Below are 282775 nucleotides of genomic sequence, written 5' to 3' on the forward strand. Positions count from 1 at the left end.
GATATTCTATGATTCTGGGAAGTTGGAAGAGTTAGAGTTATTCTGTTCAGATCATCTCAGACAGAAAAGGTCTGACATAGGGTTCTCAAAATCTTAGAGGATCCCTTTTTAATTAGTTTTTATTCAAACTATTTAACAGATGTTGTGGTACATTCTCAGAAAACCCATTCCACACTCAGAGCACGTGCTGTCATGTTGAAGGCTATTCGCACTTTTCACATTAACAAAGTGGTTGAATCCCTGCTGTAAGAGCAAAACTCGGCCCAAACTGAGCTGTGGAGCCCAGAGAGGCACCTGCACGATGCGGCACTGCGCAACTTGAAGCTGAGGTTGGGTGGGGGGATACGGACCGCTGCTCATGGTCCCTATCGTAATGTGCTGCTAATGGTCTGGCTGAGATATCCCCCTCAAAGAGCTGGCATTCCTCCACCTCCCCACCCTCCAGTTTACACCAAGCCCTGGTGTAAATATTTTCTCCAAGCTGTACCGTTTACAGAGTTCTCTACAAACTCCGCCTGGATGCAGCAATAGCCTCCTGGAGAAAAGCCAGCGACAAGCCTCGCACCACCTGCTTCCTCCCATTATCTTCGCAAACCATGGCTGTGGTACAACAGGTTAGCGCGCTGGCTCTTAGTCAGTGGGCTAAGCCTATTCAGGGAGGTAGCTGTTTCGTCTGGGTTTCTTTGGGAACGCTTGGTGCACACGTCTCTGAGCGTCTGGCTCTGACGTCTCCGACAACGTACAGGGTTGAGGGAATCTCCTACTGAGGAATTAATTCTTGCACAGTTCCTGCTGGGGAGGGTCTCCTCGTGAGAGGTCACAAGATGGTACGGGGCCTGGGACTATTCATACGTAAATGCTTCTGGAAAAGCACTTCGAGTTCCGAAGGAACAATGATACAACACCCAGCACCACAGAACCTATTCTAAAGCCACGGACTTCCCACAGCACCTCTTCTATCACACACAGTCCCTGCCCTCCTAGGCCAGACAACCTCAATGCTCTCCTCTGGGCGGGTGTCAGCTGGGCCTTATTCCCTGTCCTGTTGTAACAGATAGGTCTGGGACATTTTGGGCTCTGGGAAGAATTGCCTGGCCTACTTCCCCCATGCAGGGGATTCACTCTCGCTCTGGGGATACGTTGCCCCTGCTAAGCTGTGCAAAGAGGATTGGATCTCCCAGCTCTGTGCCACCCCTTCAGAACCACTGGTACAGGGAGCGTTCAGGGACAGGAGACATGGCCTGCGGAGTCTTGCACCCCAGCTAACCTCTGCTGCCACAATGCTTAGAAAGCCTATTACTTAGGGCAGCCCTCAGGCTGCTCTAGCCTTTGCCAATCTGTCCCCATCTGCCTCTGCACAGGAGAGGCACACAGCCTCTCTGAGGCCCCTGTGCTGATTGGGGCCCGCAAGGCACGGTAGAGATTCACACGCTCTCAGATCTGTTGGGTCCATCACGCTGCTCTGAATTATTCAGCAGAACAAGCCCTGAGCTCCATGTCCGATGCCATACACTCAGAGAGGGAGAGGCAGCCCCACTAGCTGAGATCTCAGCCCACCCCTGTCATAAATATAAAGGGAAGGGTAAACACCTTTAAATCCCTCCTGGCCAGAGGCAAAACCCTTTCACCTGTAAAGGGTTAAGAAGCTAAGATAACCTCGCTGGCACCAATGACCAATGAGGAGACAAGATACTTTCAAAGCCGGGGGGGAGAAAAAAAGGGTCCTCTCTGTCCGTGTGATGCTTTTGCCGGGACCAGAGCAGGAATGCAGGTCAGAACTCCTGTAGAAAGTTAGTAAGCAATCTAGTTAGATATGCGTTAGATTCTGTTTTGTTTAAATGGCTGATAAAATAAGTTGTGCTGAATGGAATGTATATTCCTATTTTTGTGTCTTTTTGTAACTTTGCCTAGACAGATTCTCTATGTTTTGAATCTGATTACCCTGTAAGGTATTTACCATCCTGATTTTACAGAGGTGATTCTTTTACTTTTTCTTTAATTAAAATTCTTCTTTTAAGAATCTGATTGCTTTTTCATTGTTCTTAAGATCCAAGGGTTTGGGTCTGTGTTCCCCTATGCAAATTGGTGAGGATTTTTATCAAGCCTTCCCCAGGAAAGGGGGTGTAGTGCTTGGGGGATATTCTGTGGGGGGAAGACGTTTCCAAGTGGGCACTTCCCCTGTTCGTTGTGTAACACTTTGGTGGTGGCAGCTTTTAACCTAAGCTGGTAAGAATAAGCTTAGGGGGTTTTCATGCAGGTCCCCACATCCGTACCCTAGAGTTCAGGGTGGGGAAGGAACCTTGACAGCCCCTGACGCCATGTATAGGACCATGCAGTTCTGGGACATGGGGACAGAGCTGGACTTGCAGGAGCCAGAGGAGGGAGGTAAGCCAGTCTGTGCCTCCCTCTACCAAAGACCCTCCGGTGATTTTTCTCATCTTTCCATTCCCCGCTTGCTCTCTCTCTCCTCCTTTCCCCCTCCTCCTCCCGCCCAGAGTCTCTCTGTAACAGCAAGGTTTATCACCTCTGGGGTTCAGGCAGATGCTGTTGTATGAGGTGGGAGGAGCAGCTGGAGAAACTTCTGTCCCAGGGATATGGGTGCCTGGAGCCTTCAGTTAGGCAAATTTTCCTGCCTCTGACAGTGATTCTTCTGGAGAAAGCTCTCTGTGGGGTACGCTGCTGTGCCTGACACACTGGCTCCTGGCACTCCTGTGTAGCACAGCTGGGAGCAATCTATCCATACTCAGGGATTTTCTGCTGTTGCTGCACTTGGCGCCAGTCCATTTCCCCACGCAATGTGACTCCCTCCAATATGTCGTTCTCAGAGTATACATCAAGAATTTGCTCCAAAAAACACTGACAGCAGAACAGAACTAGACTGCAAAGGAAAATCCGGTTTCAACTTTAACTCTAGTGCTGCTCTCAGCACCAATCCCTACAGCACTACAGAGCCAATACTGCATGCAGGACGGGTGGTGGGACTGTGCGGGGACTGTCAGCCATCGAAGTGGGAATCGGGAGCCAAGGGCAGGGTGTACTGGGAGAATGAACCTGTTGAGAGTTCTTGATGGTGTTCTGGCAGCTGCTACACTGTTCATCCAGCTTTAATGACAAGGGTTATTAAAGTCCAGGGAGCGCTGCTTGATGCTAGGGGACCTGGAACTGAGCTGAGAGCCATCAATTCAGTCAAGCCAAGGAAGGGACCCACCTGCGCTGTATCTAACTCTGTCCAAAGAATTGTTTGGGGGTCCGGAGCCAATGCCGTCTGGAGGGCAGGGGCCCAGCGGGGTCTGGAGCCGATGCCGTCTGGAGGGCAGGGGCCCAGCGGGGTCTGGAGCCGATGCCGTCTGGAGGGCAGGGGCCCAGCAGGGTTTCCAAGAGCGTATGGTTTCTCTTGCTCTTCTCAGACATCAGCGCACAACTCCAGCCTTTAGCATTCTATACTGATGGACATGGGGATATGGGAACAGATCAAGCCGGGATTTTTCCCTGCTGCCAGTGACTGGCTGGTCTGGCTCTGGCCACAAGCTGCAAGCTGGCTGAGCAGCCCCATGTAACTGAGCTAAGGACTGTAGCACAGTGAAGAAAATGCCCATGTACCTTGCCCACAGTAACCCAGGAAGCCTGTGGTTGAACCACCCATGTCCAGGACCTGACATAAGCCCCTCCATGGAAGCGGAGGGGAGGTACCCTCTAATGCGTCCCTCTCACCTGGGGAGCATGGGTGAGCCACTCTCCACAGCCCATAGAGCTGGGTCGAGCTGGAGAGGGGATGCTGTTCCCACCTTCCCTGGTGGGGTTGGTTTGGGGACACAGTAAAGCGAAGGACACCAACACCTCCATAAATATCTCTATTCAAAAAACATACTCTCAGAAACTAACAAAATATACAATCTAAGCCCCTGGCGAGGCTGGGCTGCTATTCCTTTCTGTGCGGTGGAGCCAGGTTGGGCTAGGCAATGCTGCCTTGGAGACCCTCAGTGCACGGAGGCTGGCCCAACGAGGGCTCGGCGCTCCACCTGGGCACAGTACTTCTCAGGCAGGCCAGCAGCTCTAGAAACAAAGAAAACAAAGGAAGGGATGTCACTGAAAGCCCCAAGGCCCTGCTGCAGAATGCTGGGGTATGGGTCCAGCCCACAGTCGGAGCCCCCATCTCTCCCAGGTCCCATAGAGTCAGCTGGGAGGGCCACACTGGACTTGGCACTACCAGCCTCCTCACCATGATCAGTGGGGCCTCTGTCTGGTGGGGCAGGGGGCCTCTTCGCCATGGAATTTAAATCTGTCCCTCTGGCTGCTCCCCCTGGGGCCCCGCTGCCTGGTCACAATGAAGGAGTTGGCAGATGTGATTGCAGAGCCCATTGGCCATTATCTTTGAAAACTCATGGCGATCGAAGGAGGTCCCGGATGACTGGAAAAAGGCTAATGTAGTGCCCATCTTTAAAAAAGGGAAGAAGGAGGATCCTGGAAACTACAGGCCAGTCAGCCTCACCTCAGTCCCTGGAAAAATCATTAAAAGAAAAGGAGGACTTGTGGCACCTTAGAGATTAACCAATTTATTTGAGCATAAGCTTTCGTGACCTAGAGCTCACTTCATCGGATGCATAAAGTGGAAAGTACAGTGAGGAGATTTTATATATACACACAGACCATGAAAAAATATACATTGTAAGCAGAGTGATCTCTCAGGATGAGCTATTACCAGCAGGAGAGTGGGGTGGGGGGAGAGAAAACCTTTTGAAGTGATAATCAAGGTGGGCCATTTCCAGCACATTTCCAGGAGTTAACAACAATGTCTGAGGAACAGTGGTTGGGGAGGGAGGGGCGGGGGCGGGGGAGGAATAACAACAAGGACAAGTGCAGAGTCCTGCACTTAGGACAGAAGAATCCAACGCACCGCTACAGACTAGGGACCGAATGGCTCGGCAGCAGTTCTGCAGAAAAGGATCTAGGGGTTACAGTGGACAATAAGCTGGATATGAGTCAACAGTGTGCCCCTTGTTGCCAAGAAGGCCAATGGCATTTTGGGATGTATAAGTAGGGGCATTGCCAGCAGATCGAGGGACGTGATCGTTCCCCTCTATTTGACACTGGTGAGGCCTCATCTGGAATACTGTGTCCAGTTTTGGGCCCCACACTACAAGAAGGATGTGTTAAAATTGGAAAGAGTCCAGCGGAGGGCAACAAAAATGATTAGGGGACTGGAACACATGAGTTATGAGGAGAGGCTGAGGGAACTGGGGATGTTTAGTCTACGGAAGAGAAGAATGAGGGGGGATTTGATAGCTGCTTTCAACTACCTGAAAGGGGGTTCCAAAGAGGATGGCTCTAGACTGTTCTCAGTGGTAGCAGATGACAGAACAATGAGTAATGGTCTCAAGTTGCAGAGGGGGAGATTTAGGTTGGATATTAGGAAAAACTTTTTTACTAGGAGGGTGCTGAAACACTGGAATGCGTTACCTAGGGAGGTGGTGGAATCTCCTTCCTTAGAAGTTTTTAAGGTCAGGCTTGACAAAGCCCTGGCTGGGATGATTTAATTGGGGATCGTCCTGCTTTGAGCAGGGGGTTGGACTAGATGACCTCCTGAGGTCCCTTCCAACCCTGATATTCTATGATTCTATGATAAATAAGGGGAAATAGTTTTACTTAATATAATGACTCAACCAGTGACAGCAGGATTCTCTGGCTATGTAGACTCCCTCTTCAGGCCCTACGCTACCAGCACTCCCAGCTATCTTCGAGACACCACTGACTTCCTGAGGAAACTACAATCCATCGGTGATCTTCCTGAAAACACCATCCTGGCCACTATGGATGTAGAAGCCCTCTACACCAACATTCCACACAAAGATGGACTACAAGCCATCAGGAACAGTATCCCCGATAATGTCACGGCAAACCTGGTGGCTGAACTTTGTGACTTTGTCCTCACCCATAACTATTTCACATTTTGGGACAATGTATACCTTCAAATCAGCAGCACTGCTATGGGTACCCGCATGGCCCCACAGTATGCCAACATTTTTATGGCTGACTTAGAACAACGCTTCCTCAGCTCTCGTCCCCTAATGCCCCTACTCTACTTGCGCTATATTGATGACATCTTCATCATCTGGACCCATGGAAAAGAAACCCTTGAGAAATTCCACCATGATTTCAACAATTTCCATCCCACCATCAACCTCAGCCTGGACCAGTGCACACAAGAGATCCACTTCCTGGACACTACAGTGCTAATAAGCGATGGTCACATAAACACCACCCTATACTGGAAACCTATTGACTGCTATTCCTACCTACATGCCTCTAGCTTTCACCCAGACCACACCACACGATCCATTGTCTACAGCCAAGCTCTACGATACAACCGCATTTGCTCCAACCCCTCAGACAGAGACAAACACCTATAAGATCTCTATCAAGCATTCTTACAACTACAATACCCACCTGCTGCAGTGAAGAAACAGATTGACAGAGCCAGAAGAGTACCCAGAAGTCACCTACTACGGGAAAGGCCCAACAAAGAAAATAACATAATGTCACTAGCCGTCACCTTCAGCCCCCAACTAAAACCTCTCCAACGCATTATCAAGGATCTACAACCTATCCTGAAGGACGACCCATCACTCTCACAGATCTTGGGAGACAGGCCAGTACTTGCCTACAGACAGCCCCACAATCTGAAGCAAATACTCACCAGCAACCACACACCACACAACAGAACGACTAACCCAGGAACCTATCCTTGCAACAAAGCCCGTTGCCAACTGTGCCCACATATCTATTCAGGGGACACCATCATAGGGCCTAATCGCATCAGCCACACTATCAGAGGCTCGTTCACCTGCACATCTACTGATGTGATATATGCCATCATGTGCCAGCAATGCCCCTCTGCCATGTACATTGGTCAAACTGGACAGTCTCTACATAAAAGAATAAATGGACACAAATCAGATGTCAAGAATTATAACATTCATAAACCAGTCGGAGAACACTTCAATCTCTCTGGTCACTTGATTTCTGATCTCAAAGTGAGTATCCTTCAACAAAGAAACTTCAAAAACAGACTCCAACAAGAGACTGCTGAACTGGAATTAATTTGCAAATTGGATATAATTAACTTAGGCTTGAATAGAGACTGGGAGTGGTTGAGTCATTATACTAAGTGAAACTATTTCCCCTTGTTTATTCCTCCCCTCCCCCCCCCCCACTGTTCCTCAGATGTTCTTGTTAACTCCTGGAAATGGCCCACCTTGATTATCACTTCAAAAGGTTTTCTCTCCCCCGACCCCACTCTCCTGCTGGTAACAGCTCATCTTAAGTGATCACTCTCCTTACAATGTATATTTTTTCATGGTCTGTGTGTATATATAAAATCTCCTCACCGTACTTTCCACTTTATGCATCCGATGAAGTGAGCTCTAGCTCACGAAAGCTTATGCTCAAATAAATTGGTTAGTCTCCAGGGTGCCACAAGTACTCCTTTTCTTTTTGGGAATACAGACTAACACGGCTGCTACTCTGAAACCTGGAAAAATCATGGAACAGGTCCTCAAGTAATCAATTCTGAAGCACTTAGAGGAGAGGAAAGTGATCAGGAACAGTCAGCATGGATTCACCAAGGGCAAGTCATGCCTGACTAATCTAATTGCCTTCTATGACGAGATAACTGGCTCTGTGGATGAGGGGAAAGCAGTGGACGTGTTGTTCCTTGACTTTAGCAAAGCTTTTGACACGGTCTCCCACAGTATTCTTGCCAGCAACTTAAAGAAGTATGGGCTGGATGAATGGACTATAAGGTGGATAGAAAGTTGGCTAGATTGTCGGGCTCAGTGGGTAGTGATCAATGGCTCCATGTCCAGTTGGCAGCCGGTGTCAAGTGGAGTGCCCCAAGGGTCAGTCCTTGGGCCGGTTTTATTCAATATCTTCATTAATGATCTGGAGGATGGTGTGGATTGCACCCTCAGCAAGTTTGAAGATGACACTAAACTGGGAGGAGAGGTAGATACGCTGGAGGGTAGGGATAGGTTACAGAGGGCCCTAGACAAATTAGAGGATTGGGCCAAAAAGAAATCTGATGAGGTTCAACAAGGACAAGTGCAGAGTCCTGCACTTAGGATGGAAGAATCCCATGCACCTCTACAGACTAGGGACCGAATGGCTAGGCAGCAGTTCTGCGGAAAAGGACCTAGGGGGGTTACAGTGGACGAGAAGCTGGATATGAGTCGACAGTGTGCCCTTGTTGCCAAGAAGGCCAATGGCATTTTGAGATGTATAAGTAGAGGCATTGCCAGCAGATCGAGGGACGTGATCATTCCCCTCTATTCGACATTGGTGAGGCCTCATCTGGAGTACTGTGTCCAGTTTTGGGCCCCACACTACAAGAAGGATGTGGAAAAATTGGAAAACATCCAGCGGAGGGCAACAAAAATGATTAGGGGACTGGAACACATGACTTATGAGGAGAGGCTGAGGGAACTGGGATCGTTTAGTCTGCAGAAGAGAAGAATGAGGGGGGATTTGATAGTTGCTTTCAACTACCTGAAAGGGGGTTCCAAAGAAGATGGCTCTAGACTGTTCTCAGTGGTAGCAGATGACAGAACAAGGAGTAATGGTCTCAAGTTGCAGTGGTCTTCAAGTTCAGGTTGAATATTATGAAAACCTTTTTCACTAGGATGGTGGTGAAACACTGGAATGTGTTACCTAGGGAGGTGGTGGAATCTCCTTCCTTAGAAGTTTTTAAGGTCAGGCTTGACAAAGCCCTGGCTGGGATGATTTAGTTGGGGATTGGTCCTGCTTTGAGTAGGGGGTTGGACAGATGACCTCCTGAGGTCCCTTCCAACCCTGATATTCTAGGATTCTAAGATGGGGATCCTGCTAACCAACTTCCTCTTCTGGCCTGCCCAGCTCTGCCCAGCAGCTGTTCCTCCCCATCTCCCTGTCGACTCCATCATCTCCACAGCCCCCATCTACCCTGCTGGGCCCAGAACCAGGGAGTGGATATGGGGAGAGAAAGCAGGGATGGGGTTGTGACCCTACGTACCCCTGTATTCACACCCTACGCCAGGGGCAGGCAAACTTTTCGGCCTGAGGGCCACATCGGCTTTCCAAAATTGTATGGAGGGCCAGTTAGGGGAGTCTGTGTCTCCCCAAACAGCCAGGTGTGGCCCGGTCCCCGCCTCCTATCCGACCCCCCCGCTTCTCGCCTCCTGACAGCTCCCCCAGGACTTCTGCCCCATCTAACCCCCCTGTTCCCTGTCCCCTGATGGCCCCCCTGGGACTCCTGCCCCATCCACCACACCCTGCTCCCTGTCCCCTGACCACCCTCAGATCCCCCACCCCTGCCACCCCATCCGATCCCCATCTCATTCCTGACTCCCCCCCCCTCGGGACCCCTGCCCCATCCAAACCCCCCGTTCCCTGCCCTCTGACCCCCCCCGACCCCTATCCACCCACCTGCCCCCTCACAGCGCTGCCTGGCGCACCGGTGGCTGGCAGCGCTACAGCTGTGACGCCCAGGGCATTGGGTCAGGCTGCAGCTCTGCAACTGCACTGCTCGGCCACCCAGAGCGTGGCATGGTGCGCTGAGGCTGGCAGGGCGGGGGCTAGCCTCCCAGGCCAGGAGCTCAGGGGCTAAGCTGGAGGGTCCTGTGGGCCGGATGTGGCCTGCGGGCCGTAGTTTGCCCACCTCTGCCCTACGCCCACAGCACGGATCAAACTATCCTTGTGGGGTATCATCTGAAAACTACTAATGCACAGGTCAATACTATCATTGTAGAATAGATGTGACAAAGCTGCATGAAGAGTTATGAACATCCCTTGAGACTATGTTTTAAAGTCTGTATTTGAACAAAGTAGAAACAGGTCTGCCCATGGCTTGCATACCAATGAAGCAGGTGACTGGTGACAATGGAATTGTAAACAGAACCATTCAAAAATAACGAGGAGTCCTTGTGGCACCTTAGAGACTAACAAATTTATTTGGGCATAAGCTTTCGTGGGCTAGAACCCACTTCATCAGATGTATGGAGTGGAAAATACAGGAGCAGGTATACATACATGAAAAGATGGGAGTTGCCCTACCAAGTGTGAGGTCAGTCTAACGAGATGTGCCACTCTCATTACCACTATAAAAGTTATTTTTCCTCCCTTGGTATCCTACTGTTAATTGGGGTTCTAGCCCACGAAAGATTATGCCCAAATAAATTTGTTAGTCTCTAAGGTGCCACAAGGACTCCTTGTTGTTTTTGCTGATACAGACTAACACGGCTACCACTCTGAAACCTAGAACCATTAAATCTCACCTGGTGGTTGGGGAGTCAGCATGTCTAGACCATAAACGACTGTGTATTCACTTGTCTAACCAGCCTCATCACCAGGCAGAGACAATGAAGCTACATTTACATGAAAGGTAACAAAGCCATTCAGTGAACAAGGGGAAGAGGCGAAGACTAAACTATCAACGGCTGATGGAGACACCACCCCCAGGAAGCCTTCATCCTTGTTGAAGCAGGATCAATGCACTTTAAGAGAGAAGCTTTTCAAAGGTTTACTGGACCATAAAGAGAGGGACAGTGAACCACTGAGTTATTATCCTTCACCATGGAGACAAGGGAACCAGTGCCCTGTATTTCTGTGATGGTCCTGACTGAAGGACAGTCAGCCATGCTGGACCATGAGTAACTGGTCAGTGACACCATCTTAAGCAAAACACAGTGCCTTGCTAGATAAAGTTTCAGTCTTTTAAATACGGGTTTTCACTTTGATTTCTTGAAACCATCTCCCCCTTTATATATTTTACTTGGCATCACTTAACCTGTGCCCTGTTGCTAATAAACTGGTTTTATTTTAATCTAAACCAACCCAGTGCTGTGTCTGAATTGAAGGAATTGTTAACTCCAATTAATAGGGCAAGCTGCTGGGTACTGTCTCTTCAAAGGAATAAACGACCCTGATTTCTCTGAGTGATCCAGGACAGGGCTGGATGCTTCAAGGCAGATGGTTTTGGGGAAATTCAGGACTGGAAGGGTGTTGGGGTCTGTAGCGGGGCAGTTACCCCGCTCCTGAGAGAAAAGGCTAGGCTGATTGGGGAAGCAGCCACAGCTGGGGCCACGCCCCAATCAGGCCACAGCTGGACCTGTTATAAGGGCTCAGGGAGGAGCTGGGTTAGTCTCTCTCTAGCTATGGCAAGAGAAGGACCTAGCTGTCAGGGAAAAAGGGTACCTGGAGCAGAGCTGGGGGAAAGCTCCAGCCTGGCAACGGCCTATGCAGGGGCTGGGAGGTGCAGACCAGAGACAGGCAGAGGCAGCTGGTCCAATCTCCTTGCCAATGATGAGTGGCCATGACAGACTGCAGTTAGCCCCAGTAAGCGGGGGCTAAATGATGACTGGCAGTAGTCACTGAGGCAAGGTGAGTGAGAGGGTTGGGGCTTCCACTGGGAGGGGAGACCCAGAGTGTGGGGGTACTGCAGGGGCAGAACCCCAGGGCAAAGGGCACCGGGATCTGGAGGGAAACAGGGGCCAGCGGCAGGCAAGACACTGGCCAGTAGGAGGCACTCTGTATGCTAAAGCGCTAATTCCCAAGACAACCAGCAGGAGGTGCTGTACCAGTGAGTTGGCGGTTTGCTACAGGGTCATCCTCCCAGGTGTAACCAAAGTTGGTGGACGGCAGGGTGGGACTGTTATGTTGTGACAGGCTGCTGAAGTCAGAAGTGCTGACCCAGGGCTGCACAGCACACAGACACTCAAGATATCGCATGCCTGTCTGCTGGCTGTTGGTATCTGAGCTGTGAACTATAGCAGCAGAACATTTACAGCACTCAGGGTTACAGGGCACAACCCCTTACTGGTCTGGATTACACCCCAAAATGTAACGGGGTATCCTGCTGGACTGTGCTGCATGAGCAGTGACCCTCTAAGCCCTTCCCATGGCCTTTCCCAGCACTTGGAATGGGCTGATATCATGCCCAGCCGAGCCCAGACTCCCAAGGCACAGGCCTCCTGCTTGGCCCTGCAACCTCACCTGAGCTCCTCTATCTTCTTCCTCTTGATCTCGCTGATACGCTCACTGCGCCGGCGTGCCTCTTCCTTCAGCCGCTTGCCCTCCTCGAAGGTAGCAATTCTCTCCTGCACCTGCTTCTGCTGATGCTCACGCACTTGGCGTCGCACCTGGTCGGCGTGCGTCACCTGCAGGGCTGCGCGTCGCTCCTGCTCCTTCCGTTCCTTCTCAATCTGATCCCGCTGGGCTCTGCAGGGAGACATTGGGCTGCATGACCCTTGTGCTTGAACTGCCGCCTGCCCCAGCAGCAGCGCTGGAAAGGCAAATAACCCTCTGTCCAAGGCTCTGGCCCATGCTGCAGCCATAGGTTCCTCCTGATGCATTCCGGTTTCATTTCCCCACTCTCATGCTACACACCCTCCCATGCAGACAAGGATTTCCTTGTTCCTGCTGCTGACTGCCCAGGCTGTGTCCTCCCCACCATGGCTTCATGGGGGAAGCTGGGCTCCCCAGGCAGATCTGTAATGGGCAGGCTCCCCGTGCAGTCCAAGGCAGATTGCAGTCTGAGCAGGCAGCTCAGGCCCAGTGTTTTGGCTGATGGCTGCTCAGCCTGGGAGCTGGGTGGGCACAGAGAGCAGCGTGAGCCTGACATACAGAGGGAGATTTTCTACAGAACCCTGCTTCCCACTATGCTGCTCAAAGCTGGAGGGGCAGAAATGACACAGTGCATGCTGGGTAGAATTTTCTGATCATGTGATCAAAGATCCATAAAACCATTGTCCATATAAAGAAAATTAATGGTGTGAAAAGCCTCTGAAGGAAACCCTGGTGCTGAGGGGGCAGGAGATCAGCCCCCAGTCCCTTCAGCACTGGACAGGGCAGAGGGAAGGTGCACAACCAGGGGTGCTTCACAACATCACTGGGAACTTGGTCCCTGAACTACCTGGCTCTCCGGGGCTGGGCCTCAGTTACTACATCAGTGACCCCACCAGCGCCACCTGTGCTACCTGAGGATCCTCTCGAACTCCTTGCGGTCCCGCTGCACCTGCACAGCCAGGCTATGCTCCTTGTAGGCTATCTGCTCCAGCCGGCTCCTCTTCAGCATGGCTTCAGTCTCTGCCTTCCTCTGCGCAGCTTCCTTCTCCTTCTGGCGCAACTCTCGCTCGGTGGCCTCTTGGTTCCGCTTGGCCCGCAGCGCATCCTGCCAGGAAGGGAGAGCACTGACTCCCACTGTGAGCAGAGCAAGGACCCTAGCCCCACACACCTGATGCGGGGCCCAGGACAGACAGCCCCTGTTGCTGCTCAGGACCTTGGGCTCCCTTTGTCTGGGTTACAGAGGAAACAGCTGGATTCTGTCCTGCCTCTTGCCCCACAGCACAGCATCCAGCTATGTGTATGCTCCTACTAGTGATGCAGGATGGACCCAGCCAGAGTGGCTGAGCATGGGCAGAGCCAGTGGTGCTGGACGTTACAGAAACCTTGTTAGACTTGGGATCTGAGCTGAACGGAGAGAAGAAAGATACAGAACAATGTGCTGGTGCCATCTGAGTTATGCTGGCACCCAGCTCACAGCCTCAGGGTCCTCATGGTCCTTCAGAGCCAGTGATCATCTATAGCAGGGGTAGTCAATACGCGGACTGTGGGCCAAATCCGGACTGCCAGATGCTTTTGAACAGACCCTGAAATTTTTTTTCTGACTTATTATCGTTGTTGTGTGTGGTTTTTTTAAAATTTTCTCTGGAGTGTGGATCTGGACTGTACCTTGACAAAAAATAGTCTATCCCTGATCTATAGGACGCTGCAGGCACCTCCTGAGCAAGGCAGGCTGCTGGGAGCGCATAACACAGGTTCTAGTGGGTCCACTGAGGGGCTGATAGGATCTCCAGAGCTGTGGGCTGGGGCCACCTGAGAAACCTGCCTCCTACCCCATTATGGCAGCAAGGCCTGGCTGTGCTCCTGAGGTTGCCTCTCCAGGACAAAGAGCAGAGCTTTCTCAGCTAGGTTACAGACCTGTGGACACAGGTTTCTCATGTCTCCCTTGCTTTGCTGTGAGACCCCCAAGAGGTATGTGAGGCAGCAGCATCATTCCTGGTCCCTTGCCAAGGCGAGGGATGGGGTGAGACCTCCTCCCAGGGCAGGGGAAGGGAAGGCTGCTCTACACCACAGTGCCTCAACAGGGCAACACAACTGGTTTAACAAGGTCCATTTCTCAGTGCGTTTCACTGAAATATTCCCCCTCCTCGCAGCAGCATGGGCTGAGTGATGGGCTCCTGGCAGGACAGCCAGCAGAGAAGAGAAGCTCCAGCTTCTCCATCTTATCTCTGTCCCAGCTGCCCTTGCTAGCCCCTTGCCAGCTCCAGCAAGGGGGACAGACATTCTGTGTGAAGGGAAGCTGCTAATTCCTTGGGGCTGGGGAACATGCTGCTCAATGCAAGTCTGTTAAGAGAATGCAGCATCTCCCCTGGCCCCTTGCTTGGCCCCTCCGCCCACTGGCTCTGGAGCGTGCAGATGTAATGCACTCTGACCAGGTGTCCTGGCCATGGGGTGCCACCCACCCATGCCCCCTTCACCACTAGGGCTCTAGGGACTGGCCTGGCAAGAGGAACCATTCCCCTGCTACTCCCATTGGGTTTCTTGAGGTTTTGACATGGCTGGGATGGGATGGAAGCAGGGGAGAGAGAGGGAGGGAGGGAGACGGACTGGCATGGGGGCAGGCTTTGCGAGCATGTTACCTGCTCTGCTTGGTAATCCTGGGCCTTTTCCTGCATCGCCCTTAGACGTGCCGTCTCCATCTCCTTCTCCCGACGGATCTTCTCCTGTTCAGCCTCGAACTCTGCTTCCCGTGCCTGGGCCAGGCAAACAGCGCCGGGTCAATGAACTGCACCCGGGCTGTTAACAGTAACCCTTCCCCGTCGCCAACCCGTGCGAGTGCACAGCATAATACACACCCAGCGTCTCTGTCTTTTGCTCACACACACATCTCTGACCCCCTGTATAACACTGGCCAGAGAACTTCCCCCAAATAATTCCTAACACAGATATTTAGCTACACATCCAGACTCGTCAGTGATGGAGAATCCACCACGACCCTTAGTAAATTGTTCCCCTTCTTGTCTGGACTCCTTACAGGGGCCAGCATTTAGCTCTCCAGACATGCTCCCTCTGTTCTCAGCTGAACAATGCTCACGAGCAGAAAACGTGGTACATACAGATGTGTGTCTCTGCCTGTGGGATATGGACATCCATCAGCACAGATGGATCTCGCTGACAGATTCACAGATGTTAATGCCAGAAGGAACCATTATGATGATCTAGTCTCAAGTCCTGCATAGCACAGGCCAGAGAACCTCACCCAGTAATTTCTGCACCAGGCCCAGAACTCCTGGCTAAACTAGAGCAGAACCTTCATGGTGACATGCAGCTCAATTTACTGGGCAGGAATGCCACCTGGTCTCTTGTCCCCCTGCCCACAGAACATACTATTTTCTGCTTCTGGTACTGCAGCACCCGCTGGTCAGCCATCCTCTCCTGTGCCAGCTGCTCCTCCTTACGCTGCTGGTTTTCATCATTGATACGTTTAATCTCAGCCTGAATTTTCATCTTCTGCTCATGTCTGTGCTCCATGTCCTGAGAAAGGTACAAGACAAGGTGGCCATGAGAGAGGGACCCCAGGAAGATGGCCCCAGCCCCGGCCCATTCTTGCTTTGGCATTTGCCTGGAGCCTTCCTGGTACCATGCACCAGGAGGGACAGAGGGGCCAGCTACTGGGCTGGGGTTGAAGAGCCCACTTTCCAAGTGGGCTCCTTGTCTGCTTCCCATAGTCCTCAACCGTGAGGAGATTAACTAGCTCTGGGCTGCCCCTTCCCCGGGCCCCAGGGGATACTAGAGAGCCGGAGTCTGAGTCTCCTCTCACATGCGCTGGGTTGGCAGCAGAGCTCCTCCTCACTTACACCGCTGGGAGCAAGAGAAGAGTGGTTGGACGGGCTCAGAATCAATCTCTGACACCTCACCTTACATATATCTCTCTCACCCTCAGGTCTTCCATCTGCATTTGCTCCAGATAATCCAGCATCTCCTGGGCCTCCTGATCCCGCTGCTCCGCCTTCATAGCCCTCTCCTCTTGGTTCTTCTCTATCTGCTTGATGATATGTTGCCTCCCTCTGAGAACAGGACACAACAATGTCTCTGGCAGGGAGACATGAGTGGCCCATCATATTGTCCCCGGCACAAATGTCTGCAAAACCTGCCTTGAGGGCTGCTATGCTGGCCATGCCCCATGGCCACACAGGCAGGTATCCCTGGGTGCCTGTCACCTTGCACTGGAAGTGGGAAGTGCTGGGAGAAGGGCTGCACTATGACTAGCTCTGCCCAGTGCTGGGGGAGGGGCATTCCTGCTCACCTGATCTGCTCCTCCTTCCTCTTCTGCTCCAGCTCCTCCTGCATCTTGGTGGCTTTCTGCCTCTCCACCTCCATCATCTGGTCCAGGCGCTTCTCCTCCTCCTCCAGCTCCTTCTCAATCAGCTGTTTCTCCAGCATCTGTGCATCGCGGATCGCCTGGCACTTTGCATTCAGGATCATCTGTGGGGACATAGGGGTGACAGTGGACGAGAAGCTGGATATGAGTCAGCAGTGTGCCCTTCTTACCAAGAAGGGCAATGGCATTTTGGGATGTATAAGTAGGGGCATAGCGAGCAGATCGAGGGACGTGATCGTCCCCCTCTATTCGACATTGGTGAGGCCTCATCTGGTGTACTGTGTCGAGTTTTGGGCCCCACACTACAAGAAGGATGTGGAGAAATTGGAGAGAATCCAGCGAAGGGCAACAAAAATGATTAGGGGTCTGGAACACATGACTTATGAGGAGAGGCTGAGGGAACTGGGATTGTTTAGTCTGCAGAAGAGAAGAATGAGGGGAGATTTGATAGCTGCTTTCAACTACCTGAGAGGTGGTTCCAGAGAGGATGGTTCTAGACTATTCTCAGTGGTAGAAGAGGACAGGACAAGGAGTAATGGTCTCAAGTTGCAGTGGGGGAGGTTTAGGTTGGATATTAGGAAAAACTTTTTCACTAGGAGGGTGGTGAAACACTGGAATGCGTTACCTAGGGAGGTGGTAGAATCTCCTTCCTTAGAAGTTTTTAAGGTCAGGCTTGACAAAGCCCTGGCTGGGATGATTTAATTGGTCCTGCTTTGAGCAGGGGGTTGGACTAGATGACCTCCTGAGGTCCCTTCCAACCCTGATATTCTATGACAAAGAACCACACTGGCTCAACCTTGCACACGGGGGAGGAGAAGGGAGAGACAGTTCAAGGAGAAAGAAACAGACCATGATCTATCTAGTGGTTAGAGCAAAGAATTAGCTCTATTCCCAGCTATACCACTGACTCACCGTGTGCCCTCGGGCAGGTCACTTAACTTTTCTGCACCCAGGTTTCCTCACATCTGAGTACAGCAAGGACTGCATGGCACAGGAGGCTGGTAATGACCCAAAGAGCTTCCCCCCCACAGGTAACCAGTTCATATCCAGCCCAGGTCAGTAGTGACCGTAAGTCCTTGCTATCAGATGGCTGGCCAGTGGTACCATGTGGAATGAGTCTTGGTCCCACTCCTCGTAGACAAGTCATGATCTGCACCATCACAGCAGGCACCTTCACTGACAGCTATCGCACAGGGGCCAAGAAGACTCAGCTTCCCTCTCCCTGTACAGGGTCCCTCCAGGGAAAGGCTGAGCTTGCCCTGCTTTGGATAAACCTGGCTCTGAGTGCCATGGGTCAGTGGGTACAGCACTGACCTGCTTCACAGAAGGGCCTAGTTATTGGGGAGAGGGGCAGACTGCAGAGCAGAGAGCCCGGGACCCCACCTCGCTGAGCTCCTTGACCTCGTCCTCCTGCTCCATGCGCATCCTGTTGGCCCGCTGCAGCAGGTACTGGGCTCGCTCCTTGGCCTCCTCCTCCAGGTCACTCAGCTTCTCCTTTTTCTTCTGCACTATCCCCTTCAGCTTCATGACGTTCTTGCGCTCATTCACCCCAGCCTGGAGGGGAAAGGCAGGCTGCTGACAGAGGGATCCCCACACCACATTCCTGGCGCTGAAGAGACTGGCTGACCCTCGCTCCAGAGTGCTGTCACAAGCCAGATTCGTCTGGGCCAGCACCACCATGACACCATATCTGGGTGGGGTTGACCTGAACTGTGGGGAGTGCTGGGCCTGCCTGGGGGGTGCTTCAGGGAGGCAGCAGTGCTGAGGAAGACGCACGAATCCTATCGTCTCCGAGACAGGAGAGCTGCCTGGAACCATGGGCTCTGTGATATACCCCCTCATCCTGTGTTCATGAGCCAGCGGCTTTGTACAGAAGGCTCCTTCCTCCATGGGATCCCTGAGTTTGGTAGCAACCACCCAAGCCCATTAAATGAGCCACTCTCTCCACTGCCAGAACTTCCTGAGATTGTAGCACTGCTGTCTCCCCACCCCACAGGGGGTGAGGATTCTCACTGGGATATGAACTGTGGGGACTGGCTGATCCCTACACCCCTCCATCAGAGCCTGGGCTTGCTCCCTTGGGTCCCAGTGTAGGGTACAAGTTCCACGTCTCTGCTGCTAGGAGCATTTGGGTGGAGAGCTCTTTCCAGATCTCTGCCAATTGCTAGAAGTCACCAGAGGTCACTCTGGAGCACAATGACCCTTCTCCCCTGACAGGGAAGCAGTTTGGGGTTAGCAGCATAAACAGTTCGCTGGCCCATAGACATGAGCTTGTCCAGGGGCTTCCTCTGTAAAGCCCTACATGATTTGGGGCCTGGCTGGTCACAAACCCCACCCCCTCCTTGCAGTCTGCACCCCACTGTGACACTCTGTACCTCGGGGGAAGACCCTACACCCCCACGTTCATCTTTCTAAAATGATGGTGTGGTATCCAATGCAAACTTTGTCATGTTGGGTGTCTTCACAAGGCTCATAATGCACCGAGCATAGTTGTTATAGTAAGGTGTCAAGGTTCCTTCCCCACTCTGAACTCTAGGGTACAGATGTGGGGACCTGCATGAAAGACCCCCTAAGCTTATTCTTACCAGCTTAGGTTAAAAACTTCCACAAGGTACAAACTTTGCCTTGTCCTTGAACCTTATGCTGCCACCACCAAGCGTGTTAAAGAAAGAACAGGGAAAGAGCACACTTGGAGACATCTTCCCCCCAAGCCCTACACCCCCTTTCCTGGGGAAGGCTTGATAAAAATCCTCACCAATTTGCATAGGTGAACACAGACCCAAACCCTTGGATCTTAAGAACAATGAAAAAGCAATCAGGATCTTAAAAGAAGAATTTTAATTAAAGAAAAAATAAAAGAATCACCTCTGTAAAATCAGGATGGTAACTACCTTACAGGGTAATCAGATTCAAAACACAGAGAATCCTTCTAGGCAAAACCTTAAGTGACAAAAACACACAAAAACAGGAATATACATTCCATTCAGCACAGCTTATTTACCAGCCATTTAAACAAAAGGAAACCTAACGCATTTCTAGCTAGATTACTTATAAACAAGTTCTAATACACCATTCCTGTTCTGTTCCCGGCAAAAGCATCACACAGACAGACAGACCCTTTGTTCCCCCCCTCCAGCTTTGAAAGTATCTGTCTCCTCATTGGTCATTTTGGTCAGCTGCCAGCGAGGTTATCTTAGCTTCTTAACCCTTTACAGGTGAAAGCATTTTGCCTCTGACCAGGAGGGATTTTATAGTTCTGTATACAGAACGGTGGTGACCCTTCCCTTTATATTTATGACATAAGGTTACGGGGGGGATATTTTGGGGGGAAGACGTCTCCAAGTGGGCTCTTTCCCTGTTCTTTGTTTAACACGCTTGGTGGTGCCAGCATAGGGTTCAAGGACAAGGCAAAGTTTGTACCCTGTGGAAGTTTTTAACCTAAGCTGGTAAGAAAAAGCTTAGGGGGTCTTTCATGCAGGTCCCCACATCTGTACCCTAGAGTTCAGAGTGGGGAAGGAACCTTGACAGTTAAAATTTCATGTATATAGTTATGAGGCTGAAAATGCACCCTCATGGCTAAAAGCAAGCCCATGCAAAAACTCTCCAAGAACAGAGAGGCAGTTCATGCCTCGTCAGGGCATGCATGGGACAAACCCAGCCCAGCCTCACAGGAACAAAGGGCACTGGCCTGCGCATCAACAAAAGAATCTGTTATACCCGTGAGGGAGTCACCCCCTTCCTTTGGGCATTTTTGGGACTGCAATGAGGTAATGCTCACCTGACTCTGAAGGGGGGAGGGAGGAAGCCAAGAGGGAAGAAAGGACATGATAAAAGGGAGAGACATTTTCCATGCTCATTCTCACTCTTCCACCTACATCTGCAGACACCACCACCACCAACTGAAGTGCTGATCAAAGGGGCGAGCCTGACTGAAAAGTAACCAGCCAGCCTGTGGTGAGAAGCATCAAAGTTTTTAAGGACACTGAAAGTGTTCAGATCAGCTTAGAATGTGTTTTGCTTTTATGTCATTTGACCAAATCTGACTTGTTATGCTTTAGAAAAGAAAAGGAGGCAGCCAGGGAAGAAGCTGCACACAGAAGGGCCATGCAAGACAGAGAGAGAGAGAGAGAGAGAGCAGGAAGAAAGAGAGCGAGAGTGAAAACATCAACTGGACCTGCTAGAGAAGCAGAACCAGAACCTGCTGACCTCAATGACTCCCGTCACTCCAAAAATTCACAAATGGGAACACTTCTGTCCTGCATACAGTGAGGACAATGATATTGCTGAATATCTGACTACCTTCAAAAGGCTGTGTGTAATACATGAAATCCTTGATAAGAGTTCCTACCCTGATTACAAAATTAACTGGTAAAGCTGAAAATGTATTCAATGGAATGCCTATTGACGATGCTTTAGACTATTGTAAATTTAAAGATACTGTTTTGCAAAGTTTTCAGATTACCCCTGGAACATAGAGTTAAATTTAGGAATCTTAAAAGGGATATTGGTATGAGTAATGGGGAATATGTAAGCAAAATGGAAGATTTGTTGAGAAAATGGGTGAGGGGTAAGGAGGTGGCAAGTTTTGAGGGAATGTTGGATCTTGCTGCTCAAGAGCATTTCCTAAGCATATGTGAGGCTGATGTGAAGCAGTGTCTATGGGACAAAGATATCAAGTCTGTGGATGAGAGAGCTTTTTTTGCTGATGCCTTTGAGCAGACTCAGAAGTCTATTGAGGGCAGGCTCCAGAAAGAGGGGTTTAAAACTGGTGGGAAGGGAGAATCCCATTTTGCCCCTGGGAAGAGAGAAGGGGGCTGGGAGCCTAAACAGTCTCTTACCCAAAAACATTCCTCTACTGACAGGTTTCAGAGTAGCAACCATGTTAGTCTCTATCTGCAAAAAGAAAAGGAGTACTTGTGGCAACTTAGAGACTAAAAAATTTATTTGAGCATAAGCTTTCGTGAGCTACAGCTCACTTCATCGGATGCATGCAGTGGTAACTCTCATCCCAAATCTCCTGTAAAAGCAGAAGAGCCCAGAAGGTGCGATCAGTGATTACACTGATCACCTGAGCAATAGATGCCCTGTGCTAGGAGGAAGCAGGCAAACAATAGCTCATGTTAGTTCTGCTGTCCTCAACACAGAAACCCCCCAAGCAATGGAAACCTATTATACTTGTTCTGTGAGGTTAGTCTCTGCAGAACCAGATATGGAGCATGTTAAGGCTGTCTGTCCAAACTGATGGCAGGGAATACTTGGAGCAGAGGGATACAGGGGCCCAGATCTCTCTGTTTAAGTAGAGTGTGGTCCTAAAGGCCACTATGTTGCCTGGCCAAATGGGAGAGACTGTGGGGGTGCGTGAAAGCAGATTCCTCATACCACTAGCTAAAATCCATTGGTTTGGAAAGTGTTTTGACTGTGGGGGTAATGGAACACCTCCTATTTGACCTGCTCCTTGGTAATGATTTTTTTCTGTGTAGCTCAGGTTAAAGTATTTGCCTGTAGCAGGAGGGAGTGTTATGCTGGGACCCGTGAGGGGAAGGGGGAAGGTCTCAGGAACTGCTGAGAGAATGGGAAAGAGTCTCCTTGATACTTCTGCAGCTGGGGGAAGCAGTGTGCTTCCTGGTGGGAGGGTGGTTGAGACCAACTCCTGCACTGCAGCTGGAGGCAACACCACATCAGGAAGGGATGGGAGTGTAATACCTGCCAGAGAGAGAATTGTTCAGGTTGTTAGTTGCTAGCAGGTCGCAGCTGAACCAGAGGCAAAACCAGCTCAAGGGAGCAGAGAGCAATGTGTCCAGAGGAGAGCCCAGAGAAGGGGCAGGAGATCTCAGAAACCACTGAGGTGGGTGAGGATTCCTGTGACTCTGTAACACAGGGAAGCAGGGTGCTTCCAAGTATGGGAGGGGCTGAGACTAGCTCCTTTCCAGCAGAAGGCAACATGTCCTCAGGCACAGGGGCAGGAGAGGTGCTGTCAGTGATTAAGGAAACTGTCCCAGTTGTTAGCTGACAGAGTTCTGCAGCTGAAGGAAGGGGCCCAGAGGAGGAAACTGGGGAAGGAATAGTGCGGGTAAAGGAATGTCTCCTCACTAGTCACTTGGGGCAGGATGCCCAAGACACTAGGAGGATGGCTGGGTCAGCATCTGTGCACCAAGGCACTCAGCCTGTGACCCAGGTTTTGAGAAGGAACTGTGTCACTGACCTCCTGGAGGGGAGCAGTCACACAGCTGACTTCTCAGGGACAGAGACAGGGGTGATGGAGGGTATCCCAATCCAAGTCCCAGTTTTTCAGGATGCTATTCCTGATAAGAAAAGGAGTACTTGTGGCACCTTAGAGACTAACAAGTTTATTTGAGCATAAGCTTTCGTGAGCTACAGCTCACTTCATCGGATGCATCTTGTATTCCTGATAAGTTTTTGGAAAGTAACTGTGTCTCTTTACATCAAGATGCAGCTCCAACGCCTGTAACAACAGAGGAGTTGAGACCAGGAAATTGCGAGGTGGTTGTCTGCCAGAATACAGACGACCCAACTCACCGAAGTGGGGGTGCTTTCCCCCAGGCTGGTGAGACACAGAGAGCAGTTAAGGGAAAGCTGCTGGGAAAGGTTGAATCTGATCAAAGGGTAAATACACCTAGCCCAGAGAGCACAGATCACAGCCCTCCTGGGGGCAGGGAAGGACTCAGTGCTGGGAGGGGGAAACACAGGGTAACCCCAAAAAGGGAGCTCTATTACCTACATATGTACAGTCCTGTGGTTGGGAGACAGCTCCCCAAAGGGCCTTCGAGGACCTAGACCCTTATCTTGCCAGACCTTGAGATACCAAAATGCCAGAAACATGATTAAATTAAGAGCCCACACAAAGGGAAACACTGGAGGGAAAAAAGCCAGTGACTAATTACATGGGAGAGAGTCAAAGGACACCATGGGTAATGAACAAACTAACCTCAAACTACACTAACTGAACAGAGGGCATGGTATCATAAAGATACTTGTAAACACCCATCTGTGATAAATATTTGGGTATTAATGTTAAGTTTTGGGGATAAGAATTTCAACACAGATGTTAAACCTTATGATAACGCTACTTTTCAATTAATACCTGTAAACAGGTTTAAAGCTTATCACAGCAGAGAAACCATTTAAAAAAAAACCTCCTGGTTTGCTGTGTGTGACTGGGAAAACTGAGGCATGCTGCCTCATGGCCTTAATGGCAGGACGCCAAGAGAACTATAAGAAACTGCCTTCGAGAAAGTTTACTGCAAGAGGGTTAGTCACTGAATAACAGGGGAGGTGTGATGCTCTGTAACCTGGGGAAACACCCTACACCCCCATGTTCATCTTTATAAAATGATTGTTTGGTATCCAATGCAAAGTTTGTCATGTTGGGTGTCTTCGGAAAGCTCCTAATACACTGAGCATGGTTGTTATAGTGATGTTATAGTAATTGTTGCAGTAATGTTATAGTAAGGTTATAGGTTATAATTTCATACATAGGTATGAGGGACATAGGACATAGTTATGAGGCTGAAAATGTATCCTCATGGCTTAAAGCAAGCCCATGCAAAAAGTCTCCTAAAACAGAGGCAGTTCACGCCTTGTCAGGGCATAAATGGGACAACCCCAGCCCAGCCTCACAGGAACAATGGACACTGGCTTAGGCAGCAATGATAGAATCTGTTAGACCCTTGAGGCAATCACCCCCTTCCTTTGGGTAGTTTGGGACTGCAATGAGGTAATGCGCACCTGACTCTGAAGGGGGTGAGGGGAGCAAAGCCCAGATGAAATGCTGATCAAAGGGGCGAACCTGACTGAAAAGTAACCAGCCAGCCTGTGGTGAGAAGCATCAAAGTTTTTAAGGACATTGAAAGTGTTCAGATCAGCTTAGAATGCGTTTTGCTTTTATTTCATTTGACCAAATCTGACTTCTTATGCTTTGACTTATAATCACTTAAAATCAATCTTTATAGTTAATAAATCTGTTTATCCTACCTGAAGCAGTGTGTTTGGTTTGCAGTCTCAGAGGCTCCACTGGGATAAGAAGCCTGGTACATATTAATTTCTTTGTTAAATTGATGAACTTATATAAGTTTGCAACATCCAGTGGGCATAACTGGACACTGCAAGACTGAGGTTCCCAGGGTTGTGTCTAGATATGGGCTAGTATCATTCGCTTGCAAGTAGCTGGGAGCAGCTGATATGCCAGAGGCTGTGCATGAACGGCCCAGGAGTGGGGTTCTCACCGCAGAGCAGGGTAAGGCTGGCTCCCAGAGTCAAGGATGGGAGTGGCCTTTACCGGCCTAGCAGATCAATGGTCCAGACAACACCAGAGGGGAATGTCACACCCCCCTCCCCCTCTGTCTAGCCCAATGACCTCTGGCAGGCAACAGCTGGACCCAGCACACCACGAATGCCTGGGGTGGCTGCCTTTCCCCAGCAAGTCAACCCTACATGGCCATTTCAAACAGCATCCTGGAATCTGCCTACAAACCAGCTGACAAAAGGAAGCAACAGGAGACACATACTATAACAGCTTCCTTCTCTGCCTTGAGGGCTGCTATCCTGGCCTCACGCTCCTCCTTGGTCAGTACTCGGGATGCGGTCTTAATGCGGTGGAAATCCTCTGGGCTCATAATGAGGGATTCTCCTGATGGGTCCTCTGCAGGAACACTGGCAGAACAAGTGAGCAGGGCACAGAGAGCAGAGTCACTGACATAGATTCTCCCTACCCCACACTTCGCACACACTTCCCCATAACCACATCAGCCTGGGCAATGTCTGGTGGTTTCCTGTGTGGAGAACAGACCCTGTGGTGCTGCCTGCAATAAGGGTTACCGGATCCATGGAAGGACCATGAGGGATTTGGGTGTAAAGTCACTGGCACTGCCTTTGGCCCAATGCCTATTTCATTATTTATACGAAGTGGAACACCTTCACCAGGAGATATGGAGAGTCTGGCTCCAGAACACCCCATAGCCCTGTGATTAGGGCACTCACCTGAGAGGTGAGAAACCCTTGTTCAAATCTGTTCTCCTCATCAGGCAAAGGGGGAAATTGAATCAGGGTCTCCCACACCCAGGTGGGTTCATAATCGCTGCACTGAAGGGTATGGGGGAGTTCCTCCTTGTCCCCTCTCCCTGGCCAGTTTGTGTAGTTAGGCATTCTTAGAGCACACAGATCAGAGCAGGCCCTGCAGGCAGGATAGGTTTGAGGATCACATTAGGAAATAGGCAGACACCCAAACCCCCATGGGAGTAGTATCCATGCCTCGAGGCAAAAACTTAAGTGCCTTGGGGACTTTTACAATGAACATGTAGGTGTCTACAGGGTTAGGGAGCAGCTGAGCAGGGATTTGGTGAACTGCCGTGGTACCCAAATCTGGACCTTTGTGTATATGGGCCAAAGTGCCTGGGCATAGTCTAGTGTGGGGAGTAGGCAATGGTGCTTCAGGAGAAGCACTGTCAGATTAGTGGGGAAGGAAGATCCCCAAACCCCAGTGAGAGCAGCATGATGCTATCACATGCTGGGCAAACTGACCTCACTCCAAGAGTGACGGTGTTTAGACATGTTCAGTGATACTGTGTAAGTGCAGAAAATCAAAGACTCCCCTTCATGCGACTCCAGTGCAAACATTGAAACCATCAAACACATCATAATGCAGAACTCCAAATACGGATTCAAAGGTGAACTGGGTGATATCCACAATGTCACAGAGCAGGCCTTGAAATGGCTTATCGACCTGCAAGTGCATCTACAGAATGTTGCTCTGCAGATCCCATATATGCACATGAGAGAGAGGGGCAGCACAAAGACAATCATGACTAAGCCCAAGCCCAAAGCCTATAGGCCAGCTTTCCTCCAGGGACTGGATTTGATCCATATGGAGTTTGGATAGAAGCACATGGTACCGAACAGCACAAGGTGCATCTGTGACAGCATGATGCCAACAGGTCATTTCCTGTGGACTCCCCATAAGTTTGACTGGAATCACAAAAACACTACGTGTGGAGCTATTTAGCCCCTGATAAAAGAAGTTCAAAACATTTCAGAGTCGGACTTGAATTTCCCAACTTTTTGTGAAAGCAGCTCAACTGTCATCCTGGTGCTTTCACCAGTTTCAGTGGGACATGATCATCTTCACTGCCTGTCCTCAACAGCAGGTCAGCACTGCTGTGCACTGTCAAACAGCTGTTGTCCTCCACTGTAGTAGTAGGATTTTGTGTTTGTATTTTGTATAATTTTAAATAAAAAATAATAATGTAGCATGCATTAAATGTATTGATGTATGATTCAATCATATTCTGCCAGCCACCCTTTCTGAAAGCAGAAAGGAATGGCCTAGTGTGCCATTGGTAAAGATGCATTAGCCAAAATCTTGCGTCCGAAGCTAATTTCAAGGCAGTGACAGACTTTTAGGATCACCACTTTGTTGTAGGTTTAGCATTTTAAAATAAGTAAAAAAATGCAATGATCAACCTAGCTGTCCACTAGATTGATCTGGACTCTGGACTGGTAACTATAACATTGACTGGCAGGACAGTGTGTGTGTGTATTTGAATGCATATGCTAATTGTTGTATATCCAATAAACATGGCGTATTGCCTTTTCCCCTGAAAAAGATTCCGTGTACTTCTTATAAGCATAACACCACCCCAGTGATGTTTGCATTTCAGAAATGGATGATGTAATCCCTGTGCCTAGTTTGTATGGCAGTTTGTTGAGATTTCAAAGTGTATTGAGTCTCTAGGGAAAGAAGATACCAGGAAAATATAAGGACACTCTCCTAACCAGGAAACAGAAAACACCAGTATGCTGCACACATTGCTGACAAATGACCCTTAAAGGGTTAATATCTTTATAGAAGGCAGTGTAGTTTCCTGTAATGAGAACAGAATGAGGAAGCAGAAGCAACTGAATTCTAGTCCAGGTTCTGCAGCTGACTCACTGCGTGACCTAGGGGAAGCTGACTGTGCCCCCATTTTCCCAGTTGTAAAATGTGGATAATATGGGTCTAGTTCCTGGGGGAGTTCTAAGAAATAAATGACTCTGTGTATTACTCAGATACCATGGTGATGGGCGCGGTATAAGAACTCGAATAGAAGAGAATGTGTAAGGCACTTTGAAGATGTTCCGTGCTAAGTATTTAATAATTATTAGTAGTATTATTATATGTTGCCTTTCATCCACCCACATAAATAGTGATACCTGCTGAACGATTTCTTCAAAGAGAGCAGCAGCAGACAGGATTCCAGAAACACTTCAAAGAATGGTTAATAATAATAATAATAATAATATCATTGCTGTACTCAGAACCTTTCATCCCACAGGATCCAAAACAGCCACCTTGTCAAATGAGACATTAACCTAAGTGCCTCGGTGTTTGGTTGCCCAGTCTGAGACATCTTGGGCCTGATTTTCAGGCACTCCCATTGACTTCTGTTGGCGCTCTGGCTGCTCAGCATCTCTAGAAGTCAGCTCTCCGGGGTCTCAAACCGGGTGCCCAAAAAATTGGAGTGCTCAACATCAGTAGCCACCTTTGAAAACGTTAACCAGAGTGCCTTGGATCATTTCACCTACCACAAAAATGAACCCACCTCTGGAGTGAGATGTGATGGCTGTTTAACAATGCACAGTAACATTACACAACAGTTCAAGCCAGGAGGTGAAGAAGCCTGCATGAAGTTAAAACTGCAGGGAAAATTTAGGGAGGCAGAAAGTAATTGTCCTGGCCAAATACCAATTCAGACAATAGCCCTATTCTTGCAAAGTGCTGCAGGTTCTTTAATGAGTAATCATGGCCCTTCTTTTACATTTCAGTCCTGCTTAGAAAACATTCCTGGAGCAATCCACAGCCCTGTCTGCTGGATGTTGACAATGCACTATTTTCTGTACTTAGGCTGCCTTTCACACATAGGGGGACATATGGGACAGTGTTTGACCAATCACTGCTTATGTCTTGAAGGTGCTCTGTGCTGCTCCTGCCCTGCATATACTATTGACTGAACAAGAGGGGCCTGTAATGTGGCCACTGAGGAAGGGAACTTTATAGAGCAGGGTGCTAACAGTGCTCTCTGACCGGCTCTCAGGAGGAGTCATTCCCCTCCACAGTGCGTAACTCACTTCACACCTCAGACCAGACATTCCAGGGGATTGCCACTTGCTTCATCTACAGGAGACTACACAGTAAGGGCTAGCCTAGCACTGTAGCACTTTCATGGGACAGGCATGCAGCCCCATGGGGTCCCTAACACAACCTCAAAGCAGAGGCTCAGGTGCTGGCTTACACGAGATCACGGATGAGGTCCCTGGTGATGAGGCGGATGGTCTCAGGTTTGTGGCCCCAGCCACAGGCAGAGGGTGATTTCTGGACAGTCTGCACATCCCGTAGGATCACTAGGGGGCTGCCAGAGCATGATCGCTGCAGGTTCTGAAAGAAAGAAAGAAAGAAAGAAAGAAAGAAAGAAAGAAAGAAAGAAAGAAAGAAGTGGGGTCTTCTCAGGGTTGCTCATTGCTCCCCGCACAAAACACACCTTTGGAATCCTGATGTGTCTCTCCCCTGGCTCCTGTGCATGGCTGTACCATTGTGTGAGCACTAACCCCCAAGCACTAACTTACCACAGAACATTCATGACCCTTTCTGGCAAACATCCTGACAGACTACTGGGTCAGGGAACTGGAGCTGAAGCTTTTCACCTGGTTCTAATCCAGGCCAAACACCCAGCCCCTTTCTAGCCCCAGTCACCAGAACCTGAAGGATATTCTCTCCTAACAGCTGTTTAGGTGCCAGCATCAGCCCTAGTCCATGAACATTTGGCTGAACTGAGCTGACATTGTTCACAATCCACCTGCCTAATGCCCCAGAAATAGCCGTACTTACTCTGATTGGGGCCTGGCAGAAGCAAAAAGCTAAAAGCAGAAAGGAGTGACGACGAGGTTTGGATTCTGTAGGAGCCAAGCATCCAGCCCCTGTCATAGACACTGGATCCTGCAGAACAGATTAATTCAGCCCTAGAAATGAACCTTCCAAAGAATAACTTTCCCTAAAGCTGGTCCTGTCCCCATTCATTTGAGCTGACATTGCCACCTAGTGAACAATCCAGCACACTCCAGGGGTGATTCAGCTAGACCAGCCTGAAGGCACTTGTGCTGTCTTCTAATACAAAAACATGTATCAGTACAAGCGGTTTGCTAATGCACCATGGAGGTAAAAAGTTCAAATGCACAAACCCAAGAAACTGAAAGGTGATGGTCTCCAGAACAATGCTAACGGAGCCATGCAGCACTCCTGGAGATCAGAGATGGACTGTGGTGCTGGGACAGACCCAGTGCAGAATGGTCCCGGGGTGGCGAATGCAGCATACTGAATAGTGCTGCGTCTGTAGTACCTCAAAGCTCTTTGCACACCTGGACTAATTAATCCCATGAGACAAAGCAAACCTTATTACACCCATTTTACAGATGGGGGAAACAGACCCAGAGTGGTCAGACTGGGTCCTGTGACACATGCCTAGAAATAGATGTGCAATGTGGCTAAGATAAATGCTGCTCTAGGGATTGTAACTTTGGATCATCCTGATTTGTCTGTGTCAGAATTCTCAAGATTAATATAATCTACTTGTCAATATAGCGTCTAAGTGGCAAATGATGAAATAACAGTGTTAGCACTGAATTACCTACCCTTTAACACAAAGAAAACAGTGTCATTTATTCCAGTCTGTGACTGAGTCAGCCAGTCCCACAGTTCCTCTTGATCCCACAGAACTCAGAGTGGCTGTGTTTACTCTGTGCTGTCACACATATCAAGGAACTCAATTAATGCTACAGTGATTACTACACTAATCTCCCTGCTGAAAAACAATATCTGCCTGGAGGCTTGTGTGATATCAGATCATAAACCTGTCTAGAGCTCTTCTGGCACTAGTCTGGCCTTTAATACAGCAAGTCCCAGACTTCAGGCCAATGCTCATTCCCCAGCTAAAGCTGGACTCCTCCTCCTTGTGGATCAGGGTGCCTCTTGAGAAGCCTGAAGTGTGAAAGGGCTGTTACTGTTCATTTAACCACATTTTCTACCTCTGCTTTCCTAACTCAGAAATGGCCAAAAGGGTTTTACTCGATCTTCTCTGAAAGAATCATCTTGGGAGTGAGGCAGAAATAGGAAGTTTTAGCCCAAAACAGCCATTTTGGATAAAAGAATGGAACACGTCCTTCACAAGTTGCTAGAGTGCAGCAATCAGCACTTACGGGACTGGGAGCCAGCAGCCACTCCTGGCTTATACAGCTCTTCCCCTTGTGACTGAATAAAGATGTTCTCAATCTGTGTTGACTAAGTAGCTACTAAAGCCTTGCCTTCTCTGCTAGAAAGGAGTATATAGCACATGAGCTATCCCACGGGGAAAACCCAGTGAAGACAAGGCACTAGTTTCACTGGGAGGTAAGCCCCAGGAGTGGGTACACTGCTGACCTCACGTAGTTTACTTGATGGTAAAACTAAAGGCCCAGATCCACAGAGGGACTTAGGCATGGCAACACCAAGCTTTGCAACACCTAACTTTTAGACTTCTAGAAAATCACTGGAATAAATAATGTGATCCACAAAGTCTGACTTAGGCACCGCTACAATGAACTGGTGCCTTACACTGTGACTCACAAAAACCAGCATGTTAGGCGGGGTACCACCTACGCTTGCCGACAAGATGGGCATGTCCTAGCCCCCTGCCCCTCAGAGTTCAGCCCCTACATCTGGGCTGCAAGGGAAGTGCCTCTCTCTGCTTGGGATCCAGAGCCGGGAACTCCTCTCGTGGAGTCAGATGGCTTAGGTGCCTCAGCTGTTTCTTATGAGAATGAGTAAGGGTCTCCCTAACTATGCACACAATGGCTAGGGTTGAGGGAGAAAGGCAACCACTCTTATAATCTTTAGCCCAGTGGTCAGGGTACTCACCCAGTATATGGGAGACCCTTGGTCAATTCCCCCTCTGCCTGATGAGACAAAGCGATTTGAACAAGGATTCCCCACCTCTCAGGTGAATGTCCTAACCACCGGACTGTGGAATGACTGTTGCTCTGTGTCTGCCCCAATTCATAACAAGATAAAATTCAATAACGATAAGTGCAAAGTACTTCACTTGGGAAAGAAAAATAAATGCAGAACTACAAAATGGGGAATAACTGGCTAGGAGATGGTGCCACTGCTGAAAAGGATCTGTGGTTATTGTGGATCACAAATTGAATACGAGTCAGCAATGGGATGCAGTAGTGAAAAAGTCTAATGTCATCTATGGTGTATTGACAGCAGGGTCATATGCAAGACATGAGAGGTGACTGCCCACTCTGCTCCGCACTGGTGAGGCCTCAGCTGGAGTAGTGTGTGCAGTCCTGGGTGCCACACACTAGGAAAGATGTGGACAAATTGGAGAGTCCGAGGAGAGCAACAAAAATGATAAAAAGATTTAGAAAATCTGACCTATGAGTAAGGTTAAAAAAACTGGGCATGTTTAGACTTGAGAAAAAACCGCTGAGAACGCTTCACGACTGTGCACCTCATCCTTATACAGGGGCCATGCTAATCTTCTCTGTATTTTTCCTATTTTCGTATATGTGCTGCCGAAGCGAGAGGAACCTGATAACATACTTGAAGACTGTTAAGGGCTGTTATAAAGAGACTGGTAATCGCTTGTTCTCCATGTCAACTGAAGATAAGGCAAGAACTAATGGGTTAATCTGTGGCAAGGAAAATTTAGGTTAGATATTGGGAAAAACATTCTAACTATATGGAGAGTTATGACGGGAAAAGGCTTCCGAGGGAGGTTGCAGAATCCTCGACATTGGAGGTTTTTAAGAACAGATTGGAGAAATACCTGTCAGGGATGGTCTAGGCTTACTTGGTCCTGCCTCAGCAATGGGGACTGGACTTGATGACTTCTCAAGGCCCCTTCCAGCCCTGTGCTCCTATGAGTCTATGAATATTTAATTATTGAGAATATTCAATTATTTCATTATAGTAGAACTATTTCAACAGGAGAGATCGTGGAACCCACATCAGAATATCCCATAGTTCAATGGCTAAGACACTTGAGAGGGGACATCCCTCCTCCTCCTATCTCCCCCCTCATATCTCCCACCAGGCTATAAAGCCATTCCCTCTCTCTGCCCCAATGACTATTTAATCCAAAATGGAATGGCTTTAACAGGAGAGATTGAGGAATACCCACATCAGACTATTACATAGCCCAGTGGTTTAGACACTCTCCTGAGAGACCTGAGACTGGCCCCTCTCCAGCCCTGTTTTAAATCCTTTCTCCACATCAGACAAAGTGGGGAATTGAACTTGGGTCTCCTACATCCTAGATGAGTGCTCCAATTAGTGGGCTAAAAGTTACAAGGGAGGAGGCAGCAGCAGCACCACCACCTTTTAGAAACCTAAACCACCTGACTCCAGGAGACAGATCCCCATCTGTGCATTGCTAAACAGACTTAGGTACTTCCTTGCTGTCTGGACTTCCATGAGAAGGGTGGGGCTTAGGACACACCCTTCTTGTCGGCATATCCCACTGGCTAGCTTAGGTGGCTCCTCGCCTAGCATGTTGGGAGCCTGTGGGCCTAATTCAGGCTTTGTGGATACCATTGTTCTTCCAGTGTTTCTAGGCACCTAACAATTAGGTATTGCAACACCTAAGTACCTTTGGGAATCTGGGTCTAGATGCCAAAGTCTGGGGTTGTGGATCAGGGCCAAGGTGCCTTGTCTTCATGGTGTTTTTACTTTGGGATAACTCACATGAATTAGTTAGCCTGAGCTTTAAAAAAAACAAAAACAAAAAACACCCCACACTTTTTTTTAATCAGTGAAAACAAGCAAGAAAGCCCAGAGTCATAACGAGACTTACGTGTTGCAATGCCTACATTTTAGGCATCCAGGAAATCACTGGAACAACCCATGGGACCTACAAAGTCCGAGTAAGGTGCTGGGATTCCCTATACAGTAACTCCTCACTTAAAGTCGTCCCTTAAAGTCGTCCCGGTTAACTTGTTTCATTGTTACTTGCTGATCAATTAGGGAACATGCTCATTTAAAGTTGTGCAATGCTACTTTATAATGTCTTTGGCAGCCGCCTGCTTTGTCCACTGCTTGCAGGAAGAGCAGCCCATTGCAGCTAGCTGGTGGGGGCTTGGAACCAGGGTGGACTGGCAGCCCCCCCATCAGATCTCCGCTCCCCTAAGTTCCCTGTGCAGCAGCCGCCCAGCAGGCTATCAATTGCAGCAGTTCAGCTGTCCCTCCCCCCACTGCCATGTGCTGCTCCTGCCCTCTGCCTTGGAGCTGCTCTCCAGAGCCTCCTGCTTTCGGGGGGAGAGGGGGGCTAATGTCAGGGTGTCCACCTGCACCCCGCTTACCCCATCTCCATAGAGGGGGGGGACACACGACAGGGCTCAGGACAGAGGGATCTTCCTGGCAGCAGCTGCTGCGGTCTCAGCTTGCTGATTAACTTAACAAGGTAATGTACTTAAGAGTGGTGTTAGGTACTTAAAGGGGAAATGCACATCTCTCTCTTTCACACAAAGGGTGTGTGTCTCTGTCTGCCATGCTGTCTCCCCTCTCTCCATTTGTGCTGCTTTGCAGAGCCTGAGGCTACATTAACAACTAGTTAACCCTTGAGGGCTCAGCCAATTGCTAGTTCATCATTTAGCAGTAAGGCATTCCCTGGGAAATATCCCACCCTCTGACTCCACCGACTCAACCAAGCTTCACAATCATCATCGTGTACAGTATTAAATGGTTTGTTTAAAACAGAGAGAGAGAGAGAGTGTGTGTATGTGTGTTCGTTCTTTTGTCTGGCAAAAAAAAATTTCCCTGGAACCTAACCCCCGCTATTTACATTAATTCTTATAGGGAAATTGGATTTGCTTAACATCGTTTCACTTAAAGTTGCATTTTTCAGGAACATAACTACAACGTTAAGTGAGGAGTTACTGTACCACAAATGGGGAGAGACAGAGGCCTGAGAATGCGAGCCACAAAAGCAAACATGTTAGGCAGGGAATGTCCTAAACTAACCAATGGCTGTGTCATAAATATAAAGGGAAGGGTAAACCCTTTTGAAATCCCTCCTGGCCAGGGGAAAGCTCCTCTCACCTGTAAAGGGTTAAGAAGCTAAAGGTAACCTCGCTGGCACCTGACCAAAATGACCAATGAGGAGACAAGATACTTTCAAAAGCTGGGAGGAGGGAGAGAAACAAAGGGTCTGTGTGTCTGTCTATATGATGGTTTTCTGCCGGGGATAGACCAGGAATGGAGTCTTAGAACTTTTAGTAAGTAATCTAGCTAGGTATGTGTTAGATTATGATTTCTTTAAATGGCTGAGAAAAGAATTGTGCTGAATAGAATAACTATTTCTGTCTGTGTATCTTTTTTGTAACTTAAGGTTTTGCCTAGAGGGGTTCTCTATGTTTTTGAATCTAATTACCCTGTAAGATATCTACCATCCTGATTTTACAGGGGGGATTTCTTTATTTCTATTTACTTCTATTTTTATTAAAAGTCTTCTTGTAAGAAACTGAATGCCTTTTCATTGTTCTCAGATCCAAGGGTTTGGGTCTGTGGTCACCTATGCAAATTGGTGAGGCTTTTTATCCAACATTTCCCAGGAAAGGGGGGGTGCAAGTGTTGGGAGGATTGTTCATTGTTCTTAAGATCCAAGGGTCTGGGTCTGTAGTCACCTAGGCAAATTGGTGAGGCTTTTTACCAAACCTTGTCCAGGAAGTGGGGTGCAAGGTTTTGGGAAGTATTTTGGGGGGAAAGATGCGTCCAAACAGCTCTTCCCCAGTAACCAGTATTAGTTTGGTGGTGGTAGCGGCCAATCCAAGGACGACGGGTGGAATATTTTGTACCTTGGGGAAGTTTTGACCTAAGCTGGTAAAGATAAGCTTAGGAGGTTTTTCATGCAGGTCCCCACATCTGTACCCTAGAGTTCAGAGTGGGGGAGGAACCTTGACAGGCTGATATCAATGAGAGGGGTGTGTCCTAAGCCCCGCCTCTTTCAGGGTTAGGTGTCTAAAAGCCTTGGCTGCAGGGAAGCATGTGACCCAGAGTTGTACACCCCTCTCCTGGAGTCAAGTGGCTTAGGCACCTGAACTATTTCCTGTGAATTAGGCACCCAGCTAACTCCATATAAAATAAAGCATGGTAGTGTTATAACACTTATCACAGTGGTTAGCACACTCACCCAAGCAGTCAGAGATTCAGGTTCAGTTCCTCCCTCTGTCTGATGGGGGACAGGGAGCGGAAAAGTATTGGAACAGGGGTCTTCTACCTCTCAGGAAAGTGCCCAACCACGGGGCTATGTGATAGTCTGATTTGGAGATTTCTCAGTCTCACTTGTTGAAGCCATTCCACTTTGGATTAACTAATTAAATAATCATTAGGACAGAGAGAAACTGAATGAGAATGACTCTATAACCTAGTGGCTAGGACACCCACCAGGAAGGTGGGAAATCCAGGATCCCGACCCCTTACTCCAGTGACTCTTCAATCATTGTTGTGGATACAGACTAACACGGCTACCCCAGTCATACTTCCATCATTTATCATAAGTGGAACAGCTTCAACAAGAGAGATTGCCCGTTGCCAATTGTGCCCACATATCTATTCAGGGGACACCATCACAGGGCCTAATAACATCAGCCACACTATCAGAGGCTCGTTCACCTGCACATCCACCAATGTGATATATGCCATCATGTGCCAGCAATGCCCCTCTGCCATGTACATTGGTCAAACTGGACAGTCTCTACGTAAAAGAATAAATGGACACAAATCAGATGTCAAGAATTATAACATTCATAAACCAGTCGGAGAACACTTCAATCTCTCTGGTCACGCAATCACAGACATGAAGGTCGCTATCTTAAAACAAAAAAACTTCAAATCCAGACTCCAGCGAGAAACTGCTGAATTGGAATTAATTTGCAAATTGGATACTATTAATTTAGGCTTAAATAGAGACTGGGAGTGGCTAAGTCATTATGCAAGGTAGCCTGTTTCCTCTTGTTTTTTCCTACCCCCCCCAGATGTTCTGGTTTAACTTGGATTTAAACTTGAAGAGTGGTCAGTTTGGAAGAGCTATTACCAGCAGGAGAGTGAGTTTGTGTGTGTATGGGGGTGGGGGGGATGTGAGAGAACCTGGATTTGTGCAGGAAATAGCCCAACTTGATTGTCATGCACATTGTGTAAAGAGTTGTCACTTTGGATGGGCTATCACCAGCAGGAGAGTGAATTTGTGTGTGGGGGTGGAGGGTGAGAAAACCTGGATTTGTGCTGGAAATGGCCCACCTGATGATCACTTTAGATAAGCTATTACCAGCAGGACAGTGGGGTGGGAGTAGGTATTGTTTCATATTCTCTGTGTATATATAAAGCCTGCTGCAGTTTCCACGATATGCATCTGAGGAAGTGAGCTGTAGCTCACGAAAGCTTATGCTCTAATAAATTGGTTAGTCTCTAAGGTGCCACAAGTACTCCTTTTCTTTTTGCGAATACAGACTAACACGGCTGTTACTCTGAAGAGAGATTGAGGGTGCCTCCCATCAGACAGAGAGGGGAATTAAACGTCTATCTCCCATATCCCAGATGAGCATTCTAACCACTGTGCTAAAACTTGTAAGATCATCACTACTACCTCCCCCGCCTCCTGGATTTTGAATGGCGCCTGATGTGGTGGACATTCTCTAAGCACATTTACTGGATCAGGCAAGGTAGGTGGAGGAGCAACTATCTGCTCCTGGTTTTTGGTTTGCAATGGGTATCAGGCATCGAGACGCCTAGAATGAGGCAGCAGCGTGTGTGCCCAGAGGCAGACTCATAAGCATCTAGGAAATCTTTACAGTGAAAACAGGTGTCAAGGGAGTTTAGATGTCTACAGGGCTAGACACCAGCTGAGCAGGTTTTTTGTAGATCATGGTGGTACCCAAAATTGGGGCACAAGCCCCTAAATCCCTTTGTGACTCTGGGCCTAAGAGATTAGAATACAGTTGGATTTAATTAGGAACAACTGATTCTTTCAAAGCCTGATTGCAGTGGGGCCATGAGCGTAAGCTATGGGCCACCTGTGGGCTGACTACCCCTGCCTATAGTTTCAGGGTAACAGCCGTGTTAGTCTGTATTCGCAAAAAGAAAAGGAGTACTTGTGGCACCTTAGAGACTAACCAATTTATTTGAGCATGAACTTTCGTGAGCTACCGTGAGCATCCGATGAAGTGAGCTGTAGCTCACGAAAGCTCATGCTCAAAAAAATTGGTTAGTCTCTAAGGTGCCACAAGTCCTCCTTTTCTTCCTGCCTATAGTGACCACACAGGCTATAAAAGCCCTCAAACAGTCCCTTTCCTGAGTCTCATCAATAAAGGAGCTGGAAAGGTGCTTTAGTGGAGCTCCTTTATATCCAAGGAAAGAAGGGAGTAAACGGGTATATTCGTTTTCGCTTCTTTCTAGGGTGTTTTATACTTGATGATTGTGCTTTGGAAATATTGTTTGCATTGTTCTACGGGTGTCTCAACACCAGCACAGGCCGAAAGGGTGGGACATACAAGTTGCCCATACAAGCCCCTTTCCTTACCTTGGCAATTCCAAACAGGCTCTCGTCCACCTCTGAGTTCAGGGCCTTGGTTCTGTAGCGAGTGCGGGTCCTGGACCTGTTGGATGCACTGGATGAAGCGCTCATTGAGCCAGACACGCTGGCCGGCTGGGGAGCAGGGAGAGAACCCAAGCCCTTGTTAGTCACAGCCGCTCCCAGCACGGGGCCAACACAAGCCTAGAAGCCAGAGGGTTCAACCTGGGATGCGGACGTGCCCTTGCCCTCGGGGCCGGCCTGGAACAAGGGGGTCGCCCAACATCCACGCACCGCCCAGGCCGGGCACTTCCGAGGGAGCGGCGGGGCTGGGGGCCTGGCCCGCGGGCAGGGGAGGGGAACACCCCCAGCGGGCGCAGGGAGCGGAGCGGAGCCTGCTGGCGGGGGCCTGGGCTGAAGGCTCCGCCTGGGAGAGCCCCGGGAGTGGCTGGGCTGGGGCTGCGGGGAAGCCCGCCGCCGGGAAAGAGGCAGGACGAGGCCCGGGGCGCGGCCCGTCGTTAGGGGTCAGTGGAAAGGTCCCAGCGTGCTGCGGGAGCAGCCGGCCGGGATGGCGGGACCCGCGGGGCAGGGCGGCGGGACCCGCGGGGCAGGGCGGCGGGACCCGCGGGGCAGGGCGGCGGGCCGGGCTCTCACCATCTTCGCTGGGGCCGCCGCGGCCGCCCCTCTCCCGGCTCGGCGCCGGCCCCGCCCCCGGTGTTGACTGGTCGCCTTGGCAACCGCGGAGCCCGCGGCCTCTCCTAGGCAACCGGAGCCACGGCGTGGAACGTTGCGGGTCAGCCGGAGGTGATCCACCCAGCCCCGCCCCCTTCCCCTCCCTCTGTCCTGGCGGAAGGGAGGCCGCTTCCGCCTCAGTCGACGGGGGAGGGGGCGGGGTTGTACTTCAGAGAGAGCGGTACCATGGAGGTGTGGGAGGAGCTGACGCTAGAACGGCCCGCTTGGGGGCGCGCTGGGCAGCGGGAGCGCGCGGGGGGGGGAGGGGTGAGTGGAGCCCAGCTTGGGCGGGGCCCCGCGCCCGCGGGAGGGCCCGGCGCTGCCCTGAGCCCCAGGTTGGCAGGGGGCTGAGAGCCATTGAACCAAACTGTAAACCCCGAATATGATGGAAACCGCTTCAAGCTGGGGCACGGCAGCATCACCAGCACCCCTAGTTCCAGCACCTCTGGCCCAGGGCCTCCCTGAGCCCTGCCTAGCGGGGCCCTGCCTCGGTGCTCACTGCAGCCTTCGGTCCCGGTGCCGTGGGCACTGGGCGTGTCCGTTGGCTCGGCTCCTTACCTCGGGGCAGAGCAGACGGTGGCTGCCTTGGCTGTGGCCCTACACTGTTTGCGGTGCTCCGGCTGGCCCATGGGTGCTGGACCAGTCCCTCTTTGTGCCTCGCTGCTGCCCCAGGCGCTTCACAGCAGGGTGACCTCCCTCCTGTTGCCTTGAGACCTTTGAATTACTCCCTCAGCTTTTCCCTGGCTCTGTCCAAGCACTTACGCATCCTCCTGGGGTGATCGCTTGTTTCTCCCGCCCAGAGAGGGCGCATCAGCCTTCCTTGGGTCTAGTTATTCCAAAGATCTTTGCTTAAACTACCCTGACCAGTTAGTAACCTCAACCAAAGCACCTGGCTTTTCCTAACCAAGACTTGAACTATTTTGTTATCCTTAACTCTAGGGCACAATTCAGAAAAGCTGCTTCCTCTTTTTTCCTTAATCCGAATCCGATTTTTTTCCATTCCTCTTTTCCATTTTTCTGTAGGAGACTTTTGAATTCCTGTTCGTTCCTGGGTATTTCTACATCAGTCTTTCCATTTTTAAAGTGTTTTAGCAGCTTTGTCCACCATTTTGTTCTCTGTTATCCCAGTATGCGCTGGGATCCAAGCTAATGCTACGTGTATCCGTCTCTGTACTAATGCTGTTATTAGGAATATAATTTCTTTGATTAATCACTTCTACATACTGAGACACCTTTTTTATCACCCTAAAGCCTGAGATTAAGTCCAAAAAAATGACTACCACTACTGGATGTACAGTCCAATTTCAGTTTAGTGCTAGGATTTATTGTTAGTAGTTTGGCTCTCAAGACAGCTATATAATCAAATATTCTTTTAGATGTACTAATTCCAAATTTTTGCATAAAATATGCCATTCAGACTCCTCTTGTTTTCTTTTTAGGATCTATCTGTATATTTTTGGTAAAACCCACACCAATTTTCATATATATATATATATATACACATGGTTCACTTCATTTTTAATACCCACTGTCTCTTTTTTACTCTTAAGTTTATAAAAATAAATCTAAATCCATATTTGGACATGTGACTTTCCATCCATTTAGTTTTTCCCTGTGTTTCTGCATCCACACTTTTAACTTGTGGCGTTCTAATACTGTAACATAGAATCATAGAAGATTAGGGTTGGACGAGACCTCAGGAGGTCAAAAAATAAGGTTGGCTGTACTGGGTCAGACCAGTTGTCCATCTAACCCTGTATCCTGTCTACTGGCAGTGGCTGATGCTAGATGCTTCGGAGGGAGTGAACAGATCAGGGCAATTATCAAGTGAACCCATCCCTTGTTGTCCTGTCCCAACTTCTGGCAGTCACAGGTTTAGGACACCAGAGCAGAGGGTTGCATCCCTGACCATCTTGGCTAATAGCCATTGGTGGGTCTATCCTCCGTGAACTTCTCTAACATTTTTTTTAAACCCATTTTTTTAAACTTTTGGCCTTCACAACATCCCCTAGCTGGCAATGAGTTCCACAGGTTGACTGCGTTTTGTGAAGAAGTACTTCCTTATGCTTGTTTTAAACCATTTCATTTGGTGATGCCTGGTTCTTGTGTTATGTGAAGGGATAGTTCCTTATTCACTTTCTTCACACCATTCAAGTCATCTCTTTTCTAAACTGAACACTCTGTCTTTTTAAACTCCTCCTGTGGAAGCTGTTCCATACCCCTAATCATTTTTGTTGCCCTTCTCTGTATTTTTCCAGTTCTAATATATTTTTTTGGAAACGGGGCAACCAGAACTGCATGCAGTACTCAAGGTGTGAGAGTACCAAGGATTTATATAGTGGCATTATTATATTTACTGTCTTATTATTTATCCCTTTCCTAATGGTTGCTGACATTGTTAGCTTTTTTGACTTCCACTGCACACTGAGCAGGTGTTTTCAGAGAACTGTCCACAATGACTCCAAGATCTCTTTCTTGAGTGGTAACAACTAATTTAAACCCCATTATTTTGTATGTATAGTTTGGATTATGTTTTCCAATGTGCATTGCTTTGCACTTGTCAACACTGAATGTCATCTGCATGTTGTTGCCCAGTGACCCCGTTTTGTGAGATCCCATTGTAACTGTTTGCAATCAGTTTTGGACTTAACTATCTTGAATAATTTTGTATCCTCTGCAAATTTTGCCACCTCACTGTTTACCCCTCTTCTGAATCATTTATGAATATGTTGAACACCACTGGCCCCAGTACAGATCCTTGTGGGGGCCCCACTATTTAATTTTCTCCACTGTGAAAACCACCATTTATTCCTACCCTTTGTTTCCTATCTTTTTAAGCAGTCACTGATCAATGAGAGGACCTTCCCTCTTATCCCATGACTGCTTACTTTGTTTAAGAGCCTTTAGGGAGGGATCTTGTCAAGGGCTTTATGAAAGTCCAAGTACACTATATCCACTGGGTCACCCTTGTTCGCATGCTTTCTGACACTCTCAAAGAATTCTAATAGATTGGTGAGGTGTGATTTCCTGTTACAAAAGCCATATTGGCTCTTCCTCAACATACTGTGGTGATCTGTGCATCTGATAATTTTGTACTTTACTATACTTTCAGCCAATCTGCCTGGTACTGAAGTTAGGCTTACAGGCTTTTAATTGCCTGGATCTCCTCTGGAGCCTTTTCTAATACTTGGCGTTGCATTAGTTATCCTCCAATCATCTGGTACAGAGGCTGATTTAAGTGATAGGTTACATGGTAGTTCTGCAATTTCATATTTGAGTTCCTTCAGAACTCTTGGGTGAATATCATCTTGTTCTGGTGACTTATTAACTTGTAGCTTCTCTGCAACACCTTGTCTTCCTTTGAGTGCTCCTTTAGCACCTCCTACATCCTGTGGCACCACTGATTGTTTGGCAGGCTTCCTGCTTCTGATGTACTTTTTATTTATTTATTTATTTATTTATTTTTGCTGTCAGTCTTTGTTTTTTGCTAGTGTGCTATAGTTTGCCTGTCAAATTCCCCACAATCCTGATATATTTGTTTGATACTATCATTGCAATTCCCGTTAACTCTGGCCCCAAAAGTTAGGTCTGGTAGTTTCATTCCTAGTGTAGCATTTCAGTCAAACTAGCATTTCACTAGAAGCTATCCATAGTTCGCTTATAGGTGCTATAATAGAGGTGCTACATGCAATTAGCTTGAATTAAAGCTAATTTTTTAAGTTCTGATTTTGATGCTGACCCAAAACCTTGGCAGCCATAGTCAGTAACGGCTCAGATTAAGGCTCTATATACCCTCAGCAGTGTTTACTTATCTGCCCTTTGGTTAGTCCCAGGAAGATTCTTATATAGGTTAATCTTTCCTGTATATTTATCTTTAACATCAGTTATATGATCATTCCAAAGTAATTTAGTATCAAATATTACCCCCATATGAATTTAATCCTTTTAACAATATTTGTTCTCCATTTGTTCACATTCCTTTATAACTTTCCTTTCTTGTAAAGATCAGTCCTTTGCTTTTAGCAATGGAGAACTTAAAACCCCAGGCATTTCCCCACTCAGAGGTCTGTTGTAACACTTTCTCTTTTCTGCCATGCCAACAGTCCTGTTTCTAACCCACAGAGCACAGTCATCTGTAAACAGAATGACACCTCCCCCAGTACTTATTCATTTTGGGAGATCATTTATTATAATAAATATCGGGTGGATAATACTTCCCTGTGGTGTACCATTTTTCAATATTGTGTACATTAGATATAACTTTCCCAACTCTGACCTGCATGGTCCTTTTACTCAAAGTGTCTAATCCACCCAGACCTGAAGAAGAGCTTTGTGTAGCTCAAAAGCTTGCCTCTTTCACCAACAGAAGTTGTTCCAATAAATGATATTACCTCACCCACCTTGTCTCTCTAATCTACCCATACATTCTTCCCTGTATCTCTAGGCCACCTATTTTGTACAACAGCATGTCACACGCCTTTTCAATATCTAGAAAGACCACTCTCGTAAAACCTTTCTCCCTCATACTTAATTAAACACTGGGATCAATGGTACATCTTCCTCTCCTGCAACCACGCTGCACCTTGTCTATTATGCCATTGTTTTCCAAATAGGCAACTGATCTTTCATTCACCATTCTTTCTCTGTAATTTTACCCAGACAGGATGTGCGGGTAATTGGTCTATAGGCATCCACTTTCATGGCTACTTTGCCTGGTTTTCACATTGGAATTACTGCTGCGTGTTTCCACCCTACCGGTATCGCTCCTTTTTTCCATATGGCGTTATAGAATTCCAAGATAACTCTCAAACTGCTTTTAGGGAGAGATATAAACATTGTTGCATATATTATCTTTAACTGGGGATGTAGTCTTGTGACTATCAGTAGCTTTCTCAAGTTCCTGCATACAAAACCATTGATTCAGTATAATACTTTGTGTTTACTACCCAAAGGGTTTCTTCTCCAGCCCTGGCAGGAAACGGCCTCTGAGCAGCTTTGGTTACCAAGATGCCTGGCTGCTCCCTGAGAGCTCCGTAGGCTGCATGGAACGCTGCCTCCTGCAGGACAGATTTGAAAATGTGTGTACATTTTGAGAAGAGAGGCTAGAATGGGTGGCTCCTACAGGAGATTCCCCTTCACCTCAGTGGTTGAGAAGAGGGTTGTGGCTTCTCTCCCACACCAACCATTCCCTGTATAGAGAGCTACAGCAAGCATTGAAGGGTGGCAAACGCAGGTTAATGGGAGAGCAGCAATACTAGGTTAACAAGGGTGCCGTGGTGCTGGGCCCGCCCTCAGGAAGGGGCCTGTAATCCCTCCCCGACTACTGGCAGCTCTCCCTGGGGCTGGGAGGTAAGAAGGGAAGGTTGGGTCACATATGTGGTGAGGGCAGCAGGGGAGAGGCTGCGGGGGGGGGGAGCCAGGGGATGTTTGTCTGTCACTCAGCTGAAGATGGAGCACGTCAGTGCCTCACACCGACTGAAGGGCTCAGGGGAGCACAGCAGCTCTGCCACGCCTGGCCTGGGGAGGCAGCAAGCGGTAGGTGGTGTGGTTTGTCTGGCCCTCTCTCCTCCTGGTGGCTCAGCAGGCCCAAGTCAGGGTTTTCTGGCTGCCGTGCAGATGGCTGGGCTCCCCTGTGTGCCGATCGCATGGCCCTCGCCCAGCCTGGGGCAGCGCTGGCAGAAGGGTGCTGAGCACTTGGGAGTGCATCCACCCTCAGTGCATCCACCCTGGCCCTGCCATTATATGAATGCAGAGGCCAAACCAGGTGGTGCGGGAGCACAGGGGTCCCAGACCATGCTGGTCAGGGGGTGGTGCCTGACGCATAGAAATATAGTGCGTGCTCAGCATCCACCAGCTACCTGCCAATCAGCTGTTTGACGGACCCCACCCTCCTGCCATGGAGCATCCCTGGGAAAAGCTGAAAGTCTCCACCTGTGGCCTGGTGGATGCACACTCCAACTTGTGAGTGTTCGTTGCACGAGGTAACCCCGTGGGGAGGGATGTGGATCAGGTCTGGTCTGATCTGGAGGGTTGGCACGGTCTTGGGGGCATAGTTGGTCCTGATCCTAGTCTCTCTGCCTGACTAGCAAGACCAGTATGAATAATGATGCTGTAAATAAAATGTGTTAAAGTTTTTCATACATTTTATTTTTAAAATGTTTTAAAGAGTTGTAAATCTACCTCAATTTCATACAAAAATGTGATTCAAGCCCTGGTGGTTCAGATGAGAAATGTGAAGGTTCCCTTTTAGTGAGATCAGCACATAGCTGGTGTTTTTGCTGCTTTGGCTTTTGTTACCCACTGTCTTTTATTTTGTATTTTTTTCTTTTATAATGGATTTGATGTACACTTGTGTGTGTACCTTTTGCTCTAGGAGTGGGGTTCTCAAACTTCATTGCACTGCGACCCCCTTCTGACAACAAAAATTACTGCAGGACCCCGGGAAGGGGGAGTGAAGCCTGAGCACCATCACCCTGGATAGCAGGGCTGAAGCCCGAGCCCCACCGCCTTGTGGGGTAGGGGCAAAGCTTGAGGGTGTCAGCCCTGGGCAGGAGACTCTAACCTGAGCCCCAGCGCCCAGGGCTGAATCCTTCTGGTTTCAGCTTCCACCCTGGGCGTTGAGGCTTCGACTCTGGCTTCAGCCGTGGGCCCCAGCAAGTCTAACGCCGGCCCTGGCAACCCCATTAAAACGGGGTTACGACCCACAGTTTGAGAACCGCTGCTCTAGGGCTACCGTGGCTGGAGCCCTAGTGGCAGCCACCTCCATCTGTAACTTAAACTCGTAAATAAAGCCTGTGTTGCTGTGTGAAGACAATGCCTACATCGCTCTGCTGTCTCACACAATCGTTCCCCGGGGGGCCCACAAAGAGTTGATCTGGCCCCTGGAGAGCAGGCACTCCAAGCATGCTTAATCCCCAAATCCTTGCACCTACACCTGGGGGCTTTTAGCCCAAGTGCCTCAGCTGATCTTACCCATGCAGGTGGTATCACAGTTGGGTCTCGCTGGCATATTGGGGGAGAGGGAGATGGGTATGAGGGAGCCAGCACCTGGACCCTAACGGGCTTCAGGAATCCAAACAAATATCTAGAAAGGAGGGGGTGGCAGAGTAGGCTTTGGGTCCTGGAGGGTTGATGTGCCTAGGAGAGAAGATGGGCTTGTGATTAAGTTCCTTGTCTAGGTTCAAATCACACACACCCCACACCTCCCCGTCAAGGAGAAGAATATGGGGCACTAAAGCTGCACGCTCTCTGTCCTGCCAGGCCTGCAGAGATGTCAGCACTACCTGTGCTAGGTTACAGAGAGCTTAGCAGCACCCCCACTCAGACCCACCTTGTGGAGAGCTCCCCACAATTTCCATACTTATGGCATACATCAGCAGCAGGAAGCCTGCCTTTTCTCTCAGGGGCAGGGAAGTGGAAGGGTGGACATATGACCAGGGAAGAGTATAAAAATATTGCTCGGGCATGTAGGAATGATAACAGGAGGGCCAAATCGCACCTGGAGCTGCAGCTAGCAAGAGATGTCAAGAGTAACAAGAAGGGTTTCTTCAGGTATGTTGGCAACAAGAAGAAAGCCAAGGAAAGTGTGGGCCCCTTACTGAATGAGGGAGGCAACCTAGTGACAGAGGATGTGGAAAAAGCTAATGTACTCAATGCTTTTTTTGCCTCTGTCTTCACTAACAAGGTCAGCTCCCAGACTGCTGCGCTGGGCATCACAAAATGGGGAAGAGATGGCCAGCCCTCTGTGGAGATAGAGGTGGTTAGGGACTATTTAGAAAAGCTGGACGTGCACAAGTCCATGGGGCCGGACGAGTTGCATCCGAGAGTGCTGAAGGAGTTGGCGGCTGTGATTGCAGAGCCATTGGCCATTATCTTTGAAAACTCGTGGCGAACGGGGGAAGTCCCAGATGACTGGAAAAAGGCTAATGTAGTGCCAATCTTTAAAAAAGGGAAGAAGGAGGATCCTGGGAACTACAGGCCAGTCAGCCTCACCTCAGTCCCTGGAAAAATCATGGAGCAGGTCCTCAAAGAATCAATCCTGAAGCACTTGCATGAGAGGAAAGTGATCAGGAACAGCCAGCATGGATTCACCAAGGGAAGGTCATGCCTGACTAATCTAATCGCCTTTTATGATGAGATTACTGGTTCTGTGGATGAAGGGAAAGCAGTGGATGTATTGTTTCTTGACTTTAGCAAAGCTTTTGACACGGTCTCCCACAGTATTCTTGTCAGCAAGTTAAGGAAGTATGGGCTGGATGAATGCACTATAAGGTGGGTAGAAAGCTGGCTAGATTGTCGGGCTCAACGGGTAGTGATCAATGGCTCCATGTCTAGTTGGCAGCCGGTGTCAAGTGGAGTGCCCCAAGGGTCGGTCCTGGGGCCGGTTTTGTTCAATATCTTCATAAATGATCTGGAGGATGGTGTGGATTGCACTCTCAGCAAATTTGCGGATGATACTAAACTGGGAGGAGTGGTAGATACGCTGGAGGGGAGGGATAGGATACAGAAGGACCTAGACAAATTGGAGGATTGGGCCAAAAGAAATCTGATGAGGTTCAATAAGGATAAGTGCAGGGTCCTGCACTTAGGACGGAAGAATCCAATGCACAGCTACAGACTAGGGGCCGAATGGCTAGGCAGCAGTTCTGCGGAAAAGGACCTAGGGGTGACAGTGGATGAGAAGCTGGATATGAGTCGACAGTGTGCCCTTGTTGCCAAGAAGGCCAATGGCATTTTGGGATGTATAAGTAGGGGCATAGCGAGCAGATCGAGGGACGTGATCATTCCCCTCTATTCGACATTGGTGAGGCCTCATCTGGAGTACTGTGTCCAGTTTTGGGCCCCACACTACAAGAAGGATGTGGATAAATTGGAGAGAGTCCAGCGAAGGGCAACAAAAATGATTAGGGGTCTAGAACACATGACTTATGAGGAGAGGCTGAGGGAGCTGGGATTGTTTAGTCTGCAGAAGAGAAGAATGAGGGGGGATTTGATAGCTGCTTTCAACTACCTGAAAGGGGGTTCCAAAGAGGATGGCTCTAGACTGTTCTCAATGGTAGCAGATGACAGAACGAGGAGTAATGGTCTCAAGTTGCTGGGGGGGAGGTTTAGATTGGATATTAGGAAAAACTTTTTCACTAGTTGGGTGGTGAAACACTGGAATGCGTTACCTAGGGAGGTGGTAGAATCTCCTTCCTTAGAGGTTTTTAAGGTCAGGCTTGACAAAGCCCTGGCTGGGATGATTTAACTGGGAATTGGTCCTGCTTCGAGCAGGGGGTTGGACTAGATGACCTTCTGGGGTCCCTTCCAACCCTGATATTCTATGATTCTAAGTGGCCAGAGGTAAGAGAGGAAGGAACCTAGATCATGTGTTCCCAGTGTGAACAGGGCCTGACTGGAACAGACTTCACTCTCCTTGCATGAAACAGCTGTGCTGGGGCCTTGCTGCTGCTAACTTCTGTTCTGATTGCAACATCCCAGCCCCCTAACTGAGCTGTTCTGGTCTGTGACAGGGTCTGGCTGATAGAGCAGGGCTGCCGCTATCATGAAGGGGTATCCAGCTGCTGGGCTGGAAATCCACATTCTCCAGCACGCAGCCCAAGCTCCACTCCTAGCTCAGCTGCTTAATTAACAAGAAGAAGGTTCTGGGGTGACTTGGTTACAATCTGTAAGAACCTACATGGGGACAAATATTTGACACTGGGCTTCAGTCTAGCCAAGAAAGGTCTAACACAACCCAATGACTGGAAATTGAAGCTAGACAAATTCAGACTGGAACTAAGATGTACATTTTTAACTGAGACTAATTAACCACTGGAACAACTTACCAAGGGTCATGGTGGATTCTCCATCACTGACAAACTTTTCAATCACAGTTGGATGTTCTTCTAAAAGCTCTGCTCTGGGAATTATTCTGGGGAACTTCTGTGGCCTGTGGTATCCAGGAGGCCACAATGGTCCCTTCTGGCCTTAGGATCTATGAAAAGTGCAGAGGCTAGGGCAGGGGTGGGCAAACTACAGCCCCCCAGCCTTTTTAATTCGGCCCTCAAGCTCCCGCTGGGGAGCAGGGTTTGGGGCTTGCCCCGCTCTAGCCGGGGAGCAGGGTCAAGGGCTGCTCCACACTGCTCCCAGAAGCAGTAGCATGGCCCCCCTCCGACTCATGTGCGTAGGGGCAGCCAGGGGCCTCCGCTCTGCACACTGACCCCACCCCAAGTGCCGCCCTTGCAGCTCCCATTGTCCAGGAACCGTGGCCAATGGGAGCTCCAGGTACAATGCCTCTGGACGGGGTAGCGCATCGAGCTGCCTGGCCGCGCCTCCACATAGGAGCCGGAGAAGGGATATGCCGCTGCTTCCGGGAGCCGCTTGAGGTAAGCACCGCCCAGAGCCTGCACCCTGAGCCTCCCTCCATGCCTCAACCTCCTGCCCTCCAACCCCCTCGCTCCCAGCCCGGAGCACCCTCCTGCACCCCAAACTCTTCATCCCCAGAGCCCGCACCCTCAGCTGGAGCCCTTACCGCCCCCCACATCCTATCCCCCAGCCTGGAGCCCCCTCCTGCACCCTGAACTCCTCATTTCTGGCCCCACCCCGGAGACCGCACCCCCAGCCAGAGCCCTCATCTCCTCCCACACTCCAACCCCAATTTTGTGAGTGTTCATGGCCCGCCATACAATTTATATTCCCAGGTGTGGCTCTCAGGCCAAAAAATTTGCCCACCTGTGGGCTAGGGAATTCAGTTCCTGGGTGATGCCTCATAAATGCCCATAGTAGAGATTACCTGGCTCCTGGGGGAATGGGGTGCAAAGCTCTGGGTTTGGGCAGAGCCATGGCATTTGGTTCTGGAGAGTCTTATGAAGTTCACACCCTAGAAGCAGGTTGAAAACAACATGGAGTTTTTGTTCGAAGGGGAAGTGGAGGATCTTCCCAAACAGTTGGATCATATGGTCCTGACTGACCCAGACAGACAGCTGCCTGGTCTCTCTTTAACTCTTTGGGTCTTGCATGGCGTTAGCTGATGTCTGCCTCCTTGAATGTATCACAGGCATGAGGGGTAGGTACATAGCAATGGGTGACTTGGGGCCTATGCCAAAGACCCTGGCTTCTGTGCTCTGGCTCCGGGCTCCAGAGCCCCTGTGCTGATGGCCAGCTCTCAGGAGGGAACAGGTGCACTGTTAACCCTTCAAATGCTGGGAATAAACAGGCTGAGCTCTCCCCAAAAGAGGCTGACTCCATCCCATCTCCTTCACCTTCTTGCAAAGTGCCCCAACATGAGACTCCCCTCCCCTGTCAGCAAGTTTGTCCAGCAGCAGGGCAGTCAGGCATGTTCACCCCAGAGTAAGGGGGTATTTCTTGTGTCCCCTGGTCTGTAAGACCATGGAGGGGCACCCTGACCCCATCAAGCTGCCATTCCATAGCATCTCAGCCACTTTTCCGCTGAGCTGGCTCCCTCCTGTGAACGTGCCAAAGAGACGGGTGGCCTAATGAGGCCAGTCAGGTCAGTGACTGGGGCCAGCACAAGATGCTGCTAAAGAAGCCAAAGAAATGTCAGCCCAAGCCAGGAAAATTCCCTGCCAATCCTTGTCCTGGTTCAGCAGGGTCTGTGACTTCCCCCACCCCCATTGTAGCTAAATGCCCGAATGTCTAAAACCAGCAAGAGCAGCACCCCTCAAATGGCACCTCAGCAGCAGCCCCCCTGAAGCACTGGCTGTGCAGAGCTAGCCAGTGCAGTGGTGCTGTGCTGAGGGGGAATGGTTACACTGCAATAAAACAATCTGCAGCACCAAGTCTCTCAGCCCTGGGCTGCAGGGCTAAAAATAGCAGTGTAACTATTGGGTGGACTCCTGGGCTCTGAGACCCTCCCCCACTGTGAGTCCCAGAGACCCCAGGCCAAACATCTTCACTGCAATTTTATAGCCCCGCAGGCCTGAGTCAGCTGACCTGGGCCAGCTGAAGCCTTGCAGTGGGCCTTTTATTGCAATGTGGAGGGAGCCAGGGGGACTGCAAGGTAATGCCAGACCCAGCACAGCTGAGAACAGGGGCTCATCACACTGCCCCTTGCCAAGAGGCAGAGCTGGTTCTTGAGACTACTCAGGGGATGAGGAAACCTGACAGCCCTATGGAGGTGGGAATATCAGCCCCTCTTCCCTCCTGGGGCCGGAGGCCCAGCCCCTTCCCAGGTCCTCGAGAGAAGGCTGGGTCACAGTGTGTACGCACATGAGCACACGCATGCAAGCTGGAGCTGGGCCCTTTTATATCCTCCCTCCCCCGCCCGCACTGGGAATGTCTCATTCACTCCATTACACTCCAGTGCCTCTGATCTGAGGGCCTGCCCCGGACACAGCCCTTGACAATGATTTTCCACTACGTGAATGAAAGGAAATGACTCACTGGGATATTGTGTCACCTCCTTGCCGCTGCTCCCAGCCTCACACCCAGCCCAACTGTTGGTTCACTGCTGACTGGCGGCTCTTTAGACAGGATTAGGAGCCGGCCTCTGTGTCTGGCCAGTGCACATAGGTGAGCTGATGTGCACCAATGACAGTAGAGCAAACAGACACACCCTGACACCCACCACATGTGCACACACACTGAGTGCAAACACCCTGCCCTGTCCTCACGCTGCCCCCCCCAGCCCAGCTTTCTTCCTATCAGCTGGTTCTGGAGTTGTGCAGGGGTCTCCATTCAGCCAGGGAAGCCTGTAAGGAGGGGTTGGCTCTGTGCCTGTCCTGCTGCAGTGACCCTGCAGGTTTCTGTTCCCTTCCCCTCATCCCAGCTGAGTCTCTCCTCCCTGCTCTCTGCCCCCTCCCCAGGGCTGGAGCAAGGGCCTGTCAGTCTCAGGCCAGGCCTGCACCCAGTTCTGCCGGGACGGCATGATGGTTGGTGGGATGTGAGTGTTACTGAGTGAAATTGGCACAGCCCCCCCTGTGGACTTAGTTAGACTAGGCTAAAGGGGCCTTCTACCAGCCAAGCGTATGTTGCAGAGGAACAGCACCAACATATGGCCCTTCACCCCAGGTCTGCGGTGTCCACACCAGAGGCCGGCCCGGTCCAGTGGTGCTGGGTTCAAAGTTCTAGCGTTAAAGCAGTACAAACCCTGCCTCACCCCTTGCCAGCTGCAGCATGGAGCCATGCCTGAGCCTGTCGTCATCCCCCAGCTCCCACTCACACATGCAGCAGGTACAGTCTGCCAGCCCAGATTCTGCAGCACAAGCCCCATGTTGGCACATGCATCCCTGGAGCCAAGACTCAAAGCGAGGGGAGGAGCTGCCCCACCCCCAGGCCTGGCTCTCTACTCCCCTGCATGCCACAAGGGGGTTGGGGCTGACCCCCTCTCCTCATCCAGGGACACCCCCCTGCTCCCATTGAGCCATCCACCCACCCTGTGTGCAGGCATTCACACCCATGCAAAGCGCTGCCAGGTCAGCAAGGTGGTGCTTTGCACGCCCTTGGCATTGATATAAATGATAACAGGCGTAGGGCATCAGGCCAGCATGGTAACATCCTGCCTGACCTACAGCTCAGCAACAGGCCTGCCTGGTGCAGGTGATGCTGGTTGCCTGGCTACAGCAGCTGTGGCCAGAGTGGGTTTAACCTGCATCAAATCCCCACTCTAGCCCAGCTAAGTCATGGTTTAACAGTCCTGACTCAAAGCAGGCCTTCTCCATGGCTGGCCTCTTCCTCAGCACCATGCCCTGGGGCCAGGCTACACCAGTCCTAGGGGTGGCCTTGCCCTGGCACCCACAGAGAGCATTCCATCAGGGGTTCTTGCTCAGGAAAATTTTGGCTGGTGGCTGCAGGGATCCTGACCCAGGCTGGTCAGTTAAGGCAACACGGCAGCAGCAGAGAGTAAATATTTGCGCTGGGAGGTGGCTGCATGTTCAGCCTGAGCCTGTGGTTTGAGAGGGCTGCAAATGCCTTGATATCAGACTCTGCAATTAGCTAGCACAAACTGTGCCAGCAGGAGGGGGCAGTGACTGCAGGATCAGCCTGGCTGCAGGGGCAGATGCTGGGAGGGTGTACTTGCCCCTCTGGCTGTGCTTTCTCCAGATCCAGGATACTGGAAAACACAGGGTGTGGTGCCTTGACTTGGAATGCCCTCCAGGTGGGCCCACTGCAACTCCTCAGGGGGGTGGGGGTGCCTGCACCCCAGGGTGTTGAAGGCATATTCACTGCTACTTGTAAAGGCCCCAGAATGTGCCCAGGGTGTCTAAGCACAGGCCATGGGAGTTGGCTGTGTTCACTGTGCCTAGCTGAGGGATCAGGGATGTTCCAGCTGGAACTCCTGGACTGGCTGTGGCTGGGTGTGAGCATGGCCAGGGCCAGGTGCTGCATAGTGTTACTTCGCAACACACATGCAGACAGATTGCACCAAGGCAAATGCTCTTCTGGGAGCGTTGCAACTTACCAAGCCCCTTTGCTTCCTAGAATTCAGACTGCTGCACCCAACCTGTAGAAGATAGAGAACCCAGGCTCCCAGCTTGGGCTAGGGTCCCCCTACTACCCACTCCTTTCCATCAGAGGGTGGAAGGCAGCAAGGCACAACTCACCCCCCCCCTTGCTCCAATTTGACTCTTTAGACTGACTCTGCTCCTGAGCCCCAGAGCCTGCAAGCAGGACCAGGCAACCCCACCACCCCAGTCTTAAAGTGATAGCTTGCAATTCCCACAGCGCTCAATACACCACACCATGGTTGAGAAGGGGCCCAGGGCCTGCCTGTCTTTTGGGAGGCCAGAGTGGGTAGGTGGCTGGCTCCACGGGCTGTAGCTGAGTAGGGCCAAGGAGCTGTCTGCCTGCTGGGAATAGGGTTAAGAGCCTGTGTGCATCTGATGAAGTGAGCTATAGCTCACAAAAGCTTATGCTCAAATAAATTTATTAGTCTCTAAGGTGCCACAAGTCCTCCTTTTCTTTATGTGGGCTCAGTTTGTTCTCACCAAGTTTTAGGAACTCAGGGCTCCCAGACAGGTGACTGGAGAGAGGCAGGCCTGCTGGTGCTGCTGCAGCACTCGGCTCCAGGTAGTACATGCACTGATCAAAGCAGGCTCTTGGCAGTGAGCTGGGCCCGAGCCCTGGCTACAATGCAAACCTTGTTCCTACCAGAGCTGGGATGTGGGCAGCAGCTCTGCTAATATCAACCTTCTGTTCCCCAACAATGGCTGGGGCTGCCCTTCTGAGCAGAGCCCTGCCCTGACCATGCTGGGCCAGGCCCTTGTCAGGGTCACTATTGCCTCTATTGTATGGAGTGACAGACAGAGATAAGACGTGCAGAGCTGGGAGGTGCCACATCTCCTGCTGCCCAGGCTAGTACATTTAGTGAACCAGATTCCACTCTGCTGCAGCTCCCAAGCTGCTGCTTTCAGCAGTGCAGAGCGTGCTGGACCCAGCTCCAAAGCAGAGCCAGAGCAAGCCACTTTGCTTCTGAGAATTCAGACCACTGCACCCAACCTGTAGAAGATGCAGAGAACCCAGGCTGCCAGCTTGTGCCAGGGTTACTAGCCTCTGCTCTGAGCAGCCCATCCTGACTGCAACAGCATTAGCTCTGTGCAGCTTCTCTCAGAGCTGGGCACCCCCAAATACCAGGGAGCAGAGTGACCCAAGGGCAGAAGAACCTGCCATGCACTGCCGGGGCCTGAGGTGACTGGCTCCTCCTAAGCCAACGGCCCACTGTAAAGAGCAATGAGTCCCAGCAACAGCAGATGTGCCTGTTTACATGGGCCACCCAGCACCCCTGGGTCAAAGCAGCCTAGAGGGGAGAAGCAAAAACAGCTCCAGGGACTACCCCCTCCAGTACTTTGGGAGCAGAGCTGGTGCCCCACCACAGCTAGTTTCCACACCTGGTGCTGAGCAACCCACCCAGATTAACAGCCCATGAGAGGTCAGGACTCCACCCAGACACCCATTCTACAACCAAGAGCATCCTGCCACTTCAGGGAGCCTACAGTCACCAAGGGACTCAGCAGGCTGAGGTGAGGGTGACTCCTGGCAGGTGCTGCCCCATTATCCAGGGGCCCAATAGGGGCTTCCAAAACCAGGGGCCCTGGTTTTGGAATACCCCCCCCCAGAGTCCTGGGAGGGGGTGAGCCACACACACCATGCTCAGCTTGCTGCTGCCTGGCCATTACTGTAACAGTGGCTGGGCAGCAGGCTGCTGCTTGCAGCCCCTACAGCATGCCCAGGTAATTACCCCCATCTCCCCCTTTTGCCCATTTCATCCTCTTAGAGATCACAGGCCATGGCACAGCCAAGGCAGAGTGCCCCTCCCACCCTACCCACTTGGTCCAGCTGCTTGAAGGCACAGGCTGTTCTGCATGGACATGCCTGATCCTTTGTGGATTGCTCCTCAATACAGGAACGGAGGCCCAGCTGGGGTAAGGGCCTAATGCCAGCAGGCTGCTCCCACCAGTGAAAGTCTAGCCTCACTCCCTTTCAGGGGGCCTCTTGTGTCCTAGACAGAGGAAGCTGGGCCAATAGGAGCAGCCAGCTGGTCTCCACCAACTCATGCTCCCTCCAGCACAGAAGGACCCGAGCCTGAGCAGAGTCCTGGCACTAACCCTTCCTGTGCTCCCCTTTCCTGCAGGCCGTGCAGAGGTGGCCGTTTGCTTGCCCTGTCATTTCACTCTTTGCTGCCCCAACAGTGTCTGAGAATTGGAAGCTAAGCCAATCCTGCATGAGCTGCTCAGACCCTAGTGCCACCCCTCCACCCCCACCCTGCTTTGTGCTAGGCTTCCCCATCACACACAAGGACTCAGGGATATAAACAAGATTTGGGTGACCTTTATTCTGAATGGTGACCTCAGCGATACATTCCAGTCAGAGTGATCAGAGCACAGGTGACAGCTACAGCCTAGCTGCTGAGCTGGGCATGCAGCACTGCTGGACCAGCTAGGGTTAGCGTCAAGCCACAAGTCAGCCAGGAGCAATGGGGCCTGCTGGTGTTGGAGCTAGCCCCAGTGTCACAGATGCAATGCACTTCCTAGCTCCTCCACCCGGGAGAGCACAGCACACAGCTGCTCCTAACCCAGAGGGAGGACCTGGACCAGCTGGCTGACAATGCCCTGTCCCAAGCCCCAGGGCAAGGTATTGCAGCCCTTTCTTCACAGCCTGAGCTGGGCAGCGTTCTGCCTCCATCCCAGCTACGGGAGCCTGGGACATCAGGTTACATGTTTTGTTACTAGCACAGGTGAGTTACTCGGAGACAATACAGACTGCTCTGCAGCACACGTGCGGGATTAGAGACAAGACAGTTGCTAGCAGGTCTTACAGCTGAACAGGTGCACGGAGCCCTGCAAGGGAGATTTTTGGTCCTAAGACTATTGACAGATCAGCAAGAGCCACTGGCCTGGGTACCTGGAATGCAAGAAGTGGGTTTGCTGCTTCAGGCAGAGCCCCAAGCCCGAGGGAGGAGAGATCTGGCTAGCAGCCATAGCTTTGGCACTTTGCTTTGATGGCAGGGGGCAGCCTTGAGTGGTCCCAATGTCAGTCTAGACAGTCATTTGGTCAAATATGGAAATTTGTTTGGTCCCTACAGAACTAGGGTGTAAGACAGCTGGGGGAGGGAGTTCATGGTGCTGGGATAGGGAGCTCTGAATACAGACTGTCAGGGCATGAGGCCCTGGCCCATTTCACTGTGGTGGTTTGTGGGGGGTGTTCAAGGCACCACTCCCCAATTTTCTAGACTGTAGATGAATATATTAAACCCTGGGGGTGGGGTGGGGGGGAAGATAGTGGAGAGGGAGTGCTGCCATGCTGGGCTGATCAGAGGATCTGGCGTGGCATCCCATAGCCTGTCATGCCCGCTTGTGATGCGCCCCGGTTGGTGCCCATCTGCAGCCCAATCACGTTCTGACCCTCCTTCAGCTTGTCTTTAGAGAAGTCACGGCGGTTCTCCTGGGATTTCCTGGGGGTGAGGAGAACATGAGTCAGACCAGAGGGGTCACAGGGAGAACACCTGGGTGGCACCTAATGGCTAGGCAAAAGTGCATGCTGAAGAGGAGCAGCAACTATGCCTTTGTTGTATTGGCTACACTACAGGGCCTTCCAGGACAGTCAGGCTGTATGAGCCAACACCCTGTTCCTCTGTAGAGGGACTGAGACCCAAATCACTTTGCTTCCATGTAGCCAAGTCCCCAAGCCAGTCACAGACTGAGCCCCAGAGTCCCTCCTGCAGGCTGGGCGAGAGGGGGCAAGAACACTGGCAGGTGCTTGCACCACTTCTAGCCCTCCTGCTGGAAGAGGTGGCTCCTGCACAGCAAGGCTGCCCAGCTCTACTCCCTGACTGGAGAGTGGAATCTACTTCCAGTGGCTCCAAGATCAGCTAGAGACCGGGAGCCCCAAACCTTACTGCACCCAGGGCTGGGCCACACCCACTTGGCCTGACACCCCCCACCCTGTTCTGAGGGGCTGGTTTTCTGTTACTCTCAGAAGTTCAAGAGCCACTTACTTGGGGAACCAGTTGGGATCTCCAACGAACAACCCATCTTGCTTTGTGACAGCCAAGCCCCCCAGGTTCATCAGGGTCCTCTGCACACAGGCCATGTTCTTTCCTGGCAGGGCAGAGAGCCCATGAGTGATGTGCTGTGATTTGACCTAGGTGCATTCAGCACAGAGCCCAGCCTCTGCAGTGAGCCCAGGCAGCACTTGGATGGGGTCAGTTACCCAACCCTGCCAGTGGGGCCTGCTGCTCATCTAAGTTCACCCCCAAGCTCTCTGGCCCATGTACAGAGCCCTGGCCAGGGTTCAGGATAAGCAGCCATTCCAGAGAATGGTGACAATACCATCCCCAGACAGATTCTCCTGGGTCCAAGCACAGCCTTTGGATGTGCCAGAAGCATCTGCTGACCCAGCAGGTGTGGAGCCTGCTGGGAAAGGGTCAAATGGGCTCTGCTAACTCATGAAGGCAGGAGACCCAGTGTCACCCAGATACAAGGGAGGCAGGAGAAGATCTAGGGTATGGGCTGAGTCACCCTGAGGAGGATCCCCAGGACAAGCAGAGCCTGGGGAGGCAGCTTTCTGCTGATGAAGCCAGACCCCATGAAGGGGAAGAGTTTGGATTTCTGCACAGCACAAGGGCTGGATCTAGGGCAGGCTGCTCATGTGGAGTTTCCAACTCAGGGGTTCCCTGCTCATCCCCATGCTAGGGGTTAAGCCTCCCACATAAGCCAGGGCAGTTATGTGCCAGGCCACCCCCGCTCTCCCTACCTTCCCAGAGGTCCACAGTCTGGAAGATGTCAGTGGGTGCAATGCCATACTGCTCAGCAGCCCGCAGGAACTGGGAGATCTGTTCCATTTGTTTGAAGGCCTTGTTTGAAGGCTCTGTGTTGGCAACCGGCCCCTGGCCCTTTGGGTAGAGGCTGTTGATGAGTTTGCCGAGCACCTGGGCAGGAAGAACAAGGATAAACCCAGGACTCAGCCAGTGTGCTGGGCAGGTCTCTGTAGCAGTCTCCACAGCACCCTGTATCTGGGGACAGGACCATCTGTGGGGGTTACTTCAGGGCAGAGTCCACCCTTGTTAGCTCAGCACAGCCAGTGTGTGCCCTGGCGTGCTCCAGCCCTGCTAGGGGAGGCTCAAGGGGCAGCAGGGAGGACCAGGTGCCCCTGGTCTATGGAACTGTGCTGCCCCCGCACAGAGACCCTGGAGGATGCTTGTATCTCACTGCCCCATCAAGGAGGGGGAATTGCCTGGGGCTCCAGCTCCCTGGAGGGGAAGGGATGTCGCAGCTCATGCAAGAAAGCCCAAGCTGCTAGGGCACACAGGGAGATCCTTCTGCCCCAGTGATACTCACTGTGCCATCTTTCAGCCACTCCTGGAATTTCTCTTTCCCAGGCTCAGGTGGCTGGATGCCCCCACACTGTGCCAGGATCCACTGGGTGAGGATCTGCTCCAGCTCTGGGTCGTACTGCTTGTCGATCCTCTGCTGAACCTCCCAGCTGAGTCCGTAGGCTGGTCCCCTGTTTGCCATGGCAAAGATGCAGTGTCTGCAGGGCCAACACAGACAGGGCAGCTGAGTGAGGCACCCTCTGCAGTCTGAGCCATGACAGCAGCATCCATCAGCCAGACCTTGCCTACTGTGTGGCAGGGATGGGCTCCAGATACAGCTTCCCTCTCCCTACACCCAGTTCCTGCTTCTGCTATTCCAAGACTTGATCCCTTCAGCTTTTGGGGTGCTGTAGGGTCAGCACTGATCGGGGCACCTCTGCACTGGGCCCAGCAGAGCATCATTCAGATTCAGCCCCTCCCTCCACCCACCCAAAAAAAAAACACCTCCTGGGCCAAAGCCCACTCCGCAAGGTCAGGGCAGGAGAGGAGACAAAAACATGGTGGGTCAGGATTGTAAAAGAAGTGGCTGCTGCCTTGGCTGCAGCCCGGACCAAGGTCTCTCCAGACGGTGGGAAAGTGCCTGTCCGAGAGCCCGTCTCTCCCACCCATCCTATACACTGGGTGCTGTATCAGGAAAGTCAACAGCCCTGCTGGCCAGGCACATTCCAGCCCTAATCTCTGGAATGCAGCTCTGTGCTGGGGCCAAGCAGGACGTGCCAGAGCCTCGGCTCAGCCCCAAGCTGCCTGAGGAGCCCAGCAGCTGTTCTGCAGGGGAGCTGCCCAGCCCCACAGGCTGCTACATGGAGCCTTAGGGGGAAACTAGGGCTCCAGGACAGATGCAGCCAGGCCAGAGGCACTGGCTCGGGCTGCCAGTCCAGCCCTTGGCTGGCTCTTCAGCTCACACCCCTCCCCACTTGCTGGGATGGTCATCTCAATCCCACTTGTTCTGCTCCCCCTGCCCAGGCCAGCTGGTGGCAGGCCGGGGTCTCAGATGGGACCAGGCTTTCCAGGAAGAAGAGGGATGAAGGAGCTGCAACTCTGATACAATCCACCCCATTGCTCCACCTCCCACCACTGCTGAATCATGCTTGCACCTCTGGGTGAGGCCTAGGCTGGAGTTCTCAGCCAGGAGACCTCATCACCTCTGTAAGGGCTGCCAGCGTCACCCCACCACCTGCAGCATGGGAATGTTGCTTGGCAAGGCAGTGACAGGCGCTGGAGAGAGCGAGACTGCACAGGGTGCCATACAACAATGCTGCACTCAGCCAAGGGCTCTCCTGGCTGGGAGAGACTTGGGATTCCTGCCTCACAACATGGGAGCAAAAGCTGCAAGCTCTACCCCAGGTGCAGGCTGCACATGGAGCAGCTGCTGGTCTGGGTCCTGTGTTGAAGACATCCGCAGCACATGGGCAAGATGGAGGCAGAGGGGGGCCATGCCCAGGAGCTGCAGAGAAGGCTAGACTGTAGGGAGGGCAGCTGGCAGTGCTGGGCCAGAGGAGCTCTGACCAGTGCTGCCATGGCAGGCCCCTGCAGGGCTTGTGAACGTGAGCAGTTCTGCTGTGGCTCCTGGAGGGAGCAAGCAGCAGCATTTGATGTGCCAAGCCTGGGTACCCATCCATGCCTGCAGGACAGTTCTAGCAGAGTCATGGGGAGAGGGAGGGCACACAGGCACCAGCAAGGCCTGTCCTTGCAGGGATTTTTGGCCCATGCTGGACACAGTGGGCAGGATGACAGCCACCACCCTCTAGACTAACCAGGAACTGCCTCCGGCTGGGATCTGAACAGACAAGCCCCAATAAATGATCCTGCAGGCCAGCCAGCCCCAAGGCAGGCCTAAGTCAACAGCCCCCACCATGATGCTGCATCAGCACTTCCTGGACAGCAACTTATCACCATTGCAGGGAACTTCCTACCCAAGCAACCCCTACCCTACCCCCAACCAGTGTCCATGGCAGCCCCACTCACAGGCACCACCCCTAGGAGCAGGAAGTGGTGTGGGGGGTGGGTATTTCAGCTCCTGCAGCCATTCTGAAGGGAGAGGCTCCAAGGGAAGGCTGGGAAGGAAATAATCAGCATTTGCTGGTCCCTGCCCTGATGCCAGATGGGAGTGAGACCTTTCCGGAGATTCCCCTTATTTATAGAGCCCCAATCCTCCCTGACCACACCACTTCCCCGAGCAGCTCAGTCAGGGGGAGCTCCTTATAATCCTGACCCTCAGCTGGTCGAACAAGGGGACAGCACAACCCAGATGCACATGGGCACCCAGCAGGCTGGCTCCCCACCCCACCCATCACTATGGAGCTGACCTTGCAAGAGCCCAGTGGACCCAGCACCCCACCCCTCCCCTGAAATGTTTACCAGGGTTGTGAAATGGCTCTGGGGCCCAGAGGCAAGCAGGGGAGAGGAGGGGTGAATCACTCCCATTCAGGGACAATTGCTATTGAGCAACTTGGCGATTTAATCATGTCTGGAGATTGTCAGTAGTTTGGCTCCCTCCAGATCCCTCAGTGTCACTGAGACCTAGCCTATGCTGGATGTTCAGGGCATGCATGGCTCTGGCAGCTGAGAGGAAGGGGCAAGGATGCCACAAGCCAGGGACGCTGCAGCTCTGGGCACCGTTCCTGTGGCAGGAAGCAGGCCCTCCCCCACCCAGCCTGGTGCCAATATGGCAAGGGAGGGGTAAGAGGGGAGAGCTCTTCTAGACACAATGGCACATGCACCCATCCAGGCAGGGGCTCCCACCCCAAAAGGCTGGGACCCAGGGGCTGTGCCAGATGGGAATGTGGTTCCCAGGCACACACAGGAGGGAGGGGTGCTATTCCAGAGCTGGAAGGCTAGGCACTCTACCCCCACCCAGGCTGCAGATGCCTAGGGAAAGAGGCCTGAGCCAGTAGCCTGAGCCTTTGCTAAAGTGGCCTGAAATGCTCCTTCCAGAGGTACTTGAGCATTTGGGGTGGGGGTGAGGGGAGGAGCTGGTTATCTCCAGAACCCCCAGCACCACAGATCCCACCAGGCCTGTGGCTGTTGGGTCGCACTACAGCTCCCTTGAGAGCTCACCCAGCTTGCTGGGCACAGGGGAAGGTTTGAGCCATCCCCAAAGCTTGTCTGAGAAAGAACTGCAGTAGGAACCCTCTGTCCTGCTGGCTTTTTTCCCCCAGCAGCAGCCTTACCAACCCTCCTCATCGATGGTCCCTGCCTGCCTGTCCTCAGCAGTCCCCAAAACCCCAGCCACAGCTCACCCCTGCACCAGTGGCTGCCCTCCACAAGCACCGAGCCAGTGTTACTGAGGTAGAGACCATCTGTCCCCAGCAAGGTGCCTGCATGGCTGACAGGTTGGAGTGAGGCAGGGAAGGGGAAGATCCAGCTCAGCAGCTGTGGAATTGCTGCTCTGGGTCTGCACGCCACCTCTGCAAAGCAGGCAGATCTGAGGCAGGAGAGCCAGTCTGAGGGGGTGCAGACACACCCAGCTAGGACCCAGTCACACAAAGGAGCCAGCCCTGAGGGCTCCAGCCCCTCCCAGCCACATGCCAACTCCCAGCCCTCTGTGCTGCAGGCAGCTCCTTCCAGTTCAGTGTAGCTGGCCAGAACCACCCAGGCAGTGGGAAACAGATGGGGGCAAGTCCTGTCTCAGCATGTTCCAGAAGCTCCTCAGGCTGCACTTTGGTGGGTTGTGTCCCCCCCCCATGCAGGGAGCCCAGCTCTCTAGGCAAGTCTCCCAGCCAGCAGCACTCAAGTCAAGGAGTGGGCTCTCTCATCCCTGGATCCCAGCCTGTTCAGGGGGCAACAGCAGCCAGTCCACTCAGGATGGCCAGAGCCATGATCATCCTCCCAGGTCAACCCTAGCCAGGCTCCAGGCAGTCACTGCTACTGGGGGGAAAGGTGCTGCATGGGTTCAACTACAACCTGGTGTTCACTACACTCCTCTGTGGCACACAGTCCAGGAGTGCAAGTGTACAGCTCCTGTGGGGGTGGGGAAAGAGACCAGGGCAGCGCTGCTAGGAGGCGACTCCCTGCCATCGCCAAGGCTGGGAACAGACCTTCCCTACCAGATCAGCTCTGCAGAGAGCATCTCACACCCACACTTGCACCATGCAGGTTAGACGGTCAGGCAGTGTTTCTGGGAAGCCAGCACCTCTTCAGCACTTATACAGATCTAGCTCCTTTCAGGCACATGCTTGCTGAACCATGAAGGGGCCAGTTAACGGGAGGCCAGATGCTGCCTGACTCACTGCTCATCATTGACTCACTGAGCTGGATTTAACTTCTGCACCCCCCCTCCCCATTAGTTTCACATTCTCAAGCTCAGGACAGTCCAGGGCATGTGGGAACTCTGCCCAGTCCAGCCCCTAGATGGATGCTTTAAGTAGAAATGGGCTCAGAAGGCAGGGTTTGGTTTCCCTACAGTATGGGTTAAGTCTGTTTGGCGCATGCCAGGCCAGCACTTGGTCATAAACTGGACCTGAGCCAGGAGAGGAGCTGGTGTCACCAATTCTCCAGTTCATCCTGCCAGGTGTTGAGAGCTGACGGCACAACACAGCTTTGTCCCAGCATGTCAGGGAAGAAGAAAACCTACATCACTTCATTTCCCAGAACAGTTGCTACCTGTGAGCCATCACAGCCATGTAAGCATGCCCACCCGTCTACTATAGATGGGGTGAGAGCAGGGCTGCCTCAGCCACACAGCCAAGTGCATGGTCATCTCTAGGACCAGAGGATATAGTGTCCTTGCAGGCTGGGCAGCTGGCTGGCAAGCAGTGAGCAGGGACTTGGTTATTCACCATGCTCCCTTCCTGAGCATGTACTCCCAAGCTGTACATGGGACATAATGACTCTCCTGTCTGTAAGCAGGATGAAAGGGGGCACTACCTCTGTACATGACCTACACCCCCTACCCGCTCCTGCACCCCAACCCCCTCCCAAACCCAAACCCCCTCCCTTGGCAAGTATAATTCTTAATTAACCAGAATTTTTGACTAACCAGCACCCCTCATCCCCCCCCCCCAATATGCCAGATAACAAAGCTTTTATTGTATTTAGCTTCACAAAGTGCTCAGACACCTACACAGAGGCAATATCCTGTACCCAAAGATCTAACCAGCCAGATGAGCAACATCAGCCAATGACTTGAAACTGAAATCAGCGAAGTGCTAACCAAAAAGCAACAGCAGATTAAGTGAAGGTAATTAGCCACTAAGTAGATTGGCAAGGGATGTGGGGATTCTGCATCACATGGAGATTTTACATTGAGCTCAGCTGGCAGGCTCTGGCCTGTGCTAAGCAGTCATTCAGAGTGGATGATCACAACAGTCTCTTCTGGTCTTGAAATCTAGGAGAACGTTGCTTTAAATTGGGTCCCAGCAGGATCTTGTTGTCTGGAGAGCATCTGGCTACGCTGGCCCATTGTTCTCTCACAGTCTGGACATGGGCAGCAAATGGGACACACTGAACAATGGGACAGGACCAGCTGCTGCCAAGTCAGCATGCTATGCCACACCCTTCATTGGGAACATGGGCAGAGGAGATAGCACCTGTCCCATCCAGGCAGTAAGTGAGCAGCCACTGCTAGAACCCACAAGCTGGCTGGAGATTTGTTTCCATCATTTACATGATCTGGGTACAGACATTCCCTCACTCACTTATTTGTGCTTCCACCTGCCCCCAAGTGGGACCTGCAGGAACTTTAAGAAGCTGATTGAAGAGGGCTGTCCCCAGAGCCCCCACCCCCATGCCAAACCTTGGATCAGTCCTTGGCAGATGGGGGGGGGGTGGCCAAAAAGTCAGATCCCACTTCCACTGCAGCTCACCAGCAGGAGTGCAGCTTTGCAGAGTTAGAGCAACATCAAGTGGGGCACAGCCTGCACTGGGCTCAGACAGCAGCAAGAGGGCTGAGGGAGGGAGAGCACCCCACTTCCCACAAGATTAGTGGGACAGACTCTGGTGCTGAGCCAGAGGCCCCTGGCAAGGGTTCTCAGAGAGGACAGGCCACAGAAAAGGCATGAAGGGGGATTGGAATGGCCCCTGCCCAGGTCAGTGGCCCTATCTGGGAAGCTACAGAATAGGTAGCTGAGCTTCTGGAGCGTGGTTGCAGAGAGGGCACCCGTCAGGCCCAGCCTGAAGCAGCTGTGAAAAGCAGCTCCCCAGGAGCATTAGTAGCACTGGGCTCCAGGCCAAGGAATTGGTGGAGACAGGGCTGATTTCCTGCCACAGACAGCATCTGCAGGAGACATGAGCGCTTGGGGGGGCAGCGCTGGAAGACAAGAGCCAGCCCTGGGGGCGGATGCTACTGAGCGGAAAGCAGCCAGGTGGCCAGGAAGCGATAAGCCCTCAGGGGAACTGAGCCCCCCCCACACATCTGAGCAGGGAGGGCAAGTTGCTGCTGCTGAAATCCCCACAGACAGGAAGCCCCCTGGAAGTGTGGGCAGGTCCCCTGGGGATGTTGCCATGGGGACAGAACACAAGCCAGCCACAGACCCAAAGGCACCAGAAGTGCAGGGTCCCTGCTATACTAGGGTCGCAGGAGGGCAGCATGTTCATGTGGGCACACTAGAGCACAGGGCTCCATGAGGCATGTGTCTGGGCAGACACCCCACATGAAGGGCTCTGGCTAAGAGCTGCCAAGGAGTGGAGCAAGCCAGCAAGAAGGTACAAGCCCCATGCTGGGCTCTTGGGCAAATAGCCGGGCTGCTGAGCCACCCCCTCTCCTCCCCAGGAGTTTGGACCGGCTCTGTTTTGGCCTGTGTCACCCCCCACCCACAAGAGCCCTGGGGGAGGAGCTAGGGTTACCACCTGGCTGGTGCAGGACCAGCCTGGCCGGTTTTGCCAGAAAAATAATTTAATCTGCTGCCTTTTTTTTTTTTAAATTAAGTGTGGGTCTAAAACAACAGGGAGTTCTTGTGGCACCTTAGAGACTAAAATTGAAATTGCAGCCACCCCTCCTGCCTGCCAAGGACTAAGAAATTGATGTTCTCGATCTTATAGTATCGAGAGAAAGAACACTTATAGATAAGTGGCTGTTGAAGGGAGGGGGTTGCCTTGCGGTTGGGGGTGCAGCCACCTTACTTGGGGGGTGGTGATATTTTTGCATTTCAAAGGTAGTAACCCTAAGAGGCGCCAACAGAGCCTGCAGCTTCAGCTGTTGAGACTGCCAAGGTGTGGGGAGGCCATGACCCCCATGGGGGTCATGAGGAAGGAAAGGCCCCACCCTACTCACCCCTCCTCCTGCTACCCCCACATCCACTCACTTGCAGCCAATGTTCTTGAGGGCACTGACCCTGGCTCCAGCTGGGAGGAGGGCCTGCAGCACCCCAAGCAGGCAAGCCACAAGGAGACTCAGCCATGCAGATGCTGCCTAAGAGCTACGCAGCTCTCTTGGCTTTCAGGTCAGCTCTTTGGAGCCTGCTGGCTTGGGGGGGGGGGGCGTAGATGGGCTAGTGTGGGAGGCAGAAGGGCTTACTGGGTGGGGGGTGGTGGATAGTCTCTCTGGCCCCCCCTCAGAACTGCAGATTCTCCCTGCTCAGAGCTGGGCCACCCAGGATTAGTACCTCCACCCAGGAGAGTTCTGGGACCCTAGTCAGGGCAGGCCCCAGCCATTCTAACCTGCAGTTCCCAGAACTGAGCACCCTGGGGGCAGAGGAGGATTTGATGAAATCAGAATGCATGAGCCAGATCAGCATCTCATGAAACTTTAGAAGGCACATTCCCCGCCCCCCCAACCCGCCTATCTCCACCATTCAGAGGCTCCAGCTGCTGGGAATAAAACTGCCCGCTCTGCCTGCCCCGGAGAGGTGCCAGCTTGCAGCAGGTTGATTCACATGAGCTGCAGCTGCTGTTTTATGGGGCAGTTTCACTTCATGGAGGCCCTCAATTCAGCTGTGAACAGATTCCCATTAAACATTCCTGCCCAAGAGCACAGGTTGCTAATCTGCTGCCCCGGGACATGCTGCCACCCTCCCAAATCCAGGCCTGCTGTACATCGACATTGAAGCTTGCCAAACTGGGAGCTGGACAAGGCCTTTTCCCTGTGTTAGCCATGCTGAAGGCAGGACTGTTACATGTTCCTAGCCATCAGGCAGCCTGGGACAGGAGAGCCCAGCCTGCTCCCAAGAACCCATCTGGATTTGCTGCTGTCCCACAAGAGGTGCCAATAACGGGCCAAAGTGATGGATCTAACTCCCATTCATCCCAGTTACCTGCAATACCTTCTCCCTGCCCCCAGGGCCCTGCACAGAGTTCTGGAGAAGGACAAACACAGGAGCCAGCAAACACTCCCCATGTTAGGACCAGTCCAATTCCACAGGAACTTCATTGGCTCAGGAGGCCATGCCACAAGAGTGGTCTACACAGCACTGGAACCACTTCCACTGTACCGCTCCAGTGGCTGCTGTTATACTGGTAAAAAGCTACAGCTGCAGCCTGATCATACACGACCAGCTATGCCAGCAGGGGAGGCACCTCCAAACCAGCAGCGCAGCATCCACACTAGAGGACAGCTGACTTAGCTACTGCAGAGCCCCGCCCTAGCCAGAACAGCTACATTGACACAAACAGTCTGCTAGAGCTAGACCACTGGTTCTCAGCCTTTCCAGGCTACTGTCCTCTACTTTCAGGAGTTTGATTTGTTTGCATTCCGCAAGCTTCACCTCCTTTAAAAACTACTTGCTTACAAAACCAGACATCACAAGTGCCACAGCCACACTATTACTACAAAATTGCTGACCTCATTTTTACCAGATTATAAAATAATTCAACTGGAATACAGTTATACTTCCATTTCAGTGCATAGTATGTGAAGCAGTATAAGCAAGTCAGTGTCTGTATGAAATTTTAGTTTGCATGGACTTCGCTAGTGCTTTTTGTGTAGCCTGTTATAACACTAGGCAAATATCTAGATGAATGGATGTACCCCCTGGAAGACCTCTGTGTGCCCTCAGGGGTACAGGGATCCCTACTTGAGAACTACTGTGTTAGACCAGGCCTTCCTTGCCTTGCATCAGGGGCTGCCCCAGCTTTTGAATGAGGGATTTTCACACCACAGTCTGAGAAAAGCAACCTGGAGGCTATGGATGAAGTGCAGCCACTTCACACGGCACTGCCCAACAGCATGCTACTGGGTGGATGCCAGGCACCACCACACCCTGACCAGCCACGGCAGGGGGGAAGGGACTTAGGAGCTGGAGAGCTCACCCATTATTTGCACTCTGGGTCAAAGCAGCATTAGCCTGCTTGAGGGACCAGTTGTGGCTGTTCCAAGTGGCCAGTCCCTCAGGGGAGGGCAAAGGTTTCATACATCTCCACTGCTCACAGCCATTTTAGAAGCAGAGTCCTGGAAACCAACCAGCATCCAGGGAATTGGGTCAGACCCAGAAGCACTGCTAATTTTTCCTTTTCTGGAGAGAAAAGAGGGCCCAGGCCAGGAGACTGTTTTGAGCATGAAGTCGTCAGCCCCTCACCGGCCTTTGTAACCGCTGTGCTGCTTGCCAAGCTGGGGAGCGCAAGGCAGGGGGAGGAGAGCAGGCCTGAAGCCAGGAGCAGCAGCACAAGGAGCCAGTTCGCAGAAGTTCCCCGATTTATAAGAAGTTTGTTGTAGCAACAGGCTGCTAGCTCCAGCCGGCGGCGAAGGGGTCATGATCCCCGATGAGACAGCAGTTTCTGCCCTAGAGACCCAGACTTTCCCCACAGCGCCAGAGTGCCTTCGCCAGCGACCACCCCCGAGAGGGCGAAGCAGCTACCACCCCGACCCAGCTCCCCTCTGGGGACCCACTGGTTCACTCACTCCAGCCACGGCAGATTTAACAGCCCAGGCCACAGCACCCTCTCCCCCAGGGCCTGCAAACAGGGGGTCCTGGGGCAGCCTTCGCTGGCAGCAGCACCGAGCAAAGCCACCACCTTTAAGAACCCACCCACTGGACCGGCCGAGCTTAGGGGCCCCACCTCCGGCCCCAGCCACACCAAGCCAGGGGTTCAGCCCCGGGGCTAGCTGCTGTTCTGACACGTGGGAAGCCTGCGCCGGGGCCGTGACCGCTCAATCAGCCCGCGGGCCCGCAGCTTAACGCCCGCGGCACACGGGTGGCAGGCAGCGCACCTGGCCCCGCTGCGCGGCCCGGCACCGGGAACAGCCCCACACCCCGGGACGAGACGTCGGGAGCTCCCCAGGTCCTGAGCAACCGCGGGGAGCTGCCAGGAGCGCAGCACCTACAGCAGCCCCCGGCCCTAAGGGGCCCCGCGCTCGCCCCCAAGCGTGAGACAAGCTCGGGTGTCCCCACCCCCGCGCCCGGCCCGGGGCCCGCAGCTAGGGGCTCCCCACCCAGCCCCAGCGTGGCTCTGACCTGCTGGCGGCAGTCTGGAGCTAGAGCGATGGGATGGGGCCGCACCCAGCCCGCGCGGCTATTTGAGGGCTGATGTCACCGTCCTGGGAGAGGGGCGGTGCCGGGGGAAGGGACTTAAAGGGCCAGGAGGGCCCAGCCCCGCCTCGCACTAAGGGGGGGTGCGGTGGTGCTGGGCGTTCTCCAGGGCTGGAGCCGCCTGGGTTCTGCCGGGCCCCACGGGAGAGCTACCCGCTTCGAACCTGCCTTTAGCTCCCCTAGCCTGGGTCGAGCCCAGCCGCCCTCACCCCTGCGGCACCTTCAGGGGAGCAGGGCGTTGAGTTCAGGGAGGCCGCTTCCTCCTGCGTGTAGCGGGAAGCCCCCTGTGTCTGTCTGATGGGAACCCCCGAAGTCCAGGCTGTAACTGTCAGTTCCTGACACACCCCTGAGAATATTGTAGCTTTCCACCGCCCGCAGGCAGGGGTCCGGCTACAATCCACAGACACACAACTCTGGGAAGGCAGGATCGAGGTCTGGGCTCAGCCTTAACCTCCCCACTATTTCCATGCACTGAAAAAGCAAATGCAGAGAGGATTCTACCAACGCTCAACCTCTGTTCCGCCTCTTCCCATGGGGGGGGGGGGGGAGCACATCACCTGCCTTTTGGCAGAGGACAGTACCCCTCTCATGGATCATAGAATATCAGGGTTGAAAGGGACCTCAGGAGATCATCTAGTCCAAGCCCCTGCTCAAAGCAGGACCAATCCCCAGATCCCTAAATGGCCCCCTCAAGGATTGAACTCACAACCCTGGGTTTAGCAGGGCAAGGCTCAAGCCACTGAGCTATCCCTCCTCCCCAGGGAGTTGCACAGAAGGGCCAGGTTCTTCTACACCAGCCTTTTCTCCCTGGATGTGACCAATGCCGAAGCCTGCAGGGTGCCCTAGACCAAACTCCCGACAGTCAGCGCGGGCAACCGGGATTGGCTGGAGCTGCCTCTCACTCTGGCTGAGCTGTCAAAAGCCCTCTGTCTCATGCCCACCAACAGATCCCTGGGCATGGACAGGCTGACAGTGGAGTTCTATCACGTGTTCTGGGATGTCCTCGGCCCGGACCTTGTCACCGTTTGGGCCAAGTCCTTGGAGAGTGGGGTCCTCCCTCTGTCGTGCAGGTGAGCCATGCTCGCCTTGCTGCCAAGGGGGACCGCCGCAACCTTCGGAATCGGCGTCCTGTCTCACTCCTCAGCACGGACTGTAAGGTCATAGTGAAGGCCATCTCGCTGCGGCTGGGGTCCGTGCTGGCATCCCAACCAGACCTAGACCTACATCCTGGACCGGACCATCTTTGATAATCTGTACTTGGTCTGGGATCTCTTGGAGCTCGGGTGTAGGGACGTTCTGTCGTTCACCCTTCTGTCCCTGGATAAGGAGAAGGCGTTCGACAGGGTGGACCACAGGTATCTCCTGGGCACTCTGCGGGTGTTCAGCTTCAGGCCCCAGCTCGTGGGTTTTCTCCAGGTGCTGTAGGCCTCCGCAGAGTGTCTGGTCAGGCTCAACTGGACCCTGACCTAACTGATCAGCTTCAGGCACGGGGTGCATCTGGGGTGTCTGCTGTCAGACCAGCTTTATGCTCTGGCGATTGAGCCCTTCCTCTGTCTCCTCTGCCAGAGGTTGACGGGGCTAGTGCTTCGGGAGCCGGAGCTGCGCCCGGTCCTGTCGGCATACGCTGATTATGTGCTCCTCGTGGTCCAGGACCTGGGCAACTTGGTGCGGGTGGAGGCTTGCCAGGCCATCTACTCAGCGGCCCCCTCTGTCTGGGTCAACTGGGTCAAGAGTTCTGGCCTGGTGGTCACGGATGGGTGGTAGGCGAGCTCCCTCTCACCTGCACTTCAAGCCATGGGATGGGTTGGAGTGCGGGTCTGTTGCTCTATGTCGGTGTTTACCTTTCTGCCACGCATCCGTCTCCACCAGAGAACTGGCACAGTTTAGAGGGCAGGTTGGCAGAGTGGCTCTGGAGATGGACAGGACTACTCTGGTGTCTCTCCCTTCGAGGGAGGGCACTGGTGCTCAACCAGCTAGTCCTGTCCATGCTCTGGCACCAGCTCAACAGCCTGGTCCCAGCCCCGGGTTTCCTGGCTGATATCCAGAGGCTGGTTCTGGGGTTCCTTTGGCCAGGACTGCACTGAGTCTCTGCAGGAGTCCACCACCTGCCCCGGAGAAGGGAGGACAGGGCCTGAAGTGCCTGCGCACTCAGATCCACATCTTCCACCTCCAGGTCCTGCAGAGGCTCTTTTTTTGGTGCAGGTAGTCCGGCGTGGAGCATGTTGGTGCACGCCTTCCTATGCCGCTTCCGAGGGCTCTGATATGACCGGCAGCTCCTTCATCTCCATCTGAGGGGTCTTCTGACCTCTCCGGCCTGCCAGACTTCTACCAGGACCTCACCCGGACCTGGAAACTGGTCTTGGTGACCAGGTCCGTGGCGGCCACCAAGGGGGCAGATCTCCTCGCAGAACCCCTGCTACACAACCCCTAACTCCGTGTGCAGGTGGCGGAGTCCCACTCAGTGCGACAGAGGCTGGTCCTGACAGAAGTCAGCAGACTCAGAGACCTCCTGGACTACAACCGAGGAGACTGGCTGGATCCCCTGATGCTCGCTCAGCGCATGGGGCTCTCTGGCCCTCGTACTCCCTGGCGCGTACTTCAGGAGGTGAGGGCCGCTTTACCACCTGCTACTCGGGCCTACCTCGACTGAGTCCTGTGAGAGGGTGCCTCCCACGCTGCACCCCAGGCCTTCTGGATGGTGCCCCGGGGACCTACCCGGCCATTCAACCCCTTCACTGTGAGCTGGCTGCACAACTTGCAGCCAGCTCGTTTCTGGACCACACCAAGGAAACATCTGTACACGCTTGTGCTCCACACCCTTCACGTCCTCATGCCACCCCAACATGAAGTGGCGGGACTTCTTACCACCTCTGGAGGGTAAGGAACCCCAGTGGGCAAGCCTATACTCCACCCTGGTCCTTAAGCCCACCAGGGATATCAGTTGGCAGCTCCTCCATGGAGCTGTGAGCACGGGCATGTTCTTGGCATGGTTCACCCCCATCCTGGACACCTGTGCCTTTTGTGGAGAGAGGGAGACCCTGGCACACGTGTATCTGGAGTGCACCAAGTTGCAGGCCCAATTCCGGCTCCTCTTAGGAAGAGGACCCCCCCTGCGCATACTCCAGGAGGTGGGGGCAGCCTTGTTGCCCACCTCTCAGGTTTTCTTAGTTGTCCCCCGTAATTAAATGAGATCCCAGACCTTGTGGATCCTCCTGTTAGGCTGGGGGAGGTCTTTTAGCAGTGAGCAGGCTTCTGCCACCCACTTCCAGGATCCCAACAGGCTTAACCTCTCCTCTATTTCTATGCATTGAAAAACCAAACCCAGAGACAATTCTACCCACGCTCAACCTCTGTTCTGCCTCTCCCCCTCCCCCCATGGAGGGGGGTGAAAAAGCACGTCACCTGCCTTTTGGCAGAGGATGGCACCCTCCTCACAGGTCCGGAGGAGATGTGCGGAAGGGCTGGGCCCTTCTATGTCAGCCTCTTCTCCCTGGACCTGACCAATGCCGAAGCCTGCAGGGTGCTCTGGACCAAACTCCCGACAGTCAGTGCGGACAACCGGGACTGGTAGGAGCTGCCTCTCACTGTGGCTGAGTTTTTGAAAGCCCTCCATCTCATGCCCACCAACAAATCCCTGGGCATGGACGGGCTTTGGAGTTCTACCGTGTGTTCTGGGATGTCCTCGGCCTGGACCTCATCACCGTTTGGGCTGAGTCCTTGAAGACCGGGGTCCTCCCTCTGTCGTGCAGGTGAGCCATGCTCACCTGCTGCCAAAGAAGGGGGACCTCCACGACCTTCAGAACTGGCATCCCATCTCGCTCCTCATCATGGACTACAAGATAGTAGCAAAGGCCATCTCGCTACGGCTGGGGCCTGTGCTGGTGGACATGGTGCATCCCGAGACCTCCTCGTCAACCTCCTCTTGGCTCTGTCCAAAGTCACCATCTGCAATACCAGGAGGAGGAAGCTGGACGAGGGGGCGCTCTGCGACTGTGGGGCCTATTTCTGATCCTCCCTGGTCTCACGCATCCGGGCAGAGTTCCCCTGGGCGGCATCCACTGGCTCCCTTGACAGTTTGAGGAGTAGTGGGTGCTGTCTGGGATTCTCTGCACAGTGTCCCTCTCTGGATCCCTAGTTTTGAACCTGTGGCCTTCACTCCTGACCCTGTTATGTCTTAGTGTCCCCCGTCTTCATTTGGTTCCTGGGTCCAGTGGTCCCTTCAGCTAGGCTGCGGGTGGGGCCTTTAGAATTGGGTGGGCTTGTGCCCACCCACCTCCCAGGATTTCCAACAAGGCCTCTCTCTGTGAGGGAGGGCACTGGTACTGAACCAACTAGTCCTGTCCATGCTCTGGCACTGGCTCAACACCCGGGCCCAGCCCCGGAGATCCGGGCCCGGCTCCAGAGGGTAACTGTGGAGTTCTTCTGGCCAGGACTGCACTGGGTCTCTGTAGGGGTCTTGAGTCTTCCCGTGGAGGAGGGAGGACAGGGCCTGGTCTGCCTCCGCAACCAGGTCCATGTCTTCAGCCTCCAGGCCCTGCAGAGACTCCTTTATGGTGCAGGTAGTCCGACGTGGAGCATGTTGGCACATGCCTTCCTCTGCCACCTGCGATACGACCGGCAGCTCCCTTATCTCCATCCAAGAGGTCTTCCATGAGACCTCTCCAGGCTGCCGGTATTCTACCAGGACCTCCTCCAGACCTAGAAGCTATTCTCGGCGACCAGGTCCATTGAGGCCACCGAGGGGGCAGACCTCCTCGCGGAGCCCCTGCTGCACAACTCCAACCTACGTGTGCAGGTGGTGGAGTCCCCCTCAGTGCACCAGAAGTTGATCCTGGCAGAAACCACCAGAATCGGAGACCACCTGGACTACGACAGGGGAACTCGGTGGACCCTTGAGCGCTCGGTCAGAGCATGGTGCTTTCCATACTCCTGACCCCTCCTGCGCATACTCCAGGAGGTGAGGGCAGCCTTGTTGCCCACCTCTCAGGTTTTCCTCAAGCAGCTACTGCAAGAGGGAGCTCCCCGCCCACCCCTCAACCCGGGCCCTCCGGACCTTTTCATCGGGCCACTGTCCTGCGACCCCTCCCGGTCCCCTCCCAACCACAATCCGAGCTAGCTGCACGCCCTGCAGCCGGTTCACTTCCAAACTGTGCCTAGGAAACAACTATAGATGCTCACTTCCTCACCCTCGTGTCCCGCCCTGATACCAAATGGCAGGACTACTTACCACCTGTGGAGGGTGAGGAACAGCGGTGGGCAGCCTCAATTCCACCCTGGTCCCACGGCCTGCTGGGGATATCAGCTGGCAGCTCCTTCATGGAGCCGTGAGCACAGGTGTGTACCTGGCATGGTTCACCCCCATTTCCGCTGCCTGCCCCTTTTGCGGTGTAAGGGAGAACCTGACGTATGCTTATCTAGAATACACCAGGTTGCAGCCCTTATTCCAGCTCCTCCAGAACCTTCTGCTGAGGTTCTGGCTGCACTTTTTCCCACACCTGTTTACATTTGCACACCCTGTCCACGGCCCTATGAAGTCGCGAGACCTCCTTGTCAACCTCCTCCTAGCTCTGGCCAAGGTGGCCATCTACAACATCAGGAGGAGGATGTTAGATGAGGGGGTGCTCTGCGACTATGGGGCCTATTTCTGATCCTCCCTGGTCTCACGCATCTGGGCAGAGTTCCTCTAGGCAGCATCCACTGGCTCCCCAGACAGCTGTGAGGAGCAGTGGGTGCTGTCCGGGGTTCTCTGCTCAGTGTCCCGCTCTGGATCCCTAGTTTTGAACTTGTGACCTTCACTCCTGACCCTGTTATTCCTTAGTTGGTCCCCATTTTCCTTTGGTTCCCAGGTCCAGTGGTCCCTCCCACAAGTCTGGGGGAGGGGCCTTTAGACGTGGGCGGGCGCACCTCCCAGGATTTCCAATAAGGCCTTGCAGGCTGAAGGCAGCAAGCATCTGGGACAGAGCAGTGCTACAGGCAAAGACCTGGAGAGCTAAAGGCAGCTCCGGGTGGGCTGCAGATATCTACAGGCTGAGGCCCTGAGGCACGGGTAAAGAGGGTGCTGGGGCTGTCTCCCAGGGAGAAGTTCCCTTGGGTGCTGGGAAGTCTCCCAAGGAGAAGTCAGAGGGGGCGCTCAAAGCAGTGGCCATCTACAGGGTCCCTGGGCCGGGGTCGGGACCCAGATTAGTGGGTGGGCCTAGGTCCCCTCCCCCACTCACCACTGAGGAAGTGGCTGGACTGTGATACTATCCCACCCGGAAGCGGGGAACCCAGGTATAACATGGCTGGAGGGCTGTGTCACTGAAGAGGACGCTGCAGACCTGGGAGTGACGTGTGTCCCAGAGCAGAAGTGACGGTGGCAAGGCACCACCAGAAGAGGGTGCACTGGCAAGAAGAGCTAATCTGTGTGACAGCCAGCAGGAGGCACTGGAGTGATGAGTTGCACCCTGGAGAATGCAGGCATTTGGTTGCCCCGAGGGAAGAGTGAGAGACCCAGACTGTTTGGCAGCTGCCCCTGATAGAAGGGGAGTTTGGAAGACTATTAAAGGAACGATGGAGCTGCCGTGTTCAGAGGCCTTTTTGGCAGAAGGTAGGTGTACCTTCCCGGGATGGACTTTGGCGTTGCCACTTCCACTGAAGGGGATTGAAGAGCAACCAAGGGGCGATTCAGGCCCTGGTGAGACAGACCCACTGTTGCCACTGATTTTCCAGGAATGCCTGAGGCAACTAGCAGAAGAGCAGCATTATTTGCTCAAGACCCTCCAGGAGGTGATCAGGGGCCAGAGAGCCTGGGGCAAGAAGCCAGGTCCCAGGATCAGACTAGAAGCCCAAGCAGGGCAGTGTTATGCCTGTAGGCAGTGGGGATGATTTAATTGGGGATTGGTCCTGCTTTGAGCAGGGGGTTGGACTAGATGACCTCCTGAGGCCCCTTCCAACCCTGATATTCTATGATTCTGTGACACTTCAAGAGAGGGTGCCCCTGTCAGGAAGAGAAGAAGCCTATCCCCAAGGGAAAGGGAGCAGGGAAACCCCAAGATGGTTTCACTCCCCTTGATACCAGCTGCCAACTAGACATGGAACCATTGATCACTACCTGTTAATCCCGATGATCTAGCCAGCTTTCTGTCCACCATATAGTCCATTCATCCAGCCCATACTTCTTTAACTTGCTGGCAAGAATACTGTGGGAGACAGTGTCAAAAGCTTTGCTAAAGTCAAGGAATAACATGTCCACTGCTTTCCCCTCATCCACAGAGCCAGTTATCTCGTCATAGAAGGTAATTAGGTTAGTCAGGCATGGAAAGGGTGTTTACCCAGAGGAGTACAGCCTGGAGCCCACAGAGGGGTAAAGTTAGGTGCCTTTTGCCTGGAGCCCTAGGAACGGGGTAAGGGTGGGGGGTGCCTAAATTAACCGGGTTACATCTTGAGCCCTAGGAACTAGGTAGAGGTGGGATGTCCTGGAGTGTGTGAGTAACTGAGAATTTTGTGCAGGTAACAGAGTGAAGATTCCCCTCAGTGGCAGGGCACCCAGTGTTAGCCACTGTGATGCTGAGCGTGTTAGTTTGTGACGCTAACCCCGAGGGTCTCTCCTGTGGCCCATCACTACTGCAGCGTGATGTATTCCCTTGGGGGCTGAGTCTGGGGGTTGGGTCAATGGGTCAACTATTCGCACTCTGCTGGAAAGGAAGGAACCTCCTGCTCCACTCCTCCTGCTGCCCCACTCCACCCTCCCTGCCATGCTCCCACCCTCTCCTGCTGTTTGATCCCACACGAGTGGGGGAGGCATTTCTATGGAAGCAATGTGGCTGTGGCCATCACTGCAGGCTCCATCGCAGGAGGAAGTGAGTCAGGGTGACTCATCCCTCCAGTACAGCGGGGTGGGACCCCTAGATGCTACGAACACACTGCATGGGGCTGAGTTGGCTCCTCTGTGATGGTGGCTTGGGGCCCTGAGCATCCCAGCAAGAGCCCAGCTGGGGACTGTCTGTGGCATGGGAAGTTGAAGGACTCTTTGCTGCTGTGGAGGCAGAGAGCAGCTGGCTAGGCAGGTTAGGGGTCAGCCAGAATCCAGCTTTGGGTCTGAGCCTTGAGAGTCACAGGCACGAAGGGTGGGCAGCCGGCCCAAGGGCTACTCTGGGGCGCTGAGGGTCTGGATGGAGGGTGTGTAAAGGGGAGCCCAGGGCTGAGTTAAGAGGGGGCTGATGTGCATTTGCAGGGCTGAAGGAGGGGAGGTGGAAAAGGTGAATACGATAGTGGAGGTTGTAAAAAACTTTTTAAAAATGAAAAGAATTACTTTGGCACAATCCAATTGTCGCTCAGCCCAGCCATGCCAAGGCCTTGCTGTCGCCCCCGCCCCATGGCTAAGACCAGGGAGGGCTGGCCCAGGCGCCCAGTCACTGGGTTCATGGCTTCCTGTTGCAGTCGCTGGTGCTTGGAGTGTTTCCAGGCAGATGCTGCCAGTGCCCGAGAGCTGAATGCCTGCGGCTAACCCCAGCTTCGACCACAACTCGAGCCTTTGCGGGCAGCTGCTGTCCGGTTTGCAGGGAGGATTTCGGGGCCAGGATTCAACCTTAAATGCCCATGTAAAACCACAGGTGTTATCTCCACTGCCTGGACTGCTTCCCTCCCCTTCCAAGGCAGGGAGGGGTCCAACTCCTTTCCCTCTGGCCAATCACACCAGCCCCCCCTCTTCCTGCTCACCAGTCTCCTGCCCCCCACAGCCCTCCCCTTCTCTTCAACCCATCTCTTCTCTGACCCCATCCCACTCAGCCCCCTTCCTATCACTGCCCCCACAAGGACCATACGTGGTGATGGGGGGAATCACCTTAGATTCAAGGCCAGAGGGGACTTTTATGACCATGTCCTCTGAGCTCTGCCCAGATGCCAACTGGTGCCCTGGCATTGAGGGAAGGACCATCCCCTGTCCCCTAGCATTGAAGGTAGGCAGCCCCATGGAGGCGCCCCCCCCCCCCCCACCCCCAAGTGCCCTGGCATCGAGGACAGGTAGGACAGCCTCATGGAGCCCCCCCCCAGTGCTCTGACATTGAGGGCAGGCAGCCCCATCAAGCCCCCCTGGTACCCTGGCATTGAGGGCAGGCAGCCCCATGGAGTGGCTGTTGTGAATAGGCCCCAGCTGCTGAGGCAGCTGCAGGGGGTTGGGGACGCTCATGCTGTGGTGCGCACTGGGGCTGGTTATATGCTCCCCCAGCCCGGCCTCCGCAGCCCAGCCAGGCTGGCAATGATGTGGGGGGTGCCCGCATCCCAGGGCACATGGTGCTAGGGCGGGCCAGAGACTGATGCCCAGACAGCTCATGCTCCAGGCCCTGTGCCCCTCCCTGGGAGATGCTGAAGTCCAGCAGTTTGTCTGATGCCCTTGCCAGCAGGCCCCTCTATGTGGGGGGAGTGGAGGGAGCAGGGACAGCCCCCTCTCCCTGCCAGCTCGAGACTCTAGTCCTGTCCCAGAGGATGTGTCCAGCCTCTGCTGCCAGGGAGCAGCTTGGGGAGCTGGGGGTGGTGGAGTCCAACTCTCACCCATGAAGGAGGCTCATTGCTTCCCTGGGTCTCAGTCCAGTGCCACCTCCTGGGCACTGATTGTCCCCAGTCCCAGCGGCCAGGGCAAGCCCCTGGTCCCAGCCCACCGTGTCCTGGGGCCTGTGGGCTGGGCTGGCACAGCAGCTCCCACCCTCAGTGGGGATGTGCCAGAGAGCAGTGCCCTGATCTCACAGTGATGGGTGCCCTTTGGCCCCTGGTGCCTGGCAGAGTCCTTGCCCAGGGTATCCTGGGCAGCAGCACAGAGCAGGGCCAAGCAACCCTTGTCACCCCTGGGGATGGGGAGAGGCATATGCCCACGAGGTCTTTGCAGGCAGCAAGCTCTGGGGCAGCTACAAACCCAGCAACAGCGGCACTGGGGCCTGAGCTGGCCCCACTTGCTCCTGCCGCATGACCAGGCTCCCAAGGAGCCAGCAGGTGCCCCCAGCTCTCTGGGCCAATCCCTGCTCCCTATGTGTGGGGTAATGTAATGGGGACTCTGCCTGAGGGGGGGCAGTGCCCACAGGAGGTAGCATGCTGGGGGGACAGACAAGGCTGCCTGAGTTCATTCACCCCAAACCACCTCTTTCCCTAGGGACCCTCATGCTGCTCCTGTCCTGGCTCAGTTGTTGGGGGAGGGATCCCAGGGCAGCGGGAGCAAAGGAAGTGTGGGGGGGGCAGGGGGAACTGCAGGGAAGAGTCTGTGGTATGGGGGTGGGGCAGAGGGGTTTTGGGGGAGGATTGTGGGGTGGGTGGGGCAGGAGTGGGTCTTCGGGGCAGGGATGCTGGGGAGGGGTTGGTAGTGGGCGGGAGGGGACACAGAGGGATGCCGTGTGGAGCTCATGGTGCAGAGGTGTATGGGGGGGGTGACAAGGGAAGGGGGGTTGAGTGGTGGGGGGAGGTGGGCTGGGGGAGCACCATGGGGCAGGGCGGAGATGGGAGGGGGAGGGGTCCATGGTGTGTGTGGAGAGAGCAGGGCAGGGGAGGCACATGGTGCAGGGTAGCGGTGGACGGTCTGTGGTGCTGCCCTGGGGCTGGCTCAAGGGGTGGGGGAGTTGGGAGGGGTCTATGGTACAGGGGAGTCTGTGGGGAAGGGTCTGGGGAGGGGAAGGCAAAGGGAGGCACCTGGCGTGGGGGAGGGGTCCATGGGGCAGGGCTGAGGGAGGCAGCCGACATGGGGGAGGGAGGGGTTCATGGGGCAGGGCTGGGTGGTCCATGGCCCTGGAGCTCCGCGGCCCAACCACTTCCCTTGTCAAATGACCTGCCTGAGCCTGGCCAAATCTGGGGAACGAGGAAGTGCAGCCCATCCGGCCCTAGCAGCCGGGCATGGCCTCCGCTAACCCTGCCCGTGCCAGGAGCTGCTCCAGGGCCTGCTCTAGCCCGTGTCCCCGCCGCAGGGGCTGCACCACAGCCCTGCCCCTCACTTGGGTGCTGGCCAGGGATCACCCCAACAGGCCCTGCTGGCCACTACAGCAGCAGCCTTGCTAGATTTCATGTTGCCAACCCCCTGTGGCTGCGTGGAGGCCACAGCCTGGTCAGCCTGCCCCCACTCTGCCCACAGGGCCTGCAGCAGCTAGGGCCAGAGGGGAGGGGGGCACCTGCCAAATAGAGACGAGCCGGAGGTAGGCCCAGGCCCCAGCCCTCCTGAGCCAAGGCAGCTGGAAGCAGTAGGGCGCTGGAGGTGAAAGGCTGCGTGGCCCCAGGTGGGGGTGATGGCACTCCATAGGGCCAGGAGGTGACGGTGGGAGATGGGGGCAGGCGCTGTGTGGGGCCGGGGACTGATGGCGGGAGGGCACTCCGTGGGGCGACAGCGAGAGATGGGGGAGGACACTCCGTGGGGCTGAGGGGTGACGGGGGGAGACGTGGGAGGGAGCTCTACAGAGCTGGGTGGGAGGGGGTTGGCAGATGGGGTGGAGGCTCCCTCGCCTGGCATTGGAGCCTGTCGCCCCTGCCGGCGTGGTCTGTCACTCCCATGGGGGCTAAAGTCTGTGCAAGTCTCTCTTTATTCCGTTACAAATGCCTCTGCCCTCCACCCATCCCCTGATAGGACCCCTTGGCCCATCCCTCACAAGAAGCCCTTGGCCCACTCCCTGGCCCAGCCCGTGGGAGCTCCTGGGGCCAGGAGCAAGGGACAAGCAGCCTGTGGCAAGTGCTATCTGTTGGCTTGGGGCTGGGCCTGGGCTCAGCTCGGTCCCCACAGCTGTTCAACCATGTGCTGTACGAAGGGCCGGTCAGGCCGAAACGCACCTGGCAGGCTGAGCATCAGGCATGGGCTCCCCGCATCACAGGCCCTAGGACAGCCTGGCAGACCAGCCACTGCAGGGGCCTCCTGAGTCCTGACCCCACATCTGCTGATGATCCCATGGTGGGGCATGGCATCTGCCCAGCCGGGGCGCTGCAGGGATGCCCTGCCACCCAGCAGACTCTTTGCAGCCCAGTCACGCCAGGCCGTGTGAGAGAGCGGGGTGCATCCTCTCACAGCAGCGTGGCCTGCTCAAAGCGCTCATCGTAGCGACGGCTGCTCATCCTCTGCCTGCGCTGCTGGGCAACCTCCCTGCGGCGCCGGTATGCCAGGAACTCCTCCCTCAGGGCCACGCAGCGAGCCTCTGGGCTGGCACGGGCCTGTTCTGAGCCCGACGCCTCCAGGGCATCCACTGACTTGGAGTTCCCCGGGGAGCCACTGCCGTCACTGGGAGCTTTGGCACCTGCAAGCCAGCAACAGGGACGGCGTCAAGGGAGGGGAGGGCAGGAAGTACCCCCCACCCCAGTCCTGCCCTCCCTCACCATGGTCCCCAAGAGGCTGCTCCAGGGCCGGGGGAAGGGAAGCAAAGAATGACTCCTAGCTGGGACCAGCTCAGCACAGCTCACACGGGCCCGCCCACAGGGGCTCCCAGCTGGGACCGGCTCAGCGCAGCTCACACGGGCCTGCCCACAGGGGCTCCCAGCTGGGACCGGCTCAGCATGGCTCATCCATGGGTTGGGTCCCTCCTGGAGGGAGAGTTACTGCTCACAGCCCTGTCTTGGTGCCCGCTCATGGCTGGGGTAACAGCTGGTGAGCCTGGCCCCCGGCTGGGATTGAGAAGCACCAAACAGCAGCCCACGGGGTTGAGGGGCTCTGACTCCAGAGGGGGATAGGTGAGGAGCTAGACTGGGCCTGGTGGCCTCCTGTGTGGTGGGGTAGGAATACAACACTGTGCCCAGCTAACCCACTGCTAGGCCTATAGCAGGGACATGGGAAGCTTGGTCTGAAGCCAGCCCTGAGGCAGAGTAGGAATTTTTTGTAATATTTTGTATGTTCCTCAGTTTCCCCTAGGTGGCGCATGGTTAAGTCAAAGGTGGGAAAAGGTTGTTCAACTGATAGGCCTTTACTTACTTGGCAGAGATCCAGGTGTGACTGACGCCTGGCTGTGTGGGGCCTGGGGCCCCAAGCCCATGGAAAGTCCGAGAAGACAATGGCCTCTCCCATTGCCCGGACATTTGGCACCTAGCAACTAATGACCATGGATGGCCCACCCTCTGCAAGTGTGACCAGCTGGAGAACAAAGGCCTCCTGGGGTTGTTAAGTGTGGGCTGCTGGAAGCAGCAGAGGCTCCTGGGCTGGGACTAAAGAGGGTTCAGAGGTCTCTGTGCTGGCCAAGATGGACCATGCTGTAACTTTCTGTTTCTCTGCATGCCTCATTCTGGAGGGGAGGGCTTGTGCTAATCCCTGGGATACACCGGAGGCCCCGGAATCTCAAATCACAATACAGGCTCTGCTCACCTCCCCTATGGAGATGCAGCCACCTCCGGAGTAGGATGTGGCAGCTGTTTATACTCACATCCTCATGCCCCTGTACAGGAGTCCAGGGAAGAGAGTTAGGGAGGCCCCACAGGCACCTGGAACAGCAGGGAGGGCTCAGAGGGCAGGACTCTGGGACTTGGGTGGCCAGCCCGCAGGCAGGAGCACCCTGCTCACTCACTCTGCCGCTCCAGCTCCTGTACAGCGATGGTGGAGACGGGTCTCTTGGGGTTCCCGCTGCGGTACAGCTGCAGCGCATCGAGGATGTCTGACTCCAGCGCAAACTCCGAGTCCCACTCATAATTCTCATCCACAGATGTGTTCCTCCTGCCGGGCAGAGGGCAAAAGCAAGCGTTAGGAGCTGGGGCTCTAATGTGGGACAATGTCCAGTGCTGGGGGTCGGGCTGGCTGCTCCAATTCTATGGGGAGGGGAGCAGTGAGAGGCTGACAGGGGGCTGGCTGCCCCAGTACCATGCTCAGTGTCGGGGAGACAGGAGCAGGGGAAACACTGGGACCGGCCGAACCACTGCCCCAGTGCCATGCCCAGTGAAGAGTGAGGGGAGAGCAGAGAGGATGCCAACAAGGGGCTGGCTGCTGGGGTGAGGGGGTGCCTCAGGAAGGATGTGGACAAATTGGAGAGAGTCCAGTGAAAGGCAACAAAAATGATTAGGGGGCTGGGGCACATGACTTATGAGGAGAGGAGGGAACTGGGCTTGTTTAGTCTGCAGAAGAGAAGAGTGAGGGGGGATTTGATAGCAGCCTTCAACTACCTGAAAGGGGGTTCCAAAGAGGATGGAGCTCCACTGTTCTCAGAGGTGGCAGATGACAGAACAAGGACCAATGGTCTCAAGTTGCAGTGGGGGAGGTCTAGGTTGGATATTAGGAACCACTATTTCACTAGGAGGGTAGTGAAGCACTGGAATGGGTTACCTAGGGAGGTGGTGGGATCTCCATCCTTAAGAGGTTTTTAAGGCCCAGCTTGACAAAGCCCAGGCTGGGATGATTTAGTTGGGGATTGGTCCTCTTTGAGCAGGGGGTTGGATTAGATGACCTCTTCCAACCCTAATATTCTATGATTCTGACCCAGGGCAGCTTGACGCTTCCCACAGTGGGTGCCAAGCGACCTTCCAACTCCAGGGCCCTAGGCCTGGCATTACACCCAGCAGGTCCCAGGGCCTGACTGCCCCTGGGTCCAGCAGTGTGGGGCCATGCGGTGCAGGATGGGAGCGAGGTCCCAATGCCCCATCCATCCCAGACCTAGGGCATGGCTTGGGCCCAAGGTAACACCTCACAGACAGGCCCAAGAAGCACAGCCTGCTGCTGGGCTTGACCTGGGCTCTGTGATGTAGCCTACCATCTTCCTCACTCCCTCCCAGCTCACTGGGCTGGACTCTCCCTGCTGCTTGGGTCCCCAGGCCAGCAAGCGAGCGTCCCCCCTGGCATAGGAGAGAGAGGCCTTCCTGTGCGCTGGCGTCAGCAACGGCACAAGGCTACACAGCAGAGCCCCAGGGCTGGGGTGGTGACTCTGCCTGGGCTGCTGGGGTCACCTTTAGCCTCCCTTCCCTATGGGGCGCACATGCTGCTCCATGGGCCACACAGGGGTCACTCACACTGCCCCATAGCTAGATCTGCCACTGAGCCCCAAAACCCACCCTGAGCCCATAACACTCGACAACTGGCAGCACTGAACACCTGGGGGAGTGAGCTGAGCCGGGCGCGGAGTGCCCCCCCACAGCGCCCTGGGGGAGTGAGCCAAGCCGGGCGCGGAGTGCCCCCCCACCCCCCGATAGCACCCTGGGGGAGTGAGCCGAGCTGGGCGCGGAGTGCCCCCCTCAGCCCCCCATAGCGCCCTGGGGGAGTGAGCCGAGCCGGGTTCAGTGTTCTCCCCTCCCTGGGCAGTGAGCAAGTTGATCACTGGGAGAAGGGACACCAGGGCTGTTGCTTGGTCCCATCTGGCCACAAGGGACCAGTCCAGCCCCCCTTTCTCATACAGAGCATGCCGAGTGGCTCGCCCCTGCAGGGCTAGAGGCTTGTGGCTAGCCAGCACCCCTTCCCAAAGGAGGCACACCTGGGTGAGCAGAGAGCAGCAGCTGGCTGCAGCGAGGGGGATGCTCAGGAGCTAGAAGCCTGAGGAGCTGTAGCTGGCTTGAAGCAGTGGCTGCAGGGAGCCAGTCCGGCTCCTACAGACACTGAATTGTGCCCAGCTCTGGGAACCCCCCAGCTAAGGGAGAGACACACTGAATGGGGTTGGGACCTGGAGAGCCAGGACACAGCTGAGGACAGAGTAAAGTGGAGCCCGGGTGGGGAAATATTTTAATTTCCTTTGGCCTGAGTTGGGTTTGAGGAGTCCTGAAAACGAGGGGCACTCGGGTGTGATCCCATTACACACCCCTGAGCCCGGTGCCACCGCTGGCCTGGCCTGACCTGCTCCCCTGCAATGGCAGCAAAGGTAGGAGCTCAGACCAAGCTAGGCACACAGCAGCAGCTGACACAGTGGCCACTGGGGGGCGATGGATGCTCTGGTGACAATCCAGGCCAGTGGCAGCAGAGGCCTGCACACCCCATGATCCCACTGTCCTCCAGCATTGGTGGGAGCTGGCTGTGTGGGAGCAGGCCAACTATGGTCTGCCAGGGGACCTGTGCTGTGGGGTGGCTGGACACAAGCTCTGCTCCATCTACTGAGGGGCTTCCCCCGCACACCCAGTGAGGCCCCCAAGGCAGCAGGCTGCTAGGACAGCGCCAGCTCCACAAGCACGTTCTGACATGCAGCCAGGACCCCCAGAGCTCCCTCCCCTGGCTCAGCACATCTCCCATGGTGTGGGCCATACCCTGCCCCGGAACTGCAAAGTCGCTGATGGGGGGGCACCTGGAGGGTTTGGGAGGTGGTTTCAGAAGCTCTGGGGGCTCTGGTGGGGGGAGGGGAACAGCCCCTCCTTTCCTCACCTGCTTGGATCAGGGCAAAAGAGGCCTGGAGATTTCAAGGGAGGGACATTTGCATGCCTTTGTCTCCTCCCAGCGATCTCAGACACTGACAAGCTGCTCCCAGCTGGGTATCTGACACTGCGTTCAGCAGTCTCGGGAATGCACCCTAACTGGGGGCTGCTGCTAAAGCAATCGGCAGTGACATGTGCCATTGTTAGGGTTAAGGGTCAACACCACCTTGAGGCACTAGAACAGCCCCCCTGCTCTCAGAGCTATCGGTCCAGGCTGCCTGCAGAGCCTCTTGTGGCCAGCCTGAGGGCTCTTGGTAGCCAGGGGGCTCAGATATTTCCATAGCGATGAATTTTCAGAGTAACAGCCGTGTTAGTCTGTATTCGCAAAAAGAAAAGGAGTACTTGTGGCACCTTAGAGATTCTGGAGCTCAAACATGAAACTACTTTAAGAACCAGCATCAGTCTGTCTGACCACGCTGCAGGCTGATGGCCCTTACCCTCCCGGGGCTTATGCTGCCCCGCAGGCCTCTCTAGCTGGTTGTTCTGGGATGTTCAAGAGATTTGGGGGGTGAGGTAAATATCTTTTATTGGACCAAGTTCTGTTGGTAAGAAAGACAAGCTTTCGAGCTACACAGGGCCGGGAAAGGTACCCCCAGCGTCACAGCAAAATACAAGGGGGACTAGAGAGTTTAGCATAAGTGGTTAACATCCATCAAGGAACCATTCAAGGTGAAGTGCCTCATTACCATACCTCCAGCCTAGGGCGGAAAGGAGGGCGGTGGGGGAAAGCACCTGGGAACAGGGGAGCTCTTAGTGGGAAACTAATAATTGTAAAGAGCCATAAATCCAGTCTCTCTCAAAATCATGGACTGGGCAGTGTCTAGGGCAGGCTGCCTCATGCCAGGTCTCCAGGAATTTCACAGCCTTTGTGCTCCCTCTTCACCCCATGGACCAGCCACCAGCAGTCTCTGCGGCTCTCTGTGGGGGTCTGGGCAGGCTCCCACGCCCTGCTCCAGAACAAAGCCCATGGCAGCATGGCCCTCCCTCACCCTTCCATGCCATAGCTGACAAACAGCCTAGGAGCTGGGCATCGGCTCATGTGAACACTGGGAAGGAAAGAATCACTCACAAAAGGGTAGAGGCCAGTGGGAGCTCTGTTCATAGCAGCTTAGGTCCATCTCCAGCCCCTGCATTTGGCCATGCTGGGGCACTTTACAGTCCTGTATTCCATTACACAGAGAAGGGCTTTTCATCCCTCGTTCTCCCCGGGAGCCAGGGCAGGGCAGAGCTGAGGGTGTTCGGGGCCTGGGTGGGTAAGGTGTCTGTGTGCAGCTGGTTTCCAGGCTGGTAATGCCAGATTTGGGGTTCCCTCGGATAGCTCCCCATAGCCACTGTCCTGGGCTCTCAGCATCCAGGCTGCAAAACAGGCCCTGGGGTTATTATCCCCATCACCGCATGAGTCAGCAGAGCTGGGAATAGAACCCAGGAGTCCTGGGGTTTCTTCCACCCCTCTCCCCCAACCCAACCCATGTGGCTCACCTCTTGCTGACAGTGGCAATGGCCAGCTCCTTCCTTGGCCTGCCCTCCTCTGCCATGGATCCCCGGGACTCGCTTTCACTTTGCCAGCCTGCTGTTTCTCCTAGGGGGGAGCTGAGGTAGGCGCCCCCCAGTGACAGCGCCAATGAGGGGGGTCTCAGGAAGGACACGCTGCCCCGGCCGCTGCTCTGGCTGGTCAGGCTGCCCCGCAGCAGCTTCTCGGCAGGTGGCCCCAAGACCTGGTGCTTCTCAGACACCTGAGCTTCCAGCAGCCCTGCAGGCAGCGGCTGCCCTGGCAGGCTCAGGGCCCAGTTGGACTCTGAGGAGATGGCTGTGTACATCAGCTCGGTCCTGCTGCTGTCCGTGGGCGATGGCCCCCGGCCCCAGGGGGCCTGCTCCTTGGCCGGGAGCGGGTCGGAGCCCAGGAAGCCTGGCCACACCGTGCTCCCAGGCAGGGCAGCCTTGGCAAGGACCACCTGTGGCTCTGGTGGTTTGAGGAGAGCCTTGCTGGGCGCCTGCTCCAGAGGAGTCTCTGCAGTGCCATGCGCGTCCATGTAGTCCAGGCAGGCCACCCCCTCTGTGCTCTGCAGGGGACCCTCCTCCCCCAGCAGGGTGGGCTCCATGCTGCCCAGGGCCTGGGGCTCGCAGGGTTCCTCCTGGGGCGGCCAATCCCCATCCACGCTCATCTCCTTGAAGAAAGGCAGGCTCAGGTACTGAAGGATCCCACTCTGGGCCGAGGAGCTGGCTCTCTGCTGGCTGCTCGGGGACCCAGAGTCCAGTGGCTTGGGGCTGGCCAGAGCTGGGGTGCTCAGCAGCCTGCTGAGCACAGGGGAGCCCACGGGGCCTGGGGAGTTGCGCAGCGTGCTAACAGTGCTCTGGCAGCACCCCTCACAACACGTGCCATCTCGCGGCTCTTCCACTGTGCTGAGGGGCAGGGGCATCGGGGAGGCCACTGGGCTGAGGTTGATGACGCACAAGGGCTTGGCTTCTTCCGTGGGGCTGCTGCTGTAGCTGAAGTAACGTCCCTGGCGGTAGCCAGAGGATCTGGCTTCTCTACGGGCCTGGCCTGTGGCCTTGGGCCGCAGCGGCACTCCCCTCTGCCAGATGGGCTCCTCTGCCTCCAGGGGAGCATACACCTGCAGGTAGGGTGCTGGCAGGCTGGGCTCAGGAGGGATGGGGGAGGGATCCCGCTGCAGGAGCTCGGGGAACAGCTCCGTCTCGAGGGCACAGGGGAAGGCTTCCCGAGGCAGCCTGTCAGTCTTCACCACAAAGCGCCCGTCCGGGCCCCGGCAGATGCGCTCCAGGGGCATCGCATCCCCAATATGGCTTTCGTACACCGTGTACTTGGAGCTGGTCCTAGGGCCGCCAGCAATGGTGAGGCCCAGACTGGTGCCAGCCTTCTCCCCGCACAGCAGGGTCCGGCGCAAGCTCTGGTATGGGGAGGCCTGCAGCTTCAGCTTCATGGTGCTGTCTAGGCTACCAGAGCTGAGAGAATTTCTGCAGAGAAAAAGAGGGATTACTGCGGGGGGGGATCCCGCTGCCTCCTGCCACAGGGCAGCCCCTGCCTACTTGTTCCCCCCATCCAACCTGGCCTGCACATTCACTCCAAGAACTGAGGACAACCCCCCGGCCCCGAGAGGGAAGGGTCAAAGTGCACTGCTGGGGAGCTAGCCCCACACCAGAGCATGGCCAGTAGAGGGGTGGCCCGTTCCCCTCAGCCCCACCCCAGCAGCCAGGACCCAGCCCCCCTCCCTCCCGCTTGAAGCCCCACCCTGAGTCAGCGGGGAGCAAATGAGGAAAGCAAGGAGAACAGCATGGCACAGGGAGTGTGGTGAGACAGGAAGATGTTGTGGAATGGCGCGACTTACTGCGGAGGTGGAAGCTTCTTGTTGGGGGAGAAGACGAGTGGTGGATCTGGAAGGTCATGAGAACACAAGGGGATCACATGGCGAGCAACTCAATGTGAAATGAGGAGACTGCAGTGGCCTGTGCCTGCCCCCCAGACGTGTCCTGAGGGGCCCCACGGGTTGGGGGGGGGTGATAACCTGCTTGTGACAACTGGCATGAAACCCACCAGCGCCCAGGGGCCACCAGACAGCCATCAGGGGATGGGTTACAGCCCCTATTGCCCTGGGGCTGGATCAGAACCGGTGCCCCCTAGAAAGGAAAGGCACCGTGTCCCATTTCCCACCCCGCTGACCCAGCCAGTCCCTTGACCTAATGGTGTTGCGCATCTCAGCTCACCTTCCCCACAGCCCCATTCCCAGCAGGGCACTTGCTCTGGGCAGGTTTTGCTCCTCCAGGAGGGAGCAGCAGATGAAGGGACAGGTAGAGAGGCTGGGATCAAGGGGACTCCATCATTCCCAGGCCTTGTCAACTGGGGAAAGTGGCACCAGTATAACCCCAGGAGTTCAGTGACCTCGGGGCAGCCCCCGGGGACTGTGGCTCACCCCAGTGGATAGTTGCTGTTTAGCCTGCATTGGTTCCTAATGGCTGTAGCTAACCTTAACTAGCCTGGGTCAAACCAAAGTCAGAGCAGCCCCACCAACAAGGCACCCGGTTAACTGAACCACTTTGAACTCACCCCTCTGACTGCAACAGTCCTGGGGTTCTGCGTGTCCCATGCCAGCCTGACCTCAGCTCCCCACTCCTCTGGGCTCTTCCCACCCAACCAACTTAGAGGGGGCTGTCACCCAACCTGAGTTACAACCTCATGTCCCTTGCCTCCTGCGCCCACCACCTGGGCTACAATCCCTTACCCCTATGTAGGGAATGACCCCTGACTCCACTGAGACCTCACCCCATCCTCCAGTGTGTTTCTGGGTTGCCCAGAAGGATCCCAGCCCCTTGCTGTGCTCCCGGCCTCTGCAACTGCCCTTCCATGCCAGGGTTGGGTCCCTACCTTGCCTGCGTTTTTGGAGGCGGGCGGCACGCCGGCGGTTCATGATGCAGGCTACCATGGTGCTGAAGATCACAGCCACACTGAGAAAGCAGATGCCCCCGATGACACCGGCCAGCACAGGCTGCGGCAGGAGCTCAGGCAGCTGAGTGCGGGATGGATACACCTCCATACCTGGGCAAGGTGACGGGGAGAGGCCTCAGACAGACAGCAGGGCGAGGGGATACCGTCTTTCTCCCTTAGGGGGAAACCAGCCCATAGACACTTACCTAGTAGGGAGGGGCCCTCTGTTTGGGCACAATGGCCAGTTCAATTCCTGCCCCGGTCACACCCAGGCTGGCCTGGCTTGGGTGCATGGAGGTAGGCCCATGCCTGAGGGGGCAGCACAGGAGTTGTGGCAGTACAGGTCCCCTCCCCTGCACCCCAAGGATACCCAGGGCCCTGCCAGGGCATGGCTGGCTGTCCGGGGCAGCACAGAGCTTTACCTGCTGTGGAGACGTTCACGGTGTTGCTGGGATCACTAATGTAACTCCCAGCAAAGGCCACCAGGCGGAACTCGTAGTAGGCGTCCTGGGAGAGCAGAGAGGCTGCATTAGCGTTACGGCCTGTGCCGGCCAGCTCTCCCCCATGATATCGGGCGCTGACCAGAGGCAGCTCCTGCCACAGGACCTGCAGTGCCACAGCCGTGTGTGCAGCAAACTGAGGGCTTCCATAGCACCAGACCCACTCTGTCTCAAAGCACCTCGCAAAGCAACTCTGCAGGGACACCTGGGGACAAGCAGAGGCCCTTCCGGCCAGCCTCGTCTAAGCAGTACTCACCACCAGGGGGCCAGTGCCAGAGCCGAGCAGAAACCCATTTCCACCCTCAGTGGCCTGCTGGGCAAGAGGACACTCCCATGATACACCTTGGCCCAGGCCCGACCAGGCTGTTTGGGCCCCGCTAGCCCTTTTAGGGCCTGCTGCTGTCCCGAGAGCTCAGGAGCCTGCAGCACCAGGCACAGGATCCGTAGTGAACCCTGCAAGCCAGGGCCCAGGGCTTCCCACCCTGCAGGGAGCACCAGGCACCAGCCTGGAGCCACTGTTCAGCCCATGGGCTGCCAGCCCCCTGCTTGTGCAGGTCTCCCCTCCCTATCCGGGGGTCCCGCTTGGCAGGGGGTCTCCGAACTCCACAGAGCGAGCCAGGGGCAGGTACATCAGCACAGCACTAATGAAGAGGCCATAAAGCACACCGGGCGTGCAGTCATCTAGTGCCACCCAGCCAGGGAGGGGCTGCTCCTCAAGCCCGGGGCTGCATCCTTCACAGCTCAGTGCCAGGGGCTCAGGCTGCCAATCTCAGCAGTGGCAGGCAGAGACCCGGTGCAGAAACATCCATTGCAAGACCCAGAGGTTGGCATTTCAACCCCCCTCACCCAGCCAACCTTGATGAGTCCTGGCACCAGGACCTGCGTCTTCGTGCTGGGGATGGAGCCATCCAGTACCTCCCAGCCACCCTGGTCCTGCCGTAACTCCAGTGCGTAGCCTGTCAGGGCCACGGAGAACTGCAATGGGGGCGCCCACTGCAGCAGGACCCCGCGCGATGTCTCATTGGCCATCAGGGACTGCGGGGGGGACAAAAAGACGTGTGTGGCTGTGGTAGGCAGCACAGGAGGCACCTTGGTCGTCGGGAAACCTGAAAAGAAAGGAGACACTGAGGAAAGGAACCAGGCAGCCATCTGGGGAGTGGGCGATCCCAGGACAGCCATTCAGGGTGGGGGTGGGGGGGAGCCCCAGACAGCCATTTGGGGGAAGGGGCTGCGGAGGAGCCCCAGGGACGCTATTCAGGAGGGGTGCTGGGGGTACCCCAGGCAGCCACTCAAGGTGGGGGTGAGTCTCAGAGCTGCCATTCAGGGAGAGGGGTAGCCCCAGGCAGCTGTTTGGGGGAAATGGCAGGGGGAGCCCCAGGGCAGCCACTCAGGGGATGTGAGCTTGAGTGGGTGGCTGGGAAGCATGTTCCTTCTTCCCTTAGTGATCGGAACCTCCCTGGGGGTCGGGACATGGGAAGGGGACATGGGAAGGGGCAGCCCTAGAGCCCTGGGATTTTCCAGCATCACTTGAGGGGTGGGGGTTCCTTTCCCAGGAGTTCAGGGGGTAGGGATCCAGTGGGAATGCCCCTTCTGGGGGGTGGCGAAGGTCAGGGTGCCCCTACAGGTGAGGTCCCTCTTCTAGGTGGAGGAGCTGTTCCCAGGTGTAAGGGAGCTGTTCCCGGAGGCTGGAGTAAGGGAGAGGAGAATATTTCCAGGAGGCAGGGTGCTGGCAGTGGGGGAGCCAATCCCGGGCTGGTGATGGTGATGCTGATTCTCAGGGGTGCTGGCGGTGGGGGAGCCATTCCTGGGGCTGGCGGGTGGAGAGAGGGGAGCCTGGTTCTCAGAGGTGTGGGCAGTGGGGCGGGGGGCATTCCCGGGGTGCTGGCAGTGGGGCCATTCCTGGGGCTGGCGGGTGGAGAGAGGGGAGCCTGGTTCTCAGAGGTGTGGGCAGTGGGGCGGGGGGCATTCCCGGGGTGCTGGCAGTGGGGCCATTCCTGGGGCTGGCGGGTGGAGAGAGGGGAGCCTGGTTCTCAGAGGTGTGGGCAGTGGGGCGGGGGGCATTCCCGGGGTGCTGGCAGTGGGGCCATTCCTGGGGCTGGCGGGTGGAGAGAGGGGAGCCTGGTTCTCAGAGGTGAGGGCAGTGGGGCGGGGGGCATTCCCGGGGTGCTGGCAGTGGGGGAGCCATTCCTGGGGCTGGCGGGTGGAGAGAGGGGAGCCTGGTTCTCAGAGGTGTGGGCAGTGGGGCGGGGGGCATTCCCGGGGTGCTGGCAGTGGGGCCATTCCTGGGGCTGGCGGGTGGAGAGAGGGGAGCCTGGTTCTCAGAGGTGAGGGCAGTGGGGCGGGGGGCATTCCCGGGGTGCTGGCAGTGGGGGAGCCATTCCTGGGGCTGGCGGGTGGAGAGAGGGGAGCCTGGTTCTCAGAGGTGAGGGCAGTGGGGCGGGGGGCATTCCCGGGGTGCTGGCAGTGGGGGAGCCATTCCTGGGGCTGGCGGGTGGAGAGAGGGGAGCCTGGTTCTCAGAGGTGTGGGCAGTGGGGCGGGGGGCATTCCCGGGGTGCTGGCAGTGGGGCCATTCCTGGGGCTGGCGGGTGGAGAGAGGGGAGCCTGGTTCTCAGAGGTGTGGGCAGTGGGGCGGGGGGCATTCCCGGGGTGCTGGCAGTGGGGGGGCCATTCCTGGGGCTGGCGGGTGGAGAGAGGGGAGCCTGGTTCTCAGAGGTGTGGGCAGTGGGGCGGGGGGCATTCCCGGGGTGCTGGCGGTGGGGGAGCCATTCCTGGGGCTGGCGGGTGGAGAGAGGGGAGCCTGGTTCTCAGAGGTGTGGGCAGTGGGGCGGGGGGCATTCCCGGGGTGCTGGCGGTGGGGGAGCCATTCCTGGCACTGGTGGTGGGGCGGCTCTCGAGAGTGCTGCTGGTGGTGGGGCCATTCCCATGGCTGGCATGGGGGGCCCAGTTCTCAGGGGTGCAGGTGGTGGGGGCTGGTGGGGGAAGAGGGGAGCTCAGTTCCCAGGGGTGCTGGTGCGGGGGTGGTACTCGGGGGGGAGGGGCAGAGGCTCTCTCACCCAGGGGGAAGGAGGTGACGATCTCACTGAAGGGGCCGCTGCCCAGCTTGTTCTGGGACAGGACACTGAACTGGTAGCCAGTGGCTGGCTGCAGGTTCTCCACCAGGAGGTGCCCGGCCCCCACAGGCACGGTCAGCGACACCCAGTCATGATGGGGCCGGTTCAGGTGCTTCACCCTGAGGAGACAGAGCAGGCAAGCTGGAGCCAGTGCTAGGGCCCAACCCCCCCCACCCCCCTCAGTGAGGGCCTGTGCCTGAGAGCCCCAAATTTGCCCCTCATGAGGGCGCAGGGACACAGCCTCCACCTGCGCTGAGAGCTGGGAACTCCCTGTGTTGTGTCTGTCCTGCATGGGGCAGGGATCCCCGCGCTCACACCCAGGGCTAGCCTGTGCCCCGTGCCCCCATGGCCGCGCCAGCCCACTTCCGCAGCAGGTAGACAGGGGGCACCCCAGGCAGTTGAGAGCCTGCCTGGCATGGGACTCACAGTGGCGTGTACCAGACGCTGAACCTCTGGAAGTATCCCCCGTCGAACCCTGGCTCCCAGGAGACGTTGGCTGCCAGCAGCAGCGGCAGCACCAAGACCTTGGTGACAGCATGAGGACTGGTGCCTGGTGGAGACAGCCGGGGTGGGGGGTGAGTCAGGGGCCATCTCTGCCCTGCCCCTCCCAGGGCTCAGGCTCTGGCTGGGAGCTACCAGGGGCAGAGTGCCACCTGGCCAGCACGAATGTCCCGCCCCACAGATGAAATGGGCAGGTGCCATCCACAGGACGCCCACAGGGGAGGCACCTGCATCTGTGGGCTCACAATGGGCAGTGGCTGTGCTGGCGGGAGCGGCTGGGATGCTGCTCACCAGGGCACACTGGCCTTACACTGCAGAGTCCCTGGCAGTGCCCAATGGAGCTGGGCACAGGCCGAATCCAACATGGATTCCAGCGCGATACGGGGTCTGGGACATGCAGATTGGGTGTTCGTCTCATGTACACTCCGCCAGGCATTCCCATGCACAGCCAGTGCACCCCCCCTGCCCCGGCAGGCATAAAGCCACCCACCCCCACCCTGTGTTATACCCACATCCCCCCACACACACCCACTCCCACCCTGAGCCCCCCGCACGCAACCACCCACTCCCACTCTGAGCCCCATACACAGACACAAAGCCGCCCAGCCCCACACCCATTCCTCCCCGACACACAGCAGCCCACCTCCACCCCGAGCCCCATACACACACCCCCCACAGCTGCCCAGCCCCACCCCAAGCCCCATTCCCCCGACACACACAGCCAGCCACCCCCACACTGAGCTCCATACACACACAGCTGCCCACCTCTCCACACCCCCCCACACACAGAGTCGTCCACCTCCATCTCGAGCCCATAGACACACTGCCAATGCATCCCCCCCATACATACACACACACAGCTCCCTCCTCAGAGCCCAAAGGTCCTGGGTCAGGCCTCCCGCCCACCCTGGTCAGCTGGTAGTGGTGTTGGCATGGCCCAACTCACCCAGCACGTAGACGGAGGTGGTGGTGCTGATCCGGGCCACCTGGTTGCTGACTGTGCACTCCCAGGCCCCGTGCTGCTCCTTAACCAGTGGCCGGAAGACGAGGCTGCTGTTCCCGTCCACTTGGGCACTGTTCCGCCCTGTGCTTCCCAGCTGCAAAGCAAAGGTGCAGCCACACTGACACCAGCAGCCCAGCCCTCTGTCACCCACGGGTCCCCGAGCCTACCCGTGCCATTGTCCACCAACCAAGGGAGAGCCTGAAGTGGGCAGGGCTGTGAGCGCAAATCTGAGGGGGGCTGGGCCCTGCACGTGCAGACGGGAGAGGGATGTGGGGGAGCCAGGCCGGCAGGCGTGCACAGACTGGCGGGGAGATAGGGTGGCGCCGGGCTGGGGGAGAGCAGCTTGGGGAGAAAAGGGGGGCCATGAGCATAGATGGGGGCTGAGGAGAGTCTCTAGGCAGTAATCCAGCCAGCGACCAAGCTGAGCTTGCTTCCCACCACACTGGTGCCAGGGCCGTATTCATCTCGAAAAGCCTTGAACCTGCCGCCCCAGTGGCGGGTGGGAAAGGTGAGGCACAGGGGGGGCAGTGACTGGGCCAAGGTCTCACTGAGAGACAGGGGCAGAACAGGAACAAAGCCCCAGAGTCCTGGGTCATCGCTTTCTCAGAGGGAGGGGGCTGTCCGGAAGGAGACCCCGACCCCGCCGCGAGCTCTGGAAGGGTTGGGGCACAGAAAGTCTCTTCACAGGGAGAGCCTGAGGAATGAATAACTCAGTGGATGACCCCCATCCCCAGGGCTCCGCCTCTCAGGGGGTGTCTGTAAGGCAGGAGCTGCATGGGGCAGCTGGGCCACGTGGGGCTGGCTCCCCCTGCAGCACTGAGCCGAGTCCTGGGCCACAGTGGGTCCTGCTTGTGGAGCCCTGAAGCTCTAGGCTGCACCCCACTGCCAAGGGGAATGTGCCACATGGGTGGCCAGCAGCAGAGCCGGCACCAGACCACAGGCTGGGGGAAGTGAGGGTGTGATGTGAAGGAGCCAGTCTCCGCAGTCCATCCCGTCATCTGAACCCAGAGCTGCAGCCCCCTACCTTTGCCCATGCGACCGTGGGTGGGGGGTCTCCTTGGGCGGTGCATGGTACCACCAGCTCACGGCCCGCCTCCTGGAAGTACTCCTCCTTGGGGCGCACGGTGAACACGGGAGGGTCCTGGAACAGACACACTGGGGTAGCTCAGCACCCCACTCTGGGGACAGGAGGAGCAAGACAGACAGACAAAGGGGTCAGGGCTCAGCAGCTCAAGCGGGAGGTGGTGCTGGCCTGGATTCATGGGCAAGAAATCCGACAGGTCCAGGGAGCAGAGCAGACAGAGGGCTCTGCACAGGGGCACTCAGGGCAGGGAAGAGACCAGCCTGAGCACGGCTACCCAGCTTGCTCTGTGGAGTGCACAGATGGGGTGGGTATTGTAACAACAGGCCTGGCAGGCCTACCCCTTAGTGAGCTTAGCCCAAGGTTAAAGAATGTCCCAGTCACCTGTAACCAGTGTTGATGGGAAAAGGTACAAGAGTGAGACAGACAGGCTGGATTAGTACAAGTAAAAAAGGCCTCCACATGGAACTCCAGGACTGTGTTATGTTCACATCTGGTAAACAAGAGGAGTGTGGGACGGAAATCAATGCACCAGAATGGGTGTGTTGGGGATTAGGAGGGGATGAGCTATTCCACCCAACCCCCTCTTGAGGTCCTTCAAATGAAATTAGCAACTGGCTGGGACCAACAGGAGCGAGGTTCCCCATAGTGGCTGCCACCTCCGCCGTCTTCTGGGAGTCGCTGTGACTCCACTGGGCCTTCACTGTCCAAAGTGTCCTGACCAGAGCAGGCCAGAGCAAGGACATCACCCCCTCCACCTGAATCCTGACCAGCTTCAAGTCCTTTGGCTGTCGCCTCCTCCCTTTTCCTTCCCCACCTTACTTCTTCACTTTCCTATCTCTCAGGACTTGTCTATACTAGAACATTCCTGTTCTAGGCCCGAGAACCATTGCAAAGTCAGGCAAGGATGATAGGTTAGGGTGGGTTATGGGGCCCAACTCCTGGGTCAGGAGTTCTGTCATTAGAGGACATTGCAGAGGCAGATATTTTGCCAGCTGGATCATGGTCAGGAACCACCCGTCTCAGCCACACCAGAGCCATGAAAATGATTGCTGCTTTCTTGTTTCAATTTAAGCAGGGCTTTGTGGATCAGTGGAGTTGGATGGAAGGCATATAATAGACCCCAGGGCCAAGAGGCAAGGAGTGCATCCCCCAGGGAGTCACGACCGTGTATCTCCCCTCCCACCCCGCTGCTGAGAATAGGTAGCGGTGTTTTCAGTTGGAAGTTGTGGCAAAGAGGCCTTTCTGTTGAAGAATCCAGGCAAAGCAGATCTCTCCAAAGAAAAGACAGTTACCTTTTCCGTAACTGGTGTTCTTCGAGATGTGTTGCTCATGTCTATTCTACAATAGGTGTGCGTGCTCGCCACGTGTACTGGTGGTGGAAGTTTTTCCCCTAGCAGTACCCGTAGGGGGGAGCAGCCCCCCGCCCTCTCTGGAGCAGCGCCAGCCTGGCGCAGTATAAGAAGGGCTGCGCTCCCCACACCCTCAGTTCCTTCTTGCCAGACAACTCCGACAGAGGGGAAGGAGGGTGGGATGTGGAATAGACATGAGCAACATCTCGAAGAACAGCAGTTACGCAAAAGGTAACTCTCTTTTTTCTTCAAGTGATTGCTCATGTGTATTCCACAATAGGTGATTCCAAGCTATATCTGTTGGGGGTGGTTAGGAGTTCACAAGTTCTCGGGATGGAGTACTGCCCTGCTGAACCCGGCATCATCCCTGGCCTGGGAGACGATCGCATAGTGCGAGGTGAACGTGTGAACCGAAGACCACGTGGTGGCCCGACAAATGTCCTGGATGGGGACGTGGGCCAAAAAGGTAGCTGACGAGGCCTGCGCCCAAGTCAAGTGTGCCCTCACAATGGGCGGCGGGGGAACCCCTGCCAGCTCATAACAGGAATGGATGCACAAAGTGATCCACTTAGAAAGCTGCTGAGTGGAAATGGCTGACCCTTCACGCGCTCAGCCGAGGCGACGAACAGTTGCGACTTTCTGAACGGCTTGGTCTGCTCAAAGTAGAAAGCCAGAGCTCGCCTCTTGTTGAGAGTGTGGAGATGGCGTTCCTCACTAGTCGCGTGAGGCTTGGGGCAGAGGACTGACAGAAAATGTCCTGACCCATGTGGTAGGCGGAGACCACCTTCGGGAGGAACGCGGGGTGTGGGCGGAGCTGGACCTTGTCCTTATGAAAAGCCGTATACGGCGGTTTGGGCCCTGAGCTCCGAGACCCACCTGGCCAACGTGAATGCTACCAGGAAGGCAACCTGCCACGAGAGGTGAGACCAGGAACACATGACCAGTGGTTCAAACGGGGCCCCCATGAGACGAGCCAGCACCAGGTTTAGGTCCCACTGTGGAACCAGGGGCTTGGAATATGTGTAGAGACAGTCCAAACCCTTAAGGAACTGGCCGGCCATAGCATGGGAAAACACCGTGTGCCCTTGCATCAGGGGATGAAAGGACGATATGGCCGCCAAGTGTACCCTGACTGATGAGGGTGCCAGTCCCTGGGCCCTCAGGTGGAGGAGGTAATCAAGGATAAGCTGGATCGGGGGGGCCATCGCGGAAACCGAGACCACTTCGCCACATAGGAGCGGCAAGTGGAGGGCCATCTACTTTTGAGGAGGACGCGCTGAACCTGTTCCGAGCATGTCCTTTCCTCGCCACCTAGCCACTGAGCAGCAACGCGGCGAGGTGAAGCATTGCTAGGTTGGGATGGAGGAAGCGGCCCTGGTCCTGAGAGAGCAGGTCCAGGCGGAGCAGCAACTGCCATGGCGGAGCTACCACCAGCCCCGAGAGGGTCCTGTACCAATGTTGCCAGGGCCATGCCGGGCCAATGAGGAGGACCCTGGCTTTGTCAGTCTTTATTTTCTCCAGGACCTTGCTGATCAGAGGGAACGGAGGAAAGGCGTAGAGGAGCTGGCCTGACCAGGACAAGGTAAAGGCACCCCCTGGAGCAGAACCGGGCGCCCAGCAGGTGGAAGGCTTTTAGGTAGATATCGTGGACTATACAGAAGTCCCACAGACTGAGGGCTTCATGGCAGAGGGCAGAGGATTGGGCCCTGCCTTGCTTGTTGATATAGAACATTGAGGCCTTGCTGTCCATGAGGACCCTGACTACCTTGCCTTCCAGGTGCGAGCAGAAGACCATGCACGCCAGCCGCACCGCCCTGAGTTTCTTGACGTTTATATGAAGGGTTAGGTCTTGTAGAGACCACAGGCCTTGGGTCTGAAAATTCCCCACATGGGCCTCCCAACCCAGGTCCGATGCTTCAGACTCCAGCTCCAATGACGGGGCCCTGGACCCCTTGGAGCATGTTGTTTGGGGTGGACCGCCACCACAGGGAGGTGATCACCGAGTTCGGCACGGTGAGGACTTTGTCCATTCTGTCCGTGGTTTGGAAGAACTGCGAGGCCAGCCAAAGCAGGAGGGGCCTCATTCTGAGTCTGGCATGATGGACCACATATGTGCACACAGACATGTGACCCAGCAGTTGCAGGCAAGCCACCGGGAACCTTGTGACCGAGTCAATGAGCCCTTTCAGGGTCTCGAACCTGTCTGGTGGGAGAGAGGCCCTGGCTGACGTTGTGTCCAGTAGCGCCCCAATAAACTCTATGCATTGGACCGGGACTAACGTGGACTTGGCACTGCTTATCAACAGGCCCAGGGCAGTACATGTGGACAGGAGGAGTGCCACATGATCCCTCACCTGCGACCAGGAGGTGCCTTTGACTAGCCAGTCGTCCAGATATGGGAATATTTGGACCCCTGGTGTCTGAGGTTGGCCGCTACCACTGCCATACACTTTGTAAAGACCCTGGGGGCAGTGGACAGACCAAACAGTAGGACCGTGAATTGGTAGTGACTCTGTCCCACCATGAAACGGAGGAAGCGTCTGTGCCCCTCAAATATGTGGATGTGGAAGTACGCGTCCTGTAGATCGAGGGTAGCGTACCAGTCCCCGGGATCCAGGGAGGGGACGATGGAGGCCAGGGAAACCATGTGGAACTTGAGTTTCACCATGCAGTGGTTCAGGCCTTGCAGGTCCCTGATGGGCCTGAGCCCCCCTTTGGGATAAGGAAATACCGGGAGTAATACCCCTTGCCCAGGAACTCCTTGGGCACCGCCTCTATAGCTCCTAGGTCCAGGAGCCGCCTCACTTCCTGCAGAGCCTCGTGAGAGGGATCCCCCAGGAGGGACGGGGGCAGAGGGTGGTTGGGTGGGGAGGAGGTAAACTGAAGGGTGTAACCTCAGGAGATGCTGCTGAGGACCCATCGGTCCGAGGTGAGCCGCGACCATTCTGGGAGGAAAGCACACAACCGATTGGAGAAAAGGAGCTTTATTGGGAGTAGGTCCCTGCTGAGAACTGGTGGGGTACCCCCGAGCTTCCGTCAAAAACGCCTTTTGCCCGCCTGCCTGCCCTTAGAAGACCCAGGCTGGGGAGCAGGCCGGGATTGTCATTGCAGGCACTTTCTATAGTCCCGATGCTTTTTGTGGGCGGCCTCGTACTTCGGGAAGGTGGCCTGGGCAGGAGCCTGCAGCGGCTTGAACTTGGGTTTTGCCGGAGGAGAGACACAGAGGTCTGGAGGGTCGTGCGAGAGTCTTTCATGTCATGCAGCCTTGTGTCTTTTTCCTCAGCAAACAGAGCCTTCCCGTCGAAAGGGAGATCCTGCATGGATGACTACGCTTCACTGGAGAGCCCAGAGAGCAGAAGCCATGACGCTCGTCTCATGGACACCGCCGAGGCCATGGACCGTGCGGCCGTGTCCGCTGCATCTGAAGCGGCCTGCAGGGATGCCCTTGCGACAGCCACCGCCCCTTCCTCCATGAGCGCCTTAAAATCCTTCTTATCGTGCTCCTGGAGAGAGTCCTCAAACTTGGGGAGGGATTCCCAGAGGTTAAACTCATAGGGACCCAGGAGAGCCTGATGGTTTGCTACTCGTAGCTAAAAAGCTTGACAACGAATAAACTTTTCTCCTGAAAGCATCCAGCCTCCGAGAGTCTTTTTCTTGGGGGTCGGGGCTGGTTGCCCCTGCCGCTCCCTGTGGTTGACTGACTCGACAACCAAGGAGCGGGGCGCCGGGTGGGTATACAGATACTCGTGTCCCTTCGTGGGTACAAAGTACTTGTGCGCCACCTTTTTAGAGATGGGGGCCAACGAGGCTGGTATTTGCCAAAGGGCATTTGAAATTCTTGCCACCCCTTCATGGAGCGGCAAGGCCACCCTGCCCAGTGCTGAAGGGGACAGCACATTGAACGGAGAGTCTGAGGGCTCTTCCATCTCCACAACCTGGAGTTGGAGGCTCGCTGCCATCCCTTTTAGGAGGTCTTGGTGGGCCCGGATGTCCTCCTGCGGGACGAAGGGGGCAGGGCCACAATCAGTTCCTCTGGACAAGGTGAGGCTGGTGTGGTGCTTTGGGTGTCGTCCGGCACTGGAGGATCCACCACCTGGTTGGACTCAGGGCACGGTATTGAGAACACAGGTCCCCCAGACCTTTTTTCTGGCGGTCGAAAGATGGACGCCAACGGTGCTTCCAAGGCCCCAGCCACTGAGCGAGCCCCCACTGGGGGCTGCGCTGGAGGCCACGGTGCCCACTGGTACCACTGGGCCAGCCACGACGCTTGGTGCCATTGCGCTTGCTGAGGCACTGGCGGGGCCAGCTGGCTAGCTTGGTCTGTAGACGGGTGGCTGTGAGGGGAGGCTGGCCTGGCGTATGATCCACTGCTGCCTCTGGACCGGGAGTATCAGTGGTGCCGGGACCTATGTCGGCCACAGGACTGCAATCTCGACTCGGAGGAGCGGCACCGATGGTAGTAGCTGTTCCACGACTGGCCTCAATGGGTGGACCCGCGTTGGTGAGACGCCAGCGATCGACGCCCGGGCTACGGTGCCTTGGCAGAGACTTGGAATGGGAGTTCTGGGGACAAACTAAGAGTTCTGGGGACGAGCTGCAGCAAAGCTGGAGCCGAGCAGTTCCGATGCACCTTCACTGGCGGCAAGAAGGAACTGGGGGGGGGGGGGGGAAGCACAGCCCTCCTTATACTGCGCCAGGCATGCGCAGTGGGGGGGTGCTCCCCCCTACGGGTACTGCTAGGGGAAAAACTTCCAGCACCAGTGCACGTGGCAAGCACGCACACCTATTGTGGAATAGACATGAGCAATTACTCGAAGAATACATTGGTCAGCTCCCACTCATGGTCTCGATGGAAAATTCTGCTCAGCTAATGTGCAATGGTGTTCTGTGATCCCGGCAAATAGACCATGGAGATATCTATGCACTGGGGTATGCACCAGTTCCATAGTCTCAGTGACCCTTCGCATAAGAATTGGCATTTTGCTTCTCCTTGGAAGTTTATATAGTATGTGGCCGCGTCGTTGTCCAACCTCACTCTGATTGACTGGCCCCACATAAGGTAGGAAACAAAGGCAGGCATCACAGGTGGCTTGAAGTTTGAAGACGTTGATATGTAGTGACAACTCTCAAGGAGTCCATCTGCCTTGCACTGTATGATTCTGTCAGTGAGTGCCCCAGCCTAGAAGAGAGGCGTCCATGGGGATGATGTGTGAGAGGTGGATGTGAGGGAGGTTCCCATGCAGACTCTTTGAGGGTCCTTCTATCAACTGAGGGAGTCAGGTGCCATCCAAGGGACTGATGCCTCCCTGGAGAGCTTGTGCTTACTGGGTGTAGGCTGTCCTAAGCCAGGCTTGCATGGGGGGTTATGAAAGTGCAGGATGTCATGCATCCCAGGAGCTAAAGACAAGCCCACACCATGGTTTGTGGGCTCTGCTGTCATGCAGAAATCAGGTGAGACATCGAGGTGAACCTATCCACAGGCAGGTATGTTTTAGCTGCCAGAGTCCATGGTGGCCCTGATAAAGTCTATGCGTTGCATAGGGTTGATTTCTCTACACTGAAGTGAAGGCCTGAGGAGTGGAACAGAGCTAGGTCCCTCTTGGTGGTGGACTGACCTTTGAGTGAAGGATGGCCTTTGAAGAGCTAGTCATCCAGACATGGAAAAGTTACTGTTCCCAGATGCCAAAGGTGGGCTGTGATGATGGAGGGGACTTTTGTAATGCTGGAGGGGACTTTCCCCTCAGGGCAGCAGATAGGCCAAAAGGCATGGCACAGTACTGGTGATGGTCAGTGCCCACTACAAACCTGAGGAAACACCATGGTGCTGGGTATATGGCTACACGGAAATAGGCATCCTGGAAGTCAAGGGTGATGAAGATCTAACAACAGAATGATGGCCGCTAGGGTGGCCATCCAGAAGTGCTGCATGTGAATCAAAGTGTTTAGAGATGGAAGGTCTGCAATCGGTCTCCACCCTCCTTTTTCCTTTGGGACCAGGAAGTACCAGGAGAAGAAACCCTTAATGATGAAGTCTGGAGGAATGGATTCTACCTCCTGCTTTAAGGAACCCCTCCTGAGTGGGGTTCCTGAATATGAACAGGGAGGTGGGATGGAGCTGAGCTAGATGGAATAGCCAGTCAAGATTACTGCCAGTACCCATTTGTCTGAGGTGCAACGCTCCCAAGAATCGTAGACTGGGTTGGAAGAGACCTCAGGAGGCCATCTAGTCCAACCCCCTGCTCAAAGCAGGACCAACCCCAAATAAATCATCCCAGCCAGGGCTTTGGGAAGAAGGGAAGACATGGGCAAGACGGTCTACAAAGAGTTGGTGAATGGAATGATGTAGCTGAAGATCCAATAGGGAGGGTTTGTGGGCCTCAACTAAGGTGTCAAAATGGTTGTTTGGATGAGGCAGCCACCTGAGAGGTGACAGTGGAGGATGGGCCTTTCTTGTATGGCCTAAACCTCTTTCCGGGTGGCTCAGCAGTTCTCTTGGGCAGCGTTGTGCTGTCTGAGACTTGCTGTATTTCCTCCTTGTAGCTGGATACCAAGAGCGTGCAACGTCACCCTGGAACCCTTGAATGGGTGAAGAGAGCCATCTGTAGTGCCACTGAAAAGTTTAGGCTCTTCAAATGGCAAGTCCTCCACAGTATTTTGCACTTCCCTGGGCAAGCTGGAGGATTGTAGCCAGGAGGCCTGACACACGACTTTGGCAGTAGCCATTAAAAAGAGGCCATATCTGCCACGTCCAGGGAGGCCACAGGAGGGCTTTGGCTATTGTCTGGCCCTTTGTAATAAGAGCATGAAACAGCTCTGTCTTGTCCTAAGGCAAAAACTCAATTTAGTGTGAAAATTTACTCTAGCTGGTAAAGTCACATTCACCATCAGGGCTTGGGAGCAAGCGCCTCAGAACTGTGGCTCTTTTGTCCTAGAAGGTCCAGACACTTGAGTTCCTTGTCAGATGTTGTTGCCTTGAAACAATGTTGCCTACTCCTTTTGTTGGCAGCACTGATGACCAGGGAGTTGGGCGTGGCATGAGTAAACAAGTACTCTGGGCCCTTGGCTGGACACAATACATTTTATCGGCACTCTTACAGGTGGATGGGATGCTGGCTAAAGTCTGCCACGCTGAGTGGGCTGGCAAGAGGAGGATCTCATTAATAGGTAAGGCTACCTTGCCCTGGGTAGAGGCGTGGGTGATGTCCACCAGGGAGTGCTGCTGTTCCTGGATTTCCTCCAAGGGATTCTGCAAAGCTTCTGCTGTGTGTTTCATCAAGCCCTGAAAGACCCTGAAGTCATCTGCGTTGGATGGCAGTGGGGGGAGTCACCTTATTGGGGAGAAAGAGGATGGTGGCACCTCCCCATCTATTCTCAACTCTTAATGCACTGATGCCTCCTCTTGAGTAAGGAGGCTCCCCAGTTGTTGGCAGAAGAGACTCTGGTAGGACCTCTTGCGTGTGAGGGTACCCTGTAGACTTGGTCCCCAAAAGAAGCCGAGGGTTTCCAAAAAACCCACTGTGGAGGGGCATAAGGGAAAGGTACTAGACCTCATGGGTGGTCTCACCAGGGCTATTGGTCAAACATCTGCTGCCTTCTAGAGTCCCTTTCTCGGGGAGGAGGGTGCACCAGGCACTACTAGCAGAAAAACCTCTGATCGAGAATTTATGGGCATGCGTATCCTCACATGGAGCACCCATAGGGACAACAACTTAGAAAAACTTAAGTGTTCATATAGATAAGCCCACACTCTCTTTCACCTTCTAACAAGAGTCTGGTTCAGCCAACCAAGACAATGGCATTTTTTGCAATGCTGCTCTAACCCCATGACCAGAGAGGCAGCTAAAAGCAATGGCTTGGTACAAGTTTGCCAGGGCTTGGAGTAGCTGATCAGACCATAGGCTGGGCCTGCGTTTCTCCAGCAGTGAGTTTGCAAGTGAGAGTCAGCACCAGAGACAGAAGCTGCATTTTCTATCTTTGCTCGTCTTTTCTCGCCCCTCTTGTGCGCTTGCCTTGTTTTGTCTTACAGGAAGAAGAATCAGACTTTAAGAGCAGCAGCAACAGCTCCAGCCCATCTCATCTAACTTCTTTTCCTTCCCCCAACAAGGTCAGTTATCACTATCTTTAATACCACCTAAAAATTCTCTGCACTCAAAAGCCCCGACCACGTTTGACTGTTTAGTGCTATACAATGACTGGGCCACGTTCACACCTTGACTCTCTGGGCCCACTTGTTACACCAAAATTAATACACCTGGTTGCATGGCTGCATGAGGGCACCAGGAAAGGGCTCCCCAGCCATGCCCCTGCTCAGCCAGTGTGGAGGCAGGCTGCCCCCCTCTCTCACCTTGAGCAAGACGCGGGTGGGTGCTGAGGCACCAGCTGTGCCATAGCTGTTGTAGGGGGTGCAGGTGTAAAGCCCCAAGGCGTCGTCGTTCCCCGTGGCGATGACAATGGAGCCGTCGGCTGCCATGGACCAGCCAGGGAACTGCAGAGGGAGAGATAGGTCAGAATGCGGCCCCCTGTCAGCGGGTGTGTGGCAGAGGCTGAGTTTCCAGGGAGGCCCGGTGTAGTCAGTACCTTATCAAGCTCCAGGGGATGCCCATCCTTGGTCCAGCTGATGGAGAGAAGAGGCGGATTGGCCTTGGCGGGGCACTGGATCATGCCCTGCATCCCCATGGGCAAGAGGGTCTCCGGTGGCATGGTCGTCACCTGGGCTGGATCTGCAAGGCACCAACAGGCAGGACGTGGTCAAGGCCTGGGTGAGCTCCCTGACCCGCAGTGAAGGGGCTGCGGAATAGGGTGTGGCGGCCATATGCACAATATGCTGCCGGCCCACAAGGCAGAGATGAGCCCAGGTGGCAGCAGCACTAGGGACGGTGCCTTCTCTATCCGATGGGCTTCTCCAAGGCAAAGCCCTCGGAAAGCTAGGGACACCCTGGGATCTACCCATGGAGGGAGCCCAGATCCTGGCAATTCAGCACTGCTCCCCTGGGTGCATCTGGGCCATGGTCACATGGGCTCCTCAGCTCAGAGACCTGGGCCAGGTGGGAGGCAGGCACACTCCAAATCAGGGCAGGCGGATGGGGAGGTCAGCCAAGGACCATGGCAGGGGATGGGCCTTTCTCTCCCAGGTTTCAGGCCACAAAGGGGGAGGCCACAGGCCAGAGGCGATTCCCTACTCCTGTCAAACAAGTTGGGCCACCAGGGCTCAGCTCAGGAGCCAGTATGTGTGGGTACGGTAGGGTCCCTGAGAGAGGGCAGTGTGGGATGGGGTGGCCCTTACACAGTACAGGGAGGGCAGGGGCAGTGGGGCCTTACACAGCACCGTGAGGAAGGCCGAGGCAGAGGGTGGTTTCCAGAGCCCATTGCTAGGAACACAGGTGTATCTGCCAGAGTCGTCTGGGGTTGTTTTCTGGAGCAAAAGGCTCCCGTCCACCAGGACACGAACACGAGACTGCAGGTGGCTGGAAGGAAAGGAGGGGGCAGAGTCAGCAGCCCAGCAGGAGCTGCCTCAACGAGCCAGCACCCAAACTGCTGGCAGTCTCCACTGCAGGGCTCAGGGCACATCCACAGCAACTTGATCCCAACACATCACAACGGCTCAGCAGCACCCCCAAGACCAGCTCCCAGGGCCCGGCCCGCTGCCCCCACGGTCCTGCCAGTAGCACCCAGTCATTTCCTCCACAGCCCTGACACTGTGACCCGGCTACTATCACCACGGCCACACCACTGTCTAGCCAAATCCCCACAGTCCAGCCACGGCCACGCCACTGGGACCCAACCACTCTCCCCACAGTCCCACAGCTCTGCCTTGGCTGCCATCACTTTGTTACAGCTGCCATCATCACAGCCCTGTCCACATTCTCATCGCTGTTGACTGTCCCGCTGACTCCTATGACTCCAGCGGCACCACTTCACCCTCCCGCCACCAGCCAATCAAATCACCCCCTCAGCACTCACCGCGCAAGCCCTTGCCAGGTGTGTATGATCTGGATGGTGCTGCGGGGGGTCCCTGCCCCGATCTCCTCCCTCTACTCTGCTCCAGCCCCGGGCTCCATGTGCTGCCAGCACTGTCAGCATCACAGGCCATGCATCACCACCCATGTCTGAACTGCCAGCCACCAGAGGATCTGAGTCCCCTTTTCAGCACCACCAGGCCTAACAGGGAGTCCCCACACTCCCACCAGCACTGACACATCACAGGGACCCAGCTGGGGTCACCACTCCTGTCACCAGCACCATACTGCCTGTGTGCATCAGCCTTGCCACACAGCTTTCCGTGGGCTGGTATCCGTGTGCACACACATTCTTGCACGTATCTGTGTGCTTAGGGACTCTGAGCATCTCCCTTGCTGTAGGCCTGTGTGCATGCCTGCATCTCTTGGTGTGTATCCAATGCCGTTGTTGTGTGTCAGCAACTATACATCTGTGTGCGCACGTCTCTTCAGGTGTGTGCTTGCATGCATATGTCTCCACAACATTCCGTGTGTGCCTGTGCAGCAGTACCTCTGCCATTGTGTTGCGTATGTGTGTGTGTAGGGAGCCAGGGTGGCTCCCCTCCAAACCAGAGGGTAAAGAGCCCCCCTCTGAGCCTGAGTGGGCGGGGCCAGGCCAAGCTTCCGCCAATCCCCGGAAGGGGAAGGGTGGGACAGGAAGTACAAAGGGTAGGGCCCTCTGCCCAGCGAGGAGACCACCAGGGAGGGAGACAGACAGAGGCTGCTCCCTCGTGATCCTGCTGCTGACCCAGGCGAAGCCCTGGGCAAGGAGGAGCCTGACCCGGGGGAAGGCCTGTGGCAACCACGGCTGCTGGCTGCTGAATACCCAGAGGACCTGGAGGGGCCTGACTGCAGCCTGGGCCAGTGTGAGTCCGATACTGAGGGGGAGCGGTGGTGGCCCGCAGCGGAATACCCAGAGGAACCGGAGCTGCCCGCAGCGGATTATCCAGAGGAGATGGAGGATCCGGAACTGCCCGCAGCAGAATACCCGGAGGAGATGGAGGGACTGGAGCAACCCGCCTGAGAGAGACCAGGTAGGAAGTAGCCCAGGGGCCCAACTACACCGTGGGGTGGGTGTGTTTGGTCAGCAGGTGCGGATTGCCCCGCTGACCCAGCGGCGGGACCTTCGCCTCCCACCACTGTCAGGGTCCTGGGCTGGAACGCAGCGGAGTTGGGCGCACTGCTGACTCCGGCCGGCGCTCCCCTGCCCGAGGGGCGTGCCGGCTGGCGTGCCCCTGCCCCTGCTGACTCCGGCCGGCACACCTTCCCGCTAATTCCCCAATGCCTGGGAGGTGGGGCCGAGGCCTGCCACTGAGACCATTGCTCTCCATTGCCCCTAGGGGCTCGGAGGACCGACCGACACCTGTCAGTGTGTGTGTGTACAGGTGTATATCTCGTGGTGTATACGCTTCTCTATGAATCAGTGCATGAGTGTGTGTATGGTGTGTGTGTGCACGTGTCAAAGTGTGCGTATCTGAGGGGAGTTCAGGTGTGGGTCACTGAGTGCATGGGTGTGTGTGGGGGGAGCAGCATATGAGCGCACAGGTGTGGGTCAGTAAGTGCATGGATGTGTGTGTGCGGCATCAACAAGTTTAGGCTTGAAATTAGACAAAGGTTTCGAACAGTCAGAGGAGTGAAGTTCTGGAACAGCCTCCCAAGGGGAGCAGTGGGGACAAAAAACCTACCTGGCTTCAAGCCTGAGCTTGAGAAGTTTCTGGAGGGGATGGTGTGATGGGACTGGCATGTAGCCGATCTGCAACTGCAGCAAATATCTCCAATGGCTGGAGATGGGATTGTAAATGGGAAGGACTCTGAGTTACTATGGAGAATTGTTTCCCAGGTGTCTGGCTGGAGGGTCTTGCCCACATGCTCAGGGTCTAACCGATCACCATATTTGGGGTCGGAAAGGAATTTTCCCCCAGGTTAGATTAGCAGAAACCCTGGAGGTTTTTCACTTTCCTCTGCATCTTGGGACACAGGTCACTTGCAGGTTTAAACTAGTGTAAATGGTGGATTCTTTGTAACTTGAAGCCTTTAAACCATGATTTGAGGAAGTCAGTAACTCAGCCAGAGGTTCTGGGTCTACTGCAGGAGTGAGTGGGCGAGGTTCTGTGGCCTGCAGTGCATAATTTGTGCCAGGGCTGAGCCCCGGCCCCGCTAGGCTGGGCAGTTCATAGCCCCGGCACCGCTAGGCTTGCTACATCAGTTAATGAATGTAAAAAAATTGCTTGAGTCCCGGGAACTCTTTCATTACAAATTAAGCACTGGTGGCCTGCAATGTGCAGTCTAGATGATCATGTTGGTCCCTTCTGACCTTAACATCTATGAGGTATGTGCTTCTGTGGCAGTGTGAGAGTGCCCGGGTGTGTGCCATTGAGTGTATGGGTGTGTGTGCGTGCAGCAGTGTGAGAGTGCACGTGTGTGAATGTGGTAGCATGTGAGTGCACGTGTGTGCACACGTGGCAGTGTATGAGTGCATGGGCATGTGTGCATACAGCAGTGTGAATGCAATGGGTGTGTGCAGTGTGTGCGGCAGTGTGTGAGTGTGCAGGTGCATGTCAGTGAGTGCACAGGTATGGATGTGTGCCTGGATGTGGAGTCTCCAGTTCCCTGACGAAGCTCCTGCCCATCCCCACAAGAGGCCATTCTGCCCCTGCCCGCTGCCCCTGTGCCACCCCTTCGGCTCCTGGCGCTGTGTACCTGAGATGATAGACGTTGCTGCTGCCCTGGAACCAGCTGTAGGTGAGGTTGCCAGGGTAGGCCTCGGCTTGGCATGCCAGGAAGGCATCCTGGGTGATGTTGACCGTGATGTTCTGTGGCGGCACCACGATGACCGGCGGCCCTGGCGCACACAGGGCACAGAGTGAGGCTCTGGGCAGAAGGGGGCGACAGCTCACTCTGAGGAGGGGAAGCGCTGACTGGACCAATGGGACATGGAGAACAGATTCCCAGAGAGGCTTCAATTCCTCTGCAGAGACTTGGAAAGGGGAGTGAGCAAGGTCTGGCTGCAGGGGATGTGGGGGGCTAACGCGGCCTGAGGGAGAGGACTACCCCTGCAAGATCCTTCTTTGGGTCATGAGAGAGGCCCAGACTCCCACATCTCACTGCGTGTGCCGGGTGTGTACGCACACGCACATGCACCTGCACCCAGCCCTTGGTCTGACAGGCTGGCCTCTTCAGTGGAAGGTAAGAGGTGCCCAGATGACAGGACCTCACTGACTACGGAGATCGCCCCAGATCAATCAGAACCCCAGAGATAGCCCTCTCCCCTTACCTTGAACAAGCAGCTGGGTGGTGTGGGTGACAGAGCCCTCCTTACTGGAGGCGTGGCACGTGTAGATGCCAGCGCTGGCCCGCTCCACGCTGGTGATCCTCAGCGTCCCATTGCTCACCTGTGAAGGCACAAAGCAGTACAGGCAGGAGTGCAGGGAAGGACGTCCTCAGGCACTCCCAGCCTAGCAGCAGACCAGGGCTTGGATTTATGAGCTGTACAGGCCATTTCAGCATCCCAAGGAGCTGAATCTCTTGCCTTCCCTAGGCTCACAGTGCCAACCCCAGCACGGTGCTGCGAGATGGGGCCAGTATTTCACCTCCCCTTCCCCAGTGATCTTCTGTCCTATACAGAAGAGTTATGTTGCCCAGCACAAAAACACAGCCACCTCTGGGACACAACATGGTGGCTATTTAACAGCAAGATGACACAGCAGCTCAGGACAAGAAATGAAGACTCCTGTATCCAACTGAATCTACAGTGTGGGTTAGGGAGGCAGAATGGAAGTGTGACAAAATGAGAATTATTTGTATGAACACTGTGTGTGCCTCAGTTTCCCCTATATTTGGCATGGCTACTCAGTGGGGAACGGGGGAGGGGGGGAGGGAGAAGAAGGACAAAGTTTTCTCTCAGGGCAGGCTGGGTGGAATGAAGAGTCCTTAAGGAAATGGCTGAAACTGACCCAGATCAACAAGGAGACCAGTGAGACAATGCAAGCTTCAATGACTCAAGGTCAAGGAATTTCCCCACCTCTCCACAGGGAAGCTGAGCAAAGAGGTCAGCGGAAGAACAAATGACTGGAAGGTGTGAGGTGGCGAGATAAGTGCTGGCTCCTGGAGGAAGCTGGGAGCTCTCTCACCTGGAACTGACTGAGGAGGCCAGGCAGATACAAACACAGCCTGAACATGGGCTTCACTACAGCATGGCTGCGGCTCTGGGCTGACCAGAATGTCTTCCTGTCTCTGTGCTGACCTCCGGGCTACCGCTGCTGTGTTCCAGCTGACTGATAAATCTGCCTGTTTTGGATAAATCTGGCTGTTTGAGTGTCACTGGGAATGCTGGGGAAGGTGCGTTAGGTCTCTCCCAGGGGTCCGGCTCAGCTGGACTCGCTGAGCAGACCTCACAGCATGAAGCAGGAGTGCTGGAGCCCAGGGGTCAGTCTCAGAAGGTGACCCTGAAGGAACAGTGAGACCTTTGGGGGCCTGGCCCATCAAAGGGTTTCCACCAACAGACTGTTCCACCAGTCCTGAGGATCTGTGACAGGAAGCGGCCAGGACAAGCTGGGATGCACGTGGATCAGCATCACTCCCAGACAGCTCTTGGGGGAGAGGGGATCGTGGCCAGTGCCTGGGGCAGGTGGCCTGTGGGGACTGACCCCACCCTGGTTTCTAAGCTGAGCTGGGCAGCTCTGGGGGAGGCAGAGAGGGGCCCATGCCTCAGGGGCTCAGCTCGGGTCTGGGTCTCCAACAAAACAGGCCCTTGATGCACTTACCTCCCCACACAAAGCTTCGCCCCCCAGGCTGGGAGAACTCTGCAGTGGTGACAGGGGGATTCTGCTCCCCACACAATGTCTGCATGAGCCCCAACCCCCTCTTAGCGCTTGCTGAGGGAGGAAGCCCGGAGTGAGCAGCACGTGGGGAAATGCAGGAGACAGCCTGGGAAAGCTACATGATCTCCTCCCTCTCTGGGGCTGCCCCTCCCTTACCTGCACCTTCTCTCCACTCTCAATGGCCAGGTCGTTTCTCTTCCAGACAATGACCGGCTGGGGGTTGCCGATGGCTGAGCAGGTGAGACTCAGGGGTTCTCTGTCTGGCACCTCGACAAGAGCTGGCGGGGTCCCTAGGAAGCTGGGGGCAGCTGCGGAGAGGACACGGAAACAGTGCTTCAGAACCGCGCTGCTGGCCCCAGGGCAGGCTGGGCTCCCTCATGCAGCCACACCAGCTGGTTCTGCTGTAGAGAGCCCCAGGCACTCACTCTGCTTAGTCCTGGTGGGCTGGCAGCACAGGGCAGGGAGTGTGATCTGAGGGTCAGAGCCAAGGGCTAGGAGCCAGGACTCCTGGATTCCATTCCTGGCTCAGGGAAAAGGTGTTGTGAGGGTATGGACAGGGGGCGGGACATCTGGAGTCCGAGCCTGTCTGTGGCGTTGGGCAAATTCCTTCCACTCCCTCCCCCCAGTGCAGTGTTGTGCAGGGAGCATGTGGGGAAGTGAGGAGCAGTGTGGGGCCGAGGATGGACTGAGGGCTTCACTGGCTGTGCTGAAAAAAATAAACAAACTGGAAAAAGTTTGATTCAGCCCAAACTGAAACTGTCAATGCCCAGAAATGTCAGAAAATGGGAAATATCGACAGATTTGTTTTGGGGTGAACAAAGTCTGTTGTGTGACGCGGAATTAGACTGTTTGTTCCCAGATGCTTTAAATTTTTTTTTTTTTTTTTTTTTAATAAAAGCAAAGGAAATGAAGGGCCAGATCTGCAAACAAAGAGCCAGAGGAGGAGCAGTCCCTTTTAACCTTTAGCAGCCTAAGTGACCCTGATGTGTGTGTGTGGGGGGGGGGGGGGGTGTCACACAAGCTTAAAGAAGTGAATGAATCAGCCTCTAAGTCTCTGGAATCCTGAATTCCAGGAACACTGCGCTCATCCCACCCCCGCAAGGGGAGCTGGGGTCAGGCAGCCCCTCAGGGAAGTGAGCAGCTGGTGCAGACACACGACCCTGCTACGTGCAGTGGGTGCTGAACACTCCTCCCATGGGGGTGCAGAACACTGAGGCACTCGGTGCACAGCTGTCGCTGGTGGCACCAGCTGTGGGGCAGGGCCTGTCTGCAGGGAGATGGCAGACTCCACGGGGCAGGGCCTGTGTCCATTGCACTCAGCTGTAGAGTGCACAGGGCACTGTCCATACTACACCCAGGGCCCAGCCAGCATCCAGGCACACAGCTGTGCTGGTCCTGATGGGTCCGGGATTGCTGGGACCCTGGGGCAGCCACTGGGTTTCTGTGGCAAAGGAGAGGGGAGGCACAGACTGTGCAAACGCCTCGTACAGAGCAGGGCTCACTCCCTTGGGCCTGTGATGATGGCAGGGTGCCTGCAGCCCCCAGGCCAGGCTGCTGGGCTGAGCCAGAAAAGAGGCATTCGGGTAACTCCTCTGCCTCCCCAGCTGGATAGGATGGGAAAGCCCACAAGGCATAAAGTACAGGGTCAGGGTGGCTCCTGCAGGCCAAGGGCAGGGATGGACCTGCCCTGGCATCCAGGCCTCCCAGTCCCCACCCCCTGATGCTATAAATGGAGAAGAGGCTCCGCACAAAGGCTCATTGTGTGCTGCCTGGGGTCCAAGGGTCGGGCCCAGCTCTTTGGGAGGTTTAATAGTTAGGCTGGGCCTTTTACAAGTGTTTACTTAGGAGGGTGGGTTTGGGTCCCTTTGCAGGCTTCTCTGGGAAGGTGGATTGGGAAGAGGGAGTGGAGGTCGGGGCCCTGCAGGGGCTGTGTCTGCTCCAGGAACAGCATCCTTAGGCCAAGGCAGGATGATCCCCGCTGGGTTAGGGGCTCGCTCTGGCTCCCCCCCATATTTCTGCTGAGCAACTTGGGCTGTACAGACCTGGAATGGGACCCTGCAACCCATCCATGGGGCCCATGTGCTCAGATCCAGTGTGGAATGCTGAAGCCAAGGGCTGTGATGGCAGTGCAGCCTGGCCAACATCCCCAGAGCTAGCACTGCCAGTGGGTACAGGAGAATTACACCCACATGTCTACCAAGGGCCCCTAACGGGGGCTGCCTCAGGCATGTGCAGAGGGTTCCCGGAAGAGTCTCGAGTTGGGCTCCCAAGAACTGGAGCAATAAGCTTGCCGGCTGCTCTGCTAATGTGCTTGGCACAGAGGGGAAAAGTGGAGCTTTCGAGGAAAGCAGCTGCCAGGGTTTCACAGAGGCTAGCAAAGGCAAGAGGGGCGGGGACTGGACAGGGACATGCCTCACTGCTCCTGTCCCCCGGGCTGGAGCAGGTGTGATGGTCTCACTCTACTCAGCCGTGTTTACCCTGACCGTGTGCTCGTTCTGCTCAGGGCTAAATGAGGAGCCCAGGGAGGATTGGGCCCAGGGCATATCCGGGGAAGGGGATCAGGCCTAGAGCATACCCAGAGGAGGGGTGGGGGAAAAACTGGGCCCAGAGTGTTGGGTGTACCCACTGTGGGGTGGAATTGGGCCCATAGTGTATTGGGGGGAAGGAGGGGGCAAACTGGGCCCAGAGCATACCTGGAGAATGCGGAGGAGGAGGATCAGGCCCTGAGCGGAAGCGTGTACCCGGGGGAGGAGAATCAGACCCAGAGTGCAGCGGGTGGGGGGAGATGGGACTGGGAGCAGAGATCAGACCCAGAGCATAGTGTGTCCCCAGCACACTCAGCACTCTCTGCACCCTGCCCACAGCTGCTTCGAGTCTGCCACAGGGTTTGGGAACCCCCAACCCCCCCCCCCCATTCCAATACAAGAACTGGGATCCAACACCCGCAATCACCCTGGAGCGCCATCAGGCCCAGCCCGAGACATGGCATGGGGCCACGATGGCCTCAGCAGGCCCTGCCCAGCACTGCCCCTGCCATGGTGCAGGCAGGCAACCACAGCACTGCCTCTAGGAAACCTAGGCCCTATGTAGGGGAGGCAATGCCTCTTCACACAGAGCTGGGGAGACCAGTGCCAGTGCAGGTGCCTAAGAAGGCTGTAATAGCTGCTGGTGCCAGGCAAATCTTGTGCCCAGGATGGGGAGGGAGCTCTGGTCACTCCCCAGGGCACCCCTGCATGGGGAAAGGCTGGACACGCCTGGCACGGGGACCTAGAGTGCCCTGTCACAGGGGAGGGACTGGTCATGCCTGGAACCAGAATCCAGAGACCCCCAATGCAGGCAAGGGCTGGACATGACTGGCACCAGGACCCAGAGTGCCCTGGCACAGGGATGGGGGTGATCATGCCTGGCATCAGGACCCAAAATGCCCCGGGAAGGGAGGGGGGGGGGGAATTCGGTTTCACTGGCACCAGGACCCAGACAGCTCTGGCATGAGGGGCAGGGGGCTGATCACGGCTGGCAGCAGGACCCAGAGTGTCGCTGCATGGCGGAGACTGGTCATGGCTGCCACCAGGACTCAGAGCCTCCCTGCATGGGGGAAGCTGGTCATGGCTGGCACTGCCTCTATCTCTCCCCGTCTCCCTGTGGCACTGCCCAGCCTCCCCGCCAGAGCACACCATCGCCTGGCCTGGCACATACCGTTGACAGTGAGGTGGGTCCAGGTGCCATTCTGGAACTCGTCGTCGTTGCTGTGCCTGTCTAGGAAGAGGACGCGACACTCATACCAGCCTTGGTCCTCGGCGCGCAGGAGGTCGATCCGCAGTGAGGCACCTTCCTGGATCCGCACACGACCTGCCGACATAGAGCCAGCCTGTCACTCAGTCACCGAGCTGCTTGGGGGCAGTGCCAGGCACCAACAGGGGAAGCTGTCTGGCCTGGGAACACCCCCTACTTGAGGGCAGTTGCCTGGGCCAGCCGTGTGCTGGAGGGCACATGCCCAGCCTGCGCCAACCCTTTCTGTGCAACGCTGGCAGTGCCAGCTCAGTATCTCGCAGCCCTCTAGGCTCCAGATCAGTGAGCTCTATCCAGTCCCCATTCAGCACATCCTGGCCTCTCCCAGCGCAGTACCCCAGCTTCCTCCCCAACCCACCCAAAGGGGCCAGCTGGCTCTTGGTCCAGGCTGAGGCCCTACAGCTCAACCCCCTGCCTCATAGCCCTGCTCCTGCTCCAGGCTGGGGTGGGGGGCTGGGAACTGCCCAGCAAACAAATGCCTGGCTGAGGACGAGGTCAGATACACAGACTCAGCATTAGACACATTGCTGCTGGCCCAGCGGGGCAGGAGGGGCAAGGCAGTGGGGGAGGGGAGATGCAGAAAGGGAGCTTGGGACAGAGGAACTAATGAGACCCTCCAGAGTCATCCTCTAGTACCAGTCTCCTCTACCTACTATGGCATGGGAGCCCCGGCCGCAAGTCCTGCAGATTGCTGTGCGCTGAGGGCCCCCTCCCCAGCAGCTGCTGCCTCCTTAGGGAGCCCCCTCCAGCCCCCTTTGCCCACAACCACCAGTGCCACCCCCCCAACCCCCCCTCCCATCTTCAGCCTGCCCCCTCCCCCAGAGTCCTTGCTAACCACACCTCCCTGGGAGCCTGAGGCCACCCCCTCCCCCTCTCCAGCATCCCCAGAAAGCCCTTGCCCCTCCCCCTGCCTCAGCTCTGGCCAATCCACTCTCCCCTGCCCCTCCCCCCATATCCCTGGAGCCCTCACTGAACCCCTGAAAGTCTGAACCTCCTCTCCTCTGCCACAGTAACTTCTGCCTCCCCCAGGAGCTCCCCTCCCCCAGTAGTCCCTACCCCTGCCAGCCACCTGAGCTGCTGGTTCCCAGCTTGACCCCATCTCCTCCTCCCCCCCCTCCATGGGGGTTGCGGGCCTCAAGCATTGCATCCCAGTCCCTGCTCTGGAATACACACCGCAGGCTGGGACGGCACTTGCGGGCGCAGGGTCATGGGGCAGCAAGCCAGATGCAGGGGCTGCCCCCAGTCCCACTGTCTGGGGCTGCAGAGCACCCAACTGGGGGCCCAGTGCGCAGCCTCTTTCATGAGCAGGAGGCTAAGTACCCTAAAGAAGCAGCAAATGCAGCCCCCTAATCCCCAGGGCTATTATCAGAGCCATAATCGGCTCAGGAGCACAGCGGGCAACTGGCTCAGTGCAGGGGCTGTGTACACACACCCTGCTATGTAGGGCTACACCGCACCCCCCTGCGATACACATAGCTACCCTGTTACTCACCACCCACACAAATACACACTGCTACACCCTCCCATACAGTTACCCCAATACATGCTGCTAAACACTCCCTGCTAGACACTGCTACACATCCTCCTGATACACGCAGCTACCCCTGCTACACCCCCCCACACAAATACACACTGCTACGCCCACTGACACACACATATGGACACTGCTACGCCCTCCCATACATAGTTACTCCAATACACACTGCTGAACAACCGCCGCTAGCCACTGCTACACACCACCAATTCACACAGCTACCCCCACTACACCCGGCTAGATCCTCCCCACACAAATACACACTGCTACAACTCAAAAAGAAAAGGAGTACTTGTGGCACCTTAGAGACTAACCAATTTATTTGAGCATGAGCTTTCGTGAGCTACAGCTCACTTCATCGGATGCACTGTACAAGTTTTTTCATGCAGTTGATAGATTTCCACTCCATACGGCTAAATGCAGTGCCTTGCATAATGACAGGTTTCAGAAACCTGCTACAACTCAGATACACACTGCTACACTCCTCTCATACAGTTACCCCAATACATACTACTACCTGCACACACTGCTAGACACACACATAATACACACAGCTACGCCAATACACAATGCTACACGCCCCCAAATACACACTGCTACATCCCTGATACACATGCACCCGATACATATACTACACACACCAATATCTTATCCATCGACCCAACACACACACGCAGAGATATAGATATATACACCCCCCCAATACACACATACTAACACACACCATGCACACCTTGTTCACCTATACAGACCCATGTCTTTATGCTCACACACTGACATGCACATACATACAGTACAATTCAATAATACGTCATGGGCACAACAAGCTACGCAAGGGTTCACAAAGTGTAAAAAAAAAAAAAGACTGTCTCAGGGAAAGAGAGACATCTGCTTAGGACTTGTATGCATACACCCACACCTGCACAAGTGTGCATACACACTTGCATGCAACCCACAAACACACATGCATTGCCACCCACCCATAAGCATGTACACCAAACATATCCTCGCCTATGGCCACATTCCTGTATGTGCACACCAGGATCCCTACCCACAGATACCTACCTCTACCTGCACACACCCATATAAACGTGAGTGAGCACACACACTTTGTCTCAACATAGGTCACTACTCAACTGTCCCTCATTTCACACCCACACTGGCTCCCCATCTCGCAGTCTCTGGGGCTCGTCCCTTTTAATGATGGTGGCTGACTCGGGCTGCACACACCCCAGAGCTCCACAAAGCTCCCAGCGCTACAGGTCATCACCCAATCCCTCTCCTGCATGGAGGTGGGATCTGTAGTAGACCTCTGCAGGTTGAGAGGAACACTCTGCAACATGGGCTTACCGCACAGTTCACTGAGAAACACTCCCCACCAGCTCAGCACAATCCCATTCCACAAGACTCCCTTGGCCTAAAAAGCTATCAAAGGCCAGGTCCACTTTACAAAGTTTTGCTGGCAGAGCCGTATCTATTAGGAGTGTGGAGGGAAAACCATCCTACATCTCTGACCAACACAGCTGTGCTGGCAAAAGCCCCTATGTAGACAGAGCTATACTGTCAAAAAAGTCCTTTAATGAGGTAGTTCATTTGGTTTGGAGAACTAGGACTAGCGAAGTTGCCATAGACAAAAAAGGGCAAGGGATGCAGACTGGGATCAGTAAAGATCATATCAGAGATCTGACTGATCTGAATGAATTAAAATCAGCTGGGATGGATGCTATTCACCTGGGTACTGAAGGAATTAGCTGAAGAAATCTTGGAGCCAATGGCAACAATGTTTACAAATTCATGGACGACAGGAGAGGTCCTGGAAGACTGGAGAAGGGCTAACATAGTCCCCATCTTTAAAAAGTGGGAAAAGGAGGAGCCAGGGAACTATAGACCAGTCAGGCTGACCTCAATACCTGGGAAGCTACTAGAGTAATATAAAAACATTCAATTTGCAAATACCTGGAGGATGATGGGGTGATCACTAGCAGCCAGCATGGATTTACCAAGAACAAATCATGCCAAACTGGCTTGATTTCCTTCTTGACAGGGTAACTGTTTGGTGGACAAAATATACCTGGACTTCAGCAAGGCTTTCGACACAGTCCCGCATGACATTCTGATAGATAAGTAAGCTGGAGAAACGCGGGCTTGGCAGAACTACCATTAAGTGGATACATAATTGGTTAAACCAGGGGTTCTCAAACTTCATTGCACCGCGACCTCCTTCTGACACTAAAAATTACTTCACAACCCCCAGAGGGGGGACTGAAGCCTGAACCCACCCGAGCCCCACTGCCCCAGGTGGGGGGCCAAAGCCTGAGGCCCACCACTCCAGGAAAGGGGGCCAAAGCTAAAGCTCAAAGCCTTCAGCCCCAGGCAGGGGGCCTGCAACCTAAGCCCTGCTACCTTAGGCTTCGGCTTCGGCCCTGGGTTCCAGCAAATCCAAACTCCAGCAAGTCCAAGCCAGCCCTGGCGACCCCATTCAAAGGGGGTTGTGACCCACTTTGGGGTCCTGACCCACAGTTTGAGAACTGCTGAGTTAATCGCAAACAAAGAGTAACTATTAATGGAATGATGTTGGAGTGAAGTGAGGTCTCAAGTGGGGTTCCACAGGGATCTGCTCTGGATCCAATATTGTTTAATATCTTTACCAATGACCTGGATGTACGACTAGAGTGCGTACTGATCAAATCTGTAGATCAAAGCTAGTGGGGGTTCCCAACACTTTGGAGGATAGAGCTAAAATGCAGAGGGATCTTGATAAATCGGAGAACTGGGCTACAGACAACAAAATGAAATTAAACAAAGATAAATGTAAGGTGCTACACATAGGGAAGAAAAACCAAATGCACAAATACGGAATGGGGGATACCTGGCTTGGCAGCAGCACTGCTAAGAAGAATCTGGGAGTGGTGGATCACAGCCTCAACATGAGTCAGCAACGCAAAACTGTTGCAAAAAAATCAAATGCAATTTTAGGTTGCATTAATAGAAGCAAAGCATGCAAGTCATGGGAAGTGATAGAACTGCTCTACTGAGCGCTGGTTAGGCCTCAGCTGGAGTACTGTGTCCAATTTTGGTCACCAATGTATAGAAAGGATGTAGAGAAATTGGAAAGGGATCCAGAGGCAAGCGACAAAGATGATCAAAGGGATGGAATGCAAAACATAAGCAAAGGCTGAAGGAACTGGGTATGTTTAGTTCGGAAAAGAGGAGATTAAGGGGGGACATGATAGCAGTCTTCAAAAACTTGAAAGGCTGCCATAAAAAAGATGGAGAAAAGTTGTTCTCTTTTGTCACAGAGGGAAGGACAAGAGGCAATGGATTCGAACTAGAGCACAGAGATTTAGATTAAATCTCATGAAAACCTTCCTAATGGTAAGTACAGTAGGACAATGGAACAGACACCTAGGGAGGTTGTGGAAGCTTCCTCACTGGAGGTTGGAGCCATCTGTCTGCGATGGTTTAGACACAACAAATCCTTCATCTTGGCACGGGGTTAGACTGGATGACCTTTGCAGTCTCTTCTAACCCTATGATTTTAAGCTCCACTGGCAAACGCATTCTAGTGTAGCCACAGCCCGCATGTCACAGAGACCCCAGTCACAGGGCTTAGATGTGCACCAGGAGGGTGTCCTGCTGTGTTTGTGCCCATTTATCAGTAGTGTCCATTCCTGGTCTGGTGGCAGGTTGCTACATACTCCCCCGCCTTCCCCCACCCCCCAGACGTCCGTGCACTTTCACGCATATGTGTGTGCTCACCAGCCCTCTGCCCCAAGCCTTACGCTCACAATCCCCTTTCAGGCTGGGTACACACCAGCATTTTGCTGGGATTCCCTGTCCCTGCACCAGCCCCTCTGCAGGGTTGTAGACATAAACAATGAAATGGCTAAACTAACCTAACCTAAACTCCACAGCCCCAAACAGGAAGTGGGTAAACTCAGTTTACCCAGGTTTACTCTCAACAATATGACCGGACTTGCTGCATCCATAGCGAAGGGCAGCAATGTAGACCAGCCAGTAGCGCATTAACTGCCACGTAGCCTAACCCTGCTTAGAGCGGGCCCAGGTGAGTCGGTAATGCTGGTATGCCTAGTGCTCCCCCAGCTGCGACTGATTGCCAGAGGGGCTGCACCAGGGGGAGCTGAGGCAAATTGCCAGTGTATATAAGGGGCCAGATCCCAGCCCTGCTATAACGGTGCCCAGTGCAGGTGCAGCACAGGCCCAGCATCCCTTTTGCTAACCCCTTGCAACTGCCTGGCAAAGGGGAATATGCTCCAGCAATTCTGGTCTGCAGCCTGGGTCAATTAGAGCAGCCCCTGGGACTGCTCAAATTTAGGCCCAGGGCTGCCTGGAATCCTTCTCCCCCATCCCACTCTGCCCTTTCTGTGCCTGCCTGCTGAGAGGCCCCAGGCCTCCAGGCAAGGAGGAGGGGTGCTGGGTATCACACACGGGCAGGGCCAGGTGGGGGTGGGTAGCAGAGTCAGTGAGGCGGGGAGCTCCGGGGAATTCCCCTCCCCCACCCTGGAGCAGCAGCCAGGCTCCTAAACAAAGGCCCCATTGGAAGGAACTAAACCCTGCAAAAAGACTGCAGTGGGGACCCCTCCCTGATCCCTTCCCCCAACCCCTCCATAATCCCTGCACTGGCTCTGCCCATTCCTTCCCCCTCACTCACCAAGAGGATTGGCAACAAAACATCATTGACTTTAGCAACCCCAGCCTCCCATTGCTTAGCAACCACCTTTCAAAGGCTGCAGCTCCCCGCATTAGCTGCTCCTGTGTCTGGAAGCAGGAGTGGCAGGTCAGGGATGGGAGAGGAAGGCAGGGGCTGCACTGACGGACATGGGGAAGATGGGGAAAGGAGGAGGAAAAGGAGGGCGGGAGAGTGGAAGAACTGTTCACACCTCCCCAGGCAGCAGCACTGGTGCCGCATCCTTGTCCCAGGCGGGGATTTACATGGGGCTCGGCGGCTGCCCCCTCCGTGCCCCACACTCAATTCCTTGCAGCAGGCCGGAAGCAACTCCCCTGGACCTTGCTCTACTCACCTGTATCCATGGTGTGCAGGCACCACTTGATCTGGTTTGAATCCATTCCCAGGGGCCTCCAAATGCCACCCCAAAGCAACCCCCATGGAGCCATCCCTAAGTCAGGCAGACCGAGGCTGGCAAGATCAGGACACCTGCCACCAGCCCCTAGGGAGAGAGGAACTCCATGCCCTGCCTTAGCCAGTCCTGTCTGCGTGTGGTTGCGCCCAGCTGCCAGGCAGGGACAGAGGGCCATGGCTCAGACTTTAGGGCCTAGATTAGGAAGGGCTTGCTTTGTCTAGCGGCACTAAGATCCTGCGTCTTTGGGCCTCTGGGTAGGGAGAGTGACTCCTGGCCCCCAAGCCCCCACCTTGATTTCACAGGGAGCCCACCTAGCAGCACATGGGAGCGTGGAGGAAGCAACCTTCCAGGAGACAGCAGGAGTCATGACCTGCCCCAGGCCCAGCACATGCACCTGCCTCACCAGCAGCAGCTGCATCCTGAGGAATTGCCTTCCCCTGATCACGGGCCCGGGGGGCATGCCACAGGCGGGGGTGTGCATGAGATGCTTCCTGGCAGCTGCTCCCACCAACGGCTGGAGCTGTTTGAAAAGCGCCACATGGGAACTGCAGCAACGGGACTGAAATCCCATGTGAAATCCCAGCCTGACCTCCCTGGTGAAACTGTAAGGCACTTCCCACTGGCAGGCCCCGCCCCCACCCCACTCCTAACTCACCCTCAGCAGCCAGTTGCCATGGGAACAAGGGTGTCACTGAGCAGCCCCAGGACTCTGCCCTGGGCTCAGGGTCCTCCCAGGCCCTCTCCACAGCACAGCTCTGCCTTGGGCCCAGCCCTGCCCCCTCCTGGCTCTACCCTGGGCCAGCCCCCAGCTCTGCCGTCTCCCCCCAGCACAGCCAGCACCCTCCCAGTCCTCCTCTTCCCAGCAGGGCTCTGCCCTGGGCCCAGCCCTGCCCCTTCCTGGCTCTACCTTGGATCCAGCCCTGCCCTCTCCCCTCAGCACGGCTCTGCCCTGGGCTCAGCAACCTCTCAGCCCCTCCCCCCAGCCCAGCTCTGCCCTGAGCCCAGCGCCTTCCCAGCCTCTCCCCCCAGCACAGCTCTAGGCCTAGCAGCCTCTGGGAGCCCACTCACCCCCCCCACACTCCCAGTGCAACTCTGCCTTGGGGCCAGTGACCGTCACAGCTGCACCCCCTCTGCCCTTAATTGGGTCCCTCTGGTCAGTATCTATCTGCTTTTCCATGTGCCAGCCCCAGGCTCCCTCCATGCACTCCATGAGTCAAACCAGGTTCTTCTCTTTCCCCCATCAGTACCAGGAGAGGGGCTCGGCAAACCTCTTGCTGCCCTCCCCTGGGTGGCCCTTTTGCCCCAGTGTGGCCAACTTGAACTTCTCCCCGGTTGCATTGCCGCTGCCCCCGCAGGAGTGGCTCCTGGAGCATGCCGGGCTGCTGGGAATTGCTGCATTCCGCAGAGCTGGCTGGGGCGAGGAGGAAATGTGCCGTTATGGCAGTCACTATTGGGAGTAGAGACACACTGTCAATATCCCAGTCCACCCCGAAATACATCATCCCCCCGACATGGTCTCCGCCGCTGGAGAATGCTTCCATGCATGGCACTGCACCTGCATTAGGGCTGATGCACACAGAAATACTTTAGTGCAACCACCTCTGGGGAGGTGGCAACCGGCCAACACAGCAAAAGTTTAGCATCAAGAGGAATTGCCTGGGATCTTGAACTGCCTGCACAAAGCAGACAGAACCCAAGGCTTTTAAATCCTCCTCCAAAAGACCTAAAGGCCCAGGATGGTGCCCTGGGAGGATGAAGCACTGACTGGTTGACATTGCAATATGATTCCAGGGAGCTAAGCCAAACCAGGCTCTTAACCAGTGACAAACATGCCTGTAGCATCTCTCTCCATCTTGGGGGGAGAGATAGCTCAGTGGTTTGAACATTAGCCCGCTAAACCCAAGGTTGTGAGTTCAATCCTTGAGGGGGCCATTTAGGGATCTGGGGCAAAAATTGGGGACTGGACCTGCTTTGAGCGGGGGATGGACTAGATGACCTCCTGAGGTGGTCCCTTCCAACCCTGATCTATGTAGCATGCTGGGAGCCTTGGCTGGGCTGTCCCTGAGGGGCCCCACAAGCTGCTGTGCTTTCAGGTCTGGCCAGTAGGTAGCATCGGGGGAGCCCCTCACTGCTGCAGAGATGCCTGCGAGCAGCACTGAACCCTGCATTCAACGGCCCTGGCAAGACCCCTGCCCTCAGCAGCTCACATACCAGGAACAGCAGCCATGGCTGCAGAGAGAAAGGAGCCAGCTCTGAGCCACAGGCTGAGTGGGGCAGCTCTCTGACCAGGGAACGAACAGGGCTGGTGGTGCCTCTGGATCCCAGAGCCCGGCCAGCCAAGAATGCCTTTCAGACCTCAGGACAGACTTGGAGCCAGAGGCCCTGGAGAGGTGTGGGGAGGAAATAGTTGGTCTCCACAGAGACTAGGTCAGAGTGTAGGGGAAAAGGCAATGCAAGACCATCCCCCAGTCATAAGTGAGCACCAGGAGGCAGAAACCCCCCAGACTGGGGAGGTGTGCAGTTGCCCAGCAGTAACCCAGCCAGCAGCTGTGAGCCAGGGGTCATGGTGAGGAAGCAGGACTGTGAACAGCTTGGGCATAGGCTCCCCTCCCATGGCCAGCCATGCAGAACGAGCAAGCTGAACCATGTGTGGTCCCCGCTGCCAGGAAAGAGCCTGACCCAGGGACTCTACAGCCCACCCGCAGCCCAGAGGGCAGCTCAACTGCCCAAACCAAGGACAGAGCAGTGCATGCTGGGAGCAAGCCCCTAAATGTTAACGTGCACACACTCCTACTCTGAAGATTAGCTATTTCAAGGTAGTATCTTGCTACTCAACAAATCACTCCCTTTGTCCAGGCATCAGAGTCCCATCAGCTCCCTCGTTAGTCCTGCAAGTCAGCACAGCCACAGGAGAGGAACTGGATTCCAGTCTGGCTTGTGCTTCATCCTGGCAGTGGGGATGGGCTTAAAGGCATTAGGAGACAGACAGGTGGAATTAGCTCCATTCTGAAGGCAGAGTCTTTCCTGCTGGTGATCTGAGAGTGGGCGGGGGAGCCCAGTGGGACTCGCCCAAGGGCTTGGGGGCAGCACTCCATAATTGTCAGCTGAGCAGCAAAGCTGGGCCAAGTTTTTCAGATAAATAGTGTATATCAACTCCTCCCACCTCCACGGCAGTGTCTCTCCCACGCCAGCTGGCTGAAATATAATGATCATTTTTCTCCTAAATCCTCCCCAACTCAACCCATGTTGAAAGCTGCGATTTCTATGGGTGCAGGGCCACCCTGCTGGCAACAGGCTTTTCTTGGTCTGCATTTTGGTGTCCAAGACGTCAGCTCTCATTGGCCAGCTTGGGCACAGGAGGGATTTACTTTTTTTAAAATTTTTGCTTTTGAAACAAAGTCCAGCAATATTTTTGCAGCCAGCCCTGCTCATGCTGGAGGGATACTCCTGCTATAGCTTGCCAATGCAGCCTTGCCTGGGCAAAGTTTGGGTGCCCCAGATCTATCCCACCCTGTCCCCCAGAGTCTGGCTGTAACAGACCTTTATTGGGATGTGGTTTGTGTTAGTGCCCCCAGCCTCTGCCCTGGCCTGCAGGGCTGTCAGTCCCCAGCCCCACAGCCGGCCCTCCCACTCTGCCCCAAACCAAAGCTTTCAGCATTCCCTTTCACTAAGAGAAGATCCTGTTGCTCACGCCTCTGCGTTTGCAAAGAGCCCTGAAAATCTGCCACTGTTCCACTTTAAATACCCTCTGAGTAGAAGAACATCCCCCTCCCACGCCACTGCCCCCTCTCCAGCAGCTTCGCTCCAAATCCCACTCCACCCAGTACTGCCAATTAGCAGCTTTGCCGAAATCCCCTCCCCAAGCTCAACCTTCAAGTGACCCACCAGGCAGGGCTGAGCAGGCAGCGCGCACAGCCCCAGGACTCCAGCAGCGATCAAGCCACAAAAGTGTGAAGAAAGGCTGGCTCAGTCCCAGTGTGTGTGGCAGGGACAGAGGGGCTAGAGGATGCTTCAGACACAGAGATCCTAACCCAGGGCTGGCTTGAGAGAGGGAGTGGTGTGCATGTGTGTGTCCTTCTGTGTCTCCCAAGGAGATTTTAGTTCTGTTTGTCCCCAAATACTGAACGACTCTTGGAGCTGCGATTGGCTGGGGCCTGAACAGGCAGGACAGTGCCCAGTTCCACGGTGTTGTAGGACTTAGTCCTCTCCTGTAGGGGGAGCTGTCTGGTACTCAGGGCAACAAGGGTGGGGTGGGGAGCAGGGAATATTGGACATTCCGGGTAAGTGTAGCTGATGGGCAGTACTGTGACACGAGGCAGCGTGGATGAGGTGGAGGGGTGGGACACGGGTCAGGGGATTATGACACAGTGCGCATGGGGCTGTGACACAGGGGTAGGCTGGATGGGGCAGTGGGGGAAGGGGGGGCTGTAACAGAGGAGTGGGGGGGTCTGTGACACAGGGCAGTGAGGATGGGGTTGGGGGGCTGTCACACTGGGCTGTGACACAGGTGCAGTGTGGATTCAGCGGGAGGGCTGTGACAGCAGGCTGTGACAAAGGGGCAGTGTGGATGGGGCGGTGGTGGGGGCTGTCACACAGAAGTGGGGGTCTGTGACACAGGGCAGTGTGGATGGGGTGGGGGGGGGCTGTGACACAAGGCAGTGTGGATGGGGCGGGGGGTCTGTAACACAGGAGTGGGGGTCTGTAACACAGGGCAGTGAGGATGGGGCGGGGGGGCTGTGACACAAGGCAGTGTGGATGGGGCAGCAGGGGGGGCTGTGACACAAGGCAGTGTGGATGGGGCAGTGGGGGGGCTGTAACACAGGAGTGGGGGTCTGTAACACAGGGCAGTGAGGATGGGGCGGGGGTTTGTGACACAGGGGCAGTGTGGATGGGGCGGGGGGGCTGTGACACGGGGCAGTGTGGATGGGGCAGTGGGGGGGCTGTAACACAGGAGTGGGGGTCTGTAACACAGGGCAGTGAGGATGGGGCGGGGGTTTGTGACACAGGGGCAGTGTGGATGGGGCAGGGGGGCTGTGACACAAGGCAGTGTGGATGGGGCGGGGGGGCTGTGACACAAGGCAGTGTGGATGGGGCAGTGGGGGGGCTGTAACACAGGAGTGGGGGTCTGTAACACAGGGCAGTGAGGATGGGGCGGGGGTCTGTGACACAGGGGCAGTGTGGATGGGGCAGCGGGGGGCCTGTAACACAGGAGTGGGGGATGGAGGAGCTGTGAAGAGAAGTGCAGGTGGGGTGTGGGGATAGTAACAGGAGCCGGGGGCTGTGATGCAGGTTGGTGTAGATGGGGGTGGGGGGCTGTGACTCGGAAGGTGGGTGTGACACATGGCACTGTGGATGGGGCAGCTCGGGGATTGTAACAGGAGCCAGGAGGCTGTGAAGAGAAGTATGGAGGGTGAGTGGTAACACAGGGGCTGGGGGCTGTGATGCAACGGCAGTGCAACTGCGGAAAGGAAGAGGCTGTGACTGTCACACAAAAGCCCACGCTCAAGGTTGTGCCAAGGGCTCCCTGCAGTTCTTCCCATGGGATCGCAGCTCATCCCAGAGCCACAGGAACTGCCAGGAGGCCCAGGTGGCGGTTGGCTCCCAGGCATGAATTTCCCCTGGCAGCAGCAGGCCCCAGTTGGGATTATGGGATTAGAATGTAACAAAGATCCCAGGAGCAGCGTCAATCTGACCTCTGACCCTGGCAAGAAAGAGCCTTTGTGTGGCCCAGGCCCAAGGCACCCAGCTCCTGCACACAGCACAAAGAGGCCAGCGACTTGTTCAGGCCGGGACCTTCATCTGCTGCCTGCCTTCTTTCAGCAGCCCCAGCCCCATGGTGCCCCCGCAAGGTTCTGTGCTGCAGGGAGTCCAGCTCCCGGTGTGGCGTGCCACTTCCTCCCAGTTTCCCTTTGCCCTGCACCGAGCAGGATGCCTGCACTTTGGGCAGCAAGACACAGACCAACAGAGACTAGTACACTCTAGTGCAAGGCAAAGATGTACCACCGAGCCACTGAAACACTCCCATTCAAGTGCAGACATGGGACGCCATGCATGGATGCGGGCTCAGAGCCTGGCAGTGTACCTGTCTCACAAAGCCCCAGACAGGCCTGTTCCCAGGCTGGAGGGAGGAGAGTCTCCCTGCAAGTGGAGGCCACCAGCACATCAATAAGGGGAGGGTCACACTATGGGAGTTTCCTGCCTCAGCAGGTGCTCATTGATGTGTCCACAGCCCCATCCCCTCCCCCACACTCAGCTGGGCTGTGTGTGGCTGAGGCCAGATTTGCCGCCCCCACCCCCCTCAGCACAGAGCCTTAGGCATAAGAGGATGGGGGAGGGAACCCCCCCTGCAGCCCCTCACAGCGCCCCTCCCCCCACTTCCTCCACACTCCCATCCCTACCAGCGGAGAGGGTCAGACCAGTCAGTCCAAGCTGCAGGGACGGACCCCTTCACCTCCCTGCCTTGCCCCATGGCCATCCCTTCCTCCAGCTGGCATGGGCAGGGTGAGAGCCCTGCCTGCTGCGCTACACAGCCCATGGGGCGTGACTAATGCAGCCTGACAGCAGCAGCCCTCGGCTGGGGCCCAGCTGTGGGGGCGGGGAGGAGCGTGCGGCAGGTAGAGCACTAGTGCGCGGTACACACAAGACGACCCAGAGCTAGTCCAGCCCAGGGAATGCCATGGCCTCACCCTCCTGGGGCCTGGCCAGTCACCAGATACTGCAGTCACGGGAAGGAACCCAGGGCTCCTGCCAGGAAACTCCTCTGGGCCCCAGGGTGGGATGGGCTCGCCTCAGGGAAGGCAAACACCATGCAGCTGTGTAAGGCCAGCCCACGGACTGCACCTCAGACACTGGATCACATGCCACAGAACCAGCCACTGCCCTACTGCTCCCGCATCGGTGTGTCCCACCTAGAGAGCCTCCAGCCCCAAGACATGCCAGCATGTTCTCTGCTACATTCCACCCTGCCACGTCTACCTCGATATACACCAGAGTCCCCTCTGCTAAGTCCCAGCCCCACCCCCAACTCTGCTACCCCATATACACCAGTGTCCCCTCTGTTACCTCCCAGCCCCGCAGGACTTCTCCATCCCCAATAGACACCAGCATCCCCTCCGCTACGTCCCAGCCTCACCCCCTACTTCCCCTACCTCCATATACACCAGCATCGCCTCTGCTACCTCCCAGCCCTACCCCCGACTTACCCTACCTCCATATATACCAGCATCCCCTCTGCTACGTCCCAGCCTTCCTCCTCCCCCCAGACTTCTCCTACTCAGATACACACCAGCATCCCCTCTGCTACATCCCAGCCCCCAGGTCCTCCCAACGGGTTCACCTTTTCACTGCTGTCCCAGCATGCACTCACCTACGTACTCCGGATCGATGCGTGGGGAATAGAGCCCAAATTTGATAAAGATGGGGAGGAGGAAGCCGAAGCGGACCCACTCAATCACATAGAGATGGGGGCGTGCCTCCTCTGCGTTCAGGAGGTCACAGCCCAGGATCACGCTCTCTCCGACACGCCCAACCACAGCCTGAGACTTCACCTGGCCGTTACCTGTAGGGCCAGCACAGGGAGATTTCACACTCATGGGGAGGACATCCCATGAGCTGCAGCCCACCATCTCCAGTGGAGCCCCTGCTATGTCCTGGAGCTCAGACACAGCACCGCATCAGTCAGCCAAGCCCCAAGTTGGGATGCTCCCACAGGTATCCAGGTTATGCAAGGAGAGCCCATGTACCCTGCCCCACCCAATACCCTGCAGCGAGGCAGGGCCCATTACACCCAGCACCCTGGGCATGGCGCTCTCAGAGCAGGATTCAAAACCCTGAGAGGGAACGGCTCCTGGGGCCATAAGTGACTCCTGGAGAGTGCCTCGCGCTACTCTGCTGATGCCGAGGGAGCCCTGTGGGGTGCAACTCACACTCCAAAAAGGCAGAAGAAGGTGAGAGCTAAGGTTGCGTCCTGCCCGGCTTTACCTGGGGCCTCGTCTTTGCTGTGTGTGCCACAACAACACAGTGTGTTCCATCCCCACATCCCAGCGCCCCTCACAGAGGAAGGGCACCGTCTTCACCCCCCTTGTTAGAGCTCTGCATGGATACAAAGTTTGTAACCACAACTAATCCACAAACATGGTCCGTGGATACCCAGATCACTGCAGAATGCAGGGCCGAAGGGAAAGGAATGGAGTAAGTGGGGGGAGGGTACTGCATCCCCCACCCCAGACCCTTTGCAGCAGGAAATAACTTTCTCGAATAGCCCTGCAGGCTGCTTGCTGGAACTCCAGGGCAGGGGCAGTGCCAGGGGCCCTCAGGCATCCAGTCGTCATGGTCAGAGAGATTGAGCATCCCCAGTAGAGCTCCCTTAATGTAACCTGCTGCCTGGGCATCTGGGCAGGGCACCACCTCCCTGGCAAGGGGTGAACGTCTGGGATTCCCTCCCACCCCCTCCTCTTTGGCAGTTCAGCAGCATCACTGTCTCTGCTCTTCATGAACATGGTCCCCCAGAGGGGCACTAGCCTTCTTTGCTGCTCTAATCATGACCTCAGTGGCTCCTGCACCCTCCCCGCTGCACACCCCAAGCTCTGGGGCCTGATCAAATCCAATTCAAACCCACAGAAAGGCTCCATTGGGTTCAGTGGCTCCGGGTCAGGCCCCTGGTGCATACAGCTGTGCGGCTGCACAATACAGCGTGCTATGTTCACCCACTTACCTTCAGCAAGGTTGTTGGTGAACAGGCTGAGGCAGGCAATCCATAAACACCAATTCATAGCACAGCTCCCCTTATAGCCACGTTGCACCCCCTGTCCCAAGTCCTCCGGCTCGCCGCACTGCACAGTTAGAGACCAGACCCAGGGTGGGGGAGGAGGGTGGGAGGACCGAATGGCTGTGCGATGGGACAGAAGGGTCTGGTGTCCCCCTAGGTGAGGCCCGTTAGGGCCAGGAGTGCAGGAGACTCCTTGGTACTGTTCCTAGGTTCTGTGCTTTGGTGGCCTGATGGGAAAGTGCCACTCCTCAAACCAAGAGCCCTTGGCTAGCACAGACCAGGCGCTGCAGTCCAGGCACGATCCAGCTTGTCTCACCTCCCAGCTGCCCTTTGGTCTCCTGTGGACTATCGGGAGCTCGAAGAAACACCTAGGAAATAAACCAGCACAAAGCCCTTAGGGAGCAGCTCCCTAGCTGGTCTGAGCAGAACAGTCCCAGCATGTCACTGCCCCAGCTAGACACAGCATAGCCAAGCGCTCAGAAAGCATCTGCCTCCCATTTGCACCCCTTTCTCTTCCTGCTCTGTTAATAGCAACATGGCATGCAGGGAGTTGCTAGCCTTACTTCAGGAGAGTCCCTCAGCCCATCTCTCAATCAGCCAGCTGTCTGTGGAGGAGCAGGAGGAGGTCTTGCAGAGTGGGGCAATCAAAAGGAGATCCTTGCCTGCAGCTCTTTCAGCCCCCTCTCCTCTTCCCATCACAGCTCTCCCCTCCTGTGCCTTCTTTCATCCTTCATTTGCTCTTCTCTTTTCATCACTTCTCTCTCACCTAGTTCCCCCAGAGTTTGTGCCCTTCTAGGTACAGCAAGAGCTCCCTCGGGGACAGGCATGGAGCCCTCAGCCAGCCAGCCCCTTTGGGTACCTTACCTATCCCCAGCCCAGGGACCCCTGGATATGGGGGTGGGGGCACAGCCCTGCTCCTCCAGTCCTCTGGCGGTTGGGACCCTTCGCATTCTGCTTTGCTGGGGCTCTTCCCAGCTGATGACTCCGTTAATAAGAAGCACATGCCCGGCAGGAACCCTCTCCAGCTCAATGCCCTGGTGTAGCATTGGACCTGCCTCTCTTCCTTAGTGCCCTCGTGCTGAGATCTGGGCATGCGGCCTGGCAGAACCCGACAGGGGAGGCTCTCCCTGTCCTTTCCCACCAGGCCATTTTTCTGCCAGCCCCACTCCCTGTCCTTGGCATTGCCAGGGCCCAGTGCTCCTGGGCACATGCAAGGGGAGCAGCGCTGAGCAGAGCTCCTACCTGGCCGCTGCCTTTGTTCTAGGTCCCGGATCCGATTGCCATGAAGGGCCCCGAGAGGAGATTTCTTTCCCTGCTTTTATGCGGAAAACAAACCAACTTTCCTGTGGGGATCGAATGTGCCTGCAGCCAACGGCAAAGGCCAGCCCCTGCCCACGCCCAGCCACCCCCGCCCCGCCCCACTGCCATCGCCGGTGCAAAACATTCAAAAACAAACACGGTGGCGTCCGGCGCGGGCAGCCCCCATTGGCCAGGCTCGCCCCCCACCGCAGCCTCTTCCCTCGCACCTCCCTGTGCTCACCCTTCCCACGGGATCTCAGCGCCTCCCCCCCGAGGCTGGGTCACTACAGACGGCGAAGCGGAGGCACAGAGGGGGCAGTGGGAGCAGAACCCAGGAGTCCCTCATCCCTGCTAAGGTACCCGGAGAACCCCCCCGCCCCCAGAACCCAGGAGTCCGGGCCCAGCACAACCGCCTCCCCCAGGCCGGCGCCCCCGGATACCTGCGCGCGCGCTCGCCCTGGGCACTCAAGGCTCCTCCGCGGGCAGCGCGGCGCGGCGCGGCGCCCCGAGCGCTAGCGCAGCCTCGGCGCCATGGTCCGGTCGCCAGTCCCCCCCGGCCTGCGCCCGGACACGCTCCGGGACCGGCAGGGCCTCTCCCGGGCACCCGCATCCGGCGGGCAGCGAGTCGGCGCCGCGCAAGCTCCCGGGGCCCCGGCGCTCATCCCCAGCCCGGGCCGGCCGCTTCGCTGGGACGCGCCTGGCGGGCAGGAGGGAGCTAGCCAGGGCCCCCGTGGCCCCGATCCCGCCAGCAACACAATAGGGGGCGGCGCCTCCGCCCCCCCCAAGCCGCCCGTTGCCACGGGGACAGCCAATGCCCTGCGAGACCTCCGAGTGCCCCCCGCGTCACCAGTCGCCGGGCCCGCCCTGCCGCTCCGGGAGCCGGCGGGGTGCGACGGTCCCAGGCTCCGCCTGGTAGCTGCGTCTGCCCTGCGCGGGGCCGGGGGCGCAGACAGCAGCTGGGGCGGGGCGCGCCGCGCAGGGGCCCGACGGGCGAGAGCGGCGGGCCGGGCCGGGGTCTCGGTCATCGCCGCCCGGGCAGCGCAGGAGCTGGCGTGTGAAGTTCGCTTGGCTCCTGTCTGAGCCAGGTGATGGCAGCGCGGCCAGCTGGGAACCCCTGGCTGAGCGTGGGAAGCCGTTGACCCGGTGCTGGGAACAATCAGGGCTCCTGGCTTCGGGGCGAAGTGCGTCCTCTTTACGTGCCTCAACTTCCCCAGCGGTAGCAGGGAGCTTGTCTGTGGGCGTGTGCGGCTGAAGGCATTCCTGCTAGCGCCCGGCAGCGGGGTCTTAGGCACACCAGGGTTGCGTTCCCAGTCAAACCCGACCGCCTCCCCTAGCCCAGCCGCAGAGAGCTGTGTTGTCTGCTGGGGAGTTACCAGCGGATCGTCCAGCCCAGTGCAGGGCGCTCTCTGCTGAACAGCCCCCCTGGCACAGAGATCACTCACTGGCCAGGGAGACCATCCACCTGCTTCACTGCTTTGGGAGTTGGAAACTAGACTGAACCAGACACGGATGATTAGGAGCGAGTTCGCCTTTGCCTTAGCTAGGAAGAGGGACCGCGGGACCCAGCTGGGCTTTGCCATCCTGGGTCCTGGGATGTTCTAACCCAGCTGCCCCCAAGGTAAGCCAAGGGCTGCTTGGGGCCTAGGCACAGAGATCACAGAAGCTTAGGAGGGACCAGTCTGTCTCCCCTCATCCTGCCTGTCACCAGGACAGCTCACTCTGGTTCTCCAATTCTCCTCCCCTGCTCCAAGCTGATGCCCTGTAGGCCTTCTAGCACCTTGCATTGTTGCACAGATGCCACACAGTCCAGACCTGAACTCTGTGTAGCTTGGAAACTTGTGTCAGTCTCTTCCACCACTAGAAGTTGGTCCAGGAACATGTATTATCTCACCCATCTTGTCTCTTCCATATCCTGAGATCAATATAACTACAAGCCTGCACACACTCATCCTGTCATGCTGGGTGGGCCCAGTCCTCCATGGCCTGTGCCAGTCATAGCTCTGAAGTTATGCTACATACTCTTTACAGAAATATAGTTATGATGTGAATATGGCATAATTAAGATATACTTTATGCAAGATGGCTCCTGTAAGATACAATTGGAAAGGTTATGATTTACTGAATGTGATTATCCAATTTGTATGCATGTATCTAAAGTTAGGAATATTGACTATGTAATAATCACAGCTGTGTGTGTATGTATTTGGGAGACACCTGCCAGACAACAGGCCATCAGTTTTGGTGGACCATTAGGAAGAAACAATAAGACTTTAAAAATACTAATCTCTCTCCTTCCTGAGAGGTGTCCTGGGACCTAGCTGTGACACTCTAGGTCAGGTGGTCCTGTCACCAAGGTCAGGCTTGACAAAGCCCTGGCTGGGATGATTTAGTTGGGGATTGGTCCTGCTTTGAGCAGGGGGTTGGACTAGATGACCTCCTGAGGTCCCTTCCAACTGATACTCTATGATAAAAACTATCTTGGACTTCTAATAATTTTCCACTAAAAGGAGGGGGACATCAAGACTGGGAAACAAAAGATTCCTGCCTTATGTAAATCTTATTAAAGACTGGGGCATAAGGAAAACAGGACTTTCTCCTCCATTGCCTACCCAAGAAGAAAGACTGCTGAAAGTACCTGAAGGGATAAAGGAACTAGCCTGAGAGAAAAGGCAGGGGTGAAGCCAGACTGACACAGGGGTCCAATTTTTAAGAAGAAATACCTGGAACTCTAAACTACAGAAACTCTGCAACTTGCCTAAAATAACATTTAGGGTGAGAAATTTCTTCTTGAAACCAGTTTCTTTAAGATCTTAAGCTTAGTATGCCTGTTTTGTTTTATTTGCTCAGTAACCGCTATGTTCTGTTTGCTATCCCTTATAATCTCTTAAAATCTGCCTTTTATAGTTAATAAATTTGTTTTGTTTATTTTTAAACCCAGTTTGTGCAATTTCTAAATGTGGGAGGCAAGAAGTTGTGCATATCTCTCTTCACATTGAGGGAGAGGACAAATTTTTATGAGCTTGCGCGGTGCAGATCTTTTTATATAGCGCAAGACGGTATTATTAGACAGTATTATTTTGGGTTTATTCCCCAAAGAGGGTGTGCAAGTGAGTGCTGGGTAAATCCTCTCACACAGAGCTGACTTCAATCTGTGTCTGCAGCTGGATGTGGCCCTACCAGGGGTGTGTGTGTGTGTGTGTGTTGCAAGAGGCCGGAGAGCCTAATTCAGCAAACCAGGGAGAGGGAATCCAGGCTGATGGAGCAGGAGGGGCTCAGTGAAACCCCAGTACATCAGGTAGCATCCCAGAAGGTAGTGCCAATTTGTGGAATTTATTTGTGTTCCCCATCCTGAGTTTCCAACCCCCAGGACTCACTCTAAGGCCAGATGCAGCAATGATGTACAGATAAGGGTGAATGACTGCAGCCCTGTCTAGAGACGCCCACTGTGTGGATATTCTCTGACACTCGGATCACATGGTGATGGGCTCCAGTACCAACCCAATAGAACGAGGGTGTGGGGATAGATAGGTATACAGATAGAGGAGGTGTATAGGGATAGATAGATGGGTGTGTAGGGGACAGATGGTTGGAGAGAGAGAGAGAGAGAGAGAGAATGAAGGTGTCTGGTGACAGATCTTCTCAAGAGGTCCATATCTGAGAAATCACTATTGTATGAACTGATGCCAGTAGATGCCTATCTTCCCTGGACTGAGCCCTGCCTGGGATTCAGGGTGATGCATGTTTCCCTGGAGCTGTCCTGGTTGATTGCATACATGGACAGGGTTCGGGGTGCAGTGGAGACAATGGGTGCCTAGGGGTTGTGTCCGTCTCTTTTTCTCTCAGGAGCCATCCGGATGGGGCTGCTTTGTGCTCTGGCAACTCACTGCCCTGGTAGCTGAGCTCAGGCTGGGTGAAGCAGCCGCTCCCCCAGTGGTGTGTGCTGCCTGGGAGTGGGACAAGATAATGGAGCAGCTGATACAGGACTCGATTAATAAAGAATGAAAGGAGAGTACTATAATTAATGCCATGCAACATGGATTTATGGAAAATAGATTCTGTGGATATAACTGGATAACTTTTTCTGATGAAATTACAAGTTTGGTTGAGAAAGGCAAAGTGCTGATGTTCTGTAAGGTGTTTGGCTTGGTACCACTCAACATTTTGATTAAAAAACTTCAGTGATATTGTAACCTTGCACTCCATATGTTTTATGGAAATATGCTTTATGAGTGAATATGATGCAACTGGAATATGCTTTATGCAATAGGATATTATAACAACTGAATATATTCCTCCTATTTGTATGAATGTATCATTCTTGTATCTGAAGCTAGAAATATGAAGTATAACTCAGAGGTCCTACTGTAATTATGCAAAGTGTGGGCCATTAATGGTGGCCTAGAATTTTGATGGCTACCCTTAAATAGGACAATAGGTTGTGTTTATTTACCTGCAAGCCATCCTAAATCCCCCCAGCAGACTCCCTCCTGTAGCCTCTGATCACATTCCTGGGCAGAGGTGTCACCTCCGCCTCCTGGCTCAGGTTACAGGCTCTAGGTCTCCCATTCCCAGGTCAACACTCCCCTCTCCCTGCTGCATCACATTGTCACAACAGAGTATAAGGAATTTATTTGGGGTTTGGATCCCATGGGGAACTGGGTGTCTGGGTGCTGGAGATAGGTGACCTGCTGAGCAGTTTTTGGTTAAAGTCTGCAGCTTTGGGGGCATGGATCAGACCTGGGTCTATGTTCCAGCAGGCTAGCATGTCTGGCTCGCCAAGGCAGGGTTCTGGAGTCCCAAGCTGGCAGGAAAACCGGCTCAGAGGTAACTTCAGCACATCAGGTGACAGTTCCAAGGGGGTCTCTCTGACTAAACTGGTCACAGATACAAAATTAACATGATACACATGAAATGGATTAAAAGCTGGTAAGTGATAGGCCTCAAAATGTAACTGTAAATAGGGAATCATCATTGAATGGGTGTGTTTCCAGTGGGGTCCCGCAGGGATTGATTCTTGGCCCCAGACTATTTAACATTTTTAATCAATGACCTGGAGGAAAACCTAAAATCATCACTGATAAAGTTTCCAGACGGCACAAAAATTGTGGGAGTGATAAATAATGAAGAGAACAGGTGATTGACACAGAGCGATCTGGATCAATTGGTAAACTAGGCCCATGGAAACAATATGCATTTTAATATGGTTACATGAAAATGTATGCATCTAGAACACAGAATGTAGGCCATGCTTACAGATGGGGGACTCTACCCTGGGAAGCAGGGACTCTGAAAAAGATTTGGGGGTTGTGGTGGTGTGACCAGGTGCAGACTCACCACTGCTGCACCTCCTGGTGGTTGCCCCAGGAATTGGCTCAGTCCAGTTCCAGAACACCCTCAGCTGGTGGTGTCTTGCCCATTGTCTGCTCTACTCCGCTGTTTCAGACCCACATTGCTCCCCCACTCGGTGGTGTCCTCTTCAGGACACTGCCCTCTGCCAGTGCCCACTACTTCTTTCTTACCCCCCTTCTGGGGGGTCACGGCAGTCATTTGGCTTGCACCCACTGCAGGGGCCAACCACAACCCAAAGTCTAGCCCTTCACTTCACTGGCAAGTTACAGTCTGTATTGGCCCTGCCCCTCTGCGGCCAGGTGCAGTGCAAGGGGGGGGGGGGAGGACCAAGGCCCGCCCGCTACTCTGGGTCCAGACCCAGGGACCCTCAAGCGGCAGCCTCTCTGCCCTTCTTCTCTCCCCTTGTCTGCCTATCGTCCCTGGGCTACTTCCCCTTGGCCCTTGCACCTTCTTGGCCCTATCTGGCAGGGGCCTGCAGCCTCTCAGGTAATGGGCCACAGCTCACCCTGGGCTCCCCTGAACATGCCAAGCACTTTTCTAGCTCAGGTGCTATCCCTAGGAGCCAGTCCTCCCCCTCCCCCCCCCACTTGTCAGGGAGAGACTCTCTGCTCTGCTGGGCAGCACCTTAGATCTGGGCTACCCTAGCAGTTGCCTCCTGTCTGGCTCCTAACAAGCCTTTTCCCAATTAACTGCAGGTTTCCACAGCCTCACTGACCGGTTCTGCCCTGTCCCCTACTGGAGCGGGCCACCTGCACCACCAGAGCCAGCTCTAGGTTTTTTGCCGCTCCAAGAGCGCAACTGCCCAAGCAAAAAAAAAAAAAAAAAGATGGCCGGAATGCCGCCCCCGGAATCGTGCTGCCCCAGGCACGTGCTTGCTTTGCCGGTGCCCAGAGCCGGTCCTGTGCACCCCTATAGGTGGATAATCAGCAGAACATGAGAACCCAGCGCTGTGGCTAAAAGTGCTAACATGACCATGGGACGCCTACACAGGGGAATTTCAAGTAGGAATAGAGAGATTATTCTACCTCTGTACTGGCACTAGTGTGACTACTGCTGAAATCCTGTGTCCAGCTCTGGTGTTCACAAGTCAAGAAGATGTTGATCAGTTGGAGAGGGTTCAGAGAAGTGTCATGAGAATGATCAAAGGATTAGAAAACAGGCCTGATAGTGATAGACACAAGGAGCTCAATCTGTTTAGTTTAACAAAAAGAAGGTTAAAGAGTGACTTGGTTACAGTCTGTAAGTACCTACGTGGGGAACAAATATTTACGAATGGGCTCTTCAAGTAGCAGAGAAAAGTCTAACCTGATCCAATGGCTGAAAGTGGAGCTAGACAAATTCAGACTTGAAATAAGGTGTAAATTGTTAACTGTGAGGGTAATTAACCATTGGAACAATTTAGGGAGCATTGTAGTAGATTCTCTGTCACTGACAATTTTTAAATCAGCATTGGATGTTTTTCTAACAGCTCTGCTTTAGGAATTATTTGGGGCAGTTTCCTGGCCTGTGTTGTACAGAGGTCGGACTAGAAGATGATCACACCGATCCCGTGACCTCGGAATCCGTAAATCTTTGCTCTTGAGGGTAGGGTGCCAGGGTTGCCACTTTACCACTCCAGCAACGTCAGGTTCCTAGCAGCTATTCCCAGTGTAGATCTAGGGGCTGTGCTCCGCAGAGCCTTGACTTGTTTTCCTGCCTGGAGCAGAGATGGGAGATAGCAGCGAAGTGTTAGGTTGAACGTGACATGCCATGCACTTGGCAGGACCGGGCCTTTTAGGGGTTCTGGACAGTTGCAGCCGTTTGGACGCAATGGCCAGGTGAGGCTAGGCCCAGGTGGAATGTGTCAATGCTTTGAGCAGGGGGTTGGACTAGATGGCCTCCTGAGGTCCCTTCCAACCCCGATATTCTATGAATGTGGCCTGGTGACTTTGGGAGCAACATCCTTCCTGGCACTGCTAGCCTGTCTAAGCAGCAGAGGGTAGATTCAATTTTAAGAAGCAGCTGCTCAGGGGATGTGAGTTCCATGCACCAAATCTCCCCCATGGGGCAGTGCAGAACACCGCAAAGCCTGGCACGTTTTACCCAAGTCAGCATGCTGCAGAGAGGTCAGTCCTCCCCTTGCCTCTGCCAGGGTGGGGAGTACAGCAGAGGGCCATTGCCCTCCCAAGGGCTGCAGCAGCAGGTGCCATCCCTGGTTGCCTTTGGTGCATTGGAGTGGGTTTTGCCCTGCTTACCTCAGGAGATGCAGGGCTGTGGGGAGAGATGGGAGGCAGCTAGCTTTCTCCCATCCCCAAAGATCACATCCCTTCCCTGAGAATTTCAGTCTGAGCTTGTGATGTACCGAGCAGCACAGAACCCTTATCAATCTGCCTTGCTCCTGGGGCCAGGATCGCCTCCTGCCATGGCCCCTATCACTGGGGCTGTGAGTGCCCCACTGTCCCCAGGGATGGGAGTACCCCCCCTCCCCCAGGCTGTGAGTACCTCCTGTCCCTGGGGCTGAGTGCCCCCATTTAGGGTTTAATTTGTCCCCAGGCTTGCTAGGGCTGAGTAAGTCTGCTGTGAAAAGCGAAACTTGTATGTTTGTTAATATCACTTTTCACAACAGGTTTACTACCTAGCAATGAATAAATTACAATAATTTAGACATGTTTCTGTGCATATTTATTAGTTTTTCCTAAAGCTAATCAAGTATTTTAGGAAAAAAAATATGAGAGCGGCCACCAGCAAAAGTTTGGTGGCCTGAGAGTGCAACCACCAAAAATTTGTCCTGAGAACCCCTGATCTAGAAAAAGGGATAAACAGTGAGGGGCAAAATTTGCAGCTGTTACAAAACTACTCGAGATCATTAGGTCCAAAGCAGACTGCGAAGTGTTACAAAGGAATTTCACAAAACCGCGTGACTGGGCAACAAAATGACAGATCATAGAATATCAGGGTTGGAAGGGACCTCAGGAGGTCCTCTAGTCCAACCCCCTGCTCAAAGCAGGACCAATCGCCAACTAAATCATCCCAGCCTGGGCTTTGTCAAGCCTGACCTTAAAAACTTCGAAGGAAGGAGATTCCACCACCTCCCTAGGTAACGCATTCCAGTGTTTCACCACCCTCCTAGTGAAAAAGTTTTTCCTAATATCCAACCTAAGCCTCCCCCACTGCAACTTGAGACCATTACTCCTCGTTCTGTCATCAGCTGCCACTGAGAACAGTCTAGATCCATCCTCTTTGGAACCCCCCTTCAGGTAGTTGAAAGCAGCTATCAAATCCCCCCTCATTCTTCTCTTCCGCACACTAAAAAAATCCCAGTTCCCTCAGCCTCTCCTCATAAGTCATGTGTTCTAGACCCCTAATCATTTTTGTTGCCCTCCGCTGGACTCTCTCCAATTTTTCCACATCCTTCTCGTAGTGTGAGGCCCAAAACAGGACACAGTACTTCAGATGAGGCCTCACCAATGTCGAATAGAGGGGAACAATCACGTCCCTCGATCTGCTGGCAATGCCTCTACTTATACATCCCAAAATGCCATTGGCCTTCTTGGCAACAAGGGCACACTGACAGGTTTCAGAGTAACAGCCGTGTTAGTCTGTATTCGCAAAAACAAAAGGAGTACCTGTGGCACCTTAGACTAACCAATTTATTTGAGCATAAGCTTTCGTGAGCTACAGCTCACTTCATCAGATGCAAACTGTGGAAACTGCAGAAGACATTATATACACAGAGACCATGAAACAATACCTCCTCCCACTCCACTCTCCTGCTGGTAATAGCTTATCTAAAGTGATCACTCTCCTTACAATGTGTATGATAATCAAGGTGGGCCATTTCCAGCATAAATCCAAGTTTAACCAGAACGTCGGGGGTGGGGGGGAAGTGTAGGAAAAAACAAGGGGAAATAGGCTACCTTGCATAATGACTTAGCCACTCCCAGTCTCTCCAGACTCCAGCGAGAAACTGTTGAATTGGAATTCATTTGCAAATTGGATACTATTAATTTAGACTTAAATAGAGACTGGGAGGATCCCCCTCATGTTATTCTCCCAGGGGATCCTGCCCATCAGTTCCCGGAGGGAGTCAAAGTCTGCTTTTCTGAAGTCCAGGTCAGAATTCTGCTGCTCTCCTTTCTTCCTTGTGTCAGGATCCTGAACTCGACCGTCTCATGGTCACTGCCTCCCAGGTTCCCATCCACTTTTGTTTCCCCTACTAATTCTTCCCGGTTTGTGAGCAGCAGGTCAAGAAGAGCTCTGCCCCTAGTTGGTTCCTCCAGCACTTGCACCAGGAAATTGTCCCCTACACTTTCCAAAAACTTCTTGGATTGTCTGTGCACCGCTGTATTGCTCTCCCAGCAGATATCAGGGTGATGGAAGTCTCCCATGAGAACCAGGGCCTGAGATCTAGTAACTTCCGTTCGTTGCCAGAAGAAAGCCTCGTCCACCTCATCCCCCTGGTCCGGTGGTCTATAGCAGACTCCCATCACGACATCACCCTTGTTGCTCACACTTCTAAACTTAATCCAGAGACTCTCAGGTTTTTCCTGCAGTTTAATACTTGAGCTCTGAGCAGTCATACTGCTCTCTTACATACAATGCAACTCCCCCACCTTTTCTGCCCTGCCAGTCCTACCTGAACAGTTTATATCCATCCACGACAGTACTCCAGTCATGTGAGTTAACCCGCCAAGTCTCTGTTATTCCAATCACATCATAATTCCTTGACTGTGCCAGGACTTCCAGTTCTCCCTGCTTGTTTCCCAGGCTTCTTGCATTTGTGTATAGGCACTTGAGATAACTCGCTGATCGTCCCTCTTTCTCAGTATGAGGCAAGAGCCCTCCCCTCTCACACGCTCCTGCTCCCTCCCAGTATCCAACTTCCCCACTTACCTCAGGGCTTTGGTCTCCTTCCCCCGGTGAACCTAGTTTAAAGCCCTCCTCACTAGGTTAGCCAGCCTGCTTGCAAAGATGCTCTTCCCCCTCTTCATTAGGTGGAGCCCGTCTCTGCCTAGCACTCCTTCTTGGAACACCATCCCATGGTCAAAGAATCCAAAGCCTTCTCTCCGACACCACCTGTGTAGCCAGTTGTTGACTTCCACGATTCGACGGTTTCTACCCAGGCCTTTTTCTTCCACGGGGAGGATGGACGAGAAGACCACTTGCACCTCAAACTCCTTTATCCTTCTTCCCAGAGCCAGGTAGTCTGCAGTGATCCGCTCAAGGTCATTCTTGGCAGTATCATTGGTGCCCACGTGGAGAACCAGGAAGGGGTAGTGATCCGAGGTCTTGATGTGTGTCTCGGCAGTCTCTCCGTCACATCGTGAATCCTAGCTCCTGGCAAGCGGCAGACTTCTCGGTTGATGAAATTCAGTGTTAATAAATGCAAAGTAACGTCCACTCAATGTGGAGCGGCAATCAAAAAGCGAACAGAATATTGGGAATCATTAAGAAGGGGATAGATAATAAGACAGAAAATATCATATTGCCTCTATATAAATCCATGGTACGCCCACATTTTGAATACTATATGCAGATGTGGTCACTCCATCTCAAAAAAGGTATATTGGAATTGGAAAAGTTACCGAAAAGGGCAACAAAAATTATTAGGGATATGGAACGGCTGCTGTATGAGGAGAGATTAATAAGACTGGGACTTTTCAGCTTGGAAAAGAGACAACTAAGGGGGGATATGATAGAGGTCTATAAAATCATGACTGGTGTAGAGAAAATAGATACAGAAGTGTTATTTACTCCTTCTCATAACACAAAAACTAGGGACCACCAAATTAAATTAATAGGCAGCAGGTTTAAAACAAACATAAGGAAGTATTTCTTCATACAATGCACAGTCAACCTGTGGAACTCCTTGTCAGAGGATGCTGTGAAGGCCAAGACTATAACAGGGTTCAAAAAAGAACTAGATCAGTTCATGAAGGATAGGTCCATCAATGGTCATTAGCCAGGATGGGCAGGGATGGTGTCCCCGAGGATAGGTCCATCAATGGCACTGGTGTCCCTATTCTCTGTTTGCAGGGGATGGATCACTTGGTAATTGCCTGTTCTGTTCATTCCCTCTGGGGCATCTGGCACCAGCTGCCGTCAGAAGACAGGATACTGGGCTCAATGAACCTTTGGTCTGACCCAGTATGGCCGTTCCCAGGGATGGGAGTGCTCCCTGGTGCTGTGAGTGCCCCCTCATACCTGGGACTGTGAGTGCCTTCCTGTCTCTGGGGAAGAGTGCTCCCCTCACCCCCTGGGGAATGGGAGTGGCCCTGTCCCCTGGGCTGTGAGTGCAACCCCCATCCCTAGGGCTGTGAGTGCCCACTCTGTCCCCAATGTGGTGAATGGCTGTGCGGTGCCCTTTGCTGCACCTCCCTGTTCACTGTTCTTTGCTGTTCCAAGGAAGTTTCTGGATAGTCCCCTCTTAAATGGCTCTGCAGGGAGAGGGGACTGTTGCTCTTGCCCCACCTCACCCTGCTGGGCCTAGCAGCCAGGACAGATGGGCACAGGTGCTGCCAGTGGCTCCCTGGCCACAGCGATGGGTGCCAAACCTCCTAGCTCTAAACCAATCCCCTGGGATCAAAGTGCTCCAGCAGGAGCCAGGGGGGTGGAGGGAACTGTGAGTGGGCTGGAAGCTCCAAGGCTGGAAGTGGGAGTGATGGCCCCACTGCTGATGGGACTGAGATCTCAGCCCCCACGCCCCCAATTCGTTCTCTTTCTTTCTTTCCCTTCCATCAGATGCAAAAAGGAAGGAGGAAGGGATTCCCAAAAGGCAGGTGGGCAGTCTGCAGATTGGAGTGGGGGGAGGGGAGGGCTGGGAGTCAGGACTCCTGGGTTCTTGCCCCAGTTCTGGGAGGGAGCGTGGCTTGGACCCTGATCCAGCCAGTGGAGTGAATGCAAGGGCCTGCTCCAGGAGCTGTTGCAGGGAAAGGCTCTGGTCCTGAACAGAACTGCCACTATGTGTGTGTGGGCGCAGGAGGTTTGCACCTCTCTGTATGTCCATGTGCATTCAGGGTGTGTGTGGGGTGTGTGTAGGGTGCAGCTGGGCTGTGCTCATGCGTGGGCCGGGCGCTGCTTGGCGCTGGGGTTGAGTTGATGTGGAAGCTGCTGTGACCTGTTGTAGGCACTGGCTGCTCCAGCACAAAGGGCTGCCTTCCTAACGCTGCTCCTGCTGCACCCCCCATTCAGCCAATCAGCACGGCACAGTGGGTCTGAGAGCGGAGCCAGGGGCGCACCGCACAGTGACTTTTGCCCTGGCAGTGGGCAGCAGCCCTGCCTGCGTCACTGCCCTGACCATCACTCTGAGCCCAGGAGACTATTAAGGACAGAGCTCCAGTTAGAGGAGTTAGAGTAAATAATACTGCGGTAAGCAGCTTTCCTGCATCTCCCGGCCCATGTGAGTCAGGCAGCTCCGCTGGGTTTAGAGGCTGCTTGTGGAATGACTCCTAGCTCAGCCCTGCCCTCCCCATGGCCTTCCCTCCGGTCACAACCTTCCCTAAGCCCGGTCCCCCTGGGGCACGTGGTCTGGGGAACTGGGGTTGAACAGAAGCAGCCCCTCTGCCAACAAGGTGCCTCCCCATTCTGCCAGATCCAGCCAGGTCACAGCCCCGGGGCTGTGACATCACAGCCCACTGTCATACGATACCTATGATGCAGTGAACACAGGAACAAGCCTCGAAAGGTCAGCGTCCTCTCTGGGGGAGAGGGACACTGAAGTCTGTGGGGGAAGGGGAGGCGTGGTTGGGGAAGGGGGAGGCTGCCCGGCTGCTTGCTCCCCACAGCCAGACAATCGCAGAGCATCCACAGGGTTCTGGGGGCAGGAGATGCATGTGCCAAGCAGGGGTTGGCACTGCCTGTCTGTGTCAGTAGCAATCCTGGTGCCCAGGGTAGGGAGCCGAGGGGAAGGGGTCTTTGCCCAGGAGCCTCATCCTGGGAATAGAGAAACCCTGTGGGAAAGCCTGTGGCTTTGGCCCAGCAGCGGGGGCCCGTCATGGGCCATACTCCCAGCTGAGCAACATCTAGCCACCCTGCCCCTCACAGCAGAGCCTGGTACAGGACTGTTTATTTAATCCCACCCCGTAATACCCACTCCCACTCCCTCCCCAGCATCATTTCTTGCCTTTTTATCCTGCTCCCACTTGCAAAACTCCTTAGATCCTGCAAATCCCGCAAAAGAGACAGATTCCCCCATGCTACTAACAAACCCAAACCAATGGTCGGTTAATATATGATACAAATAAACAGAATTCAGACACAATTGTTATCACTAAAAGAATAAAACAACTCTTGCTTAAGCCATGTAAAAATACTTTATCATCTCTTTCTATCCCTCACTTAAATGTAAGTCATAAAACATTTATTAAAAAAGAAAAACTTGCTTTACATTGCTGAAATTCTGTTTCTGACACTCTGACGAGCGATTTAGGGTTTCCCCTGCAAACTCTTGCACTCTGTTTTGGTTTTTTTTTCCCTTCCCACCCAATCCTGCCCATAACAAAGTAAATTTTACCTGCTCCCGCTATTATGGCAGCGGGTCCTGGAGAACCCATGGGATTGCTGCAGGGTTCTGTCTCACAAGCCAATACATGGCAGCCCCAGCTTCTTGTCAGCCAAGCCCAGAGAGAGACACCATCAGCTGGGCACCGCTACTCCCAAGTGGCACCTGTTTAGCTTGAAAAGCAATTACACATAATGGAGCTGGCTGTGTTTCCTGCAGTGGGAGCAGCCCCCTGAGACCAGACAGCCACTACATGGACTGTATGAAAGCAGAGGCCCAGACTAATGTATCTGCTGGGAGGGCACACACAGACACGCTGGCCTGGGACACGGAGCCACGGATCACACACACACACACCGGGAGATAGGCTCCGGCCAGGCCACGAGTGCTGCTTAAATGCCTGTTGGTTTCTCTTAGCCCATCGGAGATGTAGCAGAAACCCAGGAGCGATTCTCCAGACAGGCCAGCAAATAGCTCTTCCAGCATAGTGCTTCCACCTACACGTGCTGGCATAGGCAGATGCCAGCGCTGTCCAGTCAGGGGGGGTGATCACCAAAGCACAGCACCTGGTCCCTTGGGTAGATCCTTACCAGCTGGTCATCTGGACGCAGCATATGCCTTGGAGAGCAAATGCCAACCAGCCCCTGTATTGTGGGGCCACAGGGGGACAGCAGGGACATGCACGCAGCCACTGCTCTGACCACTCTGCCATGAGCCCAGCAGGTCAGACAAGGGGCTGCGTTGGAGAATGGGCCGTGAATCTCACAGCCTAAAGCATGCTAATAGCTGATTAGATAGAGGGAAGCTCCCCCACGCATGCATGGACAGCCTGTCCCAGCCAGCTAGCATCATGGTGAGCCAGGTCCTGGGGAGAAGAGAGCTCCAGACCTTGGGCTCCAAAGGCCCTGGCTCCTGCCACTTGAGTTATACAGACCCCTCCCGTTAGTGTGGCAGTCCTCAGCCCACAACCCTCTGAGGCGCCATGCTCACATGCAGTGCTGGGACATTGTATGCGCCTCCTCGCTGCAGGCAGAGCCCACTGCGCGGCCGGGCTCTTTTCTGTGCAGTCTCAGCGCCTGGCTGCATTGCAGCATGGCCGGGAGCAGGGCTGGAACCTGGGTCCTTCAGCACTAAAAGGACATGCCCCTAGTGCTGCAGCAGCTACCCCAGCAAGATGGCCGTAGCAGTAGGGTTGCCAGGTGTCCGGTTTTCGACCGGAACGGCTGGTCAAAAAGGGACCCTGGCAGCTCCAATCCGCACCGCTGACCAGGCCGTTAAAAGTTTGGTTGGCAGGGGAGCCTGGGGCTGGCAGGCTCCCTGTCCAGCTTCGTACGACTCCCGAGAAGAAGCGACATCTCCCTCTGGCTCTTAGGCGGAGAGACAGCCATGGGGGCTCTGCATCTGCGCACTGCTCCTACCCCCAGCGCCAGCTCAGCAGCTCCCACTGGCCAGAAACCGTATAGGCCTGGAATGGGACTATCCTAGCTTTGGGGTAATTACACCTTTGACCCCCATGTGGTCTACTCAAGGGATGCCCTCTCAGGCCTCTAGCCATCACCTCTCTCCAGGCGGGAGAGGAGTTTTGGTGATCAGGAGTTTGATCAGGAGTTTTGGTGACAGCTCCCCTGGGAGGGATAGCTTAGTGGTTTGAGCATTGGCCTGCTAAACCCATGGTTGTGAGTTCAATCCCTGAGGGGGCCATTTAGGGATTTGGAGCAAAAATTGGGGATTGGTCCTGCTTTGAGCAGGGGGTTGGACTAGATGACCTCCTGAGGTCCTTTCCAATCTTGATATTCTATGAATTCACTGTGATTCTCCCCAACAGGCCTGACCAGGTGTGCTGCCCCTGCGTGTGGCTCTAGCCCTTCGGCAGGGCTGGTCCTCCTGGGACACAAGCTCATCCCTTTGTGCCAAATCAAAATGATGGGCCCTCTGTCAGGATAGACTCTGCCTTTGATACTTAAGGCCCTTTCATTGTCTCCTGTTCCTCTGGGACCGGGGGTGCTTCTCTGATGCTTTCCAGAGACCCAGGCACTGCAGTCATCCCCCACCCCATGTTTAGTTCCTGCAGCAGCCTGGTGAGTGGATTGCAATGTTTTGCCAACAGCAACCCACAGACCCTTCATCACGTGAATACAAGAGTCCACAGGGCACTGCCTGGGGTCACCATATCTGTCACATCTCCCCCCAAAAGAAGAGGATGTGGCTAGGGGATTCAGCAGCAGCCTAAAGGAACCCACACGCTTTTCCCTACTAGCCTTTCTCATAAGCCCCTCCTTGTCTGACCTCATTGTGACACTGCACCCTATATTCTTCATAGTGCAATTATGATGTGATGAGAGCATAATTATGCATTTTATGCAAGATGGGTCATGTGAGGTGTCATTGGAAAAGTCATGATTTGCTGAATATGATAATCCCATTCATGTGCATGCATCATTTTTGTATCTGAATTTATGAATATTGACTATGTATCTGTATTTCACATGTAGTCACACCTGGGTGACAGCCCCCATGCAAGATGCTTCCAGTCTAGATGGTAGGTTGGGAAGGGCCAATTCAGGGTAATGAGCCATTAGAAAAAACAATAGGCCTTAGAAGAAGCTTATCCACCACCTGGTGAGCCCTCCTGAGAAGCCTGTAGGTAATAGCTGCTATGACGCCACATGACTCTGGAATCCCTCTTGAAATGTCAGTGTTTTTCAATGGGACACAGAAATACCAGGGTAGAAAATATATTGGAAGGACATAACAGGTTGTGGTGGCAGGGGAGTGGCACTATATGTGAAAGAAAGCATAGAATCAAATGAAGTAAAAATCTTAAATGAACCAAACTGTACCATAGAATCTCTATGGATAATAATTCCGTGCTCGAATAATAAGAATATAGCAGTAAGGATATTTTACTGACCATCGGACCAGGATGGTGATGGTGACTGAAATGCTCAGGGAGATTAGAGTGGCTATTAAAATAAATAAATAAATAAAACAACCCTCAATAATAATGGGGGATTTCAACTATCCCCATATTGACTGGGTACATGTCACCTCAGGACAGGATGCAGAGATAAAGTTTCTTGATACCTTAAATGACTGCTTCTTGGAGCAGCTAGTCCTGGAACCCACAAGAGGAGAGGCCATTCTTGATTTAGTCCTAAGTGGAGCACAGGATCAGGTCCAAGAGGTGAATATAGCTGGACCACTTGGTAATAGTGACTACAATATAGTTCAATTTAACATCCCTTTAATTAGGGAAAACACCACAGCGGCCCAACACTGTAGCATTTAATTTCAGAAAGGGGAACTACGAAAAATGAGGTGGTTAGTTAAACAGAAATTAAAAAGGTCCAGCGCCAAAAGTGAAATCCCTGCAAGCTGCATGGAAACTTTTTAAAGACACCCTAATAGAGGCTCAACTTGAACATATACCCCAAATTAAAAAACATAGTAAGAGAACAAAAAAAGTGCCACAGTGGCTAAACAAAGTAAAAGAAACAGCGAGAGGCAAAAAGGCATCCTTTGAAAAGTGGAAGTGAGGAAAATTGAAAGGAGCATAAACTCTGGCAAATGAAGTGTAAAAACATAATTAGAAAGGCCAAAGAAGAACAGTTAGCCAAAGAGTCAAAAAGTAATATCAAAAAAATGTTTAAGTACACCAGAAGCAGGAATCCTGCTACACAATCAGTGGGGCCACTGGATAATCAAGATGCTAAAAGGAGCACTCAAGGACAATAAGGCCGTTGTGGAGAAACTAAATGAATTCTTTGCATTGGTCTTCATGGTTGAGGATGTGAGGGAGATTCCCAAACCCATTATTTTTAGGTGACAAATCTGAGGAACTGTCCCAGATTCATAGAATATCAGGGTTGGAAGGGACCTCAGGAGGTCATCTAGTCCCACCCCCTGCTCAAAGCAGGGCCGATCCCCCATTAAATCATCCCAGCCAGGGCTTTGTCAAGCCTGACCTTAAAAACTTCTAAGGAAGGAGATTCCACCACCTCCCTAGGTAACGCATTCCAGTGTGTCACCACCCTCCTAGTGAAAAAGTTTTTCCTAATATCCAACCTAAACCTCCCCCACTGCAACTTGAGACCATTACTCTTTGTCCTGTCATCTGCTACCACTGAGAACAGTCTAGAGCCATCCTCTTTGGAACCCCCTTTCAGGTAGTTGAAAGCAGCTATCAAATCCCCCCTCATTCTTCTCTTCCTCAGACTAAACAATCCCAGCTCCCTCAGCCTCTCCTCATAAGTCATGTGTTCCAGTCCCCTAATCATTTTTATTGCCCTCCACTGGACTCTTTCCAATTTTCCACATCCTTCTTGTAGTGTGGGGCTCAAAACTGGACACAGTACTCCAGATGAGGCCTCACCAGTGTCGAATAGAGGGGAACAATCACGTCCCTCGATCTGCTGGCTATGCCGCTACTTATACAGCCCAAAATGCAATTGGCCTTCTTGGCAACAAGGGCACCATTGTTGACTCATATCCAGCTTCTCGTCCACTGTAACCCCTAGGTCCTTTTCTGCAGAACTGCTGCCTAGCCACTCGGTCCCTAGTCTGTAGCGGTGCATTGGATTCTTCCGTCCTAAGTGCAGGACTCTGCACTTGTCCTTGGTGAACGTCATCAGATTTCTTCTGGCCCAATCCCTCCAATTTGTCTAGGTCCCTCTGTATCCTATCCCTACCCTCCAGCGTATCTACCTCTCCTCCCAGTTTAGTGTCATCTGCAAACTTGCTGAGGGTGCAATCCAGACCATCCTCCAGATCATTTATGAAGATATTGAACAAAACCGGCCCCAGGACCGACCCTTGGGGCACTCCACTTCATACCGGCTGCCAACTAGACATGGAGACATTGATCACTACCCGTTGAGCCCGACAATCTAGCCAGCTTTCCATCCACCTTATAGTCCATTCATCCAGCCCATACTTCTTTAACTTGCTGGCAAGAATACTGTGGGAGACTGTGTCAAAAGCTTTGCTAAAGTCAAGGAACAACACGTCCACCGCTTTCCCCTCATCCACAGAGCCAGTTATCTCATCATAGAAGGCAATTAGTCAAGCATGACTTGCCCTTGGTGAATCCATGCTGACTGTTCCTGATCACTTTCCTCTCCTCTAAGATTGCGGGGTCAGTAGAGGAGGTTTTGGAACAAATTGATAAACTAAGTAGTAATAAGTCACCAGGACCAGATGGTATTCACCCAAGAGTTCTGAAGAAACTCAACTGTGAAATTGCAGAACAACCAACTGTAGTCTGTAACCTACCATTTAAATCAGCTTCTGTATCAAATGACTGGAGGATAGCTAATGTGACACCAATTTTTAAAAAGGGGTTCAGAAGTGATCCCAGCAATTACAGGTCAATAAGCCTGACCTCAGTACCGGGCAAATTGGTTGAAACTACAATAAAGAACAAAATTGTCAGACACATAGATGAACATAATTTGTTGGGGAATAGTCAACATGGTTTTTGTAAAGGGAAATCCTGCCTCACCAGTCTACTAGAATTCTTTGAGGGGGTCAACAAGCATGTGGACAAGGGGGTATCCAGTGGATATAGTGTATTTAGATTTTCACAAAGCCTTTGACAAGGTCCCTCACCAAAGGCTCGTAAGCAAAGTAAGCTGTCATGGGAGAAGAGGGAAGATCCTTTCATGGATCAGTAACCAGTTAAAAGATAGGAAACAAAGGGTAGGAATAAATGGTCAATTTTCAGAATGGAGAAAGGTAAATAGTGGTGCCCACCAGGAGTCTGTACTGGGACCAGTCCTATTTAACATATTCATAAATGATCTGGAAAAAGGGGTAAACAGTGAGGTGGCAAAATTTGCAGATGATAAAAACCTACTCAAGATAGTTAAGTCCCAGGTAGACTGCGAAGAGCTACAAAAGGATTTCTCAAAACTGGGTGACTGGGCAACAAAATGGCAGATGAAACTCAATGTTGATAAACGCAAAGTAATGCATATTGGAAAACCTAATCTCAACTATATGTATAAAGTGATGGGGTCTAAATTAGCTGTCGCTACTCAAGAAAGATCTTGGAGTCATTGTGGATAGTTCTCTGAAAACATCCACTCAATGTGCAGCGGAAGTCAAAAGAGCCAACAGAATGCTGGGAATCATTAAGAAAGGGATAGATAATAAGATAGAAAATTGCCTCATTTTGCCTCTATATAAATCCAGGGTATGCCTGCCCATATCTTGATACTGAGTACAGATGTGGTCGCCCCATCTCAAAAAAAAGATATATTGGAATTGGAAAATGTTCAGAAAAGGGGAACAAAAATGATTAGTGGTATGGAGCATCTGCCATGCCAGGAGAGAATAATAAGACTGGGACTTTTCAACTTGAAAAAAAGAGGACTCCTTCTCATAACACAAGAACTAGGGGTCACCAAATGAAAATAGGCAGCAGGTTTAAAACAAACAAAAGGAAGTATTTTTTCACACAATGCACAATCAACCTGTGGAACTCCTTGCCAGAGGATGTTGTGAAGGCAAAGACTATAACAGAGTTCAAAAAGAACTAGATAAGTTCTTGGAGGATAGGTCCATCAATGGTCATTAGCCAGGATGGGCGGGGATGGTGTTCTTAGCCTCTATTTACCAGAAGCTGGGAATGGGCGACAGGGAATGGATCACTTGATGATTGCCTGTTCTGTTCATTCCCTGGCATTGGCCGCTGTTAGAAGACAGGATACTGAGCTAGATGGACCTTTGGTCTGACCCAGTATGGCCATTCTTATTGGTCACCTAAAAAGAATGCTTCAGGTGTGGTAACCTTCCTCACATCCTCCGCAGTGAACTCCAATGCAAAGAATTCATTTGACTTCTCCCCAATGGCCTTGCCTACCTTGAATGGTCCTTTAGCACCTTGATCAGACAGTGGCCCCACTGATTGTGTGACAGGCTTCTTGCCTCTGATGTACTTAAAAAAAATGCTGTTAATTTTTGTGTCTTTTACTAGTTGCTCTTCAAATTCTTTTTTGACCTGCCTAATTATACTTTCACAATTGACTCAGAGCTTAGGCTCCTTTCTATTTTCCTCAGTAGGTTTTATTTCCAATCTTTAAAGAATGCCTTTTGGACTCTAACCACTTCTTTTACGCTGTTGTTTAACTTGGGAGGTAGTTTTTTGGTCATCTTGTTATTGTTCTCTTTGATTTGGGGTATGCCTTTAGTTTGAGCTTGTGTCATGGGGTCCATTCACTGTGAGCAGCACCTCCTGCTGGCCATCCTGGGGACTACTCTGCCAGATTGCATTCCTACTCTGGTGTTGTTTTCTCCCATCTTGTCTCACTTTGTTGCCCTGCTCACTCCCAGGTCTGCAGTTTCCCTCTTCGTGGCTTGGCCATCTGGCCAGGTCAGTAAAGTCCTCCTCTTCTGTGGGATTCACGGTCTTTCCAGACCTGCTGGCTGGCACCTCTAATGTCTTTGCCACTCCCCAGTGGCTAGTATAGTCCCTGTACAGTCTTACCCCTTACGGCTGTTTCCCTGGGCTTCTTCCTACTTATCAGGGTTCCCCCCGCTCTGGGTTTGCCAGCCTCTAACTCCCACCATTCAGAGAGTGATTGCAGACTACTTCCATACAGCCTTTCCCAGCAACAACTCTTACTGCAGCTAGCTATCTGGCTTTATACAGGCCCTGCCTGTATCTGCACAGGTGAGCTTGTCCTTAATTAGCTGCCTCCAACCTAAATCTCCCCTGCTTGCAGCCTAATTAGTTGTTTGGGCCTCATGGCCTAATTCAGCTCTTGCAGGGCTAATGAGGGTAAGTTTACCCCATCACAGCCTGTGTCAAGGTTTCTTCTGAACTCTAGGGTACAGATGTGGGGACCTGCATGAAAACCTCCTAAGCTTACTTTTACCAGCTTAGATTAAAACTTCCCCAAGGTACAACTAGTTTACCCTTTGCCCTTGGACTTCCACTGCCACCACCAAATGTTTATCTGGGTTTATTTATTAGGAAAATGTTGTTTGGAAACGTCTTTCCCCCCCAGAATCCTCCCAACCCTTACACCCCACTTCCTGGGGAAGGTTTGATAAAAATCCTCACCAATTTGCATAGGTGACCACAGACCCAAACCCTTAGCTCTTAAGAGCAATTAAAAAAAGCATTCAGTTCTTGAAAAGAAGAATTTTAATAGAAGTAACAGTAAAACAGAAATAATAATAAAAAGACTCACCTCTGTAAAATCCGGATGGTAAATACCTTACAGGGTAATTAGATTCAAAACATAGAGAATCACTCTAGGCAAAACCTTAAGTTACAAAAAGACACACAGACAGGAATATCCATTCTATTCAGCACAGCTTAATTTCTCAGCCATTTAAAGAAAACAGACTCTAACACATATCTAGCTAGATTACTTACTAAGTTCTAAGACTCCATTCCTGTTCCATCCCTGGCAAAAGCATCACACAGACAGACCCTTTGTTTTTCCTTCCCCCCAGCTTTTGAAAGTATCTTGCCTCCTCATTGGTCATTTTGGTCAGGTGCCAGCGAGGTTATCCTAGCTTCTTAACCCTTTACAGGTGAGAGGATTTTTCCTCTGGCCAGGAGGGATTTTAAAGGGGTTTACCCTTCTCTTTATATTTTGACAGCCTGTATTATGGTGTTTTAAAATAGTTTTCATGAAGCTTGCAAGCATTTCACTCATGACTGTTCCTTTTAATTTCCTAGTTTTAAGTTCCTAATTTAACTAGCTTCCTCATTTTTCTGTAGTTCCTCTTTCTGAAGTTAAATGCTATTGTATGTGTTTCTTTGGTATTCCCCCCACCCCCAAGGATATTACATTTAATTACACTGTGGTCACTATTACCAAGCGGTAATACAGTCCTACTGCTATGCTCTTTTTATTCGAGCATGGAATTTCTATCCCTAGAGATTCTGTTAGAGTTATTTAAAATGTTTACTATATTTGATTCTTTGCTTTCTTTCATACATAGTGCCACTCCCCGACCAGCACAAGCTTCTCTGTCAATCCTCTGTATTTTGCAGCCTCGTATTACGGTGTCCCACTGATTATCATCATTCCACCTATTATACCAATATCCTAGTTTAATATTAGGCACTCAAGTTCACCTGTCTTAGCGTTTAGACTTCTAGCATTCATACACAAGCACTCATAAAATTGGTCAATATTTAGTTGTCTACCTTCATGTGATGTAATTGAATGGGACTCTTTTTCATTTGACTGTTTCTCTTCGGTTCCTTCAGTAGATTTTATCAACGTCTATCCTCTCCTCTTTACAAGGATATAGAGAATACCTTTTAATATATCCTTCCCTATGGGAGGTCTCTAGCCGAACTGTGTGCTTCTCCACACCTGTAGGCTTTTCCCCACCTTTAGTTTAAAAACTCTTCTATGACCTTTTCGATTTTCCATGCCAGCAATTTGATTTTGTTTTGGTTTAGGTGGAGCACATCCTTTCTGTCTAGGCTCTTCCTTTCCCAAAAGGCTCCCCAGTTCTTAGTAAACCTTAAACCTTCCTCCTTACACCATCATCTCATCCATACATTAAGACCCTGAAGTTCTGCCTGAAATTGGTCCAGTGCATGGAACTGGAAGCATTTCAGAGAATGCGCTGTAGGAGTTCCTGGACTTTAATCCATTACCTAGCAGCCTAAATTTGGCCTCCAAGACCTCTATCCTATCTGTTCCTATGTCACTGGTACCTATGTGTATCATAGAATCATAGAATATCAGGGTTGGAAGGGACCCCAGAAGGTCATCTAGTCCAACCCCCTGCTCAAAGCAGGACCAATTCCCAGTTAAATCATCCCAGCCAGGGCTTTGTCAAGCCTGACCTTAAAAACCTCTAACGAAGGAGATTCTACCACCTCCCTAGGTAACGCATTCCAGTGTTTCACCACCCTCTTAGTGAAAAAGTTTTTCCTAATATCCAATCTAAACCTCCCCCACTGCAACTTGAGACCATTACTCCTCGTTCTGTCATCTGCTACCATTGAGAACAGTCTAGAGCCATCCTCTTTGGAACCCCCTTTCAGGTAGTTGAAAGCAGCTATCAAATCCCCCCTCATTCTTCTCTTCTGCAGGCTAAACAATCCCAGCTCCCTCAGCCTCTCCTCATAACTCATGTGTTCCAGTCCCCTAATCATTTTTGTTGCCCTTCGCTGGACTCTCTCCAGTTTATCCACATCCTTCTTGTAGTGTGGGGCCCAAAACTGGACACAGTACTCCAGATGAGGCCTCACCAATGTCGAATAGAGGGGAACGATCACGTCCCTCGATCTGCTCGCTATGCCCCTACTTATACTTATCACAACCTCCATCTCCTCCCCAGCACTGTACATAAGTCTGTCTAGATCAGGGGTTCCCAAACTGTGGTATGTGTAGCCCCAGGGGTATGCAAGATGTCTCAAGGGGGCATGCGGGAGAAATTGTGTAATGGTGGATTTTATTAATTATTTTCTTTATTGCATTTTCATAAGAGGCTACTCAGATAACTCTGTGGGAATTTGTTATATAAAATACGGTAGTTAATTTACTTTAAGATGTACCAATGAGTACCCTGACACACAGAGATGCTAATGTACAGAGCCTTCACCTCCAATCACTGTACAGCGCGAGTTCAGTCGCCCAGCAAATGTGCAGAACTTAGTCAGGGTTTTTTTGGGGAGGTTGTATATGTTGCACTATAACTATATCTGTACGTAACAGTGCAGCATGGACAGATGGCTAATACAGGTAGTGTGAAGAAGAACACACAAAGGATCAGTGATGAGAAGCGAAGTGATGAAATTTGTCCTGCTTGCTGAAATCGCTGGTGAGACAACGATTACCGACTCAACATGCAGATCTCAGCCTGTGAAGCGAAACGTTGACACCAGGGACAAAACGGGATGCATATCAAAGAGACTCAAATATGATGAAAAGTCCATCGAAATGGGCTTTACTTGGGCTGGAGGCAGTGAATTCCCTCAGCTGCAGCGTGTGCTATGTGGTGAAGTCCTGTCAAATAACAGACTAAAACCACCTCTTCTACACAGACACTTGGAAACAAAACATGAACAACACAAGGGCAAACCATCAGCATTTTTCAAGCGGATGTGGGTGCAGCTAATGGCGAGCAAGGAAGTTTTGCGCTCTGCTGCTCCTGGTGACAATCTTAAGGCCCTTGACGCATCACTAGTGAGTTACAGAGTTGCAAAGTCAGGAAAACCTCACACCGTAGCAGAGGAATTAACACGACCTGCGGCTGCAGACATGCTAAGCACTATGCTTGGAGAGAAGGCCCAAACAACACAGTGCCACATCAAATTGATGACATGGCCAATGAGGTCCTAACTCAATTAGTGACCTGTGTCAGGAGCAGCCAGCACTTTGCAGTTGGAACAAAAGCAGTTGGCTGAGTTTGGGATCCAGATGCTAGCAGAGTTCCCTGAATTGTCAGACAGGGCTGTTCAAGGTTTTGATGCCGTTTGCTACAATGTACCTGTGTGAAAGTGGATTTTCATCATGCACTGGAATGAAATCAAAGTATTGTCCAGTGCCTTTGTGTAGAAAACAACTTACGACTCCAACTATCACCTATCACACCAAACTTATACGCTGGTGCTCAAACAACCTCATCTGTCATGTTAATGGTGAGCGGTACTACTAAGCCATTCTTTACGGTGGTCAAAAATATGCATATATTAAAATTAAAACCGTAAATGATATGTACTATAGTCCTTTATATCATGTGTATTTAGATTCATAGATATTAAGGTCAGAAGGGACCATTATGATCATCTAGTCCGACCTCCTGCACAATGCATGCCACAGAATCTCACCCACCCACTCCTGCGAAAAACCTCTCACCTATGTCTGAGGTATTGAAGTCCTCAAATCCTGGTTTAAAGACTTCAAGGAGCAGAGCATCCTCCAGCAAGTGACCCGTCCCCATGCTACAGAGGAAGGCGAAAAACCTCCAGGGCCTCTTCCAATCTGCCCTGGAGGAAAATTCCTTCCCGACCCCAAATATGGCGATCAGCTGAACCCTGAGCATATGGGCAAGATTCACCAGCCAGATACGCAGCAAAGAATTATCTGTATTTGTGTATTATAATTTGTACATTTTGTACATTTGGGCATTAAAAGGCTTTATAAAACCTGTATTTTGGTAGGGGGTATGTGGGCAGCTGGTGGATCTGGATGGGGGTACGTGGGCAGCTGGTGGATCTGGATGGGGTACGTGGGCAGCTGGTGGATCTGGATGGGGGTATGCAATAAGAAAATTTGGGAACCTCTGATCTAGATGAGACTAGGTAAGATCCGCAACCTTCATACCCAACAAGCAATTCACCATGCAGTTCTCCTTGTTATGACAAACCCAGCTATTTGTATTTCTAATAATCCAGTCCCCCATTACTATTACCTGTCTTTTCCTGATACCTCTTTGGGGGAGGGGAGCCCAGTTATCCTCAGTGCAAGACATCATCTGGAAGGAGAGTCCCAACTATGGGATCATTTCCCTCTACTTGAGCCTGATGTTCTCCTTCTCTGAGATGTTCATCCTCCTCAGCTGTACAAATGCTGTCAGATTGGGTGTGGGACCACTCTTCTGTGTCCCACAAAGCCTCCTCTTTGTACCACTCTGTCTCCCTTAGCTCCTCCAATTCAGCCATTCTGGTCTCAGGGTCCCATATCCAGTCTCTGCAGGCCAAGAGCTCCTTGCACGGAATGCACACAAGTCACCGGCCCACAAGGCAGGAAATGGCACATGCTGCATTCAGTACAATAAACTGGACAACTTCCCTCCCCCCGCTGGACTTCTGCCTGCATTCCTTTTACTCCTGCAGGCTTGGTGGGGATTTTTTGGAGGGGGGTGTTAATTGGCCTGAGTTCAAAGACTGTTAATCAGGTGTATCTGGCTCCTACATTCCCTCTCTAAACTCCCTGGCAAAATGCCTGAGGTCACTTAGAAGCTGGCTTTTTAACCCCCTGTTCTCCCTGAGTAGCCCATCCCTCTCATTAAGCGAGCCTTAAGGGAAGAGGAATTAGAGGACATGGAAAGCTTTCAGCCTTGCCTAGAAGGCTGCTTGACTCAACACACGGCCCCTAAACAGACCACACTATAAACGTCAATCCAGCAGGCACACAGCAAACAACCTAACAGACCACAGACGAGGGAGGAGAGACAGATGCTTCCAACCAGAGAGCTACTTGTCGCCCCTGGCTCCCAAGACACAGCTCCCTCCACTCCCTGCACACAGCAAAAGGAAGGCAGAGAGCTGATGCCTGGTGAAGCCATGGCTTCAGGGGGCACGGCTGGGCAAAAGCCAGTAGGGTTTCCACTAGAGGAAAGCAGACCAAACTCTTTTCAGATTTGCCAAGCAACTTGTATGGTGCATCCAGTCAGCCCTGCATTCCTGTCCACATCTGAGAAAAAACAGAGCAAAAGACCCCTATTACGCACCATTTGGCCTAGAGCTACCTGCGGAGACTAGCAGTCCCAGCTCTTCCAACTGCCATTAATATCTCTGTGCACTTTACAGTCCTTATCAGGCAACATCTCAGACCCCCACTGCAGCAGGAGGAAACTGCCATGCAGCTATTTCACAGAAGGGGTAGCTGCACAAAGTCACGGCTAGCATGGCTGGGAAAGAACCCTCCTCAGCATGGCAGAGCCAGGTCTCATCCACTTGGCCACGCTGCCTTTCAGAAGGAATGTGCCACACTAAGTGCTTGGCTAGGCTGCCTCTGACCTAGGCTACACTCTGCTTGGAGGGAAACAGAACAAGGAACCTTGATTCCCAACAGCCCAGTGAATCTGCAGATTAACCTCTGAGTTCTGGGGCACTAGAGGGGAAGCCTTTGAGGCAACCAAAGTGTAAAATTTGGATTGTAAGTGCCTCAGGGCAGGCACAGCACCTAGCCCAGGACGAACCTGGTCTAGGACTGCAGCCTCTAGGAGCTACTGCAACTCCACAGCTAACTAACAGCCAGGACCCAGGCTAGTAGGCACTGTTATGATGAACATTTACGTTCTGAGGCAAATGCAGCTCTGGGGTAAAAGGGCAAAGGCTCACGCAAGCCTGCTCCCTTCTCTAGGAGTGGGAAATCCTCATTCCCCTTCTCAGCCACACTGACAAATCCTGCAGCCTGCCTAGGTGGAGTTGGGGGTGAGGAGGCAAAAACAGGGCTCCAAACCGCCCCCAGCTGATTGGTTTGTATTTAGGGCCCACTGTCAGCCAAACAGCCAGGCACACAGCTATTGCTCCAGGCTGCCTCAAGCCCGGCAGCTATGGGGGCAGCTCGGCTCCAGGGCCCTGTGACTGCACGGCCACTCCCTGCTCCCACCCAGGACAGCTATGCTAAGCATAGTGGCTTTAAGGCTGTGATGTCTGGTGTGGGGACCCTGGGGCAAAGGGAATGGCCTAGAACCCTCTAACAGCCAGGCCCCCTCTGCACAGCAAGGGAAGGATCCTGGGCCCTTTCTAGCCATTCCTCTAGGTCTCCCTCTGTGGCAGGTACTTTCCAGCTTTAGCAGCAGGCGTGGCTTGTGGGAGGGGGTGACGCAGGTGCCAGGAGGGAAGTGCCCCTCCAGTTTAGCCTGAGGCTCCCAGCCAATTGGTGGCCTTGGAGAAGATAGGCTGTGTGCTGGGGAAGCTGGTTTGCAGCAGCAGATGCTCCCGCTACCTGGCCGGCAGTACCAAGAGCCCAGGGGGCCCAGGACAGAGCCTGCTGTAGCATGGCACAGCTGGCTGCCCTGGACCCGCAACCTCTGCACCAAGGAGAATCCCACACTGGCTCTCATGTAGCCACAACCCCCAGAGCCAGCAGCAAGTGACCTGCCCCAGCTGCTCCCCAGCCCCCTTCACTTCTGTGCAGCACTGGACACACTCCCAGGAAGCACAGGCATCCATGGGAGCAGCCCTCCCTGTTCTACGACCTGCACATGGTGCCCCGCTCAGAGATCACAAGGGGAGCCAATGCCAACTTCTTTTATTCAGGGCGGGGGGTGGACACGTTTGCAGCAGCTCTGAAGAGTAAAACCCCCCAACACCTCCAGCCTCATCTACAGCCATTAGCTGGATAGGCTCCAGCCCACACACCCTGCAGGCATGCATAGCCTCCCTACAGGGCAAAGCCCCACTCCGTCTCTATGGGCCTGGCTCTCCCAAGGCAAGGATCACAGGGGACTGGAGAAGACGTTGCCCTACGGGGCTCCCCCTTCCACATTGCTGCCCCTTGCCCCTCCCCGATTCAGATCTCATCCTCTCTGCCTCGAGTAAAGGGGGCTGGGGCAACCCCTGCCCCAGTGCAGGCAGATACTGCCGAGAACGGAGTGTGGCTCCAGGCTCTGAGACCAGCCCCAGCTCCCCTCAGCAGCCAGGAGTTGGGAAGGTTCCCTCCATGGGTCCAAAAACGCCCAGCAGGCACCTCCTGCAGGTGTCTGTGTAGCTGAGCAGCCCTCTCCCTCTGCCCCCCATTCCCCGTGTAGGGAGAGGGGGGCGCCGCCAGCTGTGGCTATTTGATGTGGTGGTGGAACTGGATCACGGCTTTCTCCTGCTCATGCGTCTCAATGGCTCCGGGCCGGATTCTCCGGATCTCGTGGATGGCGTCGACTCCGGTGAGTCTCTGGGCTTTCACCAGGTAACAGGCCAGCATGGTTCCTGTCCTGCCAAATCCCAGCATGCAATGCACTGCCACCGCCTGGGGGAACAGCACACAGCAAGGTTAGGCCAGGCCTGGTACCTTCACCCCCACTCACATCTCACTGCCTGGGAGCAGGTGAACGTCCCAGTGCAGAGCAGGAGAGGCCTGCCCTCATCTCCGGCACTGAGCGACAGAGCTGGGTGTCCTCAGCCATGAATGCCCTGGCCAGCCCGGTAGGTGGAAGCCCTGGATGTGCTGCATGGAGCCCAGTGTGCTGCTGTGGGGAGTGGCAGAGAGATACCCTAAGGCTGAAGAATGACTGCCCTCTGCTTACCCAGCACCAAGCACTCTGGGGTGGTAGCAGCAGTGGGAAATACCCAAGGACTGGCAGGCTCTTCGTCCTGCCCTGACATTTTTCCCAGCATGAGCCACGTTCAAAGTGATGGCTGCTCGGGTGTCTGGACTTCAGGCTCCCATCACAGGCAGTCAGGACCCAGAGGGCGTGACAGGGTGAAAATGGTGCAGTGTCCCCAGGATCCACACTGGGTGCAGGGGCAGAACAGTTCTTGGCCCTGTCCCACTGAAGCAGGGATAGGAGGGGTAAGGAGCTGTAAGACCTGCCCCACTCCAGCCAGCCTCAGAGTTGGGGTGACTCTGGGAAATTCCCCCACACCTGTGGTGACGTTTGAGAACCTGCTGCGTCAGGGCCCTCCGAAGCGGGTTACAAGCTGCCTGGGGCTGAGCGGCTGCTCACAGAGAGCTGTAGGGGGCTGTTATATGCCAGCCTGGTGCCCCCAGGCAGAGATTTTCTGTGGCACGGGCAACGCCAGGCCTCATGCTTCTGGGCCTGTGGAAAGCCCTGTTACCGTTCCCACAGCAGATCCACACCACCAACTCCCGTCTCCTCCTGGGAGCTAGCTAGCATTCAAGCCTGCCCTCTCCTGGATGGAATCAGAATGGCACAGCCATGTGTCTCTGGCCCCACACTGCCTACAGCGCAGGTGTCCAGGGCCTGGACCTCAAGCGGAGCCCCATGCCAGCCAGCACTGGGAAGCTCCCATGGACACAGTGTGAGGCACAATGACCCCAGCTCTAGGGACCAGGGCTGTTCCGATCACTGAGTGGGGGACAGGCCCATAAGGGACACGCCTGAGCTGGGTCATAGCACGAGGCATGAGCAGCCCCACCAGGGAGGGGGAACTCCAGCACTGCTGGCTCAGACCTTGGCCCCTTCTCCTGGGACCTGCCCCAGAAGAGCAGCAATCCCTGCCCGCAGGCCCAGAGTCCTTCCTGCTGCTCTGGGCAGAGTTTGGGCTTGAAGGAGAGCTCTGCTCAGGCCCAGTTTTAAAGCCCAAGCTGAACCCACCCCGGGCACAGCCGACCCGAACCTGCCCTGAGCGTCCAGTCCTTTTCAGACCTGCCCCAACCCTGACATTTCCTCTCCGTTCCAACACCACAGCCTCGTCCCTGGGGCTCAACCTGGTGGGGACTCCCAGCTCCCCACGCCCTGTGCCTGCAACCTGTCTCTGGCCACAGCTGCGTTATTTGGAGTCGCTGCGACTCCTCAGTGCACTCACTCCGCAGCGTACACAGAGTGCCAAGGGGGCGGCCGGTGGGAACAGGGCATGCAGACACTGTCATGCCAACCCCACAGGCTGGGGGAGGTGATGAGAGCTGACCTGAGCCTCAGAGGGTCAGGTTGTTTTCAGACCTGAGCTCAACTCCTGGGTGGGTCCCAGCGAGTTGCCAGGCTCTAGCAGGAAGAGAAGGGCACAGGGAGAGTGGGGGCACTTCCTGGGCATCACAGCCACATGGCGTTTCAGACCAACAGCCAATCCGGCTGCAGGGGTGTGTATGCACGTGGGGAGAGGTTACGGACAGGCCAGACCTCCCCCTTGGTGCTGGCGTCCTCCACAATCTGCAGGAAGTGCTTGATCTGCTCCAGCGATGGGGCACAGAAGTCCTGGATGCGGAGGTGATGGAGCTTGATGCCAGGGCAGGTGTCGTGGTAGGGCGGGCTGCGCTCGGTCAGTGACACCAGGTGCTGGATGCCATGCTCATGCATGTACTGGTAGTGTGCGGGCTGCCGTGGCATGGCCAGCCCTGCCAGCTTGCCAGGCACCACCCAGGAGAAGTTTGGAGGGACGGCTGACGCCATCGGTGCTGCAGGCAGACACAGCAGCATGTTAGAAAGCGCACTGTAGGAAGACACATTCCTAGCACCCTGCTGCCCCTGTGCCCCCATCTCCAACCTGGCCCAGGGCCTCCCTCCATCCCCATCCCTGGTTCCAACCTGGTCCTCACAGCTTCATCCCCATAGCCCCAAAGGCTCTAACCCCTGCTGCTCTAGGGCAGTGGAGGGGACGGGGAAGGTGGCACCATCCAGTCCCCTTTTCACTCCACGTGCTCTGCAGCCCATCCTTTAACTGCCTGACAATGGGGCCAGACACTTGCATGGTGGCACCAGCCCTGCCCCATGAGTCCAACACTGACTCCAGCTGCTGGAGCTGGCACGGCTGCAACACACGCTGGCAGTGGGAGGGCTAGATACACAAGCCAAGGCTGCTGAGTATAGAGCACAGCCTGACCCCAAAGCTGCAGAATGGAGCTTGTTGGTCTGTCATTCTATGGGGCTGGGTGGGGAGCTGCCATTACCACAGTTCCCGGCCTCCCTCGCAGATCCACCTGCAGTCACTACACTGTCTAAACTTGAGCGGGATTAAGGAGCACAGGAGCCAAGTGTTGATAAATTGGAGAGGGGTCAGAGAAGAGCCACGGAAATGAATGACTGACAGGTTAGAAAACCTATCTGATAGTGAGAGAGTCCCGGAGCTCAGTCTATTTAGCTTAACCAAGAGAAGTGAAGGGGTGACTTGATCACGGTCTGTAAGTACCTACATGAGGAACAAATATTTGATAACGGGCTCTTCAATCCAGCAGTGAAAGGTAAACATGATCCAAGGGCTGCAAGTTGAAGCTAGACAAATTGCGAAGGGAAAGAAGGCGTGCATGTGTCCCCATGATGGGGATTAACCACTGGAACCATCTACCAAGGTTGTGGTGATGGAGTCTCCATCACTGGCCATTTTTAGATCACGACTGGATGTTTCCCTAACAGCTCTGCTCTAGGAATTATTTCAGGCCAGGTCTCTGGCCTGTGTTATCCAGGGGATCAGACTACATGATCACCGTGATCCCTTCTAGCCTGAGAAGCTATGAAACAAAAGGATTCCTCTCTCTCAGTCATGTGACAGCCCCACTCAGGGGGCAGAGGGCTGAGCGTTGACTCCTACCTGACTCCGAATGGGTCTGGCCACACCCCATCCCTTTGAGACTGGAGCAAAGAGGAGCTGGCTGTGCAGAGCCCAGACACAGTGCAGCCATTAAAACAACAAGGAGTCCAGTGGCACCCACTGCCACCTCCCACCCAGGCCCACCAGTCCCTTGCCTAATGTACTGTGCCCCCAAAACAGAGTGCCAGGGCTTGGGGCCAGGGGAGGGGGCATGGCCCAGCCCACTGCAGAGCCCTCCTGTGCCCCCTGCTCATTGACCCAGGTCAGGCCTAGCTGCCCCCAGAGCAAACTCCCTGGGGCCATGAAGCAGAGCCCCAATCCCAGAATGCACCTGGCAGCTACAAGAATAATCCTGCTCCATAGACGAGTTGGGATAAATTCCGTGGCCCCCCAAGGGGCTGGGCAGATCCATGAACACCTTTTCATTGGGGCGCAGGGCCTGTGCCAGAGACCAGAGTGCACTGTGGATTCAGGGCCCTATTCATATCCCCACACCTTCTAAGGGGGTGCTAAGGCCGAAGCACTGGGTCCCCTGGCAGGCCTGGGGCATTGTGGGATTGCTAGATGCCCTTCTGGGCCTGAGATGCCCCTTGTCCCAGAGGCACGTGACCTCTGGGAGGTGGAGGAAGGTGTCAGGGTGCATCAGAGCTGCTCCCACCGCAGGCTGGCCCCAGAAAAAGCAGGATTATCTGTTCGGGGTTCAGATGGTCACAGACAAGGGGGAGCAAGGTGCCTAGCCCTTGGATGGCACCAGTCCCCAGACAGTCAGGCAGCACCGTGCAGATGCCAGTACCTGTCAGAGCCATGATTTCTCCTGGCTTTCCTGCAAGGAAGTGGCTGGCGATTCTGCGCTCCTTCCTGCTGTCCTTACCTCACCCAGGCAGTGCAGGGCCACCTGGAGACTCCTGCCTCAGCCACTCAGGGGCCCCAAGGCACCCACAGTCACAGGGCAGTTCTGTAGGGTTAGTTCCCAACCACTCTGAGTCTCAGCACCCCAGATGAGATGGGGATCAAACCATGCTTCTGGCTGAGGTGTTGGGAGGAGGACCCACTGAAGATAGATTTTTGAAAGCGCTCCCCATGCAGCAGTTCCCCCCCTCACCTCTTCCCCACATGCACGCACGGACCCCAGGCACTTTGGCATCCTGCTCTTTCCTGTTTGCTCCTTGTCAGGCTCAGATCCTATAGTGACAAGAGCCAGAGGAAAGCTATCCTGCCCCACCCCATCAGTCTAGTCCTGAGACACAGAAATGGAGCCCAGGTCATTTTGAACCCCGCTCATTGTCTCTTCTCTAGGGAAACGATGGATGCTTTTTGGAGTCAGATTAAATGGGGGGAGAAGAGCCCTAATTTAGTGCAACACCACGGTCCTCATTTTAGCTGCCCCAAAGAAGACACGCACCCCATGGATCCAGCAGCCTGGAACGCAGCCCCAGGACACACCCGAACTACAGGTGTCACAGAACTGTCACTAGCCATTTCCTGACAACTGCACAAGGTTCACATTTCAGCCAGCCAGTGCCTGGGGAGAGCTTCAGTTCCTGAGGGGGGGTAGAGTGGGGGAAAAGGACACCCAGACTCCCTGCACCGAACTCTCGGATACATCTCTGCCTGCCTCAGTGCGCCAGCACCCCCAGCCGGGCAACACAATGACCTGGCCTGCACTGACCTCCAGGGAGCTCCCTGGGTGGCTGCACCCTGCACACACTTAACATCACAAGGGAGGGTGTTGGTGAATCAGTAACACTCCAGCACCATAGCTCCTCAGGCCCAGCAGAGCAGCTGTTCCACACTGAGTATCACAGATAAGCCAGCAGCGAGTCCCAGACCCAATATCAAACATTTTCACAGTACAGTTGCTGAGAGTATCATTTCCATCAACCTCTCATAACAATTATTTAGCCCGTACATTTTGGGTAAGTCTTAGAAAATGTCACCTCAGCCCCATGGCGCTGCCCTACCCTGTAACATAACAGACATTTAACCCTTTAAAACGCTTGCTAATTGCTTGCTGCAATAATATGTGTCAGTGAGTTCTGCAGGATAACGGGACCTTGTTTTAAAAGGGGTTTGTTGCCTTATTTTGTATTATGGGAATGGAATAAGGAGAAGACTTAACAGTCCCCTCTGCTCACCTTTAAAATCTCCCGAGATGGCACAGTCCCCCGAGCTAGCATCCAGCCCCCAGCCCAGCACCCACAGCTCCCCCAGTCCAGCACAGCTCGCACCCCAACCACCCCCCCACATCTCCCCAGCCCGGCACCCCCCCCACATCCCCAGCCTGCCCCCCCCAGCCTAGCACCCCCCCCCACATCCCCAGCCTGCCCCCCCAGCCTATCACACCCCCCCCGACAGCCACAGCCCGGCACCCCCCCAGCCTAGCACCCCCCCCCCCGACAGCCACAGCCCGGCACCCCCCCAGCCTGGCACCCCCCCCCCGACAGCCACAGCCCGGCACCCCCCCAGCCTAGCACCCCCCCCGCGACAGCCACAGCCCGGCACCCCCCCAGCCTAGCACCCCCCCCCGCGACAGCCACAGCCCGGCACCCCCCCAGCCTAGCACCCCCCCCGACAGCCACAGCCCGGCACCCCCCCAGCCTAGCACCCCCCCCGCGACAGCCACAGCCCGGCACCCCCCCAGCCTAGCACCCCCCCCCGACAGCCACAGCCCGGCACCCCCCCAGCCTAGCACCCCCCCCCGACAGCCACAGCCCGGCACCCCCCCAGCCTGGCACCCCCAGGGCTCGGGCCCTCCGCGTCTCACGCTCCCAGCCCGGGCTGCAGCAGGCGGAGGCCGCGGCCGCTCTCGGAGCCCGGCCCAGCACCTGAAGCCGGCCCGGCTGGTGCACACCCGCTCTCCGCAGCCCGCCGGCGGGAGCCCCGGCCGCGCGGGGCCTGGCAGAACCGGGGTCGGGCCGGGCCGGGCCGGGCCAACGCGTGACCCGGGGCCGTGCGAGCCGCGGGTGTCTGGCTCCCGGAGGCCGGGGGAAGCGCCAGGCCGCTGCGAGCCCCAGAGCTCCGGGCGGCGCTGGCGGGGGAGGTGGGGAATCGCTGCGACTTGCCGGCGCTGGGGGTCCGGTCGATATCGCTGATCGCCGCGGGGAGGCTCGACAGAGGCTGGAAAATTGCTTGATTATGATTGAATCAGAACCCAGTTATCCGGCCCGCAACTAGTGGGAGAGCTGAGACTGCGCCCACGCAGGGCCGCCGCGGAAGGAGTCGTGGGGCAGGAAGCGGGCAATGGCTGTAGCCAGAGAAGCCCTGCAGAAGCTCCAAGCCAAGGAAGGGCTAGCAGGCTGAAACAGGAGGAGAAGGAAGGTAGCGTAGTAACAGCCACTGAGCGTGTTATAAAGGGAGTCAGAACCATTCTTGTCACTTTGCAGATGGGGAAACTGAGGCACATATCAGGGAAGTGACTTGCCCAAGGTCACATAGCAGGCCCCTGGCAGAGCCAGACAAGAACCCCTCCGCTCTGGAGTCCCAGGCCTGAGCTGTCTCCATCAGGCGCATGCATGACTCAACAGAGTTATTTTTCTGTTTTCTAAGTACAGTAATTCCTTGAACTCTGTAAAGGGATCCCTGCAGTGTGACTGAAGGGCTTGTGCCTGGAAGACACACCTCCATGCTGCCATGAAATTAATTAAAACCCGAAATGTTACGCAGCATGTGCTCTCTCTTCCCCCTTCCATGATTCCCTATATCTGCCTCTGTACACAGCCCTGCATTCTTCTGCCACACAGGTTCCCCTTAGGGCCCCCAGAATATCTGATATTGATGTTAACACCTCACTGAGATGCAGAGAACCAGTTCACCACTCTCACAGTGACAGGCTCAGGCTCTCTGCAGACTCAGGCAGTGTTGCTGTGTCCATTACATTTGGGGCAGCTCCTCCCTCTCACAGCAATGGGCTCAGGCTCTCTGCAGGCTCAGGTAGCATTGCTGTGTTGGTTACACTCAAGTGAGGTTTTTATGATTTTCTTTGCAGCCATGAGGGCTAGTAACTGCCTTTTGTTCCAAGGAAAGCTGTGATTGCAGGCTGTGAGGAACAGGGCTCTAGGCAGAGGCCTAAGTGCCTGGGCTCTAATTCATCCCTGGGGAGGAGAAGAATTCCTGTGGTGGTGGCTGGGAAGTGCTGATGGACTCTGGTGTGTAGGGTTGGTGTATTTCTGGGAACAGCTGATGGATTCACAGGGGCTGCTTGTGCAGGGTGTGTGTGTGACAATTTTATTACTTTAAATCTGCATGCACAAATATTGTGCATTCAGACTGGGATTTTCACAGGTGACTGAAGCTCTCTCAGGCTTCTTTGGATATCCCAGGCTAATTTCCTCAGGAACATCTGAAAACATTTTCACCAATAAATGAGCAGCCTCCCATATCCCTGCAAAACAATGAATGAATAGAAAATGATATGCACAAATCTTGTTATCCCAAATGAAGTTCCCAAACACTTCAAACCAAACACACTGGTGTAAATAAAACAATAAAACAAGTTTATTAACTACAGAAAGATAGATTTGAAGTGACTACAAGTAGTGAGGCATAAAAGTCAGAATTGGTTACAAAGAAATAAAAGGCAAAACACAAACTAATATCTAATGTAACAAGCTCAGCGAATTCAAAGCAAAACTCTTTCTCATCATATGTTCTAACAGTCTTACTGGCTGAATCTTCGAGCCAGGATCTCTCTGCCTCATCCAGTGATGCTTCCTTTGTCTTTTAAGTTTTGTCATCTCCAGCTGAGGTTTGGGAGCAGCAAGTCTGTTTGCATGGGAAGCCCCAGCTGTTCCTTTGCCAAGATGTAAATTTCTCACTCACACCCTTCTTCCTGCCAAAGAATGTCCCCTTAATCAGGTGATAGTCCATTTGTTTATGTTGGCACCTGGCCAAGGCATCAGTTTGCCTTTTGTCTCTGAGGAACTGGTTTGTGCCTGCTTTTCTAAACTTGGAACATGTCTCAGCAGTCTCATACTGTATAATCTTATGACTTTACATACAATGTTGTCACACATATTGTACCAGGACAGTAATGACCTGCAAATTATGAGTTTTCAAATGATACCTCACTAGTCATATTTTGTACAAAATTTATCATCGTCTTATAAAAGTGGTAAACATAAGGGTACAGACTGTCACACCTACTTTGACAGGGTAACAAGCCTTGTGGATGGGGGGAAGCAGTAGATACGATATATCTTGACTTTAGTAAGGCTTTTCATACTGTCTCGCATGAGCTTCTCATAAACAAACTAGGGAGAGATAGCCTACTATAAGCTGGATGCATAACTGATTGGAAAACCATACTCAGAGAGTAGTTATCAGTGGTTCACAGTCAAGCTGAGGTCCCACAGAGATCTGTCCTGGGTTTCATTCTATTCAATAGCTTCATACATGATTTGGATAATGGCACAGAGAGTACATTTACAGATGTGGATGATACCAAGCTGGGTTGCATGCACTTTGGAGGACAGGATTAGAATTCAAAATGATCTGGACAAACTGGAGAAATGGTCTGAAATAAATAGGGTGAAATTCAATAAGGACAAATGCAAAGTACTCCACTTAGGAAGGAACAATCAGTTGCACACATACAAAATGGGAAATGACTGCCTAGGAAGGAATACTGCAGGAAAAGATCTGGGGATTATAGCAGATAACTAACTAAATATGAGCCAACCAAGTAATAGTTGCAAAAAAAGTGATCATTCTGGGATGTATTAGTAACAGTGTTGTAAGAAAGACACAATAAGTAATTCTTCCACTCTACTCAGTACTGATAAGGCGTCAGCTGGAGTATTGTGTTCAGTTCTGGGCACTACGCTTCAGGAAATGTGTGGACAGAATGGAAAAAGTCCAGAGAAGAGCAAAAAAAAAAAAAAGATTAAAGGTCTAAAAAACATCCTATGAGGAAAGATTGAAAAAAATGAGTTTGTTTAGTCTAGAGAAGAGAAGACTAAAGAGGGGTCATGATAGTGATCAATGGCTCCATGTCTAGTTGGCAGCCAGTATCAAGAGGAGTACCCCAAGGGTCGGTCCTGGGGCCGGTTTTGTTCAATATCTTCATAAATGATCTGGAGGATGGTGTGGATTGCACTCTCAGCAAATTTGCGGATGATACTAAACTGGGAGGAGTGGTAGATACGCTGGAGGGGAGGGATAGGATACAGAAGGACCTAGACAAATTGGAGGATTGGGCCAAAAGAAATCTGATGAGGTTCAATAAGGATAAGTGCAGGGTCCTGCACTTAGGACGGAAGAACCCAATGCACAGCTACAGACTAGGGACCGAATGGCTAGGCAGCAGTTCTGCGGAAAAGGACCTAGGGGTGACAGTGGACGAGAAGCTGGATATGAGTCAGCAGTGTGCCCTTGTTGCCAAGAAGGCCAATGGCATTTTGGGATGTATAAGTAGGGGCATAGCGAGCAGATCGAGGGACGTGATCGTTCCCCTCTATTCGACATTGGTGAGGCCTCATCTGGAGTACTGTGTCCAGTTTTGGGCCCCACACTTCAAGAAGGATGTGGATAAATTGGAGAGAGTCCAGCGAAGGGCAACAAAAATGATTAGGGGACTGGAACACATGAGTTATGAGGAGAGGCTGAGGGAGCTGGGATTGTTTAGCCTGCAGAAGAGAAGAATGAGGGGGGATTTGATAGCTGCTTTCAACTACCTGAAAGGGGGTTCCAAAGAGGATGGCTCTAGACTGTTCTCAATGGTAGCAGATGACAGAACGAGGAGTAATGGTCTCAAGTTGCTGGGGGGGAGGCTTAGATTGGATATTAGGAAAAACTTTTTCACTAAGAGGGTGGTGAAACACTGGAATGCGTTACCTAGGGAGGTGGTAGAATCTCCTTCGTTAGAGGTTTTTAAGGTCAGGCTTGACAAAGCCCTGGCTGGGATGATTTAACTGGGAATTGGTCCTGCTTCGAGCAGGGGGTTGGACTAGATGACCTTCTGGGGTCCCTTCCAACCCTGATATTCTATGATTCTATAACCGTCTTCAAGTATGTAAAACGAATAAGGCAAAGCTACTGTTGAAACTTGCATTATATGCCAAATAAAAAAAAAAGGCTGTTAAAAAAAGTGGGTTTAACAAATTGTGGTTTCCAGCAATATAAGCTCCTGTATTTTCTGTATACGCCAGAGCAGCTTCAGCTAACTCTCCCTGTATGCGCATGCTTGAATAAATGGACCTCAAGCTTTGTTCTGATTCAAACACAATGAGTGGTTAATTTTTCCACGATAATCTTGGTGCCGTGACTCGGATAGATGGTGACCCCCAAGAGCCGGAGGACCATGAGCTGTTCCCCACCAGACCCCGGGCCCATCTGAAAAGGTAAGAGACCTTTTGAAATCTCTATATTGGGTTTCTGATGGAGGACTGCCCGTAGGCTCTGGGTTCGGGTGAGTTGCACACTCTATTTGGACTTTTGCTGCCAGACACACCTGATGCCCTTGGGGTGGGTCAGAGTCCCATCCAGGTTTGGTTTCCCTGGGAAGAACCAGTGAGGGTGGCTGGGCAGGTTGTGGATAGATCTGGGCAGGTCGTGGATAGACCTGGTTCCATGTGCCAGTGTGAAACTGAAGGTTGGTAGACTGGTGTGAGTGTAAGTCACAGGAAGACACCCAGAGCGCCCTGTGAAGCTGTGGGCTCATGACCGGCGAGGGGCCTGTCTGGGTCTAGGAGTGTGTGATCCCATCCCTTCCATCCTCGGATGGTCTGTTTCCATACCCTCTTTCCTCCTCTGTCTCTGGTTCCCGCCTGAAGGTGGTTTGAAAAGCCACTGACTGGTCTGATCTCCTCGCCCAAAAACAACAGAGTATGTGGCACCAGCTGATGCTCTTTGCTAAAGGGGGGCTGTAAGACAGTCGTGGAGGCCCTAAACAAACCTTCCCTGTGTGAGTGGGATGAGTGAAAGATCTGTAGGGATTCTGGGAGCCAGGGGATCCAAAAGGGATTCCAGCACTCGCCAGCTAAAATGGGGGCTGGTGAGTCAAAAAGGATCACCGTCCTGCCAAAAGGCACACACTAGTTCACTTGCAAGTTTCTGAAAAAATTGGAATTGGTATACCAGGAATAGGGATAATCGATGAAGTGAGCTGTAGTTCACAAAAGCTTATGCTCAAATAAATGTGTTAGTCTCTAAGGTGCCACAAGTCCTCCTTTTCTTTTTGTGGGTACAGACTAACACGGCTGCTACTCTGAAACCTGTCTTTGAAGTTATGGTTTCCCTTAGAGGGAAAGCTTCGACCTTAACAAGATTGTGCCCCTCAGAAGTGCGCTTCTGGCCAATGTCAGTGTGAGGCATATTTCTATTGGCATGAAGAAACAGAAGGGGGGGGAAAAAACCCGGCTCCATGAATCTCAAATAAGGAGTCTCAAGGACTACCAGGAGAAACTTACAACATGATTAAAAAAAGATAAAAAGAAAAATTGGCAAAGAATTTAAATCCAACTAAGCCGGCAAGAACTATTAAGCAACAGAAGCCCCTTACGTTCACCCCTCAGACAGTGTCTCCCCGTATTGAGGAAATGTTCCCCTTGCGCCAGTTCCCGGGCATTGGTGCTTCGGGTCATGAGACCTTGGTGTCTGCACATGCACCTTGGTCTCCTACGGAATTGTATAATTTACTTAAAAATTTTCCAAAAAATAAGAGAGGACCCTGTTAAATTAAAAAATAAATTGCAAATTGTTTTAAACTGTTATAACCCTACATGGGCAGATTTAAACCAGCTTCTATGAGGGGTCATGCCTAGGAAAACACTGAGTTGCTTTTGTGAAAAAGCTCAGAGGCCCAAGCAAAATCCAGGCCATAACCAGGAAAAGTTAAATAAAATCAGGAAAAAGCTGTTAAATAAAATTCTCACCGTCTGCCCAAAGAAAGCTGACTGAAGCAAAAATTAGCACCTGTGAACAAAGTAAAAATAAAAATTTAAATAAAACCCAAATACTCTCACCACCACATTAACATTATATTAATGACCTTCCAGCTCCAGAACGTACAGAACCCCGTAATAGCCGCCCATTGCAGGGGGAGAAGGGGAAGGCCAAACCAAGGTCCCCACCGTCCACCTCCCCTAGGAACCCAGTGATGGCGTGTGTTACTATTGCAAGCAAATGGGCCATTGGATACAGTAAATGTCCCTACTGCCCTGGTTGATCCAAAAGCCGTAAGGGTTGGCAATACTCTTTTTCCCCACCCCGTCTCTTCACCTCTGTCTGTTTCTGTCGGTCCTTTGTTTGACCATCATGCTTTCCTCCTAAGTCCTTGTTCACCTGCTAACCTTTTGGGAAAAGCCTTGTTGTGTAAATTAAATTGTATAATCTGCTATACCTCAAATGGTGTGATCTGGACATGCCTGATCCTGCTCACAATGAGATCCTGGCAGTTTACCTGACCAACCCCAGCCCTTCCTCGTTGCAACTGCTGGCTAAGGTCTCTCCCTCCTTGTAAGCCTTGTGAGCTGATTTAGTTGGGGATTGGTCCTGCCTTGAGCAGGGGGTTGGACTAGATGACCTCCCCGTCCCTTCCAACCCTTATATTCTATGATTCTATGATCATGCCAACCAGGTTCAGTGCATTGGGTCTGCCCAACCCATTAAGATTTGCCTAAACCCAGCAAGACCCCTTCCTGAGGTGCAGCAGTACCCCCTATCAAAACAGGCCAAGGAAAAATCCAACCTGTTCTTACCTCCTGCATTCAGCAAGGAGTCATTATTCCTATGGTCAGTGAGTGGAACTCTCCCATTTTACCGTGCTGATGATGCTACTGTTCTTCCTATCTTTCCCGTTGTCCCTAGTCCTGCTACTATCCTTTCCTGCAAAGCACCGGTGCTGAGGGGTTGTTACCGCCTCAAATAAGAAAAAGGTTGTATTAAGTCCAAACATAAAAGGATTAAGGTTATGGTTAAATAAAATGCATCTAGATATAAGGAGTAAATGTGTGTGCATGTAAATAGGTGTGTATATATCAATAAAAGGGGGGCTAGTCAAATAGCCCACCCCTCCTTGCTAAATTGGTAGTAAAACAATGCCTGTGCCCATGAAAAAAAAAGAATGCAACAACACCAACACCAGAAGGGATTGAGCCCAGACAAGTGGGCAACTGCAGTTTGAGGAAGTTAAAAGAAAAGAAAGTAAGAGGTTAACTCTGTAGTTACTGGAGGAAATTAAGCAGTAAAACTTTGTACAAATGTTAAAAAGGGTGTTATGAAAAGAAAATTCTTGGTTTCTTTGCAGCCGTTCCTTTGGAGAAAGGGCACATTTCTCTGGAAGAATTTCTGTAAATAATCCAGGCAAACGGTTGTTTAAGTAAAATCATTTAACTGTGAACAAGTTAGTCAAATTTAAACAAACAAACAAACAAAACCACTCCTGGTGTGTACAATCTTTGTTTTATAAATTTAAGATAAATTAATGTTGTTTTAAAATTGTAAAACCAAAAAAAATAATTTTGCCAGAGAAAAGAAACTAGTGTTGTTTAATTTTGGTATTTAGCATTTAATCCTTAAGGTAACTTAATGCTTTAGAAGATTTAAAATGTTTTTAAATGAAGACCAAAGTTGTGGCTGCAGCAGGGCAGTCAAAGCCAGGAAAATAAAAAAAAAAGATTTTAAATCTGTTTTGGTAACAAATAGCAAATAAAAGCTGTAGTCAGTGCCCCGCACTAATTTCCTGGTCGACACGAGGAGTTGAGGTCGAACTTCGCAGCGTTAAATCAATTTAACCCTGCACCCGTCCACATGATGAAGCCCTTTTTTTCGACTTAAAGGGCTCTGAAAATCAATTTCCTTACTCCACCCCCAACAAGGGGATTAGCGCTGAAATCGGCCTTGCTCGGTCGGATTTGGGGTACTGTGGACACAATTAGACGGTATTGGCCGCCGTGAGCTATCCCGGAGTGCTCCATTGTGACCGCTCTGGACAGCACTCTCAACTCAGATGCACCGGCCAGGTAGACAGGAAAAGGCCCGCAAACTTTTGAATTTCATTTCCTGTTTGGCCAGCATGGCAAGTTGCAGGTGACCATGCAGAGCTCATCAGCAGAGGTGACCATGATGGAGTCCCAGAATCGCAAAAGAGCTCCAGCATGGACCGAACAGGAGGTACGGGATCTGATCGCTGTATGGGGAGAGGAATCCGTGCTATCAGAACTACGTTCCAATTTTCGAAATGCCAAAACATTTCTCAAAATCTCCAGGGCATGAAGGACAGAGGCCACAACAGGGACCCAAAGCAGTGCCGCGTGAAACTTAAGGAGCTGAGGCAAGCCTACCAGAAAACCAGAGAGGTGAATGGCCGCTCAGGGTCAGAGCCCAAAACATGCTGCTTCTTTGATGAGCTGCATGCCATTTTAGGGCATCTACCCCAGCCGTGTTGTTTGACAACTGGAATGCGTTACCTAGGGAGGTGGTAGAATCTCCTTCCTTAGAGGTTTTTAAGGTCAGGCTTGACAAAGCCCTGGCTGGGATGATTTAACTGGGAATTGGTCCTGCTTTGAGCAGGGGGTTGGACTAGATGACCTTCTGGGGTCCCTTCCAACCCTGATATTCTATGATTCTATGACTCCTTCAATGGAGATGGAGGCAACACAGAAGCAGGTTTTGGGGATGAGGAAGATGATGATGATGAGGTTGTAGATAGCTCACAGCAAGCAAGCGGAGAAACCGGTTTTCCCAACAGCCAGAAACTGTTTCTCACCCTGGACCTGGAGCCAGTACGCCCCGAACCCACCCAAGGCTGCCTCCCGGACCCACCAGGCAGAGAAGGGACCTCTGGTGAGTGTACCTTTTACAATACTATACATGGTTTAAAAGCAAGCATGTTTAATGATTAATTTGCCCTGGCATTCGCGGCTCTCCTGGATGTACTCCCAAAGCCTTTGCAAAAGGTTTCTGGAGAGGGCAGCCTTATTCCATCCACCATGGTAGGACACTTTACCACTCCAGGCCAGTAGCAGGTACTCGGGAATCACTGTAGAACAAAGCATTGCAGTGTATGTTTGCTGGCGTTCTTTATCCCTCTGTGTTATCCTCAGGAGAGTGATATCATTCATGGTTGAAATAGGGTGCTTTTGACTAGTGAGGCCACTGGGAATTGTCCCAGACCTGCAACACTATGCGGTCCCACCAATCTGTGCTTGTTTCCCGAGCCCAGAATCGGCATTCCACCGCATGAACCTGCCCCATTAGCACCATGATGCCCACATTGCAGGGGCCCGTGCTTTGAGAGAAGTCTGTGTCCATGTCCTCATCACTCTCGTCACCGCGCTGACATCGCCTACTCGCCCAGTTTTGCTTTGCCAGGTTCTGGTGCTGCATATACTGCTGGATAATGCGTGTGGTAATTAATGTGCTCGTAATTGCCAAAGTGACCTGAGTGGGCTCCATGCTTGCCATGGTATGGCGTCTGCACAGAAAAAAGGTGTGGAACGATTGTCTGCCGTTGCCCTGATGGAGGGAGGGCCGACTACGACATGGCTTACAGGATTGGCTTACAGGGAATTAAAATCAACAAAGGGGGTGGCTTTGCAAGAAACTGAATGGCCCCCTCAAGGATAGAACTCAAAACGTCAAGGATAGAACTCAAAACTGGGTTTAGCAGGCTGTTGATTTCACGGAGGGAGGGAGGAGAAAATGAATACAAAACAAATCTGGTCTATTTCTTGTTTTGAGCCACTTCATCTATCTTTATACATCTTGCTGGCAGCAGACTGTGCAGTACAACCGCTAGCCATCGTCATCTCCTGGGTGCTCGGCAGAAGACGGTGCAGTATGACTGCTGGCCATCATCTTCTGCTGGCTGCTGATTAAAAGACAGTGCACTGCTGGTAGGACTCAATCGCCATGGAGCGAAACTTAAAAGGGAAATGACCTGCCGGAGTCACTCCCATGTTTGCCCAGGCACCCCTGACCTCATCGAGGTCAGTTAAAAGAGCACCCAGGACTACCAACGACCCTGCGTTGCATACGAGAAACGGAGGATATTCTGGACAAAAGTCAGGATATGCTTCTACGGGCACAAAGCTCTAAAGATTTAGAGTAGGTTGCACAGAGGAGCCAAGAGGCCAGTGAAGAAGCTTGGCAACAGGTGACCTCCAGAAGAGGTAAGCGGAATGTCCGGGTTCCAGCAACGCAGACACAGGTAACTAACCGCTTTCATGTTCTCTCCACAGGTACCATTGCGGAGAGTGGACCAGATGATATGTCTGGGGGGAGAAAGCAGAAGGAGACTCTGCTGATTGGAAGGCATGACATGCACTGTCCTGAGATGGGGGGTTCCATGACCACCACTCCCAAGAGAAGGAGGTGGGTGTTGGTGGTCAGGGACTCTCTCCTCAGGGGGACTGAGTCATCTATCTGCCGCCCTGACCGGGAAAACAGAGAAGTCTGCTGCTTGCCGGGGGCTAAGATTCGCAATGTGACGGAGAGACTGCCGAGACTCATCAAGCCCTCGGATCGCTACCCCTTCCTGCTTCTCCACGTGGGCACCAATGATACTGCCAAGAATGACCTTGAGCGGATCACTGCGGACTACATGGCTCTGGGAAGAAGGATAAAGGAGTTTGAGGCGCAAGTGGTGTTCTCGTCCATCCTCCCCGTGGAAGGAAAAGGCCTGGGTAGGGACCGTCGAATCGTGGAAGTCAACAAATGGCTACGCAGGTGGTGTTGGAGAGAAGGCTTTGGATTCTTTGACCCTGGGATGGTGTTCCATGAAGGAGGAGTGCTGGGCAGAGACAGGCTCCACCTTACGAAGAGAGGGAAGAGCATCTTTGCAAGCAGGCTGGCTTACCTAGTGAGGAGGGCTTTAAACTAGGTTCACCAGGGGAAGGAGACCAAAGCCCTGAGGTAAGTGGGAAAGCGGGATACCGGGAGGAAGCACAGTCTGCTGATCTGTATTCAGTGTTAAATTATTTAAAGTAAACAAAAGGACATGCAATTGTTGCTGAATGTCTCCTAAGGTTCAGAGACGCAGCTCCCCTTGTTTTAATTGTTTGTCGAGCAAGGTTTTTAGCGTGCGATTTGCACGTTCAACAATAGCTTGGCCTGTGGAATTATAAGGGATCCTGTGTTTGAGACGGAGGTCCCATTGGGCACAAAAGGTGGAGAGAGCTGTGGAGCAATAGGCTGGGGCATTATCCGTTTTTATCTGGCTCGGGCGACCCATAACAGCAAAACAGGCTAGCAAATGGTGAATAACTTTGGGAGTGGCTTCCCCACGCTGTTGGGTCGCCCAGAGGAATCTCGAATAGGTATCAATGGAAACATGTAAAAACGAATAGGGGGGGAATTGTGGCACGTGAGTGACATCCATTTGCCACAGCTGATTCGCTGTGGTACCTCTGGGGTTAACGGCATAAGAAAAGGTAGGGGCAGCAGCGGCACAGTGGGGGCAGGAGCGAACAATAGAACGTGCATGATCAGCAGGAATGTGAAATTGTCGGGGCAAAACAGAGGCAGACTGATGAAAAAAGGAATGGCTTTCAATGGGGGCAGAAAAGAGGAAATTTACCTGACCACGTAATGCGCGATCGGCGCGCGCATTGCCTTCAGTGAGCAGCCCAGGCAGAGGGGTATGACTGCGAATATGAGCAACAAAATAAGGGAAATTACGAGTGGTGATGAGATACTGTAAGGACAAAAACAGGCGAAGAAGGTCCGCATCGACCTGAGGGGTAATGAGGGCAAGGGGTAAATGATCAATTACTTGATAAACATAATGGGTGTCCACAATTAAATTAAAGGGACAATCAGCAAAAAGTTGAAAGGCCAAAATAACAGCAGCCAGTTCTGAGCGCTGCGCGGAACGCTAAGGCAGCGTAAAACGAGAATGCCAACGAGGGGGGTCACCTAATTGATAGGTGACAACACCGCGATGTGGAGAGCCATCAGTAAAAAGAGTGATAGCTGAAACAATAGGTCGAGAGCGGCTAAGACAACACAGCTACAGACTAGGGACCGAATGGCTAGGCAGCAGTTCTGCGGAAAAGGACCTAGGGGTGACAGTGGACGAGAAGCTGGATATGAGTCAGCAGTGTGCCCTTGTTGCCAAGAAGGCCAATGGCATTTTGGGATGTATAAGTAGGGGCATAGCGAGCAGATCGAGGGACGTGATCGTCCCCCTCTATTCGACATTGGTGAGGCCTCATCTGGAGTACTGTGTCCAGTTTTGGGCCCCACACTACAAGAAGGATGTGGATAAATTGGAGAGAGTCCAGCGAAGGGCAACAAAAATGATTAGGGGACTGGAACACGTGACTTATGAGGAGAGGCTGAGGGAACTGGGATTGTTTAGTCTGCGGAAGAGAAGAATGAGGGGGGATTTGATAGCTGCTTTCAACTACCTGAGAAGTGGTTCCAGAGAGGATGGTTCTAGACTATTCTCAGTGGTGGAAGAGGACAGGACAAGGAGTAATGGTCTCAAGTTGCAGTGGGGGAGGTTTAGGTTGGATATTAGGAAAAACTTTTTCACTAGGAGGGTGGTGAAACACTGGAATGCGTTGCCTAGGGAGGTGGTGGAATCTCCTTCCTTAGAAGTTTTTAAGGTCATGCTTGACAAAGCCCTGGCTGGGATGATTTAATTGGGGATGGGTCCTGCTTTTGAGCAGGGGGTTGGACTAGATGACCTCCTGAGGTCCCTTCCAACCCTGATATTCTATGATTCTATGATTCTAATGTACGATTAGTGGCACCTTTTGTGTGATCACCAACCGAGGATCTTTTGGGGGATTATAAGAAATCTCTCCCACATAACCAGAAAGAACAACCTGCCAGGCCAAGGAGGTGTGTTACAAGGAATCAAATTTACTACGTGATTAGGGGAAAACAATGGCAACTAAATCAGTGCCCGTGAGTTGCACTGCACGGTGGCGGGCTTTACGAACAAGGTCGGAGAGGGCATCGAAATAAGGATAAATGTTCCGGGGAGGAGTGGAAGACAAATATATCCACTCTATGATAGAGACGGCTATGTCTGTACGCGGGACAAACAGACCCGCAGTAGGCATATGAGGGGTGGCAAGGAGAACTAACCGCAGGGGACGAACCTCAGTGAGTCTATCCACAAACTGCTGACTCAAAACTGCATTGATCTGTCGAATGCAGGCAATGTGCTCCTCAGTGATGGCAATAACTGCGCCCAGTGCCCGAGCTCCATGTAGGAGCTCGAACAACGGCTGCTGCATCGATGTGGGGAGATGGAAGTAGGGTCAAATCCAATTTAAATGACCCAAAATTTGCTGTAATTTAACGAGGGTTAGCGGTTGGGGTAGGACCACTTCCGGACGAACAGGGGCACCATAGGTTTGTGAAACCTTATGCCCGAGATATTGGTAGGGATAAGAGCGTTGAATTTTTTCTGGTGCCACTAACAGGCCATTTTGGCCAAGAATCTGAGACAAGTATTCAAGCTGTTGTGCCGTAACCTGGGGACCGCTAAGCAAAATATCATCCATATAATGGTAGACCTTTAGTGTGGGGTATCGGGCACGAAAAGGGGCAAGGGCCCGATTCACAAAAAATTGACACAAGGTTGGATTATTTTGCATTCCCTGGGGCAAGACCTTCCACTGATACCTTCGAGAGGGTCGCTGATTATTATATTCTGGCACCATAAACGTGAATTTTTCGCGATCTTGTGGGCAAAGGGGGATTGTGAAAAAACAATCTTTTAAATCTAACACACAAAGCTGATCGGTTTGAGGAATTAAATTCGGGTTTGGCAACCCAAACTGCAAGGGGCCCATGGGTTGGATGCGTTTATTTATTTCCCTTAAATCGTGTAACAGCCGCCATGCACCAGATTTTTTCTTAATAACGAACACCGGGGTGTTCCAAGGACTGGTGGAGCTCTCCAAGCGCTGTGCATGCAAATGTTGTCGCACAAGTGAATGAAGCGCTTTCAGCTTTTCTAGGGGGAGAGGCCACTGATCAATCCACACGGGCTCTAAGGATTGCCATACCAATGGCAATGCGGAGGGCAAGGTGGGTGGGGGAGGGTTTGGGCCATTATATATTAATATCGAGGGTGGTGTCCAGCTTTACAAGTAAGTCACGGCCCCAAATATTGAGGTGGACAGGGAGCACAAAAGGGCGGATCGTAGCAAGGGCACGGCCTCCTGGTTTAGAGACTGTGACCCAAGATAAACTTTGGCGCCCGGGTTTGCTACCCCCGATCCCCCACAACTCTTTAGAAGGAACTGTTGGCCAACTGACCGGCCAGTCCTGATCACGAATCACCGTAACGTCAGCTCCAGTGTCCACCAGCCCTGTAAAAGGAACATTATTTAAAAGAAGTGTTAACTGAGGTTTCGAGGGGCGGAGCGACATTGTTAGAGCAACAAGTGGAGAGGACATGTTGTGAGGCGGCGACTGAGACAGCGTTGATCCAAAGCTGCCTCCGCCCCGGGCTCGATCCTCTGCGGCTGGCACCTGATAAGGGACTAAAATCAATTGTGCAATCGACCGTCCACGTGGGAGCGACTGCGGAAGATGGGTCCACACCTGAACCTTAATAACGCCGGTGTAATCAGCGTCAATGACCCCTGGGATGACAAAAAAACCCTGTTTCCCAGCATGTGAGCGAGGGAGAACCAGACCCACAAATCCGGCAGGGAGAGGTCCCGTCACCTGTGTAGGTATGGCGCAAACCTCCCCCGGCAACTGAAAATCAGCGTCCTCCTGCATAATCAAATCAAGCCCTGCACTTCTGGCAGTCGCCGCCCTCATGGAGTCTATGGATTTTAAGGCAGAGGAACAGTTGTCTGAGTGGGAAACACCCCCGTTTGGCCCTGGGTTCGGGGGGGACCCGTCGTGCAGTTTCCCGACCCGCTACGACACTGATTAGCCCAGTGATAGCCCTTCCGACACTTGGGGCACTTCTTTGAGGAGCGAGCGGCCGCCGTCGATGAGCGGCACTCCCGCTGAAAGTGACCCTCCTTACCACAGTGATAACAACGCTTCCCCTCCTTCCCGCTTTTCCGCAGGGCGGTGGCCAGAACCCCAGCTTTATGTGCTTGTGTGCCGATGTTTTGGCACGCCCGCAGCATGTCCGACAGCTCTAGAACGCCAGCAGCGTGTGCCGCCTGGAGAGCACGGTGGCAATCCTCGTTCGCATTTTCAACCGCTATTTTTAACAGAATCTCCTGAGCTGCTGCAGGGTTATCCACCTGTCGGAGGATAGCCTCCTGCAATCTGTTGGTAAAATCCATAAAGGACTCTGATGCACCCTGACGGATACTGGCAAAGCTTTTGGTAGGCTTGCCTGAATCCGGGACCTTCCGGAAAGCATGCTGGGCGCAGGCAGAAATAATGGGGAAGACGGCCTGAGGGAGTTGAGACTGCATCTGAACGGTAGCAAATGGGCCCTCCCCTGCTAACTGCTCATAAGTGACACCTTGCGCTATATATACCTGGGCTTGGCGTTCTGCCATCTGCCGATACTCACTAGCCAAATAACATACTGACTGGGCATCAGCATCATGCGCAACAGCGCCTTCCAGTCTTCCGGGACCAGGGTGTACCCAGTACCTAGTCCTTCAAGAAGACCACGTACATACGTGCTAGTCAGGCCGAACTCACGAATCGCTTTCTTTATGTCTCTGATCACCGAGTAAGGCAAACTGTAAGTTTGCAAGCTGGTTGCCCTGGCCATCATCCTGCCAGGTCACCGGGCAAACTGAGTCCAGATCAGCTAATTCCTCTGCTGTAAGATCTGGGCAAGTCTTCGCTGCGTGAACCACTTGTTGCACCAGCGAAAGCCCCTGAGCAGACACGGATGACCCCCCAGGGGGCCCCGGAGCATGGGGCCCCACGGGGGAACGGTGACCACTCACCGGCTCCAGAGGGGAAGACAAAGGAGGCGGCAGTAATTGAGGCACTGGGGACGAAGCAGGGGGAGGGATGGCTGCAGGAGCGGACGGGGGTGGCGAGATCGGCAGCCCCTCTACTGGCGTGGGAGAGGGTCTTTCTGAGGCGACACGCTGTATCGCATCACCAGGAGGGGGGATGGCTGCAGGAGCGGACGGGAGTGGCGAGATCACCATCCTTTCTATTGGTGCGAGGGAGGGCCTTTCCGAGGCGACACGCTGTATCGCGTCGCGGCAGAGGTGCCAGGCATGTAAAGCCTGCACGGGCGCCCAAGGCTCTTTGTGCAATGTCTGGCCCAACCGCTCCCAGTCCGCTAGCTTAAGGGTTCCGGCTTCAGGGTACCATGGGCATTGGGCACTCACCTCCTGTAGCAGGAGAGTGAGTTCTCGAGTGGGGCAGTCATGCTGAGCCTTACACAGCAAATACTGTAGCTCATTGCGGTGTTGCACTTGCAAAGCAGAGAGGGAGCTTCCCATACTTACCACAATGAAAAATACTCACCGGGATCCGCGAAGCGGATGAGTGACACGTCTGAAACCCTTGTCGGGCGAGGTGAGTGCTTAGGGCCCCACGTTTGGGCGCCAGTTGTTGCAGTCCAAATACAAGACAGCACAAAGCTTTAAGCAAGCAAGCAGGCTGGTCTGCCAACGGGCTCGTCCTGTCAGCTTTCCACCCTCTCCTTTATTCTTTCTCTCGCCCCGCGCATTACATTCTCCAACAGATAAAAGGAATACACTGGCTTTGTTTAACATTCTTATTTACCAATTTCTATCTACCACATTCCTTGCTCTTGGGCCTTGAGCCCAGTCCTGGGAGGCTTCCCACGGTTCATGCCCTCTGGGCGAGATTCCAAGGTTCATGCCCTTGAGAGGAGCCGTGTGTGCATTGCTCCTACACAACACTCCGGGTGTGCCCTGAATGTTGCCAAGTGCATGAACCTTGTATGAATGCTATACATTTGTGTATAGGCACTTGAGATAACTTGCTGTTTGTCCTGCTTTCTTAGTATGAGGCAGGAGCCCTCCCCTTTCGCGCTCTCCTGCTCGTGCTTCCTCCCGGTATCCCACGTCCCCACTTACAACAGGGCTTTGGTCTCCTTCCCCTGGTGAACCTTGTTTAAAGCCCTCCTCACTAGGTTAGCCAGCCTGCTTGCGAAGATTCATAGATTCATAGATACTAAGGTCAGAAGGGACCATTATGATAATCTAGTCCGACCTCCTGCACAATGCAGGCCACAGAATCTCACCCACCCACTCCTGCGAAAAACCTCTCACCTATGTCTGAGCTATTAAAGTCCTCAAATCGTGGTTTAAAGATTTCAAGGAGCAGAGAATCCTCCAGCAAGTGACCCATGCCCCATGCTACAGAGGAAGGCTCTTCCCTCAGTTCATTAGGTAGAGCCCATCTCTGCCTAGCACTCCTCCTTCTTGGAACACCATCCCATGGTCAAAGAATCCAAAGCCTTCTCTCCGACACCACCTGTGTAGCCATTCGTTGACTTCCATGTTTCGACGGTCTCTACCCAGGCCTCTTTCTTCCACGGGGAGGATGGACGAGAACACCATTTGAGCCTCAAACTCCTTTATCCTTCTTCCCAGAGCCACGTAGTCCGCAGTGATCTGCTCAAGGTCATTCTTGGCAGTATCATTGGTGCCCACGTGGAGGAGCAGGAAGGGGTAGCGATTCGAGGGCTTGATGAGTCTTGGCAGTCTCTCCATCACATTGTGAATCCTAACTCCTGGCAAGCAGCAGACTTCTCGGTTTTCCCGGTCGGGGCGGCAGATAGATGACTCAGTCCCCCTGAAGAGAGAGTCCCCAGCCACCATCACCCGCCTCCTTCTCTTGGGAGTGGTGGTCGTGGAACCCCCATCCCTAGGACAGTGCATCTCATGCCTTCCAACTGGCGGAGTCTCCTTCTGTTCCCTTCCCTCGGATGTATCATCTAGTCCACTCTCCACATTAGTACCTGTGGAGAGAACATGAAAACGGTTACTTACCTGAATTTGCACTGCTGGTACATGGACACTCCCCTTTCTTCTTCTGGAGGTCACATGCTGCCAAATTTCTTCACCGTCCTCCTGTCCCCGCAGTGCGGCCTGCTCTGAATCTTCAGAACGTTGTGCCTGTAGAAGCATATCCTGACGTCTGTCCAGGAAATCTTCAGTTTCTCTTATGCAACGCAGGGTCGATACCTGTTGCTCCAGACCTTGAACCTGCTCTTCCAATATGGAGACCAACTTGCACTTTGTACAGACGAAGTCGCTTCTGCCCTGTGGAAGAAAGACAAACATAGCACATCCAGTGCAGGTCACAAAAGCTGAACACTCCCCATTCATATTACCTTCCTTCTATGAGCTTCCTCAGGAGTTGTAGTGACTACTCAGAGAAGACGGCAAGATGTAAAAGCTCAGTGGGCTCTCCCCAGGCAAATTCCCTCTGTTAGCCCCTCTGCTGTTCGCCGCTGAGCTGGTTCGCAGGTGACTAGCTTTTTATAACAGGCAGGCCCACTCAAGGCTCACCTGGAACAAAGCACTCCCAATTCACACTTTTCAAACAACCAATAAAGCACACGGTCAAACTGTCCCCACAACAGACACTCAGATACTCACTAACACAGCCTCCCTAATGCAGCCCTTAGCGTACCACCAAAGTCCAGAAATTCCTGACTACAAAAGACATTAAAAATTGGTCCTGGTGGAAAAAACAAAGTGTTGTTAACTGTCAGGGAGGGAATTGTGGGGACCGCACTTGGAAATGTAAGATTAAGTGGTGGGGTGGTTTTTTTTTTCTTCCAGGGGCTGGGCTCCGTGCTTACTAACAAGTACCATCAAAATGCACTGCCCTCCCTAACTGGCTTCTGGAGAATGAATACCAAAAACACCTTGCTGCCACAGACATTACTCCCACCATTCCCTCCACCTCTGTCATCAACCCTAAAATTTACCCCAATACAAATAATACTGTATATTCTAATGAAACCCAATGGCCCAGGCCTTCATATCTTAGTAATTTACTAAAATTTTGTTAAAAAAATTTTTTTTTAAAGTTCAAAATAGTTCATATAAGCAAATAATAAAGTGAAAAACAGATGGGTTGGTGGAAATAAAAATATATAATATTACTGCAACTGAGCCCCAAAAGTCAAAAATTGAAATTAATGGGGCCCATAGCGGGACAGATATAATGGCCATTCCCAAAGTTTGTAGCATGATAGATAAGAAGGCCCTTATTCTTATTTGGTCAACCAACTGGTAAGTAATAAACAAATACCCAAAAGGTTTGTTCCGCTGCTGAAAAAAATTACCTGTACTGAAAATGTCCCAACAAATAATAATGTAAACTGCACCATATTGCAGTACACCCCGTCCTATGATATTGATGTTAAGGGCTCTCAAAAGTAAATAAAGGTATAACACATCAAATGTGGTATAAACCTTCATCAGAAAAAATGTGTTGGACTTTCAATGAACTGTGATTAATGCTACACTAAGGACTGTAAAATTTACACTACCCTTATCTAGTTTTCAGATTACCTCTATATATCCTAATTGTTCAAAGGGAGCTGCCATTAGGTTGGCACAGCAACAGACCTGGGTTTCCCCTAGAAAAAAGAAAGACTTGGCTGGACACCTATGGGATGGTGCAAATAGCGTAGCTGCAATCTGAAATATCTATAAAGGTCAGCAACATGAGGAAAAATTGGAACAGTTGGAAAAAGCCACGGGCCTTATTACTGGAGCACAGCTAGCCCAGGTTCAGGCTGGTGTTGGTGAATTACACGTTATCTCCGCCCTTAGTTCAATAACCCAAAAGCTGTTAACAGAGATGGTACTAGGTATCACCAACACTGGAAAGGCATTGCAGTGGGATCTGGCTTGTTCGGAGGTTCAGGATTTTCTAAATGACCAGCTCACGGCCATTCAGAGGGATCTTGAACATCAGGCATGGCCTACTGCCCTTACAAATACCTCAGGAGTTCCATCTAATCTGTGGCCATGAAGACATACTTGGAAATTTTCTAAATGGAAATGCAGACGTTCACAGTGCTCCTTCCAAGCATACAGGCCGGTCGGAGGGGTATAGGCTCCCACCTACCCAATCCTGCCGGGTCCGTGGGGAGGATGCATGTGGGATTGGATAATTCACCAAGACATTTGGGAACTTAAACCACCTGGTATGTCCAACTGATTCGTAGTCAGTGCTCCTGGAGTAACGCCCGACATTTGGGGAGGGATTGGAAGCCAGTGGACACTCTGGCCGTTAAAACCCCCTCAACTTCAGTGTGTACTTAAACTAAAACCACAAGAGGTTGTCGCTGTTCATGACAACATTTGTTGGAAGGGTATGGGACAGGGGACTACCCTGACAGGACATCTACTTCTCCAAGCTAATAATAGCTGTGTGCATGTTAAGACCACTAACTTAAATACTGTACATTTTAATCTCACCACAGCCACAGGCAATCATATAATTTACTGTCCTGCGGATAAAACTCTACAATTAGCCCTTAGGTTCCAGATACCCTTTAACTGGACTGCTTTAGTACCTAACCGATTCCAAAATTTGTTTTCACTCCTATTAAAGGTTCAAAAAATTCCAAATTACAGGGACAAATTTACATGCTCCAAAATATATATCAAGCCAAAAAAAAATGCCTTTTATACTGCCTATAGAATGCCTACTTTGTGTACCCAAACTAATGTATTGTGTTTTGTGGCTAAAGCTATACACCAATCCCAACCACATCATATTATTACCAGGGGAAATGTTGTTGCTTTTACTGCTGTTTAGCACAGAGTTGTGTTATTGTTGCTGTAATAAATGTATTTATCATTGCCTATCCAGCCCTAGACCTGCCAACCTCAACGCAAGGAAGCAGGTGGCACTAATGATTGTAAATAAAATGTGTGACACAGTTTGGCAAAAGGACAAAAAAAAAATTAACAGGCTCATGGCTATAGAAGTTTAGGCCCAATTTGTGGTGCCAAAAAAGGCACCAAAAGGGGGGAATGTGGAGGAAAAATTCAGTGGACTCAAGTAGGCATAAACTTCCCGAGAAGGCCTAAAACTTTGGTCAAGCTAACTGTGGATATAAAGCACAAGAAAAGAGTGTGGAAAATTCCATTAAGGGGCGATTGCAAACAGCACAGCTTAAGAAATGTAACCATAACCGCTAGAAGTTAAAAAAGATCATTAACCACAAAGAAAACACCTGTCAATAACAGGAAAAGTTTGTTTTTGCTAAACTCCAAATAAGGCAAACCTACTGTTGAAACTTGCACTATATGCCAAATAAAAAAAATGCTGTTAAAAAAAGTGGGTTTAACAAATTGTGGTTTTCAGCAATATAAGCTCCTGTATTTTCTGTATACGCCAGAACAGCTTTGGCTAACGCTCCCTATATGCGCATGCTTGAATAAATGGACCTCAAGCTTTGTTCTGATCCAAACACAACGCGTGGTTAATTTTTCCACGACCGGTTGTTATGTGGAGGAGGGTGATAAATTGTTCTTCTTATCCACTGAAGCCAGGACAAGAAGCAATGGTCTTAAATTGCAGCAAGAGAGATTTAGGTTAGACCAGTGGTTCCCAAACTTGTTCTGCTGCTTGTGCAGGGAAAGCCCTTGGTGGGCCAGGCCGGTTTGTTTACATGCCGCGTCCACAGGTTCGGCCGATCACAGCTCCCAGTGGCCACGGTTCACTGCTCCAGGCCAATGGGAGCTGTGGGAAGCAGCGCGGGCCAAGGGATGTACTGGCCACCACTTCCAGAAGCTCCTATTGGCCTGGAGCAGTGGGCCACTGGGAGCCGTGATCGGCCGAACCTGCAGACGTGGCAGGTAAACAAACTGGCCCGGCCCGGCCCACCAGGGGCTTTCCCTGCACAAGCGGCGGAACAAGTTTGGGAACCACTGGGTTAGACATTAGGAAAAGCTTCCCAACTATCAGGGTGGTTAAGCACTGGAACAAGTTACCTAGGGAGGTTGTGAAATCTCCATCATTGGAGGTTTTTAAGAACAGGTTAGACAAACACCTGTCAGGGATGGTCTAGATAATATTTAGTCCTGCCTCAGTGCAAGAGGCTAGACTAGATGTTTTATTGAGTTCCTTTCCAGTCCTACATTTCTATGATTCTGTGATCTGGCAAATGGGGTGTACAGTGAAGTGGCAGAGTTTGCAGATGATACACAATTATTTAAGATAGTTGGTCCAAAGCTGACTATAAAGAGCTACAGAGGAAGCTCTCACAAAACTGGGTAACTGGACAACAAAATGGCAGATGAAATGCAACATTGATAAACGTAAAGTAAAGCACATTGGAAAATATAATCCCAAATGCACATATAAAATGGTGGGTTTTAAATTAGCTGATACCACTCAAGAAAGAGATCTTGGAGTCATTGTGGATAGTTCTCTGAAAACTTCTGCTCAGTGCACAGCAATGGTCAAAAAGACAAACAGAATGTTAGGAACCATGAGGAAAGGGATGGAAATAAGACAGAAAATATCATAATGGCACTATGTAAATCCATGGTGCACCCGCACCTTGCATACTATGCAGTTCTGGTCACGCCATCTCAAAAAAGATATAATAGAACTGGGAAAGGTTCAGAGAAGGGTGACTAAGCTTATCAAAAGTATGAAGTGGTATGAAACTACAAATATTAGGACTCTTCAGCTCAGAAAAGAGACGACTAAGGGGGAAAGCCAGCAGCAGGAACAGGAAGATGTCTGAACAACTGGGCTCCACCCTGGACTGTATGCCTTGTGCTTCCTGTTCCTGCTCCCCCAGCTTGTCTTCCTGGCATCTGACTTGTGAGTCTGACCTCTAGTTTGTCTCCTGCCTCTGACTCCTCCCAGTATCTTGACTTGGCCTGACTCTGGTTACTGACTCGTGGCTCTGATCTCAAATTTGTCCCTGCTTCTGATCTCCTGGTATCCTGACCCAGGTGACTCTGGACTCCTGTCATGGGTCTGTGGACCCAACTCTGATCACTGGGTCTGGTTGCTCAGGGCCTGGCCATGACAGCTTGTCTAGACCACAGTAACCCTATAGCAGAGGTAGTCAATAGGCGGGCTGCGAGCCAAATCTAGACCACCAGATGCTTTTGAACAGACACCAAAATCTTTTACTTATTATCATCATTTTTTAAAATTGTTTTCTCTGGAGTCTCGACCTTGACCAAGAAATTTGGACCTTGACAAAGAAAATTGACTACCTCTGCCCTACAGGACTGAACCCAGCATGAGAACAATGGATCCAACCGCACTGCCACAGTCATCAGAAGCATTGGACTTGCCTGAATTGACCGTCTGTCTTCAGGCGGATAATCAAGCCCTGCAAGCCCAAGTTATGCAACTGATTGGGAGCAACCAGCAGCTGCAGGGGCAAGTGAGACAGCTCAGTGCTGAGAATGCCATGCTGTGAGCACAGCCTGTGGTGCCTTGCCTTGAACAGGGGCCTACGATACTCTCACCAGAACAGTTACATGGGAGTTGCCGGTGGTTCTGGGTCTTCGTGAACCAAAGCTGCCTTCTGTTCCGGATGCCCCCCAGAATCTATGCCTCTGGCCAGTAATCAGCCTGCTGACAGGAGATGCATTAGACTGGGCCTCCCCCAGCTGGAAGGCCACAGTCTAGTGCTGTCAGACTGGGATGCTGTTCTCCAGACAAGATCAATCATCTTTGTTGCCTTGCACCAAACTTGAATGGCTGAGGTTGCTATGAGGAGGCTCCAGTAGGCGCCAGGTACATAGGATTGCCAACTTTCTGTAACCCTTCTGCCCGTCAGAGTTGGCAGCAACAAGGGCCGGGTTCAATATCTAGGGGATCCATTCCAATAACACAATGCAAACCGGCTCGAGCCCCCACCCAGTGACCTGGGACAAACATATACCACCCCCGCTGGGCGCCTCCAAGAGGCAATACTTCCCCTCTCGCAAGCACATAGTCTGAGTGTAGCAAAAGCCTTTTAATAACAGAGAGAAACAATGTGGCATTATGTTGGGGAAACACCACCAACAGGATTCATAACACAACCCATGAGCAAAAGAAACCCACCCCAAGCAAATTGGGGCATGCCCCTTTCCCTTTGGTTCTTGAGTCCAGCAACCCCAAATCACCCAAAGTCCCAAAAGTCCAATGACCCAAAAGTCTCTGTCCCTGTTCAGGGCAGCCCCAGAGTTCGAAAGTTTATCTGCGGAGCTTTACCTCCCAACCTGGGTGGAGACGGGACAGAGGTAAGAGGCACCTTACTTGATCTGAAGCTGACCGCCCCACAGCTCCATAGGCCTTCGCTTCGCTTTACTTCGCTCCGCTCCACCAGCCGCCCCGCAAACTCCTTCGCTCTGCTCCGCAGCCCACAAGCAGCTCCCGCCATCCCATGAACTGCTCCACCAGCCGGTCCACAAACTGCTCCGCGTCCCACCAGCAGCTCCCGCCGTCCTACGAACTGCTCCACCAGCCTGTCCACAAGGCACTCCAGCCATCCCGCAAACTGCTCCGCAATATATCTTCAGGCTCCCCCACTACTTAACACAACACTCAATGATTTCAGCTCTTAGGTTAATTCAGCTTGTACTAGAGGATCCTCAGTGCTGGTGCACCATTAGCCCAAAGTGAGGTCAGCAGCCTGTAACTAGACTCCTAATGGAATCAAAATTAGCTCGGATATTCCACAGTGGAGAGAGGAGGAAGTGCAATTAACATGTAAGGCCCTCACCAAGGCGCCCATACCACCAAGTATTAATACTTGTCCCCAGCCTCTCTCTCAATTCACAGAGTTTTAAAACCCATGACCCTTGCCTAGCGAGTGCTACTTAGTTGATGGTGAATCCCTCCGTCATAACAAAAGGCCAAGTACAGTTCCAAGCACAGTTCCCATAATCAGGATAATAACAATTTATTCTTCCTGCCCCAATAACAGAGACACTGGGGATCCCAGAGCAGCCAAAGTGACCATTTGGGCAGCTATGGCCTCATTCTAGGCGGGGTGGGTGTGCCTATGCAAATGAGATCAGCCCCTGAAGTTCTTTTCCACAACTTGCCACACCTCACCACCAGATGTCAGGGTGGAGCTCATCCTGACACTGGTTACATCTCTAATGGCACAAAACCAAACAGCCATAGCCCTGCCCCTTCTGAGGCCCCACCCCCACTCACTACATTCCCCCTCCCTCAGTGGCTCGCTCTCCCCAACCCTCAGTCACTTTCACTGGACTGTGGTAGGGGCTTGGGGTCCAGGAGGGGATAAGGGCTCTGGCTGGGGGCGTGAGCTCTGGGGCGGGGCTGGGGATGAGGGTTTGAGGTGCAGGAGGGGGGGGTCCAGGCTGGGGGGTGGGGCCAAGGGATTCAGAATGTGGGGGGGGGGGGCTACGAGTTGAGGCAGGGAGTTGGGGTGTGGGAGAGGATGAAGGCTCTGGGCTGGGGGTGCTGGCTGTGGGGTGGGGCCAGAAATGAGAGTTTCAGGGTGTGGGAGGGGGCTCTGGGCCGGGGCAGGGAGTTGGGGTGCAGGAGGGGGTGAGGGCTCTGGCTGGGGGTGTGGGCTTTGGGGTGGGGTTGGGGATGAGGGGTTTTGAGGTGCAGGAGAGGGCTCCAAGTTTGGGGTGGTTCAGCGCTGGGGTAGGGGGTTGCGGTGCAGGAGGGGGTATGGGTTCTGGGCTAAGGGTGTCGTCTCTGGGGTGGGGCTGGGGATGAGGACTTTGGGGTGCAGGTGGGGGCTCTGGGTTTGGGGGGCTCAGGGTTGAGGCAGGGGTTTGGGGTTGGGGTGCGGGCTTACCTTGGGCGCCTCCCGGTCAGCAGTGCAGCAGGGCTAAGGCAAGCTGCCTGCCTGTCCTGACACTGTGTTGCGCACGCCCTGGAAGCGGCCAGTGGGTCTGGCACTAGTGTGGAGGAGGGACAGAAATATCCACGTGCTGCTCTCGCCTGCAGGCATTGCCCCCCAGCTCCTATTGGCCGGTTCCTGGCCAATGGGAGTGTGGAGCCGGTGCTCGGGGCAGGCACCTCCACCCCCGCAATAGTGCCAGACCTGCTGGCTGCTTCCAGGGCACAGCGCGGTGCCAGACCAGGGAGGGACTATCCTGCCTTAGCACCACAGCGCTGCTGACCAGACCTTTAACAACCCGGTCAGTGCTGACTGGAGCCGCCAGGATCCCTTTTTGACCGGGTGTTCTGGTCGAAAACCGGACAGCTGGTCACCCTACAGGCACAGTGGCCTCTTATGTGGCACACATCCACTGCCTCACAGTAGATAGTCAGGGAATGAAGCAGTGCAGCTGTACCAATTCCGGTGGGGCTTGCAGAAAGAAATCAAAGATGAACTGGCCTGTGCAGAGACACCTATGGGCCTAGATGCCCTTGTGGACCTTGCCATCCACATAGGTGAGCACTGTGAGAACGAAGAGAGGAAAAAAGTGGTCCCTCTACCCACATACCGTGATCTCTGTTGTTAAGTGTTGAAGTCTGGAATGTTGTTGCCTCAGTAACGTCATTCAGGCTGCCCAGTGCTTTGGTCCTTGGAGCTCCAACGTTATCACTACTAGCCGCAGACAGGGCAGCCTGCTCATTCAGCAGACCTCAATGTTACTCATAAAAAAAGACCATAGACTTGGTCTGGTGGCAGAGGTGCTCAGCCAGCTTTATTGTCAATGAAGCATGGAACCAGCTCCCTGGATCTACGTCTATACGTACACTAACATACATATGCTTGTTACAATGGAGTCAGTTCAGTCAGCAGTGGGACTCTCTGCTGCCCCCTTGGTTGGACAACGGGTTAAGGTGAGGTACTCCAACATTTATAGACAAACAACTGGGATCAACAACCTACGTACCACTGTATATATTTCATGACATTTGTTTGTTACCTCCCCTTGTTCCTGATATCTTGAACACAACATCCCTATTCATTATTTGGTCAAACCGTCTTATCTTGTACTAGATTGGGATGTATCTGTACTAGCTGGAATATATTTATGTAAATATCTAGTGCGTAGTACATTAGCAGTAACTTTGCCAAGTCCATGTACTGGATAGTGATCTTGTAAGCATCTGCTTTAATACATGGCCTGAGTTTGGTTCACAACCTTTGGTTCAGGCCTCAGATCTTGCACCAGGCCCAGTGCTCCAGCCTCTCTCTCTCTCCTACATTCCACAGCTTTTTGTCTTTTTATGGGGAGAATGTTTACCCATCATCCTGGAAAAGCATAATGCATGAAAATGATCCAGTGGGCTAAACACTATTTTATGGCCATTTTGCTCTGCTCATCCATACATTCATGCCCCATGTGTCCAATGGTCTGCACATTCCCTCATATGACCTGTGGAAATTTTCCTTCAGGCAGTTGATCTCAGTCCTGTATTGTGGGCCTGGGAATGTTATTTCTGGGATTTTGATTGAGGCTTGTAGTTTTAAATTCATTGTGAAAAACTGGGATAGGCACTATTACAATACATTCCATAGTTTTATCTACATGAGGAGTAACACAGGAATTTGGAATAGTGACATCAGAAATGAGGCCTTCATATATAAATTTCTTGCAATTAGTTACTACATGGTACTGTCCATCCATGACATAGGTTGCCCTTACTGCTGGTTGTCACCATCTGGTAAGCTTTGCTGGGCAGAAGACAGGAGTGGCTAGCTTCTCTGATCCATTGGATTGGCCTAAATTATTGTGGCCACACACTGGAGTTGCGATGCCAACAACATTTCTGGCATAACAAGCCGTGTGTGGTGCTCTTCATGTTTGCATGGCTCTGTGACACACCAGTAGTTGATATAGATCGAGCTGTTCCTTGCTGATGCTGTTTTCCAGGTGACCTACTGAATGAACAGTCAACTATTTATCAAATATTGTTGTCAGGATTCAATATTGGTAATCTGACACTGAACAAGATTGTTTTGAATAACTTGTGCCTTAGTTAGGGTGCTGTGTCACTGACCCCAAATTAGGACTGATACTAACAGGAAATGTGTCTGTACAAATGGCAAATTACATACAGCAGTGCTACGTTGAAGTTGACCAAACTCAAATGTGGGGGAGACGGATGCAGGGTACATTACAACTCCATAGTTACACAGAAACCTTCTCCTTTTACATACATTACACATCTCACTGCATTTACTATACGCTGCATCACACATTTTTGACTTGGCTTAGTTACTTTTCGGGAACCAATCCCTTGCAGCAGGTGCTGTCCATGCACTGACCATGATTTGACTTGCTCTTTACCTCATCTCTATATTTGTTGTCCCTTGTTATCTAGTTCATAGTAAATAGTTCCCTGAGTGTTTTCCCTTTTATCTTAGTTGGCTCAGACATTCTGTCCTTTTGGCCTACTGACCTATTTATTTATCTTATTTAGCACAAACATTCTGTTCTCAACCTAATCATTTATTTCCTTCCCTAATCCTACCTTCCAAACATGAGGCCTCCCTCCATGTCTTAATTACTTATGTCAGGCCAGGCCTCACCTAATTTCCCTGCTTCTTTCTTTTCATATCAGCATTCATTTCTTTTGCAACACATTCCTGTCTTTCTGTGCTTTCTTCTTCAAGCTGATTACCCACCAGGACATTCCCAAGACTGCAAAGGTAATAATCATTTGAGTCACCACCAACATTAGGCTTAAAGTATGAGCCAGGGGGTGCAAGCTCACCTCCTCTGGTGGCACACCAGGGTGTCTCCACTGCCTAAAGAGTATCATCCCCAATTGCTTGTTGCTCAGCTATTATCTGGGCAATGGGCACCAATTGCTCTATTTTCCTTTGTACCAAATTAGTGGTGTTAATGGATAAGAGAGTGCAAAGAGATCAGTCACCAGTGATTCCCATTTGGTGTTGTCTGTCACAGCCTCTGTCACTTTCTCCTTCATCTTCACACTTGGCCAAAGGGCTTGGGTCCCAATCTGCATCAGAGAGGTGAGGTTCAGAGAAAACCCATCCAGGCTCCCTTGGCATGGTGTCTCCACCAGAAAGTTGTAGTATCCCATAGCACATACTGTGTATCCAAGTTGTACTACCTCCTTCACTGTCTCTATAATGACTAGTTGGGCCCAATCTCCCTCACTTGTGGTCAGGTTCATTCGGTATCTTGACCTACCAACCTGGAACTAGAAATGGTGAGACTGATGCCTTGTCCCAAAGGTGTGGCCCTGTCCCATTGTCAGGGGTTGGCTGTGTGCTCTAGGCCAGTAGTCTCCAAACTTTTTGGAGCGCGCACGCCCAGGGCCAGCTCTAGGGAAGCAAAAAAAAAAAAGAGTGGCCACCGGCTTGCCGCCGAAGACGGAGCGGGGAGAGCCGAGTGGCTGCCGGCGTGCCGCCGAAGACGGAGCGGGGACAGCCGAGCAGCCACCGGCGTGCCGCTGAAGACAGAGCTGGGAGAGCTGAGTGGCTGCTGGTCTGCCGCTGAAGACGGAGCGGGGAGGGCTGAGTTGCTGCCGGCCTGCCACTGAAGATGGAAAGGGGAGGGCTGAGTTGCCGCCGGCGTGCCGCTGAAGAATCAAAGGCCCAGGAGCGCGCACTGCACTTTGGAGACCACTGCTCTGGGCTGGCAGTACCAACTGTTGGTGATACTCCAGGGTGTAACACCCAAAGACAAGAGTCCCAGGGCCACTTTACCTAGTGGTTACAGTTTGGGGCAGTGTCGCCCAGTGATGAGAGTCCCAAGGCCACTTCACCTAGCGGTTACAGTTCAGGATGTGTCAGGGGAGGAGGTTGGTGAACCTGGCCCACCTACTCCACCAGGTACTGACCCAGGGCCCTTCAAAACAGTAGCCCCTGTGTTGAGCCTAGGGTCTGGTACCTTTAAGTGCATTCCCTGGATCGCTTCCTACCCTTGTTTTGGTCCCTCTGTCATCATAGTGGGTTGTATTGGGGGTCCTTCCTGTGTTCCTCTGCGGTCTGTCTCTGAAGTCTCTTCTGCTGATGACAGCAAGTCGTCACCCTTGGCTCCCATTGTTGAAGGGCCTCCTGTGGCTTGGCTACAAGGCTCAGTCCTGGCGACATGGAGCCCTGGCAGTTTCCTGGCAGGAGGCTACTGCACCCAACTGCTCTCCTTACTTAGCCCAGAATGAGCTGAGTTGAGCTGCAATCTCCTTTGTACACCTGTTTCGGCACTGGGAGGCCTTTTCCTTGGACTTTGTGGTGGAAATACCAGAATCCAGTGGTTTCACTATGGTTGTGAATCGCTTTTCAAAAATGGACCCCTTCATTCCCTTCTCAGGTTTACCCTCTGCAGGAGAAACCACCTGGGTCTGGACCAACAACATATTCCATCTTCATGGAGTCCTGGATCACGTCACTTCTGACTGGGGCTCCCAGTTTACTGCCCACTTCTGGCATGAGGCCGTACGTCTATTAGGGGTCTATGTGCACCTGTCCTGTGCCTACTGCCCTCAGTCAAATGGCCAAACTTTTAAAGAATCAACCAGATGCTAGAGCAATACCAACAATGCTACACCAACCATCATCAGGAGAACTGGTCCACACTATTACCATATGCTGAGTTCTCGCATAATAATACAGACCACGCATCCACAGGCCACAGCCTCTTCCTTGTCAACTGTGGGTACCACCGATTTCACCCACAACTACCCACATCCTTCTGCAACCCATTGGCCTTGGACCAATTAGAGCACATCCATCCCAAAAAGAGGTGAAAGGACACTTTGAGAAGGCAAAGGAGGATTACAAAAAGCATGTGGACAAGCATAGCCAACAAGGGCCTGCCTACTCCATAGGACAAAAGGTATGGCTTTCTACAGAACACCTCCACCCAGACAGGCCCTCTTGGAAACTAGACCACTGGTTTCTTGGCCTGTACCAGATTTGGCAACAAATCAACTTGGTCACCTTTGAGCTCCCGCTTCCTCAGAGTCCACCCTGCATTCCATGTCTCACTTCTCAAACCCTACACTGAGAACACATTTCCCTATCGAACCCAATCACTGCACCCACCAGTGCAACCACAAGATCAGGAGGAATACATTGTTCACGAAGTCCTTGATTCCAAGGTCTAGCAGGACAATTCATGGTACCTGATGGAGTGGGAAGATTACGGCCCAGAGGAACACACTTGGGAGCCAGCAGTGAATGTTCATGCTGCTTCCTTGGTTCGGGTCTTCCATAGGAGCCACCCTGAGAAACCTGGACCCGTTTTACCCAGAGAGCACCCTAGGGGAGTGGATGATGTCATGACCCACAGGCCTTGAACCTGGGTCCAAAGGAGCAGCCGCACTCCAACCCACCACTTGGCAACCTGATGACAGCTGCTTACCCAAGAAGCCCCGCTCCAGTTTTAGGCTCTGCCCCTAAGGTCCTACTGGCAGAGTCCCAGAGCAGCCAGTTGGCCACTGGCCCTACTTAAGTCAGCAGTAGAAGCAGAAAGCTGTCTGAACAAATGAGCTCAGTCCTGCTCCTGCCATTCTGACCTGGCTTGACTCCTGGCGTCTGACTTGTGGTTCTGATCTCCAGTTTGTCTCCTGCCTCTGACCCCCTGACCTAGTAGACTCTTGACGCCTGTCTCGTGACTGTGGACTATGGCTCTGACCACTAGGTCTATCTGCCCATGACCTGGCCATGACACAGGACAGGATTAGCATATTCTGGGGCTAGGGTTGCCAACCCTTTGGGATTGTCTTGGAGTCTCCAGAAATTAAAGACTAATCTTTAATTAAAGATTATGTCATGTGATGAAACCTCCAGGAATACGTCCAACCAAAACTGGCAACCCTGTCTGGGCGCTAGGCTCATCCTGACAGCAGCGGTGCCAATTTTCACTGGCTCAAAGTTCCATAGGTCGCAGATCTGGGCGGGGGACGTGGCCTGACCTGACCACTGTGAAGTAATGGGCCCACACTCAATATGGCTACTGCTGGAGAGTCCAGAGAATTGCTCCAGCTGAAATCCGCCACTGAAATTTGATTTGGCCACCCCTCTGTACAGAGTGGGGGGAGGGGGCAGCCGGGACAACTGGTGTTGGGTGCTGGCACATGGACTGTCTGTTCCTGAATGGTGTAGCGCAGGGGAGTCTGCTGAAAACTCGACTTCTGGTGGCACTGTCTCATGCGCTGTGCATAAGACAGAGAGCAGATTCCACAGCTGAGACCTGGGGTCATAGAATCATAGAAGGTTAGGGTTGGAAGGGACCTCAGGAGGTCATCTAGTCCAACCCCCTGCTTGAAGCAGGACCAATCCCCAATTTTTGCCCCAGATCTCTAAATGGCCCCCTCAAGGATTGAACTCACAACCCTGGGTTTAGCAGGCCAATGCTCAAACCACTGAGCTATCGCTCCCCCCCCCAAGGGTCGCCTCTGGGAGGAGTGGGGGGATGAGCAGGGCCTGGAATGGGGTCCATCTATGGGGTGGAGAGAATGGGGACTGAAATCCTGCCCTGCCCCGAAAAATCTGAATTGTTGCCACTCTCTGACAGGGCCCCCTGTGGCCCCATACCTGCTTTGTGGCCCTGGCCTTCACCTGAAGTGATGGTAGCAGGCTTGTGTTGCATTGAGCACTGTCCACACTGGTGTTTGCCATCATGTTGTTATTCTGGAAGGCATTAATGGCTGCCAGCAAGGTGTCTTTAATCTACAAATAAGGCCCTACTTAATTTCTATATTGTAGATCCTGCAATATTAGGCTTCCACTGGAATTTTGATTTTAATTAGCTTACTTTGCACAGGCCACAATTTTGCATACATTTAGAGGTTTGCAACACTGTACTTTTTTCCCCATTAGTACAGTAGAACGCCATTTATCTGAGCTGATAGTGGCTGGGGCTCAGGCTGCCAGCCCCGTGCATCGTGGGCTCCCTCTGTGAGCCCCGCACATTAATGACTGTAATACAGTTGCAGCAAAAAGTCTGATTGTCAAAAAATTCGCAGGCCTAACATAATACGTGAGTGTTTATATTGTTCCAGCAAATTTTTCTTAAATAGGTCTTCTCTGGCTTTTCCAAATTACTGCAATTAATAAAAGTCCATTATTACTTTTCTCTGATTTTCCATGTCTTGTCTGAAACTCATCTGCAATTATTTGACAATCATCCTGCAATTCAAGTAGGATTTTTATCTATAGATCATTTACAGACCTGGAGGGAGTTGATGGGTGTGCTAGGTACCCTTCATTTGGCTTGAGTGGAGGGAGCAATGAAATGGTCCTTTGTGGAGAAAGATATAAAATTAACCTAACGCACATTAAATGGATAAAAGCTGGCTGAAAGGTCTTAACATGTAATTGTAAACAGCGAATCATCACTGAGCAGGTGTGTTTCTACTGGGGTCCTGCAGCAGTCTGTTTTTGGCCAGGTCTGCACGGCCACTTAGTTCAGTATAACTTATGTTGCTCAGAGATGTGACTAAACCAGGTAAGTTACACTGACCTTAGCACCAGCGTGGACAGTGGGAGAGCTACTGCCCCTCATGGACGTGGATTTATTATTCATGAGCACGTCTTCTCCAGACATGCTGCAGTGGCATGTAGTAGTAGTGCTCCTGCTGTAGACTAGCCCTAACATTTTTATGAATGACCTGGGTAAAATCATCACTGATAAAGTTTGCAGATAACACGAAAATTGAGGAGTGGTAAATAATGAAGAGGACAGGTCACCGAGCATTGTGGATCACTTGGTAAACTGGGTGCAAGCAAACAATATGCATTTTAATATGGCAAAATGTAAATGCAGACATCTCATAGAATGTAGGCCATGTTTCCACAACATGGGACTCTATCCTGGGAAGCTGTGACTCTGAAAAAGATTTGGGGGTCAGCTGGGGGTCGCTCCCTGTGCAATGCTGTAGCCAAAAGTGCTAATTCGATCTTGCGATGCATAAGCAGGGGAATTGCAAGTAGGAACAGAGATTATTTTACCTCTGTACTTTGCACTAATGTGACTGCTGCTGGAATCCTGTGTTCAGTTCTGGTGTCCACAATTGAAGAAGGATGTTGACAAATTGGAGAGGGGCAGAGAAGAGCCATGAGAATGATCACAGGATTAGAAAACAGGCCTGATAGTGATAGACTCAAAGAGCTCAAGTTACTTAGTTTAACAAAGAGAAGATTAAGATTACAATCTACAAATACCTACATGGGGAACAAATATTTAATAATGGGCTCTTCAGTGCAGGAGAGAAACACCATCCAATGCGTGGAAGTTGAAGCCAGACAAATTCAGACTGGAAATAAGGTGTAAAATTTTATCAGTACAGGTAATTAACCAGGGGATCAATTTACCAATCCTAACATAATGTAGCATAATTCTCTAACCAATTATATCCCACTACCCTAATTAACTTACACCTAGCAAAATTAATTATACAGCAGACAGAAACAATTAGAGAACCAGACAGATTAACAATAGAAAAGTGGGGGCCATAAAGATAAAACATACAGAAATGAGGGTTTCACAACCACAACTATTGAGAAGTGATTTCTTGCCCGACAGGATGCTATCAAACTAAGTTTTCTTTAACCATCTTTCTCTGGAGGTGATAGGAATTATCAGGACAGGATTGTATTCCTAACAGCCCAATAGCACCTTATTTCGATGTGACTGGTTTGGAATGTGAGGATGTGACTGGTCGCTTCCCAGCTTATGGCTGCCTCTGTTGCTTAGCCAAAGGCCTTAGCCTAAGAACAGGGCCTCAGACTGTCACAGTAAAAGAAGGCCCTTACACCGGCAGACAGTGATTTTGATTCTTTCTTTTATACCCCTAACTAGCCAAGTGATAAGAATACACCTAGGTTCTTAAAGTATAGGCCTTTACAGGCAAGCCTGAATATCTATATCCTAACACTATTGTTTGTTCCTGCTGAGTTCAAGGGAACAGGACTCCGCATGCTCTTTGTAAATAAACAGGATTCCCGGACTCATGGAATCAATTTCTCCTCCTAACGGAAACAACCTGGCAAGGTCCCAAACACTGATTAACCTCTTGGGTCAAAAGGGGCAACAATCTACTCATTAACCTTAGAAAAATAGGGTTTATTGATGGGAAGCAGCCACCATGTTTGCCCAGAGGGTTTTTTTATTTTCATGACTGCAGAGAGTTTTGTGACTTCAGTAAAATGATGTACGATCCCAGAAACAAGGGTTTCAAGAGCAAAGGGGAAGGTGAGAACCAGTTAGGAAGGAATGGGCAAGGCAGGTAGATCAGATCCTGGCTGGAAGGGCCCTGGCAATGCAGGCAGATACTTTGTGTCTCAGAACCCAGGAGTTGCTCTTTGGAGACTCTTCCACTCAGTTCATCTGGGGTCTAATCCAGCCGTCACAAACAGCAGCCTGTTGGGGATTATGGTCCTAAGTCATTTCCCTTAAGTTTCCTAGCAGAAACCACGCTAAAGGGAATGGCTGCTCGAAGGGAGGAAGGGAATCAGACCTTTCCCCCTCTTTCTGTTTGCTAATAGCCCTTGAGCAGGGTGCAATTTTCTCTGATTTATTTTCTATTTCAACTTATTCCCCAACTAGTTCTTGGCCCATAGTCTGGAAGTTCAGGCGGCGTGGGTAATTTGATTGGACACACAGAACTCTGGATTTGATCCTGTTCCCTGACTGGATCAGAGAAAAGCTCAGGTCTGTGAGTTCAGAATTTGCTTTCCCCAAATATATTCCACTAGTTGCTTAAAATTCTCTTTCCATGCCCATTCAGGCTGGCAGCGCTGTCACTTGGTTATGCACAGGAAGCAAAGCAGCACCAGTGAATTCCGTGGAGCATTCATCGGCTCTGCTGAGTTATTCACCCCGCACTAAGCAGCGAATCCTTTCTCTCCGAGGTCTGAGCTGGAAACAGGCTTGTTTCACTGGGCGGAAATGCCTCTCTGCAGCCTGGGCACTCAACGCGCCATCAAACCTGCCCCACCTCCCCCACCCTGCCGTTCAGAGAGCGGATCTGAAAACAGCGAGGTTATGAGAATCTCTTGGCTGGGGCACAAACACAACAAGGTTATGGGAATCTGTTAGTTGAGACACAAGCAAACCAATGGGAGAGGCCAGACAATTTGTCCCTGAGCTCGTCACACTGTCGCTCTGCCAGTGACTGGGGCTCTGGGAAAGCAGCAAGTCGCTCTGCCTCTGGGTCACAGCCCCAGCCCCAGGTGTGTGGGTCTGTCAGGTTGTGTCAGTAACGCACTGACACTGTCTTGGTGGAGCTGCTGGCCACTGCTATCCTTGGTTTGAAGGGGCAAGCAGCTGAGTGCCTGCGCTCTGGGTTGCTGCACTAATGTGGAGACAGGGCTGAGCTCCCATTTGTGGCTGGCTCCTGAGAACGATATGGGAGCTGCTGTGGCTAGTTCCTGGCTGAGGCCCTCATGCTCAGCTCTGGGCCCCACAGTACCAGGAACAGGTTGACCGAGAGGAGCCACCAAACACTAAGGGGCAGGAGGGGCAGTGTTGTTGGGAAGGGCTGAATCGGCCTAGCTTGGCCCTGGGGAGGCCTGATAAGGGCCTAACACTGATGAGCGACTGGGAAAGGCCCAGGGTTAGTAACCAGGAGCAAATATTAGGACAGGAAAGGGTTAGGCTGATTGTCAGGACCCGCCTGGCTGCTGGTGGGGTGGAGAATGTGGAGCTCCCTGGACTCCACCACACCTGAGCTAGTGTACAAGTGGGGCTGATCCTGCCCTGGCCCACAGGGGAGCAGCAGCTGGGCTGTCTGATGGGGTCACAGCAGGGCCCTGGCATCACTCACTCTCCCCTCTATCCAGTTTCACTCCACATCCTTTCCCCTCCCAGGAGGAATGTCCTAGATCCTGTCGCAGGGAAGCGGAACCAGCTCCAACTTCACAGGCATTTTAGGGTCTGATCCAGAGTCCACTGGGATCAATGGAAAGGCTTCCAGTGACTTTTATGGGCTTTTGGCTCAAGACTGTGGTTTGGGCCAGGAGGAGGTTCATTAACTAAACCCAACAGCAAGCAGGTGCCGGCTTGTCCGTAGGCCACCTGGGGAAGTATTCATAAGCACCAAATGCTGGAAATAAAAGGGAGTTTTAAATGACATCCCCAGCATGGTCTACACACCAGCAAACTTGCCAAGGACTCTCTAGTTCAGGGTTTTATACTGCTGCCCATCACCATAGTATCTGGGCTGTCACAGTGGGGAATTAGCTCATATTAAGCATTGCCACTCATATACAGGATTTCACATGTTTCTCTGATGATGGTCATTAATTTTTACATCTGTGCTCCTTGCTGAGGTCAGAATGCTGAGCTGGTGACATCACAGTCGTTCCTATGGCAACAAGCTGATGTCATAAAGAGAGGATTGAGCTTATAGCAGGTTCAGGCAGAGGGAGAAGCCTGGGACAGAGGAAGCCCTTCTTTAAAGGCAATACCTGCCCAGGCAATATGGGACAAGAGAGGCAGCAAATGTTCCTGGTTGTATAACAAGTTCTTGGTCTGTATTTGCTCCAGCAGGTGAGTGACTAACACCAGCAGCAGGGGTGACTCAGGCGAGGAGAGAGAGTGAATGAAATGTGATGCCAGGGAATTATGGCTGCCCTGCTCCTGGGGAGCTCTCAGTAGCACTGCGGAGCAGCTGGCTTTCCTCAGGGCACCTCAGGGAAAAACACCTGCTCACTGAGGAGCCTGAGTGGCTACAATTAAACCCCAATGCCAGCAGGCCATAGGGCTGGGAGACACTCAGAACCTTCCCAGGGCCGGGCCATGCAATGACCCCGAACAGGATTAATTTCTGCAGGTTTGGGGTTCAGAACCTTGGGATTCTGCTGTGTGGAAGGGGCAGGATCTGCCAAGAGGCCAGAGTGCCTGGGAAATGACTCAGCCCAGCGATCACCCCTGCAATAATTGCCTTGCTGTGTAGTCTGCATCCAAACGGCTGGCTGTCAGGGCTGTGATGCCCAGGGTGTTGTCAGGCAGACTCGAGGCTGGCAGGGCAGAGACCTCCACAGAGTCTGCCCCGTTTGCTCCACCCCCAACCCCAGCCTGGACACGTGGCAGCCACTGGGTGATGGCACAGTCTGTGCACTCCCCCCATGCAGCGTGTGCGAGGGTCTGCCCTTAGTACAGCAGCCGGTGTCTCTGCAGGGCTGGGTAACTGGCCCGAAGTCCCTTGGTGCCAGCACCTACAGTTTGCTCTGTAAAAGTCTCCAGGTGCCTCATTTCTGCTGCTGGGCAGGTGTGCTCTCGGCTCAGCCACAGCAGGGTTCGCAACAAGGGGTTCCCTGCCTACCCTGTCTGTGTGGCCTGCTGCGGGGGGCATTCTGAAAGCCACCTAATGCTTGGGGACAGGGCAAGGAGGCAGCAGCAGCCGCCTCCCTCCTAACCTTAACCCCAGGGATTGGCACGCTAGCCCGGAATGTGGGAGCCCTGGTTTGATTCCCCCTTTCCCCCTGTCTGACAGAGAGAAAGGTTACGAACTGGGGTTTCCTCCTCACAGGGGGTGCCCCTCCCACCCAGCTATAGAGTCAGTCTGACCTGCTCTCTGGCCCAAGGCTGATTCAATTATTTACACAGTGGAACAATTTCAACCGGTGAGTTCAGGGCAGCACATTGTCATGTAGCCAGTGGCAGGGGTGCAGTGAGGGAGGGGGCCCAGACCCGCACCCTGGCTCCTGACTGCAGCTGGGTGATGTAACCCAGACACCCCTCCATCATGGCTAGGACAAATTTGAATGGTGTTGTGACCTGGCTCACAGGGTTGCAACGCCATGCAAATTTGGGGTGGCCGGGCAGGTAAACTGGGGCCCCTCCTTAGCAAAACTGCTGTTCAGATTCCTTCTCCAGCCCTAGATGCCTAAGTCCCAGGAAGGGGCAGGGCTTAGGACATCCCTCTCCCTCTGGTCTGTTTAGGTGGCCTTGGGGGTGCCATTCTCAGGTGTCTAATGCTCCCTGTGCATTGTGTAGGGAGCCCAGGTACCTAACTCAGGGCATCTAGACATCGAAACATTATGCACGGCACTGCAGAGTGTTGCAATGGGCCTGTGTTGAGATCAGGTAAACAAGAGGAGACTGGGCCCAGAAATCAGTGGACCAAAACTGGCATGTCAGAAACTAGGCCTAATGACAGGTTTCAGAGTAACAGCCGTGTTAGTCTGTATTCGCAAAAAGAAAAGGAGTACTTGTGGCACCTTAGAGACTAACCAATTTATTTGAGCATAAGCTTTCATGAGCTACAGCTCATTTCATCGGATGCATACTGTGGAAAGTGTAGGAAAGTGTAGAAGGAAAAGATCTTCCTGCACCTGCACGCCCAGAGAAGGCATGTAACTGTTGATAGTCGGAGGGCACGTACTTTGAACACACTCCCCACAAAAATATAAATGCAAATATAAACTCTGGCCGAAATTGGGGGTCGGGGGAGGACGGGACACATGACCCTGCATGCTCTCCCCACACGTTGCCTCTGCGCACGACAAGATGAGACAGTCCTCCCCAGCTCTGCTCAGCCTGAGAAGTTCCAGTGAAGGAGAGGGACCTGACCAGCCTAGCCAGATGGAGTCCGGATGGAGGACTGTCTGACAAAGTGAGAGACTCTAACCTGTCTCTCTCTTGCCAAGGGGCTCTCCTAGGTTTTGAATGAGCTTGGTTTACAGAACCGAGCGGTAGCAATGCCAGAATGCTGCATGCCTTCTTTTGACACTTTTTCTCTTGTGTATCTTGATCAACACGTTTCCAGTTTTTGGCATGAATTTCCTAGTGTGTTTGCCATGGGACTAAGCAGGCCAAGGTCTCTGCACTCAGAACCCTGAACTGTGTTTCGAGCAATCCACCTGGCTATTGGTGCAGCCTGCTGGGCTCTGCACCTCCAGGGCTCCCCTCTACCACAGCTGCAAATATTTGCTTTCAGTAGCTCTTACTCATTAACCTGTGTGGGCCAGGAGGTGTTCTTTGCCCTCGCACAGTGTTAGTGCTGCCTGAGGAGCAGGGGATATAGCACCTGCATCTGCTCAGCCATTCACTTCCTTTGTGCATTCCTGCCTCCTGGCTCTCCCCTTGGGTTGGCTCTGCAGGGGCTGAACATGGAGAAGTAGCTGCTTTGGTACCTTGCCCTCTTGGGAGCCGTTGCACAAACAAGTAGGTGATGTGATAGGCGGGCTGAGCCCTGTCTGTTTGTCTGTCCGCCTTCCAAACAGTTGACAAACCGTTCCAGGAAGCTATAAACACAAACCCAGGGCCAGGCCCATATCCCAGAATGAGCTGCCCGCTGCAGTCCCTGCCCCAGCACAAGGTGAGCTCAGCCACCCTGCACCAACGGCTGCTCCTCTTCCTGGGTAGCTTAATGTGCTCAGTGCATCTGGCCCACCATTGGCCCCTAGAGTCAGGGGCGGCAGGTTTGTATAATTTTTGGTGGTGCCCAGAACCCGTCCCTGCCCAAACTCCACCCCCCCCAACTCTGACCCCCACCTGCCCAAGGCTCTGGGAAGGAGTTTGGGTGGGGGAGGAGGTCTGGGATGCAGGCCCTAGGCTGGGGCAGGGGATTGGGGTGCAGGCTCTGGGTGGGAGTTTGGGGATGGAAGCGGGTGCAGAGGGAGGGAGTGCAGGGGTGAGGGCTGTGGGGTGTAGGGTGAGGGCTTTGGGGTGTGGGAGGGGCTTATGGCAAAAGTAGGGGTGTAGGGGGTGAGGGCTCTGTCTGGGGCTGGGAATGAGGGGTTTGGGGTGTTAGAGAGGTTCAGGGCTGGGGAAGAGGGTTGGAGTGCAGGGGGATGAGGGCTCTGACTGGAAGTGGGGATAAGGAGTTTGTGGTGCTGGAGGGGCTCAGGGCTGGGGTTGAGGGTGTGGGGGGGTGAAAGCTGTGGCTGGGGGTGTGGGCTCTGGGGTGGGGCAGGGCTGGGGATGAGTTTGGGGTGCAGACAGGCTGCTCTGGGACAGGGGCCAGAGAGGAGGACTCCCCCAAGCCCTTTCCCTGCCGGCAGCGGCGAGCTCTCGGGGAGGAGCCCCCCTTTCCTGCCCCCCCAGCAGCACACTCAGCCCCACCACTGTCACTGCATGTGCTCCTAGGGCCCCTCTCAGGTCCAGGAATCTCCCTCGCCTCCCCCGTGGTGGGTGCTGGGGGGAGCTGCGTGCGCCTCCTCCCCTGCTGTTGCCCCTGACTGTAGCCTCACTGGGGGCGAGGGATGGGGCTGCCCCTTGCCCAGCATGGGGCAGGAGCGGTGACTGCGGGCGGGGGGGCCCTGTGCTGGTGGAGGGTCCTGCCGGAAAAGAGAAGGGTCTGAGGTGGAAGGGTAGGCTCAGTCAGTCTGCCCTGGCAGTTGAGATGGCGGCACTAGGACCCTGTGGCAGCAGTTGCTGCAGGGAGGCAGCATGGAGCTGCAGGGCACAGGCAGGGATGCTCTGCTCCAGGGCCAGGGGAGGCAGCAAGCAGGGGCTGGGGAACACTCGGGGGTGGGGGGCGGCAGGTGGGCCAGGGGGGACACCCAGCCCCAAACATTGGTGGAGCTGGGCTCCTGGGCTCTGCATATTGCTGGTGCCAAGGCACCACATGGAGATATAACTCGCTGCCTATGCCTAGAGTCCCTGCAGCTGGAGCCTTGATTTGTGTATGAGCTGATTGAGCTGTGCCACACGACCATGGCCTTGGCACCCGGGCCCAGTCACGGTGCTGCAGGACCTAGTCCTTGGGTTGGAGTCCTGGAGCCATCGCACCGAGGGTTCCTGGAACATGCTTTGGCCTCACACGTGTACTCGCTCTGGGAGGATGTGTTGGGGATAGGGGAGTGGGATGGGAGTATTCGTGGGGGGAGGAGGGAAGCTCACGGGGCCCTCAAAAATATTGGTGGGGGGAGGTTGGAGGAAGGACCCTGCCCCTCCAACGAGAACACAAGCAGGTTTGGGGAGGGGTTGGTCCAGCAGCAGCAGCGTCTGGTGACATTCCTGGTCCATGGCCATCAGGGAGGCCAGTCACATACCTGGAGAGAGGGTGGGGGTAGGGTGGGGAGTGCATGCCATGGAGATCCATGGGCCTTGTGGCCTGGTCCCCTGCCCCTCGTGGGTGGCAGGGGGCTTTGTCTCCGGTGGGAGAACGGGGGGGACACATCAGCAGGAGGTGCTAGCAGTGGCCACGGTGCAGCCTGGATGATGCTTACATTGGACTGGGGGGCGAAGGAGGTGGGCGGCCTGCCCACAATTGGCTACATTCCCTAGGCAGGGGGCTGCATGCAGCACACACAGCCAGCTGGGCCATTAGGACCTGGCAGCCCCTGGTTGAAGTGGGCTGGGGTCTCAGATTAGCTCCCAGTGGGACAGAGCTATAACAAGCCCCACTCTCCTATCAAGCGTTTGTGAGCAGAGGGGCCATGGAGACTAAGTGGCCCCTCCAGGCAGGATCCCACTATGCTGGCGTGCAGTGTGGGGAAGTGGTGTGACAGAGTACACCCTTGTGTTCACATCCTACACACTGTTGTAGTAATCTTTATACAAGATATGCCTCATGAAGTACCATTTGAAACCTCAGATTTTGCTGGTCAGTATTGTCCTGATAAAATGTGTGTGGCAAGATTGTAGGTGAAGTTATAAGATTCTCCTGTCTGGTATTTTAAACACATGTTCCACAGCCCTGTTCCAGCAGAAGTCGGCCAACAAGTCTATCCTACACAAAGGAGTGTGAGCATGCCTTAATTTGCATTTCAGCAGGAAACAAAGACATCACGGAGGAAGGGAAACAAACAGGTGAGGAGAAGCCAGCAGGGAACATCCTGCCACATCGACTCTTTGTCTCCTGGTGCCCAGCTGGAAATGTTTTTCAAGAGAGGGACTGAAACTATGACAAGGAGGGACAAACACCCTAAGGGATCCCGCCCCCCCACTCATCGCATTCACTGCACCTGAAATGGCAAAGAAAGCATTCGTTGGACTCTGGCGGAGGGGTCCTGACCTACAGGGTTTGGTCAGTTATGCTGCTGAAACATGAGGTGAGACACTTTGCCTGACTCTGATGGAGTTGGTTAAGTTGGGCATTAGTAAACATCTTGTCTTTATCTTTCTTGTAACCATTTCTGACTTTTAGGCCTAGTGACTAGTACTCACTTAAAATCTCTCTTGTTGTGGTTAATAAGCTTGTTTTATTGTTTTATCGAATCCAGTGTGTTTAAATTGAAGTGTCTGAACAACTATTTGAGATGATAAACTGGCATATTGTGCCCTTTCAGGAATAATGGACTTAATATATTTGAACTGGCCAAGAGAGGGCTGGGCAGTGCAGGACATACATTTCTTGGGGTAAATCTGAGACTGGGGTTGTGTTGGGGTCACCCTGCAGTATAACCCAGGGTGGTGAGAGCCAGTGTGTAACCTACATGCAGCTGGCAGGCTGCAGTCACACACATACCGGGTCAGACCAAAGGTCCATCCAGCCCAGTATCCTGTCTGCCGTCAGCGGCCAATGCCAGGTGCCCCAGAGGGAGTGAACCTAACAGGTAATGATCAAGTGATCTCTCTCCTGCCATCCATCTCCAACCTCTGACAAACAGAGGCTAGAGACACCATTCCTTACCCATCCTGGCTAATAGCCATTAATGGACTTCACCTCCATGAATTTATCCAGTTCTCTTTTAAACCCTGTTATAGACTCATCGATATTAAGGTCAGAAGAGACCATTATGATCATCTAGTCTGAACCTCCTGCGCAATACAGGCCACAGAATCTCACCCACTCACTCCTGCAATAAACCTCTCACCTATGTCTGAACTATTGAAGTCCTCAAATCATGGTTTAAAGACGTCAAGGTGCAGAGAATCCTCCAGCAAGTGACCCATGCCCCATGCTGCAGAGGAAGGCGAAAAACCCCCAGGGCCTCTTTCAATCTGTCCTTGAGGAAAATTCCTTCCTGACCCCAAATATGGCGATCAGCTAAACCTGAGCATGTGGGCAAGATTCACCAGCCAGATACCCAGGAAAGAATTCTCTGTAGTAACTCAGATCCCACCCCATCTAACATTCCATTACAGGCCATTGGGCCTATTTACCATGAATAGTTAAAGATCAATTAATTGCCAAAATCATGTTATCCCATCATACCATCTCCTCCATAAACTTATCGAGTTTAATCTTGAAGCCAGATAGGTCTTTTGCCCCCACTGCTTCCCTTGGAAGGCTGTTCCAGAACTTCACTCCTCTGATGGTTAGAAACCTTCCTCTAATTTCGAGTCTAAACTTCCTGATGGCCAGTTTATATCCATTTGTTCTTGTGTCCACATTGGAACTGATCTTAAATAATTCCTCTCCCTCCCTGGTATTTATCCCTCTGATATATTTATAGAGAGTAATCATATCTCCCCTCAGCCTTCCTTTGGTTAGGCTAAACAAGCCAGGCTCCTTGAGTCTCCTTTCATAAGACAGGTTTTCCATTCCTCAGATCATCCTAGTAGCTCTTCTCTGTACCTGTTCCAGTTTGAATTCATCCTTCTTAACCATGGGAGACCAGAACTGCACACAGTATTCCAGATGAGGTCTCACCAGTGCCTTGTATAACGGTACTAACACCTGATCTCTACTAGAAATACATCGCCTGATGCATCCTAAGACCGCATTAGCTTTTTTCACAGCTATATCACATTGGCGGCTCATAGTCATCCTGTGGTCAACCAATACTCCAACGTCCTTCTCCTCCTCCGTTACTTCTAATTGATGTGTCCCCAGCTTATAACTAAAATTCTTGTTATTAATCTCTAAATGTATGACCTTACACTTCTCACTATTAAATTTCATCCTATTACTATTACTCCAGTTTACAAGAGGAAAAGGAGTGCTTGTGGCACCTTAGAGACTAACCAATTTATTTGAGCATAAGCTTTCGTGAGCTACAGCTCACTTCATCGGATACATTCAGCTGTAGCTCATGAAAGCTTATGCTCAAATAAATTGGTTAGTCTCTAAGGTGCCACAAGTACTCCTTTTCTTTTTGCGAATACAGACTAACACGGCTGCTACTCTGAATCCAGTTTACAAGGTCATCCAGATCCTCTTGTATAATACCCTGTTTATGCATCTGTGATGTTCCCCTCTGGTGTTGTCTGGATCGGTGATCTGCTAGGTCACTCCAATCCTTGACCCTGGGAGCCAGCCTTACCCTCCTCTGCTGTGAAAAACCCCACTCCTGGGCTGTTCACGCACAGCCTCTGGCATGTAAACTGTTCCCAGCTACTTGCAACTGAACTACACTAGCAAATATCTCCAGTCCCAGACACAACCCTAGGAGCCTCCATCTTGCAGTGTCCAGTTATGCCCAGTGGATGCTGCAAGCTTATTTGAGTTTGTCAATTTAACAAAGAAATTGATATGTACCAGGCTTGTTGTCCCAAGGAAAGTCTCTGACATGCTTCAAACCAAACACACTGCTTCAGGTAGAATAAACAAACAGATTTTAAGTGATTATAAGTCAAAGCTTAACAAGTCAGATTTGGTCAAAGGAAATAAAATATATGGGGGCAGCAGCTCAGGGGGGTGGCTATATTGCCACGGGCTGTGAGGCCACCCTGCCCCAAGACGCAGAGTGGTCTTGCAGACTTGGCCGTGGGACTATAGCAACCATTACCCCATCCCAAAAGAGGATGGGGCATGCATGCCCCATGACAGGAGGCTATAGGGAGCTATGACTGAGTCTGCTCTCACCCCAGTGCTGGGATGGCGGGGTTATAGCGGACTATGGATGAGACAGTCTCCCCCTACTGCTGAGATGGGAGGTTATAGGGGGCTATGACAGAGCCTGCACTCACCCCAGTGCTGGGATGGGGAGGTTATAGGGGGCTATGACAGAGCCTGTGCTCACCCCAGTGCTGGGATGCAGGAGGCTATATTATATACATAATATCTATATAATATATATAATACATCTTTATTAATGATCTGGATAATGGGATTAATTCCACCCTCTGCAAGTTCACAGATGACACTAAGCTGGGGGGAGAGGTAGATAGCATCCAGAGTGACCTAGACAAATTGGAGGATTGGGCCAAAAGAAATCTGATGAGGTTCAAGAAGGATGAGTGCAGAGGCCTGCACTTAGGATGGAAGAATCCCATGCACTGCTGCAGACTAGGGACCGACTGGCTAAGCAGCAGTTCTGCAGAAAAGGACCTGGGAATTAAAGTGGACGAGAAGCTGGATATGAGTCAGCCGTGTGCCCTTGTTGCCAAGAAGGCTAATGGCATATTGGGCTGTATTAGTAGGAGCATTGCCAGCAGATCAAGGGAAGCGATTATTCCCCTCTATTCGGCACTGGTGAGTCCACACCTGGAGTATTGTGTCCAGTTGTGGTCCCCACATACAGAAGGGTTGTGGACAAATTAGAGAGAGTCCAGCAGAGGGCAGCGAAAATGATTAGGGGGCTGGGGCACATGATTTACGAGGAGCGGCTGAGGGAACTGGGCTTATTTAGTCTGCAGAAGAGAAGAGTAAGGGGGGGATTTTATAGCAGCTTTCAACTACCTGAAGGGGGGTTCCAAAGAGGATGGAACTTGGCTGTTCTCAGTGGTGGCAGATGACAGAACAAGGCGCAGTGGTCTCAAGTTGCAGTGCGGGAGGTCTAGGTTGGATATTAGGAAACACTATTTCACTATGAGGGTGGTGAAGCACTGGAATGGGTTACCTAGGGAGATGGTGGAATCTCCATGCTTAGAGGTTTTTAAGGCCGGGCTTGACAAAGCCCTTGTTGGGATGATTTATTTGGGGTTGGTCCTGCTTTGAGCAGGGGGTTGGACTAGATGACCTCCTTAGGTCTCTTCCAATACTAATATTCTATGATTCTATAGGGGGCTATGGAAGAGCCTGCTCTCACCCCAGGGCCCAGAGAGGGGTTGTCAGTCTCCACCAGTTCATGTTTATTGTGACTGTCAACAAAACGAGGGTCAGGAAATGTTGGAAGGGAGAAAACACTTTGATCAGCACCTTGTAGAAGAGGGGAGAGTCACAGGTGTCAGGGGACACATTTGTCCTAGTAGGACCTCCCACCCTTCTGCGGGGTCCCACACCACCGAATCCAGCACTGATGCCATATTCATGCCCCAAACCTGAACCAATGTGTGAGAAGAGGCTGGGAGGCAGGGATGGCTAACACCTCTGATGTCCCCTAGCCAGGGATTGCTGCCCTGCAAGGCCACTATGCTCCCAGGCTGATGGGCTGTGACAGATTAGGTGCCCAGGACTGTCCCAGATCCATCAGCGCCAGGGCTACAGGTATGACAGCTCCATTCCCTGGGCCCCAGCTCCTGTGGGGAGCTGAGACCCACATGAGGTTACCCCTCCCCCAGTGCCCCTGGACATAGATCTGTCATGGGGAGCCCTCCCCCAACAAGGGCACCTGAGCCCATACAGCTCTACCCCCAGCCACCGGAGCTGGGGAAGGGAGAAGTTGCTGGGAAGGGCAGCTCAGAAGCAGACCCAGCAAGAGCTGAGGCCAGTGGCTGCAGCAGAGCCCTGGGGATGTAGGATGCATGACTGACTGGTCTGTGGAGCTTTACCTGCGCTGACTGGCTGTTCACTCCAAACCCTCCCTTGCAGTCTCTGCACCTCAGCTTACTAACCCCCCAGCCTGTTCTCATTCTCCTCCCCTTCCTCTTTGTTTAGCTAATCTCCTCCCAGCCCAAAACACCCCCCAGGAAACACAAAGGAAGAAACAAACAAAAGAATCATGGCTTGCCCATGCCCTCCGGAGCCACAGATCTGCTTGCACATCACGCCCCACCCCACCCTGCCGCGCGCCTGGCTGGTCTCTTCAGGTGTGAGCTCCCCTGCCTCTTGGCGCATGCCCATGGTATGTGCCATGCTTTAAACTGGGACGCTGGTCTCTGGAGGCACAGGATTCTTCACTGCTTTGGAGAGCACAAACCCTCAGGGCCCTGTGTGTAACAGTGCTCCGCCTACAGTGTGCCTCTGTACCACGACAACCCTCGCTAGCAACAGGGAATGCAGTGGGGGGTGTCCAAAAAGTTCAACCACTGTGAAAGTTCAGTTATCGCTGTAAGAGCTTTGCCCGCCCTTGTGTGTATCCCTTCCATCTACCCAGTGCAGATGGACAGATAGGAGCTAGCTGTGCACTAAAGAGAGCAGAATGGCCACAGCGGCACAGGCAGAGGGTTGGACTAACCACTCGAGTACAACTCCACCCGACCCTCTGGGTACCTCCTTGGGCAGTCACGAGCCACCACAACCAGAGCCACACTGCTACCATGTGCCTGTCTCCCCACTCTCGTTAGCACTACAAAAAGTAATTTTCCCTCTGTTGATATTCACCCCTTCCTGTCAACTGTTGGGAATGGGCCACATCCACCCTAATTGAATTGGCCTCGTTAGCACTGACCCCGCCACTTGGTAAGGTAACTCCCATCTTTTCATGTGCTGTATATTTATACCTGCTTACTGTATTTTCCAGTCCATGTCTCTGATGAAGTAGGCTATAGCCCACAAAAGCTTATGCCCAAATAAATTTGTTAGTCTCTAAGGTGCCACAAGGACTCCTCATTGTTTCTACCCACTCTGAGACTCACACCGCCCACCTGCTGTGTACACGTGCACTTACTGTGCATCTGTTCAGTGCCCAGCCCAGTGGGGCTCCAGTCTCCGTGGGGGTCTCTAGGTACCACCATAAAATACTAACAATAATAATTAATAAACGGCCCCCAGAGACCTGTGTTTACATCACAATCTCAGCTTTCATTTCTTTCAAAAAGTAGGTTTTTAGCTCTCATGATTGCAGAGAAAAGATTGAAAAGATGACCTGAGTGTAATCAACACAGCAGCACCTTCCTGAGTCTGCAGAGAGTCTGAGATACTCACTCTCCAAAGGGGACCTACTCCAGTCATCTCAATGGAGTGTAAACTTCCAGCCCCACTGCTCCAAGCCCTCCACCCCCACCCCAGGATTGTGCATGTGGCAGAAGGGGAAGGGTGAAGTGATCCCTTCCGCTAGCAGCTATACCCCAGCTTCTGGGGTAAGTATTGGGGGGTACAGGGGAGCCTGTTTGGTGGGGAGTGGGGCCCCTACTGCTGCTCCTGGGGGAAGAAAGGGGTCTCTGCCTGAGAGAGTAATAGGGCCCCAAACACTGCTACTGTAAGTGGAGGGGCTTGGGCCATGGTGGAGATTCTGTTCTATTCTATTCTAGTTCTTCCCCCACCCTGCTTGCTGTACCTGAGTACCTTAATCCAGCCTTGACAGCTCCTGCACAAATAGACCCCTCATTAGCAACAGAGGAATCTTGCTTGGAAGTGTCACTAAGAGAGAGGAACTTGCTTGGACTCCCTCCCTCTCCTAATGGACATTAGAAGTTGAATTGCATGACTTCCAGTCAGCCAGCCCCAGTGCCAAGGAATAGGAAGTCTCACTATACGTCTACACTACGAAATTAGATCAAATTTATAGTCGATTTTTTAGAAATTGATTTTGTACAGTCGATTGTGTGTGTCCCCACTTAAGACCATTAAGTTGGCGGAATGCGTCCACAGTACCAAGGCTAGCGTCGACTTCCAGAGCGTTGCACTAGGGGTAACTATCCCTCAGTTCCTGCAGTCTCTACTGCCCATTGAAATTCTGGGTAGAAATCCCAATGCCTGATGGGGCAAAAACATTGTCACGGGTGGTTCTGGGTACGTCATCAGGACTCCCCTCCCTCTGTGAAAGGAACGGCAGACAATCATTTCGCACCGTTTTTTCCTGGGTTACCTGTGCAGACGCCATACCATGGCAAGCATGGAGCCCGCTCAGCTCACGGTCACTGTACGTGTCCTGGGTGCTGGCAGATGTGCTACTGCATTGCTATACAGCAGCAGCTCATTGCCTTGTGGCAGCAGATGGTGCAGTACGACTGGTAGCTGTCGTCATCATCCTCTCCTGGGTGCTCTTGGCCGACCTCAGTGAGGTCTGTCAGGGGTGCCTGGACATAAATGGGAGTGACTCCAGGTCATTCTCTTCTTAAGTTTCGTCTCATGGAGATTCAGTCTCCCTGGAAATGATTTGGCTACAGTCCTACTGCACTGTCTGCTGGCAAGCACCCAGGAGATGACAACGGCTAGCAGTCGAACTGCACCATCTGCTGCCAGCCTACCCCTTGCTCCCCCCCTCCCTCCGTGAAGCAATGGCCAACAATAGTTTCTCGCCTTTTTCCGTGTGGGTGCCATATTGCTGTCAGCATCGTCATCCACCTGCCGCTTCTGCTGCCACTCTGCTCTCCTGCAGATGCCATGCCACGGCAAGCATGGAGCCCGCTCAGATCACTGTGGAAGTTATGAGCGTTGTAAACACCACACACGTTATCCAGCAGTATATGCAGAACCAGAAGCTGCAAAAGCAGGCAAAGAGGCGACGGCAGCGCAGTGACGAGAGTGACGAGGACATGGACACAGACGTCTCTCAAAGTACGGGCCCCAGTAATTTGGACATCATGGTGGTAATAGGGCAGGTTCTTGCCATGGAACGCCGATTCTGGGCCCAGGAAACAAGCACAAACTAGTGGGACTGTAGTCTTGCAGGTCTGGGACGATTCCCAGTGGCTCCAAAACTTTCGCATGTGTAAGGGCACTTTCATGGAACTTTGTGACTTGCTTTCCCCTGCCCTGAGGTGCAAGAATACCAAGATGAGATCAGCCGTCACAGTTGAGAAGCGAGTGGCGATAGCCCTGTGGAAGCTTGCAATGCCAGATAGCTACCAGTCAGTCAGGAATCAATTTGTAGTGGGTAAATCTACTGTGGGGGCTGCTGTGATCCAAGTGCCAACACAATCACTGAGCTGCTGCTATCAAGGGTAGTGACTCTGGGAAATGTGCAGGTCATAGTGGTTGGCTTTGCTGCAATGAGATTCCCTAACTGTAGTGGGGCCATAGACGGAACCCATATCCCTATCTTGGCACCAGAGCACCAAGGCAGCGAGTACATAAACCGAGAGGGGTACTTTTCAATGGTGCTGCAAGCACTGGTGGATCACAAGTGACGTTTCACCAACATCAAGATGGGATGGCCAGGAAAGGTACATGACGCTCGCATCTTCAGAAACTCTGGTCTGTTTCAACAGCTGCAGCAAGGGACTTTCTTCCTACACAAGAAAATAACCGTTGGGGATGTTGAAATGCCTATAGTAATCCTTGGGGACCCAGCCTACCCCTTGCTCCCATGGCTCATGAAGCCGTACACAGGCAGCCTGGACTGTAGTCAGGAGCTGTTCAACTATAGGCTGAGCAAGTGCAGAATGGTGGTAGAATGTGCATTTGGACGTTTAAAAGCGCACTGGCGCAGTTTACTGACTCACTTAGACCTCCGCGAAAACAATATTCTCATTGTTATTACTGCTTGCTGTGCACTCCACAGTATCTGTGAGCGTAAGGGGGAGACGTTTATGACAGCGTGAGAGGTTGAGGCAAATCGCCTGGCCACTGATTACGTGCAGTCAGATACCAGGGCGGTTAGAAGGGTACAGGAGGCCGCAGTGTGCATCAGAGAAGCTTTGAAAACCAGTTTCATGACTGGCCAGGCTACGGTGTGAAAGTTCTGTTTGTTTCTCCTTGATGAAAACCCACCCCCTTCGTTCACTCTATTTCCCTGTAAGCCAACCGCCCTCCCCTCCCCACTTCGATCACCGCTTGCAGAGGCAATAAAGTCATTGTTTTTTCAAATTCATGCATTCTTTAAACTGTCAAGGTAGCCCGGAGGGGTGGGGGAGGAGGGAAGCATCGGGTGGGGTCGGGGAAGAGAGAAGAACAAGGCCACACTGTACTTTAAAACTTAGTGAACGCCAGCTTTCTGTTGCTTGGGCAGTCCTCTGGGGTGGAGTGCTTGGGTGCCCGGAGGCTCCCCCCCACCACGTTCTTGGGCGTCTGGGTCAGGAGGCTATGGAACTTGGGGAGGAGGGCAGTTGGTTACACAGGGGCTGTAGCGGCGGTCTGTGCTCCTGCCTTTCCTGCAACTCAACCATACACCGGAGCATATCAGTTTGATCCCCCAGTAGCCTCAGCATTGCCTCCTGCCTTCTGTTAGCAAGCTGACACCACCTATCATCTTCAACCTGCCACCTGTCCTCGCCTTCATATTGTGCTTTCCTGGACTCTGACATTGCTTGCCTCCATGCATTCTGCTGTGATCTTTCAGTGTGGGAGGACTGCATGAGCTCAGAGAACATTTCATCGCGAGTGCATTTTTTTCGCCTTCTAATCTTCGCTAACCTCTGGGACAGAGATGATTGTGTGAGTATTGAAACATTTGCAGCTGTGGGAGGGAAAAAAAGGGAGAGTAGTAGTTAAAAAGACACATTTTAGAGAACAATGGGTAGACTCTTTTATAGTGAACCTTGCTGTTAACATTACATAGCACATGTGCTTTCGGTACAAGGTCGCATTTTGCCTTTTATATTGAGGTCTGCCGGTTTGGTGTCAGAGATCACACATGGAGGGCCGGGCAACAGAATTCGGCTTGCAGGCAGCCACGGTAAGCCACAGTCTTTTGGCTTCTTTAACCTTCATAACATGTGGGAATGGTTTCAAACAGCAGCGACCCCATTTCCCATACCAAGCAGCCGTTGAGTTGGCCATTTAAAATGGGCTGGCAATTTAAAAGGAGGGGCTGCGGTTTTTGGGTTAACATGCAGCACAAACCCAACTTACCCCCCCCCAACACACACACACAATTCTCTGGGATGATCGCTTCACCCGTCCCCCCACCACGTGGCTAACAGCGGGGAATATTTCTTTTCAGCCACAGGCACACAGCCCAGCAGGAACAGCCACCTCTGAATGTCCCCTTACTAAAATTACCCTATTTCAATCAGGTGACCATGAGGAGATGTCCCTGGAGGATTTCCACTCCATCCCCAGACAGGTTAACAGACATTTCCAGTAGCTGTACTGGCTGCGAATGCATCATAGAATCATAGAATATCAGGGTTGGAAGGGACCCCTGAAGGTCATCTAGTCCAACCCCCTGCTCGAAGCAGGACCAATTCCCAGTTAAATCATCCCAGCCAGGGCTTTGTCAAGCCTGACCTTAAAAACCTCCAAGGAAGGAGATTCTACCATCTCCCTAGGTAACGCATTCCAGTGTTTCCCCTCCCTCTTAGTGAAAAAGTTTTTCCTAATATCCAATCTAAACCTCCCCCACTGCAACTTGAGACCATTACTCCTCGTTCTGTCATCTGCTACCATTGAGAACAGTCTAGAGCCATCCTCTTTGGAACCCCCTTTCAGGTAGTTGAAAGCAGCTATCAAATCCCCCCTCATTCTTCTCCTCTGCAGGCTAAACAATCCCAGCTCCCTCAGCCTCTCCTCATAACTCATGTGTTCTAGACCCCTAATCATTTTTGTTGCCCTTCGCTGGACTCTCTCCAATTTATCCACATCCTTCTTGTAGTGTGGGGCCCAAAACTGGACACAGTACTCCAGATGAGGCCTCACCAATGTCGAATAGAGGGGAACGATCACGTCCCTCGATCTGCTCACTATACCCCTACTTATACATCCCAAAATGCCATTGGCCTTCTTGGCAACAAGGGCACACTGCCGACTCATATCCAGCTTCTCGTCCACTGTCACCCCTAGGTCCTTTTCCGCAGAACTGCTGCCTAGCCATTTGGTCCCTAGTCTGTAGCAGTGCATTGGGTTCTTCCGTCCTAAGTGCAGGACCCTGCACTTATCCTTATTGAACCTCATCAGATTTCTTTTGGCCCAATCCTCCAATTTGTCTAGGTCCTTCTGTATCCTTTCCCTCCCCTCCAGCGTATCTACCACTCCTCCCAGTTTAGTATCATCCGCAAATTTGCTGAGGGTGCAATCCACACCATCCTCCAGATCATTTATGAAGATATTGAACAAAACCGGCCCCAGGACCGACCCTTGGGGCACTCCACTTGATACCGGCTGCCAACTAGACATGGAGCCATTGATCACTACCCGTTGAGCCCGACAATCTAGCAAGCTTTCTACCCACCTTATAGTGCATTCATCCAGCCCATACTTCCTTAACTTGCTGACAAGCATACTGTGGGAGACCGTGTCAAAAGCTTTGCTAAAGTCAAGAAACAATACATCCACTGCTTTCCCTTCATCCACAGAACCAGTAATCTCATCATAAAAGGCGATTAGATTAGTCAGGCATGACCTTCCCTTGGTGAATCCATGCTGGCTGTTCCTGATCACTTTCCTCTCATGCAAGTGCATCAGGATTGATTCTTTGAGGACCTGCTCCATGATTTTTCCAGGGACTGAGGTGAGGCTGACTGGTCTGTAGTTCCCAGGATCCTCCTTCTTCCCTTTTTTAAAGATTGGCACTACATTAGCCTTTTTCCAGTCATCCGGGACTTCCCCGGTTCGCCACGAGTTTTCAAAGATAATGGCCAATGGCTCTGCAATCACAGCCGCCAATTCCTTCAGCACTCTCGGATGCAACTCGTCCGGCCCCATGGACTTGTGCACGTCCAGCTTTTCTAAATAGTCCCTAACCGCCTCTATCTCCACAGAGGGCAGGCCATCTCTTCCCCATTTTGTGATGCCCAGCGCAGCAGTCTGGGAGCTGACCTTGTTAGTGAAGACAGAGGCAAAAAAAGCATTGAGTACATTAGCTTTTTCCACATCCTCTGTCACTAGGTGGCCTCCCTCATTCAGTAAGGGGCCCACACTTTCCTTGGCTTTCTTCTTGTTGCCAACATACCTGAAGAAACCCTTCTTGTTACTCTTGACATCTCTTGCTAGCTGCAGCTCCAGGTGCGATTTGGCCCTCCTGATATCATTCCTACATGCCCGAGCAATATTTTTATACTCTTCCCTGGTCATATGTCCAACCTTACACTTCTTGTAAGCTTCTTTTTTATGTTTAAGATCCGCTAGGATTTCACTATTAAGCCAAGCTGGTCGCCTGCCATATTTACTATTCTTTCGACTCATCGGGATGGTTTGTCCCTGTAACCTCAACAGGGATTCCTTGAAATACAGCCGGCTGTCCTGGACTCCTTTCCCCTTCAAGTTAGTCCCCCAGGGGATCCTGGCTATCCGTTCCCTGAGGGAGTCGAAGTCTGCTTTCCTGAAGTCCAGGGTCCGTATCGTGCTGCTTACCTTTCTTCCCTGCGTTAGGATCCTGAACTCAACCAACTCATGGTCACTGCCTCCCAGATTCCCATCCACTTTTGCTTCCCCCACTAATTCTACCTGGTTTGTGAGCAGCAGGTCAAGAAAAGAAAAGTCTTCATCCCAAGTCTTCAGGACAAATTGATCATTAAACACGCTTGCTTTTAAACCATGTATTATATTTATAAAGGTACACTCACCAGAGGTCACGTCTCCACCTGGTGGGTCCGGGAGCTTGCCTTGGGTGGGTTTGGGGGGTATTGGCTCCAGGTCCAGGGTGAGAAACAGTTTCTGGCTCTCAGGGAAAACAGTTTCTCTGCTTACTTGCTGTGCGCTATCTTCAACCTCCTCTTCCTCCTCCTCATCTTCCTCATCCCCAAAATGTGCATCCCTGTTGCGTGATAATCCATTGATGGAGTCAAAGCACAGGGGTGGGGTAGTGGTGGCTGCACCCACTAGAATGGCATGCAGCTCATCATAGAAGCAGCAGGTCTGGGGCTCTGACCCCGAGCGGCCGTTTGCCTCTCTGGTTTTTTGGTAGGCTTGCCTGAGCTCCTTAAATTTCACGCGGTACTGCTGCAGGTCCCTGTTATAGCCTCTGTCCTTCATGCCCTTGGAGATTTTTTCAAATGTTTGGGCATTTTGTCTTTTGGAACGGAGTTCTGATAGCACAGATTCGTCTCCCCATACAGCAATCAAATCCCGTACCTCCCGTTCAGTCCATGCTGGAGCTCTTTTGCAATTCTGGGACTCCATCATGGTCACTTCTGCTGATGAGATCTGCGCTCATCTGCAGCTTGTCATACTGGCCAAACAGGAAATGAGATTCAAAAGTTTGCGGGCCTTTTCCTGTCTCCCCCAAATTCGACCCGGCAAGGTCGATTTCAGCACTAATACCCTCATTGGGGGAGGAGTACAGAAATCGATTTTAAGAGCCCTTTAAGTTGAAAAAAATGGCTTTGTCCTGTTGACGGGTGCAGGGTTAAATTGATCTAACGCTGCTAAATTTGACCTAATCTCGTAGCGAGAGCAGGGCTTATATATTGAAGCTGAGTTTAGTGCTGTTCTTATCTGAAAACTAGCCAGTGTCTCTATTGGTCTTCACTACAGAGACAGAGCTAAATAAATGGCACTGTCTTAGGTCCTTGCAAAATGTGAATTAGTTTTTTAAAGTCCACGCAAAATCCACTGGTTTATGCCATGCAAGGAAAGCAGACTTTCTCCATTAAAAAGAAAACAGTCGAGTCTTATTGTCTGCTCATATAATTTGATTACAGTGCAGTGTGAGCCATCAGCATTATCATGTGACCAGCCCCCAGGAAAGCCTCACTTGGGGCAAAGAGCTGGGGGCGCTGTTGCAAAGGGCAGGGTTTAGATGCATACTTAGTGCAATGCCCTGCCTTGTTCTGGTGAGGTAAGTGGCAGCCCCTGGAGAGAACAGGAGATGTGCATTTACTGTGAAGGCTGCTGGCCTTCCCTTGCAGAAAGTCTTGTCACTGTTCTTCCCAGATCCTATGCCACCAGAGATGCTTACGGAAAAAAGCTGAGCTGAATTCTGCAGCCCAGCCTGTGGGGCAGTCACACACCACATCATCTCGGCCAGGGAGGAGCTCTGTTCTTTTTCAGACGTTTTAGGTCCTCAGCGCCAGTAACTTAGCCATTCTGCCCAGACTGGAGATGCTGAGTTGCACCGTCCAGGGCACAAATGATCTAAGAAAGTCCCTGCAATGAGGTCCAGGGCTGAAGTCCGTACTCAGTGAAAACTCCCACAGCTCACCAGGCCCAGAATGGAAGTTCTCACTGAGTAAAGACTAAAAATCTCAGAACTGGGGCCAGTAATTTGTGCTGTTCTCACCTTAACTGAGCGTTCCAGTGGTCTGTCTGGGCAGTGTGGAGAAGGCCATAATGCTCAAGGGCTCCACCCTAGGGAATCCCCAGTCTCTCCCTAAATGACGGGTTTTAACAAGATTTCCAGTACAAGCCTGATTTGCTCCCGTTTCCCTTGGTTTTCCCAAAAGCCCTTAGCACTTCCAATGTTGCTTGTGTCCTCAGTAGCCAGAGGAAAATTTGTTTGAAATTTTTGAACTGAATGAAAAAAAGGTGTGTGGTGGGGGAAATAGTCGACTTTCCCTAACTGGTCCGGGCACATCTGAGCCTTTCAACAGTGGCCTCTGATTTTGGGAGGCCAACCTCAGGTACCTCGGGCCTGTCTCTCAGAGAATCTGAGCAGCCCAGCTCTCGTTGACTTTGCCTTGTGGGTGGCATCTGTGGGTGCTCAACCCTTCTGAAAATCTGGCCCAAGAGGTGTCCAGTTAGGCATCCAAAATGACTGGCCACTTTTGAACGTGGAGCCCTTTTATCTGAAAGGTACCTCGAGTGGGGTATTTTAGGGAGTTCTACAGTGCTGGTCTCTGTAGTGTCTAAGTGCTAATTTGCTTCATTCTTGTGCATGGGGCAATTTCCGTGGACACTTGTTTTTGTAGTTATTCACCTTGGACATAGGAGCAGATGATGCTCTGCCAGGGATTGGCAAACATAATGAAGCCTTTTAGATTAAATTACAAAATTAGGGGCTATTTGCAGGAGTAAGAATTACTCACTCGAGTAAAGGTTGCAGATCCAGGTCCTTAGTGGCTGAAGAGGATGCAGGGGATGTGCTGTATGTGGATGTTATTCAAGCATTTCATTCTCTGTTTCATTGCAATCTCACTCACCATTCAGATTGGCTTGGAAATGACACTAGCGCATGGGCTGAGAACTGGCTGCAGGCCTGAAAACTTGTGAGCCATGTAACATGCTGGGGTGCTAGCCCAGTGCTGCTGCAGGGGTCTGTGATAGCATCATCTGGTTTCATAGATTCCATGGCCAGAAGGGACCACTGTGATTGTCTAGTATAACACAGGCCAGAGAACTGTTAGAAAAATATCCGTTTAATCTCTTCATTAACACCATAGAAGGGGGTGTAATGGCAAGACACAGAGAGACCGAGAGCTCCTGGCTAAAGGGAAACAATGCACCTGAGACAACAGAGAATGCCTGAGAATCCTTTCCTGTGCACCCAGCTGATCCCTGCCTTCGGCGAGGGCGGGGATGAGCAGGATTCATGCTACTAGTCTCCTTCCTTATGTTTGCTTTGCGGTCGCTTTGGGTCTAACGACGAAAAGGCCCGTGAGCTCTGCCAGGAACTCCTTTGGGACTCATTTCCACCACTGCAGGCTAAACAGCCATGTAGAGTGTTCACACACATTGTGGCACCAGTTTAACCAGAATGTCCACGCTGCTATGTTTAGTGCACTAGCTCGAGCCCTGCTAGCCTAAGTCTCTCTAGCTGGGCTAGGAGGCGTCCTGCCTGCTGCCGTGTGGCCAAGCCCTTGGAGGGGGTGTATTCACAGGGGGAACTGAACGAGGGGGTGATTGGAGCTGCGCAGAAAGCAGGGGCAGAAGGATATGGAGAATGCCGTGGGCACATTCCCTGGCGTTTCTCTTTAAGAAGCTGGTCTCAGTGGAGGCAGCTCTGAGCTCTCAGCCTTCCCATCCCCTGGCTCCTGCCCACTCTCTGTTTCACTGTCCTCTCTAATTCGGTCTTTCCTAAACAGCACAGACCCTTCAATACCTGTAGTTCAGTCATGACGACTATTCCACCATGTTTCTGTTCTCCCTAGAATAGCTGGTTTCACTTCCCGCACCAGTACCTCTAGTTCCTCCATTTTGTTACCCAGGCTCCTCGCACTGGTGTACAAACATCTTCATTTTTGCTGTTTGGCCTCACTCACATTCTGTACCCTATTAGGCACGGACATTCTACAGCCAGTATGACCTGTTAGACTGGTATCCACACTGCCCTTCCTCCTTATGTCCATTCTCCTACCCACGGCTGTATTCTTTCTTACTTCGTTTTCTTCCCTCTCAATGTGAAAATCCGGTGTGGAGATTACCTGGACATCTCCCAACCATCCCCACAAATTCCTAGTTTAAAGCTCTCTTAATCAGTTGTGCCAGCCTCCATCCTCAAAGTCTATTTCCTTCCCTACTCAGATAAAGTCCATCCTGAGAGAACTGTCCTCTGTCCATGAATGCCTCCCAGTGGACATACATCCCAAAGCCCTCCTTATAGCACCACTGCCTGAGTCATCTGTTGATAGTCATAATCTTGTCACACCTTTGTTGCCCTTCTCTAGGAACAGGCAGAATCCCACTGAAGATCAGTCCTAGCCTTCACAACTTCCTCAGGCAAGGAGTTCCACAGGTTGATTGTGTGCTTGCTGCCCATTCATTTCATTTGGTGGCCCCTAGTTCTTATATTATGGGAACAAGTAAATAACTTTTCCTTATTCACTTTCTCCACACCACTCATGATTTTATATACCTCTATCATATGCCCCCTTAGTCTTCTCTTTTCCAAGCTGAAAAGTCTCTTTAGCCTCTTTAATCTCTCCTCATATAGGATCCGTTCCAAACCCCTAATCATTTTAGTTGCCCTTCTCTGAACCTTTTCTAATGCCAGTATATCTGTTCTGAGATGAGACCACATCTGTACGCAGTATTCAAGATGTGGGCATAACATGGATTTATGTAAGGGCAATAAGATATTCTCCGTCTTATTCTCTATCCCTTTTTTTAATGATACCTGACATCCTGTTTGCTTTTTTGACTGCCGCTGCACACTGTGTGGGCGTCTTCAGAGAACTAGCCACGATGACTTCAAGCTCTTTCCTGATTTTCTGATCCTGGACGGGAAGGTCTGTGTGTTCCCCAAGAGGTCCAACGACGCATGCGCCATCCTGTCACCAAGGCTGGAGAGGCTGCAGCAGAGCTTCACCGTGTGCCAGAGACCCTTCAGCCACCTAGCCCGGCCCTGTGGCCTCTTCTCCTGTGCCACCAGGGACACAATGACCAGATCCTGCTCTGCCAGGAGAGCCCCACTGAGTATCAGAGGCACGTGGGCGAGAAGCCCCTGACGTTCAGTGTCCCACCGAGCAGCAGCAGTGCCTGGCCTGGGACTCGGCCACGGGGCTGGTGCAGCGGCGGCGAACAGGCAAGCCTTAGGCAGGAAGGGTGCTGCCGAGGGCTGAGCCGGCGATCGTCCTGGGGAAGGACGAGGACTCCTACGGGGGCTCATTAGATGCCAATCAGGCATTTGTGGGGAGGTGAACATGTGGCGTTATGTGCTGTCGCCTGAACAGATGGGGCAGCTGCACAGGGAGAAGCTCCCAGCCCCAGTCCAGACAGGGCAGCCCGGAGTTACCAGCTCCAGGCTAGGGGGTGACGGAGCCCATGGTGCACCACGGTGCACTGAGGCCGCGAGCAGTCAGCACCCAGGAACCTGGAGTGGGGAGGAGTGGGAGGGCCCTGGGAGATGGAGGGAGCCACCCGGCTCCTGAGCCCTGGGAGCGGGGGACACGCTTTTCACAAGCGACTTGGGATTTTGGGTGTCTCAGTTTGTGGGACACCTGGAAGGGCCCAGCTCCAGAGGGGGCTGAGCAATCTGCTGCCAAGACCTGGCCGTTCCAGGGGCCCCAAATCACTCGTCGCTTATGAAAACATTGGCCCTTGTCTGGGCCCATTTGTGCCTGATGGGCTTCTCTGGAGGCCCCCCCGTCTCTGTGTCACTATTGAGTCCGATGAAGTGAGGAAACCTGCCGGGGCCTCTGCTGGTAGGGCTCCGAAATCAGCAAGGGGTGGGCAGGAGCCTCCCACGCAGAGGCTGTGAGCTCCCCGGGTGGATGGGGAGATGGCTGGGGATGGGCCCACAGCACAGCTAATGCAACGACCCCTCTGCTGCTACCCCTCCACTGCTGCACTCATCACCACCACAGAAAGCTGGGCCCAACCAGCCACTGGCCATAGTAGCTCACGGTGAAGCCCTGCAATCCTGCCCCACCCCGGCCTTTCCTATTCGCCCTCCCAGAGTAGGGCAGCAGCCTGAACCAGGGGCACATTCATCTCTGTGCTGAGAGTTGCCTGGACACTGAGCAGAACCAAAGTCCAGTGCTGGGACCCCTGAGACACTGCTTCCCCCGTGTTCCCACCGGCATAGGCAAAATCCCTCCCAGGGCCGCTGCCTCCTGCCATGGGGACTAGTGCGCTTTTTGGGCCTCAGCCCTTCAGAATAGCAGGGTTGAGCTGGGTGAGATCTGCTTCTACCCATCTCCTAACAGAGCCAGCCAGGGAGCTCCAGCAAGCCCTCCAGTAACTGGCCTGGCCACCACTTGGTGCTGCTCTGAACACCCTGTCAGCACCAGCATAAACCCTTGTTCTAGCACGGATGTCACCTGCCAGGTGCATGACATCACATGCCATCCCAGGGACCCAGAACTGCTGCTTCCCAGAATGCATCAGCCAGGGAAGCGGCTGATGGGTTAGAAACCACTGCAGTCTCCTGGCACCTGGCAGGCAAGTCTAGGCGGGCTGTGGGGAGAGGGTGTTTCCGACCCTGGATGAGGGCCCTGCTGCGCCTGCACCCAGCATATGGTGTAACAAGGAGCCGTGCTGGGCAGGGCCATGGTGCCCTGGGGGTGATGGACACAGAGAGCACGTGGTCAGCTCATCGCCCCTTTACCTGGCCTGGCCTGGCTCTATTACGGCGGCAGGGTGGGGGTGGGGGTGTTCCCTGTGGGCTGAGCCTCCCCTCCGTCCCCGTCAAAAGCTGCTGTCCTGGAGACCATTCCATAGCCAAGGTAGGCTGGAGGGTGCTGTGGCTGGAGCCTTTGCCAGCAGCTGTGAGAGCGCTGGCCCCGAGGCCAGCACTGCAGCCACGGCTGTGCCAGATGCCCTGCATGGCTGCATGTGGCTGGCTGAGTCCTTTTCCTTCCCTCCCCCCCCACCTCGGGAACAGCCTGTTCCTTCTTGAGAGAAGCTGTTGAAAGTGTGGCTGGTTTCCCCTGTGCAGCTCTAATGAGTAACTGCCATGATCAGCAGCCCTGCAACCTCCCAGCCCCACCCCCTGCATCTGCAACTCTGACTGCACCCGACCTGCAAATACTGGAATATTGTTTACCCATTGATTCTGCTGCTGTCACCACTGGGGATATAAATCAGGGCTGGTCCCCCTGGTCTCTGCGCTTGGGGACTAGCATTGCCTGGGGCAGGTTTCAGGGCAGAGCAGCCCTGGCCTCCCACCTCCCTTCTCTGTGTTCCTGCCCTGCTAACACTCCCCTCTGGGTCTCTCTGCAGGTGAAGAATATGGAGAAACTGCAGCTTTGGCTCCTCGTCCTTGCTGGCTTCTCAGGAGCGGTCACGCAAACAGGTGGGGTAGAGCTGGCTGTGCCAGGGGGCCGAGCCCTGGCTGAATCTGCAGAAGGATGGGGCTGGCCCCTGGCTTCTGCAAGGTTTAAGATGACCCTTGTAATTGCAATGCTGCTGCTGCTGCTGCAAAAAGCAAATGCAATTTTAGGTTTCATTACCAGAGGCACAGCATGCAAGTCCCGGGTGGAGATAGCACTGCTCTGCTCAGTGCTGGTGAGGCCTCAGCTGCAGTACTGTGTCCAGTTTTGGTCCCCAATGCATAGAAAGGATGTAGAGAAACTGGCAAGGATCCAGAGCCAAGCGACCAAGATGATCAAGGGGAGGGAGTTCAGGCCATCTGAGCACAGGCTGAAGGAACTGGGAAGGTTTAGTTTGGAAAAGAGGAGATTAAGGGGGAATATGATAGCGAGCTTCAAATACTTGAAAGGCTGCCATAAAAACGATGGAGAAAAGTTGCTCTCTCTTGCCACGGAGGGCAGGACAAGAGGCAGCGGGTTCAGACTACAGCAGAGCAGATTTAGATGAAAAACTTCCTAACGGTAAGAACAGAAGGACAATGGAGCAGATGCGTAGGGAGGCTGTGGAAGCTCCTTCACTGGAGGTTTTCAAAAGGAGGCTGGAGCCATCTGTCTGCGATGGTTTAGCCCAACAAATCCTGAATCTTGGCAGGGGTTAGACTAGGTGACCCTGGCGGTCCCTTCTAACCCCAAGGGTCCATGATTCCAAGCCCTCTTCCTGGCTTGCTTGTCGAGTGCGTGGGGAGAGGAGGGGACGAGCCGGACTGGGTGCTGGGACCCTCACTCACTCAAGTCCCTTTGCTGCAGCGGGCCTGGGTGCTGGGGGAAGCTGTGAGCTGTCTCTGCAGTGACAGTGTTCCCAGGTTCTTGGCTCAGCAGCTCCTCACACTGAGAGTTGCCCCCCACAGCAGCTGCAGAGAAAGGGAAGAGAGGAAAACAAGGGAGGGAGAAAGGAGGTTGTGGGGGAGGACAGGGCTCCATGGGGCATCGGCCAAAGCACTCACCTCCCAGCGCTAAGTCTCATTGCCAGATATACTGCACAGCCCCGGAGAGAGGTGCCTGGGCAGAGATGTGTGTGTGGGGAGCTTAGGGCTGGGATAACAGGGGGCTGCAGGTCGGGATTGAGGGGCATCGGCAGAGCTGTGTACACAGGCCCCTGCTCTTGCTGTGCAATGGGCCGTGGATTGTGGCCACGGGCAGAGGTGAGCGCATGCATGGCTGGGAAGGGCTGTGAATGTCCAGGGATAGGAATAGCAGTTTTTTCTGCAGGCCAGGGCTGGAGGCAGCCCAGACTGGAAGGGCAGCAGGTACCGCGATCAGGGTCCCATCTCTGGGCACAGCGTGAGAGGGAAGCTCGCCCTCTGTCAGCCCAGCCTGTCCGACGCCAGCCAGGACTGAGCCTCCTGTCTGAGAACATGGCCCAGGTTCCATCCAGCCTCAGCAGGCACAGGGCCAGCTCCTCAATGGGTGCAAATCAGCAGAGCTCCAGTGACATGACTTGTTGTGCCTTGTTAACACCAGCTGCAGCTCTGGCCCCACATGTTTCCTCATGGGAGAGATTGGAAACCTAGATTGAGCCATTTTCTGACAGGCTAAAATTTCCTGCATCCGAGCGCCCATGGGGATGAGGAGCAGCTCCCCTACGGGGAGCGAACAGCACCACCCCTCGCAGGGCACATTTCACCAGGGGATCCGCAGGTACCATGCAGATGAGCTGGGATTCACTCACAGATCGCCCCCTCCACCAGCAGGCAGTCACCACGGGGGCGGGACCCAGTGGCTGTCTGTGCCCAGCAGCTGCATGGCAAAGCCCTGGCGCTGGGTGCAAAGAGGGATGGTGTCTGCAGGGGATTGTGGCTGGTGAACGCACTGGGCTGAGCTGGAGTCTGACAAGGCCTTGCTGTGGGGATCAGAGTGCCAGCCTGGTCAGACAACTGGCACCTTCCTACCAGTCAGCTGGTTCCATGTGAATTCTGGGTCACACCAACTGATTTACTGATTCCAGTCCACCGAGCCGGGGTGAATCCATTAGCTGGGTGCCACAGGGCAGGGTGCCACGGGGCAGAAGGTTGGCAGGGAGGGGCCAGTGCCAGGCGCGTGGGTGGCAGCGACTGGGCAGGCTTGGCCGGAAGCCTTGGGGTAGAGCAGATTCAGCCAGGTGCTGTGGGGGATAGAAAGGCTCGGACCCCCACAGCACCTTGGGGTAAACAGGCTCAGACAGGCACTGTGGAGTAGGTAGGAGGGGGGCCAGGCGGGCTTGGCTAGGTGCCCTGAGGCAGGAGGGGAGCCGGTCAGACTCAGCCAGGTGCAGTGAGGAAGGGGGGCTGGCTCCTGCCCCCCTGAAGGCTTGTTACACTCTGTGACGAGTTGCTTGGAGTCTCCTGGGGCTCGGCAGGCTCAGCCCAGCTCAGTCCCCTCTGCACGGGGAGGGCCGTGCCACCGTGCCTTCCATTGACCTTATGCGGGGCTGGGCAGGGCGACACGCTCGCTCCACAAGCAGGAACGGAGCAGGCGGGGGAGCCCCATTGGCCTGTGGCCCAGGAGGCTCTGGAGTCCAGCAGTCTCTGGACTCATCAAGCCCTCGGATCGCTACCCCTTCCTGCTTCTCCACGTGGGCACCAATGATACTGCCAAGAATGACCTTGAGCGGATCACTGCGGACTATGTGGCTCTAGGAAGAAGAATAAAGGAGTTGGAGGCGCAAGTGGTGTTCTCGTCCATCCTCCCCGTGGAAGGAAAAGGCCTAGGTAGGGAGCGTCGAATCGTGGAAGTCAACGAATGGCTACGCAGATGGTGTCGGAGAGAAGGCTTTGGTTTCTTTGACCATGGGATGGTGTTCCATGAAGGAGGAGTGCTGGGTAGAGACGGGCTCCATCTTACGAAGAGAGGGAAGAGCATCTTTGCCAGCAGGCTGGCTAACCTAGTGAGGAGGGCTTTAAACTAGGTTCACCGGGGGAAGGAGACCAAAGCCCTGAGGTAAGTGGGAAAGCGGGATACCGGGAGGAAGCACAGGCAGGAATGTCTGTGAGGGGAGGGCTCCTGCCTCATACTGGCAATGAGGGGCGATCAACAGGTTATCTCAAGTGCTTATATACAAATGCACAAAGCCTTGGAAACAAGCAGGGAGAACTGGAGGTCCTGGTGATGTCAAGGAATTATGATGTGATTGGAATAACAGAGACTTGGTGGGATAACTCACATGACTGGAGTACTGTCATGGATGGTTATAAACTGTTCAGGAAGGACAGGCAGGGCAGAAAAGGTGGGGGAGTAGCACTGTATGTAAGGGAGCAGTATGACTGCTCAGAGCTCCGGTACGAAACTGCAGAAAAACCTGAGTGTCTCTGGATTAAGTTTAGAAGTGTGTGCAACAAGAGTGATGTAGTGGTGGGAGTCTGCTATAGACCACCGGACCAGGGGGATGAGGTGGATGAGGCTTTCTTCCGGCAGCTCACGGAAGCTACTAGATCGCATGCCCTGATTCTCATGGGTGACTTTAATTTTCCTGATATCTGCTGGGAGAGCAATACAGCGGTGCATAGACAATCCAGGAAGTTTTTGGAAAGCGTAGGGGACAATTTCCTGGCGCAAGTGCTAGAGGAGCCAACTAGGGGGGGTGCTTTTCTTGACCTGCTGCTCACAAACCGGGTAGAATTAGTGGGGGAAGCAAAAGTGGATGGGAATCTGGGAGGCAGTGACCATGAGTTGGTTGAGTTCAGGATCCTGACGCAGGGAACAAAGGTAAGCAGCAGGATACGGACCCTGGACTTCAGGAAAGCAGACTTCGACTCCCTCAGGGAACGGATGGCCAGGATCCCCTGGGGGACTAACTTGAAGGGGAAAGGAGTCCAGGAGAGCTGGCTGTATTTCAAGGAATCCCTGTTGAGGTTACAGGGACAAACCATCCCGATGAGTCGAAAGAATAGTAAATATGGCAGGCGACCAACTTGGCTTAATGGTGAAATCCTAGCGGATCTTAAACATAAAAAAGAAGCTTACAAGAAGTGGAAGGTTGGACATATGACCAGGGAAGAGTATAAAAACATGCTCGGGCATGTAGGAATGTTATCAGGAGGGCCAAATCGCACCTGGAGCTGCAGCTAGCCAGAGATGTCAAGAGTAACAAGAAGGGTTTCTTCAGGTATGTTGGCAACAAGAAGAAAGCCAAGGAATGTGTGGGCCCCTTACTGAATGAGGGAGGCAACCTAGTGACAGAGGATGTGGAAAAAGCTAATGTACTCAATGCTTTTTTTGCCTCTCTTTTCACTAACAAGGTCAGCTCCCAGACTGCTGCGCTGGGCATCACAAAATGCGGAAGAGATGGCCAGCCCTCTGTGGAGATAGAGGCGGTTAGGGACTATTTAGAAAAGCTGGACGTGCACAAGTCCATGGGGCCGGACGAGTTGCATCCGAGAGTGCTGAAGGAATTGGCGGCTGTGATTGCAGAGCCACTGGCCATTATCTTTGAAAACTCGTGGCGAACCGGGGAAGTCCCGGATGACTGGAAAAAGGCTAATGTAGTGCCAATCTTTAAAAAAGGGAAGAAGGAAGATCCTGGGAACTACAGGCCAGTCAGCCTCACCTCAGTCCCTGGAAAAATCATGGAGCAGGTCCTCAAAGAATCAATCCTGAAGCACTTGCATGAGAGGAAAGTGATCAGGAACAGCCAGCATGGATTCACCAAGGGAAGGTCATGCCTGACTAATCTAATCGCCTTTTATGATGAGATTACTGGTTCTGTGGATGAAGGGAAAGCAGTGGATGTATTGTTTCTTGACTTTAGCAAAGCTTTTGACACGGTCTCTCATAGTATTCTTGTCAGCAAGTTAAGGAAGTATGGGCTGGATGAATGCACTATAAGGTGGGTAGAAAGCTGGCTAAATTGTCGGGCTCAACGGGTAGTGATCAATGGCTCCATGTCTAGTTGGCAGCCGGTATCAAGTGGAGTGCCCCAGGGGTCGGTCCTGGGGCCGGTTTTATTCAATATCTTCATAAATGATCTGGAGGATGGTGTGGATTGCACTCTCAGCAAATTTGCGGATGATACTAAACTGGGAGGAGTGGTAGATACGCTGGAGGGGAGGGATAGGATACAGAAGGACCTAGACCAATTGGAAGATTGGGCCAAAAGGAATCTGATGAGGTTCAATAAGGATAAGTGCAGGGTCCTGCACTTAGGACGGAAGAACCCAATGCACAGCTACAGACTAGGGACCGAATGGCTAGGCAGCAGTTCTGCAGAAAAGGACCTGGGGGTGACAGTGGACGAGAAGCTGGATATGAGTCAGCAGTGTGCCCTTGTTGCCAAGAAGGCCAATGGCATTTTGGGATGTATAAGTAGGGGCATAGCGAGCAGATCGAGGGACGTGATCGTTCCCCTCTATTCGACATTGGTGAGGCCTCATCTGGAGTACTGTGTCCAGTTTTGGGCCCCACACTTCAAGAAGGATGTGGATAAATTGGAGAGAGTCCAGCGAAGGGCAACAAAAATGATTAGGGGACTGGAACACATGAGTTATGAGGAGAGGCTGAGGGAGCTGGGATTGTTTAGCCTGCAGAAGAGAAGAATGAGGGGGGATTTGATAGCTGCTTTCAACTACCTGAAAGGGGGGGTTCCAAAGAGGATGGCTCTAGACTGTTCTCAATGGTAGCAGATGACAGAACGAGGAGTAATGGTCTCAAGTTGCAGTGGGGGAGGTTTAGATTGGATATTAGGAAAAACTTTTTCACTAAGAGGGTGGTGAAACACTGGAATGCGTTACCTAGGGAGGTGGTAGAATCTCCTTCCTTAGAGGTTTTTAAGGTCAGGCTTGACAAAGCCCTGGCTGGGATGATTTAACTGGGAATTGGTCCTGCTTGAGCAGGGGGTTGGACTAGATGACCTTCTGGGGTCCCTTCCAACGCTGATATTCTATGATTCTATGATTCTCTGGGCGGGCCCTGGGCTGGCACAAGAGGCACACCCCCTGCTCTGGACAGCGCTGCTGGGCTCTGCCCTGGGCGCCTATCCCAGGTCTGGGCCCAGGGCTCTCATTCACTCTCCTGGTCAGTGGACTCTGCGAACCCCAGCACACATGTGACTGCTGCACTCTCAGGCAGCCAGCGGGGCTCAGACCCAGGTGGGATCTGCAGGGACCCACCATCCTCCCTGGAAATGGCTGAAATCGGGCCCTGAGCTCTGGGAGACAAGCAGCATGACGCTGCCCGTGCTCTTCACACAGGGACCGGGTTAGAGCCCAACTGCCCTCCCCTGAGTGCCAGGTATCAAATGCCGCCTGAACTGCCCTGCAACAACCTGCACCCCCTGCCCAAACGGTCCCCCCAGCACCCTTGATCCCCCTGCCCAAGCCGCCTCCCTAGCACCTTTCATCCGCTGCCCAAACTGCCCCCCAGCAATCTGCACCCCCCTGTATGAACCGCTCCCCAGCACCCTTCATCCCCCTGCCCGAACCGCCCCCCCAGCACGCTGCACCTGCTGCCTGAACCGCCACCCCAGCACCCTTCCTCCCCCTGCCCGAACCATCCCCCCAGCACCCTTCATCCCCCTGCCCGAACCGCTCCCTTAGCACCCTTCATCCCCCTGCCCGAACCGCCCCCCTAGCACTCTTCATCCCTCTGCCTGAACCGCCCCCCCCAGCACCCTTCATCCCCCTGCCCGAACCGCCCCCCCCAGCACTCTTTATCCCCCTGTCCGAACCGCTCCCCTAGCACCCTTCATCCCCCTGCCCGAACCGCCCCCCCCCAGCACCCTTCATCCCCCTGCCTGAACTGCCCCCCAGCAACCTGCACCCCCTATCCGAACCGCCCCCACAGGACGCTGCCCTCGCTGCCCGAACCGCCCCCCAGCACTCTTCATCCCCCTGCCTGTGCCGCCCCCCCCAGCCACCTGCATGCCCCTGTCCGAACAGCCTCCCTAGCACGCTGCATCCGCTGCCCGAACTGCTCCCCCAGCACCCTTCATTCCCCTGCCCGAACCGCCCCCCCAGCACCTTCATCCCCCTGTCCGAACTGCCCCCCTAGCACCCTTCATCCCCCTGCCCGAACCGCTCCCCTAGCACCCTTCATCCCCCTGTCCGAACCGCCCCCCCAGCACTCTTCATCCCCCTGTCCGAACCGCTCCCCTAGCACCCTTCATCCCCCTGCCCGAACCGCCCCCCCAGCACCCTTCATCCCCCTGCCTGAACTGCCCCCCAGCAACCTGCACCCCCCTATCCGAACCGCCCCCCCAGCACGCTGCCCTTGCTGCCAGAACCGCCCCCCAGCACTCTTCATCCCCCTGCCTGTGCTGCCCCCCCCAGCCACCTGCATGTCCCTGTCCGAACAGCCTCCCTAGCACGCTGCATCCGCTGCCCGAACCGCCTCCCCAGCACCCTTCATCACCCTGCTTGAATTGCCCCCCCAGCACCCTTCATCCCTGTTAAGGTTCCCTCCCCACTCTGAACTCTGGGGTACAGATGTGGGGACCTGCATGAAAGACCGCCTAAGCTTATTCCCACCAGCTTAGGTTTAAACATTTCTCAAGGTACAATTTTTTTCTTGTCCTTGGATGGGTTCTGCTGCCACCACCAAGTGAGTTAGACAAAGATTCAGGAAAAGGACCACTTGGAGTTCCTGTTTCCCTAAAATATCCCCCAAGCCCCTTCACCCCCTTTCCTGGGGAGGCTTGAAAATAGTTTACCAACCAAATAGGTAAACCAGGTGAGCACAGACCAGAGGCTTGGATTTCTAGGACACTAAAAACCAATCAGATTTTTAAAAAACAGAACTTTATTATAAAGAAAAAAAAGTAAAAGAAACCCCTCTGTAAAATCAGGATGGAAGGTAATTTTACAGGGTAATAAGATTCAAAACACAGAGGATTTTCCTTTAGGCAAAACTTCAAAGTTACAAAAAACAGGGATAAACCTCCCTTTTAGCACAGGGAAAATATACAAGCTAAAACAAAAGATACTTTAATGCATTTTTTTGCTATTACTTACTATTTTTGTAAGTTAGATATATTATTTAGGAGGAGTTAGATTACTTGCTTGGTCTCTTTTTTTGTCTTTGAGAGAACACACAGAAAGAGACAAAGCAAAAACCTTCCCCCCACAGCTTTGAAAGTATTTTTTCCCCTTATTGGTCCTTTTGGTCAGGTGCCAACCAGGTTATCTGAGCTTCTTAATCCTTTACAGGTAAAGGAGGGATTTTATACTACCCTTACATGTATGTTTATGACACTCCCCCTTCTCGAACTGCCCCCCCCCAGCACCCTTCACCCCCTGCCCAAACTGCCCCCCCACAGAACCCAGCCTCACTGGCCGCCCATGTCTCCCTGGCAGATCTACATGGCAAAGTGTTCGTGTTCCCTAAGGCATCTGGAACTGCCCACGTCATCCTGAAGCCGAGGCTGGAGCAGCCGCTGCGGAACGTCACTGTGTGTCTGAGATTCGGGTGCGACCTGACTCGGGCCTACAGCCTCTTCTCCTACGCCACCAAGGCCAAGGACAACGACATCCTCCTCTTCAAACCCAAGCCCGGGGAGCTCAGTCTGTACATCGGAGGCGAACTGGTCACCTTCAAAGTCCCAGAAAGAACAGGAACAAGCGCTGGGTGGGTGCACATCTGTGCTAGCTGGGAGTCTGCCACCGGCATAGCCGAGCTCTGGGTGAACGGGAGTCCCTTACCCAGGAAGGGGCTAAAGAAAGGCTACTCTGTTGGCGCCAAGGGTGTGCTCGTCCTGGGGCAGGAGCAGGATACCCCTGGGGGTGGGTTTGACGTAAATCAGTCGTTTGTCGGGGAAATCACAGATGTGTACATGTGGGACACTCTGCTTTCCCCGGATAAAGTTAGCCTTGTCATGAACAATGGGGTCCTGCCTCACCTCATCCTTGACTGGACAACCCTGAGCTACGAGACCAAAGATTATGTTGTCATTAAACCCAGCCTGCTCCCAGTGTACTGAGGGCCCAGCACTGGTTGGCTAGTGGGGCTGGAAAATGGGTGGGGGCGCAAAGCAAGGAATTGTCTGTATCATTGTGGTAATGTAATGGACCTGCTCGGCAGGGGGCTTGCCAGAGCCCTGCGATGGGAAAGAGGCAGGTGTGCTCCGGAGATCTGCACATGGACCTGGGACCAGGGAGCTCCTCACGTCTATCTCCAGCTCTGATCCCAACTCCTACTGGGACCTTGGGAAATCACATGGGCCAGATTTGCGCGGGTGCTCACCTTGTAACAGGGCCAGCCACCCCTGAGCACCTCCTGCTGGCCAGGGGTGGCTCTGCGGTTCCCTGCCTCAGTTTCCCCTCTTGGACTCTCAATCATTCCCCCAAAGCCTTTCATGAGTCCAATTACAACAGCCCTTCTTGGGGTCTGGTTTAAGGCCATAAAATGCCAAAGGATTCAAAGAGCCCCACCCGGCTTAGCCTATGAGCAGACCTCTGTGCCTGCCCATGGCTCCAAGGAGTCTGCAGGCAAAGCTCTTTGCTGGTCCCTCAGTCTTCTCAGGGTCCCTGCAGCACACCCTCTGCAGCATCTTTGCACTATTTCTGACTGGGCTCAGCCCTCCTTCCCAAGGGGGCTGTTCTCTGCTGCAGCTCTGCCAGGCTCCCAGCCACTGCCCATGGCCCCCCCATCTCTAACCCCCTCTAACTCATCTCCCCTGGAAATGGCCATGTCACAGGCCGTGGCCATCCCCCTCAAGGGGCAACCACCCTGAGGCACACACCCGTGCTGAGCTTTTGAGCATTCACCCTTCCCTCCTGGGAGGTGCTGATGGCAACATGTGCCTCCCGGGGAATTGGGAGGTAGAACCAGACCAAGCCTGCCTTGTGAACAGTGCAAAAGGGGTTCAGGCACCCGAGCCCCACTCAGTTCAATGGGAGTTTGTGCCCAGCCAGAGTCTGTGATGTGCTTGGAGCACAGCAGTGCTGGAAGTGTCAGGGGCCTTCATGGTCACCATAAGCAGAACCTGCCAGAGCAGACCAGCTCCATGTGTCCAGCCTGATACATTCCTGGGTTGGCTCAGTGTTGGAGATATTTCCCAGCCTTGTATGTCACTGTCTCCATTGCTTCTGGGAGGCATCCCAAGTACTAGGTCCAAGGAGCCCCACGGTTACCCTGCTGCCTCTTCACTGGGTGCCTAGGGCCGAGTTTGGAATGACTGTGATCATCTGTGTTGTAAGAGACTGTGTCATTGTCCCAGGGGCTTGGCGCCCTGCCAGCCCCAGTAGATGACCCTTTCAGCTGAGCTGTGTGCATGGTTATTGGGAACCCACATGGTGACCTGCAGGGCCCAGCAAGGTGGGTGCTGTGGTCAGACCTCTTCTAACACCTCTAAGTGACCAAACAGGGAGAGAACAGGTGGGTGGGGGCTTGTGGCACCAGGCCTTGTGCAGGTAGCTAAAGGGGGGTCTGAACAGCTATCCACCCTGTTTCTTTGATTGCCAAGTGCCCGCTTTTCAACCAGAAAGTCTGGTCGAAAGGGGACCTGACAATGTCTGGTCAGATGTACTGAGTGGACATCAAAAGGGCAGTTACCACGGGGCCGGGGGAGACACCGGGTCATTAAACCATGCCAGCCCCATCTCAACCGGAACCGCCTCCTACCTGCAAGTAGGCTCCTTGTCAGACTGCAGCAGCTCCTGCAGCCCCAGAGCAGAGGGGGGAGCCCAGCTGGTGGGGGGAGGGAGGTGGAGACGATCCAATGAGGGGAAGAGGGAGAGAGAGGAGCGATTGACTGAGGCAGGGCCATGGGGAGAAGAGGTGGAGAAGGAGACAGGGCCTCATGATAAGAGGTGGAGCCGGGGTGGAGCCTTGGGGGAAGGGGTGAGGTGGGAGTCAGGGACTTGGGGGAAGGAGTGGGGAAGAGGGCGGGGCCTTGGGGGTGTGGTTACCAGCAATCCAAAAGGTGGCAACCTTCACTGTTTCTGAGAGCTACACTGCATCGGTGTACAGGAGAGACTGATTCCACAAAACACCCTGTCAGTGTGTACTGCTCTTCACACAACACAAAGAAAATGGAGAAACCACACAGGTACTGTTGGGTCAGCCTCACGTTGCGCGCACGCACACCCATACACACACACTCACTCTAAGCTCAAGGCGTCCTATCCCCTTCAGGGGCAGGCAGCTGTGAGCAGCTCCCCTTTCTCAGAGATGCTAGCTGAGTGACTGCACAGAACAGGACAAGACCCTGGTTCTAACCCCAAAGACTTCCGTTTCATTCCTGTGGTCACACTGCCTTGGGCCAGAGCTCGCTTAAAAATGGAATTCCTGTCCTGATAGGAATGGTGACATTTTGAAAGGTGGTTTTGTCCCAAATCAGGAGGAAAATTCAAAATTGCAGAATATTTTGCAGAACAAAATTTTTTGATTTGGACCCATCAGAATGACTTTATCACAATGTTTCATTGTAATATTGTCAAACCCCTGTAATGTAAGCAGAATCTGAATGAGTTTTCCCCTGACATCTGATGATGAGCTATGGAATAGGACTTCAGGAACTGATCTCATTTGCATGGGCACACCCACCCTGCCTAGGTGCTCAGCACGATGGGATTGCTTGCCCAAATGATCACTTTTGGCTGGTGTTGCATCCCCAGTCTCCTTGTTATTGGGACAGGAGTAAGAAAGTGTTGTTATCCTTGTTGTGTGCACCAAGGGCAGCAGAACTGTGCTTGGAAAGCCATGACTGATCAACTAAATGGCACTCGCTAGGCAGGGGACATAGGTTCCACAGACCAGCAGTGGTGGTGGGATTATGAGTAAGTGTATTTGGCGGGGTGGATGTGCTTGCAGGGTGCTAGAGACCATCTGATCCATCCTTTCACCACTCTGTAATAAAAGACCTAATTTAGACTCAACTGAAAGTTTTGTTACATGCTGTAGGGTTGAAATAATTGATACCTAGCTTTGAGTGTTAGACCTGCTTTAGGACAGCATTTCTGGTGTAAGAGACTGCCCAGTATGTACCAGCAGTGAGGATCCCATACTAACAATTGGAATCACTGAGAGCTGTGTTAAGTTGTGAGACTTGAAGGCATCCTGGGGGGTTGGCAATCATCTGGCACAATGGTCAGTGGAGAGGTGCGGCAATCAGCCAGCAAGGCAGCTGTTGGAGAGGACTGGAGTGGAGCAGCGCCGAGCAGCGTGGCGATTGGCTAGCAGGGTGTCTGGCAGAGAGATGTGGAGCACCAGCTGGCCGGCAGGGCGGCTGCCGAAGAGGAACGGAGTGCTGATCGGCCAGCAGGGCAGCCGGCAAAGAGGAGTGGCAAGCAAGTGCCTGGGCAGTGGAGTGAGTAAGGTGCCAGGGAGGGAGGTGAACTCTGCAGATCCATCTCTGAACTCTGGGTCTGCACTGACCAAGGGCAGCAACTGTGAGTGGGGTGCAGAGGAGGGTTTGGCATGTTAAAGGGACTTTTGGTTGCTGGACTTAAGAACCTGAGGGGGAAAGGACATTGCCAAACTTACTTGGGGGGTGGGTGTTTTGTTCATGGTTTATGTTTTGAACCCTGTTTGCTGTGTTTTCCCAAATTAATGCTGAGTTACTTCCCTCCTTTTATTAAAAGTTTCTTTGCTACACTAAGACTCTGTGCTTGCGAGAGGGGAAGTATTGCCTCTTAGAGGTGCCCAGGGGGTGGTGTGTAATAGTCCCAGATCACTGCGTGCGAGCTCGAGCTGGTTTTGTGTTGAATTGTTGAAAAGGAACTCCTAGATACTGAACCCGGCCAATGCTGACTGGCAGAAGGGTTACAGAAATATAATATCAAAATAATGAATAATCTATTAAGAATACAATACAATATAAAAGTAAATTGAAATGAAAAAGTCAAACTGAGCTAAACTATTTCATGTTGATTTTTAATCTTTTTAGAAATGTTTCCTTCAGATGTTTTGTTGAAATTGACACGTTCCCACCAAACTTGATAATTTTGACCAAGCAGCCCTTTCTGATGGAAAACTGATCAACGAGCTCTCCTTTTGGCATGAATATGCCAGATCTCGGTTTGGCTGTCCTGTCTGTAGCACCTGCTTTACCCACTTCCAGAGCTGGGAAGTGAACCCAGGGGTTACCATGTGCTTCTGCTGTCTAGCCAGAGGTGAAAGTAGGCCGGTACTGGTCGGTATGGCATACTGGTAAGAAGCGGCTACCTGTACCGGCCCGTACACAGCCCACATGAAAGTGCTGCTGCTTTAACATTGCTGACCCTTTTGCCCCCCTCTCCATGCCACTGATGGGGTGGGGTGGGGGGCGCAAAAGGGGCATCTGCCCCGGGGCCTGACGATTTAAAAGGGCCTGGGGCTCCTGGCTGCTGCCACCACTACCCAAGCAGTGGCCGGAGCCACTGGGCCGGGCAGCGTGGAAGGGCTGGCTGGGGGGGGCTGACCCCACCCGTTCTGGGGCCCCGGAGCCGGGCCCCCTTACCGGTAAGTATTTTATCTTATTTTCACCCCTGTGTTTAGCCAAGAATGTGTCACCCACTGCCAAAGCTCATGGTGTGTGGATCAGAAAGTTCCATGTTCAAACCTTGCTACCAACCCACCGGCTTGTCGTTACAGGTGCACCTAACTCCTGTGGAGGAGTGGGAATGGGAAACCCTGGAATGGGGGAAGGGGAGGATAGAGGGGTCCACACAGATCCTAGTGTGGGGAACCCTGGTAAGGAGGAAGGGGGGAAAGAGGGGCACACAGAGTCCCTGGCATGGGGAGAAGGTGAGAATGGGGGCCACACAGAGTCCCTGGCATGGGGGGAAGGTGAGAATGGGTGGGCACACAGAGCCCCTGGCATGGGGTGAAGTGGGAGGTGGGATGCAGTTAATGCTGGTGGAAGGAGGAGCATGCTGGGAGGAAAGAGAGGTGACACAGCTTCTGGAAGGAGAAGGAGATTGGGGGACCAGTATGGGAGGAGGGTCTGGGGGCCACACAGAACCCCTGGTATGAGGGAACAGCACGGAGTCCCTGCGATTGAGGGAGTTAGGAAGGTGGCATATGAGGAGATGGAGGGATGCCAGGAGCCCTGGGCTGTGCAATGAGCTTGGCCAATACAAGCCAAAGAGTGTGCGGGCCCTAGTATTTCACATGGTTCAAGGAGGGTCCACAGGCAATTTCTGGCAGAGCCAAGGCTAGAATCCAAATCTGTCCTGGAGTCACTGCAAATCCCAAACCAAACCTGTTTCCCACCCAAGGCAGTGTAGAGGGAAGGTGCAGCCTCTCCCACAGCACAACCCACCATCTCCCCTCTGCCCCCCTGGGGGGGAGGCCCACACCTCATATTCCTTCTTGGGGTGGTGGTGGGGAACTTTTCCCTCAACTGTGAATTGTAGGAGATCCACAGAGGCAGTGCTAGCCTATTTTGTTGTATTAATGCCACCAGAAATACAGCAGCGAGGCAGCATGCTGTGCCCAGGGCTCCTCTGAGATGCCCGCGGGCAGAGCGGGAGGTGAATTTGCTTAGCTATATTAACATGGTCAGAGTCTCTGGAGGGCTCCTGGTCTTTCCAACTCTACAATTGCCTTCACCTTCCACAGGTCTGGCTGAGCTACTCTGTCCCTGAGCACATTTCCCCAGAGCCGGTTGCATGCAGCCAGGCCTGGCGTTTGTGCCTGTCCAGTCTGAGGTTCTTCTTTCTGGCTCACTGCCGATTCCCTGTTCTAAACGGAGTGGTGCAGGGTCACTGGGACAGCGCGCACCCAGCCTTGTGGGCCCTGCTGGAGGCCCTGTGGCTCTACTACCTCCCTCCTCCCCCAAAGGAGCAGCAGAAGGGGGTCCTCCAGACCTGCCTAGACAGACCTCCCAGAAGCAACCAATCAGAGCCCAGCAGGCTCAGATAAAAGGAGCAGCAGGGCCTCACCAGCTCAGTTGGTGAGCTGGGCTGACTCTGACCTGGGTCTGGTCGCCGGCTCAGCAGGGTGGAGTCAGAGGCGACAGGGCATGGCTGGATGGGTCAGTCAGTTCCTGGCTGGGACCAAAGAGGTGGGGTGGGGAGAGGCTAGGCTGGGGGGATAGGCCTGTCTGTTCCCGCCTGGAGCCATAGCGGGCAGGGTGGAGCTGGGGGGGGGGTACGGGGCTCCGCTCCCGCCACAGGAGCTTGACTGGATGCATTTCCTGGTCCTGGGAGTGAGAGGGCCTGAGAGCTGTAACCCTGAAGTCACGGTGGGAGGTGAAGGGCCTGGTGGGAAGACACCCAGATAAGCAGCAGGAGCTGACTGAAGGAAGAGTCCATGGCTGCTCTTTATAGTGTCCCTGGGTTGGACCTGGAGCCATGAGTGGCCTGCGTCTCCCCGCCAATCACCACCTCCCGGCCACTGGCAAAATGGCCTAAGCCCCGAGAAGGAGGCAATGCTACTTTAGAAGCCCAAGCAGAGGGCTAGATTTAAAGGGTCCAGGGTCTGGGCTGAAGACCTTACTGGAGGCAGACAGTTTGGTGAACTCTTTGCTACCCCAGACAAGGTCCACAACAACTGTGTGACTTGGCTGGAGGGCTGAGCTACTGAAGATCTGCCTATCAAGGTCAGGAGCCCAACAGGGGGTGCCAGTAGTGGGGGGAAAGATTGCAGCACCACTTCCAGCCTCTAGTAGGCACTCAGGAGGAGAGTGCCCCCATTACAGTCATTTGGACCCATAACCACATTGCTGTGTAAACATACATTTAGAACAAGGAGAGAGCAGAATCCAAAAGGTTTTGTCAGTGGACTTTTTTTGGACTGGAATAGCCATAGTTTGAGATTCCCAAGGCCAGGATAAGCTTAGTGATTTCCAGGGAAGTGCATTAGCAGATCTGTATCAAGAGGGACCAGAAACCATCTCTGATTGGACTCTGGGATGGGATGGTGATGGCTGGCCAAACCCCTTTTGGACATTTCTTTGGGGAGCCCTTTGCCAAAGGCTACAAACACCAGAACTCACCTATGGCTTGTGCAAGCCATTTGTCTCTAAACTTTGGGGAGCTTTTCCCCTACACCCAGACCATAGGTGGACAACTTTGGAACCAGGGAGACCATAGCAAGGGTCCAGAGAGGACATCAGACCATCAGCACAGGACTGCTGGAGCCTCAGCAACTTCTAGGATGCCAGTTTGAGAATACTGCTGCTCCCTTCCCTGATGTCTCATTTCAACCCATCTGACAGTCTCTGTCTGCCTTCTTCTGGCTGTCCAATCATTGGCAAGCTCAGTCAGCTTTGCAACTGGTCCTGTCTGTTAGCTCACAGCTGTAGCTGTACTGATGTGAACAGCTTTATCCTGGCAGGAGGGGACCAGACCATACCAGTCAGATGTTGTCTCAAAGATGTAGCCAATGATTTTCGTTTGTTGTAATGTTATTGTGTGATGTTATAATTAACTAACATGTTATGTCATACAGAATTGTATGTTAAAGAGGGTTAAAGTGTAGGATTATAGAAGTATAAGATTGATCCGTATTTAGAGGGAATCATTTATAAGATATCTAAGTAAGCAAGGCTAAAGTGCAAGACCCGTAGGCTGAGGCTAGCAGAACTTTAGCTTAGCTATTTTAGGCCTTGGAGCTAAGAAATGCTGACATAAGTAAGTGACTGAAGAATAACCCAATGCCCTAAGATTATGGGAAAAGAGGTAACAAGTGGTAATATTGTAAAAAAGTAGATGGAAGATTACAGCATTTTTATGATTTAAAATTAGAGGCACATCTGTCTCCAGCATGTGTGTTAACCACACAATACAGGTTGTGTGTCAATGCTAATGAGAATAAAGAGAACCTACATGACTTATGAAAGTTGGGGTCCCATATATTTATGGGGGACACAGACCAATAAGGAAAAAGAGTGTTGACACTTTCATGGACATATGCAGAATGTAGGTATAGACAGAATCACATTATAAAAAGGGGATGCCCGGGAAAATTGAGCTTCCTATGGGAGAACTCCAGCAGGAACCATCCCTCTACTGATGATCAATCCATGAGAGAGCCATCAGACTCTAACAGTATCTAGGAGGATGTGAGTATGTCTGTAGTTATAACTGGTACATGGATATATTTAGGAGTTGTATATGCTGGAACATTCATATCTTTGTTGGTAACTTTAATAAAGTTGATAAAAGATAGCGGAGCTTGTTCTTGTGATTGTCTGTGTTACTTGCCTATGGTTTCATGTGTTTCCATGAGCTCTAGATCAAAAAGAAGCATAGATAACTCTGTTGAACTTGAGACTGTAGCTGCAAAAGCCATACCCTCGATGATGTAATATGACATCACTAAAATTCGTTTTAAATCAAAGCAAAGGCTACAAAGCAGTGCATGGAAGATAAGGCGACTGACCTGACCCTGGATTGTACCCGAGCTGCAACATGGCATCCAGAGCCAACCACGTTTCCGTTCTGTCACGCTCCCTCTGTGAGCCTTTGTCAGGTATCTCTCAAGGCAGTATTAAGTGTAACCACCAATGACAGCACCAGAATTCTAGGTGTAACTGGCTCCACAAAGAGAATTTGGTGGCCAAGGGACTTGAATTGATACCAGATTAAGGGATTTTATGTAGATCATTTCTGGCACAGGCGATGATTTATTTCATACAAAGCATGCCATGTAAGATATCATATGAAAGGTCATGATCTTCTGAAACCCATCGTTCTGTTCAAATATGTATATCTTTCTTATGTATGAAGTTATGAGATTTTGCTGTATGATTGTTACTGGAATACATTGTAAATTTGACAGTCTCTACTGCTAGGTGGTGATCCATTCCCAGGAGGGTGTTAAGTGACCATTAATCAGCAGAGGAGTTGTAAACAAGGGATTTACAATTCTGTAAGAGAAGCACCACACAACTGGAGATTGTTCAACTCTATGAGTCAGTAAAGCCCAGCAGGACATGTCTGGGCTAGTGTTTTCCAGGCACATGGACTGAGGATATAATATAGGGGACAAAGGTCAAAGCATGATGCCATTCTCCTCCCGCACCTATGCTGGAAGCAACAAGAACACGGAGAAGACAAAGACTTGAACTGAGGAGACTGGTCCCAGGCTTAAAGGGAAGCCTGTGTATTAAGGACTATAACCTACCTGCAACATTGAGTGAGGTGAGAGAACTTCTTGATCCAAACACGGTTTAGTCTAATAAGGTTTAAGATTTAGACTGTGCGCTTACCTTTTATTTTCTTTGGTAACTACCTCTGACCTGTTGTGCCTACCACTTATAATCGCTTAAAGTCTATCTTTCTGTAGTTAATAAACCTGTTTTAGGTAAAATATAAAACAATGTGTTTTGGTTGAAATGCTTGGGAAATCTCAGCTCAGGTTACAAAAGCTACTGCATCCGATGAAGTGAGCTGTAGCTCAAGAAAGCTCATGCTCAAATAAATTGGTTAGTTTCTAAGGTGCCACAAGTCCTCCTTTTCTTTTTGCGAATACAGACTAACACGGCTGCTACTCTAAAAGCTACTGTGTGTCCATGCCACACTGAGGAAGGGGCAGACTGGATAATGAATTTACACTGGTCAGGCTTCTGACCATGACAAGACAGTACAGTTCTGGGGTGCAAGGCTGGGGGCTTGGGAGATTTGCTGGTACTTTTCTCTGTGTGATTTGTGAGTGGCTCGGGGAGCATTCATGCAATCTAGCTGGGTGTGACGCTCCACATGCTGTTGTATTGAGTGATAACAGCACCTAGAGGGGTTTGCTGCTTGTTACTAGCAAAGCATTGTGAGAGACAGCCCAGGCTGGAGAGTTAAGGGGTCACAGTGGTACCCCAGTTCCAGGTTGTACCCCGGGGATCCTGTAACACTATGGAATGGGGACTGTTTTTGAGGTTCTGGTGTGTGTATTAATATTGAACAGGATCCTCTTGTTTGGTTCTCACAAGGAAGAACTGACTCCTGTGGTGGCCGTGAACATTAGGAACCCAGAATTCTCAGCACCCACTGACACAATGGGTCACAACCCGGATTTCCATTCTTAGACTGCACCCAGTGGGGCTGTGCTGGGATTCTCAATACACCACAGGCTGCAGAGGGGAAGGTCATCTCATTTATTGGGATACAGAAGCAGACCAGGCTTTAGACACAGGTAAATGCTCAAATGACACAAACACTAGGGATTGGTTGATTTCACACTGTTCCCATAGGATTCACAAGAGCAGAGGTTGGTGCTAGCTTTGCTCAGATGCCGCTGGCGTGTGTGCATCACTATTCGCTGTCATGCACCAATGGGGTTTGGAGCTGGATGGCCAGGCCCCTGTTCCCAAGGCAAGGCTGCATTTCAATAGGACCCTTATGCCAGCATGGGTTTAAGTACCACGTAACCCTTTATTTGATACTGCAAACTGCCCTAGCCCACAATGGAGTGGGGCAGCTGCAAATCATCGCTGGCAGCCTGCATTGCAACAGTCGGGGTGGCACAATCCTACATGTACACATCAGCAATTTCCCCTACAAATGACTGCTTGGCATCAAATCCACCCCCAAAGGAGTCCTGATCCTGCGCCCAGATGAGCACACCCTGGTTGTTGATAGCGTAGCCTTTCTTCAGCCCCTTCCTGGGTAAGGGACTCCCGTTCACCCAGAGCTCGGCTATACCTGTGGCGGATTCCCAGCTGGCACAAACATGCTCCCAGCCAGTGCTTGTGCCTTTGTTTTCTGGGACTTTGAAGGTCACCGGTTCCCCCCCAACATACAGGCTGAGCTCTCCGGGCTTGTCTTTGTAGAGGAGGATCTCGTTATCTCTGGCCCTGGTAGCGTAGGAGAACAGGCTGAAGGCCCGGGTCAGGTCAGTGAAATATCTCAGACACATGGTGAAGGTCTGCAGAGTACCATTGTTGTTCATGTTCAGGATAACATGGGCATCAGCAGACTCCTTTGGAAAAACAAACACCTGCCCACAGAGATCTGTGTGGAGAAGTGAGAGGAAAAGGCTGGATTCATTCTAATGTTTCCAAGGTGGCTAGCTTGTCCAGCTTCAGGCCTCCCCCTGCTATTCTCGCCCCACCGTACACAGCTCTGTCAGGTAGGGTTGCCAACTTTTTAATTGCAGAAAACCAAACACCCTTGCCCTGTCCCTGCCTTGCCCCTTCTCCGAGGCCCCACCCCCACTCATTCCATCCACCCTCCCTCCATTGCTCACTCTTCCCCACCCTCACTCACTCGTTTAGGGGCAGGGGGTTGCGGTGCAGGAGTGAGGGAGTGAGGAATCCAGCTGGGGGTGCAGGCTCTGGGGTGGGGCCCAGGATGAGGGGTTTGTTGTGCAGGAGGAGGGTGGGCCAAAGGGTTCAGAGTGTGAGAGTGGGCTCTGGGCAGAGGCAGGGGGTTGGGGTGTGGGAGGGGGTACAGGCTCTGGGCTGGGGGCTCGGGCTCCAGGGTGGGTCCAGAAATGAGGGGTTCAGGGTGCTGGAGGGGGTAAGGACTCCGGCTGGGGATGTAGGCTCTGGGGTGGAGCCAGGAATGAGGAGTTTGGGGTACAGGAGAGGGCTCACCAAAAAGCAAGGACTGGCCTGTCTCTCGAGATCTGTGAGAGTGATGGGTCGTCCTTCAGGATAGGTTGTAGATCCTTGATGATGATCCTGGAGAGGTTTTAGCTGGGGGCTGAAGGTGATGGCTAGTGGTGTTCTGTTTTTTCTTTGTTGGGCCTGTCTTGTAGTAGGTAACTTCTGGGTACTCTTCTGGCCAGTCCTTGCTTATATATATATATAAAATCTCCCCACTATATTTCCACGGTATGCATCCGATGAAGTGAGCTGTAGCTCACGAAAGCTTATGCTTTATTACATTTGTTAGTCTGTAAGGTGCCACAAGTACTCCTTTTCTTTTTAAAGATGCAGTTAGACATCTAGTGGGATTTACAAAGCATCTAAGCTTCTAGGAGCTTTTGAAAATCCCACTAGGTGCCTAAGTACCTTTGAAAATCTGTCCCTTAGTCTGTGTTGGGCTCAGTGCCCCATCTATACATTGGGGATAACAGCACTGCTCTACCTCACTGAGGGGCTGTGATGTGAGGTGCTCAGATACTACGGTGATGTGGCCACATAAGTATCACAGGTTGAGTGGGAACTTCTCTATACCATTGCTATCCCTTCCCTGGGTTTTGGCCCCTTCTTTTCTCCTATGCCCCTCAAATCTCCCTCTTTTCTGAATGTGAACTTGGCTCAGAGGGCTTGGCTGTATTTCTTCTGAGTCCCCTGAGTTCTCTCTTCAAATCCCCACCCCCCACTGGCACAGGGATTCCTGTTTTTTACAGGTTCATCTAATGACTTCCAGATCCTTAATTTAATTACCAGCCTTTTCTTATCTTAATCACCCTGCATCTGTTTGTAAACAAAACACTGACTCCCTGCCCCAGGGACACAAGCTGGGAGAAGCACCTCTCTGCATCCCATTCCAAGGCTGTGCCCTTCAAAGAGCTCTACCTGGGAGCATCCTTCCTGTATGAAACTTGGGGGGAGAGGGGAGGGCTCTTGCCCCCCGCCGCCCTACCTAATTGGCGCCCTTGGCAGCTGTGGTTGGTTCTTCTGCCCCAGGAGGTGGGCAAGTGGGGCAGGCAGCCAATCAGAGGGCTCAGATTTGCTAGAGGGCTGTAGCATCTCACATAATGGGCCAACGGCTCCAGCCCAACCAATCCCGTTACAGTGAGAACATGGCGGGAGCTAGCGGTGCTGCACATGGGAGCCAGACTCAGTGACGCAGACGCTGTCGGGGTTTGGGGCTCCCCAGTCAGAGGCGTTTGGACAGTGCTCCCCCATGTCCCTGCTGCACGCTGCCCCAGTGATGCTCTCTGCCATGCCCAGGGTGGGGCACTGCTGCCCAACCAGGAACAGCTTGTGCCCTGCTTCCTGCGCATAACACACCGGGGCTCGGGACAGGGCTGCCGGGGCATTTCTGACAGGACCCTGCACCCTCAGTACTGAGAGGAAGGCTGTTCAGTTTCCCGCTGGAGCCCACGCTCTGCTGTGTCATTCTGTGCCCAGCCAGGGCTTGGCCCCCGGCACTGCCGCCTGCCCCTACCTGACTGGGTGACGGCTCCTGAGAGGCCAGCGAGGACGAAGAGCCAAAGCTGCAGCTTCTCCATGTTCTTCACCTGCGACCCAGAGGGGAGAGTCAGAGGGGCAGGAAGGTGGGAGGCTGGGGCTGCTCTGCCCTGAAACCTGCCCCCTAATTAATCCGTGAGTGGAGGTGAGAGTGGAAACGTGTTCAACCAAGCCCGTCCCAGGGGCGGATTCTGGAATTCCCCTTTGGCTCCGGATCTCATCCTGTCACCACCCTGCAGTTGTTATTAACCCTTCCTATCCTCTGTACCCAACACTGCCCCTTTAAACAAGGTCAGCTCCCAGACTGCTGCGCTGGGCATCACAACATGGGGAATAGATGGCCAGTCCTCTGTGGAGAAAGAGGTGGTTAGGGACTATTTAGAAAAGCTGGATGTGCACAAGTCCATGGGGCCGGACGAGTTGCATCCGAGAGTGCTAAAGGAATTGGCGGCTGTGATTGCAGAGCCATTGGCCATTATCTTTGAAAACTCGTGGCGAACGGGGGAAGTCCCGGATGACTGGAAAAAGGCTAATGTAGTGCCAATCTTTAAAAAAGGGAAGAAGGAGGATCCTGGGAACTACAGGCCAGTCAGCCTCACCTCAGTCCCTGGAAAAATCATGGAGCAGGTCCTCAAAGAATCAATCCTGAAGCACTTACATGAGAGGAAAGTGATCAGGAACAGTCAGCATGGATTCACCAAGGGAAGGTCATGCCTGACTAATCTAATCGCCTTCTATGAAGAGATTACTGGTTCTGTGGATGAAGGGAAAGCAGTGGATGTATTGTTTCTTGACTTTAGCAAAGCTTTTGACACGGTCTCCCACAGTATTCTTGTCAGCAAGTTAAAGAAGTATGGGCTGGATGAATGCATTATAAGGGGGTAGAAAGTTGGCTAGATTGTTGGGCTCAATGGGTAGTGATCAATGGCTCCATGTCTAGTTGGCAGCCGGTGTCAAGTGGAGTGCCCCAGGGGTCGGTCCTGGGGCCGGTTTTGTTCAATATCTTCATAAATGATCTGGAGGATGGTGTGGATTGCACTCTCAGCAAATTTGCAGATGATACTAAACTGGGAGGAGTGGTAGATACACTGGAGGGCAGGGATAGGATACAGAGGGACCTGGACAAATTGGAGGATTGGGCCAAAAGAAATCTGATGAGGTTCAATAAGGATAAGTGCAGGGTCCTGCACTTAGGACGGAAGAACCCAATACACAGCTACAGACTAGGGACCGAATGGCTAGGCAGCAGTTCTGCGGAAAAGGACCTAGGGGTGACAGTGGACGAGAAGCTGGATATGAGTAAGCAGTGTGCCCTTGTTGCCAAGAAGGTCAATGGCATTTTGGGATGTATAAGTAGGGGCATAGCAAGCAGATCGAGGGACGTGATCGTCCCCCTCTATTCGACATTGGTGAGGCCTCATCTGGAGTACTGTGTCCAGTTTTGGGCCCCACACTACAAGAAGGATGTGGATAAATTGGAGAGAGTCCAGCGAAGGGCAACAAAAATTATTAGGGGTCTGGAACACATGACTTATGAGGATAGTCTGAGGGAACTGGGATTGTTTAGCCTGCAGAAGAGAAGAATGAGGGGGGATTTGATAGCTGCTTTCAACTACCTGAGAGGTGGTTCCAGAGAGGATGGTTCTAGACTATTCTCAGTGGTAGAAGAGGACAGGACAAGGAGTAATGGTCTCAAGTTGCAGTGGGGGAGGTTTAGGTTGGATATTAGGAAAAACTTTTTCACTAGGAGGGTGGTGAAACACTGGAATGCGTTACCTAGGGAGGTGGTAGAATCTCCTTCCTTAGAAGTTTTTAAGGTCAGGCTTGACAAAGCCCTTGCTGGGATGATTTAATTGGGGATTGGTCCTGCTTTGAGCAGGTGGTTGGACTAGATGACCTCCTGAGGTCCCTTCCAACCCTGATATTCTATGATTCTATGATTCTATGATTTTATGGAGACACTTCCCCTGCATACAGTGTCTCCTGACTGTATCCCACTCTGCAACCAGCACTTTCCCATCTAGCGAGTCACCTGTTGGCAACTGACACATTTCCATTGGGAGCTTTGCTTCCTCTGCTAAACAATCTGATTGTTAATATATGGCCTGAGCCAAAGCCCATTGCGGCCCATGGGAGACCCTGAGCTGGGTCTCAAGGGCTCTGGTCTGGGCCCATAATGCAAAATGTCTAAATCTTAGGAACGTTGTTGTAGCAGGATATAAGAGAGACTGGGGCAGGGGGCTGAGGCAATGTCTTTTACTGTACCAAGCTCTGTTGGTGAGAGAGACCCGCTTTGGAGCTTGCAGGGAGCTCTGCTTCAGCTCTGGGGACGGCACTCCTGAGTGTCACAGCTAAACACAACCTGGAACAGATTGTTTAGCATAAGAAGTTAATGGGTTGTAAAAGACCATTCAAGGTGAAGAGGGCAGTTAATTCCTCTGCAGTTGTAGCACAAAGGGGAATTAGTGGGTTACAGATTGTTGGAAATAGCCATAAATCCAGTGTCTTTATGAAGTCTGTGATTTTTGGTGTCTAGCAAAGTTATGAATTTAAGCTCTCAGACTGGTCTGTTGAGGGCCCTGGGCAGGTTTCCTTTGTGGACCAAGTCTGAGAGGTTAGATATAGAGTGATGATTTTGTGAAAAGTGTTCACCCCAGGGTGCTGTGGTGTTTGTCATTTATCAGTTTTCCTGTGTGAGTTTTTGAGTTTTTGTTGTGCTTGTTGGGTTTCTCTCACATAGTTGATATCGGGGCATTTAGTGCACTTGAGATGTACAACATGTTGTGATGGGCATGTATAGGACCCTGGGATCTTGAAAGGTGTGCTGTGGGAGATGTTGATGATTGTAGCAGTGGAGATATGTCTTCAGGTTTTGCATCTGTTGTTCTGGCAGGGGCTGGTGCCACTTTGAGTTAGTGTGTCCTGGACTGTGGGGAGTTTGCTCCTGATGATGAGCTTGGCAAGGTTGTGGGGTTGTTTGAAGGCCAGAAGGGGGTGGGGGTGGGAAAATTTTCTTTCAGGATGTGATCCCCATAGAGCAGTGGTCATCAACCGGTCGATCGCAATCGACTGGTCGATCATGGAGCCTCTTCCAGTTGATCGCAATCTCTGGTGACTAAAAGTCCTGCAGCATGGCAGGGTCAGGCAGGCTGCGTGCCTGCCCTGGCCCCACACTGCTCCCGGAGGCAACTGGCTGTTGGCATGTCTCTGAGGCCCCTTAGGGGGAGAATTAGGCAGCTCTGTGCGCTGCCCCTGCCTTCAGCACCATCCCCGCAGCTGCTATGGCCGGGAACCAGTCAATAGGAGCTGTGGGGGCGGCGCTTGTGGGCATGGGCAGCTCACAGAGACCCCCTGCCCTCCCTCACTCTCAGGGGCCTCAGAGACATGCCAGCAGCCAGCTGCTTCTGGGAGTAGCGTGGGGAGTAGCAGACAGAGCCTGCCTGAGCCCCACTGCGCCGCCATCTGGGAGCTGCCTGTGGTAAGCACTTCCTTGCCGGAGCCTGCACCTCGCACACCCTCCCGCACCCCAGCACTGCCCCAGCCTGGAGCCCCCTCCTGCACTAAACCCCCTCCCAGAGCTCACACCCCTCACCCCAACCCGCACCCCAACACTGCCCCAGCCTGGTGCCCCCTCCTGTACCCAACCCCCGTGCCAGAGCCCACACCCCTCACCTCTCCCACACCCCAGCATTCTGCCCCAGTCTGGAGCCCCCTCCTGCATCCAAACCCCCTCCCAGAGCCTGCACCCCTCACCCCAACCCGCACCCCAACACTGCCCCAGCCTGGTGCCCCCTCCTGTACCCAACCCCCGTGCCAGAGCCCACACCCCTCACCTCTCCCACACCCCAGCATTCTGCCCCAGTCTGGAGCCCCCTCCTGCATCCAAACCCGCTCCCAGAGCCTGCACCCCTCACCCCAACCCGCACCCCAACACTGCCCCAGCCTGGTGCCCCCTCCTGTACCCAACCCCCGTGCCAGAGCCCACACCCCTCACCTCTCCCACACCCCAGCATTCTGCCCCAGTCTGGAGCCCCCTCCTGCATCCAAACCCCCTCCCAGAGCCTGCACCCCTCACTCTTGCACTGCAATTCGCTGCCCCAGGCTCAGCCAGGAGCCCCCTCCCACACTCCGAACCACTCGGCCCCAGCCCAGAGTCTGCACCCCCTCCCGCACCCCAAATCCCTGCCCCAGCCTGGTGAAAGTGAGTGAGGGTGTGGGAGAGCGAGCCATGGAGGGAGGGGGGAATGGAGTGAGTGGGGCGTAGCCTCAGGGAAAGAACAGGGTAGATCCTGGGTTGATCTTAAATTCAAAAAGTGATCATGTGAGTGAAAAGGTTGGAGACCACTGCCATAGAGTACGGGTTGTAACTGTTTAATGATACCCCATATGGGTTCCAGGGTGGGGTGGTAGATGACAACTTCGGGCGCAGTTGGAGGGAATTTTTTTTTCCATATTGAAGGATGTTCTCTTGGGGTACTGGGACAGCCCATTCCATGATGCAAGCTACTTCTCTGGTGGAGTGTCTTTGTTTGGTGAAGGCGGTTTTGAGTGTGCTAAGGTGTGTATCCTGGACTTTCTCCTCGGAGCATGTTCTGTGGTATCTGAGAGCCTGGCTGTAGATAACAGATTCCTTGGTGTGTCTGGGTTGGTTATTGCAGCTACTAGGGTAGGCGTGGTGATCCGTGGGTTTCTTGTACATAACTTCCTGGAGGATTCCTTTGTTGAAGCTGCTCATAGTGTCCAGGAAGTTGATGCTGGTGTGGGAGTATCCTACGACTGCAGAGGGGTTAACTCCCCCGCATCACCTTGAATGGTCTCTTACAACATGCTAACTCCTCATGGTAAACAATTTCTGAGAACCTTTCCCAGCCCTGACACAGAGCCCTGTGTAAACGTATCTCTTTCATTAACAGAAGTTGGTCCAATCAAAGATATTACCACACCCACCTTGTCTCTAGTTCTTAACAACACTAGGATTTGTGCCAGTCAACACAGCACTTCAAATGACCTTTGTGCAAACAATCTTCTTGTTCCATGGAATTGTACAGCTATTGTCCCATATCTGCCAACACCTTTGGCCACCTGGTGAGGGAACATTCCCTGTTCAGGCTCTTAGAAATCCTTCCTCTGTTTTCCTGTAACCTAACTGAGCGTCAGGAGACTTTACTCCTTGTGCAGACTGTCACGGAGTCCCTGGGCGATGCTCTGGAACTACTCCCTACGAAGCCAGTCAGGACTCTGGTGAAGTCTCCTCTCTGTGAGCAGACTGTCTTCAGGGCAAAAAGCTCACACAGTTTCCACTTTCCTGGGTCTGACCGTGGAGCATTCAGCATCCTCTGCCCCTCTGTGCGCTTCCCACAGCGAGTCTGCCCAGGCGGGGTCCTGGGGAACCCAGAGGGTCCTGCCCCCCAACTTCGCAATCAGACGTGACTCTCAGCCAGCCAGTAAAACAGAGGTTTATGAGATGACAGGAACACAGTCTAAACCAGAGCTTGTAGGTACAGAGAACAGGACCCTCAGCCGGGTCCATTTTGGGGGTCTGCACTTCACTCCATGAAGTCTGCACTTCACTCCATGTCCCCAGTAACCCCAAACTGACTCACCCTCCAGCCCCTCCTCCTCCGGGCTTTGTCCCTTTCCTGGACCAGGAGGTCACCTGATTCCTTTGTTCTCCAACCCTTTAGCTCTCAGCTTGCAGGGGGGAAGGGCCCAGGCCATCAGTTGCCAGGAGACAGAGTGTCAGCCATTTATGTACACTGGCCCTTTGCTCTGCAACAATTACATCCCCTTGTCCCACCACCTAGAGACTTAAGAAATGCACAGGGGAAACTGAGGCACACCTACAGTATTCAGAGGAAACATTAAGAACAGTCCCACTTCGTCACACAATCACAGGGTTCCGGCTGTGCTAGCTGTTAGGGGGCTTATTCCTTCACCAACTCACTTCCCTGGTCCTTCTCGCATGAACAGAGAGCAACAATACCCGAAGTCCGAAGGTGCAAACAATTCGATGTTTATTGGGGTGAACTTCCAGCAAGCTTAAATACAAGTTCCTTTTTTCCTTATTTTCGAATCCCAACTTACTTCCTGTTTGCCCCTAATTTATATAGTAATATTCTTAGCTATACCTTAACCAATCATTCTACTAAAATTTAACTAACCAATCCTAACATGGATTAGCTAACCAATTATATCCCACCACCTTAATTAGTTTACACCCAGCAAAATTAATTATACAGCAGACAGAAGCAATCACAGAACCAGACAGAGACCATGCCAATAAACAATAGCAAAGTGGGAACTATAATGACAAAACAATACAGAAGTGAGGATTTCACAACTACATCTGTAAAGACATAAGAGTTTCCCAGCTATGTCTATTGATAAGTGAGTTCTTACCAGACAGAAAACTATCAACCTCAATTTCCTTTTACAGCTTCTAGGCACTTCCCTTTCTCTGGAGGTGATAGGCACTATAAGGACAGGATTAAATTCCTAACAGCCCAATAGCACCTTATTTCAATGTGACTAGTTTGGAATGTGAGGATGTGACCATTCACTTCCCAGCTTATGGCTGCCTCTGTCGCTTAGCCAAAGGCCTTAGCCTAAGAACAGGGCCTCAGACTGTCACAGTAAGAGAAGGCCCTTACACTGGCAGACAGTGATTTTGATTCTTTCTTTTATACCTCTAACTAGCCAAGTGATAGGAATACACCTAAATTCTTAGAGTATAGGCCTTTACAGACAGGCCTGAATATCTATATCCTAACACTCCACCCCTTTTTTTTTCTTTTTCTTTTGGGATCCTCCTGCCCAGGTATTCCTGGAAAAGCATAGGACATATGGCGACACATTTCCTGATAGGGCCAGGCATCGAGGTGGAAGGTGTCGATGCTCCATTTGTCCCACTGCCCCTTGTGTGGTATAGTGCCCTGCACCTTCTCTCGTACGGGCATACCACACCTATTCCAATTAGTGTTCCAGACTTCCCAGTGTAGTGGGCTCGAGAAGGTTGGGTCCAGGTTGTTTAGTACACTTGGGGGGGCTTACTACATTACTTATAAGTTATAATTAGTGGCTGTTCTCTAGGGGGTTGTGCCCCCCTTGATCGTTTCCATATGCAATGTAACACACATATAGTTAACAATACACTAGCTGCTATGATACTCCACAGCAACACCGAGAGTCCTGACCACTGCAGTATGGTCCAACGTCCTGGCCACCACCAAAAACACTGCTTCTCCTCCTTTGATAAGGTTAAAATTTTGTTAGCGCCATCCTGTAGTGTGTATTGTAAGTGTGTCCAACTGTTGTTGCTTGCAGCAAGTTGCTTTTGTAATTTTTGTGTACTTTTGTTTATATTGTGTGTTTATTGAATATTTACAGTGAAATTTGGTATTGTCCAAACCAATTCAACTACTTGGTACGGTATTGGGTAGTAGGTGCTGGTTCGATTGTTTATAACGATTGAGTTCACTGATTCATTGGTGCACCATAGTTCAGGTGGCAGAGTATAGAAGTTCATAATTTTGTTATACACTGGAAGGATTTTGCCTCCTAGTGTTATATTGCAGGATTGCATACATTCCCAACAGAATACACCGTACCCCATATACATTACCCCTAAATGCCCCCCCTTTGCAATAGGCCATTGATCCTGCTCCTCCATAGTCATAGGAGAGGGGCACATCCATATTCCTCCTCTGGATATACAACTGCTTAATGTGATGACAGTCCAATTTACCCCATTCCATGCCCCCCACCTATTCCCTAGTGGCTCCCAACGTGCTCCCCCTTCCCTACTTACTCCCATAGGGTACAAGGGAACCACCTTATTTGCATTTCCTTTCCATGGTATCATAGTAACAATTACACAAGAACTGTCCCCACAGGTCGGGGATGTTATTTTTCAGGTAGATGGGTATGTTTTTGCAATTGTGGATAAATATGGGCTAGCTTCCCGATTTAATACTGAAGGCCATTGTTTTGACCAAGCATTTCTCATAATATCCATTAACATTATTAACTGAGCATTTTGAATACCTATGCACACTTTTTCCCATGTTAGTCTTCTGAAGCCATTTTTTACCCATGTCACCAGGTCCCCTGCCCAATGAGTTAACTGCAAGTTTACCTCTACTGCTGTCCTCCACCCTGTGGCAACTGCTGATAGTTGCTGTGCCATTAATTTATTAATTTGTTGTTGAAATTTCACATTTTGGCTTACTAATTGTTTGGTTACCCACTCGTCCCCCAGATTCCATGTACCCAGCATAGTGTTCCCAGCTGCCCACAATCCCCTTTTCCGACGACGATTCCAGGTGTGTCCCCTCACCCATGCATTGAATTGTTGTTTCAATTCTTTTATGTACATACTACAATTAGGATGGATTTGGTCCACCCACCATTCCTTGGGGGCGTACCACCCATGTAATAGAGTGAAAGGACACGTTAAAAAGTGCTGGCTGCACCTGCTCCCACAATGGCTCCCAGACATTTGCTCGTCGGGGAATATTCTTGGCTCCAGGCTGTGGCCACTTTAAATTTGGATTCTTCCAACTTGGCATTCATATCACCTGTAGGGTTACATTCTGTAAAATGGTTAACTCATTGTACACCCAGCGTCCCAAAGGGGATTTTACGCCTAATGTAATATGTACATAACAATCACACCTTTGGGGATTATCTTCCATGGAAGTACCATTGTGGTTACATATGGTAACATCACACCCTAAATGTGGGGCCCTATTTTCCCAAGAGGGTTCATTTGCTCCAGGAGACCAGAGGGTTATATTCTTTGGACCCTCTGTAACAAACCACATAGCTGGGTAACTGTGTTTTTCACTATTGTTAATTATGGCAGCACCCAGGGAGTACCATGCAATATTTCCTGATAAATTTGATATTCTCCACCTGGTTGGGATTTCCCCATCTAATCTATAAACCATATACCGACACTGCCAAATTCCTGTTGGAGTATTAGTGGTACATTTTTTTATGGGGAGATTCTCATAGTCTTCATTAGCTTTATTACCACAGGTTGCATGTGTAGCCGTCCATGTGTTTCTTTTTTTTGACACTTTACATCGTGGGATTTGAATAGAATTTGTAAATGTGACAATTGTGATTAGCACTAGTAATTGTTCCATCCAGGGCCAGGGAATTTTCATCCTTTTCTCCTTTTTGAATTAACCTGTAATACACACATAACAAAATTTACATGTCCCCTTTTCCAATCCCCTGTTTGTACCTTTTTATTTGCGTGCAGTGAACCCACTCCCGTCCTCCATTCTCTGTACCCAGTAATAGCAGACTGGGCCCTAATTGGTCAAGGACAAGATAAGGGCCCTTCCATTTAGGAGCTGGGAATGGATGGTGTTGACCTGGAATCTTGTACATTACTAGATCTCCCACCATGGGTAGATTACGCTCCCCAGGCAGGTCATACCACGCTCTGACTCTTGCTGCTCCTTGCTTGTCTCGCCAGGCCACCGCCTGCTGTACCTGTTTTACATGGTCAATTAAAGTTAAAATCCATTCTTGTGTTAGGCCGTGTGTAGTGACTTCCCCAGGTACTGGGGTAAGTAGATTTTCCCACCGTTCCATAGGCCTTCCCATGAGAGCTTCATATGGAGAAAATCCTGTGCCCTTTGATTCTTGGGCCCTTATTCTCATTAAGACAAAGGGCAGTAACTGTGACCAGTTTTTTCCTCCAACTTCCACTCCCTTTCTTAGCTCACTTTTAATGGTGCGGTTCATGCGTTCCACCTGCCCCGCAGCCTGGGGGTGATAAGCAATGTGGAACAACTGTGTGATTCCAGTGAGGGCTGATAGCTCCCCTAACAGATCTGATCGAAAAGCAGCTCCTTGGTCTGAGTCAATCACCTTTGGGACCCCCCAGCGAGTGAATACCTCATTTACCAGTATTGCAGCAGTTACCCGGGCTGTTTGATACTTTGTGGGGAAAGCTTCCACCCACCGGCTGAAAGCATCCACTACCACCAACATGAATTGGTTTTTCCTGTGATCTGGTGGTAGGGGTCCTGTGTAATCAATTTGTATTCTTTCCCATGGTCCCCTTGGGGCTTGTCTCATTAATTCTCCCCTTAGCACCTTGTGAGGTGGGCTGTGCCTGGCACAGTCCAAACAACGTTCCAGATGTGATTTTAAATCAGCTGCCATTCCTGGCCACCAGCACAACCTTTTTAAAGTTCCCAGTGCCTCCTCAAACCCGGGGTGTCCCCCTGCCAAGCTCCCATGCACCCAGCTTAAGAAAGCCGTCCGACTTCCCTGAGGGCACAACATGACTGGTCCCTCAGTTGTTAAGACACACCAAATCCCTTCCATTAGTTCCACCTTTGGCACATGCCTGTCCCCAAGTTTCATGATGCCTTCCAGTCCTGGGTCAGATTCCTGCAACTCTCGAATTCGCCCTCCCCGATCTGTATCCACCCCGCTTCTTGTTAACACTGCTACAGGCACACTCTCTTCTGGCTCCCAGGGCCATGGGGGTGCCTCTGTTGCAGCCCGCTTGGCCTCTACATCGGCCAGATTATTCCCTTTGCTTAGGGGTCCTGTTTTCTTGTGTGCCTTTACCTTCACCACATTGATCCGTGTAAAACAGTGACTCAGCTCCTCCACTCGCTTCCACCAGGTAGCATGCTTGATTGTGGAGCCGTCTGTCGCCCTGAAATGATTATCTGCCCACCATTTCAGCAATAATGTGGCACCACGAAATACATAATCTGAATCTACCACCACCCAACATTCTGCCTCAAATTTGGGATCCACTTCATTTAAAGCTGTTAGCAAGGCTGCTAGTTCTGCCTCCTGAGCTGACTTTGCTTCTAGTGAGAAACCAATGGTGCTGACTGTCTCATTGCCTCTGATTCCCACAGCAGCTAAGCCTGCAGTTTTCCGTCCCCCTTGATAGCTACAACTTCCATCCAAAAACCATACCAGTGTCCCCTCCTTTACCTGATTGGGATTAGCTGCCCGAAACACCTGATGTTGGGTTTTACCTGGGCTGGCTTCACATTGGTGTGGGGTGCCAGCCAGATGTAATCCAGCTACCCAGACTATGGGTTCCTTTAACACCTCTGCTTTAATGTTTTCTGCCTGTAGAGCCAGCAACCATTTAGCAATACGCTGCCCACTTACTTGTTCCTGTAAAATAGTGTGCATATTTAACAGCCGCAGGGGGTCATGATGAGATTGGATTATTACTTTTGCATTCCCGTAAGGTATTTAAATTTCCCTACCCCCCAGTAGGAGCACAACAGCACCTTTTCACACCATCCATACTTCAATTCCACAGCACTCAAAAGTCGAGAGGCAAAGGCCACAGGTCGGTCCTTTGCTCCATACTCCTGTGTTAATGCACAACCAATGGTAGTGTTCGATACCAAAGGGTACAGATAAAAGAATTTCTCCCCATCTGGGGAGGCCAGCACTGGAGCACTGGCCAGGTTTTCCTTTAGCACTCTCACTGCCTCAGTACACTCTTCTGACCATTCCCAAGTTGAGGCTCGGGTTAGGTCAAATAGAGGCTGGGCTATTTCTGCATAATTGGCCACAAAATTCCTGCAAAATCCAGTTAGACCCAGAAAACTTTGCAAGCTTTTAACATCCGTAGGCAGTGGCAGGGACTGGATCAGTTGCACCCGTCCCTTATCGATTTCCCTTCCCATCTGAGACACTTCCACTCCTAAGTAGGTCACTCTTGTCTGTCCCATCTGAGCCTTTTTCCCATTGACCTTCAATCCTGCTCTTGCCAAAGCTTGCAAGACCTGCTCAGTTAGTTCCCTGTCTTCTTCCTCTGTCCCTGACATTAGCAACAGGTCGTCTACATATTGTATGCACCTTGCTGAATCCACCCCCTCCAGAGCCTGTCTCATGTATCTGTGAAAAATTGCAGGGGAGTCCCTATATCCCTGGGGTAGGACTGTCCAGCAGAATTGTCTGCCCTCCCATGTGAATGCAGTTTTATACTGACACGAGGTAGCTAGTGGCAGAGACCAAAATCCATTAGCTATGTCCAAAACAGTGAAAATTCGGAATTGGGGTCCAATACGGGCCAACATTTCAGGATACGCTGCCACCACTGAGGCTGGCGAATTGGCCAGAGCATTTAGTGCCCTGTAATCCACAGTGAGGCGCCAGGTACCATTTGGCTTCCTCACGGGCCACACAGCAGCATTACAAGGGGATGCAACTGCCCGAATCAGTCCCCTCTGTTCCAATTCCTCAATAGTTGCCCCCACCTCTGCCAATGCCTCTCGAGGAATAGGGTACTGTTTCTGTGGGGGAGGGTCCCCTCCCTCCATCAGTACCTCCATGCTGCCCCTACCACAATCCAGGTTATCCTTAGCCCACACAGGGATGTGTTCCCACCCAGCCGGGGGTGGTGGGAGGGCATGTGCCGCTTTAATGGTCATAGTGGCTATCCCCATGGGAATGGTATAGCCCTGACCGTCCTGTGTTTGCCCCAGTAAACACACCCAATTGGCTAAATCCAGTACAAGTCCCAGTTTGTGTAAATCTCCTGCCCCCAACAGATTAAGCATATCATTACAACCCCACATAATCTCCCCTTCCCCCCAGATTCTTTTGATTTGTCCCCTCCTCAGGGTTAACTGTGTCTCCCCTCCTGTTGCCCCTACAATTGTCACAGTCCCTTCTGAGGGTCTCCCCTGCCCCCATGTGGTTAAACTGATGGCTGCTCCAGTGTCTATCAAAAAATCCCTCATGGGACTCCCTTCGATTGCCCCCTGGAGCGTGGGGCGACCAGATGCATCCCGTCCTAAACTGAGAACATGGACAGGACGCCTCCCAGGGCACCCCTAAGTTGCAGTACCCACCTCTGTCCCTCCCACTGGTTCATGGGGGGACCGGGGGTCCTGGCACCGAACACATTCCTGTCTCCATGCAAAATTGTATGTCTGGCATTTCAGGCAGTCCCAGTCCCTTGGCCTCCGGGACCACTTTCCCCCTGATCTGGTAAGATCGTGGGTAGTCAGTTTAGCCTGCAGTCTCTGGATCTCTTGCTCTATAGCTGCCCGCTCATCCCTGACTACCCTCCCAAAGCCACGAACTCTCCCTCTACCTCCTCCTCTCCAGGCTGACCCACTCCTTTCCACCTTGTATTGATCCCCCGCAGTAATAGCATGGACTGGCTCTTCCCCCTGATGCATCTGCCTCCACACATCTGCCTGTTCCAGAAACTGGGGTAGCTGATTGGGAGCAAGTTCAGGGTGCTGCAACCTTAAATGCCCCACGAACTGCGGATTGCTCAGCTCCAACCATTTCTCCAGCAATTCCACACCCCTGCCCTGCTCCACACCCCCACCAGGTCCCGGTGCCCCTGCCTGTGGCAGCACCCATGGACCGTCCAGGGGATCCACCCAGCACCGTGCCCAGGCCTGTATGCGATTAAGTGTATCCCGCCCTGTTTCCCCAGGGACTCGCTTCATCTTATTCATCCCTGCAGTACGAGAGTACACCCCAAACAAGGGTTTTGCCACCTGTCCGGGAATTAGAAATGGATGTGCCACTCCTGCCACATCGATTCCCAAGGTACCTCGTCCCAAAAGACTACGCCATAAGATCACCTGGTCCTCACGAGTTAGACCCTCCATCTCTCTGCCCACCTCCACTAGCCACAGCACAAACTGATCCCAATCATCCCGGGGTACCTTTCCCAAGCGGCCCAGTACGGCCTCCCGGTCCTTCAGGGACAAGGGGCGGATTTCTGCCTGTTCTACTACTTCTGGGGCATGGTCCCCCCACCCCGCAACTGGGGCCACTATTCCTGCCTCCTGCAGTTCCTCCCGGGTAGCCTCTCTCGCAGGGGCTGTAACTGTGGATCGCCCCTTTCCTGGACCAGGAGGTCACCTGATTCCTTTGTTCTCCAACCCTTTAGCTCTCAGCTTGCAGGGGGGAAGGGCCCAGGCCATCAGTTGCCAGGAGACAGAGTGTCAGCCATTTATGTACACTGGCCCTTTGCTCTGCAACAATTACATCCCCTTGTCCCACCACCTAGAGACTTAAGAAATGCACAGGGGAAACTGAGGCACACCTACAGTATTCAGAGGAAACATTAAGAACAGTCCCACTTCGTCACACAATCACAGGGTTCCGGCTGTGCTAGCCAGCGGTTGAACAGGTTGGATGGCATTTCAGATGGTGCTGGGACAGAAGGGATCCAGGTGGGGAGCTCTGGGTCGGCAATGCACAGCATCCTGCATGTGCAAAGTGAACACTGTGGCCTTGTCTACACTACACAGCTTTGTTAGCAAAAGGCAGCTTTTGTCGCCAAAACAGTGGAGGTGAACACACTACAGTGTCCTCTGGCCACAAAACTCTCCTGTTTTGCTGACAAAATAAAACCACCATGACGAGCGGCAGAGAGCTTTTTGCAGCAAAGTGTCAGTGTAGACACCGTACTTGGTTTTGTCACTGTAAATGGTCTTCAGGAGGTGTCCCACAAGCCCATACCGACAGCTCTGCATCAGCAGTTTGAACTTCGCCACCCTGCACTCAGGCATCCAGCCCTCCCCCTTTAGTCTCTAAGGTGCCACAAGTCCTCCTTTTCTTTTTGTGAATACAGACTAACACAGCTGCTACTCTGAAACCTTTAAATGCTTGGGAATTTTAGAAATTCTACTTCCTGTTGGCTCAGCATGCAGAGCTCACATCTTCCCAGCTGACCATGGCGGCTCCACACAGCAAACACTTTCCTGCTGGATCTGCTCAGTGTATGCAGAGAGGAGGCTGTCCAGTCCCAGCTGCACTCTAGCCGTAGGGACTGCAATACTACGGGCAGATTTTCTCATGGCTTGTGTGATTAGGGCTACGAATGGGATATGGAGCCGTGCTGAGTGAAGATAAAGGAGGTGTAGCAGGCACACCAGAAGGCAAAGGGGGCACCATAGACCTGCTGCTTCTATAAGGAGCTGGACGCCATCCTTGGCAGCAACCCCACCTCCACCGTCAATAGGTGGATACTTCGGTGGGGCTGAAGGCAGCGGATAGTGGACCTAGCTCCAAGGATGAAGTCATGGATGAGGAGGTCGAGTTTCAGGATGATGTGGAGCACACGGCAGGGTCGTCTGGTGGGATGGCGAGTGAAGACCTCTTTTCCACTCCAGAGAGATATAGCCCATCTCTGGTGCACATGATGCAGGAGAGGAGAGCCCTGGTAAATGGTCTTTTTGATTTGATGCTGCTTGGTTATATGAAGTAGAGCTATGTTTTGATCTGCATATTGTAGAAATGGGTGAAGGGATAGAAATGTACAAGACTAGCTGTGTTTGAGTGTGCTCCACATTCCCCCGTGCAGCTAAGCAGTGTGGTGGAACAGGGTGTCGATGCACACCGAGATTTCACAGGAATCCTCCAGAGAGATCTCCAGGAAACTTTCCTGGAGGTACTCGCTAATCCTCTGCTGAAGGTTCCTTGGCTGAGCTGCTTTGTTCCTTCCCCTATTGTAGGAAACTTTCCTGCGCCACTCGGCAATCACTTGTGCAGGGACCAAAGCGGCACACAAACAAGCAGCATAGGGACCAGGTCTGAAGCCGCATGCATGCAGGAGATGTACCCTTGCATCCTTGCTTACCCTCAGGAGTGAGATATCAGCTTCAATGACCCCTGCCTGTGAAAAATGGTGGCAGAATTTACAATATTGTCCATAGTCGCCTTCACTGATCCCCTGAAAACAACACCTAAACCCTTGCCCCATCGTGAATGCCCGCTCCCCACCCAGGCCTAACTCACCATATTTAGGGTGTTCGCCGAGACTTGTGCTTGACAAAGTGATTGGTATGTTACAAGAGGTGTATTTTTTACTGTAATGATTGAATGCTGCGTGTGAACTGTTTCAGAGTAACAGCCGTGTTAGTCTGTATTCGCAAAAAGAAAAGGAGTACTTGTGGCACCTTAGAGACTAACCAATTTATGCTCAAATAAATTGGTTAGTCTCTAAGGTGCCACAAGTACTCCTTTTCTTTGTGTGTGAACTAACAATCATGCTTCTGTGTATTCTTTCTTGTGCTTCTGCATATGTGACCTTCAGGGGAACCCCATACATGCCAGCGGTGTGCCTTTGCCAGATAAAGATGTGACCAAGGCATGGCAAGGAGTTCTGAGAGGTGCTCCATGTTCTGAGAGGTGCTCCAATCCTCAGAGGCCAAAGAAAGAGAATGTAGGAAATGGAGAGAAAATTAAAGGCAGGACAGAAAGCAGAATGAGAAGTGCATTCTAAAGGACCAGGAGCTGATGATAAAAGTGATGGAGGAGCAAACAGAGATGTTGAAGTTTCAAATCACGCTACAGTCAGAACAGACGCATGCTCGCCCCTCTCCCCTGCAGCCCGTACAGCACTGTTTTCCCCAAAGTCCTCCCACAGATTCCTGGCAACTTCCTGGCACGTCTTGGTACCCCATTCCCTCCACCCCTTTGGACAGCTTCCTCAAAGCGAGACTGAAGCAGAGAAAGGCTATTTTGTGCTGTGCCTCTGACGACCTGGTAGGGGCCATCTCAGCAATAGCTCTCAGCCCTTTAAAAGGAAACATCCCCCTGAAGCACTGTGAAGTGAGTCTACAAAAGACAATGGGGTTTATTAAAAAATGGAGTGATAAGTTGTCTCTCAAAAGGCAAAAGCTTTATTGGTCCTTTGTCAAGCTTTGCTCTCCCCCTACTGTCAGGACTTTTACATACCTGGTAATGGAACATGCTTTAAAAAATGTATCTGGTTCTGTGTCATCAGCTAGAACAATTGAGAAGAGCCTCTAGCAGCACAGAAAATATCAGACCATAACCACTCTGAGAGAAAAGACAATCTACAAAGATCGGGTTTATCCAACTAGGAAAAGGCTAGCTGTTTCCACAAGGTCCTGCAAAGATACCTGGTAAGTGCCAAGCAAGGGGAAGTGCAAAGGGCTAAAATAAGTCTCTTTCTCTGAACAAGAGCAAAATCAGCCTCCTGAAGCTGATGGGAGTTCATTGGATTGTGTCTCTCAGGAGGGATTGGAGGGGATAATTACCTGCTGGACGAAGAACACTGAAATGCTGTTAAATAAACTGAGTCAGCATAAAGAAATTTCCTCTTGGGATGATAAAGGAACCTCTGTATATTGGGGTGTGGTGATTGTGGGGGTTTAACATACAGTACTCAGTTTAGTCAGGTGATACTAATGCGCATTCTCTCGCTAACAAGAGACAGCCTAAAGGGTGGGATGTTTTTATTAAAACCATCGGTAGAGCTGAATATGCTTACCTCTGTCATGGGGCATGGTGCCATCAGAGTTTTCAGAATGTCTAAAAACAAGCCTAGAGCCAGCCAGAGGGCAGATAAGAATGGAGGCTGAAAGCGGCGTCTCCCCTTTTAGAACTGGGCTTCCCAAAAACCAGAGGCTATGAGAAGGCCTGACTGGTTAACTGTGTAAAACAAATACTTGAACAGAAACCAATGGGTGTGTTATTTGTTTTTAAAGGGTTTGGGGTACATCTTTAAACTCACAACAATAAAGACAGATCTGGATATGTTAAAACATGTCGGGGGCATGTCCAGTGCTTAATTGCTGCATCAGTTATGAATGTAAAAAAAATTGCTTGAGCCCTGGCACCTCTTTCACAACAAAGCCCGTTGCCAATTGTGCCCACATATCTATTCAGGGGACACCATCACAGGGCCTAATAACATCAGCCACACTATCAGAGGCTCGTTCACCTGCACATCCACCAATGTGATATATGCCATCATGTGCCAGCAATGCCCCTCTGCCATGTACATTGGTCAAACTGGACAGTCTCTACGTAAAAGAATAAATGGACACAAATCAGATGTCAAGAATTATACCATTCATAAACCAGTCGGAGAACACTTCAATCTCTCTGGTCATGCAATCACAGACATGAAGGTCGCTATCTTAAAACAAAAAAACTTCAGATCCAGACTCCAGCGAGAAACTGCTGAATTGGAATTCATTTGCAAATTGGATACTATTAATTTAGGCTTAAATAGAGACTGGGAGTGGCTAAGTCATTATGCAAGGTAGCCTGTTTCCTCTTGTTTTTTCCTACCCCCCCCCCCAGATGTTCTGGTTTAACTTGGATTTAAACTTGGAGAGTGGTCAGTTTGGATGAGCTATTACCAGCAGGAGAGTGAGTTTGTGTGTGTATGGGGGTGGGGGGGTTGTGAGAAAACCTGGATTTGTGCAGGAAATAGCCAGACTTGATTATCATGCATTATGTAAAGAGTTGTCACTTTGGATGGGCTATCACCAGCAGGAGAGTGAATTTGTGTGGGGGGGTGGAGGGTGAGAAAACCTGGATTTGTGCTGGAAATGGCCCACCTGATGATCACTTTAGATAAGCTATTACCAGCAGGACAGTGGGGTGGGAGGAGGTATTGTTTCATATTCTCTGTGTATATATAAAGTCTGCTGCAGTTTCCACGGTATGCATCCGATGAAGTGAGCTGTAGCTCACGAAAGCTCATGCTCAAATAAATTGGTTAGTCTCTAAGGTGCCACAAGTACTCCTTTTCTTTTTGCGAATACAGACTAACACGGCTGTTACTCTGAAACCTGAAATTAAACAATGGGCATGTCTGACCCCCTCCCTCCGCCACCTTTTTACAAACTGCACCCCCATGTAGTCATTTTCTGGTAAATCATTGGTGTACAATTTGACAATCTGAACAATGGATAATCCCTTACTAAATTTCTTTAAAAAAATATGCAGCGATATCCACAGGTTACTGCAAGGTCTTGTAGCTGCCTCTGGTGAAACACAATGTTATCAGAATTACAATTTTAAAAAGTCATGATAGCTTCAGGATAGACATTACTGTCTGGGAGAAACCCGTAGGAATAGAAACACTTGCCTGGCCCAAGTTTGGTAGGTAGAGAGAGCATGTGTGTGTGTGTGTGTGTACACATGTAGGCATTTGTGTGTGAACAATCTTCTAGACACAGAACCCTTTGGGAGCAGGTCGCTAGGAAATCCATTTTAAATCGAAGCATCCATTGATAAAATACATGTGAACTGCACAGTGTTCATACTCACATATAATCAAACAAGACATTCCTTCAGTGGTTAACTTTGAGCACATTGTCAACCCTACCCCTACTATGAGATTGACTGTAGAGGGCAGTGCCAGGGCAGAATGCATCTCTGCTCTCAGGTTGCAAGTTTTAATCAGAGAATAATGATGGGCTCATTTCGGGTCCGGGGTCAGGGTGGGGGTGTACCATACGTAACCCGGGACAAATTCACCACAATAGATGAAGAGCACTCGGTCTTTTACATATTTCCCAGACCCCTGCATGAGCTGCATGCACTCCCTCACACAGTTCGCATTCTCAAAATCAGGGTGTAGAAGTTTAGCTGGCACCTGCTTGCTATTCCTATACAAGGCCACAAAATTAATGTTGTGATGTTTAACATTGAAAGAGGTTTTAATGTACTTACTGCCGAAGGCGTCATTATGTATAAAGCTGACGAGTTGTTTGGGTAACTGCCTCACAGAGAGACTTTCTTGGTTACTGATATGACTACCAGGCAGAATACTATAAACACCTTCATGCCTACCTTGGTCCACAGGGTACTTAGCATTAGTGGTCATTAGAATCTCTGAGTGGCACAAAGAGACCGCCAGAGTAATTGTCACCCATTTCATTCATTAGAATTCTGATTGACATTCCACTCAGGAGGCAAAAAGTATCTTTGCTACATGTGAATTTAATTTTCAAGTCATAGAATCATAGAACCATAGGGTTAGAAGGGACGGCAAGGGTCATCTAGTCTAACCCCCTGCCAAGATGCAGGATTTGTTGTGTCTAAATCATCCAAGATAGAGGGCTCCAGCCTCCTTTTGGAAACCTCCAGTGGAGATGATTCCACAACTTGCCTAGGTAATCTGTTCCTTTGTCCTACTGTTCTTACAGTTAGGAAATTTATCCTGAAATGCTGTAGTTTGAACCCATTGTCTCTTGCTCTGCTTTCTGTGGCAAAAGAGAACAATTTTCACCATCTTTTTAATGGCAACCTTTCAAGTATTTGAAGACCGCTATCATGTCCCCCCTTAATCTCCTCTTTTCCATACTAAACATACCCAATTCTTTCAGTCTTTGCTCACGTGGCCTGAATTCCCTCCCTCTGATCATCTTTGTCACTCGCCTCTGGATCCTTTCCAGTTTCTCTACACCCTTTCTATACATTGGTGACCAAAAGTGGACACAGTATTCAAGCTGAGGCCTAACCAGCACTGAGCAGAGCAGTGCTATCACCTCCCGCTACTTGCATGCCGTGCCTCTGGTAATGCAACCCAAAATTGCAATTGCATTTTTTGCAACAGCATCCCCATTCAGCAGCAGTTTTTCTTGAAAAAAAACAAAGCACTGTGTGAAGGCCCCAGCAGCTTCAGCTTCCTGATGTGAGCAGTTAGGTCAGCCCTGTGCATAAAGCCCTTGTGACCCACACCAGCCAAAATGGTGCTCTTGTGGGCGTGCGCTGTGTCTTTCTGAAATGCCCTGTGGGAAACTTCCTAGCGAGGGTATCGTGGCTGTGGGTCAGAATCAATTTAAAAAGGGCTCAATTTAAACAGGGTCTGAATGAGTTCTCTCCTGACAGCTGGGTGGGACGGGAAGAGACTTCAGGAGGAAACTGTATTTACCTAAACACAGCTACTCTGCGTAGGTGTCCCCCAGACAGGAGCAGTGTTACTCAAAGTGATCAGCTTTGGCTGGTGTTGGGGTAATACTGAATTCAGGGGTAGTGGAATGTTGTTAACCATGTTGTTACCTTTATTGCCTAAGTAAAGGGGAGCAGTCTGTCCTGATTGAGGGGGTCATCCTCAGTTGAAAGGAACTTGCTAAGGCAGGGGCTCAAATGCCAGAGCCCTGTGAAAGTAAGAGGGGTGGGCATGGTGTCCCAGCCAGGAAATGAACTCTCCCTAAGGGTCCCTCATCTGGTTTAACCTGCCTCTCCCCACTGTTTAAAAAAAAGAGCTAAATAGGCTCCCTTAGAAGCCTTTTGTTATATTAAATGCTCAATAAGAGCTGAAAGTCCTTGCGGCGGAACAGTGTTTCTGTCCAGCTGAAAATCGCTAAGAGACTGACCTGCAGAGGTCACTGTAGAGAGGCGGGTGGCCAGTGGGAGCGGCGAAGGACAGCAGCTGGCAGGTCAGCCACTCAGAGCAAGTGTTCATATGGCGGAGCAAACCAGGTGCCCTCTTGCCTGGGTGGGAAGTGAGCTCACACAGATGCACTTCTGAACCTTGGGTCCTCACTGACTAAGGACAACCACTGTGAGTGGGGCATGGTGAGGAAGCAGACGGGGGGCACAGTAAAGGAACTCTTGGTTGTAGAACTCAAGGACATGAGGCGGAAGACTCTGCCCCACGCACTCGGGGCGGGGCGGGGGGGATGTTCTGCTAACAGTTTTATGGTTATGAATCCTGCTTGTGGCATTTTCCCTAACTAATGCTGGGTGACTTCCCTCCTCTCATTAAAAGTTTCTTTTCTACACTCAGACGCTGTGTTTGTGAGTGGGGAAGTATTGCCTCTCAGAGGAGCCCAGGGGCGGTATGTAATTTTCCCAGGTTACTGGGTGGGGGCTGGAGCCGGTTTGGTGTTATATTGTTGAAAAGGAACCCATAGATATTTAACCCAGCCCTGGTTGCCACCGGCTCCACCTGGCAGAAGGATTACGTCTGTAAGGGTAATAACTGTTGCTCTGGCTAATAATTTGCTCATCTAAAGTAACATCCAGCTGGTTAAAAAGGGTGGCAATGGGGTAATTTGTTACGATGCCCTTGGTATCATCGGAGATGTCTGCACCATCTTCTTTCATAACCTTGCAGCACACATACAGCAATGTGTCGTTAAAGTCTAAGCCCTGGTCTACACGAGGAGTTGAGGTGGAATTTAGCAGCATTAAATCGATTTAACCCTGCACCCGTCCACAAGACGAATCCCTTTTTTTTGACTTAAAGGGCTCTTAAAATTGATTTCTTTACTCCACCCCCAACAAGGGGATTAGCACTGAAATCAGTCTTGCCGGGTCGAATTTGGGGTACTGTGGACACAATTAGATGGTAATGGCCTACGGGAGCTATCCGAGAGTGCTCCATTGTGACCACTCTGGACAGCGCTCTCAACTCAGATGCACTGGCCAGGTAGACAGGAAAAGGCCCTCAAACTTTTGAATTTCATTTCCTGTTTGGCCAGCGTGGCAAGTTGCAGGTGAGTGCAGAGCTCATCAGCAGAGGTGACCATGGTGGAGTCCCAGAATCGCAAAAGAGCTCCAGCATGGACCGAACAGGAGGTACGGGATCTGATCTCTGTATGGGGAGAGGAATCCGTGCTATCAGAACTCCATTCTAGTTTTCCAAATGCCAAAACACTCGTCAAACTCTCCCAGGGCATGAAGGACAGAGGCCATAACAGGGACCCAAAGCAGTGCTGCGTGAAACTTAAGGAGCTGAGGCAAGCATGCCAGAAAACCAGAGATCCCCAAACATGCCACTTCTATGATGAGCTGCATGCCATTTTGTTAGGATAAAGATATTCAGGCCTGTCTGCAAAGGCCTGTACTTTAAGAATTTAGGTGTATTCTTATCACTTGGCTAGTTAGAGGTATAAAAGAAAGAATCAAAATCACTGTCTGCTGGTGTAAGGGCCTTCTCTTACTGTGACAGTCTGAGGCCCTGTTCTTAGGCTAAGGCCTTTGGCTAAGCAGCAGAGACAGCCATAAGATGGGAAGCGAACAGTCACATCCTCACATTCCAAACTAGTCACATTGAAATAAGGTGCTATTGAGCTGTTAGGCACTATCACCTCCAGAGAAAGGGAAGTGCCTAGAAAATGTAAAAGGAAACTTAGTTTGATAGCATCCTGTCTGGCAAGAACTCACTTATCAATAGCTGGGATGTGAAATCCTCACTTCTGTATTGTCTTGTCATTATAGTTCCCACTTTGCTATTGTTTGTCTGTATAATCTCTGTCTGGTTCTGTGATTGTTCCTGTCTGCTGAATAATTAATTTTGCTGGGTGTAAACTAATTAAGGTGGTGGGATATAATTGGTTACATAATCATGTTACAATATGTTAGGATTGGTTAGTTAAATTTCAGGAAAATGATTGGTTAAGGTATAGCTAAGCAGAACTCAAGTTTTACTATATAATCTGTAGTCAATGAGGAAGTGGGTGGGAGGGGGTGTGTGTGTGTGGGGGGGAGATGGGATCAGGGAATGGGGGTAAGAAAATTGGAATCATGTTTTGCTAAAGGTGGAAATGGGAACAGGGAATGGGAGTAAGGAAATTGGAATCATGTTTGGCTAAGGGTAGGAATGGGAACAGGGACACAGGTGTAAGGCTCTGTGGTGTCAGAGCTGGGAAGGAGAATACTAAGGAAGGAAACTGGAATCATGCTTGCTGGAAGTTCACCCCAATAAACATCGAATTGTTTGCACCTTTGGACTTCGGGTATTGTTGCTCTCTGTTCATGCGAGAAGGACCAGGGAAGTAAGTGGGTGAAGGAATAAGCCCCCTAATACATATTAGGGGGTTCAGCCACCACTACCCCAACTGTGTGCTTTGACTCCTTCAATGAAGAGGGAGGCAACATGGAAGCAAGTTTGTGGACGAGGAAGATGTTGATGAGGAGGAGGTTGTAGATAGCTCACAGCAAGCAAGTGGAGAAACCAGTTTTCCTGACAGCCAGGAACTGTTTCTTGTGGCGGTTCAATGACAAGACAGCACATAGCTTTAAGCAAGCAAGCAAGCTGGTCTGCTAACGGGCTTCTGCCTGTCAGCTTTCCACCTTCCCCTTTATTCTTTCTCTCCCCCCGCGCATTACATTCTCCAACAGATAAAAGGAATACACTGGCTTTGTTTAACATGCTTATTTACCAGTTTCTATCTACCGCATTCCTTGCTCTCGGGCCTTGAGCCCAGTCCTGGGAGGCTTCCCACGGTTCATGTCATCTGGGCGAGATTCCAAGGTTGATGCCCTTGAAAGGAGCTGTGTGTGCACAGGTCCAGCACAACACTCCGGGTGTGCCCTGAATGTTGCCAAGCACATAAACCTTGTATGAATCCTACATCCCCTCCTTTCTTGTTTATTTGTGCTCGGCCATCTCATGGTAGCCATCAATTTGCTTTTGCAAGCCAATTAACTCCTGGACAGATGAGGTTATAACTCGTGGAGCCTGCCAGGGCGGTTCTCGACAAAGCCTTAACAAAAAGGAAATACATTGCACACAGCAACAGCAAAAAATAAGCTTAAGAAGGTAAAGTGTAATTGGCCGGGCCCCAATTAGCCATGCTAGAGTACTGGGAAGAGAGGTTCGAGTAAGCAGCGAGCATCATTTTATTCCCAATTTCCTCAGGGTGATGACATACTGGAATAAGACATGTACCTAACAATTCTTCAGCTGCTACAAAATCAGATAAACAAAAGTGGGTAACATTTGCTATTGAAGCCAATCTTTCCCATAGGTTATATGTCATTTGGGCCCGTAACGGAGAAAGCACTCCCGAGCCAACCCCTACAGGAAATAGCAGGCACAAAAGGCATACAGTCAATACAGAATTAGCAGTGATTTGGGCGAGAATTGCCACAAACAGAGTCTCAGAAGTCTCTGGTTGTTGGTTTGCTGCCAGTCTTCGTTGAGCCGCGGCGACCAATGCTTTTACTGCTCCCCATGTCACGGGCTGGCTTGGGACGCTACGCCTCCTCTGTTTCTGTCCCGCCGTTGTCGACCCAGGAGGCACCACGTTCTCCTCCAAGGTCAGCTGAAACTCCGGTATGGGGTTTGACAGCCCCTGGTGCCACGCCATGCTGCTTCAGTGCCGGTCGCACACACCGGGCCGGAACCCACAACGGTCCTGCAGGGAGAGACACAGCAGCATATCCCCGACCCCAAGTGATTAGAGGTATTGGGCCCAGCCATTGCGGATTGGGCAGCTGACGGTAATAGACACGTGGTCTTTCCAGTACCTCAGATTTATGAAAATGCAAATCCGTGGGGGTCTGCTGATCTGCTTTCAGCGTTAAATTATTTAAAATAAACAAAAGGATACACAATTGTTGCTGAACGTCTCCTAAGGTTCGGAGACGCAGCTCCCCTTGTTTTAATTGTTTGTCGAGAAAGGTTTTTAGCGTGCAATTTGCACGTTCAACAATAGCTTGGCCTCTGAAATTATAAGGGATCCCGTGTTTGAGACAGATGTCCCATTGGGCACAAAAGATGGAGAGGGCTGTGGAGCAATAGGCTGGGGCATTATCTATTTTTATCTGGCTCGGGCGACCCATAACAGCAAAACAGGCTAGCAAATGGTGAATAACTTTGGGAGTGGCTTCCCCACTCTGTGGTGTCGCCCAGAGGAATCCTGAATAGGTATCAATGGAAACATGTAAAAACAAATAGGGACGGAATTGTGGCACGTAAGTGACATCCATTTGCCACAGCTGATTCGCCGTGGTACCTCTGGGGTTAACGGCATAAGAAAAGGTAGGGGCAGCAGCAGCACGGTGGGGGCAGGAACAAACAATAGAATGTGCATGATCAGCAGGAATGTGAAACTGTCGGGCCAAAACAGAGGCAGACTGATGAAAAAAGGAATGGCTTTCAATGGGGTCAGAAAAAAGGGAATTTACCTGACCACGTAACGTGCGATCAGCACGCGCATTGCCTTCAGTAAGTAGCCCAGGCAGAGGGGTATAACTGTGAATATGAGCATCAAAATAAGGGAAATTACGAGTGGGTGATGAGATACTGTAAGGACAAAAACAGGCGAAGAAGGTCCGCATCGACCTGAGGGGTAATAAGGGCAAGGGGTAAATGATCAATTACCTAATAAACATAAAGCATGTCCACGATCAAATTAAAGGGACAATCAGCAAAAAGTTGAAAGGCCAAAATAACAGCAGCCAGTTCTGAGCGCTGCGCGGAATGCTAAGGCAGCATAAAACGAGAATGCCAACGAGGGGGGTCACCTAATTGATAGGTGACAACACCGCGATGTGGAGAGCCATCAGTAAAAAGAGTGATAGCTGAAACAATAGGTCGAGAGCGGCTAAGACAACACAGCTACAGACTAGGGACCGAATGGCTAGGCAGCAGTTCTGCGGAAAAGGACCTAGGGGTGACAGTGGACGAGAAGCTGGATATGAGTCAGCAGTGTGCCCTTGTTGCCAAGAAGGCCAATGGCATTTTGGGATGTATAAGTAGGGGCATAGCGAGCAGATCGAGGGACGTGATCGTCCCCCTCTATTCGACATTGGTGAGGCCTCATCTGGAGTACTGCCATCATCCTGCCAGGTTACCGGACAAACTGAGACCAGATCAGCCAGCTCCTCTGCTGTAATATCTGAGCGAGTCTTCGCTGCGTGAACCATTTGTTGCACCAGCAAAAGCCCCTGAGCAGACACGGACGACCCCGCGGGGGGCCCCGGAGCATGGGGCCCCATGGGGGGATGGTGATCACACACTGGCTCCGGTGGGGAAGGCGAGGGAGGCGGTGATAATAGAGGCACTGGGGGCGAAGCAGGGGGAGGGATGGTTGCAGGAGCGGATGGGGGTGGCGGGATCGGCAGCCCCTCTGTTGGCGCGGGAGAGGGCCTTTCCAAGGCGACACGCTGTGTCGCATCGCCAGGAGTGGGGATGGCTGCAGGAGCGGACGGGCATGGCGAGATCACCAGCCTCGCGAGGGAGGGCCTGTCCGAGGCGACACGCTGTATCGCGTCGCGGCAGAGGTGCCAGGCATGTAGAGCCTGCATGGGCGCCCGAAGCTCTTTGTGCAATGTCTGGCCCAACCGCTCCCAGTCCGCTAGCTTAAGGGTTCCAGCTTCAGGGTACCATGGGCATTGGGCACTCACCTCCTGTAGCAGGAGAGTGAGTTCTCGAGTGGGGCAATCATGCTGAGCCTTACGCAGCAAATACTGTAGCTCATTGCAGTGTTGCACTTGCAAAGCAGAGAGGGAGCTTCCCATACTTACCACAATGAAAAATACTCACCGGGATCCGTGAAGCGGATGAGTGACGCGTCTGAAACCCTCGCCGGGCGAGGTGAGTGCTGAGGGCCTCACGTTTGGGCGCCAGTTGTGGCGGTTCAATGACAAGACAGCACAGAGCTTTAAGCAAGCAAGCAAGCTGGTCTGCTAACGGGCTTCTGCCTGTCAGCTTTCCACCTTCCCCTTTATTCTTTCTCTCCCCCCGCGCATTACATTCTCCAACAGGTAAAAGGAATACACTGGCTTTGTTTAACATTCTTATTTACCAGTTTCTGTCTACCGCATTCCTTGCTCTCGGGCCTTGAGCCCAGTCCTGGGAGGCTTCCCATGGTTCATGTCATCTGGGCGAGATTCCAAGGTTGATGCCCTTGAAAGGAGCTGTGTGTGCACAGGTCCAGCACAACACTCCAGGTGTGCTCTGAATGTTGCCAAGCACATAAACCTTGTATGAATCCTACAGTTTCTCACCTTGGATCTGGAGCCAGTACCCCCTGAACTCACCCAGGGCTGCCTCCCAGACCCGCCAGGCGGAGAAGGGACCTCTGGTGAGTGTACCTTTTAAAATAATGGTTTAAAAGCAAGCATGTTTAATGATTAATTTGCCCTGGCATTCGCGGCCAGTACAGCTACTGGAAAAGTCTGTTAACATGTCTGGGGATGGAGCAGAAATCCTCCAGGGACATCTCCATAAAGCTCTCCTGGATGTACTCCCAAAGCCTTTACCACTCCAGGCCAACCACTCGGGAATCATTGCAGAATAAAGCATGGCAGCGTATGTTTGCTGGCGTTCAAACAACATCCGTTCTTTATCTCTCTGTGTTATCCTCAGGAGAGTGAACTCATTCATGGTCACCTGGTTGAAATAGGGTGCTTTCCTTAGGGGGACATTCAGAGGTGGCCTTTCCTGCTGGGCTCTTTGCCTGTGGCTGAACAGAAATGTTCCCAGCTGTTAGCCATGGGGAGGGAGGAGGGGTGAGGGGTTAGCCACACAGTGGGGGTGGAGGCAAAATGCAACCTTGTAACGAAAGCACGTGTGCTATGTATGTAATGTTAACAGCAAGGTTTACAATGAAAGAGTGTACCCATTGTTCTATAAAATGTGTCTTTTTAAATACCACTGTCCCTTTTTTTCCCTCCACCAGCTGCATGTGTTTCAAGGATCACAGGATCTTCTCCTTCCCAGAGACTAGCGAAGATTAGAAGGCGAAAAAAACGCACTCATGATGAAATGTTCTCTGACCTCATGCTGCCTTCTCACACTGACAAAGCACAGATGAATGCGTGGAGACAGACAATGTGAGAGTGCAGGAAAGCACAAAATGACCGGGAGGAGAAGTGGCGGGCTGAAGAGAGTAAGTGGCGGGCTGAAGAGGGGGCTGAAGCAGAAAGGTGGTGGCAGCGTGATGAGAGGAGGCAGGATTCAGTCCTGAGGCTGCTGGAGGATCAAACTCATATGCTCCAGCGTATGGTTGAGCTGCAGGAAAGGCAGCAGGAGCACAGACTGCTGCTACAGCCCCTGTGTAACCAACCTCCCTCCTCCCCAGGTTCCATAGCCTCCTCACCCAGACGCCCAAGAACGCGGTGGGGGGCCTCCAGCAACCCAGCCACTCCACCCCAGAGGACTGCCCAAGCAACAGAAGGCTGGCATTAAATAAGTTTTAAAGTTTTAAACTTTTAAAGTGCTGTGTGGCCTTGTCCTTCCCTCCTCCACCACCCCTCCCAGTGCTTCCCTCCTCCACCACCCCTTCCGGGCTACATTGGCAGTTATCCCCCTATTTGTGTGATGAATGAATAAACAATGCATGAATGTGAAGCAACAATGACTTTATTGCCTCTGCAAGCAGTGATCGAAGGGGGGAGGGGAGGGTGGTTAGCTTACAGGGAAGTAGAGTGAACCAAGGGGTGGGGGGGTTTCCATCAAGGAGAAACAAACAGAACTTTCACACCGTAGCCTGGCCAGTCATGAAACTGGTTTTCAAAGCTTCTCTGATGTGCACCGTGCCCACCTGTGCTGTTCTAACCTCCCTGGTGTCTGGCTGCATGTAACCAGCAGCCAGGCGATTTGCCTCAACCTCCCACCCCGCCATAAATGTCTCCCCCTTACTCTCACAGATATTGTGGCGTGCACAGCAAGCAGTAATAACAATGGGAATATTGGTTTTGCTGAGGTCTAAGTGAGTCAGTAAACTGCGCCAGCGCGCCTTTAAACGTCCAAATACACATTCTACCACCATTCTGCACTTGCTCAGCCTGTAGTTGAACAGCTCCTGACTACTGTCCAGGCTGCCTGTGTATGGTTTCATGAGCCATGGCATTAAGGGGTAGGCTGGGTCCCCAAGGATAACTATAGGCATTTCAACATCCCCAATGGTTATTTTCTGATCTGGGAATAAAGTCCTTTCCTGCAGCTTTTGAAACAGACCAGAGTTCCTGAAGATGCGAGCATCATGTACCTTTCCTGGCCATCCCACATTGATGTTGCTGAAACGTCCCTTGTGATCCACCAGTGCTTGCAGCACTATTGAAAAATACCTCTTGCGGTTTATGTACTCGCCGCCGTGGTGCTCTGGTGCAAAGATAGGGATATAGGTTCCATCTATTGCCCCACCACAGTTAAGGAATCCCATTGCAGCAAAGCCATCCACTATGACCTGCACATTTCCCCGGGTCACTACCCTTGATATCAGCAGATCTTTGATTGCATTGGCTACTTGCATCACAGCAGCCTCCACAGTAGATTTGCCCACTCCAAATTGATTCCTGACTGACCGGTAGCAGTCTGGCGTTGCAAGCTTCCACAGAACTATTAGAATCACAGAATAATCATAGAATAACAGAGTTGGAAGGGACCTCTGGAGGCCATCTAGTCCAACACCCTGCCCAGAGCAGGACCAATCCCAACTAAATCATCCCAGCAAGGGCTTTGTCAAGCCTGACCTTAAAAACTTCTAAGGAAGGGGATTCCACCACCTCCCTAGGTAACGCATTCCAGTGTTTCACCACCCTCCTAGTGAAAAAGTTTTTCCTAATATCCAACCTAAATCTCCCCGACTGCAACTTGAGACCATTACTCCTTGTCCTGTCATCTGCTGTCACTGAGAATACTCTAGATCCATCCTCTTTGGATCCACCTTTCAGGAAGTTAAAAGCAGCTATCAAATCCCCCCTCATTCTTCTCTTCCTCAGACTAAACAATCCCAGTACCCTCAGCCTCTCCTCATAACTCATGTGTTCCAGACCCCTAATCATTTTTGTTGCCCTTCGCTGGACTCTCTCCAATTTCTCCACATCCTTCTTGTAGTGTGGGACCCAAAACTGGACACAGTACTCCAGATGAGGCCTCA

At 52.6% G+C, this 282775-nt stretch overlaps 6 protein-coding genes, 1 long non-coding RNA gene and 1 other non-coding gene across 16 annotated transcripts; 1 reads left to right on the forward strand and 7 right to left on the reverse strand.

Moving 5' to 3' along the window:
- Window positions 1-3838: 3838 nt before the first annotated feature.
- On the reverse strand, window positions 3839-54989 carry CFAP45 (cilia and flagella associated protein 45). Of its 3 annotated transcripts, XM_073322485.1 has the most exons (13): window positions 49507-54989; window positions 48621-48769; window positions 38071-38196; window positions 28756-28898; window positions 24997-25141; window positions 17855-18025; window positions 16397-16575; window positions 16008-16182; window positions 15478-15624; window positions 14730-14843; window positions 13005-13198; window positions 12022-12246; window positions 3839-4053 (listed from the first exon to the last, which is right to left on the reverse strand). In XM_073322485.1, exons 3-13 carry the CDS (start codon window positions 38173-38175, stop codon window positions 3978-3980), a joined length of 1674 nt encoding a protein of 557 aa, XP_073178586.1. In that variant the 5' UTR covers window positions 38176-38196; window positions 48621-48769; window positions 49507-54989; the 3' UTR covers window positions 3839-3977. The 3 variants fall into 3 exon arrangements, with proteins under 3 accessions (XP_073178586.1, XP_073178587.1, XP_073178588.1); XM_073322486.1 differs by lacking the exon at window positions 49507-54989 and having other exon boundaries at window positions 48621-49213; XM_073322487.1 differs by lacking the exons at window positions 48621-48769; window positions 49507-54989 and adding an exon at window positions 38716-38956 and having other exon boundaries at window positions 16028-16157.
- LOC140903016 (U6 spliceosomal RNA) lies at window positions 31978-32087 on the reverse strand. The gene has a single exon (XR_012156143.1). It is a non-coding gene; the product is annotated as a U6 spliceosomal RNA (small nuclear RNA).
- Window positions 54990-55538: 549 nt separating the features above from the next.
- On the reverse strand, window positions 55539-81008 carry TAGLN2 (transgelin 2). Of its 2 annotated transcripts, none has more exons than XM_073322417.1 (5): window positions 80776-81008; window positions 58569-58761; window positions 57985-58159; window positions 57227-57329; window positions 55539-56683 (listed from the first exon to the last, which is right to left on the reverse strand). In XM_073322417.1, exons 1-5 carry the CDS (start codon window positions 80796-80798, stop codon window positions 56542-56544), a joined length of 636 nt encoding a protein of 211 aa, XP_073178518.1. In that variant the 5' UTR covers window positions 80799-81008; the 3' UTR covers window positions 55539-56541. The 2 variants fall into 2 exon arrangements, with proteins under 2 accessions (XP_073178518.1, XP_073178519.1); XM_073322418.1 differs by lacking the exon at window positions 80776-81008 and adding an exon at window positions 68929-69035.
- Window positions 81009-82547: 1539 nt separating this feature from the next.
- Window positions 82548-132686, reverse strand: IGSF9 (immunoglobulin superfamily member 9). Of its 2 annotated transcripts, none has more exons than XM_073322416.1 (21): window positions 132535-132686; window positions 131239-131660; window positions 129892-130083; window positions 115797-115949; window positions 112257-112408; window positions 110555-110672; window positions 109981-110122; window positions 106604-106749; window positions 105863-106005; window positions 105630-105770; window positions 95877-95993; window positions 94796-94946; window positions 93775-93898; window positions 93292-93467; window positions 91084-91343; window positions 90160-90244; window positions 89678-89848; window positions 88644-88689; window positions 86779-88272; window positions 86369-86655; window positions 82548-82633 (listed from the first exon to the last, which is right to left on the reverse strand). In XM_073322416.1, coding segments are annotated over exons 2-21 (4158 nt in total). In that variant the 5' UTR covers window positions 131297-131660; window positions 132535-132686; the 3' UTR covers window positions 82548-82631. The 2 variants fall into 2 exon arrangements, with proteins under 2 accessions (XP_073178517.1, XP_073178516.1); XM_073322415.1 differs by lacking the exon at window positions 82548-82633 and adding an exon at window positions 85764-85820.
- Window positions 132687-161367: 28681 nt separating this feature from the next.
- DUSP23 (dual specificity phosphatase 23) lies at window positions 161368-168552 on the reverse strand. Of its 4 annotated transcripts, none has more exons than XM_073322605.1 (3): window positions 168392-168552; window positions 163925-164199; window positions 161368-162093 (listed from the first exon to the last, which is right to left on the reverse strand). In XM_073322605.1, exons 2-3 carry the CDS (start codon window positions 164192-164194, stop codon window positions 161908-161910), a joined length of 456 nt encoding a protein of 151 aa, XP_073178706.1. In that variant the 5' UTR covers window positions 164195-164199; window positions 168392-168552; the 3' UTR covers window positions 161368-161907. The 4 variants fall into 4 exon arrangements, with proteins under 4 accessions (XP_073178706.1, XP_073178707.1, XP_073178708.1 ...); XM_073322606.1 differs by lacking the exon at window positions 168392-168552 and adding an exon at window positions 168155-168354; XM_073322607.1 differs by lacking the exon at window positions 168392-168552 and adding an exon at window positions 167465-167531.
- Window positions 168553-216983: 48431 nt separating this feature from the next.
- APCS (amyloid P component, serum) lies at window positions 216984-239384 on the forward strand. Of its 2 annotated transcripts, XM_073322840.1 has the most exons (3): window positions 217064-217072; window positions 230352-230424; window positions 238762-239384. In XM_073322840.1, the coding sequence occupies exons 2-3, from the start codon at window positions 230361-230363 to the stop codon at window positions 239382-239384; spliced, it is 687 nt and encodes a 228-aa protein (XP_073178941.1). In that variant the 5' UTR covers window positions 217064-217072; window positions 230352-230360. The 2 variants fall into 2 exon arrangements, 1 of the variants encoding a protein (XP_073178941.1); XR_012156095.1 differs by lacking the exons at window positions 230352-230424; window positions 238762-239384 and adding an exon at window positions 218267-219220 and having other exon boundaries at window positions 216984-217072.
- A 10412-nt stretch (window positions 239385-249796) lies between these two features.
- Window positions 249797-252451, reverse strand: LOC140902766 (serum amyloid P-component-like). The gene is made up of 2 exons (XM_073323207.1): window positions 252388-252451; window positions 249797-250278 (listed from the first exon to the last, which is right to left on the reverse strand). Exons 1-2 carry the CDS (start codon window positions 252449-252451, stop codon window positions 249797-249799), a joined length of 546 nt encoding a protein of 181 aa, XP_073179308.1.
- A 23729-nt stretch (window positions 252452-276180) lies between these two features.
- LOC140902776 (uncharacterized) lies at window positions 276181-279946 on the reverse strand. The gene is made up of 2 exons (XR_012156113.1): window positions 279436-279946; window positions 276181-277303 (listed from the first exon to the last, which is right to left on the reverse strand). It is a non-coding gene; the product is annotated as an uncharacterized lncRNA (long non-coding RNA).
- Between the last annotated feature and the right edge of the window lie 2829 nt (window positions 279947-282775).

The sequence above is a fragment of the Lepidochelys kempii genome, chromosome 24 (assembly GCF_965140265.1).
Source record: "Lepidochelys kempii isolate rLepKem1 chromosome 24, rLepKem1.hap2, whole genome shotgun sequence".
Taxonomy (NCBI): Eukaryota; Metazoa; Chordata; order Testudines; family Cheloniidae; genus Lepidochelys; species Lepidochelys kempii.

What these genes read in the sequence shown, in the direction of transcription:
- CFAP45 (XM_073322485.1), bottom strand. Translation starts at nt 38,175, where the DNA reads ATGAGCGCTTCATCCAGTGCATCCAACAGGTCCAGGACCCGCACTCGC. An exon ending in GTGAGAGAGATATATGTAAG is followed by an intron (nt 15,625 to 16,007) that starts GTGAGGTGTCAG and finishes TACCTTTCTCAG; the next exon opens with GACATGGAGCACAGACATGA. An exon ending in AAGAAGATAGAGGAGCTCAG is followed by an intron (nt 4,054 to 12,021) that starts GTGAGGTTGCAG and finishes CTTTGTTTCTAG; the next exon opens with AGCTGCTGGCCTGCCTGAGA.
- TAGLN2 (XM_073322417.1), bottom strand. Translation starts at nt 80,798, where the DNA reads ATGCCTGATGCTCAGCCTGCCAG. An exon ending in CCTGATGCTCAGCCTGCCAG is followed by an intron (nt 58,762 to 80,775) that starts GTGCGTTTCGGC and finishes TTGGCCCTGCAG; the next exon opens with ACACTGCATCTTTGCCATGG. An exon ending in GACTGTGGACCTCTGGGAAG is followed by an intron (nt 57,330 to 57,984) that starts GTAGGGAGAGCG and finishes CTGCCCTGCCAG; the next exon opens with GAAAGAACATGGCCTGTGTG.
- IGSF9 (XM_073322415.1), bottom strand. Translation starts at nt 131,296, where the DNA reads ATGAATTGGTGTTTATGGATTGCCTGCCTCAGCCTGTTCACCAACAAC. An exon ending in CACCCAGCTGCTTGTTCAAG is followed by an intron (nt 110,123 to 110,554) that starts GTAAGGGGAGAG and finishes TGTGTGCGCCAG; the next exon opens with GGCCGCCGGTCATCGTGGTG. An exon ending in CCTCCAAAAACGCAGGCAAG is followed by an intron (nt 88,690 to 89,677) that starts GTAGGGACCCAA and finishes ATGACCTTCCAG; the next exon opens with ATCCACCACTCGTCTTCTCC.
- DUSP23 (XM_073322604.1), bottom strand. Translation starts at nt 164,281, where the DNA reads ATGGGGGCACAGGGGCAGCAGGGTGCTAGGAATGTGTCTTCCTACAGT. An exon ending in ACGCCAGCACCAAGGGGGAG is followed by an intron (nt 162,094 to 163,924) that starts GTCTGGCCTGTC and finishes CTGTTCCCCCAG; the next exon opens with GCGGTGGCAGTGCATTGCAT.
- APCS (XM_073322840.1), top strand. Translation starts at nt 230,361, where the DNA reads ATGGAGAAACTGCAGCTTTGGCTCCTCGTCCTTGCTGGCTTCTCAGGA. An exon ending in AGGAGCGGTCACGCAAACAG is followed by an intron (nt 230,425 to 238,761) that starts GTGGGGTAGAGC and finishes TCTCCCTGGCAG; the next exon opens with ATCTACATGGCAAAGTGTTC.
- LOC140902766 (XM_073323207.1), bottom strand. Translation starts at nt 252,451, where the DNA reads ATGGAGAAGCTGCAGCTTTGGCTCTTCGTCCTCGCTGGCCTCTCAGGA. An exon ending in AGGAGCCGTCACCCAGTCAG is followed by an intron (nt 250,279 to 252,387) that starts GTAGGGGCAGGC and finishes TTCTCCACACAG; the next exon opens with ATCTCTGTGGGCAGGTGTTT.